Source organism: Lissotriton helveticus, chromosome 3_1, assembly GCF_964261635.1.
Source record: "Lissotriton helveticus chromosome 3_1, aLisHel1.1, whole genome shotgun sequence".
NCBI lineage: Eukaryota > Metazoa > Chordata > Amphibia > Caudata > Salamandridae > Lissotriton > Lissotriton helveticus.
The window spans coordinates 503,448,340-503,736,697 of NC_136061.1; the positions used below are offsets into that span (position 1 = coordinate 503,448,340).

The following is a 288,358-nucleotide window of genomic DNA, read 5'->3' on the forward strand; positions in this document are numbered from 1 at the left end:
ATGTAACCCACTGCCATGCTAGGCATGTCACCCACCGCCGTGCCAGGCATGTCACCCACCGCCGGGCCAGGCCGGTCACCCACTGCCGTGCTAGGTATGTCACCCACCGCCGGGCCAGGCCGGTGCACACCCGCCGTGCTAGGCAGGTCACCCACCACCGGGCCAGGCCGGTGCACACCCGCCGTGCCAGGCATGTCACCCACCGCCGTGCTAGGCATGTCACCCACCGCCGTGCCAGGCATGTCACCCACTGCCGGGCCAGGCCGGTCACCCACCGCCGTGCTAGGCATGTCACCCACCGCCGGGCCAGGCCGGTGCACACCCGCTGTGCCAGGCATGTCACTCACCGTCGGGCCAGGCCGGTGCACACCCGCCGTGCCAGGCATGTCACCCACCACTGTGCCAGGCATGTCACCCACCGCCGGGCCAGGCCGGTCACCCACCGCCGTGCTAGGCATGTCACCCACCGCCGGGCCAGGCCGGTGCACACCCGCCGTGCCAGGCATGTCACCCACTGCCGGGCCAGGCATGTCACCCACGGCGGTGGGTGACATGCCTGGCCCGGCGGTGGGTGACATGCCTAGCACGGCGGGTGTGTACCGGCCTGGCCCGGCGGTGGGTGACATGCCTAGCATGGCGGGTGTGCACCGGCCTGGCCCGGCGGTGGGTGATATGCCTGGCACGGCGGTGTGTGACATGCCTAGCACGGCGGGTGTGCACCGGGCCAGGCACGGCCGGTGTACTGTGGATGATGCAATGTGACTGTAAGGGGGGTCATGACCTGCCATTTCGATTTCCATAATTACAAGTATGTGTTGGCCTGCACCTCCCCCGCGGAAGGCGTGCACCGCCATGGCGGCGCCACTGATTGAACATTGTTGCAAAAGATGCAACCGTCGCGGAAGTGCGCACGTGCAGTTGCCGATGAGTGATTGTGACGGTCCGTGCACAGGCAGCCAATGGGAATAGGGAACGCGTGCCGGGTATGCCCATTTGAAAATCGCGGAATCAGTGCACCGCCATGGCGGCGCCAATGATGTTATTAATTGGACCGCTGCACCGTGCTGTATAGTCCGCTATTGCGTTATGAGGGTTGTGACCGTGCTGGCGAAAGTGCATATGTCATGCACTATATCATGTGTGTTCATACTATGGCCATTGATTTGCACACAATGTGCTACACATGTGCATGTCGACGTGTTTTCGTCTTGTAGTTCCCTACACACGTTTCAAATTCTTCACATCTACACAGTACATCAGGCCTGTCTCGCCACATTCTGAAACTGTTGACAGTGTGTAGTTAATGTGTGCTAATAACAATGGTGGGGGTACTGTACGCATACGCATTCTGTGTATGCGTATGTGTGTTGCCTGTTGTTTGACCATGCATGTAATGAGCGGATGCTCACCATTGTCAGTGTTGTCATTGGTGCATGATGACATGGAGTGTGTGTAGCATTATCGTTTAGTGTTTGCACGTGCATGTGTGTCTGTGATGAGGCTTGTACACATTTGGGTCCTTACACATGTCTTGTTGGCAGTAATGTTGACATGAGACTAAGTTGCATTGTACATGTTGACACACTTCATGTTGCTAGTGGCTGCACATTGTTCATAGGGCACTCCGTATTGTCATAACTTTCTAGGATGTCACACATATGACTATTGTCCACAACATTTATCTTCTTGCTAGTGTTGGCTTACATGTGATGGAGTTGCACAGCCATGCATTGTTTGTAAGTTGACTTATATTACATCTACTCCCACACAGGAGGGCAACAAATGTCCATCGCCCATACACTGTGCTGGAGGATATGGTTGACGAGGAGGTGATCAGGAAATTCCGGCTAGATCGACGTAGATTGAAGGAGCTTGTAGACCAATTGTCTCCTCATCTGCAGCCACGAAGGACGTATCCTGGTTCCATTACACCCACAGCTAAGGTGATGGCGGCACTACACTTTTTTGCTACTGGCACCTTTCAGTACACAGTTGGACATGCCGGGGGGAGGTCACAGTCCATGTTCAGCATGGTACTTCGGGATGTTCTAAAAGCCATGATGCTGTACAAGGATGACTACATCCATTTCCCACGGCCGGCAGAGTTGGCAGCAGTCAAAGCAGACTTCTATGCCCTGGGCCAGATACCACACGTAGTGGGTTCCATTGATGGCACACATATTGCTCTCATTCCACCACGGGCACGTGAGCCGGTATATAGGAATCGCAAGCACTTTCATTCGCTCAACGTGCAGGTGGTGTGCCTGGCCGACAACATCATCTATAAGCATGGGCGTAAAATCCGCTCCGATCGCGGATTTTTCGGATTTTCGGCAAATTCGCAATCAGCGAACTCTCGCGAATTTGTGGAAAATCCGTGAATCCGCTCGCGGCGGATTTTTTGCTTGGTTGCGGCGCGCGGCGTGGTGCACGGCGTTCACTTTCCGTCATTTAGCGTTTGCCGAGTTGTTTTTCTTTGCGAGTGCCGCGCCATTTTGGATCTTGCTGCTTGATCCCGCGGGAGTTTGGCGCCCGCGAATACGTAATCGCGGCTTGCCACCTTGCACAGCACACCTCGCGAGAGTTCGCAATTGCGAACACGTAGTTGCGGCGGAAAGGAACAATCTCGCACTCGCGAAATAGAGCTTTTGCAATTCTGCACAAGAAAATCACCAGCAAACAGGATAAACCTTCAGAAAATTATGATTTTTATCAGAATCACTCCTCAGGTTGACATTTGCATGGCCTTTTTTTTTGCAAGGAGTCCATTTTTGGGGGGGGGGGAGGAAGGAAGTGCCCCACAGTCTCCAACTTCCTGTTCCTGTCCAGCAGGCTCCTCCCAGTGCTTTGTCCATCTCCTGGTCACTTTCATTTGGATCTGGAGCTGGAAGGATTACTTTTTGTGGGTGCTGCTGGATATTTGGATTTGAGGCCTTTTTGACTGTCTTTGGATCACTTTTGGATTAGAAATCAACTTTCACAAGTAAGTTTGTTTGGGGCATTACAGTTGCTGCAAGTAAAATTTTGGAACTTTTTCAGAACATTAAATAAATTATATTGTGGGTAGCCAGAGTATCCAGTAGGACCAGGGTTGGTTAGGGGTGCATGATACAACTGTTGTGTTGAATTTAAACACCATTGAGGCCATGGATGGGCTGGGATTGTGCTGATTTTTGTCATTTTTTTGGGCCTGCTGGTGGGGCCCTTTGCCCAGGGGTGATGAGTGTTGCATGGGCCTAGTCTTTCTGTGGGGTGTCTTCTTGAATTTAAACATAATTGAGGCCATGGATGGGCTGGGATTGTGCTTATTTTATTGTTTTTTTGTCGTTTTTTGGGGGCTGCTGGTGTGGCCTTTTGCCCAGGGGTGGTGGTGCATGGACTGAGTGTGCCTGTGGTGTGGTCTCACTCTCTTTAATGTAAACATCATGGATGGCATTGGATTGTGGTGATTTCTGGATGTTTTTCTGTTTTTGGGGGGTGTACTGTTGATGTGGACTGGCCATGTGGGTGGTGGTGGTGGCCATCTTGAGTGCTGGCTGGTACAGGCAACATGTGCTTGGGGTGTAAGGGGCCATTTTGAGGAGAGGCAGTGTCTGAGGCCTGCACTTATTTTGCCTACTTTTCATCCATTATGCCCAGGGGTAGTGAGTGTTGCATGGGCCTAGTGTTTCTGAGGGGTGTCTTCTTGAATTTAAACACCATTGAGGCCATGGATGGGCTGGGATTGTGCTGATTTGATTGTTTTTTGTCGTTTTTTTGGGCCTGCTGGTGGGGCCCTTTGCCCAGGGGTGGTGAGTGTTGCATGGGCCTAGTCTTTCTGTGGGGTGTCTTCTTGAATTTAAACATAATTGAGGCCATGGATGGGCTGGGATTGTGCTTATTTTATTGTTTTTTGTCGTTTTTTTGGGCCTGCTGGTAGGGCCCTTTGCCCAGGGGTGGTGAGTGTTGCATGGGCCTAGTCTTTCTGTGGGGTGTCTTCTTGAATTTAAACATAATTGAGGCCATGGATGGGCTGGGATTGTGCTTATTTTATTGTTTTTTGTCGCTTTTTGGGGGCTGCTGGTGTGGCCTTTTGCCCAGGGGTGGTGGTGCATGGACTGAGTGTGCCTGTGGTGTGGTCTCACTCTCTTTAATGTAAACATCATGGATGGCATTGGATTGTGGTGATTTCTGGCTGTTTTTCTGTTTTTGGGGGGTGTACTGTTGATGTGGACTGGCCATGTGGGTGGTGGTGGTGGCCATCTTGAGTGCTGGCTGGTACAGGCAACATGTGCTTGGGGTGTAAGGGGCCATTTTGAGGAGAGGCAGTGTCTGAGGCCTGCACTTATTTTGCCTACTTTTCATCCATTATGCCCAGGGGTAGTGAGTGTTGCATGGGCCTAGTGTTTCTGAGGGGTGTCTTCTTGAATTTAAACACCATTGAGGCCATGGATGGGCTGGGATTGTGCTGATTTGATTGTTTTTTGTCGTTTTTTTGGGCCTGCTGGTGGGGCCCTTTGCCCAGGGGTGGTGAGTGTTGCATGGGCCTAGTCTTTCTGTGGGGTGTCTTCTTGAATTTAAACATAATTGAGGCCATGGATGGGCTGGGATTGTGCTTATTTTATTGTTTTTTGTCGTTTTTTTGGGCCTGCTGGTAGGGCCCTTTGCCCAGGGGTGGTGAGTGTTGCATGGGCCTAGTCTTTCTGTGGGGTGTCTTCTTGAATTTAAACATAATTGAGGCCATGGATGGGCTGGGATTGTGCTTATTTTATTGTTTTTTGTCGTTTTCTGGGGGCTGCTGGTGTGGCCTTTTGCCCAGGGGTGGTGGTGCATGGACTGAGTGTGCCTGTGGTGTGGTCTGGTCTCACTCTCTTTAATGTAAACATCATGGATGGCATTGGATTGTGGTGATTTCTGGCTGTTTTTCTGTTTTTTGGGGGTGTACTGTTGATGTGGACTGGCCATGTGGGTGGTGGTGGTGGCCATCTTGAGTGCTGGCTGGTACAGGCAACATGTGCTTGGGGTGTAAGGGGCCATTTTGAAGAGAGGCAGTGTCTGAGGCATGCACTTATTTTGCCTACTTTTCATCCATTATGCCCAGGGGTAGTGAGTGTTGCATACTTGCATGTCCCTAGTCTTTCTGTGGGGTGTCTTCAATGTAAACATCATGGATGGCATGGGATTGTGCTCATTTTTCTGTGTTTTGTCGATTTTTTGGGGTGTATAACTGAACTGATGTTCCTCTGTCTTCCATTGCTTTTAGGTGCACAAGAAGACTCAAGAGAACCACCAGTGCCAGGAAGAAGTCCTGCAGCGGTGTGTGTGTGCAGCATAACGTCACGCGACGTCACGTCTGGACACAGAACCCTCTGCAACTCGTGCAACTGCTGCCTGCTGACCTGCTCTGAAGAAGATGGCCCCAAAAAAAGTAACCCGTAGCTCCTCTAGCAAGAAAGGTGCCAGTAAGGAGCAGAAGAAGCAAGTTACCAAGGACACTGGTGTGCCGCCCGCCCCTTTTTTTGGGAGTAAAAAAAAAAGTATGCCTGCAGCAGCAGCGGGATCTGCTGGGGACCAAGCTGGCAGCAGCACCCCCGCTCCATTGGGCTCAGTGCCACCACCACCACCACGCCAACTTCAGTCCAAGCCCTTGAGTGCTGCAGAGGCAGCCAGTATAGTTCTTCAATCACCATCGACCAGTGATGTTGGCTCATCGCAAGAAAGCAGCAGCAATGTCCCTCAATCAACACAGGTTGTTGTAGCTCATCTGACGAGTGTTGAACAACCACAGCCGCAACAACAATCACATGTGCAAGTACAAGCCCAAGTACATGTGGAAGGAGAGGCAGCGCAAGGAGATGCGCAAGCAGAGGTGCATGGAGGGTCACAAGTGCCCACAATAGTTGTTCCTCCCGAAGTAGGGGCACATCAGGAAATCGACAATCAAGGCGAGGTATCATTTGAGGAAGCCACTCCTCCTGATGATCCTTCATTGTCTTCCACACCCCTAGCAAGGAAGAGATCAAGGGTGGTGTCTACATCTTCTTCAAGCACACCTCCTTCTGATGATACGGATCGAACTTGGGAACCAGCACCACAGCCGTCTGAGAGTGAGGCACACCATGATCCAACAAAGGTAGTTAAGCGTAAAAGGAAGCTCGTCCAAAGTCTCAGAGTTATGGAGTGTGATGAGGCTCAACAAGAAGTGGCGGATACTGCTGCTGATGAAGACTCTGCCAACGACGACCCAGTCATCATAAAGGTCACTGCAGCCCCAGCGGGCATGCAGCAAACAGACATTTTGACCCTAGCCCGAAGAGCTGCTGAGCGTGATGATGATGATGATGTTGTCGATGAGGAGGCAGTGGAAACACCACAATCATTGGAGTTAAGTAGTACACCAACTCGTCCCGCTTCCATATTTCTTTCTGGCAAGAACAGACCTCCGTCAACCTCGACCTTAATTAGTGGCGGTGAAAGTGCAAAACGTACAAAAGTTGGGCAATCCAGATCCTCCACTTCATCTGGCATTAGCTTCATGACCACCACCACCAGTATCGCCGCCTCCTCCAGGTCCCACAGACACTTCAAGTCCCCAGTTTGGGACTTCTTTACTGTTTGTCAAAAAAATCCAAAGTTTGCCATTTGTACCCTTTGTAAGGTTGCAGTTAGTCGTGGTAAGCCAGGTACCAACTATGGTACCGGAGGCCAGAGAGGTCATCTTAGGAGACAGCACACTGTCAAATGGTTTGCGCACCTAGATGCGATCAAGAAAGGCCGAATTCAAGGAAACGTTGATGTTTCATCTGATGATGACGAGGAGGAAGAAGACGTGTCAAACACTTCCCTTACACCCAGTACCCCTGTCAGCAGCACACCCAATGTGAGGCACACTAAGAGTGTTGGAGCGAGTGAGACACCAACGCACAAAAGTTCACCAGCGAGCAAAATTGGGTCAACGAAGTCATTATCAGCCCGTAAATGCTTGGTCCAGGGCAACATTAGAACAATGCTTACTTCAGACGTGCCATATGAACGCAACCACCCACTGACGCGTCTGTATAACACTAAGCTGGCTAAAATGCTAGCTGTGGACCTTCTCCCTTTTTCTTTTGTAGAAGCGGTAGGTTTTCTAGAATTAGTGGCAACGCTCTGCCCTAAATGGAAGGTTCCTAGCCGGTTCTATTTTGCCAGAGTTGCGGTTCCAGCACTACATGAAGATGTGCTGGAGGCGATTGGGGCAGCTTTGCAGAAGAGTGCTGTTCACACAATACATCTGACAACAGACATGTGGACCAGTGGCGCAGGCGCTGATTACATGTGCATCACTGCACACTGGGTCTCTTTTTCAGGTGTTAAAGCAAAGCTAAACGCAGGTGTTGACCCGGACAAAGTTTTCAAAGCTGCTCGGAAACATGCAACACTAGCCATGTTTGGCTTGGAGAAAAGTCACACAGCAGAAAACCTTTTGGAAGAGTTTGACAAAAAGGTCTTGAAAATGCTATCCCCCCAAAAACGCAAGATTGGTTATGTTTCCACGGATAATGGCGCCAATGTAGTTAAGGCCATGTGGCAGGGTGACTATTTTAGAGTGCCGTGTTTGGCGCACTGTATCAACCTGGTAGTTCAAAAATTCTTGAGTGATACACACAGTCCAGCGTTCGAGGTAATGGCCACCTGCCGCAAAATGTGCAACCATTTCAGCCATTCTTTTAAGGCCCGGAAGCATCTGAGGAGACTGCTACTTGAACGTCAAATGCCAGTGAAAGCACTCATCCAGGAGGTGGCAACACGTTGGAACTCAACCTTCTACATGCTTGAGCGTCTGTATGAGCAGTATACGGTACTCGATCACTATTTCTTCACAGAGGGTACATCTCAGAAGGAGGACATGCGGTTGGGTGCGGCGCAATGGGACATAGTTAAAAGCCTGACAGACATGCTTCGTCCTTTTGAGTTCTTCACGCGTGCAGTCAGCCAGGAGGACTGTAATTTGGGAAAAGCTATCCCATTGTTGTGCATGCTGGAGCACCAACTGATGGCGGTGTCTTCTGAGTTTGAAAAAGATGGAAAAAAAAAAGACCATTTTATTTTGTCTGAGAAATTATTAGAGCGCCTACGTGGTGATGAACGTCTTCAAAAAATCAAGTCAGAACAGCATTACATTTGTGCTACTATTCTGGATCCACGCTACAAAAAGGCGCTGGCAGGCGAAGCATTCTTTCCTTTTGCTGATGCAGATGTTCAAAAGTACAAACATTGGTTAGCCTTGTCAGCCAAGAGGTTTGAAAAAGAACGGCAGGTTATTGAAGGAGAAGCAGCATCAGCAGGCCATCCCCAGTCACAAGAATCCACTTCTGCACCTGTGGCTGGGGCACAAGTGACCTCTCAGCCGTTAAAGACACCGGCAACTGGATCATCTTCTGCACCACACACAACACTAACAGTGGCTGCTGAGGAGGATTGGCTAAGTTTGCTTGGGTATGGTTCTCGAAAAAATGTCAAAGGCACAGCAAAAAGTAAGCAAAGTGGAGGAACCGTTGATGACCTTGAGTCGATGGTGCAGGACTATATGAATGACTCAACAGAGGTCTTTCTTAATGATGAGCCATTGCAGTATTGGCATGGCAAAAAACAATTGCTCTCCAACCTGGCTATAAACTATTTGTCTTGCCCACTCGCTAGTGTGTCTTCTGAACGTGTTTTCAGTGCTGCTGGTGGCATTGTAACTCCCAAACGGAGCCGCCTCTCGCCCAAAAATGTGGAGCGGCTGACAATGATCAAGATGAATCAGCACCTCATACCACCAGATTACAAAGTACGAGAAAGCACGCCGCATGAAGACGAGGAGGACGGCAACGTAGATGAGGGGATTTGTTCTCTGTTCGGTGGCACTGACCTCATCCTGCCTGAATTCGCAGAGTATGATGACGAAATCTTGTTCTTATTCCCTGACACCTAAGCCCTGAAAATGAGACAATCAATCAAGAACTTTCTTTTTCGTCCTTATTCACTTTTATTCCTGTGTGCTGTGTGTCTCTCTTTCTTTGTTTTGCACAGTTAATTTAATTCAAACTTTAATCACCTAATCCCAAAAACAAGACCATCATCAGAACTGTCTTCACTTGTTTGCTTATTGATTTGAAGGTGCTGCAGTCTACATTCCTCAGGTTCACAAGTTCTGAAGAACATGCTCCTCTATCCTCCTCCTCCAGACTGCGATTTCCCTCAAAGCAGAGTGCTGGATTACGCCCAATGAAGAAAGACTCAGCACTTGTGGGGGTGTTGTACTTCTTTGCGGGTGAGTTGACGGATTTGGGCCCATTGCTGTGAAGCTCTAATAATGGACAAAAGTGTTTTGGACCAAATATGAGGTGGAAATTTCTTGCTGTTTTTGCTGACTTGCTTGCCTTTGGGGTGCTCTTTGGCGGGGTTCCGGGTGTTTGTGGGTGATTTTTGGTGTCTGGGATCACTGCTGCGACAGTCTAATCTTGATTGCATTTGCTTTTCAGGAAATCCGTGGTGGAAAACAGGAGTTATGATGATTGATGATGATGACCTAGCTGCACAGCGGCGCGTTTGGACCGAAGGCCGAGAGATATTGTAAGTATGAGATTTTGCTTTTTCGCTGTTTGGGGGTGTTGTCGGGTGGTTTTTTCCGGGTGGGTTGGCCGGTCTTGCCTGGGCCATTCCTGGGAAGGTCTAATACCGGATAGAAGTGTTTTGGACAAAATCCTTAAGGAACAGCCTTTTTTTTGCTATTTCTTCTGTCATCTTGCTCAATGTAGCGTTTTGGGGGGCTTCCTGCTGTTCGTGGGTGGGTTGCGGCCGGGGTCTCTGTCGAAGCACTGCTGCGACAATCTAATCTTGATTGCATTTGCTTTTCAGGAAATCCGTGGTGGAAAACAGGAGTTATGATGATTGATGATGATGACCTAGCTGCACAGCGGCGCGTTTGGACCGAAGGCCGAGAGATATTGTAAGTATGAGATTTAGCTTTTTCGCTGTTTGGGGGTGTTGTCGGGTGGTTTTTTCCGGGTGGGTTGGCGGGTCTTGCCTGGGGCATTCCTGGGAAGGTCTAATACCGGATAGAAGTGTTTTGGACAAAATCCTTAAGGAACAGCCTTTTTTTTGCTATTTCTTCTGTCATCTTGCTCAATGTAGCGTTTTGGGGGGCTTCCTGCTGTTCATGGGTGGGTTGCGGCCGGGGTCTCTGTCGAAGCACTGCTGCGACAATCTAATCTTGATTGCATTTGCTTTTCAGGAAATGCGTGGTGGAAAAACAGGAGTTATGATGATTGATGATGATGACCTAGCTGCACAGCGCCGCGTTTGGACCGAAGGCCGAGAGATATTGTAAGTATGAGATTTAGCTTTTTCGCTGTTTGGGGGTGTTGTCGGGTGGTTTTTTTCGGGTGGGTTGGCGGGTCTTGCCTGGGGCATTCCTGGGAAGGTCTAATACCGGATAGAAGTGTTTTGGACAAAATCCATAAGGAAACACCAGTTTTGGCACTTTTTGTAAGTTAGGGTTCGTTAGGGTTAGCCCTAGCAGCAGGATTGCATGTGTTTCGGGGGGTTCTATTGCAACGCAGTTCTGGTGTTGTAGAGCACTGTTGGAGCGATGCTGGCTATGGATACTTTTGCTTGCTTGCAAGTGGTTTGAATACAATCCACGGTCTGTATTTGGGCCTACTGTTACTTTCAAAGTACGTTTTGTAACCATTTTTCTGCTAGGCATCGTTTTTGGAGATCTGGTTGGGGTTCTTCTACATTTTTGCGACTGGCTTTAGTAAGGGTCTTGGTGGGAGCATTGCTGGGAAGGTCAAATTTTGTTCTAAAACACAGTTTACAGTACACCTACCTTGAGGGGAAAGATCCGCTATAATATTTTGGCCATACTTATTTATCCTTAAAAAGGTGACTCAGACAGAGCACGCAATTTCAAAAATATTGTACTGTCTATTAGGGAAATCAAAGTGTCACTTTTTGAACCACACAGCGTACATACCTTTTATTTATTTATCAGTGGTATTGTAATAGCACTTCCTGTTTTCCGTTCAATAATTACAGGCCGGGTTTCAGTCAACATCCGCCAGGCAGGCAGTGGACAGGGTGTCTTCTGTCAGTGGTCACCAACATTGATGGACGAAGCGTCAGCTGGAATGGAGGAGTGCCGCCAATAAGAGGAATTGTTTGCTGCATGCAACTTACTTACCAAATTCAACAGGACAACTCCAACAACATACGCAATACAGATACAGTATCCATTGTTTTATTCTATGCGTGTGACTGCATGTGCTTAGCTTTAGTTTGTAACCAAAGATTGTCTTTATCTTCAATTATTGTTTGTCCGTGCTCTGCTTTTTTTTTCTTCTCTCAACAAAACCTACCCAAAAAGAAACCCCCATTCCCATCCATTTTACAAACCCTAACCCTCTTCCCCCGGGCTGTGTTGTTTTGCTTGATGTCTGACTAAAATGACATCAATAATTCCACACACTTGCTGGGGACGATAAGGTCATAGCAACAGGCTGGTGAAGGAATACGAGGATATCTTCTAGACTTACTCAGCTTCAGTACTATATCTTATAGTAGTAGTAGCCAATGTCAAATAAATTCAACGCAAGTACTAGTTATACTTGCAAGCAAATACTTTACCATTTGTTAGGCTACATTATGGCACTGTTCTAGTGTACTGTCACCTGCTATATTCTCGATCGTACCGTAACCGTTGTAATGCTACAGTAAGGACAAACAAGGTTTCGTTTTCTTTTTTTCCATAGGCATGCAACTGCCACTGTGTCACACCACTAGTACCACCGCAATGAGGAAATGTCACCCGCCCAGGATTGACAACGTTAATTCCCATTTCACGTGGAGCCAGCCCTGGGCCTAGCCCTAATTTCTAACACAAATTACAGGTAAAATAAGCGTTTGGTGGGAGGTAGTATAATGGAGTATTATTTCGGAGTAGACAAGAGATTGACGGTTGTACTACTAAAGTCCTACGACTGTTCAGGAAAACAAAGTTACTGTTACACCCCCGTCCCCCACCCACCAGACTGAAAAGCAGTAAAAAACAGGTATGGTCAGATAAAGTTTAAAAATGTATATTTATGTAGCCCTAACAAAATAATCTCCCTCAAGACCCACCCTAACCCCAACGATTGTCTTTGAAACGTCCCAAAACGATCCCAACTCCCAAATCCCACCCCCCAAAAGTCTATAAAAAAAGGTCAAGGGACACTCCACTACTGGAGGGTGCTGGTGCATTTTGCGGCATGGGCATCATACTCCTTGCGGAGGGTGGCAAGCTCGGAGCGGAGGCCCTTCACCAAGTTCTTATACTTCTGGACCTCCTGCTCCAGGTTGGACATTCGGACTCGTAGGCGGCGTTGGCGTTCCTTGCAGCTCATGTGGGGGGCAGCTGGTCTTTCTGTTGCTTGGCGGTGGCGGTTGGCTTTGTTAGCCCGGCTCGGTCCCGCTGGAGCACTGCGCATGCTGGCGTCCCGTGGGGTCACGGAGGAGGATGCAGCGGTCCCAGTCGAGGTTGTTGTTGTTGCACCGCTCGACTGCGTGTCCTCCTCCTCCTCCAGGGCCACCAGCCGCCGATATTCGGCGACAGTGGCATCCAGCCTCCGTTGCCGGGCCATTCTAGCCTGCTCCCTCCGTGTTGTTGATTTGGAAGGAGCAACTATATGAAGAAAGAAAGACATAGTCTGTAACCAATGCTCCTTAGCATTAATAACACAAAGTGATTGAGCCGAAAGTTGGGTCACAGTAAAAGTAGCAAATTGAAAGCACAGTACATAACTATTGAGGACAGTATCTATGTAACCTCCCACTTCTGCATCCTTGCTCTAACATTAGTGGTAGTTTAATGAACAAATTCTACGACCACTATGGACTTCCATTACAGTCGACTATGACAGTACACCAGTCTTATTCTTCTTCTTCTCTCTTGTTTAGGAAAATTGGTACGTTATCTTATGCAAGCCGGCAGAATGACATGGACAGCACAGTGAACTTGCACCAGAGAAAAAAAGTTGCACACCATGATGAGTGAGACAGACTTGCGTTACTGTACCGGTCCAGTACATGCATGTGGTGAAGCTATTACTTTTCTATTACGGGTGGCACTGAGAATACTCTGTTACAAGGGCTACTGCTTAATTAATTTACCTTTCACCCTACAGTGCAAATGAGTACTAGAAAAGGAAAATGAAGAAGCTAACTAATTTGATTATCTATCACTTCACATGGGACGTATTTGATGACATATGGGATGACTTTAGGTGCTTTGCTTAATATTGAGTGAACAGTGATACACCCACACATGAATGACGTACTACAAGTAAACTAAAGTTATTAAGAGAGGTACGGAGTGTCCACCGTAATAACCAGATATATGCTGTGATTGCAGACGCAATACAAAGTACTGCTACTATTCATGGTAGTATTGGACACATTTACAATTTCTTTTCCTTGCCTTCCCTGCACTGGAACGGACGTGCGGGTGCGGTGGTACATGCTCTTCAAGGTAACACTTAGTTCATCCAGCGACCATCTACTCTCTCTAGATACACATGTGCTATCTAAGAGTCGGAGAATACCATGCTCCAGGCATCCATTCAGTCAAAGTATACGCACACATACAGTTTCTGTTTCACCCACCCAGGCTGCTGTCCTTCCACCCATCCTTGCTTTATCATTGACCCAGCCATGCACCATACCATATTCTTCCCTTCCCAGCCACCTCGGGGGCCAAGCAAACACATATCGTTCTTCTTTGCCAGCCATCATACAATTTCGCGTCCCACTTACTTACACCCTTCTTTCGCTTTTCGTTCATCCCATCCATCACGTTCGTCTAAGAACTTATTGGGATTCTTCTCACCAAAAACTTCACAGCTAAGTCGAAGTACATTTCGAGGAGGCTACTGTCATGTATTCCTTTAGGTTCTGAATCGATCCCCCTATTCCTGACCCTATTCTGGTTAAACTAACTATCAAGTTAACTAACAGTCAGCCCATGAGGCAAGAAAAGCCCCCATGATGCAGATACCGTTATCTGACGCAGTCACACTACGGCACAGGAACGTGTTATCTGATTAGGTCATAACGCTTGAGATCTAATTAGACAAGCGACATTCCTCCAGCCCCTGATAAGGCATACGACGTTCTCATAACAAATCAAACCTATGACAACCTGGAAAATCCGTGCGGCCATTGTTTTGATTTCACAGAGAACTTCAGTAAAAGAATGTGCTAACGAGCAAGTCGTATGACATCTTTATTGACGTATCTATGTCCATCCTTACGTCAATCCCGGCACCTTTAAGGTATAAATATTGCCGATCTTGCCCTATGCAAACACACGCGTGGTGACGAGACGGAGCAGCCATACTTGCCGAAGCCCAGAAGCAGAGCAGACCCCGCTGGCAGCAGCCCCGCCTTCCTGACGCGCTGAGAGACGCGCTGCTATCTCCTACCGAGAGACCCAGCACCGGCGCTTTCGGGCAGCCCTCGCAGGCAGCCTGGAATATCGAGACCAGAGAAAGAGATACCATTCCTCATTCATCCTAACTTCCAGGTACAGAACTGAATAACCCCTCACAGAGAATTCTTTAGTTATTCACTTGGCAAAAACAAACTTAACTTAAACTGTAACTTTCTATTCCCGCCCACGCATTAGACTTAGGTCAGGTACACGGGGTAGGCGTATTTAGAAACACCAGTTGAGTACGTTTAGTCAAATGTATATGTGTATGTAAATATATTTTAATCATTTTAAACATCATATGGCTCAGAAACCATATCAATGTTTTTACAGTATTATTTTATACTATTGCTTTTAATGTATGCACTTTACTTAACTATAAGTATTGCAATAATATCGATCCATTTCTCTTGTACGAGAAAAGAGACTGATCAAAAAATAACACCTTTTTATTGAACACGCCCGTCTCTTCCTTTTCTCTACAATCTGATGAGACTAAGAATGCACGTACTGACTGAGTAAAATAATTGCCTTGTGCTCACACGACTCTGGAGATACACTCTTGATTAGGGGAGAGCAAAGTTGTCATGTTCTATGGTTGTCAGAAACTAAATCCCTTCTTGTCTAATCAGGGGAGTTAATTCTTTCCTGAACATTCGAGAAAGTTTCTAGCGAACTCTGAGCTATGCTGGCAAACCCAAAACTTAAGTCTAGTATCGACAGTAGTAGACCTAGTTAACGTCTGGCCTAGGCCTTTACTGCTGTAGGTATTATTCCAATGCGCAGAGCCTATTGGGAAGATAGGAACTACACTACATGGCGCCCAACGCGTTTGGAAAGGGCGATAAAACTAACGTAAGACATTTAGAGTAACTCAGTCGTGCTTTCTCACTCAGACCCCTTTTCCCAAATACTCCAAAGACGTCTGGAGTGGGTGAAAGGTAATATCCTCCAAAACCTCGCAAGGAGGGAACTCCTATGTAAGGTTCTTGGTTTAGTCAACGTTGAAGGATACACTGTTCCAAAATATTGTGCATCTAATCTTTGTTCCATAAGAAACCTGATCTGCAAACAAACAAAATAACCTTATTGACAGTAAAATGTCTGACAATGAGGATGAAAGAGAGGCAGTTAGATTAGCAGCTGAAATAGCAGCAGCTGATACTGCAGCACTAGATGCGGACGGGGATATAATACTCATCCCGGTCGCCAAAAGGAAATCTATAACCTTAAAACTTATAGAAAATGGACTGACACCTAGAGGTGGCACAGTCATATTCGTAATTGAGGCACACGAATATCGGCAGACAGAGGTATACTATACATGGATACATTTTCCAGCAGCAAATGCTGTAACAAAGTACTTCCACTATTACAAAATAGAGGTTCCACCCGACATTTACACTCCTTTCGAGGAGGTGGAAGTACCACTCAAATTCCAAGAGCATTTGCTCTTATTTGATGGCGCCCTAATACATAACAATCACATTACAAGGCTCGGTCCTTTAGGTAGACCAGGAGCAACGTGGCCGGTCTTAGCCGGATACACACCACACCCAGACATCGAAGGGATGTCTACTGGAGAGCTGTTAATACAGCTAAAACAATTACTAAAAATTCATAGACAATTAGTCCAGTATGTAATGCGGACTTCAACAATTCAGCCAGCGATTAAACTTCCACAGCTGACCCCTCACCAGGGGAACACAAATAAAATTACACCACAGAACATCCAATCCTGCCTAGGTAAAGTTCCGGCTAAACGAGAACAAATACCATTCTGGTTGGCACAGAAAATCACCCAAATAGAGGCGGTGTTTCCTGACACCACCCCGCTAGAAAAACACAGGATTCTGACTATATGTCTCCCAATGGGAATCGCACCACACATAGAGGACTGTGATACTTGGGGTACAGTCTTTGCTTCAATCTACACAAAAACGCAAGGTGTTCCATCCATTTCGGTAATACCAGATGTGCTAAAACAAATTCAAGATGAATACGGTCCAGAACCAGCTTTAACTCTTGGTATGAAATTACTGAAAGACTTCAAGCAGGTCTCGGCTATATTATTAGCCAATATAAAAGGTGAAGCAGCAAACGTGGCGATCCGCCAGAGGTTAAAAGAGACAGATATAGCAGACCAACCAGCTGAAATTGCCAGAATCATAGAAAAATCCTATGAAGAACTAGGTAGAGATAGTTTAGGTGGAATACCAGTAAAACCGCAACTGACTGAAAGTCCAGAAAAAATATTTTTTAATAATAATTCACCAAAAAAGAACTGGGATGGAAACAAACAATCCAATCCAAAAGAAAAGAAATTGCAGTCCCGAGGAAGGTCTCCTAGGCGAAGGGAGAAATCTCCGAACCAGAGACACAGGTCACCCCAGAGTGACCCCTCTGGGAAAAGATATAACCTTAGAAATAGGGATAATATTAAAAAACCTGATAGATATCAAGACATTGATACACGTCCCTCTCAATCTTTTCAGACTTCCTCGCAGAAAATCGGAAAGAAGAGGACGATCAGAACAAAGAGAAGAGCACGCCAAGTCCAAAGACAAGGAACCTGCTCAACAAAAAAAGAAATTACAATTTCCAAAAAAGAAGGTAGCCAGTATCAAGGTAGTTAATAATGCCGAGAATACTGAGGACACAACTGAAAAACGGAGAGTGGGCTCAGACAATGCTAGACAGCGCAGCAGAAGTGAGCATAGCTCGCAAAGTCCTTATGAATCATCTGGAGACAGTGGACACGAATGAATATCTTCAAGTGGAAACTGCAGACACCAGAGTTAGCAAACCCCACAAGATCTACGAGATAACATTACGTATAGAGGGAGATAAGACTAGGAAAATAAGGGGACTATTTTGGGATAACCTCTCCAAGGGTTATGACATCCTTCTAGCTGAAAAAGACTGGCCACCAGAGTTTGTCAGGGAGTGCCCTCATGGCGAAGAAGTAATTATGCCTGCCTTCTCGAATCAAATCCCGATTCATAAAAAATACACACTTGCTAGAAAGTGGGCAGTGGCCTTAGCACCTGCTTTATATAAAAATCATGTAGAATGGGATGAGGACTCTCCTCCTCACAAAATCCAGTTAAAATCACAACCTACTGCACAAAGGCAGTACCCAATTAAGCAAGAAGCTAAAAAACAGGTAAATGAAATACTAGATCAGCTAGAATACCAGGGGGTGATTGAAACTTGCACCTCACAAATGAACAATCCTTTGTTTCCGGTCTCCAAACCAGACAATTCATATCGTCTAGTTTTGGATTACCGACACCTTAACACATGTTGCAAAACCTTTGCAGTGCAAAACTCACACAGTGCTGCACTAATGAATAACATAGTGCGCAAAAAATACAAAACAACCTTGGACATCTCCAATGGATTCTTTTGTCAAAACATAGCACCAGAGAGCAGATATTTAACTGCATTCTCAGTAAATGGCACTCAAAAACAATTCTGTCGGTTAGCCCAGGGGTACAAGAACAGCCCGGGGGTATTCTCAGCGAGAGTAACAGAATTACTACAACTATATGATGATGAAGCATTATCTTATGTCGATGACATTTACTTAACAGATGATGACTTGGAGACTCACTTGAAAAGAGTGAACACCATAATACTTGGGTTCGCAGCAGAGGGTTACAAATTCAACTTTAAAAAATCCAGAATTGCCCATCTGACAGTCCTATTCTTAGGATATGAGTTATCAAGTGAAGGTAAAAGCCTGGCAGACAATTTCCTAGAGAAATGTGCCGTAATCCAAGCTCCTAAAACACTAAAAAACCTACAGTCAATTCTAGGCTTCCTAAATTTCGGAAGAACATACATTGCAAATTACGCAGAAAGGGTCAAACCCCTTTATGATCTAATTAAACCAGACTTTAAAAGATCCAATTGGACTCAAACACACACAGAAATTTTTAGATCCTTACAAACAGACATGCTAATTAAAACAAAATTAGAAACACGTGATAACACACGCAATCTTGTGATTCGAGTCATCCCAGGGAGATGCGGATTCACATACCTGACCTCTAATGAGGGAGAAAAGGTACCAATTGCATTCAAATCACACTTGTACACAGAAGCTGAACAGAAATTCAGTAATACAGAAAAAATCATTTGTGCAGTTCAAACCGCAATAGCTAGAGAAAAAGACATAGCTGACGGTAGACATATCACAGTCAGAACAGCAGAATCAGCCTTTGAGGCACTAACAACACCGTGTAATTTACCAACAACAACATTGAATCCGGAATGGATACAATGGATGAATTCAATCACAACGGACAAAGTATACTACTACTTTGATCCAGAACTAGAAGAATTAAAAAATCTAAAATATGAAAAGACGTATCCTCTGCCAATCGACATTCTGCCTCTACGACATTACGCCTGTGTAATCTATACAGACGGACATGCTCAACCCTCCGTTTGGGGAGAACAAGCATACAACCCCACATGTGAGATTACAAAAGAAGTGTGGCGCGGAGGTAAACTAAGACCTCTATTAACAAAAACACACTCAGTTGAAACTAATTCAGAACAACAAACTGAAATAATAGCATTGAAAATGGCGCTAGATAATGCGAATCGCGAATTCCCGACACTTATAGTGTCAGATTCATATTACTGCGTCAAATCATATAACAAGGATTTGCAGACATGGATTCAGAACGGTTACAAAGATGACACAGATGCACCAATAAAGCAGAAATTGCTCTGGGAACAAATAGCTCTTTTACAAAAAGAACTACCAAGGACTCACGTGACACACTCACTGAGTCATCAGCGTGATGGCGTTCACGTTGCAGGGAATTCATTGGCTGAAACAGCCACAGCGGCAGCAACTAAAACGGGTCCCGTAGTTCGAAAAAAGCGTACATTAAAATACATTGACGGTGAAACAGTGCTGGCAGTGAAAACGTCATCAAAAGGCGACTGCTCAGCGTTACCGATCAACTATCCACTCAATTATACATACATAATCGATGCAAACTCCGTCCCTTTTGCTCGAATCCCTGGAGTGGGGGATAGAGTGATTCCAAACATGGACAGGAGAAGCTTGTTAATCGCAGACGCACACATGGGTGAGGGTCTTGGACACCTCAAACTGAAAGATTCTCTGGAAGAATTACAATCACGGTACTGGTGGCCAGGCATGAGCCTGCATCACACCATGTTTGTAAAAAACTGCCCAAACTGCAACAGAGATCGCAGTGGGGAGAGAAACAGTTTAATACCTCGTCGTATCAAGGCAGATAATATGACCAATAAAAAGCAGGGCTTGCGATTAACATACACAGGCTAGTTTCCACTTATAATGTCGATCCTCAGCACTCGGCTGACGTCCGGACTGTTATACAAAGATTTGCGAGTCTAAATGGCATATACGCTAAGAGCATGCTACGTTCGACCATTGTTTTCACTCAAGCCCTCCGGCCGGGGGGGAAACATGGCCAAATGAGCACAGCCCAGCGGGAATCTTCTCACTTCCTTCCTGAGGGTACGGGATGGTGTAAAGAAAAAACCAAGGCAGAAAGCAATTTATAATGGAAAGGATATTAGGTTCGGGAGCTGGGTGGGTCAAACATCTAATAAGTGTCCAACGTAGTCTAAATAACTTGCCAAGAAATTCTCTGAAGGGATTCAGTCCGTACGAATTATTATTTGGAACTAGAATGATTATCTCTGACCTCGACAGTCAGACTTCAGTGGTTAAAGAAAAAAGCTTTGATGTCAAAGACCGTTTGGCTATTTTGCAGGACTTAAACAAAACAAGAAAAGACCTGAGCAACATACAGTTGAAACAACAGCCAACAACCACTGAAGAATCACCACCTGTCCCAGCAAGACCTGTCTGGATTCCAAAAGTCGGGGATCTAGTCAGGGAGAAGATCGCGGTAAAGAAGGAATTTGGGCCTTCTTACAGAAAAGCAGTTCATGTCTTGTCTGTCAACGGGACAAGATCAGTTGTACTACCGCCACTTGCTGGTAAAAAGGAGAACCGAGTTGTATCCATCGACCTGGTAAAACCACAACATGTGGCCAATAACAAACAGTAGGCCAAGTGGACTCCCAATAAGTAGCAGAACACCAAGGTTTGCTACCAGTACAGAGGTCCTAACAAAGAGGCTCATCACATTCGAAACGCCTACAGAAGAACAACAAGGACTATGCAACAAGGCAATAGAACTCAGACCTCTGAAAACCCAAATAAAAACATTTAGCAGAGACACACCAATCTATAATGAAGTACCAGGTGACAATTCAAGAAACAAAAATCCTGAAGCAATTGGAACAATTGACAGAACTGCATCCGGCTACTTCATAAACTTCGATGATTCCTCTGAAAGCCTCAGTGAATCAAAGACACAGCCATCATCAAAATCCTTTAAAGACAAAGCTAAGGAACTTTTGAACCAACTGAAAGAAACATAACTGATTTCTCCATGGATTGAATTTTGGGTGGGTTTTGGTGCATTTCTCCTCATACTTTGGCTCATCATGGTATTAACTTTGGGACGCTTCATTGAGGGAAAATATGCTAAAATGGACACAGCAAGTCAGAACATCAACTTGGTCCTCAAACCACACACATCTTCACACGTCGAGAAAAGAGAACTTTCTTCAGCCAACTTCACAGCCAATCCTATACCTGGTGGGGTAGCCTGGGACAACACTGACTATGAAATTTTTGGGCCGGTAGAGATCCTGAAATATCCACACCAAATCAAGATCTCCTTGAGTGACTTTGCAAAACCAAACTCATTTGCTGATGATTGGGACTTCGAAAGCATTAATAACATGATGTCTGACTTAGTAATGTCTGCTAAATTTACAAAACATGATTATTTGCAAGGTTCTACAAATTATGATAGTATGTATTGCTATAACCACTATGGTAACCATTTTTTACATAAATCTGCACAACCTAGAAATGTTTTAAATTATAATCAATGGGAACATTGTGCAACACCTCCAAAAGGGAGCTCAAGAACCGTTTACGACAAATATTCATATTTTTCAGGTTTTAACACAAGTAATGCTGAAACATTCTATTTTAAATTGTCAAACAAGACAGGGATGAAAACCATGATAACCAACACAAAGTTGATATATTCAGATTCATCCTTCGAAGAAATGAATACTTTTGGATTTGATTATTGGGACAAAAATGTTGATTTGAAAAGTGTTTGGGGTACAAAAGAATGGCAAGTACAGGGTTTAGAAGCTTTGTTTAGAGCTTGCATGATCCCAGAACAAATGATATTTTTAAATGACACTGTTCAACAAACCACCTGTCTTGGCCTAGCCAAAATCAAAGATTTAAATAAACCGTCTATTCCAAAGCCAACAATGTTTAGCAATAGCTCGGATACGGATGAAGAGATAGACGTAAACCATATATTAAACCAAAACAGAACACATCCTGATTGGAAACAATGGTTAATCTGGCCCACAGATACAAATAACTGTCAAGACAGATTCCTGAATAAAACACAGGGGTTCAAAATGACCAGGCCAGACCCTAGATATCCCCAAATACATCACCCAGGGATAATAACAACCTACAGTGTGGGCAAATTATGCCTTCAGTGGCTACAAACTTCCACACTGCCTGAAATTAAGCAACACCTAACTTTACTTACTGATGGTGCTGACTTGCGTGATTTCATAATGGGACCACGCAAACAGCGTCAAAAGCGTTTCATAGCAGCCTCTGTATATGCAGCATACAATGAGGCCTGGAAGGTTAATCAAATTGAAACAGCAGAAAGAATACGGGAAATTGACCGTATTAATTTGGAAAAATCACTTTCTGTAGTGGACAATGGGTTAATGACTCTGTCCTCCAGAATTTTTTCATTGGACAGCATTGTGTCTTCAGCAATCGATATATTATCGCAAGACTTACTGTTATTACAACATGGTCAGTCACAATTGCGTTCTATTGTACAGCTTGGCTGGACGTTACAAAATCTGTGTTCAGGCTATGTGCCTTGGCGTTTAATCAACACAACGTCACTATTCCAAATCTTTAACCTTACTGATAGACAAATCGGTATGGCGCAAAAGGGTGCTGATTATACAATCTTGAGCATTGAAAAACTAGAAAGATTAGCGTTGACAATGTCAGAACGACCTGTCAGTGAATGGATAATCCACGGAATCATAAATATTCCAATCTCAACCTTCAGGTTTCAATACTGCCAAAAATATATACAGGCTGGCATGTACGAGAAATTGGGGAAGGGGTACCTTAAAACAACTTGGAACCTGCCCTATTCACATGCATGTGTCAGTAATAAAGGACAGAAAGTGTTTCTTAGTGGCAACAATTGTGCCATGTCACTAAGCGGCACGCTTCTGTGTAACGGAATTAGTTTGCATGGAGCCTGTGAAGGGAATTCATACAACCTTTCATGTCACCAGCAAGGCGCACCTGCAACTGAAATAGAACCATTCTTTCAAAGACTCTATAATGGGAGTTACATTCTTATTGTAGACCGCAAATGTTGTAGTCTTATGCCCGGGACTCCTTATCTAGTCACTACGACTGCGAAGGTCAAGTGCTGTGGACGTTCTTTGTTCCCCAGCTCCTTTCCAGACAGGGAGGCAAGGGCATGGCCCAGTTTGAAAATTACTTCTATTCGAATAGATACTTTAAGCAGAATGAAAACAGTGCTTCTTCAGACGCCTACAAGGCTCACGTCATCAAAAGAAACGCATGATCTACAAGTCGCAAGGACGACTGCAGAGATACATACATTATTATCGACTAATTCCCCCGTACATTTTGCGGAAATCCTGAGCGAAATCTTAAATATTTCTGATACCACTGGGGTCTCAAAGGTATTTAAGACAGTATTTTCGATGGCATTAACACCATTCAAAGCCATACTGGGTATTTTTCCAGATTTCGTCCATTCGATTTTTGGCGGACTTCCCCTGATCCTGGGACTAATTGCAGGAATCCTATTCTTAGTCCTTATTTTTCGTTATGGCAACCCATGTCACAGATCAAACTCTCGCGACAATGGAAGAAACAATCCTAGCCATTGGATACCGGGACCGGATATCAAAAATCCTGGGACTCTCCCGGCTTAGAGACCTGAACATGACTTGGTTTCTATCATTTCGACCAATGTGGCAAAGATGTGTTTTACCTGTATTGAGGTGTCTGCTATGCGGAGAAGAATGCGTGTTAGACACCTGTCTGACGCTACAATCGGATGCGCCAGTGGATGCAGATACATTGTTGGTTCCTACCAAGGTTCACGCTTTGTGCTGCCCTCAAAGGCTGCCAATCCTGATGACGGCATTCGTGGAATATTCACCACTACGATTGAAGAGTAGTGAAGTTCAAGATGAAAGCAGCATCGATCAGGTACGACCTTCTGTCAGCAATGCGAATCAGAATGTCAATAGAGACAATCATGCGCACGAATGCATGGTTACACCTATTTCCAACTTAGTGGAACTTTCCCATGAAGCTGTTGACAGTTTTTTCGAAAGCCTTAATGATATGATGTTCTCTCCAGAACAGAAATAGAGACTTTTGAGCAAGCTCGCACACGGCGTTCCCTGAATTCAGCCTTCAACTTTAAAAATAAAGTCACATGAACAATTTTTCCCACCAGTTCACGGACAACAATTTTTTAGCAGCCCCAAATTATTTTTTACAAAATTTTCGGGACACTTATCTTCTGCTTAAAGTAAGAAACTATTCCTAGAGAACTAAGATTTCTATTTTTAGATACTTTATAAACTTTAGTTGCCCGCTGGTATGTTCACAAATATTTTATTATGTGATGAAATGGTCTCGAACTTTCTTTCTGTATAGCCATATTAAGAGCCATTTCATGTGTATTTCTCATATACCAATTAGGCAATATTGTCTACAAATGCGCGTTTACTTTAGCGTTTAATTCATAGCTTAAGTGCATACAATATATATGACTGCAATTTTTCAGTATATTTGAAAATTTCAAAATGCATTTATGTATTTTGGGGTGGTGAGGTATACACTATACTCTATAGTATGTTGTACTATGTTATACTATGCATAGATTAGTAAATATGACCATAGTTAGCGTGGAGTGGGTGTCATGTATTCCTATAGGTTCTGAATCGATCCCCCTATTCCTGACCCTATTCTGGTTAAACTAACTATCAAGTTAACTAACAGTCAGCCCATGAGACAAGAAAAGCCCCCATGATGCAGATACCGTTATCTGACGCAGTCACACTACGGCACAGGAACGTGTTATCTGATTAGGTCATAACGCTTGAGATCTAATTAGACAAGCGACATTCCTCCAGCCCCTGATAAGGCATACGACGTTCTCATAACAAATCAAACCTATGACAACCTGGAAAATCCGTGCGGCCATTGTTTTGATTTCACAGAGAACTTCAGTAAAAGAATGTGCTAACGAGCAAGTCGTATGACATCTTTATTGACGTATCTATGTCCATCCTTACGTCAATCCCGGCACCTTTAAGGTATAAATATTGCCGATCTTGCCCTATGCAAACACACGCGTGGTGACGAGACGGAGCAGCCATACTTGCCGAAGCCCAGAAGCAGAGCAGACCCCGCTGGCAGCAGCCCCGCCTTCCTGACACGCTGAGAGACGCGCTGCTATCTCCTACCGAGAGACCCAGCACCGGCGCTTTCGGGCAGCCCTCGCAGGCAGCCTGGAATATCGAGACCAGAGAAAGAGATACCATTCCTCATTCATCCTAACTTCCAGGTACAGAACTGAATAACCCCTCACAGAGAATTCTTTAGTTATTCACTTGGCAAAAACAAACTTAACTTAAACTGTAACTTTCTATTCCCGCCCACGCATTAGACTTAGGTCAGGTACACGGGGTAGGCGTATTTAGAAACACCAGTTGAGTACGTTTAGTCAAATGTATATGTGTATGTAAATATATTTTAATCATTTTAAACATCATATGGCTCAGAAACCATATCAATGTTTTTACAGTATTATTTTATACTATTGCTTTTAATGTATGCACTTTACTTAACTATAAGTATTGCAATAATATCGATCCATTTCTCTTGTACGAGAAAAGAGACTGATCAATAAATAACACCTTTTTATTGAACACGCCCGTCTCTTCCTTTTCTCTACAATCTGATGAGACTAAGAATGCACGTACTGACTGAGTAAAATAATTGCCTTGTGCTCACACGACTCTGGAGATACACTCTTGATTAGGGGAGAGCAAAGTTGTCATGTTCTATGGTTGTCAGAAACTAAATCCCTTCTTGTCTAATCAGGGGAGTTAATTCTTTCCTGAACATTCGAGAAAGTTTCTAGCGAACTCTGAGCTATGCTGGCAAACCCAAAACTTAAGTCTAGTATCGACAGTAGTAGACCTAGTTAACGTCTGGCCTAGGCCTTTACTGCTGTAGGTATTATTCCAATGCGCAGAGCCTATTGGGAAGATAGGAACTACACTACACTACACTGCATGCAGAAAGCACACTATGCAGTCTTCAATCTCAATAAGTAAGGAATATATAGCTTACCTGTTTCCGCCACCACCGTTTGAACCCCCACAGGACCGTCCGCCGGCTCTTGCACCGCCTCCTCCCCAGAGTCCTCCGAGTCCTCGCCCAACACAGCCACCTCCGCGCTGGCCCCGTCACCAGATGTTACACCTACAAAGTACATTTAAGAATGTTAGAATACACCACTCCCTACTATATAATATTTGGTCTAGGAGAAATGTTAAAAAAACAGAATACAATGTAATAATTTGTGACTGTCTACTCCAAAGTAAAAATGTCCCTTTTTCCAGGGAAGGCTGTTGTCTTGCTGCACTTTTATGCACAACTGATGAATGCTTGCTTTTTATTTTTAACACGCACCACTTTTTCTCCTAACAGACAGAAGCTTGACTCCTAAGAACACGACCAGGATCAAGTTCAAACCAGGTGAGAGCTCGGCTCGACCACAAGAAATGTGTCCAATTAATCGTCAGCACTAACCACTTTTCCGTTTTCAGTTAAATAGTTTTATGACAAAGTAGATTTTAATAAATGTGTTTACTTTTAATAAAGCTTTTAAACTTAAATAGACTCTGTGGTTTTTGGTCCTCCAGACTAGAGTGGATGAGCAAAAGGTTTTGGAATTTTTGCAAGCATGAGTGCCTCTGACACTTCTTGACTGTGCTGTGACTACGTACTCTCTTGTCCTGCGTACGATAATCTACAGATCATTGGGGATCAATAATCGGTGACTTCGGGAGCTGAATGACTCTGCCACACTATCTAGTCAGTAAGGAGACAGTGCATAGAGCTATTGCTGAATAGAATGGGAGTCCAATGGAATTGCCAAATGTCCAATCTTAGTTAGCTACACAGACAGACTAATAAGAATAATCTAGTAATACCACAGGGAGTCATATTAGAGCCAGGATAAGAATTTATATCCAGTCTACAAGAAGATCAAAGACGATTTAGAAAAAATCGAATGAGGAACGCTAGGAAAAAATAGGTACTCTTTATTACAATTAAAACTTACTGGGGCCAGCAAAGGAGCCCTCGCCTGCCCGATCCTGGCCTGCATCCACAGCACCCTCCTCCTCCTGTGTCCTCTTGCCCTTGGGGGGAGCTGATGTACAACATGAAAGAAAGAAAGACCAGAAAACATGGATGAGATTTGTCAACCAAATCAACCATTTCAAAAGAACAATAACAACATTTTTTGGAGAAATAGCAAATAGATAGACAACTATTCCACGGGATCTATCTCATGTGGTATACTACGTTATTCGTATTGCCTGATTTGCGGACCGTTGACTTAGAAAGTTCCTATGTAACTCAATAAACAGACTACTAAAGAGGTTTGCCTAGGCCTGGCACTGCAGGCAGCAGTCCCCAGCACGCGAAGTGACAGACAAAGTCCATCCTGCTTGCAGATCAGTGAATACTCAAACTATCAATCCACCCACCACCACCACTATTTCTTCTTATAGCCATGTGTCTAAAGGAAGGAGTGGACTTCAGTCTGTTGGGGCTGATTTAGAAGTCCCTTGCGGCTCATTTTCCTCCATTGTTGCGTGACTTTTGTGACGCTGCGGCAGAACAAAAGACTCGCCATGGTGTTGGTGCGGCGTATATATTAAAAAAAAAGAAATTATGGGCGATGCATCACGTTGTAAAGCCCTGCGCCATCAGGGGGCGTTCCGGCGCAAGGGAGGGCGTACCTGCGCAGGGACGAATCCTAAAAGTGGCTGAGGGAAATCTACAAGATGTCAATCAGTCACTTTTAAGACAATGATGCATGAGTCAAACCCTGCGCGCTTGAAGCCGACGTACGGCTTGATGCAGAATTGGGGAGATAGGGTACCCCAGAGCATTGCTGGAGCTGTGCCATCGTTGGCATGCAACTCCAGCAATGCGCCGCCTTTACGGCACAGATGCGTAAGGCTTCTGTGACGTTTTGGGCCAATGGGTGGTGGTGGCATGGCACACAATTACTGCCGCATCCCTGCTACTTTGCAGGGATGCGCCGGTAATTGAAAATATGACCCTTAGTGTCTAGCATTACGCAGTTCTTATCTTTACACTAAACTCATACATAATTTCTCAGGCCAATGAAATGAACACAATGTACAAAACAAATAAGCATAGTAGCAAGCAAGGCTACTGAGAAGGAGAGCAGTGCACCTGAAATGCATAGAAGATTTTGAAATATAATGTACCTACAATGTAATCGGCAGCATTATTGCTCTTGGTAAAGAACAAAGATTTGCAAATAACAGAGCCGGATAAAACAGAGTAGTGATGAATAGCTACTACTACTCACCAAGCCCGGGGACCTCTACGCCGAGCGCGTCCAGCAAGTCCCGTTCCCGGTCCATGACATCGGTCCAGCGGTGGGTGGCCTGGTTATATGTGCGCCGGACCCCAGAGAGCTTATACATGGCCAGGCACACCTTCTCCCACCGCTTCCGGCGCTCCCGGATGCCATAGCCAGTCGCGATCTTGCCGCCTCCCAGGATCGTCTTGGGGAGGCGGCGCTGGACGTGGAAGATGAGTGCCGCCACTTCCTCCGCGCTGAAGATCTCCCGCGGCACCACTTGCTCCCCCCTCAAACGCCCGCACAGGAGGCGGGCACGGGGTGCGGGACCCTTCCCCTTCTCAGGGTGCTTCCCGGCTCCCTTTACCATGGTCTGGGCAGAAATAAACTTAAATGATAAAGAAGAAATAGAATAGTGAAGAAGAAAAGAAAAGAGTTTAAAAAAGTAGTTTAAAAGTAACTAAAAGTAGCAGAAAACACAAAAATATACAGCTAGAAAAATAGAGGGATAGATAATAAGTAAAATAGATTAAATAAACTTCAAACAAGCAAAGGATGGCAGAGATTCAGAGAGGATACAGAAAGCATGCCCAGAACCATAACAATGAATGAGAAACAAGATGGCCGCGCCCGTTCACAACCGCGTGGGTAAGTTCGCGCGAGATTTTCCTCGCGAGCACGCGCGAAATTGTACTAGCGAGCAGCACAGTTTGCGAGATTACACATAGCGGCCGGAAACGGAATTACGTCACGCAAACAAGATGGCCGCGCCCGTGTACGACCGCTAGGGTAACTTGGCAAACGTATAGCTACAAGCGCCTCGCGAACACGCGCAAAAGCACGCGAACATACACGTCGCAAAAAAAAAATAAGTGTATTCGCAAGCATTCGCGGCTCCCGAAATCGATCTCGCACGGATTCGCGCCCCAAAAAACGCGCGAAATTGCAGAAAAAACGTTTTTTGCTAAACTGAAAGCAATGAGCAGGTGCAAAAGTTCAAACTTAACATTTGTAACATTCACTGTAGTGCTTCCTGAGGGGCCCCTCCAGAGTTTGCAACTATTCTATGACCCTGCTATGACCCAAACAGCAGGCTCATAGAATAGCTACAAGTAGACCATAAAGGTCCGGTGAAAAAAAATTTCACTGCAACAGAAAGCAAATTACAGATAAGGAAGGAAGCAGGTGCCAGCCAGACTGGAACTTTCTAAATAACTGACACATTAATCAACCCCCAATTAATTCATGGCAGTTGAAGTAGGGGAGGTGTGCTTGCTTTTTTCACCCCCCATAAACTACAGTGATAAACAAACCTAATGGGTGGCAGTGAGGATGTACCAGAGGGTGGCATGGGTGTCCCAGAGGGTGGCAGTGGTGAAACAGAGGGTGCTGTGAACCTGTGATGATAAACCAGACGTAGAAACAACATAGTCGCGGCCGTTGCGTGCCGAAAAGTAAGTTCGCAATTGCGAAATTGTCCCAAAATCGTCGCGAACGCGCGCCAACACAAAAAACGGGAAAATCCGCAAATCCGCGAGAGTTCGCGTATCTTCGCGGATTGCGAATCCGTAAATCCGCAATTTCGCGTACGCGAGATCCACTAGATCCGCCCATGCTTAATCATCTACCATGTGTGTGCAAGATTTCCAGGCTCCGCACATGACTCCCACATCATGCGGAGCAGCATTGTACCCGAACTGATGCCAAACCTGCGTCCAGGACATGCGTGGCTTTTTTGGTGAGTATGCTGTGGGGACATTTGTTATGTCTGTGTGGCATGGGGTACCCACAAATTCTGGTTGTGATATTTGTGTCTGTCATCCCCCTACATAGGCGACTCGGCGTACCCAAACCGGCCCTGGCTCCTGAGTCCCATACGTAATCCTACTACAGCGGGTGACATGCGCTACAATGATGCCCATGGAAGGACACGTAGAGTGGTGGAACGTACTTTTGGACTGCTAAAGTCCAGGTTTCATTGCCTGGATAAGACCGGAGGGGCCCTGCCTTACTCACCAGGCAAAGTATGCAGGATCGTGATTGCCTGCTGCATGCTCCACAACCTGGCAGTGCGCAATAACATTGAACTGATCTTGGACCCTGAAGATCAACAAGTTCCTCGGCCTCCCATCCCATCCATGTCGACTGATGAGGATAGTGGGGAGGAGGAAGGTGTGGATCAGAGGCGTCAGCTCATTGATCGCTATTTCCCTTGAATGTGAGTGACTACCTCCTGTGCCGGTTGACAATGCGTTATGTATGTTTGCTGGTGGTGTGTGGATGTGGTGTTCATCAGCTGCCTGTTCTGGTATGTTATATTTGCATGTATGTGTGTTGAGTTCTCTGGACATGCAAGTCTCCATGATGTGTGTCCTCTCATCCACTGAATTTGTGATGGGCGTGGTTTGTGGATTTTTGCACTGCTGTGTGTTGTGATGGGTGTGATTCACTTTCCTGACGTGTGTTTGCTGTCTCTGATTTTCCCTAGGTCACTCCCACAGCGGCAGGATTCTGGACGACATGGTTCCCTGCACCTGGTCAGGTCTGTTTCTGAGACAATCATGTGAATAAACATGGAGGCAACACATCATTGAGTGTGTAGGTGAAATTTATTTACAGGTTGTGCATTGGTGCTGGTGGATATATGCAAGTAAGTGTTGGGTGGGTGAGTGTGAGTTGAAGGTCATGGTAGATGAAATGTCCGTGTGACACCACATTGGGTGATGTCGGGCTAGTCCAGCAGACCTGTGTCAATACTTGGCGTAGTGGGACAGGATAGTTTGCGGGTGGATGGCAGCCTCAGGCAGTGTTACAGTCATTGTCGGCCCCTCTTTGAACGTGTAGATGGAGCATCCCCACTGCTCTCACCTCCATCCAGCCTCGGACGGCCCCTCCGTCTTGGAGCCGGTACGGAGTCAGCTTGTGGGGCAGGTTGCTCAGGGGCCACATCCGTGTCCAGGGGCACTGGTGACGGTGGTGGTGGTGTTGCTGACCGTGGCGGCTGGACACTTGGTTGAGGGGGGGGTGTTGTGGTCTAACCATTCCCTCCACAGTGATGTGTGCTGGCCCAGGAGGTCCACTATTTGGCCAAGGCGGCTGTCAATGGACCGCAACACATTGGTGTTATCAACCGAGTCCTGGTGGGCACGATCAGCATGTCCCTGGCCACGCTCATAGGAAGCCTGGACTCTGCCTAGGGCTTCCAGTGTCTCAGCGGCAGGATGGGGTGGGTGTCCCTCCCCAGCTCGCCGGTGTGAGGTACTCCTGCTTGGGGGATGTTGCCTTGGCTCTCTCCTCTCCCGTCCACTCTCCCTGCTTGGCTGAGATGTTGATGGCCCTGCGTCTTGCGGTGGATCAGGCAGGGTGGCACAGGCAGGAGTGGTAGTAATGGTGGTGGTGGGTCTACAGCTCACTGTGGCAGGTGTTGCAGGAGTGACACAGGCCACGGTTGTTGAGGCAGGGATTTCCAGTGAGGCAGATGGCCCTGGCACTGTGCATTGGCCCGCTCCCTCCTCCGCTTCGGAGCTGGCTGTGGCATCGTCCCAAGAGAGTCCTGGATGTGAGTGAGGAGAGTGTTGCGGCGGGTTGCTGGTTTCACCAGTCAAATTGCGATCACCTGAGGGACAAGATTTTGATGATCAATGCTTTGGACATGACATGATGTGTTTGCCATACATTACTTTTCAGTGACCTCTCTCACACACCCCACACACCACCACCCTCCCTGTGGACATGGGGGCCTGTTGGGAGTTGTAGTTGTGACCTCTCTTACACACCCCACACACCATCACCCTCCCTGTGGACATGGGGGCCTGTTGGGAATTGTAGTTGTGACCTCTCTCACACACCCCACACACCCCCACCCTCCCTGTGGACATGGGGGTCTGTTGGGAGTTGTAGTTGTGACCTCTCTCACACACCCCACACACCACCACCCTCCCTGTGGACATGGGGGCCTGTTGGGAGTTGTAGTACTATCCTCTCTCACACACCCCACACACCACCACCCTCCCTGTCGACATGGGGGCCTGTTGGGAGTTGTAGTACTATTCTCTCTCACACACCCCACACACCACCACCCTCCCTGTGGACATGGGGGCCTGTTGGGAGTTGTGGTACTATCCTCTCTCACACACCCCACACACCACCACCCTCCCTGTGGACATGGGGGCCTGTTGGGAGTTGTAGTTGTGACCTCTCTCACACACCCCACACACCACCACCCTCCCTGTGGACATGGGGGCCTGATGGGAGTTGTAGTTGTGACCTCTCTCACACACCCCACACACCACCACCCTCCCTGTGGACATGGGGGCCTGTTGGGAGTTGTAGTTGTGACCTCTCTCACACACCCCACGCACCACCACCCTCCCTGTGGACATGGGGGCCTGTTGGGAGTTGTAGTACATCCTCTCTCACACACCCCACACACCACCACCCTCCCTGTGGACATGGGGGCCTGTTGGGAGTTGTAGTACTATCCTCTCTCACACACCCCACACACCACCACCCTCCCTGTGGACATGGGGGCCTGTTGGGAGTCGTTTACATTTTGATGAGTATGTAGCCCACATGCATGGGTTAGAGCCTGGGAGCTTTTTCTTCTCAGTTGTGTGAGGCAGGCCATGTCTATGTGCTCGTGGTGCTTGGTTTGTACTTACCAGCCTCTTCTCCTTCCTCAATTCCTTCCAGGCTCTATGGGTGCAGTATGCCCAGCACCTTTTCCTCCCAATCAGTATAGGGTATGGGCTCCGGAGGTGTGCCGCCGCCAGTGTGATGTGCTCGCAGATGGTTGTTAGCACGGATGCCTTTGACCCTGGTTTTTAGGTCATGCCACCACCTCTGGATCTCGTGCTTTGTCCTTGGCACGGTCCCTGACGCATTCACCCGAGTTACTATCCTGTCCCACATGCGATTTTTGTGGGCCACGGTGGTCTGCTGGACTAGTGTCCTGAATAAGTGGGGTTTAACACGGATGATTTCATCCACCATGACCTTCAACTCTGTCTCCGTGAATTTCGGGTTTTTCTTGGGTGCCATGGTGTGTGGTGCTCAAGGTGTGGGTTGATTGGTTTGGGAGGTGCAGGTGTGTGGTGTGTAGGAATGGTGTGGTGGGTGTTTGTGTGGTGGGTGTGTTTGGGTGGTAGTTGTATGTGTGAAATTTGTGTCTGCTGTCCGTTGTCTCGGCCCTCTTGCTAGCAGCTATGCTGTGATGCAAAGGATTGTGGTAGTGGGTGGGAGTAATTTTATAGTCTGTGTCGTGGTTGTGTCCCAATGGTTGTTGGCAGTCAGGTGCTAGGTGGGTGTGTCGACTAGTGTGGATTAGTAGGTGCTTGGGGGATGTCATTGTGGCTTGTGATTGGTGTGGGTGTTTCTGGTGGGTGGTAGTCCTGTTTCGTGTGTTTTCTATTAACTTCCGTCAGACATTTTGCCATTGGTTTGACGGTAGGGATGTTGTTCGTGTTGGCCTTCTGCTGGGATGCACAGTTTCTCGTTGCATTGTTTCCGCTGCGGCCGTGGATGGAGGTGCGTACCGGGGAACAGGCGGCGTTATCCTAATCGCGCCCACGGAGCCTCCGCTGGTATTGCGGTGGTTGTGGCTGTTCCGGCGGTCATGTTCGTCCGCGGCGGTTGGTGTTTCTTAGGTTCGGTCCGCTTGCGGCGGTCTCCGGTGTACTCCGTTCGCCGCGGACGGAGTTTTATGTGGTCCATCCGCTGCGGTCGGACTTTAATCCCATTTTCATCCTAATTGCTACGGAGGTTTCTCCGCGGTGCGGTCCGGAGTATCTTGGCCGCTTCCTTGGCGGACGGAACCAGTTTCCGTCCGCAATCCTAATCGGCCCCAAACTTTGGAAGGAATTTGGCCCAGAACTCTTCCCAATACTCCGGCAGATCTGTAATCAATCCTTGACTACCTGGTCTTTGCTGGCTTGCTAGAAACAAGTGTTGGTGACAACACTTCTGAAAAAAACAACGCTTGATCCTACTTGCCCAAAAAACTACAGACCCCTCTCTCTTCTATCATATCCACTAAAGATCTTAGAGCGACTGGTCTGTAAGACACTCTCCAAGTTCCTAGAAACCAATAACATTCTGGAGGATGTGCAATTTGGCTTCCGTCCTGGACATGGAACGGAGACCGCTCTGGTGACCATGTTGGACGATCTTCAAATGCAAGCAGACAGGGGACAAAAAGCCATATTGATTTTGCTTGACCTGTCTGCCGCATTTGACACGGTCAACCACGAGGTCCTTCTGGCCAGACTTGAAGAGGTTGGGTTAGTGGGCACAGAATCGAAGTGGTTTTAATCTTACCTATCTAATAGGTGACAGGCAGTGGCCCTCCCCCGTATCAATCCGAATTTACCAACATTCTGCATGGTGTCCCTCAGGGATCTACGATTAGTCCAATACTGTTCAACATCTATGTGTGAACTCTGATTGCTGTCATAAGGGCTCATAATGTCAACTTTGCAAACTACGCAGATGATACCCAACTTATTCTAGCACTAGAGGAGGACCAGTCTATATCCTTGGAAGACTTACACGCCTGTAGCAGGATACTGTGCATTGGCTGAGAGAGAGCTCCTTACAATTCAATGCCGATAAGACAGCAGCCCTCACTTCCTATTAACTTTTGTCCCATAGCCACAGCCATCCCACTGGCTCCCTTTGAGACAATGCTTAACTTGGGAGTTATGTTCAATGACAGACTGAGCATAGAAACACAAGTAAGTAAAACAGCGGGGAGCTGCTACTCCATTATTAGAGCCTTCCATAAGATTCTCCCGCTATTACCATCAAAGGCTTGAGCGCTGATAGTAAGAAGTACTATCTTGAGCAGGCTGGATTATTGCAATGCCTTGCTGCTGGAGTCCCAAGGATATTTGATTGAGAGACTCCACAGGATCCAGACTATGGCAGCTAAACTAGCCTGGAAAAGGCCACAACATTCATCTGCCTCTCTGACTCTTTCAGAGCTGCATTGGCTCTCTGTGCTGCAAAGAGTACAATTTAAGTCGCTTTGCCTAGTACTCAAAGCTCTGCATGGTGCTGGACCTAAACCAATGCAGAACAAATTTGCTTGTTATGCCCCCACCAGGAGCCTTCGCTCTTCCTCCGCCAAGCTGGTGAAAGTACCAAGATTAAAAAAAAACAAAATCAGGAGGTAGGGCCTTTAGCACCGCTGCTGCGCGGCTCTGGAACAATCTCCCACCTGTGATGAGACAGCTGGAAGGTCTCCTTCAGTTTAGAAAAAAGGCTGAAGACATGGCTCTATCCCAGAGCATGATTCCTTTCACTCTCTTAGCTACTTTCTGCCAACTTTGCACCACGCCCTATGGGTTCAGTTGGGCTCATGTATGACAGCGCCAGGGTACCTGTAGGGTGATAGTGTGTTTTATAAGTGTTGATAACAATAACAACAATAACAATGAAATAGTCAATGTGTTTATGGACAATGTGTTTTGCCTTGATGGAATCCCAGAGGAGTTGGTGTAGGATAATGGGGTGTTGTTCACTTCAGAAAAAACACACTGATTTTTGTTATTTTAAGTGGAATGAAACACATCAGGGTGGTTGTATATCATCCTGAAATCATTGGCTTAGTGGAATGTTACAATAGAGCGGTAAAAGAATAAATACAATTGGCAATAAAGTTAGGATTATGTTGTAGGAAAACATAGCAGGGCACTGCTGTCATATAGGGTGATACCCAATACTACAATAGGAAAATCGCCTTTTGAGATGTTAAGAAGACATAGGCCAATGACTAAACTGGTCACATGGTGGTTGTTGCATAGACCAGAAGCTAAAGCAACATTTTGAGGTGATGTTTAAATGATGAAGTGAAGAAATATCAGAAAAAAATGGAATGAGGAAAGAGGATGAGGAGTGTGAAGAATAGGAGAGGTGAGGCCTTTGTAGAGGGGGATTGGGTTAGGATTAACACTCGTTAGATTATACAAAAAGGTTTGTGTGTTTTGGTCAGGTCCCCAAAGGGTGATCAAGGTAATGGAAACAACAGTGAAAGTGCAGGATGGTCAGTTGTGGAATTTAGGAAGAGTGTCTTTGAATAAGGGGATTAGATATATGGCTGGTGAATATGGACTTCAGAGGATGGTTGTGGTTTTGTGTTTTAGATATAGAAAACAGGGAATTGGCGGTGACTATGAGGAGTGGTAATGATTGTGAGAACAATGAAGGTGGGAGTGGAAGTAATAGTGTTTATGGTGGAAATGTTGGAGGAAGTATGCACCCTAGCATGAGAAAAAAAGTTGAAATGTCGATTAAATCAAAGGAGTATTTGTAGAATTAGTGATCATGTTATGTTGTTTCATTTTGTTAGGCTTATGTATTAAGGGTGACTATCTGTGGTAGGTGCTGTTTTATCTTGTATGTGGTGAGATCATCAGAGTGGAACTGAGGAAGGTAGAATGGTAGGTATGTAATGGCATGTGGGAATTCTTTATATGTATATTACCATCATATTGTAAACAATGTATGTTGTGCAACAGAATATCATCCAAAAAATAGTAAAAAGTTTATAAAAACTACATCTGTGTGGCATACTATGTAATTTATTTAAAACATTAAATACCAAAGTAATAATATAGATACAAATCTATTATACAAACAATTAATTTAGCTTAAAGTATACATATTTTTAAACATTATTTTGACATTTTGTGAACAATGATATTAAAATATTAATCATTTAAAAATGAAACTTAAACATACCATACTAAAAAGATATATAAACCTTAAATAAAGTAAAATCAATAGAAACAAAATCAAAATAAAATCATGTAAATGTTTAATAAAAAATAAAACCCAAAAATGAACATCAGATAGAGAAAGTATTGAACTTTGAAGGAGTCAGATTAACTATTATAAATATAATGTGAGCAAAAGCAGAGAAAGTTTTTTCAATTTGGAGGGTTATATTTTTTAATCCTGCTCCAATGGACTAGAAAACAGGGAATGTCAAAAACAATATATAACAAGCATTTACAATGCAATAGGTCTTGGGTTAATTAAGTTTGAGCTATTGGCATTGCTAAATATTGCAACACCAACTGCAACAAAAGTATATAAATTGTAGGCCAAAAAAATAAGTATTTATTTTTGTAGCAGTGGTGGCATGCTGCGCTTTAGATCTCACTTGCATTACATACACATTCGAGTCAAAGGAACAATTAATACCAAATCATTATGACATTCCAACAAAATCTGGCAGACTGTTCATATGGCAAGAGTACCACTGACCAAGGTAACAATAGACAGCAGCTCAGAGTTCGGATTTTATATCCATACAGTATTTCTCCAAAAGTAGCTGGGGAAAGAAAGGCCGTTCTTGGAGCATCCAAGAATACAGGGGCTGCTCAGACATGCAACATTCAACACGAGTCAAATAAGCATCAGCTCCTTCGGTGTAATATTTACACTAGGTACATGCACATACTGTATTATAATAATAAATACTGAGGTGGTGCTTACATTTATGTTTCTGCCCATGGTTTTAGGAGATGGGAAATTCCAAATGTGTCAAACGTCTGGCCACAAAAAGAGCTGTTCTCCAAGAACGGGATATATATTATTAATTTTAGATGCTATAAATTAGGAAACAGGCAATTCCCTTTTGATTCAGTCCAATAATTAAAGTGGATTCGAGTAAGCCTAATTGTTGATTCAAAGGGCCGGCAGTAGCAGTGCAGCCGCGAAATTGCTAAGTGTTTTTAAAACTTAACAGAACATTTTGGTAATGTTATGCTGCCTTTTCTTATGAGAATTGTTACAAGTGCAGTCGCTAGTTTAAAAAAACAACATCAAATTCACTTGCCATGAATTTTAATATTACCAAATATTACCCAGTAAATCTCTAGAAGCTTCTACACTTCTCTAGAGCCCACATTGGACCTGCCACCACGACCAACCCTGAAATTCATTCTTTCCACCAGGTCAAGATGTCCAAAAACAGAAACACTACATAACACTTAAAATTAACTCATGAGACATTTAGTACATGCTGCAGTAAGGTGAAAACTGCCCATTTCAAAACATGTAGTAACATACAAAATAAATTCAGACAACAAAAAAATCGAAACATGGTGCAGGCAAAGGTGAAAAGGGCACCGACGAAGCTAAGAAATAGGATAGTCAATTGTTTTAACAATTGTAGTTCGAAATGTCGAGCAGCTACAGTGTAAACATCCCTCCCCAGCCTTGCCTCCGGCTGTCAGCATCACAATTTTCAGAAGTGGCTCAGCCCTGCCTTTTCAACTTCGAAGCGAGGCCCTTCCCGTATCATCACCACCAACCCGGCCAGACGAAATGAGAAGAAATGGCACCGTTAGGACATCGCCTGACACCACATTTTGAACCGGAGTAAGCAAGTGGTCTTGTCAGCTCTTCGGGGTCAGGCGCTGAAGCTGGTTTTGTGGCCTAGCAAATCATGCTCTGTGACAGCGACTGCCGCCCAAGCGCAGACCTCGTAAAAACATGCCAGAGCCGAGTGCATTTCAAACACGCACTCTTTGCTCTCTTCCTTTTTCGAACCGACACAAGGTGCCAAGCTCCAAGAGTCTGTCGTTCATGTTTGTTAAAGCATTTGTTATATTCTGCTGGATTTTTATTGCAACCTGTTTGCTAGGTAGTTGCAACATGCGCCCAAAGGGGGTTAGGCAAAACAGCGTGGGACTGACCCTTGGAGGTAAGTAGGTGCTACACATGTGAATTGTCCCATGCAAAAATTTTGCCCACGCTTGCGTGTTATTGTTTAAGTATTTACATACACTTCTCTGCTATCAATGCAGAAAATGTTCATGTCGCAATGAAAGTGTGCAATGGTACTCAAGATATTGACACTTATACATGTGTTCCTTGTTTTGCATGCTTGTGCTCTACATGACTTGACCTTTGCTCATACGTACGGTTGGGTAAATTGTTCAATTCTTTTAATAATACATTAAAGTATTTTTTTTTTCCTGCACTTCATTTTTATAATGCATAGCACGCCTCCCTAAGCGTGACCTATTAAACTGAGCAGTTTGGAGGAATTTCCTACACTGCCCCAGTCATGCCTGTTCTTTTTTTAATATAAGGTAGTAGGGAAAAAAACTGCCAATTCCTTTCAGCATGTTTGTGAATATCAAAAACAGCGCCACCTTCAGGATGATGAAACTAAATTGCATTGTAGTTCCCGGGTCAAACATCTAACGCTTCCTTGGGTACCTCACGTTATTTAGTCTGCACCCCTGGGGACGCTGCTGAAACCTACTGGCTGCTTCTTTGTGAGGAGGTCTTTCTATCCTGCTTGCTGCCCGTCGAACACTGCTACAACTCGCCGGACCCGCTCCGCGGGTCCCGCATCGTGGGCGAAGGACTCTACTGTCACTGACACCTGGGGAAAGGCGAGGGCTTAACAGGGCTGCGAGCGTTGCAACCACAGGGACTCAGTTTCCCAGGAGCCCCTGTGGTAATCACCATTTCCACCTGGTCCGCTCTCCCTGTCAGCATGACCCGCCCCCGACCACGAACGAAGAAAGGATTTAAGGCTGCCGTGCTGAGAACCCGTGGGACGCTGCTGAAACCTACTGGCTGCTTCTTTGTGAGGAGGTCTTTCTATCCTGCTTGCTGCCCGTCGAACACAGCTACAACTCGCCGGACCCGCTCCGCGGGTCCTGCATCGTGGCCAAAGGACTCTACTGTCACTGACACTTGGGGAAAGGCGAGGGCTTAACAGGGCTGCGAGCGTTGCAACCACAGGGACTCAGTTTCCCAGGAGCCCCTGTGGTAATCACCATTTCTACCTGGTCCGCTCTCCCTGTCAGCCTGACCCGCCCCTGACCACGAACGAAGGAAGGATTTAAGGCTGCCGTGCTGAGAACCCGTGGGACGCTGCTGAAACCTACTGGCTGCTTCTTTGTGAGGAGGTCTTTCTATCCTGCTTGCTGCCCGTCGAACACTGCTACAACTCGCCGGACCCGCTCCGCGGGTCCCGCATCGTGGGCAAAGGACTCTACTGTCACTGACACCTGGGGAAAGGTGAGGGCTTAACAGGGCTGCGAGCGTTGCAACCACAGGGACTCAGTTTCCCAGGAGCCCCTGTGGTAATCACCATTTCCACCTGGTCCGCTCTCCCTGTCAGCCTGACCCGCCCCCGACCACGAACGAAGGAAGGATTTAAGGCTGCCGTGCTGAGAACCCGTGGGACGCTGCTGAAACCTACTGGCTGCTTCTTTGTGAGGAGGTCTTTCTATCCTGCTTGCTGCCCGTCGAACACCGCTACAACTCGCCGAACCCGCTCCGCGGGTCCCGCATCGTGGGCAAAGGACTCTACTGTCACTGACACCTGGGGAAAGGCGAGGGCTTAACAGGGCTGCGAGCGTTGCAACCACAGGGACTCAGTTTCCCAGGAGCCCCTGTGGTAATCACCATTTCCACCTGGTCCGCTCTCCCTGTCAGCCTGACCCGCCCCCGACCACGAACGAAGGAAGGATTTAAGGCTGCCGTGCTGAGAACCCGTGGGACGCTGCTGAAACCTACTGGCTGCTTCTTTGTGAGGAGGTCTTTCTATCCTGCTTGCTGCCTGTCGGACACCGCTACAACTCGCCGGACCCGCTCCGCGGGTCCCGCATCGTGGGCAAAGGACTCTACTGTCACTGACACCTGGAGAAAGGCGAGGGCTTAACAGGGCTGCGAGCGTTGCAACCACAGGGACTCAGTTTCCCAGGAGCCCCTGTGGTAATCACCATTTTCACCTGGTCCGCTCTCCCTGTCAGCCTGACCCGCCCGACCACTTCCTCCCTCCCCCCTTCTATTTAGTGAGCAGTACGTTCCGCTGAGCGGGAGCGCGCGGGACCGTCTGTGGCCGTCAGGGGCCGAGGGAGGCTGGGCTGGGCCCGGTCTCTAACACTCTTACTTTGCCTACTGTTGTTCCAGGTCTGTCGGTCTCCGGGGTACCCTACATGTTAAGGACTTCTATAGTCATGTCTAGTTCTCTACCTTCCTGTGCTGGGGTCTCGATCCTTGGGCCTCTCGACAAATATTTTGCGAAGGCTAACAAGGAAATTGATAAAGAACTCTTACTAGCGGAGAAACGTGCTGAGCGTCGTCGCTCTATAGAACAACTTAAAAGAAATCAGTGACTTCCCTACTAGATCAAATTACTAGCCAAGAATCGGGCAGTATTGGTAGGTTGGACGCAGATGTCGACTTATTCAGTACTGACCATATCCCTAGTATTTTTCACGACCACAATACAACTCCTGCCCACTCTGCTATTAACAGCGAGGATAATATAAACAGCCCTCCTATTGTCTCTAATAGTCTTATTGACCTAAATACCCCAGCTGCTTCGACCATAGTTCCACAACTCCATTCAACTTTCTCAAATCATTCAATTGATATTGCAGCATTCACTGAGATAATTCCGACACATACCAATAGTAAGACCGAAATAAAGTCCACGAATCCACGCAGGGTATTTCGCTCTCCGCCAAGAAAAAAAAGGAGAAAGGGCGGGATTAAAAGAAAAGACCATAATCCCTTGAGTTCTCCACCACTTTTGGTAAACCCCGGAATCAATTCAATCGTTCCATCCGTGAGGGAGGTATCACCAGGAATCCACTCCCTACCATCCCTCCCCGAAGAATTGCCACCCATGTCCAAAAAAGAGTCAATAGAACTCTATCGACCAACTTCTAAAATCCTATATGCTCCCACTCATGGAGAGAGTTAGGATTTTGGGGGAAAAAATGGATTGCCTTTTAGCAGCTGCCGTTCCGAACACAAATTCTGACGCAGCGAACTCTAAGGACCAGTCCCAACCGAAATGCCAGCCCAGTACCACTACACTGTTCCCAAGTAGACCCCATAAAATTAATGGTAGCCTAACTTCTAACAATATTAATGCCCCCTATTACCATCTAAACCGACGACAGTACTCAAGCCAGCTAAAGAGAAGACACTGTCGGCTCCGAATAAACTGATTCCATCTATGAACAAGTCAACTATGTTTCCAGGGGTACCCAAAATTAAAAGCATAAGTCAAAGAGCAACCCCAAATTGTAGGACCACAGTGGACTTACCTCCAGAGTCGGCAAACTTTGTGATCATATTAACCGGTGTTCCCCCGATTGTAAATGGAAATTCCGAACACAATGTTAATCTGAAAAACAAAGTTATCTTTTGGTTGAGAACAAATAGACCCCTCCCTGCCCATTTAAATGGTGATATAATCTCGGTAAGAAGGTGCAATTGGGTGGGCCTTCGTCCGAAAGATGTAGATGGAGACATTGTGATCGTTAATTTTAAAGACCACAGAGTCGTTTCACATATAAGTGATTGGTATCCAGGAAATAAGGAAGGAGGTGTTTCAACACGAAATCTAAGCTATTTTTATCCAGAGGCATTGCTTAGACCCCCTGTACATCCCAGATCTAGTAGAAACACTCACTCTCTGAATTTGGCTAACTATACACCCTTTCTCTCCACCCTGCCAATAATTCTAACATTCCTTTTTCCCTTCCTCTACGCCGCCATCCTCCTAGCCACTTCCCCACACCAAATAATCACACTAACTATACCCAACACAACAAGTATTGGAACATCCCGTTGCGCAACCTGTATGAACCTTATTCGGGGTTGGATTCTAATGAATGACTTGTTATTCCTCTCCTGGATCTAGAGTCCAACCAAGATTGTACGGGTATCTTTGTTACCCCAGATAAAGCTCCCTCCTATGATGAAGCATCGAATGAAAAGCCATTTCACTGTGGGAATGGGAAGTATGATCTCCCCGGCGGGGACCGGGCTGTGAGACTGGAAACAGATGAGGTTGAGGTTCAGGATGTATTGACTCTAGAGGTTGGCAATAAGGTGATTGGCCTTTATGGAGGGACTTTTAATGGTTGCCAGGAATCTGTGTTGGCAGTTTACGGTGCGGCTGCAACCGACAAAAGGAGTGATGATGTACCCATACAGGATACTCCTAATTATAGGGGGGCATATGATGATAATGTAGCTCCCCTATCACAGGATGTAGTACCCTCCCCCTCTAAGGCCAAAACTACTGTCCTGGCCGTATCAAACGGCACCAAGTTTGGTATTTGGAATATAGCTGGGCTTGAGTCCCGTATGTGTATCCCGGACTGGGTGAACATCATTCAACAAGGTGATGTTTGGTCATTCCAGGAAACCTGGGCACTCTCATCGGTGTTCCTTGTGGGTTATTTAAACTTCAGCAAACCAGCAATTAAAGGACAAAGAGGGCATGCTATGGGAGGCTTGACTACCTGGGTTCGCCAGTATGAGGGCGTAAGAGTGGAGGAGGTTCCAATTGATAGCCCTGATCTATTAATGGTTAGTATAAGATCTTCTAAAGGCCTTAATATTCTTTTGATTAACATATATGTTAGGAGCATCCAGGGCGGAAGGGTCTCTCCAACCCTCCGCCTTTTGGATGACTTCTTATCAGGAGCATCAGTAGACGGGTACACGGTTGTGATGGGGGACTTTAACTCCTGTTTTGAACCCCTGAGTTTGGATGATGGCTTACTCACCGAGGTTGAAGATATGACCTGGGGGATTCCTCAGCTTGAGTTATCCCCGATTGGGAAATGGACACAATCCGCAACATTTATTAAAGGGTTGTGTCTGGACCAGGGACTGCGAGCATTAAATGGTAGAGTGCGATCAGATAGGACGGGTAGACATACCTTCAGCAACGGCAGACACAGTAGCCGTATTGACTATATTCTAGTCGATGTGAAGCTGTGGGCTGCAGTTGAGGATATGGTGGTCATGACCCGCCCGGAAAGTGATCATGATCCGCTGGTGGTGGAACTAAGGGACCACAGTTTTCTTGGGTCTGAGAGCTGTAGATCTAACACCGTTCAGGATGAAGTCGTACTCAGTAACGATATGAGAAGGGTACGGTGGCCGAAAATTTCTGTTAACGTAGAGGCACGTAAGGAGATTAGATCCCTGATGTCTAACTCCCTGGAAGAAATATCTAGTTGTGGGTCACAGGACGATATCAATGCAAAAATCACTAATATTCACACTAGTCTATTCTTGGAGTTGAAAAAGCTGTTTGTGAAGTCTATCTCCAAGCAGGGTAGGAGGGGAAATTGAAAATTATAACCTGGTATGATGAGGAGTGTCGACGGCCCCATGGGGATTTGTTTAAAGCAATAAAGCAAAAAAATCATAGTCAAATTAGGACTTGTATGAAGGCATATAAAGATGCTAAGCACAAAGCCAAGACCAACTGGGATGAGGAACGGTGGTTATCACTAACCGAAGCATGTAGCTTTCGAAATATGCAACAGTTTTGGCATCTTTTAAAATGGGGTCAATCCCAGGAAGATCGCCCAAGCCCTGCTTCGGTTGGCCAACATCAGTGGGTATGCTACTTTGAGGAGCAATTTAGGAATTACAGTAGCGCCCAGGTTGACATTCCCTGTCTTGCCCTGGTTGATCCTCTTAAGTTTACGAGTAGTGAAGTTAAACATATTTTGCAGTCTATTCCGAGGGGTAAGGCACCAGGCCCGGATTGCATACCTGCTGACTTATTTCAGCAGGATCAGGATCTCTGGGCCCCCTATATAGTCCATCCGGCTAATGCTTTAGCCTCTGGTGCTAAGGTCCCCGAGTCCTGGTTTGGGGCAGAAATCCTGCCAATTTACAAGAAAGGCGATCGGTCGGTTCCTTCCAACTATCGTCCGATCAGCCTTATAGATGCGGTGCAGAAAATCACAGCCCGCCTTGTTCTTGGCAGGATTCAGGACTGGATTAGTGAATTCAACATTCTTACACCACTCCAGGCTGGTTTTCGGTCACATGTGAGTACTTTAGACCAGGCTTTTTGGTTCATTCTTCTTTATTGGAAGACTGTTATCCTAGGTAAAGGTAAACTCTACGCAGCCTTTGTGGACCTAAGGTCTGCATTTGACCTCGTCCCAAAGGCAAAGCTGTGGGATTGTTTAGTGAAGCTGGGTATGCCAACTCCCCTTGTACGTCTCTTGGTGAATTTACATGCCCAAACCTTTGCCCAAGTACGTTGGGGTAAACCAGGGGAGGTAACGGATAGATTTCCAGTCGCTAAAGGTGTAAGGCAAGGGTGTGTTTTAGCTCCTACCCTGTTTTCTTTATATATAAATGGGGTTACTAATTATTTTGCTAATCACCCCACTGATGCCCCGTCCCTGGCTGGAATGAAAATCCCCTTGCTCATGTTCGCGGACGACACTCTTTTAATCTCCAAGACCAGACAGGGCCTTCAACAGGCCCTGACTAGGTTTGAACTGTTCTGCTGCGAGCATGAGCTTGAGGTGAATGTGTCCAAAACTAAATTTATGGTACTAAGAGGACCCACCCCGATCACAGCTAGGGTTACTATGGGGGGCACACCCCTGGAACAGACTAAATTGTTTACCTATCTTGGAGTTACGTTTAGTGAGACCCTTAGTTGGTCTCAACAGGTTGACTTATTGGCATTAAAGCATGCTCAGATAGGAGGAGCCCTGCTTAAAGAACATAAAAGCTCCTATACCCGGCCTTTGTCCCCATTAATGAAGATTTATGGAACGAAAGTTCTACCCTCTGTCTTGTATGGGGCGGAGCTCCGGGGCTACAGTAACCTCGATCCTCTGAAAGTTGCCCAAAACATATTCCTTAGGGTGGCCATCGGTCTCCCGCAGTCAACACCGCGGATCCCACTCTTGTATGATCTTGGGTGCCAACCAGTGGAGGACCTAGCCAGATTGCGACCATTAGCGTTCTGGCGCCGCCTTTGGACAACGCCCGAACTCCTGCTCTATGCAAGAGCATGCATTGAGGTCAGGGACCTTCCTGGCTCCTCTAACATAGGTTGGTTTAAAGACTTAAGAACTACCTTGTGTGCCTTGAGAACTATGGTTAAACCCCGATACTGCAACCTTCCCCTCCAAAAAGGAGTTGAAGCTACAATATTGGGATTGGGTTGTAGGAAAAAGACATGCAGGATTGACTGTTAGTAACCTCACTGGTACTTTTGTTGTTATGAAGGATGTCTCCTGTTTTGAAAAATACTGGGATGTTATAACCAAGCCCCTGGACCGTAAATTATTCCACCAATATAGATGCGGTTCATTGCCATTAAGGGAGTTCACTATAACGTGGGGTAAGGGGGGTCTGGGCACTGTCCTATGTGCTCAGGACAGGGTGAAAGTGTAAATCATTTTCTTTTTGTCTGCCCGCTGTATGTTGCCCCAAGATTAAAGTGGTTAAGCCCAGTTTGTAGAAGCTTGGGAACACGTTCAGCAGCAACTGCCAGTAGGATATTAAAGACAGATCTGTCGCCCTTGATTGTAATTGGAGTAGCAAAATACTTAGGCTGGGCTTGGATCTTAAGAGCAAGGTTTATTAACTCGACCTAGGCTTTTGCCTAAAAATCATAGGCTCTCCATGGATTGTGTGTAAATGTGTAACTACTTATTGTGCCCGAATTTACTATGATTATTTAATTAAGGATCTATTGTAAATTTTTAATAACTTTCAAATGAAGTTCTGTATAAATGATTTAATATGGTCTTAGATTGTTTTTAATACTACCGTAAATTATTTTTATAAACAATACATGTATTTTAGCATTGTAAATTGTGTGCATGTCTTTTATGATGTAATAATCGAATAAAGACTTCTTTGAAATTGAAAAATAGTCTGTACCCCTCCTTGTACATTTTGGCACAGATCTTGGTGGGAAAACGAACTCACATTTTTGGAACCTTTTTTGCCCTGGTGACCTGGTGGCCTCAAATTGTCCTTGTTTACTTTTTGAACCAGATTTCATTGCTGATAATAGCGAGTGGTTAATAAGTGAAATGAACTAATGGTGTGTGCAAATTGGCCATGAATTCTGCTTCACTTGTTTGTCCCCTTCATTAACCACTCCTGTATAGGCCCTTTATGAACTTGAGGAGCCAAATACGTGCGGAATAAAGCACGTAAACCTTACTATTGTTAATGTGTTGGTCATTAGCACAGTAAAGTTATTGTTCCCTCAGAGGCCTAGCTCATAATTTAGCCGCCACTTCTAAATGAGTGCGTCAGTTCTGACATCACGATGATGTCACACTCTGCTCCGGACTTTGGTTACAGGAAGACGAATATGCCCAAATTGGCTACCTTATTACATGAAACTCACAAAACTACTTGGGGTGCTAGACAGCACTACAAGACACAAACCAGCGTTTATCGATTTAAATATCAAACGGCCTAATTATGCACACGTGGATGGTCTGACACATCCGCAAAGCGACAACACAATTTTATAACTGCGAAACATGCTCCTGTTAAACTCCCGCCATCGAGATAGCTGGAGGCAGCCGACCTTTATCTCGTATTTAAAACACAAGCAATAGCCGAAATTCATTTTCAATTTATTTTCCAATCATATAAAAGGATGAAGGGGAGGGGGCGCGCGTTTACTTTATTGAATACTTTTAGCAGCTCACGCGGCTGGTGAGAGCCGCTCTTGATGTTTTCCAGGGAGCTGCGGGGACGGTCCGGAGGGAACACGCTTAATTGAATAAACTAATCTTTGCTGTGGAGATTAAGTGGATGGCTACAGCGGCAGAGAGCGGCAGAATGCAAAGTATCCGCAAGGCACCGGCTGCCTCAGAGGTGCTGCCTCCCCGCCGGGCCCACCCTACTGATCTTGCAAAATCGGTAAACTTCATGGAAATTTAATAAGTGTGGCTTGCATTGTGCAGGGCAAGTGCCGGTCCGGCGAGAAGGGGCGGGACTGCGAGAGCCGAATCCGACACGCGCCATCGGATTGGGCCGCGCGACGTCACGTGAGCTGTCTATGGTAGAAGCTCACGCACACGACCCGATCCGAAGGCGCGCGTCGGAATCCGACGCCGCCATAGGGAATGCTGGGCGCGCGGCCAGCTCTTGTTTCCCTTCGTCGCGTTCTTTCTGCTGAAACGCCAACTATAGGTCTCTGGCGAGAACGCACTTCGCGCGTTACTAGCCGAGACCTAAAAAGGATTGCATGGGAAGTCCAAAGTTTTTGCTGAGAATTCACTTTATCCATTATTAATCCCGATTTTTCTAAGACATTCATTCTTCTTATAGGTCCAAAATATTGCAGGAGCCATGACATGTTGTCCCCCAAAAAAGTCTTCATTCTTCACAACAAAATTCTTCATTCTTCACAACATCAATCTGCAGCCCAGTCAATGTGTTTCGTCCCAAAAAGGGACTTCAGGCCTGTAAATAAATGTGTATATATATATATATTACCTACTGGCGGTCTCCAGTAGGTATGTATAGTTAGGACCTAGTTTCCATAGGAAATCCGCAACATTCTATTGGGAATAACTTTGGAGCCGGTTGTTGAATGTTCGCAAATTTCTCAAAGAAGATGGCCCGTTCCGCTCTGCTTCTTCCCAGAAAGCGGGGGCTGAGAAAAAAGGGGGGGTCCCAAAACGTGTTTTCCCCATGGTAATTTCCATAGGACCTTTAGACACGGCTACAGCCCAAACCGCTGAACGGAATTACACCAAACTTGGCAAAGTGGTAGAGTCTGGTACGCAGATCACGCTTGTGGTTAAATAGTGTAAATCCCTCCAGTAGTTCCAGAGAAAATTAAAAGAGAAAAAATGTATATATTTATAAGCACGCACCGTGTGCGCACCCGTGCAAGCACCGTGCGAGCACCCCGCGATTTTTCGAAAAAAAATTAAAAATTTGGGGGCCTTGGGGGTCCTTGTGGGACCCCCAACATATAGTGTTTTGAGTGAATTTGAAAGTTTTTTTTAATGCTAATTCCTAACTATATAAGGCCTGAAACCTATGTTTTTTTCAGTGAATTTCAAAGGTTTTTCAATTGCTAATTCCTAACTATATAAGGCCTGAAATCTATGGTTGTTTCAGTGAATATATATATATATTCACTGAATAAAAACATAGGTTTCAGGTATGTTATAGTTAGGAATTATCATATAAAAAACCTTAGAAATTCACTGAAAAAACATAGGTATCAGGGGTGTTATAGTTAGCTGGACATTTCACTCATACAAAACCATTGAAATTCCCCTGTTATAGTTAGTTGTACTACCTGTAACTCACTCGCCCGAAATCCACTACTGATGATGTCACATATTACATCATTCATGACATGGTCAGTGACATCACTGATGACATCTCAAATAACATCACTGATGACATCATCCACGTGACACTCTGCTACACCTGAACATACACTAGCATAACTTTTCATCACTCACTAAAAAATATAGAGTACCATTTTTAATAGCATTACACACCAATACAACTTTCTAAAAACGCCTAGTTTGTATATCAATAATGTTAGTTGTGGTTCTGGTTTGTGGCCATTTTGTTGGCGGAAGGAATCAATTGAAGAGTGGTAATATTTGCAGTTTTTACTAGGTTGAGAATGGGATGATAATTAAATAAGATAGAAAAAAAGATATGCTTAATAACCATTATAATTAGAAATTAACATTTTAAAAACCTTTGAAATTCACTGAAACTGAACTCTTTACGATAGAATCTGTTGTATATTATTTAACATGTAGTGCTCCTACCTTTGTGCAGCACAAGTCATACACAGTTTATGACGGAATATCTGTGTATGATATGATGATTACTATTGTACTTGTTACCAGCAGCAACGATTTCCAGAGGGCTGGCTTACACTCACCCCACATTCACCCATCCCAGACATCACTAGACATGTAACCCTGGTAATAAAATGGAGTCGAGCGCACGTGCCTGTACCCAGTTAAACTATCTATCTGTGTCTGTGTATTCATTATGTTTGTAAAATGCTGCCCCTGCTGCCCCTGGGCCCTAGCACAGCACATTGTGCTGTAAACAGCGTATGCAACCAACTTACCTCTGGCATTAGGAAAAACTTTGGTTATGTAACTTTCTCTCGCTTATTCTACAAGTACGAACGTAGAGACTGGATCATTAGAGTACTGAAACCAAAGTGAATAGTACATTTATAAGTGTCTGTGTTTTTTTTCTTTTGTAGCATATTTATATAGCGCGAAGTCGACCCAAAATTATATCAGCGGTTTTAATGAGCACCACATTTACAGTAAATTTTCAGGCACATGGAGATTACATGATTTGCCTATTATAACAGGATGTGGACGAGACTCTGAGGATCGAACACTGATTTCCACCATCAAGTTCGACAGTATAGCCGAATGACCACATTAGTATATATATTAGCCGCCCTTCATGTGCCAAAAACTGCAACCTAAAGCTTTAATAGCCTTGTATTACTACAGCTACAACACTCCACTGAATGTACAACATACATTCATATTCGCAGAAATGTGTCATGTCCACCATCTGCTATGTATGGAACTATGGATGAATATAGGGTCAGTGATACCCCGTACCTTCCATGTTGTGGGACTTTCCAGACACAATGACACATTTGTGGTTAAGACCCGGGTGACGGCAGCACTACAACACAGACACCTGAATCAGTTGATTTCTCATGTAGCTCACGACGGAGCCACGACCATAGCTCTGGAGTCATTGTTCACAGCCTCGCGCAGCACTGGCATACGTCAGGCCAGCCAACTCTGCTTACGCTTACAGGAAAACACAACAACGCTACATGGCCCAGATTTTCATTGTAGTGATTTGATAGTTCCAGGTCTAGATGTCAGAACGGCACACACACACTCCCTCATGGCTGGTATACACCCACACCACACCCATTCAGCACAGGCATCACAACGCATGCGACCCTACCAATAAAAAAGACCGGACGCACGTGCTCTATGCATTTTAGAGTTGCTCCCATCGCAAGCGCTGTGATGGCCCGTCCTGGTGGTTCGGACGCCTCATGTAAGCCTGATCCACGGAACAGGGGGGCCCACCACCACATGCGTGGCCTCTTTGGTCACTGAGTTGGTGGTACCGCAAGGACTGAGTGGGTGAGCAACCTGCGATGATGATGGGTGCACAAGTATGTCCTTTGCCATAGTGATAACAAGACTCAGCACCAAATGTGAGACTTATTGGTGGCAGGGTGGGCTGCATGAATTAGAAGGTGCCCTGCCCACGAAAAGGTGAGCAGTGAGGCCTGGGTGCGCACCGGAGGGAGTAGATGGTGTGCAGCAGACTGGATACAAAAAGGCGGCACAGCGATTTAGCCGTACACAGTCCGATATAACCTGTCCTATTGCATTTTGATTTTTTTCTCAATAGCAGGAAAGTTTTTATGGTTGGTCAAATGTCTGTCGCTCCCACATGTGTAGAACGGTAGATTACTATTTATTTTTTTATACAACGTACCCTTAAATTTACCATCTTAATTTGAGAACCTTTCCTTTAACAATCCTTTTAGGACTCGTGCCTGTGTTGCTGTGCGCAGTACAGCTTGTGCCTTCGTTGTAGTGCACAGCACTGCTCACGCAGCGTGAGACATTTTGTTAGTGAAAAAACAGGAATATGAACCTACCCTATGAATCACACATGGTCGTGCGTGTCCGTTTCCTTTGTGCTACCACATTGGCCTTTGCCTGCGACTTATTCTAAAAGACGGCACGCAATTGGCCAGAGTCGGGCGCATTGCTCCGCCCATGGCCTATTGGTGTCTATTACACGCTTTCTGCACGTAATAGACTCCAATACGACATGGGGTTTCAATTATCGTGCCCAGACACGTGCGTGGTGATTGAAACCACGTGTATGGCTGCGCACCACTTGTTTTCTATAACCAGATGGAAAACATTACTACTTCTACTAATTGTTGATAAATCGAAGCCCATTAAAAAAGTTGGAACTGTGCAGATGGTTGTGTTTTTAATGGGGGAGGGGAGGGGTGTGAGAGTGCGGTGTTATTCTACTCCACATTAAGATAGTGGCAATTACCAATCATAACATCTTCCTTCGTGTTATTCCTGTTAAAGAATCTGTGTCATACATAATGGTTCCTGCTATATTACTTTAAGTTCAACTCTACAATAGAACAAGCATTTACAATGCAATAGGTCTCACATTCCTAAAATTTGAACTATTGGTGTTGCATTATTTAGCAATGCCAAGAGCTCAAACTTTCATAATAGGACACCTATTGTATTGCAAATGCTTGTTTTTAAGGAGGTATGGTGTGTTGCGAGCATCGCAGTATGTAGACATGAGTGTGACATTCGTGTCACAGCACGTGGCTGCTTCACATCGCTTTCGGAATGTTATGTTGAGAAGTAGAAATTTACGGGTGTTCAATCATTCTTGCTTTAAATTTGCTGCATACAACACATGTTCTGAGCATCAATTGAAATCAACAGAATTACCATCTCTATCTTTTTATTTCTGCATATTTGACTTTTCTACAATTACTAATTCTCTACTATCTTTTAGATGTGGAGCTTCAGGGTGCACAATGTCCCGACACATGGTGGGAGACACACCGGTGACAGAAAGGCGAGATGCTAATATTCTTTTCAGTGTCACTCTCTCACTCTCTCTCTTCCTCTCTCCTTTGATGAACAAATGACGCACAATCTTATCTTCCTTTTTATCTAACAGGTTCTGTTTCACAAATTGGTGTCCGCCCCGCAATCCCCCTCCCAACACCACCAAAGCTCAACGTCTGAGGAATCTGCAATGCTGCGTGGTCATCCTAACAATGCCAGAGAAGGTTGCTTAGGCACATGGTGGACCCTCTTTGAAACACGCCGGTAGCACAAGGTGAGCAGAGAAGCTTCTTTTCGCAGCAATGAGAAGTCATCTCTGGGCGGTGACAGTGGATAGTGTGCAGCAGTCTGGGTGCGCAGGAATGGGCACTGACCTCCAGACACTGGGAGTGGATGGGGTGCAGCAGTCTGGGTACGCAGTGATGAGAAGTCACCACTATGCAGTGGGAGAGCATGAGGTATAGCACCCTGGGAGGAAAAGAGCGCACAGACACCTCCTTGCAGTGGGAGTTGATGAAATACAGCAGTCTGGGGTATGTAGGGCGTAACACAGAAATATACGTGTGCAGTTGTATGTACTCTGTAATTACTAATTGTATACTATCTTTCAGATCACTAACCTTGAGGGTGCACTATAACCCAGCACGTGGTTGGACACACACCGGTGGCAAAAAGGTGAGTTGTGAAGATTTTCTCCAGTGTCAACACTCCCTCTCCTGCTGCATCTATTCCTTTCTCTCTCTCACACTTTCAATGTCTTTCTTTCTCTCTTCCTCTCTCTCTCTCTCATTCTTACTTTCTCTCTTCACTCTCTTATTCTTCCTCTCTCTCACACTGCTTCTCTTTCTCTTTTCAAGTTATGAAATAATAAATATTAATAAATCAAGGTTGAATTCAACGCTGTCTGCAGTATAGTTCCAAAGCAGAATTCAGGTTGTGAGCTCTGCTAAATGCAGTGTTTGCAACAGGTAAGCAGAGCGGCCTAGGTGCTCAATGCCTCCAATTAAACACGGTGTGAACAAATGATATTGTCATGCATAATGACGTGATCTCTCACCTCATTCTGTCTCATCTCTGAATCATTTTAAAGACCTGCTGGACCATACTGTAGATCTGAGTCAGCGGGCACTTCCCTACAGACGCCTCTTCAGCACGGGCCCACGAGAGGGGTGGGATGCATCAGGCACACTGCACACGAGCGAATAAGCAATATTGCCAAGTGTTATGTTAATTTGTGATCTTTGACCTCATTCAGTCACATCTCTGTCTCATTTTAAATACCATCTGTACCATAAGGTAGGCCTAAGCCTACGGGCAGCGCTGCCCTACAGACTCCTGTTTAGGGTGATTCTGCGGGACGGGTGGGGTGCACTACCCTGAGTGTGCATGTAAGAAAAAGCGATCTTGTTGTCCGTAATAATGTAATCTCTCACCTCATTCAATCACATCGATCTCAGCCAGCAACAAGCGCTGCTCTACAGACACGTGGCGTTGGCTTATAGGACACTTTAGTTAGCTCCTTACTGAGTGTACATGCACACTGGCTCCCGCCACTGCTTTACACGTGAATATTAAGCTTCTAGCATACGCTCTACTCGTATGTATATAAACAATACCATAATATATTATTATTTAACCTTATGTTTTCTTGTGCACTCCAACTCCTCTTTGAACCACGATTAGCACTAATGATTGATCGTACTTCAAAAACAAAGGATGCACTCAACTCCTATTTTCTATCAAGCTTAAAATAAACATTCATTTACCTCCAAACGTATCCACCATTAAATAATTTCTCTCTTTACAGAAAATCATTCATTGGTTGAAAGGGGCTGAGCGGCAACTCCCGCAATGATGCCCTGAGCACTCTAACACCTACCATTGAAGTATCAAGACACTGTTCCATTGTGGAGACCTGCTCTTCTATACAAATGTACCCCCGACTCGGAACTTGCACCAACACGTCGTGGGACACCAGTGGTGGCAGGTAAGCTGTGAAGCCTCAGTGTGCAAGACTTACAATTGAGCACATTGCGGTGTAGGGACTGGGGTGCAGCATGCTGGGTGCACAGGTGCATACGAGCGATTTTCCAGTAAGTAATAATGTAGGACTATATTATCAAACAACGGCGATAACATTATTACCACTTTAGCTATAGGAAACTGCGGCTAAAGCGACGATAAAGGGTTGATAATATGCCCTTGTGAATTCCCATAGAATTACAGGTTCACACCGAAACCTGAGCTTCTAACAGAATTCACAACACCATATTATGAACCCCTTATCGTCGCTTTAGCTGCGGTTTCATGCAGCTAAAAGTGCGATAATATTATCGCCCTTCTTTCATAATGTGGCCCAAAATATCTGGCTTCATGCATTTAATTTTAAGGACTTCTTCAACCACACTCTATCTCGCAGATCCCTGCGTCATAGACAAACGAGTGATGGACAGTAAACACTAGGGACTGAGTGCAATTGGCTGACGCTCTCTCTCCTCCTGCCTCCACTCTTTTAACTCTCCCTCCCATTCTCACGTCCAGCCACTTCTCCTCCCTTACATTTTCACAATGGTCCTTTCATTCGACGTAGCTTTCTTTACCTCTTCCACTGGAGTCAAACCCATGTTTTTTTATTATACTGTTCTGTTCAAGTTATATTTTTATTATTTAATAAAGGTTACTTTAAGAAAAATTTAAAATAACTGAGTGTATACATCTTCTTTTTCTGACAACACTTGATTATTATTTATTGTGATAATCATCTGTTTATAGAAAATTTTAAAATCAATACTATTTAACATTACAGTGCACCTACAAAAAATAATGTAACTAACTGTTACGGACATGAATCTTGGGTAATTATACAAATCCAAGAGTTCTATAAGTTTAAGCACTGCCTAGCACCACTGAGGCTTCAGTGACTGTCGAGGCACACCCTGCATATTTAAATAACAATCCTGAGTATGACGATCCCCAGACTTAATTTGGTCTCGAACAATTACTAAAAAATACGCGGGAAGGTGGCGCTCTGCTAGACTGCAAAATGTCTTTGTACCCTTCCACAACCAATACACATGTGCCATTACGACAGTACATAATTTGTAAAAGAATAAGTGCCGGGGCTCAAAGTTTGGTGGTTGTGACTGGAAGTGTAATACCCTGGTTGAATCTTTACCAGCTCTTCTACCTTTTCCGACATGCTGGCTGTAGGTAAGCCATCATATTTACCCAGGGGCCTTTACATGACAGAGGGGAAACCAAACAAAGATGACGGAGAGCTGTCTACATTAGGAGCAAAAGGAGTACACAACTCTTAGAATTAACCTCAAAAGAGGGCACGAGCAGCAGCCACTTGTGTTACAAAACCCCATGTACAACTTGCCTACTCTGTACTCAACAATGGGCAATTCTTTATCAATCCCAATCAGACACTGCTGTTTCACAATTTGTGAAACGCTTCTCAGTGTGGGCTTCACTAAATACGTTGTCGCTATTTAATTGGAAGACGGGATTGTCGACATTCTAAAACTTAGAGACTCCTAATTGTACCATTAAAAAAATTACCACCTTCCACTAATTTTTATTCTGCCTGTTAAAATGTTTTTTTAATGAATTTGAAGCCCTGGGGATCCTTGTGGGATCCCCTAAGCAGGTCTAGAGGGTCAGGATATTTCTACCCTGCCCCCTATATACGTTTTGCACATTGTTCCACTGATTTCTTAAGCCTCGTTTCTACCAAGGCACAAAATGGTTGCCAACACTTCCTGGTTTGGAGTGTTGACAAACAGTTGACAGCCAATTAGCATGCAGCTCGTGATCATAAGGGTGCACTCAGGGTGCGCTCAGGATGCGCGGATCCACCGCAGCTATAGATATATCTATGATTTTACTTTTGATTTTCTCAGCAACTACTCAACTGATTTACACCATTTAACCAAAAGGCACACGTCTAAACCAAGGGCTACCTCTTTGCCAAATTTGGTGTAATTCCGTTCAGCAGTTCGGGCTGTAGCCTTGATTAACGTTTCCGATGGAAAATTGCATGGGGAAAACATGTTTTGGGACCCCCTTTTTTCTCGGCCCCCGCTTAACAAATCACACCGAGACTTTTAGGATAGGAGCGGACTGGAGTGGGCCACCAGTTTTGAAAATTTCGCGAAGATTCGTCAACCGGTGCCAAAGTTATTACAAATAAAATGTTGCGGATTTCCAATGGATAATAGGTCCTAACTATAACTACCTACTGGCGATCGATATATAATATTCACTGAAAAAAACATAGGTTTCAGGGCCATTATAGTTAGGAATTAGCATTTAAAAAACCTTAGAAATTCCTTGAAAAAAACATAGGTTTGAGGGCTGTTGTAGTTAGCTGGACATTTCACTTGTACAAAACAATTGAAATTCCTCCGTTATAGTTAGTTCTGCTAACTATAAATTGCAATCCAGCAATGCACTGCTGATGATGTCACATATTACACCATTCATGACATGGTCCGTGACATCACTGATGACATCACTGATGACATCTCAACTGACATCACTGATGACATCATCCAGTGAATGTGGTTTGGTTTGATATTAAAATATGTATTATATATATAGTAATCTGCATTGAACAATGAGTGGATGTATAAGTGCCTGGATAAAGGATTTAGTAGCTGTGTGATTGACTGTTTAAGTGACTAATTTAAAGTGTCTCACTAAATACATGGGCTAGTGACTAAACTGTGTGAATGTCTGTATGACTCTGTTGTTGTGTAAACTGCTTCACCAGTTGGTTACTAGCTAAATGAAAGTCTAAATTAGTTATTGATTAGTTGGCTGAGTATTTGAATGGAGAGTGAATGTGTGTGTATGGTTGGGTGGGGTGTGTGACTGTGCAAAGATGTGTGAATAGTTGATTCATCAGGTATATGAGGTTAAGAGTTCATGTGGAAACAGTTGTTTGGGTGAGTGAGTGTGTTTATGGGTGTGTTGATAAGCAAATATATCTGTCAGTGGTACATGTCCAACGAAGTAGAAAAATAAAAGGCAGTGTTTGTGACAGTTGTTGTATATAAACAACTATACATAAGAGTCAGTGATTGTGTGAGTGACTGTATGGATGACTGTATACTCGTAATTGTGATTTTATTTTTTTATAAGACACTGAGTATGAGTTACAATCTGTATGAATAAATGAAGTAGTGTTTTTATAAGTGTGTAGCTGAGTAAATGTAAGTGTGATCAATTGTAGGCATAAGTGAGTAGGATGACTGCATAACTAAGTAGGATGTGTGCTGGTGTGTCAATGTCGATATATAGGTATATAAGTGCATTTGATAGTGTTCTATTGATCAATGACAGCATGTATGACTAAATCTATAGGTGAGTGATTAGATGTGTCTCTAAACTTAGGAATCAGTGAGCAGATTTTTACAAACTTGTATTGGTGTGTCAATGGTTTCAAAAATAGTACTTTGTATTTTGTAGTGAGTGATAAAAGGTTATAGTACTAAGTGATGAGGTGTATCAGATTGTCACATGCCTAATGTTATCAGTGATGTCATTTGAGATGTCATCAGTGATGTCATCAGTGATGTCACTGACCATGTCATGAATGATGCAATATGTGACATCATCAGCAGTGCATTGCTGGCGCGCAAGTTATAGTTAGTACAACTAACTATAACGGAGGAATTTCAATGGTTTTGTACGAGTGAAATGTCCTGCTAACTATAACAGCCGTGAAACCTATGTTTTTTTTTAGTGAATTTCTAAGGTTTTTTAAATGCTAATTCCTAACTATAACGGCCCTGAAACCTATGGTTTTTTCAGTGAATTTCAAAGGTTTTTTTTAAATGCTAACTTCTAACTTTAACGTAACTGAAACCTATGGTTTTTTAAGTGAATTTCAAAGCTTTTTTAAATGCTTGTTTCTAACTATGCCTACAGAAGTAGGACATGTGAAGAAAGAAGAAAAAACACACAGAAAGAAGGAAAAGAAATGCTTAAAGTAGCAGCAGAAGTCCTCAAAGACAAAGAAAAGTGCACAAAGAAGAAAGATGCTCAGAAAGAACAAACAGAGGAGCAGAAAGAGGCTTTGTCATAAAATCATCCTGTACCCTCAACTTTTTCAGATGGGTACTGGTGGTAACTGATTCTGACTAACCTGCCCTACAGCCAGTGCTAAGCTAAAAGACACTTAGAATACAGTTAAAACACCTACATATACTAGGGAACACTATGTGTTCGGGTACCCCTGTTATTAGCATGACCTCCTCTGTAAGCCCCAAGTATATAATAGGGCAGGAGGATTAAAACTACCTCTTAAAACGCACCACTGGACGCGTTTGCACACTGGTGAAGGGAGGGGGGGCTGAGCTGAAATTTGAAAACATGCCCTGTGGCCACTTTTAATTTGGAGGATAAAGTCCCCTTGAATCCTGAGTGTCCCTTGGGTACAACTAGTCCATCAGGTATCTCTAGTAAGCACCACAGAGCTGCATTGCAGAAAAAATGGGCATGGCCTGGACCACCTCTCTCCAACGCAGCGCAGTAGCGCTAACTGGAAGCACCAGGTGGACTAGTTGCTCCCGTGGGCCCTCAGGATTGAATGGGAATTATTTTCTCAACTTAAAATGCACCATAGGGTGTGTTTGCACACGTCACCTCAGGCCCTGTCCTCTCCCTTCTCCACTGTGTAAACACGCCCTGTGGCCATTTCAAGTTGGGAGATTAACTCCCCTTGAATCCTGAGCGTCCCTCGGGGCAAATAAGCCGACTAGGTACGTCCACTAAGCACATTGTAGAGAGGTGTAAAAAAGGGGCACAGCCTGCACCACCTCTCTGCTAAGCAGCGCAGTGGCACTTACTGGAAGCTTCTGGTGGGCTAGTTGGCCTCCAGGGTCCCTCAGGATGGAAGAGGAATTATTTCCCCAACCTAAAACGTGCCAAAGGGTTTGTTTGCACGCGACACCTCAGGCCCTGTCTCCTCCCTTCACCACTGTGTAAACGTGCCCTGTGGCCTTTCTAAGTTGAGAGATTAAGTCCCCTTGAATCCTAAGTGTCCCTAGGGTCAAACTAGCCCACTAGGTACCTCCAGTATGTGCCACAGAGCTGCATTCTAGAGAGGTGTTTAGAGGGGCGTGCCCTCTGAACACCTGTCTGCAACGCAGCTCCCTGGTGCATACTAGAGATTCCTGTTGGGCTAGTTGGCCCTTAGGGGCCCTCAGTATTGAAAGAGAGTTAATCCCCCAACTAAAAACGCCCCCCGGGGTGCGTTTGCACAGTGGTGAAGGAAGGGGGCGTGGCCTGAGGTGACATGTGTGCAAACACACCCTGTGGTGCGGTTTAAGTTTTGGAATTAATTCCTCCTCAATCATGAAGGTCCCTGGAGGCCAACTAGCCCACCAGGTACCTCAAGTATGCGCCAGAGAGGTGTTCAGAGGCCACGCCCCTTTTTACAACGCAGCTCTGTGGCACTTACTGTAGGTACCTGGTGGGCTAGTTGGTCCCCAGGAACTCTCAGGATTGAAGAGGAATTAATTTCCCAACTTAAAGTGCGCCACAGGCTGTGTTTGCATACATGTCAACTCAGGCCCCCTCCCTTCACCACTGTAAAAACGCACCCCATGGCGCGTTTTAAGTTGGGGAATTAACTTCCCTTGAATACTGAGGGTCCCTGTGGTGCAACTATTCCACCAGCTACCTCCATCAAGCGCCTATATATATATATATATATTCCACAAAAACTCCCGGGTCTCCCAGGAAAACATATATATATATTCCACAAAAACTCCCTGGTCTCCCAGGAAAACAGGTCACACTCGTCTCGGGTTGCATTCAACATATTATTTATTTTTGTGTTTCTTCAATAAGCTTCGTTCCTTCTCCTTTCCGCCCTCAGGAAAGCACTGCACAGGGACATCAGCAATCTTAAATTACTTTAATTCCTAGTTACGGGAAACATGTAAAACATGTCGCGTTTCGGCGATGCCTTAGTCAAATGTTTACATTTTGGACGCCGCAAAGCGGCAAATTTTAAACATGGTGACGCGAATCACATGACCAATTAATACATAGAGGTCAAAAGTGGACTATGCTTTGACAACATTAAGCGCCATTTTGCAGTGTTTCAACAAAACTTTATCGAAAACACTCCGATTTAATCTGCCCAGATATAATGTTTCACATTAGCATTACATTTCCCTAAATAAAGCAAATGTTTTTTCATAATGAAAAAGCGGGCAGGCATGGAGAATTACCACTGCACAACTCAAGTCATGTATCGGCATTGCCCTCTAAAAGACGCATGTACATATTCCATTGGGTGCAATATTCTCAGATCATAATTACATTTTTTTAACATTGCCCACTTAATCCAGACCCCCTTGCTCACCCCAAATTTAAAATTAAATGAATACATTAGATGACACATTTAATTTCACTAAATAGCTAAAATAAAAGGGCAACCACAGGGGCATTGCAAAAATATCATGCCGTGTATTCTGCTCCCCTGCACCGATGTAGTGCGTCATACTTGGGGCAGGTGCTCTCCCGCGACAGTGCTCCGCAAAATATTATCACTCCAAAGTTCCTCTCTTGTCACGAAAGGATACCAGCACGCACGGGGATAAGTTACAGCAGTTTTCAATTTATTTCTTAGCGCAGCAAAACAAACGTGTTTCGGATTCGATCCTTCATCAGTGTTTACACTTTGCACTGGGAGGCGCCATGTTTTTAAGCATCGAATACTCGGGCGTTAAAACAAAAGAGGGTTGGCGGCCAGCTTAAAGCGCTCACCATTTTGTAATGATTTACATTCCTGTTTATTAATGCTGTTGTATACAAACATCTATTTCAATTCATTCATTAGGATAAATTCTTATTTCATCATACAGTATATTACTAAAACAATAATGAGTTTGTTTCAACAACAATTTTATCCAATCTTGCCGTGGATCTGCAATTAGCAACTTCCCATATGAGGCTGCTCGTACTCCCTCTAGAGTTTACTTCATCCCGCCATGTATCGGCACCCCATTGACAGGCCAAAATTAGAAAGAATAAATAAATAAATAAACTTTAACACTATTATTCTCACTTAATGTTAAGCCTAGATTACTGATTTCATACACCCATGCATATCCTAAATCCCCACATGTACCGTCAATTCCTCCCCACTATTTAACCCATTCTGTGTTTTTGTCTGGACCCAAGTCTTCTTAATTTCAACACTCTGTCCCCCCTCTGATATTTGCTGGGACACAATCGATGGTAAACAACTGTAATAGATCCCTATCACTTTTGTGTTTAATGGCAAAATGCCTTGCCACTGGATAATTTATATCCTGTTTTGCTATAGCACACATGTGTTCAAGTATTCTTATTTGTACACAATGTATTGTGCTACCTATATACCTGAGGCCACATGGGCACTTCAGACAATAGACGGGTGCTCTCACGCGGCAGTGCTTGCAAAATATTATCGCTCCAAAGTTACTCTCTTGTCACGAAAGGATACCAGCCCTCAAGGGGATGTTACAGCAATTTTTTATTTATTTCTTAGCGCAGCAAAACAAACGCTTTTCGGATTCGATCTTTCATCAGTGTTTACACCTTGCAATGGGAGATGCCATGTTTTAAGCATCGAATACTCGGGCGTTGAAACAAAAGAGGGACGGAGGCCACCTTATAGCGCTCACCATTTTGTAATGATTTACATTCCTGTTCATTAATGCTGTTATATACAAACATTATCTATTTCAATTAATTCATTATGATAAATTCTTATTTCATCATACAGTATATTACTAAAACAATCATGAGTTTGTTTCAACAACAATTTTATCCAATCTTGCCGTGGATCGGCAATTAGCAATCTTCCATATGAGGTTGCTCGTACTCCCTCTAGAGTTTACTTCATCCCGCCGTCTATCGGCACCCCATTGTCAGGCCAAAATTAGAAAGAGGAAATAAATAAATAAACTTTGACACTATTATTCTCACTTAATGTTAAGCCTAGATTACTGATTTCATACACCCTTGCACATCCTAAATCCCCAGATGTACTGTCAATTCCTCCCCACTATTTAACCCATTCTGTATTTTTGTCTGGAGGTCGATTATATATCGTGACCCAAGTCTTCTAAATTTCAACACTCTGTCCCCCCTCTGATATTTGCTGGGACACAATCAATGCCAAAAAACTGTAACAGATCCCTATCACTTTTGTATTTAATGGCAAAATGCCTTGCCACTGAATAATTTAGATCCTGTTTTGCTATAGCACGCATGTGTTCAAATATTCTTATTTTTACACAATGTATTGTACTGCCTATATGCCTGAGGCCACATGGGCACTTCAGACAATAGACAGCATGTGTAGTCTGACAGGTCATGAACTTATTGATTCTTTTTCCTGATTTTAGTCCTTTCACCTCATAGGTAAGTGCCCTTTTGCTGAAAGCGCAAGCTTTGCACTTACCGCAAGGGTAAAAACCTTTCATCTCATTTAATGTTCCCTTTCTAAGTGGAACCACATCCAAATGGCTATGAACCAAGCTGTCCTTCAATGAGCGTGCTTTTTTAAAGGTAATCAATGGTGCTGTTGGGATATCAGCTCCAATGATTGTATCTGTTTTTAACACATGCCAATTTCTTTTCAAGATTTTCTTCAGGGTATCAGTGTCTTCAGAAAAAGTTGATATCATCCGTAATTTGCCCTAGTTTCGGTTATTTGTTCTTTTTTCTTCAACAAACCTTCTCTAGGTAAATTCTCTACTCTTTTCAGGGTGCTTTCTAGGAGATCCTCTCTGTATCCTCTAACTAGAAATCCAATAAAACTCTCTTTTACTGCCATGTCGAAGTCACATTGCCTAGAACAATTCCGTAGTAACCTAAGGAACTCCCCATAGGCTATGCTGTTCTTCAATTTTAAAGGATGGCTTCTAGAATTATGCAACATGCTGTTGCCTGCCGTTGGCTTCCTATAGAGGGCTGTTGTTAATTTCCCATCTTGTATCTCCACCCTCAGGTACAGATAGTTTACTACCACTAAACTAATCTCCCCTGAGAATCGTAGATTGACTTTGTTCCTGCTCAAGTGTTTCTAAGTATTCCTCTGCCTTGCTCACAGGGCCTTTCCATATCAGGAAAAGGTCATCGATATATCAAAACCATGACAATATCTCTTTTGTCCAATTCACATTGGTTGTGAACCAGGCCCACATCTAATGCAACAGAATTCCACAAAATCATGCAGATATTATTACATCAAAAGTTGAATGACAAGAACACATAGGCATGTATCTCAACACAGAGTAACAGTACAGTATCCCTTGTAGATTTACACCTGTATCGTAGCAAGAAGAAAATATTGTGTCTTATCTGATAAAAGAAACCTTAGAAAAAGATAATCCTCGAGGGAAAGGATTGGATTTTGGTGGGATTAGATGTAATATTCCCACTCCAATATTAACAGTAGGGAAAGTGTTGTAATTTAGATTTGTTAGATATGCCATAAAATTCAAGAATGTTTGAATAGAAAACAATAAATACCTAACAGAAAAAAGAACATATTTTAAATTAAAAAAAAATATTCACTATAAAAACATAAACTTAGATGTAAGGAAAATAAAATAAATTTCATATTACAAAATTAATCTAAAAAATGTAAAACAAATTACAAATATTTAAATTAAAAATGACTGAACCACCAAAAAACAATTTTTTAAAAAAGTTATCACTAAAACATTAATATTTAATTAATCCTTAATAACACATTTAAAATTAAGACATATAATAAATAGAAAACTCTTTCTTGGAATGCTATTATTAAATACACTGATCAATGAAATACCAATTAAATAAAATAATCAAAATATCAATTAAATAATTTACATAATTAACAATTAATTATTTAAGTAACATACAATTTTAAAAAGAAAAAGTAATAATTTATATTTTAGATGACTCCCCACCCTTATTATTGCAAACTCAACACCCACTACTAGATTACAAATTACTTTAAAAAAAATACATATTAAACATTACAAATGAAACACAATTAATTATTAGAATACTATTCATAATAATGTAATAACTAATATATATACATTAAATTGATAACAAAATAATAATTACTTTAACTATATTAAAGTAAAAACATTTTTTTATATACAACATGATTTAAAACAGCAATACTCTACACCTAATAAAATTATATTTGCATCTGCTATCTTCTGTCCTAAAATATTTTTAGAGTTGAGATATTTGACATGATATTAATGTACCACAAAAATTTTCTATTCAACATTTTAGGAGAACACTTTTTTATTGTGATAATTTGCATGTCGCTCTCCTTGATGTTCGCAGATTCTCCCTCTTTTGCTTAGGTCTCCACTTCAAGTCCTGCGACTCTATGGTAGCTTCCTTCGTACTCTCAAGATTCTCCTATCCTTCTTTAATTGTGTGCATTAAATAGGTTTTGGGATTCAGTTGGAACCACCGAGGATACAGGAATGTTAACCTCTTTCATGCTCATGACGGCTCCCGGCCGTCATGAGTCACGGTGGGCGTGTGCTGATGACGGCAGGGAGCCATCATGACCACGCCCGCGATTGGAATCTCAGCACTGCGGCGGAATTCACGCCGCAGCGATGAGGTTAATTTATATTGCACTTGTCTCTTTCACAGATCTACAGTAATAGGCAGCACTATTCTTTCGTTCAGCATGCTTTAATGGAGAATTTAATGTAGGGACACAGAGTAACTTCAGAAAATGAAGTCCTCTACCTTCATAGCTTCTCACATGAATATATCCTTAAGTTGCGAGGATCCCAGTTTTGCTACAAGGTTTCTCTGTTGAGCTCCCATTGCATATCAGGGGCTGCTACTCCATGAGCTTGATGGTTGGGAGCACAAAGTTCTGATGTTCTTGTAGTATTTATCTGGATATGCCTCTGTAATACTGGGCAACATTAGATCCTTCTTCTACATCCCTCTCATTTCATATCCTGATATCACCTTTGTGCAACCTATCCTTATTGATGCGCTTGTTCTCCAGATCTCTTATTTCTTCTTCCATGCAAAACTGTGCTGATTGGGATTATTTTCATTTCTTGGTTCATGGTGACTATGCCACTTTCGTTAATGTCCCCCCCCATTCTCCAGTGGCTTGGACATCTTTATTTATGTCAGCTAAAGTCCATCTTCAGGTTTTGCAACCGTATCAGAAATCTTGCCCTGGGCATATTGGTCTCCAAAGCAGCTGGCCAAATTGGAAGGTGTTCATTGAAAGGTTTGCCCGAAGTGCGAATCTAATGATGCGGATCATCAGCACTTGTTTTGGCAGAGTCCTTCTATCCAGGGCTTTTGGCAAGACATAGATAAGACTGTTTCAGAGGTTTTGGGGTGAGAGATTAAGGTAAGCTTAAATCTGGTTATATTTGGGGTCCTATTGGAGGAGGGTATTAGTTATAATTTGTCTAAGTCACAGGCTTCTCTTTTGTTCGTGTTGGTTCTTTTAGCTAGGCACGAACTTTGCCTTAAATGGATCATACCACAATCACCAGTAATTTTGGATTGGGTGGCTTCGATTAGGCGAATTCATAATTTAGACATGGCTAGTTCATCAAGGAAAAGATGTAAAATATGGAGGAATTGGGTTAATTGGGAGAATAAGGTTTGGTAAAACTTATTTCATCTTTTGATTTCTTACACTTAAAAGTCCAATTATTAATAAATAAGTGAGTGCGGAGTTAGTGTACTTATCTTGCGGCGGTGAAAGGTATCCCCCCTATCACTAATCTCTATCAGATTCTTGGCAACTGGTTTCGTTGGATCCCCGAGGGCCTCTAGCAACTTGAAGGTATCATTATATAGGTACGGGGATCCTTAAATAAACCTTGGTTTGCGTTAAGATTACTCACTTATTTATGTTAAATGAGGACAATTTCTTTTTTTTATAACCTTATCAGCATTCTTTGGGTGAAGCTCAGTCAGTAACATCTGTAGGTCTTCCTTCCTTTGTAAGGGGTAGAGCAGGTTCAGTTTCCCTCTCTGCCATGTTGTCTGCCCTGTCTAAATGAGTAGTAGATACAATCTTCCCACTGACACTTCCTTGTATGCTTCTCAAGTAGTGCTCAAGATTTTACTGTTTGCTGGTTTCCTTTGTCATTTAGCCCTGATTCAGGAGCACTTCTCAGCTTCACTGCTAAATTTCAGTGGCCATCATAGCTCCTCAGTCAGCTTAAGGTGTTAACTACTCTGAAAGCAGATCTTTATGATGTGCCAAGGTGTAAATATTGATCCACCACAGCCCTTCCCAAGACATATGGCACTAAGTTTCCACTCTCATGGGTGTTGAGGTCCGCTTTCTCTACATTATAACATCTCATTGCTATTTATTCACCCTCCATTCCCCCTTCCTCTCATTGCTGTTGCAGGCCCGATATGTTTGGCCCTGTCCACTTGCTCCCCGCCGGATCAGGTTTCTACTTGAGACTGGCCTTGCTTTCAATATGTGAACAGAGCACAGCCCAAGCTGACCAATGCCATCAGGCCTAGCCATCATAGAGCCAGGCAGTAGCTCCCCCGTTGTATGTGATATCTCATGCAAAAATTCAGATTGGCACACTCTGTACTCCTCCCGCCTGCCAGTGCTGCCTGTAAGTAGGTTCAGAAGTTCTTCATGTATCATCCACATACAATAAAATCTGCTCCTCTGCTGGTGTGATTAGGCCCTCAATATATACATGTAGCTGGATAGAAATGGCAAGTACTACAAGTGCCAAGAGGAACACAACAGGGAACTGGGCATCTCTGTCTCGTACCTGGAGATATCTTGAAGGAGGAGACTTAAATCCTCTGCAGTTAACCATTCCTTTGGGGTCTTTATAGAATAATTTTCCACCTGGATGAAATCCCTTAATATTCTTATCCTCCCCATGATATTAAATAGGTATTTCCACTCCATCGACTTGAAGGGCTTCTGTGCATCAAGAGATGTGGCCAGTTTTTTACTGTAGTCAACTCTGATGTGCCAAATGACATAGCATAGGGTCAGAGACATAACATAATCCACTACAGCCCATTCGGCATGGGTGCCCACCCTCTAGGGCACCTCCAACCCTTGAAGGGGGTCCCCTATTCAACCTAATGCCAATGAATATCTCTAAGATACAGGAGACTCAGTAGCTTCCAATCACATTCTGCGGGGGGCATTTTGCATTATGCCACTCGCTGCATACGTTCTCAAATGTGCAATAGAAGACTAGTTTCGGACAAAACCCGTTTGCAGGGGTTGTTCGACAATGTATACTGTTATTTAATCTGTTCCTTACATTTTAGCCAAAATATTCATGCCTACATTTAATATAGATATGGGTCTGTAACCGGTCTGTATGGGGTCCTTGCAAGGTTTTCAGGGTTGGGATCAATATTATTTTGACTCCACTGAATTCTGGTGAGAGACTTCCCGCTCTTTTCACCTCTTTAAATTCCTTCTATAATAATAGAGTAATCTGCACTTTCTTATCTTCATCCCTCAGGGCTTCCCTATCTCCATGACCTTGGTTATTTTGTTTTCGGTGATGTCACACTCTAACAACTCTCTGTTCTAAGAACGTTTCAGGACAGGGAGTGTAGATATGAACCTCTCTTTGTCCTTTGGGGGACTCAGGATAGTCAGATTGATATAGGCTTTTATAGAAGAAGGCAGAGGCTGCCCTAATTGTAAACAGGTTTATTACTATCCTTAATTCACAATGGTAACTGGGATCACCTTTTCTCCATGTTTCATTAATGCAGTGCATTGGAGCCTGCTTGTCTTTTCTCCTTGTTCATAGTGATTTTTTTATGCAATCTTCATTAAGCTAGTTTCTGATTTGGAAGAGTACAGCCCATTAACGTTGTATTTGCTTTTGCAGACTGATCGTTGGTGGGAAGTGTTATATAGTAACAAGAGTCTTGTGAATTCTTTTTCTAGTCCGATTCTGTAGCATTTTTAGCCACTGCTGCATCGTTAATCAGGTGTCCTCTAAAGTAAGCCTTTCCTGCTTTCCAAAACATCCCTGGTGATATGACCAATCCTTTTTTTTTTTTACTTTTACGTTGTCAGGAAGGAGTGTAAACATTCTACATCGCATTAGATTTATTCTTGAATGACCAGGTGTAGGAGGAGGGGTAGTGAGTACATTTGAGTCAGTGCTTAGGGGAACTATGCAGTGGTCCAAGAGACTGTTTAGGATGATAGAAAACTTTACACCCCAGGGAAATAACTCAGTTGAGATTAGAAAAAAAAATCTATTTGGGAATGCGTCCTGTGCAAGAAGTGACTGTGTAGTCTATATGTTCTTGACGTGTAAGCCTCCAAGTCACCCAGTTGTAATTGGAAATCAGGTCCTATCAGGTGTACCTGTTCCTGGAGTGGTGTATGTCAGGTCTCCCTGATATGACCAACAGTGGGTCTAAAATTAAGTTCCAATCCCTCACCAAAATAACGTCTGTTCTACCTATGAAATGGAGGATTCTAGGTAGAGCACTAAGAAAACCTCTTTTGTCTCCGACTGGGGGATTGATAGACCCTCCTGCAATTGTCAGATTGTAATTTAAGCGTAATCAATAAACTGTGGCTGTGGGAGATCTATCTGTGCACTTAACTCTGATACTGGTTGGATTTCCGAATCAGAATGGCTATCTCACCCTTTCTAAAAGCATCCAAAACAGTCAGATGATACTTTGCCCAACCAGTCTCTCATTAGCTTGCCACTATCCTCTGGGGAGGAAGATGTGTCTAAAATTAGGGCTGTTATAGGTCGTTTCCTAGTGCAGTCAGTATTTTCTTTCTTTTAGATTTACAGAAAGGATGGAGAGGGATAGTGTAGTAATATATAAGATAATGATTCCAAGTGAGTGTGGGTGTGTTATGTGCAGGTATTACAATGGGGATGGCTTGGACACACACATGTAAAACGAAGGTCTGATGATAGTGTGGGTTTAATGGTTGTCATCATGGTATATGCACATAAATGTATATCATATCAGACTGACAACTAGGCTGTCAAAGAGGCCAAATAACAGATTAATTGGTGGTGAAGAAATTAGGAAAACTTCCCATTTTGCGTATTTGGGAATACCAATATTCCTAGATGTTAACTTTAAGTTTTTATTGGATGGAAGAGTTTTGCAATTGCAAAGGTTTATACATGCAGTTTTTAGATTTTCCAAAAGGCTGGTACACAAACCAACGAACGAATTGCTCTGCATTTTGGGTTTTTTCAAAACAGACTTTATTAAGTTTCCATTGTACAAGGTGGGCAATGCCCAAAGCATACATTGTGAATATAGTTCGACAACAGAAGTACCATATTTTTGAAAAACCAACATCAAACTGGCCAGCCATACAGCTGGTCCCACTACTAAAGTGTAGCACAGATCATCACAAAGCTCCCCTGAACGCAAATAACTAGGTGTATGTGTCTTGACAACAAATATATTTATCTTAGATAATTTAATGATTACCGGTATGAACCGGGCGAATTCATGAAAGGTTGGTTTGTGGCAGAGGGGGAGGGTCTATACCCCGATATGTTGCCCAGCTGGACCACATTTTCCTATGCTTCTGTGGGCAGCCGCTTGCCTGGTAGACTGCAACCTCGGCCCCACACATCTATTCATGGCTGTCCTCCACCCACCCATTGTTGACGGGGAGGTCGCCTTCACGCCTGGGCGATGTCCCGCTTGGCAAGTGTGAGGTCTAGAAACAGTAACTGTTGTTTGTAGCGGTGCCCGCCAATCTCTTCTGTATTATGGAGCAGGAACAGCCTAGGGTCGAGCTGGAGGCTACATGATAGAAAACGGCCAAGGCAGGATGAGATTTTACGCCAGTATGGCTGCAATGCCTCGCAACTCCAGACCGTATGGAAGAAGGTGCAATCCACACACCCACACCTAAGGCAAATGTGGGACTGGATGACACCCATTCTGTACAGGCTTGACTGGGTGAAATATGCTTGATTAAGGTATTTAAATTGGATAAGGCGGTATCGCGTGGAGCCAGGAGCGCCCTGTGTACTAGCAAGGGCCTCAGTCCAGTCGTAGTCTGTCGTAGACTGTATATCTGTCGACCAAGCATCCCATGTCTTGCATAGTGTGGTTCAAGTGTGGGTAGTCAATGACTGATATTTTTGTTGCATCTTGTGTGCCTCCAGGTCACCCATCAGAAGACGGTCCTCCAGGGGGTGTAATTCTGGTAGCTCATCTAACGGACAAACCAAGCAGGTTAGGGCATGTCTCAGCTGTAGGTACTTGTAAAACTGTGACTTCTGCAGCTGGAATTTATTTTGCAGTTGTTGGAATGATTTAACGGTGAGACCCTGCATGATTTCGCCAAATGTGAAAATCCTGAGGCGGGCAATTTGTGAAAGCCACAGAGTTTGGTGACAGGCGCAGGTATGTGCCCTTTCATAGTTGGAAGACCATTTTGCTGCCCAGAGGCAGAAAATCTAGGTTCATTTAGCTGTAGAGGAGTCTCTGGAGGGAAATGCCCTCTTGAAGATCTACACAATCTCCTGGTATTAAATCCCCCACCCCCTAGTGAAGATCTGGACGTAGGTTATGATCAGTTCTGCCTCTGGATCACCCAGGCACTGGATACCCTGATCCCGGCTAGATGTACCAAGGTTCGCACCCATACAACCAGCCCTTGGTATAATATCGAATTAGCAACTTTGAAAAAGGAATGCAAAAAGGCAGAGAGGTGCTGGAGAAAAAACTACGATATTAACCTCAAACAGGATTATGTCCTGCTCCAAAAAACCTACCATCGTAAGGTTTGCAGAACTAGGGCGGCATATTATGCCAATGAAATCAGTAACAGCTCTAACACCTCGAAAGCTGTATTTAAAATCCTGAAAGACCTTACTGCAAAAAAAACCGTTAACACCACTATCATTTCTCCTGACCTTTGTAATAATATGGCTAATTTCTTCACTAATAAAATCAAGAAAATTTATGACACCTTTCCTAAATATCCGCAGACATTGGCTAGCTTTGACCCTACCAGGCCCTCGCTCTCCTCTCTACCTACGCTCGAGCGAGAGAGTTTCCTCAAAATCTGCAAAAAGATTAAATCTGGCTCCCCGGCCGATCCCCTAAAACCGGATACCTTTTGTGAAGCCCACAAATTTATCATCGAACACATCCGAGACATCATCAATATGTCCCTTTCGACCGCTAAAGTTCCCTCCAAATGGAAGCAGGCTTGGGTTTCTCCCATTCTAAAAAAAACCACTTTAGATCCCTCGCTTCCCGAGAACTTCAGACCCATCTCCTTGCTTCCCTGGCCTGCCAAAATCATCGAGGCACATGTCAACAACATTCTATCTGACTTCCTCCTCACCAATAACATCTTGGATGACTCCCAACACGGGTTTAGAGCGGGTCATAGCACCGAGACCGCCTTGCTCAGTGTTTCAGAGGATCTCCGTACCATTCTCGACACCGGCGGTACGGCAGCACTGGTCCTGCTGGACCTTAGTGCTGCCTTCGATACGGTGTCGCACGAGGTCCTCTTGACGAGATTGGAGGAAGTTGGTATTACAGGGACAGCTCTGGGATGGTTTAGAGACTTCCTCGCCAACAGGTCTTTCAGAGTCTCTACCCCCCCCTACATCTCTGAGGAACATAGCATTGGACAGGGAGTGCCGCAAGGCTCTTCCCTGAGCCCCACCCTGTTCAATGTATATGTCCGCCCTTTGGCGGAGGTGGCTAAAAGAAACGGTCTGGCACTTGTATCCTATGCAGATGATACCCAGTTGGTGGTGTCACTTAATGACAACAGTGGTCTGGAGGCTCATCACTTTAAACAGACACTTACTGACATCACCGACTGGATGACGGCGAATTTCCTTCAATTAAACGCCGGGAAAACGGAGATATTGCTCCTGGGTAAAAACACTTCGACCTGGGGTGACAACTGGTGGCCTGATGTCTTAGGCCCACCCCCTTTGCCGAAGGAATGCGTTAAAAATTTGGGAGTCTGGGTGGACGGTGCTTTAAAGTTCACTCACCACACTAAAAAAGTAGCTGCCACGTGCTTTGGCATTTTGCGTAACATCAGGCCCATTCTGAAGTTCTTTGACTGCCGCACCCGCCAATTAATTGTCCAGGCGACCATCCTTTCCAGACTGGACTATGCCAGCTCTCTTTTATTGGGGGCAAATCTAGCTGAAATCACTAGATTGCAGAGAGTTCAGAATGCGGCAGCCAGGGCTCTGGTAGGTCTCCCGCGCTATTCTTCGGTATCTGGAGCCTTGAAAAAATTGCACTGGCTCCCGGTGGGCAAAAGGGTCCAGTTTAAGGCACTGTGCCTAGCTTTTAAAATTCTTAAAACCTCCTCTCCCCCAATGCTTTGCCCGCTTTTGTCAGAATACATCCCTAGAAGATCGCTCCGTTCAGAGGGGCAGCATCTTGCGATCATTCCCCGCACCAGACTGGCCAGAATGGGCGGCCGTTCCTTTAGCTTTCTGGCGGCCAAGTTATGGAATAGCCTGCCTGAAGCTATCCGTGGGATACAGGATCTCTTAGCCTTCAGAAAGGCTGTCAAAACCCATCTCTTTCAATAACTTTTCCATTTTATAACTCATCTCTTCATTAACTGTTCCATTTTTGCGCCTCTCTCTTTCTGTAAACTATTTGTTCACAGCGCCGGGACGCCCCTTGGCTGAGGCAGCCGTGCGCTATACAAATCACCATAACATTAACATTAACATTAACATGGCCTTCAGTCACGTGAGACAACTGTACCACCCAGGTTCCGTGCCTCTGGTCCCCACATACAGGAAAGAGCACCGACTTTGCAGGGTTGGCTTCCAGGCCAGAAGTCTCCCAGAACACCTGAAGAATCTGAAGAATTTCTAGGCCCAGAGGACCAAGGATCAGTCATGAAAAACAGCACATCATCTGCATACAATGCGATTCTATCGGATTGCTCCCACGACCATTCAAACTCCTGGATCAATGGGTCCTGCCATACTAAGGCTGCCAAGGTCTCTATGGCCAAGGCAAATAGCAGCGGAGACAGGGAACAGCTCAGCCTCCTACCACAACAAATGGAAAAGGATTCCAACCTGTGTCCCACCACCCGCACCGAGGCTGAAAGGCCTGTATATAATAACTGGGCACACACCAGAAAGCGCAGCCCAAAGTTGATGGCTCGAAGGAGATGGAAGAGGTAGGTCCAGCTTAGGGAATCAAACGCCTTGTCTATATTGGCCAGGAGGATGGCCGTGGGTCGGCCTAATTCTGGGACCTTTGCGAGTGTGTTGTGGACCCGCTTCATATTGTATCGGGCAGACCTTTGAGGCATGAAGCCGGACTGGTTGGAGTGGATAAGGTCCTTGATGCATGAGCGGAGGTGGTCTGCAAGAACTTTGCCCAGGAGTTTGAGTTCGAAATTCAGGAGGGAGATAGGGCAATATGAGGAAGGGTCTTTTGGGGGCTGCCAGGTTTAAGGAACACGATTATATCAGCATGGCGTCAATCCGATAGTAAGAAGTGTTGTTCGAGGGCCTCATGGAGTGCATCCAGCAGATATTGACCCACTGTTGTCATGTGTGGCTGCAGAAAATCACTGGGGAAGCCATTGGAGCAGGGTGCTTTGCCGGGATGAGTGTTAAATAGTACACCCTAAGTTCATCAACGTGTTATTGGGGCATCTAGTTGGTCTCAAAGGTGGTATGAGACTTTTCCGGGGGTATATCTGATAGGACCTTCTCTATGAGGACGCTTGATATGGGCTCTTTCTGTTTATACAGGAAAGCATAAAAAGCTGCGAATACTTGGGCTACCGTCTCTGGTGACATGCACAGCACTCTGTCTGCATCCCAAAGTGCTGGAACGGGGGAGGTTACATCGCTACCTGATACAGCCAATGAAGCATCTTACTAGACTTGTCCCCCTCATTGATAGATGCTGTGCTGCGTAGCCAGCCAAATCTTGCGTGCCTCATTAACGAGGTGTTGGTGTATTTGTTGCTGTAGTCAGAGATGATTACGCTGAACTCCTGGGCTGGCACCTGCAGCCAGTTGTGCTTCAAGGGACCTCTGCTGGTCTACTAGTTCCAGTATTTGGGCTAGACGTTTACGTTTTTCGCCTGCCCAAAAGCTAATGTCAACGTCCGGGATTGTGGGTTTAAAAGCCTCCCACAGAATAACATTAGATGGGCTGAATCAGCATTGGTAGAGAAATAGCCTGGCATAAGACCTCCTAGTAGTTAGGATCTTGAAGGTGCCAGGGCGATATATATCATCGGCAGGGGGGTTTCCGAGATTTTAGGCTCAGTTTAAGTAACATCGGCGAATGGTCTGATATACCCTGAGCAGGATAGAGATGTGGGGCACCCTGTGTATGTTTTTGAGGGGAAGGTAGACATAGTCTAGTTGTGACAAAGTGCCATGTACTACAGATAAGAATGCATAGCCACTGTCGGTGGGGTGGTTGGCATGCCATGCATCAGACCACCCCAGTGTAGTAGCTAGGAGATGGAGTTTGGTTCTACCTGTTTGGGGATCCCGTCCAACTCACGTAGACAATCCAGGGGTGACATAACATCATTCGACTCACCCCCCAGCACCGTCAGACCCTCTGGGAGTTCACCCACACCTGTAAAATTTTATCCGTGAAGGGGTGCCTGAGGGGAGGAGGCGCATATGTACTGCCTATAGTTACCCATTCCCCATGAAATGTGCCTGAGATTATAGTATATCAGCTCCCGGGGTCTAACCACTGTTTGGATACAATGAATGGGACGCAATGATGCACTAGTATATCCATGCCCCTAGAGCCCTACGTGAACCCTGAACGGAATACTGCAGTGTATCCAAATCTGGTGAGGTATGTGGGTTTGTTATCCAGGAGGTGAGTCTCTTGCAAGACAGGGATGTCTGCCTCGCAGCGTTTGGCCTGCCGGAGAATGATGCCTGTTTGATTTAGTTGAGCAGCCCTCTAACATTCCAGGATACTATGTTTAGTTCACCCAGCTGAGGAATAGATGCCTGTGGAGTCATCTGTCGTCTGTGTGGTTTGCCATCTCAGTTGCGTTTTCGGAGGTATGATGTGGTCTCTGTGCCTGCACGGTAACTACAACAGAATTAACTGGGTAGGACTGAACTTTCCCCACCCCCATACTTCCACCAACAAGAGTATCTATCCAGGGCCCCAACGGGGGGATCCCGGAGATCTCCGCCGAACATACCCAAACTTCCCAGAACAGCTAAACATAATGGTTCAGGGGCTTAGCAGTTCCTAGGGTGGCCCCAAGCCAATTGATTCTCCCAACGGTTTCGAATAGATGAGGAAATTACTATCGCCGGACAGGGTCAGAGGTCACATTAGTCACATGGACGCGAGTGAGAGCAAGCAGGGAAACGCCCTCGTAATAGATTTAAAGCCGCAACTTTACCTGAGACACTGACTACGCGGTGTCACGGAAAGCGGGCAAGGGAGCAGGACGCCACCCAAGGAACAGTAAGGAGTACTGAGAGAGGGAGAGAGAGGGGGGTTTGTGTGATTAGATTACACGTGAGCCACAACTAGGAAGTCAGTCAAACGCTAATACGACTCTAAGTGCATTTTTTTGTACTTTCCTCCCCTCATCTTCCCCTGTATATACAGGTTGTGTTCGAAGGGGGAACCTCCCGCAGGGCACCAATTCGGGTTCATGAATTTAATGAACTCGGTAAGTAAGGCAAACGGCAATGCTGGATGTGTTGCACAATGGGTGATCTATTTGAAAACTGAGACGATTGGTGTGAGTGATGGACATACACGGGGGAATGTGATGAGTGGAAGCGAAAGTTTATGAGCCATCCGATGTTACATGTCGTCAGTGATATATGGTTTGTTTTGTTGAGTGGAATTTATTATTATTTTTTCCCCTTCCCCAATGCTTCGCCCTGAGTGTAGCTACACTAGGGCGTATTGCAAGCAGGCCCAATGATGGTAGAATGTCACATGCTTCGGCATGTGAGTGAGGGCAACTTTTTCCAATGATTGAATTTCCCTATGTCTACGTTTCGTTGAGGTCATTATTTGTGTGTACTCTACTACCCCTCTTGTGTGTACACTTGAATTTCTGTGGGGGTTTGGGGTGGTAGAGTTAGGAGCCCTCACCCCTCCTTTGTGTTTAATAGTCACAGGAACTATTTCAGCCAATACTCATAATGACACCTCATTTTGGGATTGGGAGCGCCAGTTGGATCTGGACCTGTATCTTCTTATTGAATTACCCCTCTTCTGTCTATTTCTCTGCGGTCCTTGTGAGGAGTCTGATTCCAGCTGTGGCGGGGCATGAGGTTTGAGGTGCATTGTTTTGTCTGCGGAGGAGAAGATTTCTTCAGGAGTATCAAAGACGTATGATTTGGAATTGTATGTGACGCTTATTTGAGCAGGGTAAAGCAGCATATAGGATATGTTTAGTTCCCGGAGCCTGTGTTTAGAAGCTGTAAATGATTGATGCTTCTGCTGCACCTGTCTAGTGTAGTCTGGGAAGATCATCATGAGGTGTGATTCTTGCGAACTGTAAGATGGTGTCCCGGTCCCGGTCAGTGCAATTTAACAGTTTTGCAATCACCGGACTTGGGCGCTCACCAGGGGGGCTTCTTCATCATTGCCCATTGGGCTCTCTTCACTACAAAACAGAAGGACCAGGAGTTGCCCCGGCAGGAGATCTCTCAGCCAGTTTGTAAGAAAACGATCCATAGATGGGCCCTCTCATCCTTCTGATGTAAGATTTGCATCAGGATCGGCCCTCGGCTTTCTCGACACCCAACACAAGCTCCTGTGCTACAACTGTGAGCTTGTTCACTTTCTTTTGCAGGGAGGCCACCATATCTTCCACGGTGGAGACACGAGTCTCTGCCTCAGTAATATGGTCCATTGTCTTGCAGAGGTCTTGGCGTAGGCATGAGACCTCGGGTCCCAGAGCTCCAATATTTGCATCCAGGGTATCTCGTGCCTGGGTGATAGCTGCCAGAAATCCTGCATTGTCAGGGACAGAACCACTGGTGTTGCCTTCCCCCGAGCCACCTGGGGTAGTGGCAAATTGATCCAAAGTAGTCTGCTTGGGGCCGGGGGCTGCCTGTTTATCTGTGGCCATGTTGGATGGTAGGGCACAGGGGAGAAGGGGAGACACTCTACATAAAGCTTCTCCTCTCAAGCAGTGGCGGTCCCGCACCAGCACAGGCCTCTATGCCAGGGTGGTAGGTCCAACGATGTAGATCGGATAGTTCATCTGGGGCATCCCACCAGATACTTCCCAGGGCAGCAATCAAAAACCGGGGGGAGGTAGAGGTTAAGGTTATGTTTACCCTCCTTACTGAATGCAGTTCTACAACAACCGGAATACCTGAATTAGAAACCTAACCATAGGAAGACCACGGATTCCACCGAACATGTGTGAAAAACACTCTTTCCAGAAAGAAAAACTCTTTTCTAGAGTTCCCTCACCCACTAGGTTTACCCCTAGGCGGCATACTCCCAGGGCAGCACCACAGACCGGGCCTCATGGAATCCAGCCTCCCCGGACCACAAGCCACACCAATCCTAGCTTTACCACTTATGCAGCCCTAAGAGGCCAACCAATTATACCCCATAATGGAATCAGACTCGCAGGACCCCCAGTCTATCAGCCGCCCCAGCTTGTCCTCTCTCCTGGAGGTCTGCGGCCGCCGTCCCTCTAGGATGGGGCCATGTAATAGGGGTGTAGCCGTCACCTCCAGGTGGGTATTAGGTGACCCAGTCGTTCTCTTTAACGTACTCCATGACCCCCCCCCCATCTCATTTAGCTTCTGCGTGGTGGCGTGGTCTTGGCCCGTTAGGTTCAGAGGGCCCACTGCCTCCAGCCGCACCTTATTTGCTCAGTCACTCAAGGTCGCTGGGACCCTGTCTTCTGGGCAAGCATCCTCACATCAAATGGGGTCTTTATGGTCCCCGGGCCTTTCTCAAGATGTGATAGGGACAGAGGGGCATGACCTGGTCTCCCCTGCCCTGCCACAGAATGTAGCTGCTCCAGCTCCTCGGCCTCCAAAGTGTGAGGGGGGATCTCCCCGAGATACGTAGGGAGTCCCATAAGGCGCCGCACCACAGCCCGGGCCTCCTGGCGCTGTCCACCACGCCCAGGGCGCCTCACCGCCTCTTGGGGTCACAGGCAGCCCCAGCACAGCTTGGTCGCGTCCCCCCCACGAACGCCCACAGCATCACCGTATCACCTCTGGGCATTGTCTTCCTGCTGGCTTGCGTCCTCTTGCTACAGTCGCGGCTCTCGCAGCGAGTCAGCGCTGCTGTAGTCCACGCATCAGTCGCAGATCTGGTCAGGACACGACCACGCTTCAGTCTTTCGTCACAAGATCGAGTCTCCAGGCCATTGTCCCCGCTCATAAGGGGGCTCAATCCGAACACCTCGACCAGCGCTGCACAAATTAATCGCTGGGATCCAGATTCAAAAGGATTCCGGTGGATTTCGGCTTGGGCGGCCGGAGCCTCACTAGGCTGCCTCCGACATATTGGCTCACCAAGCTACAACCCCATTGCTCTGCATTTTTAAAAGCAAATGTGTGTCTGCTGCCAGATTCGGTGCCGGTATCTGTGGTCATTTCAACTGCAAATTCCTCCAATTTGTGGAAAATAAGTTTAAACAAGGCTGCTGGCAGTCCCACAATTCACTGCAGCACCCTTCTGCCATAATGAGGTTGGGCTGAATAAGCTAGAAGATTATGATAAGCTGCAAACCTCTGTTACTTTGGTTCAGAATCAGGAAAAACCCAGAAGCCAAACTGTGCAGAACAATCCTAAATGATTGCATACATTTGGATAACTGCTTAGCTATTCCATAGATTAATTATATTAAAATGAGTTGTGCCAGGCTGGGTACCCCAGTATATTTCTCCAATTCGGCTAGTTTACTCAATATTTCCCCAAATAGAATAAATGAGCTCTTCTATCAACAGATTCAATTAGCAAGATCGGAGGACAGACGCAATAGGTTGGGAAGTACTCCCTGGCAATTACCTGCATGCCCCTAATTTTACTTGCAAATAATTGCAAATGAGAGACAGAAGTTCCTGTGGACCAGATTCCGCCTCAAAACCATAATTTTTTTTGTTTGCTATTCCAACTATAGGCAGCTATTTTCCATCCCGTTCTTCGTCATTGCGAAGCACCGGCAGAGCAAAACACTGCACTTTATTCTATTTTGAACATTGTATACCCCATAAGAAAGGCAGTTTTTTTGCCCGGTATTACGAGCATTAGAGTCCAGATACCACGTAACTGCCTTTGCATATGTACATCACTTGGAAGTAAAACTGTTATCTACGCTGTACTGAATTACATTTTAAGTGCACAAATGATCCGATTTAAATACTGAATTGTATTTGTCATTATTGCACTTTTATTTAGTTTAAATGATTTTAAAGGTTTTTATTATTTTGTGTATTGTAATGTTTTTTCTTTCTGATGTGACTTTTATGGTTCGACAGAGCTGAATAAAGTATTCCGTTGACGACGATTATTTGACCAGTTATTGAGGCAGTATTGGAGTAGATGATAAACAAATTAAAGTAATGACGCTGTAGTCCTGGACAGCCACTTGACCAATCCGGATGGATCCTTGCCTGACTAAGGCAGCCACCCATCCTGTGAGGTGGGGAGATAATGCAGTCCTTCGGTGTTTACTTGACATATTATTATACTGAATGTTGTACATAGCGCTTATGAGCACAATATAGCACAGATATAAATCTAGTCAGTACATACAAATTATTTTCAAATATATTCACATTGAACAAGTTGAACTCATCAATAAGTTGAAGGAAATCACCAGTGTCTCATATTCATTTGCTTGAGTTTAGGTGCCCTTAATAGTATTTATAATCATGAGACGTTGAGAGAGGAGAATGATGTGTCTCTGGATTCTTACCTCCACTTTTCACCATGCCTTTATGGATGAACAATTATGTGTGACTCTTTGATTTTTTTTTCTCTTTCTTCTTTCTGTAATATGATGATGGTCATTTCAGTCTTTATTATGGTGATTGATATTGCTTTTTCTGGTTGATTTATTTCCATTGCTTGGGTGTCCAAAGTATCCAGGAATCTTTCCAAGGCATCTGGGTCATTGAACTCCATGGTTTTGCCACCCATTGTTATCAGCATAGTTGCCGGATCTAGAAAGCCAAATCACAAGTTACATTTTTTTTTTGTTAAAGGGTTGGTATATAGGAACTTTTCCCTTTTTCCAATAGTTTCAGTAGAAGTCCTGTGTTAATGTTATGTTCTACAATATAGCAAGGGGCCTTTACTTTTTAGCTGTTAGCACTACTTGTTGCGCTTTTTGGTGAGATAGAAGACAGTAGAGGATTTTCTACATCCTGGCTTGAAACTAGGATCTCTTATTCTGTTACAAATGGCTCTTTGGAATCCCAGAAGTGGATCAAAATGTAACCCGGTTGTTTTGGGAAGCATATGAGTAAAGCAACCATGTCATTTTTATAGCACATCAGACATCCCCAAGTTGTTGCTCCTGTTCCTGCCATCCAGATCACTAATGATCTTCTTCCCAGGCATTCTGAGATTTTATTTTCTGTTATCACTAGTTCACCTTCGTCACCAATAGTTACAAATTGAGGTCAGCAATATTGTTCCACATGGAGAGGACATCTGAATCTGTTTTGGGCTCAGTATATTCCACTGACCTAACTTATTGTTTAAGGACAGTCAGTTCATTCACATAAGTGTCTAATGTAACCTCAGATATTTTAAAAGTTTGTGAGTCGTTGGGCTGTTTTGGTGGTTTGCACACTTGCGGATCTGCATAAAGTAACTTCCCGGGCAGTGTCTGGTCAGACATGTAGAACTTGTGTGTGTGCCTGTTCAAGCCCATTGCTTAGCATAAGTAAGTGAAAGGTAGTACAATCATGGAAAATTATTACTGTTTATTGTGTCCCATCAAGGCAGGTCCCAGGCAGCAACTACCGAAGCAACACATTACATGTTCCACACAGGGAACAGTGCCACAAGAGAGTTCTACGAGGGAGAATGTGATACAGATCCCAACACACCTCCCTTCCCACACAATAAAACAAGAAAGAAAAAGAGGAGAAATAGATAACAGAACAATAAGATAAATATAAGAGCAAGAATCAAACAACTGAAAAGCATAATATCATCAATGCATAACATATTCTTAAACAACCGGAGTAGATCACATCCTTGAAAAAAACATAGTATCATCAATGCATAACATAGTCTTGAAACTTAACCGGAGTACATCTCATCCTGGAAGGAAACCTTTTGAAAGAAGAACAGTCCGAACAAACATTTCTATTGGAAGGAACTGCATTAGAAGAAAAGCAACTTGGAAGAACAGGAGTTGCATTAGCGGGTACACTTGGAAGAACAGGAGGTGCATTAGCGGGATCCAAATGAACACCCATCTTCCCAAAAAACGTACACAATTTTAAATTGATGAACAACAGAAATGGCACTCTTGTTCTAAATCTTCCCATTCTCCAACACTACCACACACTCTCTTACTTCACTCACCCTAGCCAGGGCTGAGAACCGAAAAGTCCCCTTGCGAATGAAGCCAGGTTTCTTGTTTCTTACCCAATCTCCAACATTATTATTATTATTATTATTATTATTATTATTATTATTATTATTATTATTATTATTATTATTATTACACACACAGGAGAAACTCTTTCAGAAAGAGTGAGTGGTGTACGTTGATTGAACTGCAGTTCTCACATCCGCTACCTTTCCAAGTTTAGCTTGATCGACTTCTTTCCTGGACATGCAATCTTTGTTCATCTTAGAACCGGCAACTCTTCCCCTAAGCAGAGTGATAGGAGACATCTCAATACTAATATGAGGCAAAGTCTGATTTCCCACAACATGTCTGCAATGGCCATTAGCCAGGTTAACCCATTCACCAAAGCCAATTGCCGTTGATCTTTGATAACGCGATGAAAGAGTTTGACTAAACCGTTGCTGCGAGGATGATAAAGTGAGGTTAAACATGTTTGATGCCATGCTCTTTGAGGAAATTTTGTATTTCCAAAGACACTAACTGGGTCCCGTTATCTGTCACTAGTTCCTCAGGAAACCCCTCCCTGAGAAACACTTCCTTGAGGAAATTAATGACAGAAAAAGAATTCACACACTCCACAAACTTGATCTCGGGCCACTTGGACATATAGTCCACTAAGACCTGAGCATACAAAGGAGAACCTCCAGAAATCCCAAAAGGACCAGCAACATCGAAAGGTGATTTACCCCAGGATAGATTCTTGACAACAACAGGATCAATGGGAGAAGGATGAGTCTACATTGTCTACAAAGCAATCAAGTGGCTGATTATGCAAAATAACATTTTATAGTATATGGGGCTCACGGCTGCAGCTCTTCCTCCACTGCTGCTGGCTTTTAACTTTTGCGGCAAAAGACCTCTTTTTTTAAAGTTAAAAGCCGGTAGCAGTGGTGGAAGAGCTGCAGCTGTGAGCCTCACATACTATTAAATAATATTTAGCAAACTAAGCCATTTGAATGCTTTGTAGACAGATAAGACACTGAACACTGGCACACAGCTGATAGCAGAAAAGCAAGATTACCTGAACGTGCCACCTGAAGCAAATTTGCATCGAGTGGCACATTCAGGTAGAATTGGTTTTCTTGTTTTTCTGCCATCAGCTGTGTACCAGTGTTCAGTGTCATATTAGTCTGCAAAGCATAGAAATGGCTCCTTATGTTGAATAACTTTTTATAGGGTGGGCCCACGGATGCAGTTATGCCTCCACTGCAGCTGGCTTTTAAGTCATCACTGGCGTTTCACCTTCCTGCAGAGCAGGCTTGTATCCATTGGTGTGCTTAACTGATTGTGGTGGAGTGGTTTTGGAAGTGGTGAGCTGCCATCTGCCTCTGGGCCGGTCACCCCACGCACCGCGCTCACTCCTCTGTGTGTGAGCCCAGGCTGCCCCGAGTGTCGCCGCTGCCTGCAGCTGTGCTCCTGGCCCCCGACCGCTGCTGCTTGCGCTGCCTTGTATTGTAATTTTTCCTGTTTCTCGTTCCGCTCTGTGTGCTGATCCTGCTTTGTATTTCTTTTGTTTTTCTGTGATTGTACCCCCTCCCTGTGGCATTTAGTATTTCTTAGTTCATTACCTTTGTCCCCTGTTGCCCCTTGTTGCGATCAGCCCCTGCCGCGTTTTCCCGCCACCTCCCAGCTCCCCGCCGCTATCCCCCTGCGGCCCCGCCCCCTTCCCTCGGCCACCCTTCCCATTCGCCGCCCCGCTCCCGCCTCCCAGCTGCTCCTCCCTCGCTCCACCCCCCCACTCTCCACATATGGCAGAATGGCAAACGCGCAGCGTTGACGCGCACGCGCTGAAGGCGTGCCAAAGGTAAGCCCGTCTGCGCCCGTCCGCGCCTGGCCCGCGCCCAGCGCCCTGACCCCTGGCCCCCGCAGATACCAGCCCACCCGCCGGACCTACGACGCCACCAAACTCAACGCACTCAACACCGGCCGGATCCCGGGATGCTACCGTGCCACCCCGAGACGCACCCACGGACCCTTCAGCTGGCACTCCTGCAAATTCACCTGCATCCGGACCTGCACTGCACCAGCACCCACAAAGCCGACCAACAGCAACAACCATCTGAAGTGCATCCTGCTCAACACCAGCTCCATCCACAGACACGCCGTGGAGCTCTGGAACCTGCTCGACACTACATCACCAGACGTCGCCTTCCTCACGGAAACCTGGATGAACGCCTCCTCAGCACCGGACATCACCATCGCCATCCCGGACGGATACAAGATCACCCGGAGGGACCGCAGCAATCAGACCGGAGGAGGCATCGCCATCATCCACAGGAACACCATCCGCATCACGACCAACACCGACGACACCCTCACAACCGCCGAACACCTGCATTTCTAGATCCACACCGACCCCAAGACCACCCTCAGAGGCACCCTCATCTACAGACCCAATTCAGCGAAGACATCGCCGACTTCATCAGCCCGCACGCCCTCCCCTCCGCTGACTACATCCTCCTCGGGGACCTCAACTTCCACCTGGAAAACAACAACGACCGCAACACCACCACCCTGCTGGACAACCTCGCCAACCTCGGACTCAAGCAGCTGGTGACCACCCCCACCCACCAAGCCGGATACACACTCGACCCCGTCTTCTCATCCAGCAAGGACATCGCCTTCAGCCACGCCACCGGACTCCACTGGACGGACCACAGCTGCGGCCACTTCAGCTTCAAAAAGAACACGATCCACCACCACCAGCAACAGGTTGCACGCAGAAGCTGGAACAAGATCACAGCCGACCAGCTCGCCGCATCCCTGAGCCAGGACCCCCCCGCCAGCTCAGCAAACCCTAGCCAGGCCGCCAACAACCTCACGAAATGGATCAGCAACTGCGCAGACGACCTCGCCCCTCTGAGGACCCCGCCTAACAGACCCGGCAGTAAGAAAGCTCCATGGTTCACCGACGAACTCAAAAGCTCCAAGAAGAACTGCCGAGCCCTCGAGAGAGCCTGGCGCAGAGACCCAACTCCAGACAACATGACCACCCTCAAGCTCGCCACTCGAAAACACCACCAACTGATCCACACCACCAAGAAAACCGCATTCAAGGAACGACTGGACAACAACGCACACAACAGTAAGGAACTCTTCAACATCGTCAAAGAGCTCTCCAACCGCAATGCCGGAAACAACGACATCACCCCATCACAAGACCTCTGCAACTCCCTCGCCGCCTACTTCCACAACAAGATCGCAGACATACACAACAGCTTCATCACACAGCCAGCGCACCTCACGACCGCACCTGCACCCCCCACCACCACCCTCCGCGCCTGGACTCCGATCGACACCGAAGAAACCCAACGCACGATGAACTCCATCCACTCCGGATCTCCAACCGACCCCTGCCCTCACCACGTCTTCAACAAGGCCGACGCTGTCATCGCACCCCACCTGCGGGACATCATCAACACCTCCTTTGACACCGCTACCTTCCCAGAGAGCTGGAAGCACGCCGAACTCAGCGCTCTACTGAAGAAACCATCAGCGGACCCCACCGAACTCAAAAACTACAGCCCCATCTCTCTCCTCCCTTTTCCGGCCAAAGTCATCGAGAAGACCGTCAACAAACAGCTGGCCGCCTTCCTCGAGACGAACGGATCCCTCGACCTCTCGCAGTCCGGCTTCCGGGCCAACCACAGCACCGAGACCGCCCTCATCGCAGCCACCGATGACATCCGAGCCCTGCTCAACAACGGGGAAACTACGGCCCTCATCCTCCTGGACCTCTCCGCGGCATTCGACACCGTCTGCCACCGCACCCTAGTGCAGCGACTAAGCAACATCGGAATCCAAGAGAAGGCACTAGAATGGATCATCTCCTTCCTCGCCGGAAGGACACAGAGAGTCCGCCTCCCTCCGTTCAGATCTGAGGCCACCGAAGTCATCTGCGGCGTACCACGAGGATCATCACTCAGCCCCACCCTCTTCAACATCTACATGAGCCCCCTTGGGGCCATCGCACGCCAACACAACCTCAACATCATCTCTTACGCCGACGACACCCAGCTGATCCTCTCCCTCACCAACGACCCCGCCACCGCCAGAGCCAACCTACACGAAGGGATGACAGACGTAGCCGAGTGGATGATGAACAGCCGCCTGAAACTGAACTCAGACAAGATGGAAGTCCTCATCCTGGGCTCCTCACCCTCCACCTGGGACAACTCCTGGTGGCCCCCCGCCCTGGGCAGCGCACCCAAACCAACAGACCACGCACGTAACCTGGGCTTCATTCTGGACTCCTCCCTCTCCATGAACAGACAAGTCAATGCCGTCTCCTCGTCGTGCTTCAACATCCTGCGCATGCTACGTAAGATCTTCCGGTGGATCCCCACCGAGACCAGGAAGACGGTCACCCAGGCCCTCGTCACCAGCCGACTGGACTACGGCAACTCCCTCTACGCCGGAACCACTGCCAAACTCCAGAAGAGACTCTAGCGGATCCAGAACGCCTCAGCAAGACTCATCCTCGACATCCCCCGACACAGCCACATCTCCGGTCACCTGAGAGACCTGCACTGGCTCCCGCTCAACAAGAGAATCACCTTCCGTCTCCTCACCCACGCACACAAAGCCTTACACAACCAAGGCCCAAGATACCTCAACAGCCGCCTCAACTTCTACACTCCAACACGCCAGCTTCGTTCGACCAGCCACGCCCTCGCCACCGTTCCCCGCATCCGAAGAGCCACCATAGGAGGAAGGTCCTTCTCCTATCTGGCCGCCAAGACTTGGAACTCCCTCCCGACCCACCTCCGCCTGACCCAAGACCACCTCTCCTTCAGGAAGCAGCTCAAGACCTGGCTGTTCGAGCAGTAGCGGACCCCCCCCCCTAGCGCCTTGAGACCCTCCGGGTGAGTAGTGCGCTTTATAAATGCATTGATTGATTGATTGATTGATTGAGTGTCTTGTGCAACTGCTTCCTTTGCCAGTCTTCAATTGTTAGCCAAGACCAGTTTGGATTCAGGGAAATAGGTGGGTGGAGGAAGTGGGTGGAGCCAGTGGAGGAAGTGGGTGGAGCCAGTATAGGAAATGGGTGGAGCCGGGGATGTGGGTGTGGCCTCCTACAAAAATGTGAGCACCTGGACTAAATATTTTACAAATTAAGCACTGACTGGCACATAGCTGATTAGAGAAAAACAAGATTACCTGAACGTGCCACTCAAGGCAATTTTTTGCTGCAAGTATTCAGGGCTTGCGCCAACACCAATGCACACCAAGAAGACAGGACCTATAGAGACGAGGACTACGTTTCAAAGCAGTCAAGAGCACCCGCCCAAAATCAAGCACCAGCATGGATAAGGTAAGCCGTTCTCTTGGGTGCTGCTCCTGCAACTCAGGGGTAAACTTATTGGTTGAAATGGGGGTGTCTCCTCCATTGCATCGTGTAGTGTGTGCTTGGCAGCCTGAGGCTTAGTGAGCAGAGCTGCTCCTCTATATCAGTTGCCAGCTGCTGCCTGCTGCTCCTCTTCCTCTCTGCAGAAGCTGCTGGCACCGGATGGACTACCTGCCCAAGCCTATCTGTCTACAAAGCATTCACACTGCTTATCTTGCAAAATAATGTTTTATCGAGTGGGGCCCACAGCTGCTGTTCGTCCGCCACTGCTGCTGGGTTTTAACTTTAAAAACAGATTTCGTTGCAAAAGTTAACTGCAAGAAGCAGTGGAGGAAGAGCTGCAGCCAAAGGCCCCACACTATAAAACGTTATTTAGCATAATCATACATTTCATAGCTTACATTGCAGACAAATATAACGTTGGTGAAAGGCATTACTTACTGGCACTGTGGTCCGGCCTTTTTAGTTTTAATTAATCTGCGAGGGAGGAGGCCTGCTGCAAGACACGCTGATTGGCTCTGTCGTCTGATAATGATTAAGGCAGCAGCTGTGCAATATGCTGGGTGGGCCGCGGGTGAAAACACTTCTCATTGGTCCGATTCGGGGCAGCAGCTGTGCAATATGCTGGGTGGGCCGCGGGTGAAAACACTTCTTATTGGTCCGATTCGGGGCACAAACTTTATGATTCAACAAGGAGGGACGGGGTCAGGCTACTAATATATTTTGCAATAGTTTATTGGTAGTGCACTATGCTAGCGCGCTACCAATGAATGACTGCAAAATTGAACTGGGGTGTGACAGTGTTGGTGACCTACGCCGAGGCACGGACCCACGCAGCTTCAGTTTCTGGTGGTAATGTGATGTGTGTGGCGCATCCAATTTGAAATGTTTTATGCGCACGCATTATTGTGCGATCTCAGCTCTTCATGGAGATGGGGGAGACTGGAACAGTAGCACCCAGCCAATAAAATTATTATTCATATTGCATGTGGACTGCACTAGCGAATAGATCCAGCCCTGAGAAATAAGTGCCGGTGATACGCACATGCACAAATTAAGCACTGCTGGGGATCCCTACTGGCAACCACAGTATCAGATTAAGCACTGATGTTCTGTCACTCAAGCCTATCTTTTCTGACACATGAAAAACACAGGTTATCAGCACCAGGCTCCACCCACAAGCTATTTTAATTCATATAAAAAAACTTACATTTTGATCAGGACAAATCAAATGAAATCTGAAACAGTAGAGTAGCCAGATGGTGATGTTCTACTGTTGTGTTTTAGTGTTGCATTATTGAATTATTGCATTGTGCTATTATGTTATACTGTAGTTGTGTCATGTTCTGTTCCGATTGTCTTGTTATTTTGTTCTACTATGATTTGTTATGTTGTTATTTTGCATTGTGTTGTGTTATTGTGTTTTCTGTTGTGCTATTTAATTATTTAAAGATGCAATCAAATGCTTTATTTCCACACAAAAGTTGTTAAAGTTCCTTTGACCATGTGCCATAGTTTTAGGACCTGATTAAGAGTTACCTTGAGGAGTTTGGTGCTATTGATTGCATCTGATAAAATCTGACTACCTGATATATTGCACATGTTCCCAGTTTTTTGGGGTCTTGATCAGGGACTTGCCAAAATTTAACGAAGGGTGTGGACTTATCACACCTGGTAATTAATGAGTGTGTTACATTCTGCTCAACTTGAAAGTCTAACCCCTGTGTAAACAGAGGTTTGTGCAAGGGTCGATACACTCTGACTTTCTCATAAGCAGGGCAATACTGCTGCCAGGACATGGACAAATCAAAGATTTGAGACACCTATCAGCCCAAAACTGTGGCAGAAACCTGTCATAATTTAGCACTCTCTGTGCCCATTTAATATGATATGGTCTCAATCCTGACCTTTCGGAGCTGTGATCTGAATATTTGATTTTGAAGTTTTTGCAACTAGAGATGGTAAACTGAAATTGAATTGTCTGTATGGTTTAGAAGCCTGGCAGCAGAGATGGTAAAATACTGTTTTTGAAAGAATATTTTTTGATGAATTTATTAAGCATGCTTCTTTCACATATTGCATCTTTCATACATCAGCGTGTTCCTGAGCTTGTACCTGTTCTAATTAAGCAAAACCAATTATGATAACACATAATGGCTATTTAATTTTGCACTTTAATCTGGATAGAGGGAGACTGGGTTTCCTTGACATGTCACTTGCGATGCCCTGAGGAAGTATGCACTGATGCTTGATGTGCGACATATTCGTCGAGTGCCATTGGATTTCAGTGCTGCTTTAGTACGAGAACACTGATTCCAGAAGTTGTGTCAGTTAAAGTAAAGAACCGCGCAATACATCCTTCTGCCATTTAATTATTTTCAAGTTTTGCCTCTTTGAGCAGAGAAATGAATGGCTCAGAGTGATCTTAACATTAAATGTATATGTTTAAAATGTGTATTAATGGTGTTGGACTTGGCCCTCTTTGCAGGGTCATCCCTGAACTTTTTGCCTTCCTCCTGTATTTTTTCTGACCTGTTGTTGGCTGTTTTATGACTCTGGGCACTTTACCACTGCTGATCAGTGCTAAAGTGCATATGCTCTCCCTATTGTAAATTGATGTAGGGATTAGTGATTCCATGATTGGTTTGGTTTACTTGTCAGACCCTAGAACAGTGCACTGAGTGTGCCCAGGACTTGTAAATCAAATGCTGCTGGTGGGCTTGCAGCACTGGTTGTGCCACCCACGGAAGCAGCAAGTAAAAGCGTGCCTCAGGTCTGCCATTGCAGAGCCTGTGTGCAGTCTGGTACTGCCATGTTGACAGGGCAAGTGAACCCACTTGCCAGTCCCTAAACCTTCCCTTTTCTGCATATTAGGCACCCCTATGGTAGGTCCAATGGCTGGGTGCATTGTAGGTAAAAGGTAGGACAAGCCCTGATGTGTGTGGTCTGTCCTAATAGTGAATTACATCCATTTTCGTTTTTCACTATTGCAAGGCAAACTATCCCCATAGGCCAGAATGGGCAGTTTGATTATTATATCTTATAATCCTAACTGACTCAGGGAACTAGGTAGAAATTCAAGTGTAGTATTCCTGAACTCAGAATGAAGAAATGCATCTTTTAGTGAAGTTGGTTTTAACATTCTGTGTTTGAAAATATCACTTTTAGAAAGCAGGTATTGTCTTGCCTAACTACCCTTGCCTGCCTCTGCTAGGTTGTGTATTCCTTGTCTGGAGTGTATGTGACAGGGGCTGGGGGATTCCAGGAGACAGGGTGAATCAGCACAGGCCTGAATAGAGCTATCTGCATGTAGATGGGTGAGAGGAGTTGCACCTGGGACCTGAATAGGGCTGTGCCTGCCTTCCACAATGCTGGCTCCACCCCCTGTGGTGCATCTGATGTCACTGGCCTTCACTGTGAAAGGAAAGAAGGAGTCTTGTCAACAAAGTGCTCCAGGACTGACCAGAAATTCAAATATAAATAATAATAAAAAACTTTTTGAGATTAAACCTGGACTGAAAGAGTAGTCCATGCAGGACATTTGTGTTTCTCTTTGCCCTGCCAAACCAATGAAATATTGAGCAGTATTGGCATTTTGTTTTGTTGTACACTATAGAGGCGTAGCCTTACTGCGCTAAAGCCAAACCCCTGTTGTTCAATGGTGGGTGATTTGGTGCCATCATTTCCCATAGCTTAGGCGTTGACTTCGGTGATACTGCGCTGTTGGGCTAGCTGTGATTCGTTGTACACCACACTCCACTCCTGCTGTGAACCATGCTGTTGGGAAAATACTGTTTGTGCCACTGACATCCCGCTACAAATATTTCTACGGTGAAACCGTGCCGCATTGCCTGCTATGTTGCTGCATTATTGACTGCGTTGATACCGCTCTGCTCCACCTGCTGTTCCTTGCCATTGTTGCTGCACTACTCCATGCTGTGCCTATACCACACTCTTCGCCTGCTGCTCTTTGCCGTTGTGAAGCATTTTACTGTTGCCTTTTGCTCTTCAGAGACCAGGCGTGCTGCGCATTTCTACTCAAGTGATGACAGTGGAACGCAGCGCACGGTGCTGCCATTTTGCATCTGGTCTACGTCCCCACGTCGGCGGCCATCTTACTTTGTGTTAGCTTTGACGATTTTGTGTTTTGTCTTCAGTGATGTGCTCACTTACGGGCGCATCTACAAAATTCCTGCTGCATTTTTAATGGTACACTCGCTTCAATAGAAGTGTCCAAAGTTTGTTTCCTTTACGCATGTTTCATTGATAATAACGGTGATAGGCTCACCTTTCAGCATTGCCTTTCACGTTGTTTGCATTGATATAAGCCTTCAGTTGGACAGTTTAATATTGATAATTGCTTATTACTGTGATAGGCATACCTTTAAAGTCCTGCAACTTTTATCTATTATTTAGACTTGTTATAATGCTGTTACAGGTTATCCTTGCCTATTGTTTTTTAGGTTCTTACACTTTATGTAATATTATACATTACCTTCTAGTTGAAATTTACCCTTACAATTTGAAATTATAAATGGTGGTCACTACCTCCTATTTTTTTTCATGTTGTTCTAATCTGTTTTTTCCCACTCTCCCTCTTATTTTCTTTGAATATGGCTTCAGGAAACATTTGGAATCTTTCTCCTCTGAAACCTTTCATACCTTCTTCTGGGGATTCCTCACTAAAATGGGAGGAATGGCACGAGTATTTTGAGAATTACATTTCTACTTTTGACGATGATGATGATCTCGTTCCAGATAGGAAAAAAAACATTTTACTACACTGTTTGGGTGCTCAAGGAATGAAAATGTATTATCGCATCAACAAGAAACCCAGACAGGATGGCCAGGGCGATGTGTATTTAAGTGGGTTAGAGGATCTTTCTAATTACTGCAAACCAACTGTTTGTGTTGCAGTTGACAGATTTAAATTCTTTCACCGGAAATAGGGAGTGGAGGAATCTGCTGAGGATTTCGTAGCTGCGCTCAAAAATGTAGCTTTAACTTGTCATTTTGGTACACTACACAATAATTTTCTCTGTGATCAAATTGTAATGTGTGCTGTTAACCTCAATATACAAGAAAAACTATGGGCTAAAGGGGATCCTTCTCTCCAAGAATTGATTGACATTGTCAAGAGTGCAGAATTGACAGGAAGGTGTGCGATAGCTGTCTTACCAGAGGAAAACAATAAAACTGGTACAGATGACTATGCCACGATTGCCAGAGTCAGGAGTACAAGAAACACTTTTTTGTAAATCCACATCTGAGCCTAGCTCTAGTAAGAAAGATTTTATAATCAAACACAAATTAGCTTGTGACAGAAAATGTTTTAAGTGTGGAAGTAAATGTCACTTAGCACATATTAAGAAATGTCCTGCTCTCAAACAGAAGTCTTCCAAAATGTGGATTTGTTGGGCATTTTTACAAAATATGTCATAGCAAATTGAAGCGAGATGTCAATGTGAAATTTGTAGATCCAGTTAGTCATGAAGAATCTTATTCCTCTGATGATGATAATTTAAATCTATGTAACTTGCAGGGTAAAAGAAAGAAACCTATGTGTGATTTATCCTTTGGTGGTTTTGAAGGGAAACATCACTTACAACGCAACTTTTACCACACAATGCTTTTACATCGCAGCTTTTACAACGCAAACCATTACAACGCATTGCGCTGGGGGCGCTCTAGGATAGGGAATATATTAAATTTACTATCCAACACCTTCCCTACTATCCACGGGGACTGGAGTTGGAATAGTAAATTAAATAATTCACTATCCAGCGCCCCAAAGCACTATGCGTTGTAATGGTATGCGTTGTAAAACTTGCGATGTAAAAGCATGCGTGGTAAAAGCATGCGTTGTAATGTCGTACATCCGGTTTTGAAGGATCTATGGTGGCTGGCTCTGGTTCACCTTCTACTATAATAAAGATGAAGGTGTGCTTGGATAAATCTGTAGCTGTTGTAGGAAGTCAGCTAGGGAACCCCGAAATCTCTCCCAAAAACTTCAGTGGTGAACCTATTGCGGTGCTGGGCTATAAGGAACTTTGTTTCCAATTCAAAGGCAGATAAATGTTTGGGAAAAGGTATGTGTCAGCTGTTGGTCCTTTTCTACTTGGAGGGTTGGATCAGGATAAATTGGGCATAATATTGGATCCCAATAGTCCTGATCCCATGCGGTCCCTACAATCAGAAGGAGAATTTCACATCAAGATTGCTAAAAAATATCCTAGAGTGTTTTCTGGGAACATTGGAAAATTTAAAGGTTTCCAACACAGGATACAACTTAAAAAGAATGCTGTTCCATGTATACACAAGTCAAGGAACATTCCCTTCTCTACTAAGAATGAGGCTGAGGTAGAATTTAGCAAGTTACAAAAGGATGGAATAATTGAACCGGTTGAGTCCGCAGAATGGGTCGCACCTTTAGTTGTTGCTAAAAAGGTTAATGGTAAACTCCGTTTATGTGTTGACCTCGAGATCTTAATAAGAAAATCCTTATTGATCAGTTTCCCCTGCCTAACACCAGTGAGATGCTATCACGCACCAGTGGAATTAAGTGGTTTTCCACTATTGATCTCAATGCTGCATATCATAAAATAGCACTCCATCCTGACAGCAGGTGTCTTACTACTTTTGAGATGCCTTTTGGATGTTTCAGGTTCATAAGAGTACCTTTTTGGTTAGCTTCTGCTGCAGAAATGTTCCTGAGATTCATGCAGATTATTGTCAAGGAAGAATCCAATTTATTTATTTTTCAAGATGACATTTTGATCATGGGTGCCAACAGACAGTTATTACAGCGGATATTAAGAAATGCAAATTTGCTGAGGCCAGTGTCACCTACTTGGAGCATGAGATTTATGGAACAGGCATTAAGTCCAAGAAAGAGTTACTGTCTGCTATAAAAGAGGCCCTATCCCCCAAGAATAAGAATGATGTTAGAACTTTCTTAGGACTCGCAGAGTTCTCTGCCAAATTCAGGCAGGATTTTTCCTCTAAGACTTTCACATTAAGACAGCTCATAAAACAGTAAAACTAATTTGAGTTGATGGATATATGTGAAGAAGCATTTGAAAAAAATAAGAATGATATCTTAAAGCTCCACCCTTACAAGGCTTTGACCCAGATTTACATTGTATTGTGACCAAGGATGCCAGTGGTAGAGGTCTTGGTGCAGTGTTGAGCTAAATTGATTTGAATGGCAATGAAAGAACGATTGCATTTGCCTCCCATTCTATCACACCCACTGAGGAAAGGTACTCCATCACAGAGTGGGCAGCTCTTGTGTGTGTGTGGGGTTTAGAGTATTTCAGGTAATACATCTGGGGGTACATGGTTACTCTCAGAAGTGATTACAAACCTCTGGTAAAGGTCCTTACTACCAAAGGACAACAAAGTGCTGTACTCCACCTAGCACGTATGTTGGTCAGAATGATGGAATTTAATTATGTGGCACAATATGTTCCAGGTGTAAAAAACATTGTAGCAGACTTTTGGAGTCACTTACCATTAGCCTGCATGAGTGATTTGGTTGCGGATTTGAAGTCATTTTGTGTGGCAAAAATTCTGGAAGAAATTTCCTGTATTTCACATTCTGATTGGCTTACGGTCCAGAACGCTGATTCTGTCTTGTGTGAAGTGAGTAACTATATCAATGATGGGTGGCTAACAAAAATAGACATCCTGGCTAATATGCGTACTCTTTAGGAATTATGACACAAAAAAATTGTCTTGTGAAGGTGACCAAATTTTAAGAAGTGGGAAAGTTATACCTCCTGTCTGCCTTTGGTCAAGACTACTAGACATTTGTCATGAAGGACATTTAGGCATTGGGAAAACAAAAGTAGAGTAAAGAACTCGTACTGATGGCCAGGTTTGCACTTGGAAATTGAAAAAAGGTGAGAGATTGTTCAGTTTGTGCAAATCCTGACAAGTCCCAACACACTTTTAGACCACCATTGCAACCCTTTTCTAGTCCCAGTATGCCCTGGTTGAGGTTAGATGTTGACATCACAGGCACCATTTGGGGGAACGGAGTACAATTGTACTTTATTGGCTTAGTAGACCATTTTTCTAAATGACCAAAAGTGGCATTGTATGGAAAACTGATAATACTATTATTTATTTGCTGCAGAATTTATTTTTGAGAGCGGGTTTACCTAAATGCATTGTGAGCGACAACGGTCCCCAATTTGTTTCGGATACGTTCAAGAAATGTATGAAAGGTAATGGCATCACTCATAAGCCCAACTCTCTGTACCATCCATCTGGTAATGGCGTTATCCAGAGATTCAATGGTGTAGATAAAGGAATTGTCGAGCTAGCCAATCATAATGATCTATGTTGGAGGAAAGAAGTAATACATAATCTGTGGCCATTCCGTGTTACACCATTCAAATCTACTGGGGTAAGTCTTTTTGTTTTATTGAGAGGTAGAACTCCTATCACTAAAGATGATGTGGGGTGGTTGTCAGCACCCAAGAAAGTTGTTTGGTGCTCGGAGAGGCTTAAGGAGCAACTTCTACTCTTCAGCATACGTGTAACAATTAATACAATTCTAAACAAGGGAGCAAAACTGTCAGTATTCGTGTAGGTGACAGATTCAGAGTGAAATATCTTGAGCCAGGGCTATAGGGTCTAGTCCTCAGTGGTCAGCTAAGCCATCTTAGAGTAAGGAGACCTGATATTTGTATCCCTGGAGCAGGTGAATAGAAGATTAACCAGCTGACCCTTCACGAGTAGCTCTATTCCTTGGGTGCTGGTCAGATTCATAGGTCCTTTAGTTGTCTCTCTTCCAGAAAATCGTTCTTCTTTATTAGCCAGTGATTGAATACATTTACCCACCCAATGCTGTCTACTTTCTCACCCTATGCCCACCTCCTTTTGCAGCACTTCTTTGTTACTTTACTGTATACATTCTCAGAAGAGAAAATTCTGAAATGGCTAGCCTATTCTTACATTGGCAGCGTCTTTAACTTGAAGTTTTCTCCTTCTTTCAGGGCAGAGAAGTGTTTTCCACATGCTGCAACTGGAGCAAGAGACTCTATGAGGGTCCTGGGAAGAATGGGAGCAGACCTTCTCAGGCCCTCTTAGCATTTCCAAATCGAAAGAATATGTTTGAAGATTGTCCTTTGTTCTGCCACCTGTTCCTGTACCCCTCCTAGATGGTTAATCCCTGTTATGTAGGTGGTTGTTGAATACAGTCCTGACTTCCTCAGTCCGGAGACCAGGCTATTGGCACATGTACAGAAGATGTGTTAACTGAAGCCAGGAAGATGTTGGCCTCTGGATGTGAGTACAGTTCAAAACTAGTTCTAAGCCAGTCTTTGCTCTGGCAGCAGAAAGCCCATTGTTGTAAAGTTAGTTTTCCACTAAGATAATAGAAAATCACATTTCACCACTAAATTAGAATTTTACAAATAAGAGGAAATAAGTTTGAATCAATTTATTAACATTTTAATTATACATCATTCAGTTCATGGCAAACTCTATTTATGGAGACTCTCACTGAACCTACACAGTGAAAACAGCTTTTGAACATTTAGCCTCTGTGAGAACACACTAGTTCAACTCTTTAAGGAGCAACTTTGTCTTATGTTGAAAATCGGGAACACTATGGCTTAATTCAATAAATAGGTATTACCACATGGTAAAGATACTTTCCTTTCTGTATGGCATTATAGTATTTATAAATTGTAGCCCAGTCAGAGCGCACAGTGGTGCTATGGCAGCCATATAACTTTGTCATATATTTTGTGGGTGTAAATAACGGATCACTGACATAATATAAAATGACAAAATATAGACTTACCAAAATATAGTCACCAAAATATAGAATGCCAAAATATCGAATTCCTATCTACAAACAGGTAAGTACAAAAATATCGAATCCAAGATATAGTCTGTAAAAAATATAGTCAGTCAAAATATCGAATTTTTTTAAATGTCTTAAAAGTAATTTAAAATTAATGAAATAATAAATATAATTAACTAAACATACTTAAAAATACTCAAATAACCTTAAAATTAAGATATAATTAATTTAAGTTATTAATAAAAAATTTACAATATTTTACAGTAGGATAGCAGGAGGGTAACATTTAATATTACCACTCCAGTGAGTGCAACAGTAGGGTAAGCGTTGGATAGCGTAGGGGTAAAAAATACTATTCCCACTCCAGTGAGTGCAACAGTAGGGAAAGCGTTGGATATCGTAGGGGTAAAAAAAACTATTCCCACTCCAGAGAGTGCAACAGTAGGGAAAGCTTTTGATAGCGTAGGGGTAAAAATTACTATTCCCACTCCAGAGAGTGCAACAGTAGGGAAAGCGTTGGATAGCGTAGGGGTAAAAAATACTATTCCCACTCCAGTGAGTGCACCAGTAGGGAAAGCGCTGGATAGCTTGAGGGTAAAAATTATTATTCCCACTCCAGAGAGTGCAACAGTAGGGAAAGCGTTGGATAGCGGGAGGGTAAAAAATACTATTCCCACTCCAGTGAGTGCAACAGTAGGGAAAGCGTTGGATAGCGTAGGGGTAAAAAATACTATTACCACTCCAGAGAGTGCAACAGTAGGGAAAGCGTTGGATAGCGTAGGGGTAAAAATTACTATTCCCACTCCAGAGAGTGCAACAGTAGGGAAAGTGTTGGATAGCGTAGGGGTAAAAATTACTATTCCCACTCCAGTGAGTGCAACAGTAGGGAAAGCGTTGGATAGCATAAGGGTAAAAATTAATATTTCCACTCCAGAGAGTGCAACAGTAGGGAAAGCGTTGGATAGCGGGAGGGTAAAAATTACTATTCCAACTCCAGAGCGTGCAACAGTAGGGAGAGCGTTGGATAGCGTAGGGGTAAAAATTACTATTCCCACTCCAGAGAGTGCAACAGTAGGGAAAGCGTTGGATATTGGAATGGTAAAAATTACTATTTCCACTCCAGAGAGTACAACAGTAGGGAAAGCATTGGATAGTGTAGGGGTAAAAATTACTATTCCCACTCCAGAGAGTGCAACAGTAGGGAAAGCGTTGGATAGCGTAGGGGTAAAAAAATACTATTCCCACTCCAGAGAGTGCAACAGTAGGGAAAGCGTTGGATAGCGAGAGTGTGAAAATTACTATTCCCACTCCAGATAGTGCAACAGTAGGGAAAGCTTTGGATAGCGTAGGGGTAAAAATGACTATTCCACCTCCAGAGAGTGCAACAGTAGGGAAAGCGTTGGATAGCGTAGGGGTAAAAAATACTATTCCCACTCCAGAGAGTGCAACAGTAGGGAAAGCGTTGGATAGCGGGAGGGTGAAAATTACTATTCCCACTCCAGTGAGTTTAACAGTAGGGAAAGTAATGATTTAATATATTATTAAAAATAAATTAAATATCAATACCAATAAAACATTAATTGAAATTAATAACCAATTTAATATTATGTAATAATTAATTCGAAATACAACTACATATTAGTTATTAACAATTATTAACCTATTCATAATTATTTAACAACTAATTAATTTTCAATAACAAAAACTAATTATTAATAAAAATGTACTAAGATAATAGAAAATCACATTTCACCACTAAATTAGAATTTTACAAATAAGAGAAAATAAGTTTGAATCAATTTATTAACATTTTAATTATACATCATTCAGTTCATGGCAAACTCTATTTATGGAGACTCTCACTGAACCTACACAGTGAAAACAGCTTTTGAACATTTAGCCTCTGTGAGAACACACTAGTTCAACTCTTTAAGGAGCAACTTTGTCTTATGTTGAAAATCTGGAACACTATGGCTTAATTCGATAAATAGGTATTACCACATGGTAAAGATACTTTCCTTTCTGTATGGCATTATAGTATTTATAAATTGTAGCCCAGTCAGAGCGCACAGTGGTGCTATGGCAGCCATATAACTTTGTCATATATTTTGTGGGTGTAAATAACGGATCACTGACATAATATAAAATGACAAAATATAGACTTACCAAAATATAGTCACCAAAATATAGAATGCCAAAATATCGAATTCCTATCTACAAACAGGTAAGTACAAAAATATCGAATCCAAGATATAGTCTGTAAAAAATATAGTCAGTCAAAATATCGAATTTTTTTAAATGTCTTAAAAGTAATTTAAAATTAATGAAATAATAAATATAATTAACTAAACATACTTAAAAATACTCAAATAACCTTAAAATTAAGATATAATTAATTTAAGTTATTAATAAAAAATTTACAATATTTTACAGTAGGATAGCAGGAGGGTAACATTTAATATTACCACTCCAGTGAGTGCAACAGTAGGGTAAGCGTTGGATAGCGTAGGGGTAAAAAATACTATTCCCACTCCAGTGAGTGCAACAGTAGGGAAAGCGTTGGATATCGTAGGGGTAAAAAAAACTATTCCCACTCCAGAGAGTGCAACAGTAGGGAAAGCTTTTGATAGCGTAGGGGTAAAAATTACTATTCCCACTCCAGAGAGTGCAACAGTAGGGAAAGCGTTGGATAGCGTAGGGGTAAAAAATACTATTCCCACTCCAGTGAGTGCACCAGTAGGGAAAGCGCTGGATAGCTTGAGGGTAAAAATTATTATTCCCACTCCAGAGAGTGCAACAGTAGGGAAAGCGTTGGATAGCGGGAGGGTAAAAAATACTATTCCCACTCCAGTGAGTGCAACAGTAGGGAAAGCGTTGGATAGCGTAGGGGTAAAAAATACTATTACCACTCCAGAGAGTGCAACAGTAGGGAAAGCGTTGGATAGCGTAGGGGTAAAAATTACTATTCCCACTCCAGAGAGTGCAACAGTAGGGAAAGTGTTGGATAGCGTAGGGGTAAAAATTACTATTCCCACTCCAGTGAGTGCAACAGTAGGGAAAGCGTTGGATAGCATAAGGGTAAAAATTAATATTTCCACTCCAGAGAGTGCAACAGTAGGGAAAGCGTTGGATAGCGGGAGGGTAAAAATTACTATTCCAACTCCAGAGCGTGCAACAGTAGGGAGAGCGTTGGATAGCGTAGGGGTAAAAATTACTATTCCCACTCCAGAGAGTGCAACAGTAGGGAAAGCGTTGGATATTGGAATGGTAAAAATTACTATTTCCACTCCAGAGAGTACAACAGTAGGGAAAGCATTGGATAGTGTAGGGGTAAAAATTACTATTCCCACTCCAGAGAGTGCAACAGTAGGGAAAGCGTTGGATAGCGTAGGGGTAAAAAAATACTATTCCCACTCCAGAGAGTGCAACAGTAGGGAAAGCGTTGGATAGCGAGAGTGTGAAAATTACTATTCCCACTCCAGATAGTGCAACAGTAGGGAAAGCTTTGGATAGCGTAGGGGTAAAAATGACTATTCCACCTCCAGAGAGTGCAACAGTAGGGAAAGCGTTGGATAGCGTAGGGGTAAAAAATACTATTCCCACTCCAGAGAGTGCAACAGTAGGGAAAGCGTTGGATAGCGGGAGGGTGAAAATTACTATTCCCACTCCAGTGAGTTTAACAGTAGGGAAAGTAATGATTTAATATATTATTAAAAATAAATTAAATATCAATACCAATAAAACATTAATTGAAATTAATAACCAATTTAATATTATGTAATAATTAATTCGAAATACAACTACATATTAGTTATTAACAATTATTAACCTATTCATAATTATTTAACAACTAATTAATTTTCAATAACAAAAACTAATTATTAATAAAAATGTACTAAGATAATAGAAAATCACATTTCACCACTAAATTAGAATTTTACAAATAAGAGAAAATAAGTTTGAATCAATTTATTAACATTTTAATTATACATCATTCAGTTCATGGCAAACTCTATTTATGGAGACTCTCACTGAACCTACACAGTGAAAACAGCTTTTGAACATTTAGCCTCTGTGAGAACACACTAGTTCAACTCTTTAAGGAGCAACTTTGTCTTATGTTGAAAATCTGGAACACTATGGCTTAATTCGATAAATAGGTATTACCACATGGTAAAGATACTTTCCTTTCTGTATGGCATTATAGTATTTATAAATTGTAGCCCAGTCAGAGCGCACAGTGGTGCTATGGCAGCCATATAACTTTGTCATATATTTTGTGGGTGTAAATAACGGATCACTGACATAATATAGAATGACAAAATATAGACTTACCAAAATATAGTCACCAAAATATAGAATGCCAAAATATCGAATTCCTATCTACAAACAGGTAAGTACAAAAATATCGAATCCAAAATATAGTCTGTAAAAAATATAGTCAGTCAAAATATCGAATTTTGTTAAATGTCTTAAAAGTAATTTAAAATTAATGAAATAATAAATATATTAACTAAAACATACTTAAAAATACTCAAATAACCTTAAAATTAAGATATAATTAATGTAAGTTATTAATAAAAAATTTACAATATTTTACCGTAGGATAGCAGGAGGGTAACATTTAATATTACCACTCCAGTGAGTGCAACAGTAGGGAAAGCGTTGGATAGCGTAGGGGTAAAAAATACTATTCCCACTCCAGTGAGTGCAACAGTAGGGAAAGCGTTGGATATCGTAGGGGTAAAAAAAACTATTCCCACTCCAGAGAGTGCAACAGTAGGGAAAGCTTTTGATAGCGTAGGGGTAAAAATTACTATTCCCACTCCAGAGAGTGCAACAGTAGGGAAAGCGTTGGATAGCGTAGGGGTAAAAAATACTATTCCCACTCCAGTGAGTGCAACAGTAGGGAAAGCGTTGGATAGCTTAAGGGTAAAAATTACTATTCCCACTCCAGAGAGTGCAACAGTAGGGAAAGCGTTGGATAGCGGGAGGGTAAAAAATACTATTCCCACTCCAGTGAGTGCAACAGTAGGGAAAGCGATGGATAGCGTAGGGGTAAAAAATACTATTACCACTCCAGAGAGTGCAACAGTAGGGAAAGTGTTGGATAGCGTAGGGGTAAAAATTACTATTCCCACTCCAGTGAGTGCAACAGTAGGGAAAGCGTTGGATAGCATAAGGGTAAAAATTAATATTTCCACTCCAGAGAGTGCAACAGTAGGGAAAGCGTTGGATAGCGGGAGGGTAAAAATTACTATTCCAACTCCAGAGCGTGCAACAGTAGGGAGAGCGTTGGATAGCGTAGGGGTAAAAATTACTATTCCCACTCCAGAGAGTGCAACAGTAGGGAAAGCGTTGGATATTGGAATGGTAAAAATTACTATTTCCACTCCAGAGAGTACAACAGTAGGGAAAGCATTGGATAGTGTAGGGGTAAAAATTACTATTCCCACTCCAGAGAGTGCAACAGTAGGGAAAGCATTGGATAGCGTAGGGGTAAAAAAATACTATTCCCACTCCAGAGAGTGCAACAGTAGGGAAAGCGTTGGATAGCGAGAGTCTGAAAATTACTATTCCCTCTCCAGATAGTGCAACAGTAGGGAAAGCTTTGGATAGCGTAGGGGTAAAAATTACTATTCCCACTCCAGAGAGTGCAACAGTAGGGAAAGCGTTGGATAGCATAGGGGTAAAAAATACTATTACCACTCCAGAGAGTGCAACAGTAGGGAAAGCGTTGGATAGCGTAGGGGTAAAAAATACTATTACCACTCCAGAGAGTGCAACAGTAGGGAAAGCGTTGGATAGCGTAGGGGTAAAAAATACTATTACCACTCCAGAGAGTGCAACAGTAGGGAAAGCGTTGGATAGCGTAGGGGTAAAAATTACTATTCCCACTCCAGAGAGTGCAACAGTAGGGAAAGTGTTGGATAGCGTAGGGGTAAAAATTACTATTCCCACTCCAGTGAGTGCAACAGTAGGGAAAGCGTTGGATAGCATAAGGGTAAAAAATATTATTCCCACTCCAGAGAGTGCAACAGTAGGGAAAGCGTTGGATAGCGGGAGGGTAAAAATTACTATTCCAACTCCAGAGCGTGCAACAGTAGGGAGAGCGTTGGATAGCGTAGGGGTAAAAATTACTATTCCCACTCCAGAGAGTGCAACAGTAGGGAAAGCATTGTCCAAATTGTGTGGCCATATTTTTCTTTGCTGTGGCACCTTTTCCATGATCGTCACATTTAAATATTTCAGTTCAGGATCAGCACTGTAGAAATATCTCTCTTGTATAAGAATTTAGTAGACCATGATGTTGTTTCATCTATAACAACAAATGCTTACATGGGAAGCACGAGGCAACCAACGTGCATCTTGAGTCATTAATAAAATCATCATGGGCAGAAGGAGATGGGACACCAATTCTAATAAAGGCCACAAAGCAATGATATCATCTAATGTTCTAAAGTGAAACAACCCAAAGTATGCATTTCAGTTTAATTTAAAACTTCATATGTTAGCTGTTAGACATTACATCTTTGGTGTGATTTCCCCTGACTTTTTGCCTCTGCTTCCTGTATTTGGGCACTTTGTCACTGCTGATTAGTGTCAAAGTGCAAGTGCGCCCTGAGTAAAATTGTTATTGTGATTGGTTATCCCTGAACTCAAAATGTAATAACCCATCTTTTAGGAAGGATGGTTTTTAAATCCTGTGTTTGAAAACAGCACTTTTAGAAAGTGGCTGTTTTCTTGTCTAGCCTTTCTGTGTGCCTCTGCCTGTTTGTGAATTGACTTTCTGGTTTGTGAGTGATAGGGGCTGGGGTGGCTCCAGGAGGCTGGATGTGTCACACTGGGCTGAATAGCTCCATCTGCATCGTGAGTGGTGGGAGGGGATAGTGCTTGGGCCACAATAGGGATGTGCCTGCCTTTCACAATGCTTGCTCCACCGCCTGCTGGGTGGCTGACGACCCTACCCCTCTCTCTCAAAGGCAAGAAGGAGTCATGTAAACAGAGTGCTCCAGGACTGACCAGAACTGGTTTGGACCGGGCAAAGGCCTCTCTGCCTACAGGGAACAAAGAACATATGGGTATAAAAAGCGATACCCAAACCCCTGAACTTTAGCTCATCCTGGAATAAAGAAGGAACCTCTGCCAAGGAGAAAGCTGGAAGACTGAAGAAGAAGGACTGACCTGCTGTAAGGCTGACCTGCAGTTGCTTTTCTGCCAAGGAGAGGGGAAGGACTTTGCTGTTGCTGTGTCCCCTTGCTTGAAGAGATCTCCAAGGAACTGAGGAGAGTTGGCCACCTGTTAAGAAGTCCCAGGAACAAAAGGACTTCACTCCCAGCTTCCCCCTGAACTCTGCTGTGTGTGTTCTGACCTGCCTGGAGTGCTTGATCCATTTGTGGGGCCTCTGGAGGTGACGAGATGAGGTGAGCTCTCCCCAATCAGGGGGCGAGTTAGTTAGGGCGAGGGGGGGATAAAAGGGGAGCCAAAGGCCCGAGTAAATACATTCCACCCCCCCTCGCCACGAAAGGGTTACAGGGCGAGCGGGACGGCATTTGCAGCTCGGGCGGGTCCAGACGGACATCCTCCAAATCGGTGGCAAGCTGAAGCCAAGACTCATGAACCGGAAGCCCAGAAAAAGGGGCCTCTCCCCTTCCAGAGAATTTGGAAGGCTGGGTCCATAATTCAAGAAAAATTGCTAATGAGCAAAAGATGGAGACATGTAACATGGACAATAAGTGGTGATATGGCTATGAACAGTTTAAATGTATAAAATTATGTTGATGAATAAACTGCGACTTTTCAGGCACCAAAAAACATTGTCAGTGGTGATTTAAGAGAAAAGCGTGCAGTTGATGAAACGACCAAGGGGAGCGGGGCGGGACGACTTGCCGCATGGAGGGGGTTAGCGCATGAACAATATTATTTGTGAATCGGTTTTCAGCAAATGTTTATCATTTTCATATTACAAAGTTGTGTCTTGATTTGTTTTGATCCTATTAAAACTATTGCTCCAATCACACTTCAGAATTACAAAAATATTTGCTTCATTTATGGTATTGAAACTGCAGACATGTTTTGAAATATTTGTACAGTTCATTTACAGGTATTTATATTTTGTTTTGTGATTGAAAAAAGTTAACACCCTACAGCGTTTTCTTTCACATTTCCTACATTCCAGCAGGATTGTCACTTAGTTCAGTTTTTTTGTTCCTCTCTCTTTTCAGCTAGAAAAAGAAAAGTAAACACCAATTTCCATGTTAAAAATATAAGCAGCATTTTTTCAGAAGACATTGCCTGAAATTTGAGCTCTGTCTGTACACAAAGCAAATATGACAAAATAAAAACTGATTTTAAAGACATCTTTATTGCTCATTCATAGTTTGAAGTCTAGCATGGTTATTTGGTGTGTGCTGCAACACCCCTGCACCCCTACTTCCAACACCTAGGCCGTTTTTTCTCCCTAGCAGTGAATAACCAGAATAGAATCTGCCGTTCATGCTAACAGCTCTCAGTAAGAGTCATACATAACAGTACATTTCACTCTACACAACTATGCCAAAATATGACGAATAGAACCAGGGTTCCATTGAGGCGTGTGCTGCTCTTTAATTGCTTTAACATCGCATAGCTTTGCAGTACTCTTTCTTTCACAAGCCTGCTGTCTGCACAGATTCATTTTTAATAAGGAAAAAAAATATGACAGCTTTTTGTTTTTATCTGCACCTAATTTAGTTTGCAGCAGCAACCTTGCCACTTGTTAGTGGTTCATTTGTTTAACGTAGTTAGCTAAATTACTTGACCTCCTCATTAGGTTTTACAAGATTACAGGACGTGGAAATGGAGGTATGTGAGGCAAATTGAGTTATGCTGAGTATTAAAAAAAGAGTCTAGCCCCAAGACGGAGATGGTAATATAATTAGACTGCAGCGGACAATAAGACTGGGCAATCGAGTTAAGGTCCAGCTCTAATTGCAAGAGTGGTACACAAAATGTGTTTCACTTGAATTAGCAGCTACACAAATCACAATTGAAAAGCGGATCTCGAAATACACGAAAGAACGCGATGCTGAAGCGCGTGCCAGACCAAGGGGAGGCCCTCGTTAATAAGGGGGTTGTGAAGAATGCTGCAATGGCTCCATTTATCAACAACTATGTCACAGTAACAGCAGATTATCTCAGGTGCTTCGGTGCTGATGTGCAATGAAGAGCAACTCTGTACTATATTTCGTTCATCGGCAGCATGGCAAGAATTGCAGGGGCCCTTGTGCAAGGAAAATTACCCCTTTAACTGCTGTTGGGATAGTAAAATATAACATTTATCTGAGTTAAATGGGCCCTCAGTGCAGCTGTGTCACAGCACCTGCTGCACCAGTGGTAGATACACCCCTGTGGTTAAGTGAATGAAAGCAACTTTTATCCTCCCAGGCATAGTAGATGACATCTTGTAGGCATGTTAGTCGGTTGCAGTGTCGAGTTCAACAAAACTTGCTCATGCTATTTGAACTTTTTTCTGTGAGTGATGGATGTCCCCTCCTGCTGATTAGCAATGCTAGAAACTCAAGACGTTTTGCCCAGGAGCATCAGTGCTGCCACTACGCTTACCCTTGGAGCACTCTGCCTGCTTATACAGAAAAAGTGGAGCATCCAATGTTCTTTAAGAACCATTTCAGTTCTCTGCAGCTGTTGCCTCGTCGTCTCCTTTTCCTAGCACCTTGGAACCCAGAATTGCCTTCTGATCATAAAGGATTTTAAGAGGTCTCCTAAACACAGAGCTCTCTTGTGCCAGTAAAGGAGGGCATCAAAGGACACAAAATAGAATACATATATGACCAGGAAACCATGATTATTCTTTTCATAGGAAGGTTTTAAACTCTTATCTAAAATTGTGGTGGGAACTAATTAATTTCAGCTTAATGAGAAGGGCATTCCACCGTTGGAGGGCTTAGTAAGATAAGAGAAGCCTGCTATAGCTCAATTTCAGTATACAAGATATGGTTGGTATATGAAGCTGGGGGGAGTGGAGGTCATCCTTTGGATAGTATCACTCAATCCTGGAGGAGAGGAAAGTCATGATCTTTCAATAAAGACATTTGTAAATGAGGCAGATGATTCTAAACGTGTGCCTGACTTGCACAGGGAAACACATAGGTGTTCAGGAAGAATTTCTGCTCTTGAAGACAAGGGTAGAGGGTGGCAAGTCTAGCTACCTCGTTTTGGTGGCACTAAATATGATGTTACAGATTTGTATGAATTAAAAAGTATAGCACATTGCGTTATTTGAGGGATGATCCAACTACTGCAGAGACCACTGTGAGGCGGCTATGTGAGGAACGCATGGTGTGTTTACATACAGCAAGAACATGTGATGCTACTACTGACACTTTGGGCAATTGTCTTGAGTTTAATTAACATCAACTTTAATGCCAAGACTCCTACCTGTAGAAAGGGCTGGTGGACAAAGTCAAAGGTTAGCAGGCCAAATTTACGATGACCACAGTTTAGAGCTGCTGCCAGTTATCTTTGCATCCGTTTAATCAAGAAGCAGTTTTTTTTTCTTATCCAATCTCTAACCTGTAAGACACCATCCTTAAGTGTGTAAGAAGTAGAAAGTTGCCAGTAAGATGACAGATGAGCTGAGTATCAACTGCTAAGGTATTAGATTGTAGGCCAAAGAATCAATGAGGTGGGCCAGAGGTTGGACATAAAGATTCAGCAAGTATAGTCAGTGGAGAACTCTATGTAACTTACAAGTAACTCTACTGGTTGTAGCACAAAGTGGCCGAAGATAACAAGTTGGATATTTGAGTTTGAGCCTTGTGAGGTGAAAATTGGAGGGAAGCAGAGAAACACCCTAATATCACTTGAACAAACAGACAACTGAGAATTACATGACAGATGACACAACTACATTTGATAAACTATGGTGTTAAAAGTTAGATCGAGAATGTCAACATTATCGGCACCATCTTGCTCTCCTTGGGCCCATTCGTGCGCGTAAGCGGCAGCCATTTCGTACACCATGGCCTCCCTGCCCCTCGCCGATAGCCAGCGTCTCTCTCTCTCCCGACCTCGCAGGCAAACCCCCCCGCGCGCTGACAACCCCCGCTCGCACATGCCTTGGGTCATAAACCCCTCTTCAGCGCGGCTCTGCCTCGGAACCCCATCCTGTTCCCAGCGCGACACCTCCCTTCATTCCTTTCATGGTCCCAGGCCCTTTGATACAAACCCCCTTTCCTGTGTGCCCGTTTGTCTTCCTCGTTCCCAGGCCGACACCTAGCTCTGCCGATACTGTTTATTGCCCCTCCCCGTACAGTAGAAAGCTTCCCTCATCAAAGGGCCCTCGAGTTGATCAATGCCCCCACCCTATGAGATCCGATCAAACCCCCACATTCCGTGAACCGGCGGAATGTCCAACTGCGCGATAATCATCACCTGTCGTGACCGGGGCGGGGACTTCTGCTGTATATGTGTGTGGGAACGGGCTTGGAGCGGGGATTCCGAGAATGTCTTTCCGTACATCAAAGCATTTGCCATGAATATGTTATATGTAATAACGCAATAAAGCTGTGTATAAGAGGCCAGGCCTCAGAGATGCGGTTAGAGCACCTCGTGACGATACTTGCTGTCCGAACTGATGTGTTCTCCCCCGGAGAGATTCTAAATAAAAACCCTTGTTTCCTGCCTTCCAGTCTCCAGCGCCTGCCTCTTCATTGATTAATATCTTGTGGGTTTAGGAGGCGACACCGCCGGGCAATACTTAAGGATCTTTTAATCTGGTTGGTAGCCTGACCTTTAACAATTGGCGTCCCAAACGTGGGGCCCATCAGTGACTCATGGATCAAGTGGGAGAGGTCCTGACGACAGAGTGAACGACTGCAACGATCGGGAGCGCGCCTGTCCGATAGACCCTCGTCTGACAGCCGATCATCCGAACTTCACTGGTTCCGAACAGACCTCTCTCGAGTGATCTACGGTCCTGACTGGGAACCATCAGGAGTGCCGCTAGGAATACGAGGAAAAGAGGACGATCGGGCGCTGGATTCGGAAGACAAGAAACTGTCCATGCGGTCCGGGTAAGGTCGTGTAAACACGACAAATTGCGAAATGGTTATTTGAATTGTCCAGAAAATACTAGTATTACTCTTTGTTAATTTATTTGGAGATCCTCTGTCTGCAAACGGAGAAACAACAGGCTCTCCCTTTGTAAACAGTGGAGGATAGGTAATGCAACTGTCGTGTCTATCTTTCTCCCCCACTGATTAATTACTTGAAACTGAACTATTGTTCACAGACTGTCTTCTGGAGATTCTCTGTCTGCAAACAGGAAAGAGCCCCTCTCCCCCCCCTTTTTACAGATAGTGAAAGGGTAGGTAACGCAGACCTTTGCAAGCCTACTTATTCTCCCCACTGAATTGTTTTTTTATTTTTTTGATATTGGTTCATGAGGTATTCACTGCCTGCAAACAACGTAGAATAGAAATATTCTGTCCAGTCTTTGCACGCAGTGATAAGATAGGCAGTGCTGACTTTTTGTCCCTCGTTGCGAGCCGTCATGTCTGTCTTCTCCCCACTGATCGGTAGCCTGTTTAGCCCGGACCGCTTATTAGAGATGAACCATCCGGCTCCACCGGAAGGCACCCCTAATAAGGACATGTTCATGAAGCATGGATTGATCGCTATAGCCTATAACAAACTGTGGCATAAATATACGAAAAAGAATGGAGAAAGTCAGTGGCCACTGATAGGATCCTTCGATGATGACAAAATAAACGCGCTAGAAACAGCCCTAGGTAAAAATAAGACAACGCCCACTATGCTTGATAGTTTCGGCATGTGGCGCAAAGAAACTGAACAACATAAAAGGAAAATTGAGAGTAGGTTGGAAAAAGAGCTGCGAAAAGCAGCCCACCTAGCTGCTCAGAAACTAGAAGGAGAGATAAAGGAAAGAGAGAAAGCCAAACAGAAACTAGAAATGGAAACATCAAGCCAGTGCCCGGTTAGAACGCCCTCCATGCTCTACCCTGATTTATCCTCGAGACAAAAACGAGCGAGCGATGATCTGCTGTTAGGCCCTCCGGCCACCTACATGCCCCCTCCATATGCCCCTTCCCAACCCTTAGCACAACACCCACCACCCCCAGGTGCAAATGAGGGAAGTGCCACAGCTTCGGCCCCCATGGTCTCTGTGCCGGCCGAACCCCTTGTACCAAATACTCCGCAAACAAAAACGTTAGGCGACCCTGAGACCCGAGGGGCCGGTTCCGCAAGAATAAACAGGCTAAGGAAAGATGAGCGAACAGGGATCGATAAGATAGCAAGGACACTGGTAGAAAGGAAGGAAGGCGAAGAGTACATCACGGATATGTTTAAATCATATACGGGGAGTCACAGACGGCACTTTACTGTACGACTGTGTTACCACGTCTTGAACGCATACGAGGACCGATATCGAGACCAAGGTCCCGAGAGCCTAACGACTCTGTACCGGAAGGTCGATATCGGGGATGAGGGCGAGTGTGATGTGACGGACCTCCTTACGCGCACGCTTGAGGTTTTCCGCCACCTCACTGAACGAGAATCGGGAACTAAGCCCACGACATCCGTGGCGACCGAACCACAAACTGAGCAACCTAGCACCATGATGCCAATACGAGAGGCTGCCCCTTACTGGGTTCCTCCACGAGGTACAGGGACTCACGATGATGCAAACCACCAAGATGCAAAAGGAAGAGTAGTGTACAATTGGGTCTACCAGCCATGGGACCGACAAGAGATTCTGACATTCCGAAAATCTCTGCCTGACCTACGTAAAAACCCCACTGCCTTCTATACTGAATTGGGTACAGCCCTAGGTTCAACGATTATGACCCTGGCTGACATCGACTTGTTTTTTGGGTTATGTCTACCAGCTGATGTGTGGAAGCAAATCCGGAAAGTCGACCACCTTGAGCTGCTCGGACATACCTGGACACAACTCGAGGAAATTGACAAACAACGGGGACCGGGACAAAAGCCTTTGAAATCCATTTTTTTAAAATCGTACAGAAATTAAAAACCCTGATTCCAGAAAAGAAAGTGGACTGGTCGATAGTAACGGCCTGTCGCCAGAAACCCCAGGAGGATGTATCGGAATACTTCTCCCGGTTCGAAACGGTGTTCTCCGATTACAGCGGCCAGGACATGACCACCGCAACCAGACACCATCTGTTTGTCCAGAATTATGTTAAGGGTCTGTCATCCGAGGTCTCCCAGAAACTGCAGGCTAGCGAGAGTAGTTGGGCAGCCTCCAAACCTACGGCTATCCTCCAGATGGCCCAATATTATGAACATCAGAAAAATGAAAACGATAGGGCAACCGAGAGAAAGAAGAAGGATTTGAAAGAAAGGGTGATGATAGCCCAGCTGCAAGGGGTGACTATAGGACGAGACCAATACCGGGGAAACTATCAGACGAACGCCCCTAAATCCCAAGACCGTACTTCGACTCCCCACAGTGGACGTACAGACATTAGAGAGGACCAGTGTGCTTTCTGTAAAGGGACTGGCCATTGGAAATCCCAGTGCCCAGTTCTTCTGGACATGGTCAGAAACAAAGACCCCAACGACATAGCAAATGGGCCGAGAAATAAGGGACAACAGCGAGGGCCCCCAAATGACACGACTAACGACAGATCGGGTAGACCAAATACATTTGATCGACCCAGGCAGAACCAATACCAGCAATCTGACTATGATGACACCCACAACTTTGCATAGGACTGCCAAGGGCAAGGGAGGGATCCAGTCGAGCTCTATGTTGACCAGCAAGGCCCTTACGTCACTGCTAAGGTCCTGGGTACCAAGTCTCCATTTCTGGTAGACACTGGCGCAACACGTAGTGCGTTATCTAAACGACTGATTCCGGGGGCACCCTTGTCTGGCTCACTTATAACATCGACAGGTTTCGATGGAACGCCCTCCACTAACCCTTTGTCCGCCCCGATCCTCTTTGACGTAGAAAACAACACCACTGACACCACGTTTTTGCTTTCCTCCAATAGCCCTGACGCCATTATGGGACTTGGCCTATTGAAACACTTCCGAGCGACGATTAGATGTTCTCAAGACGGAGTTCGAGTTTTTCTTTACGACAACCCTGTCCTGCTTAGACATTGCCCTCCCCGACGCATGTTTTCCATCACCGACACTGACACATCCCTACTTGACACTCTGCCTCCATATCTATGGGCCAAGACGGATTCAGACGTAGGGCGCATGTTGATCGACCCAGTGCACATTACTGTCCGACCAGACGCAACTCTCCCAAAACTTCCACAATATCGGATATCGCCCGAGGGCGAGAAGGCATTGGTAAAAATTATTCAGTCGCTAGTCGACGCCGCAGTGGTGGAGGAAGTAGTTAGCAACGTTTGCAACAGCCCTATCTTGCCCCTCATCAAGAAACAGGGAGAGGGAGATGAGAAAGCATACCGTTTTATCATTGACCTTCGAGAGATCAACAAAGTGGTGGTACCCCAGTACCCTGTGGTCTCGGACATCACCACCATCCTGACTTTGATTCCTTCTACTGCCACCACCTTCACTGTCATTGACCTCAAAAATGCATTCTTTTCCATCCCCATCCACCCAGACAGCCGATACCTCTTCGGCTTCACCCTAAAAAACCGCTCATATAGGCTCTGCCGAGCACCCCAGGGCTACACAGAAAGCCCTAGCATCTACAGCCAGGCCCTCAAGAGACAACTAGATCAAGTCCAGTTACCCGACGGAGTGGTGTTAGTGCAATATGTCGATGACATCCTCTTAGCGGCCGACACCACTCCATTAGCAGTCACAGCCACCATTCAACTCCTGCACTTCCTTGCGGAAAATGGCCACAAGGTCTCCAAGAAGAAGTTGCAATTCTGCCAACCCCAGGTCACTTACCTAGGCCACCTTTTGTCCAAAGAAGGAAGAAAACTCACTCCTGATCGAATCCAAACCATTCTAGATACTCCTGTCCCTAAGACCCAGAAACAGGTTCGCTCCCTATTAGGCCTCACCTCCTTCTGCCGACAGTGGTTACCAAACTTTAGCCTCGTTGTGAAACCACTGCTTTCTCTGCTAGGTAAAGACGTCCCTTTCCCACTCCCTTGGACCCTTGAGTGTCAAACCTCCTTCACGGAACTACGAGATGCCCTTTGTTCAGCCCCCGTCCTAGGTACCCCTGATTACAAAAAGCCCTTCTCCCTTTACACTCACGAAAGGGAGGGGTGCGCTTTATCTGTCCTGACCCAGGCCATTGGCCCTAAGCAACGACCGTGCGCTTACTTCTCTGCCACTCTTGACCCTGTAGCCAGAGCCTTGCCTGCCTGCCTTCGAGCCGTAGCTGCTGCTGCGATCTCTATCCGACAGAGTGAGGGGATCGTACTCTCGAATTCCCTCACGGTATTGGTACCCCATGCAGTCGACACCCTCCTGAACCAAACCAAAACGCAACATCTGACGAATGCACGACTGACTGGATACGAACTGACTTTGCTTGCACCCCATATCGCCCTGAAAAGATGCACCACACTGAACCCGGCAACTCTGTTACCCTTGCCAGAGAACGATCCCAACGTGCACCCTGTACATGACTGCGTGACTCTTACGGACGAACAGACTAGAAGTAGGGTTGACCTTAGAGACACGGCTTTCCCTGACCCTGACGGAGAGCTGTGGGTGGACGGTTCTTGCATCAAACTCCCCGATGGCACCACTTCCGCTGCCTATGCAGTCACCACGGCCGAACTGTAGTTGAGACAGCCCGTATCACGCAACGATCTGCCCAGGCGGCGGAACTGATTGCCCTGACCCGAGCCTGCATCCTGGCAACAGGAACTACGGCGAACATTTACACCGACAGCCAGTATGCCTTTGGGGTGGTTCACCATTTTGGGCTCCTTTGGAGGGAAAGGGGATTCTTGACCTCACACGGCACCCCCATTTTGCACGGGGATCTAGTCTCCGCCTTGATCGAGGCCGTCCTTCTCCCCAACAAGCTTGCAGTCGTCAAATGCCAGGCACACAAAAAGGTGACAGACATCATTGGGCAGGGAAATGCGCTAGCCGACATCACTGCCCGAACGACAGCTGAAAATAGGACGACAACACATATGTACGTGACCAGGTCACAAGCAGAAAAATGGACTGACGCTAGGGACACTATTAGAGACATTCAAACGGCTAGCACACAACACGAGTTGACTGAATGGACACGGGTGGGATTAAAAGACGATGAAGGCTGCTGGCGGACAAGAGACACAAACAAATGGTTGCTACCTGATTCATACCTGATTCCCATACTGGCTATGGCACACTCCCCTGCCCACATAGGATCAGCCCCCATGATTGAACTTGTCTCCAGAGTTTGGCACAATGATAAAATCACAGACTCCGCCAAACGTCTGGTCCAACAATGCTTGATATGCCTGCAACACAACCCCGGGAAAGGAACTGTAGTGCCCCGGGGAGGATTTGGGGTCCCAAATCACCCATTTGAGGTCCTGCAAATGGACTACATCCAGCTGGACAGGTGCCAAGGCCTGAAATACGTACTTGTCGTGGTGTGCGCCTTTAGCAAATGGGTGGAAGCATACCCAACCCGTGACAACACTGCTATGGCCACCGCAAAAGTACTGTTAAAGGAGTTTTTCCCCCGTTACGGCCTTTGTCGTATTCTATGGAGCGATAACGGCCCCCACTTTATAGCCGAAGTCATCCAGTTCATCTTAAAGGGGTTGGGCATCAAGCAGAAATTCCACGCAGTCTTCCACCCCCAGTCTGCTGGACTAGTTGAGCGACACAATGCCACTCTAAAGCTTAAACTGGCCAAGATAGTGGCTACCACGGGTCTGAAATGGCCAGACGCCCTCCCATTGGCATTGCTATCAATGCGCTCCACCCCCACCAGACATCACTTAACACCCTATGAAGTTGTTTTCGGTCGACCCATGAGTATCTGGTCTGCACCGAAACCAACTTCCATTCACGACGTCCCGGACGTCCTAATGTCTGATTATCTGTATAAATTGACTGAAACTCTGTCTGTCATTCATCAGCAGGTGCAGCAGGCCATCCCCGATGCTTCCAGGGGTCCGGGTCACGCCATCCAACCCGGGGATTTCGTGCTGATCCGAAACTTCCAGCGGTCGAAAAGTTTGGAACCCCGGTGGACGGGCCCCTGGCAAGTGTTAATCACCAACCGGACGGCTCTTCGTGTGGAGGGGAAAAGGCATTGGCTGCACGCGCACCACTGTAAGAAGGTCTCCCCGACCCTGGCCACGGCAGAAAACATCGGCGACCAAGAAGAGCTCCTGAACAAGGACCGACCGTCACTAACCTGCTATCCTGATACCGAAGCCCTTGAACTTTCCAAATTCTCTGATCCCACTGTGCCATCCAGAGAAGGGTATTTCCTGCGTCGAAAGGAGGGAGCTTCGGCTAAGTAGACCACAAAACTAAGTTGAATCTCAAAACGGTGACCCAAAGCAATCAAGGGTTGCCTGGAGAGAAGCTAAACTAAGTCTGTGGTTCTGCCCACTACCGAGCACCTTGAAAATGAAGATGATGGAAGCGCCAGATAAGAAGATGATGGAAGCGCCAAATAAGAAGATGATGGGGACAACAGGAAATACCCACTACAGAAACCCAAGAACAGACAGACTCCACAGCTCAAAGACAATTGCACTCTTCATCGCAATCCTTTTTTGCTTTCTCCTCATGACCACACTCTGGATTGTGGAAGAAAATGCACCTGCTCATGAGACATTCCTGACCACTGCTCAGCCTATCACCGCGAAGGAACATTATCTGATTTCGCTCTCTCCCCAACTCAGAGAGAGGCGAAAGGAGTTTTGGAATAACTCTTTCGTACAGCTCCTTCACCAGCACAATCTCGCCACCAATGCCACCAACTGTTGGATCTGTGGGTTGCTACCCCACGCCACTGGACACTCGATACCATTCATCCCCTCACCCTTCTCGGTTCATGGCTCCTGCCTTGCTTGGCTGATCCTCCTGCAAGAAAGCTATAAGGACAATGCCACCTCCAGCAAAACCGTAACGCCTTTCTCCCACGGGGTCCGGCGAAACAAAACAAAGACACACTTCTGCCCACAGACCTCCAACGACTCCATCCACATGGACATCCCTGCTAAAGAACGAATTGAAATGCAGGTGTTCAACAATCCAACCAGACCCACCTTCTCCTACCTGCGGAAACGAACGGCTGCCACTCTGACTGTGGCCCTATCAGTCATCAACGTCACAGGCCACATGTGCATAGAAGGACATGGGACACAGCTGGTGGGCCGCAGCGCGTGCCGATTTACCCGAACTTTGGACACTACGGATCCACCTTCCTTTGTGTCGTCCCCAAACATGTATTTCGTCTGCGGCACAAAGGCCTACACCTGGCTCCCCAAAGGCTGGGGGGGCACTTGTTTCATCTCCTTCGTCCTTCCTCCGACTTATGTGGCCCCAGCGAATCATCATAGACAAAAACGAGCCAAGGACATTGAGCAAGCCGACTCAACAGGAGCACAGTTCCTCGATGCTATGAAGGGACTTGTTCCTCTTTGGGGCCCGATGGCAAACAGCCGGGCCATCCGACATTTGACTCAGGCAGTTGAGACAACAATGAATATCACAGCTGGTATCTTTGCCAACAACACCGCCGAACTCCAAGCGGTCCGCTTGGTGGCCCTACAGAACCGCCTTGTCCTAGATGTGGTTCTTGCGGACCGTGGTGGAGCATGCCGCATTATTGGGTCTAGCTGCTGTACATACATACCGGACAACTCGCCCTCAGTGTACAAAGCCATCGAACATCTTCACAGACTCTCTTCGGAAGTTCACCAGGAACAGGAAGAATGGTCGCTCGGTGGTTGGTTCTGGAACACCGTTCAGAACTGGGGCTGGAGACTGTTCACCATTATCCTAATTCCTGTAGTAGTAATATGTGGCCTATGCTTAGGAATTCAATGTCTGCCACCCATGTGTTCATTATGTGCAAACTGTATTTGCCCTAAGGCCGTGGACTTTGGAAACGAACGCATGGGAGCATTATATGATGCCGAGGTTGGGAATTTGATGAAGATTGACATTGAGTAGGCAAGTTGGCTAGATATGTTGAAAAGGGAGGACTGTTAAAAGTTAGATCGAGAATGTCAACATTATCGGCACCATCTTGCTCTCCTTGGGCCCATTCGTGCGCGTAAGCGGCAGCCATTTCGTACACCATGGCCTCCCTGCCCCTCGCCGATAGCCAGCGTCTCTCTCTCTCCCGACCTCGCAGGCAAACCCCCCCGCGCGCTGACAACCCCCGCTCGCACATGCCTTGGGTCATAAACCCCTCTTCAGCGCGGCTCTGCCTCGGAACCCCATCCTGTTCCCAGCGCGACACCTCCCTTCATTCCTTTCATGGTCCCAGGCCCTTTGATACAAACCCCCTTTCCTGTGTGCCCGTTTGTCTTCCTCGTTCCCAGGCCGACACCTAGCTCTGCCGATACTGTTTATTGCCCCTCCACCGTACAGTAGAAAGCTTCCCTCATCAAAGGGCCCTCGAGTTGATCAATGCCCCCACCCTATGAGATCCGATCAAACCCCCACATTCCGTGAACCGGCGGAATGTCCAACTACGCGATAATCATCACCTGTCGTGACCGGGGCGGGGACTTCTGCTGTATATGTGTGTGGGAACGGGCTTGGAGCGGGGATTCCGAGAATGTCTTTCCGTACATCAAAGCATTTGCCATGAATATGTTATATGTAATAACGCAATAAAGCTGTGTATAAGAGGCCAGGCCTCAGAGATGCGGTTAGAGCACCTCGTGACGATACTTGCTGTCCGAACTGATGTGTTCTCCTCCGGAGAGATTCTAAATAAAAACCCTTGTTTCCTGCCTTCCAGTCTCCAGCGCCTGCCTCTTCATTGATTAATATCTTGTGGGTTTAGGAGGCGACACCGCCGGGCAATACTTAAGGATCTTTTAATCTGGTTGGTAGCCTGACCTTTAACAATGGCAGCCCACTTAGAGTGCCTATCAACACATATGCATATCTAGTGGCATCTTAAATATCCCGAAGAAAGCCTAATTAGCCCACTGTTTATAAAATATCAACCTAAAAGAAGACTGTGGCAAACTACTGTCCAGTCAAGCCACCATTCTAGCAGATCCCAAGAAAATCGTGGAAGCAGAATTTATAGGACTAGAATACATGGAGCTGACCTTTCTCCATCATGACCAAAAATCATGTTTAGATAGGAAATGGGCACATATTACACCTTGGTCAACATCAGAGAGGCTCTTCTTATTGGCATAAATGAAGACAAATAACACAGTCTTGAAGCTCCATGATCTCAGCACCGCCTGAAATATAGTGTTCGAGGGAAATCTTTTGAATGGAATGAAAAGTGAGCAGGTCTGTTGAAGACCTTGTTGTTGAGGCCACATTTTCTTTCCAACCATTTAAACATTTTTTTTTATTGGAACCATCTTCAATATCTTTGTCAAGCAGGCTACTTCTTTCCTGCCTGCTCTTAAACCTATGTATAAACATTAGTGCAGCTCATCAAGCAATATCATTGAATTCTCCAAATGTATGACAATGACAACCAAATACAATTCTGACTTGAAAAAATACTAAACACCATGACCTGCCTGTCTTCTATGTTAAACTGGATAGAATGTGGCTTCCTTTACATGAATGGTCTCAAAACTGAATTACTGGGTACCAGAGACAAAACCACAATTACTGTATCTTGTCTAGTGCCTAGACTTCCCAACATCGAGCACCCAGAACCATGAAAGTTGTCACTGAGAAACATCAGGAAAGGTTTCAACTTACCAATAAGACTCTATCGCTCCATTTGAATGACCAAAGCATAAGAGAGGCCGTGGCAGGGGATGCTGAAAGATGCACTTGTTGCTATCCATTTCCTTCAGTGTTGCAGCATAAAAGCTGCAGTCAGGAACTCATCCTTACTTGATATTCTCCCCCCAATGCATATTTACCTTGCTTCACAACAGCGTTGCTTCTGCTAATCTCTTCTCTGCGGTCATGCTGCTGCCTCTTCCGTGAACCCTGGAGGGATATTCACAGTTTCTTCAATGGTTGCTCCTACACTTGCCTGCGTGTATCGTGCACAGTGACGAAAACTACCGGCTCCTGCCCCAGCAAGTACAGTGCTGGTTGCATGGGGATCCAGCTGGGCCAAGCAGGGTTGGGCTCTCAGCTTTGCCTCAATATATTGGAGGTCCATATGGGACCAAGTACCCACTAAAAAACATTAAGAACACAATAGAAAAGCTACACAGGTGTCCTGAGCACAGCGAAGAGAAGCTACTAGAATATTCACTGCTCCTCGCGGGAGCAGGTTTTCCTTACTTGTATACATTTCTCCTTCTTGTGGTGGCTCCAGGAAGACTGCATTAAGATACTGCAAGGGAGCTACAGGAGTGCAGCAGCTCCCTGTGATCAAATTTGAAAAGTGACCCTACGTTTGCAGGGCCAATAAAATTATGCCTCTCCCTTCAGCTTATCATTTATTAAAGCACTCCAGCGGGTATCGGTTTCGCTTTTCAGCTGGGAGTGTAGCGCCTTCTAGGGGTTAGTTGTCTGGCTGCATTTTATGCGGCCGGAAGGTTTATAAAAAGAACACAGACATATGTTGTTCATTTCAAATGGTTTATTGATCATAGTGATTTTTGGTCAATGTTGAAAATCTTTATTGACATTATTGCTTGTATTTACAAATGGTTATGGAGTACAGTGAAATGATGGTGGTTTTAAGATGTGTATTACTTGTCTTGTAAAATGCTGAACCTTTGGCAAAGCCAACAGTCTTGCCAGATATGTTGTTATGATGGCCTCTTGACACAGCCAAAAGGCCTCCCCGGAGTTGTTATGGTGACCCCTTAACACACCCAATAGCATTAATATCAATAAACCATTTCAACATTGAGCAAAAATGGTGCTCTGGACGGTCATGTATTTTTAGGGTGACTTGTTTTCTTATGATTGCATAGTAATAAAGCATATGCAACTATGGTTTATAAGAAGAATGGTCTTTTATCTGCTTTAATGACCATTTTCTGTTAATCTATCAATTGTACATATTGTATCAATGTTTTTATCCAGTGTAATGCTACATACTGTGATGTCATCTGGTTCAAAAGCTGTATGCTGGCTCTTCCTTTGATGTGAATGAGGTCAAAAGATAAGTCATGTCAATTTCAGTGATGCCCATGTGGATCCCTGTCTACATTCCTGAGGAGGCGCAAATGTTTCTGCATTGACTTGTAAATGAAGATGGCCTTGAATCACAACCTTGTTTATTTGGCAGGTTTCCTGGCTGTCTTCGTTTATAAGCTGAGGTTGTAGTGCATTAAAGTGTGGAACTGTAATTCTGAGTGCCCTAGGGACAGTCAGTAAGTGGGGTGATGAGGTCAAAGCTATGGCTAAAAAGAACAAAATATTCTGTAACTATTTTGTTATTTATTTCACCTTTAAGTGACTGCATTTAAAAAAATAATAAATGCACATATCTTAGGTAAACAAAATGCAAGTTAAACTAATCGATGGAAAAAGGTTTGACACCTCAGCTAGCTAAAGCAAACAGTGCAAATGTGTGACCAGAGAGTTACAGAACTGAATTTATACATTTTTAGCAAACCTGGAAATGACAAAAGACAGGCACCGACTCCGTGAGATGATGACAAAGAAAGTTTAATCCATCAACGACCTAGACGCGTTTCGACGGCGAACCGCCTTGATCACTACATCAGGGACATTCAGATTTTCTGTATTTATGCTAACCACTCACTGTTGGTTGTCACAGCAAGCAGTGGCTGGGCAATAGACATAGAAGTCTCCATTGTCACTGTCATACTTGTATGGCAGTGCAATTTTACTCGTGTGCAAAGCAAAGTTTGATAATGAAAGGAAAACACAATATTATTGTTAATAGATCATTCTTTCAGTTGCACAGCAATACGTCAAACAATATAAAAGGGTTTAAGCACATTGTGTAATAAAAATGTGAAAAATGTTCGTGTAACACATAGACATAGAAGAAATAGTGTTGCGGAATTCGAGCTATATTTTGTACAAGTGCAAGAGCCGGCATGTTTGTGTCACTATACTCTCTAGGTAGAGACGGTTTTCCTAGGGTGGGTGTTGTGTCCACACAGTTATATGGCACAGCACATGCAGTTTTGAACTAAAGGAAGTCCTCTAGCAAAAAGCGCAAGTCAGTCAAAACTCATCCAATCTAAGCATGACGGTCACATAGCTTTATGTGTGTGAGACCCGTTGGGGTAAATAACCAAGAAACAACAGCAGTCAAGCCCAAGTGGGCAGAGTGTTCTGGACTCGATTGCCAAGTCACTATTCCATAAGATAAAAAAGGCGCAGCATAGGCGCATGTACAGTGTGAAAAGCCCTATTGTGAGTATAAAACGTGAAATAAAGAAAAAGAAATTGAAGTTGCATGTGACCTAACAATACAGAGACTGGGCAGGGGTGGGAAAAACAGCTAAGACAGTTACATATGCACATTAAGTGCCTCATCCGCATTCATCCTGTTGGGGATTTTAGAATATATAGAAATATATATAGATATATATATTCACTGAAAAAAACAGGTTTCACGGATGTTATAGTTAGAAATTAGCACTTAAAAAACCTTTGAAATTATCTGGAAAAAACACAGGTTTCAGGGAAGTTATAGCTAATTGGATTGGACATTACACTTGTACAAACCCAGAGAAATTCAGGCGAATAGTTAGTTGAGCTAACTATATCCCGTGAACCCGCAATGCACTGCTGACTACATCGCATTTTACATCATTCATGACATGATCAGTGACATCACTGATGACATCACTGATGACATCTCAAATGACACCACTAATGATTGGATGATATCATGTGTTCATAGGTAATGCCTGGATGATTGCATGAGTGCATAGTTAGTGCCTGGGTGATTGCATGAGTGCATGGGTACTGCCTGGGAGTTTGGAGGAGTGCAAGAATAGTGCTTGGAGATTTTATAAGAGCATGCATAGTCGCTGAGAGATTAGAAGAATGCATGGCTACAGGCTGGGTAATTGAAGGAGTAAATGAGTAGTGGCTGGGTGATTAGAGGAGTGCATGGGTAGTGCATGGGTAATTGGAACAGTGCATGGGTAGTGCATGGGAAATTGCATGAGTGGATGAATAGTGCCTGGGTGATTGGAGGAGTGCATGGGTAGTGCCTGGGTGATTTTGTGAATGCTTGGTTACTGCCTGGGTGATTGAATGAGTGCACATGTACTGTATGGGTGATTGAAGAGTGTATAGGTAATGCTTGATTGATTAGATTAGTCTATGGGTAATGAAAAACCAAAGGTGATGATGGACGGAGCGTTGACAATACAAACACTCACCCCCAGTCAACTGATCTGGGCTCAATTCATCACCGTTGTTTAGCTCACTCCGCCACCCCAGTGATCAGTCTGATTTGCATATGGCCATGTCTGAACTGGGGTGGCGGAGTGAGCTAAACAACGGTGATGGATTGAGCCCAGATCAGTTGACTGGGGGTGAGTGTTTGTATTGTCAACGCTCCGTCCATCATCACCTTTGGTTTTTCTTTGTTCGCCCTAAGTTGGCAGGGTATGCTCAGACGTGAGTCCCTTGCTCACTTTGCCACTGGAGTCAAGCAAGCCCGGCTGAAGACGGCTGTAATGCCAGAAACCGGTCCTGGGAAGCTTGATTCCAGTCCAGGCAAGACATGACTTGGCAGTTCGGGCTGGACTGTTCCCATGAGGCACAGCGTCAGACTGATTTGCATATTGCCATGTCTGAACTGGGGTGGCGGAGTGAGCTAAAGAACGGTGATGGATTGAGCCCATATCAGTTGACTGGGGGTGAGTGTTTGTATTGTCAACGCTCCGTCCATCATCACCTTTGGTTTTTCTTTGTTCGCCCTAAGTTGGCAGGGTATGCTCAGACTTGAGTCCCTTGCTCACTTTGCCACTGGAGTCAAGCAAGCCCGGCTGAAGAGGGCTGTAATGCCAGAAACCGGTCCTGGGAATCTTGATTCCGGTCCAGGGAAGACATGGCTTGGCAGTTCGGGCTGGACTGTTCCCATGAGGCACAGGGTCAGACTGATTTGCATATGGCCATGTCTGAACTGGGGTGGTGGAGTGAGCTAAAGAACGGTGATGGATTAAACCCAGATCAGTTGACTGGGGGTGAGTGTTTGTATTGTCAACGCTCCGTCCATCACCACCTTTGGTTTTTCTTTGTTCGCCCTAAGTTGGCAGGGTATGCTCAGACGTGAGTCCCTTGCTCACTTTGCCACTGGAGTCAAGCAAGCCCGGCTGAAGACGGCTGTAATGCCAGAAACCGGTCCTGGGAAGCTTGATTCCGGTCCAGGGAAGACATGGCTTGGCAGTTCGGGCTGGACTGTTCCCATGAGGCACAGGGTCAGACTGATTTGCATATGGCCATGTCTGAACTGGGGTGGTGGAGTGAGCTAAAGAACGGTGATGGATTAAACCCAGATCAGTTGACTGGGGGTGAGTGTTTGTATTGTCAACGCTCCGTCCATCACCACCTTTGTTTTTTCTTTGTTCGCCCTAAGTTGGCAGGGTATGCTCAGACGTGAGTCCCTTGCTCACTTTGCCACTGGAGTCAAGCAAGCCCGGCTGAAGACGGCTGTAATGCCAGAAACCGGTTCTGGCAAGCTTGATTCCGGTCCAGGGAAGACATGGCTTGGCAGTTCGGGCTGGACTGTTCCCATGAGGCACAGGGTCAGACTGATTTGCATATGGCCATGTCTGAACTGGGGTGGCGGAGTGAGCTAAAGAACGGTGATGGATTAAACCCAGATCAGTTGACTGGGCGTGAGTGTTTGTAGTGTCAACGCTCCGTCCATCACCACCTTTGGTTTTTCTTTCTTTGCCCTAAGTTGGCAGGGTATGCTCAGACGTGAGTCCCTTGCTCACTTTGCCACTGGAGTCAAGCAAGCCCGGCTGAAGACGGCTGTAATGCCAGAAACTGATCCTGGGAAGCTTGATTCCGGTCCAGGGAAGACATGGCTTGGCAGTTCGGGCTGGACTGTTCCCATGAGGCACAGGGTCAGACTGATTTGCATATGGCCATGTCTGAACTTGGGGTGGCGGAGTGAGCTAAAGAACGGTGATGGATTAAACCCAGATCAGTTGACTGGGGGTGAGTGTTTGTATTGTCAACGCTCCGTCCATCACCACCTTTGTTTTTTCTTTGTTCGCCCTAAGTTGGCAGGGTATGCTCAGACGTGAGTCCCTTGCTCACTTTGCCACTGAAGTCAAGCAAGCCCAGCTGAAGATGGCTGTAATGCCAGAAACCGGTCCTGGGAAGCTTGATTCCGGTCCAGGGAAGACATGGCTTGGCAGTTCGGGCTGGACTGTTCCAATGAGGCACAGGGTCAGACTGATTTGCATATGGCCATGTCTGAACTGGGGTGGCGGAGTGAGCTAAACAACGGTGATGGATTGAGCCCAGATCAGTTGACTGGGTGTGAGTGTTTGTATTGTCAACGCTCCGTCCATCATCACCTTTGTTTTTTTTTTGTTCGCCCTAAGTTGGCAGGGTATGCTCAGACGTGAGTCCCTTGCTCACTTTGCCACTGGAGTCAAGCAAGCCCGGCTGAAGACGGCTGTAATGCCAGAAACCGGTCCTGGGAAGCTTGATTCCGGTCCAGGCAAGACATGGCTTGGCAGTTCGGGCTGGACTGTTCCCATGAGGCACAGCGTCAGACTGATTTGCATATGGCCATGTCTGAACTGGGGTGGCGGAGTGAGCTAAAGAACGGTGATGGATTGAGCCCATATCAGTTGACTGGGGGTGAGTGTTTGTATTGTCAACGCTCCGTCCATCATCACCTTTGGTTTTTCTTTGTTCGCCCTAAGTTGGCAGGGTATGCTCAGACTTGAGTCCCTTGCTCACTTTGCCACTGGAGTCAAGCAAGCCCGGCTGAAGAGGGCTGTAATGCCAGAAACCGGTCCTGGGAAGCTTGATTCCGGTCCAGGGAAGACATGGCTTGGCAGTTCGGGCTGGACTGTTCCCATGAGGCACAGGGTCAGACTGATTTGCATATGGCCATGTCTGAACTGGGGTGGTGGAGTGAGCTAAAGAACGGTGATGGATTAAACAAAGATCAGTTGACTGGGGGTGAGTGTTTGTATTGTCAACGCTCCGTCCATCACCACCTTTGGTTTTTCTTTGTTCGCCCTAAGTTGGCAGGGTATGCTCAGACGTGAGTCCCTTGCTCACTTTGCCACTGGAGTCAAGCAAGCCCGGCTGAAGACGGCTGTAATGCCAGAAACCGGTCCTGGGAAGCTTGATTCCGGTCCAGGGAAGACATGGCTTGGCAGTTCGGGCTGGACTGTTCCCATGAGGCACAGGGTCAGACTGATTTGCATATGGCCATGTCTGAACTGGGGTGGTGGAGTGAGCTAAAGAACGATGATGGATTAAACCCAGATCAGTTGACTGGGGGTGAGTGTTTGTATTGTCAACGCTCCGTCCATCACCACCTTTGTTTTTTCTTTGTTCGCCCTAAGTTGGCAGGGTATGCTCAGACGTGAGTCCCTTGCTCACTTTGCCACTGGAGTCAAGCAAGCCCGGCTGAAGACGGCTGTAATGCCAGAAACCGGTTCTGGCAAGCTTGATTCCGGTCCAGGGAAGACATGGCTTGGCAGTTCGGGCTGGACTGTTCCCATGAGGCACAGGGTCAGACTGATTTGCATATGGCCATGTCTGAACTGGGGTGGCGGAGTGAGCTAAAGAACGGTGATGGATTAAACCCAGATCAGTTGACTGGGGGTGAGTGTTTGTAGTGTCAACGCTCCGTCCATCACCACCTTTGATTTTTCTTTGTTCGCCCTAAGTTGGCAGGGTATGCTCAGACGTGAGTCCCTTGCTCACTTTGCCACTGGAGTCAAGCAAGCCCGGCTGAAGACGGCTGTATTGCCAGAAACCGGTCCTGGGAAGCTTGATTCCGGTCCAGGGAAGACATGGCTTGGCAGTTCGGGCTGGACTGTTCCCATGAGGCACAGGGTCAGACTGATTTGCATATGGCCATGTCTGAACTGGGGTGGTGGAGTGAGCTAAAGAACGGTGAAGGATTAAACCCAGATCAGTTGACTGGGGGTGAGTGTTTGTATTGTCAACGCTCCGTCCATCACCACCTTTGTTTTTTCTTTGTTCGCCCTAAGTTGGCAGGGTATGCTCAGACGTGAGTCCCTTGCTCACTTTGCCACTGGAGTCAAGCAAGCCCGGCTGAAGACGGCTGTAATGCCAGAAACCGGTTCTGGCAAGCTTGATTCCGGTCCAGGGAAGACATGGCTTGGCAGTTCGGGCTGGACTGTTCCCATGAGGCACAGGGTCAGACTGATTTGCATATGGCCATGTCTGAACTGGGGTGGCGGAGTGAGCTAAAGAACGGTGATGGATTAAACCCAGATCAGTTGACTGGGGGTGAGTGTTTGTAGTGTCAACGCTCCGTCCATCACCACCTTTGATTTTTCTTTGTTCGCCCTAAGTTGGCAGGGTATGCTCAGACGTGAGTCCCTTGCTCACTTTGCCACTGGAGTCAAGCAAGCCCAGCTGAAGATGGCTGTAATGCCAGAAACCGGTCCTGGGAAGCTTGATTCCGGTCCAGGGAAGACATGGCTTGGCAGTTCGGGCTGGACTGTTCCAATGAGGCACAGGGTCAGACTGATTTGCATATGGCCATGTCTGAACTGGGGTGGCGGAGTGAGCTAAACAACGGTGATGGATTGAGCCCAGATCAGTTGACTGGGTGTGAGTGTTTGTATTGTCAACGCTCCGTCCATCATCACCTTTGTTTTTTTTTGTTCGCCCTAAGTTGGCAGGGTATGCTCAGACGTGAGTCCCTTGCTCACTTTGCCACTGGAGTCAAGCAAGCCCGGCTGAAGACGGCTGTAATGCCAGAAACCGGTCCTGGGAAGCTTGATTCCGGTCCAGGCAAGACATGGCTTGGCAGTTCGGGCTGGACTGTTCCCATGAGGCACAGGGTCAGACTGATTTGCATGTGGCCATGTCTGAACTGGGGTGGCGGAGTGAACTAAAGAACGGTGATGGATTGAGCCCAGATCAGTTGACTGGGGGTGAGTGTTTGTATTGTCAACGCTCCGTCCATCATCACCTTTGGTTTTTCTTTGTTCGCCCTAAGTTGGCAGGGTATGCTCAGACGTGAGTCCCTTGCTCACTTTGCCACTGGAGTCAAGCAAGCCCGGCTGAAGACGGCTGTAATGCCAGAAACCGGTCCTGGGAAGCTTGATTCCGGTCCAGGGAAGACATGGCTTGGCAGTTCGGGCTGGACTGTTCCCATGAGGCACAGGGTCAGACTGATTTGCATATGGCCATGTCTGTACTGGGGTGGTGGAGTGAGCTAAAGAACGGTGATGGATTAAGCCCAGATCAGTTGACTGGGGGTGAGTGTTTGTATTGTCAACGCTCCGTCCATCACCACCTTTGGTTTTTCTTTGTTCGCCCTAAGTTGGCAGGGTATGCTCAGACGTGAGTCCCTTGCTCACTTTGCCACTGGAGTCGAGCAAGCCCGGCTGAAGACGGCTGTAATGCCAGAAACCGGTCCTGGGAAGCTTGATTCCGGTCCAGGGAAGACATGGCTTGGCAGTTCGGGCTGGACTGTTCCCATGAGGCACAGGGTCAGACTGATTTGCATATGGCCATGTCTGTACTGGGGTGGTGGAGTGAGCTAAAGAACGGTGATGGATTAAACCCAGATCAGTTGACTGGGGGTGAGTGTTTGTATTGTCAACGCTCCGTCCATCACCACCTTTGGTTTTTCTTTGTTCGCCCTAAGTTGGCAGGGTATGCTCAGACGTGAGTCCCTTGCTCACTTTGCCACTGGAGTCAAGCAAGCCCGGCTGAAGACCGCTCTACTGCCAGAAACCGGTCCTGGGAAGCTTAATTCCGGTCCAGGGAAGACATGGCTTGGCAGTTCGGGCTGGACTGTTCCCATGAGGCACAGGGTCAGACTGATTTGCATATGGCCATGTCTGAACTGGGGTGGCGGAGTGAGCTAAAGAACGGTGAAGGATTGAGCCCAGATCAGTTGACTGGGGGTGAGTGTTTGTATTGTCAATGCTCCGTCCATCATCACCTTTGGTTTTTCTTTGTTCGCCCTAAGTTGGCAGGGTATGCTCAGACGTGAGTCCCTTGCTCACTTTGCCACTGGAGTCAAGCAAGCCCGGCTGAAGACGGCTGTAATGCCAGAAACCGGTCCTGGGAAGCTTGATTCCGGTCCAGGGAAGACATGGCTTGGCAGTTCGGGCTGGACTGTTCCCATGAGGCACAGGGTCAGACTGATTTGCATATGGCCATGTCTGTACTGGGGTGGTGGAGTGAGCTAAAGAACGGTGATGGATTAAACCCAGATCAGTTGACTGGGGGTGAGTGTTTGTATTGTCAACGCTCCGTCCATCACCACCTTTGGTTTTTCTTTGTTCGCCCTAAGTTGGCAGGGTATGCTCAGACGTGAGTCCCTTGCTCACTTTGCCACTGGAGTCAAGCAAGCCCGGCTGAAGACGGCTCTACTGCCAGAAACCGGTCCTGGGAAGCTTAATTCCGGTCCAGGGAAGACATGGCTTGGCAGTTCGGGCTGGACTGTTCCCATGAGGCACAGGGTCAGACTGATTTGCATATGGCCATGTCTGAACTGGGGTGGCGGAGTGAGCTAAAGAACGGTGAAGGATTGAGCCCAGATCAGTTGACTGGGGGTGAGTGTTTGTATTGTCAATGCTCCGTCCATCATCACCTTTGGTTTTTCTTTGTTCGCCCTAAGTTGGCAGGGTATGCTCAGACGTGAGTCCCTTGCTCACTTTGCCACTGGAGTCAAGCAAGCCCGGCTGAAGACGGCTGTAATGCTAGAAACCGGTCCTGGGAAGCTTGATTCCGGTCCAGGGAAGACATGGCTTGGCAGTTCGGGCTGGACTGTTCCCATGAGGCACAGGGTCAGACTGATTTTCATATGGCCATGTCTGAACTGGGGTGGTGGAGTGAGCTAAAGAACGGTGATGGATTAAACCCAGATCAGTTGACTGGGGGTGAGTGTTTCTATTGTCAACGCTCCGTCCATCACCACCTTTGTTTTTTCTTTGTTCGCCCTAAGTTGGCACGGTATGCTCAGACGTGAGTCCCTTGCTCACTTTGCCACTGGAGTCAAGCAAGTCCGGCTGAAGACGGATGTACTGCCAGAAACCGGTCCTGGGAAGCTTAATTCCGGTCCATGGAAGACATGGCTTGGCAGTTCGGGCTGGACTGTTTCCATGAGGCACAGGGTCAGACTGATTTGCATATGGCCATGTCTGAACTGGGGTGGCGGAGTGAGCTAAAGAACGGTGATGGATTAAACCCAGATCAGTTGACTGGGGGTGAGTGTTTGTATTGTCAACGCTCCGTCCATCACCACCTTTGGTTTTTCTTTGTTCGCCCTAAGTTGGCAGGGTATGCTCAGACGTGAGTCCCTTGCTCACTTTGCCACTGGAGTCAAGCAAGCCCGGCTGAAGACGGCTGTAATGCCAGAAACCGATCCTGGGAAGCTTGCTTCCGGTCCAGGGAAGACATGGCTTGGCAGTTCGGGCTGGACTGTTCCCATGAGGCACAGGGTCAGACTGATTTGCATATGGCCATGTCTGAACTGGGGTGGCGGAGTGAGCTAAAGAACGGTGATGGATTAAACCCAGATCAGTTGACTGGGGGTGAGTGTTTGTATTGTCAACGCTCCGTCCATCACCACCTTTGGTTTTTCTTTCTTTGCCCTAAGTTGGCAGGGTATGCTCAGACGTGAGTCCCTTGCTCACTTTGCCACTGGAGTCAAGCAAGCCCGGCTGAAGACGGCTGTAATGCCAGAAACTGATCCTGGGAAGCTTGATTCCGGTCCAGGGAAGACATGGCTTGGCAGTTCGGGCTGGACTGTTCCCATGAGGCACAGGGTCAGACTGATTTGCATATGGCCATGTCTGAACTTGGGGTGGCGGAGTGAGCTAAAGAACGGTGATGAATTAAACCCAGATCAGTTGACTGGGGTTGAGTGTTTGTATTGTCAACGCTCCGTCCATCACCACCTTTGGTTTTTCCTAGTCTATGGGTAATGCCTGGATGATTGCCTGAGTGCATCGATAATGCCTGGGTATTTGTAGAGTGCAAGGGTAGTGTGTGGTGTTTTTATGAGTGATTGGGTTTTGGCGGAGTGATTGAATAAGTGCATGGCTACTGGCAGAGTGATTGGAGGAGTGCATGGGTAATACTTGGGTGATTGTAAGACTGTAGAAGTAATGTTCAGGTGATTGCAGGAGTGTATGGGTACTTCCAGAGTGTCAGTCAGTCAGTCAAACACTTTTATTCGATTTTTTTAAAAATCACAAAAAGACACAGGATACAGATCATGAAATAAACAGTAAAGTACAACAATAATAAAATATTTACATAATATATCATACATCAGATCAACAGATTTCATATGTTCATAAAAAATATATATACACGAATTATACATCGAAATGAATTAACCAGAAAAAAATGTTAATTCACGTAAAAGATTTAAAACATCAGAATTTGCTAAAATATTTCGTTTAGAATTTGTCCTTGTCTTCCTTTGTTACGCCTTTTGTTTATACGGACTCCTGCTACTAAAAAGTTTGCAACATGAAAAGTTATTCGTGCATTGTGCAAAAGTTGCAGAAATAAGAGTGCTGGCCTGACCTGTAGAAAGCCAGCCTCTCGAAGAATTGGTAAAAGATATTTTTTCCTGATTTGTGCATAATGATCGCAGAACATAACGAAGTGTAGAATGTCCTGAGATGAAAAATGATCACAATCACAAGGACTTGCATTATCAGGTGTTTTCCATATAGTGTAGGTGCCTAACAAAAAGTGTATCAAATTTAAACAAAATCTAGTTAAAAGAAAACGGTGGAATAGTTTATTAACAAAGACCAGGTAGGGTTCTGGGCCTGGGACAGTAATGAGGGCGTAATTTCTTCTAACAGTCGTTTTTTTAAGCTCTGTTTCCAGAGTGATTGAAGGAGTGGATTAGTAATGCCTGGGTGATTTTGTAAGTACATTGGTCATGCTTCAGTGATTGAAGGAGTGCATGGGTACTTCTGAGGTGATTTGAGCATTGAGATAATTGAGTTTGAAAAAATGAATAACTGCAATAAAAGTTACTGTTAACATTAATTCATATTATTATGCTTATTACATTATTTCATCTTACCTTCTTTATTGAAGTAGATATCAAACTCATTGAAACTATTTTACAGTTGTTTCATTGAAAATGAAATGTAACATATTTTAAAACTTTAGGATTACTTTCTCTAAAAGAGAAGACAAATATTGTTATTGCACATAATATTATAGTTTTAAGAACACAACATAATTTTAGAATTACATAACAAATTCAGTTTTTCTTTTTTGTTCTGTTCAGATTCTATTGAATTTCACCATACACAGTGATCTCAATGTTGATCATCATATAACAGCGGGCAAAAAAATACAATTAATAAGATTGTAAAATAAACACAATCTGCGTTGAAAATATTTACAACTTTAACTATCTCTTTATATTTTCAAAAATATACACTCTCATTTACATTGCATATTATTTAAAGATCAAATATATGAACTACTTCTTTCAAACACAATTTTCCACATGCAATATCAATTAACACAAATGATAATCCAAACACTAATTGTTCACATCTTTCCAATCGGTCGAATGATATTTCCGAATTCTTTGCCTTGAAAATATCGAAAATAAACTCCTTAATTCATGTTCACATCTTCCCAATAGGCCAAATTATGTTTTCAAAACTTTGGCATCAAAAATATAGGATATGAATTTGCTAATTCGCAAGGCAACCAACATTTGATTTCCAAATGGGCATCATTACAATGTGTCCATTCTTTATTGCATCTTAAATACACAGTAAAGTGTCCAGATGTTGTAGTAGGCCCATCATGGAAAATAATAGCCACTGCTTTAAAAATTCTTCCTGAAATTGACACTTGACTTGCCACAAAAAAATGTATTTTGGTTTTCAATTTTTTTCCATCCGCTCTACAACCCGGTAGCATTAAAATGCTATATTGTCCAAATCTTTCTATAAATAATGTTGACAACATTTCTGAATTGCAACGAAAAAATTTCACATCTTGATTAGCTGTTTTTACTAATTTATTAAAAGGCACTGATTCACAATCTGGTATAGTCAAATATATGAATCGTTCAGTGTCTATTTCAGTGGTAGAAGAAAATGAGCACTCTTCACTTTTATGATCCCATCTGTAACTTAGTCCAAACAAACTTTCAATCTAAATCCCATCATCTTCCAATACTGCAAATGTAAACATAAGAAACTCTTGTGCATCTTGTTAAATATTAAGTGTAGATTGCAAAGAACCAGTACATATATCCAAAAAGTGTCGAATGCCAGAAGCAGAATGGATTTTAGTTCTATCAGTTACCAATTTTTGAAAAATATGATGTAATAAAGAACAGAATCTTTTTTCTTGATTTTCCATAATTTCATGATGAAGATCTTTGTCATATTTATGTTTTGAACATACTGCACGTTTTTCATATATGGGATATTTACATAAGTTAGGAATATACAGTCATCTTAACCGGTTTAACTCTTTTACACAATTTGCATCTGCACTAACCTTTTCTCATCAAAATCAACTAAATACAATGCAGATAATGTTCTTACTTGAGACAATACAACATATGCCATACCCTCTTTAAACACTCCCAATATTTACCAAAGCACTGTCTATACTTAAACCTTGAGATTTATGAATGGTCACCACATATGCTAAAGAAAGAGGAAACAGTTTTCTACGAACATACACATCTTTTACAAGCAAAAAAAGAACAGCACAATGTCCAATCTGTTTTACCTCTTCAATCTGATCAAATTTAATCTTCAACAATTCAATTCCATCTCTGTTTTGAAAATGTACATAATCAACAACGTTTCCCATTGTTCCATTTACTAACCCTTTTACAACATCTAAATTATGCCTAATATTACCTAACAGTTTACACATACATATAAAATCTTCTCCAAACCAGCAGTCTTAGATACAGATTTTACCAAAGAATCTAATTTTGAGTGTAATTTCTCCGAGAGATGAATAGTAACTCCTCTATGCTCCATTTTATCAATGGCTACCATTTTCACTATTGGTTGCTTCTCCAGTTTCAAAAGTTCTTGATTGAATGTAGAGCACTCTAGCAGTGTTGGCACTAGACAAACTATAGACTTCTTTTCTCACATTTTTTTGTACATTGTTTTCAGGTGCAATGTTTTCATTTGTAAACAAGTTTGTTAGTAGTCAACTTTGTAAAGCTTCTTTACCATCTTTTGTCAAAACACCAATTCTAATATCTTGAAGGATGTTTCCATAAAGTTAATAACTTGCTATTCGCATATTCTTAATAAGTTCTTTATATTCAAAAATAGACCAAATGTTCACATTTGCAATGCTTCCCAAAGATTTCTTTGTGTCTTCATGGACTAGTGTTTTAAAAACAGGTTGTCCTTTAACAGGAGTAAGTTGTGATAGATCGCCGAATAACATTACATGTTTTCCTCCAAATAAAACATCATAATCTGTTTTTTAAATCTGTTGCATTCTTAAATGTTAAAGCCAAGCATTAAGTTTGAGTCCACGCTCACCTCATCAATTATCAGCAGTATCATTTTCTTTAGTACTCTTGAAACTTCATAACGAGCTTCTCCTGATAGCTTCTAATATTCCAACTTATTTTCATGTTCAACTGGTAGCAAGAGCAATTGATGTAATGTAATCCCTTTAATGTTCTGTGCTGCTAACCCAGCTGGAGCAGTTATAAAACAAGATAAATGTGAATCAGTGGTTTGTGTAGATAACTGCTCAAAACTTTAATTAAGAAACGTTTCCCTGTTCCAGCTTGCACACTGATATACATTTGAATAGGTTTAAATGATGTGCATTGGCATTCTTTTTTCTCATGAAGTAAACCATTCTATATCTGTTGTGTAACTTGCTGATATATTTATTTTTGCTCAATATTTAGTTGTTCTTCCAAATTTTACTACTCAATAATATCTTGTTGTGCCTGTTGCATTGCTGTTTCTACTTTATTCATAGCGATAGCTGCTTCATTTTCAATAATTGGTTATCCTGGTGGATCTTGACTCAGTGGAGCAGAACTTTGACTATCTTGAGAACTGTCTCTAGCGATTTCAGCTGCAATACTAGTTTTTTGTTCAATCTCTTTATTCAACATTTGTAGATAATTTGGAAAAACTGTGCATTCAATGCTATCTTTACATGCAGTAAAAGAATCTTCATATCACTCAAAATCTCCAAGTAATTCCATTTCAGTATGCCAAGGCTTAAAGAGTTGCTGAAGTGCTAAATAGAAAAATTCCCTTTCATCTGGAGTATCACAACTGTGTATAATGAGATTTCCTTTGGTATTTTTACTAAACATTCATCACATCCAATTACTGCATATTTTTCTTCATTTATATTTTATGTAACATTTCCCTTAAAGCTGTAATATTGCAGTACTTCATGGAGACATATGTTTTCCAGATGTGGACTTCTTTTAGGATTGTACGTATCCAACCTATTTGTTTTAACAATATCTGTACTTTCCAGTTCATTTAGGGGACGATTCCGATTTGGTACAATCCCCTTCGAATAGCCATACAGAGCATTTTTCCCGTACGATTCGTACACCTTCAATGTCCCCGAACGTACGATGAAATACGATCCAAACCCAAAGCAGATCTCCGAACGAAAGACCATACGACTCAAAAAGACGTACAAATCGCATTTGGAACACACAGTACGCGACGTCCGTACCGATCGAAACAGCTTTTTGCGACCCAGCAAGTACGATTCTTTACGACAACACTCCACACAACTATTTTTCTACGGGAGTATAAAACGTCTGTAAAAGCAGATTTCGACCTGAACCTCGTGCGAAACGTACCCCCCCGGGTTCACGAGTACACCTCATGATTGTAGGGATACGGTGCGTAGGGGTATGGTGCGTCGGGGTATGGTACGTAGGTATACGGTGCATCGGGGTACGGTGCATAGGGATACGGTGCGTAGGTGTACGGTGCGTAGGTGTACGGTGCATAGGTATACGGTACGTAAGGGTACAGAGCATAGGGTTACGGTGCGTACCCCTATAATTGAAGGGGTACAGTGCGTATGTGAATGTGTGGCTCTCTGTACAAATTGCTCTTACAACGTTTTTCGTTCGAATCGCGTTCTCTGTCCCCGGACTGGATCGTACTTTTCGGGTCGTACAGCATGTTTACGATTCGTACGGTTCACCGTGAGGGTCCTGTGTCGTACGGATTTTACCTTAGTTTTCGTATGGTTTGCAAAGATTCTGACGTATTCTTTTCCTACGGATCGTACTACGCGATTCGGACGGATTTGTACGATTCATACGGAAATGGCTACAAATTCAAATCGTCATACGGATTAGTTTCCCGAATCGGAATCGACCCCTTAATGCTAAGTATTCAATTTCTTGTACAGATTTCAATAATCAATTTCTTGTTGCAGCAAGACCTAGACTTACCCAAATGATTCCTCTTGACTTTGAATATAAATTCGTACGATCCAATCTCTCGATGGGAAAGCATCTTCAAACTAACGCTGTACAATTTGCTACTAAGAGTCTTCTCTTGTGAAATTTCTTCCCACATTTCTTTCAACTCTGTCTTTTCAGATTTTGTTATATATGATGTAACATAGCTAGCAACAGCAATTGAATCATCTGCAACATACTGGATATCCATATTTGCATTCCAGATCATCAAAATTACTGTATTGTAATCATTCATATATTTTGAATCTTCACTTCTTTTTATATTGTAAGTATTCTTTGTAGATTTCCCAGTTATATTATGCCTCACTGCTGACATGAAACTGTTGACTCTTCCTTTGGAAATGTGGACGTGGGAATCCAAAATGACATTTTGTATAAAAAGTTTCCTTTGATTTGTATTTTGGGCGACAATATTTCCCACATCGATGACTTTGAAACCATAAAACTTCTTGTCTTAAGGTGATATCTCCTCCTATTTTTGGAATAGCACAGGTAAGATAGTCTTCAATGAAAGATAAAACAGTCTCATCAGAATCAGTTCCAATTGTAGGTGCATCCTTGATTCCTAATAGCATGTGTATATGAGGAGCACCTCTGGCTTGGTACTCCTTTCTCCATAAGAAATCAATAACTTCTCTAAGAGGTGGGTTATTTTTATTGTAGATAAAAGACATCATAGCTTGAAACTGATGATTAAAATATCTGCACACATTTACAGGATCTAAGGAACACAGTTCTCCAGCTGCCTTCGATTCAATGTTTTTAATATTTGAATTTGCTTCTTGTAGAAATTCAAGTAAATCTTCTCATGCCTAGTCAGGACAGCTAAGAGTAACAAACCATGTAGGGGTTCCTAAGCTCCTTAACATACATTTAAGTAATCTGTGACGATGATACCAATACTCATTAGTACCACGTTGACACGCCATTGAATTAATTAACTGAGATTCTAAATGTTCGTCTCTTGTGTACTTTGTCCATGAATTCCTCTGCAGAAACAGTTGTAAGATGAACTCCTGTTTTTAATATGTGGTTGACTGCATATGAAAGCTCAGACAAGTTACTTTCAAACATGAGATGAGATGAAATATTTATGGAATACATTGTCGAAAGCTTGAATCTTCTGTGTACAATCTTGTTGTGCGATATTCTGAAGCTGGAATCTGCATGGGTCATGCACCATATCGTCCACCATTTCCAGCAGGGATGAACTTTGGAAAACAACGGGGTTCTAAACTTCTTTCCCAAACACTCATAGGAGTTCCCTTCACTCTCTTCATTTGGAATAATTCACTAGTATTTCCAATCACCTCTTTTGAATTTAAAGGATGTATAATATAATGTTCATAAATTTCTTCACTTCAGAAGGAGTTATCCACTTTTTCAATTTGACGAGTTGAAATTTCACTACCATCTTCTAAAGAAATTCCTTGTTCTTCTAGATACACATTTTCAATGAGATATAATGTAGCCTTTTGAACTTTGGTGACATCTACTAACTCTTGCCATATTTTCTGACTCTTTGTTGGTACACCATTAACTAGAATAACTACAGGTTCCATTTCCTCTCTCTCTATACCAATAGTTGCAATATTCTTCTTTAAATCTAAAGGTAAATACATAACTCTTCCTTTATTCCTCTTCGTAAATCTGAGGGAGGCAACTTACCTGTTTTAGGTTCCATGCGAACTATAGCCTGAAACGGGTGTACAGATTGAATAAAGAATAGATTCATATGTATTTAAATCCACCAGTTCCGGAGGAATAGCTACCAAATCTAGGTTAATATGTACAGCTCTAGCTGATATTTTGTTCTCTTTTAATTTGCTGTAACAGTATTTACAAATACGTTGATCACTACCCATCTCAAAACAAACTTCCACCAACAAATAAGCACCGAATTGCTTCCACTTATCATTGTTTTCCTTTTCACTTTTTAAATACACATCAACGTTCCTAGTTTGACTTCTATAGTGAGTACGTTGACAACAAATACAAACATAGGGGTCGATTATGATTGCGGTGAATCCGCATTCTCCAGGCCGGTGAAAGCCACCGCCGGCCCCGAGGATGCGGATTCACCGCCACGGACCCTGTAAACACCCCCGCCAGATCATAATGGCAGTGGGATCAGCGGCAGACGGCAGGTCCGTCCGCCGCTGATCCGCGGGGTGATGACCGCAATTTGGCGGCGGTGTCTGCAAGACACCGTCAGCCAAATTACGATGTGTATGCTAACATGCTTTTCCGCTGCGGATTTTCCGCCATGGAAAAGCATGTGGAGATTTGCTTATGGAGTGACCTTGCGGGCCCCCAGGGTGTCGGGGGTGGGGGGTGCACATTGGGGGTACATATGGTTCCCCCTGCATTTGCATGCATAAAGCGGCAGGCACCGCGCGGTGCCTGCCGCTTTGTGCATGCAAATGCAAAGCATGCATATTTAACATTGCGGTGGGTGCTGCTTGAAGCAGCACCCGCCGCAATGTTAAATATACGGGATGTGACCGCCAGGGTGGCGGTCACATCCTAATTCCGATGGAGGGAACGCCGCTGCCCCTGCGGATGGTCCCTCTACCTCGCGGGTGGCGGACGGACGCAAGTCCGTCCGTCATCTTAATCGACGTCATAGTTGGTTTTTATACAACAAATTACCTTAATCTTTCTCATTTCTTCTACAAACTTCTCAGTAGTACTATCTTTCACTACTTCTTCAGCACCTTCACTTATCAAACTCTCACTTTCTTTACACTCTTCTTCAGGACCAAAGAAATAAAAAACTATATCATCACAAACTTTTTTTTACATCCGATACTGAACCATGCAATAGAGCAGTGTTTATTTGACTTAAAAATAATGCAGGACTTTTTTCATAGTACAATCTTCTTACTAATTTTTGCATTGCAGAGTGATGTACTATTAACATTCTCAAGTGAAGAAAAGTACCTTGACACACTTTTCTAGAAAGACAAGCTAGAGAATGACCCTACAAGCCAGTATTTTTTCTCACTTTACAAGGATCTAGTCCTTGCAACATCTTAATTTTCTGTTTAATACTTTTTTTTACTATACTCTCATAAGATATTTCGTATAATATCAATAGGTTCCTGCCATATACTGCTAATACTGCTACAATCTCACATATACCCTGGAGCTTGTGAAAGTCTCCCTTGAACTTCTTCAGCTATTAATTCTTCGATATTTCTAGTAACCATCTTTTTATTTTTCAATTGTACAACCATTTTTAACCTCAAAAGAACGTCCACTGGTATCAACTGCATGAACTAATGTATTTTGTTGAAAGTCGCTTTCTTCATTTAAAATAGGTTCTGAACTAGAAGTGTGCTTCCATTCACCCAAATTAGTTTTTTTACAAAAGTTAGTTCTAATAACCAGTCTTCTTTTATTTTTCTGTTTCAGGAAAAGGCTTGTATTATTCAACATCTTCATTCTCTTCAATACTAATATAAATAATCTTCTTTTTAATTCAAAAGCCTTTTCAACTACACTTCTGTACAGACTGTAGTTTCTTCTTGTAAAATGAAGCTCTTTTTTATATTTCTTTCAATCTTGCAATACATTATGTAGTACTCTAGTTTTATAAATTTGTTTCCTAATATCCTTATATTGTTTCAACCTTCTTTCAACGTAGATTGTTTTCCCATAACCTGATTTTCCATTAATTTGTCCTTTTTTCATTTCATTATCCTTGGTTCGACCACTTTTTTTCTGTTTTCCTCATTTTCAAAATTCTTTACAGTTCTAAAAAGTCTTTTAACAAATACTTTAGTTCTCTTATCCGAAGACTTTTTCTTCAATGTCACATGTTGTACTTCATCTAATTTCTGCTTTTCTCTCTCCTTTATAGTACTTTGTTTTCTGTCTTTTCTTTTCAAATTGTCATGCCATTGTAAACATTTCTTAATAATAATGGAGAATATCTAAAAAAAATATATATATTAATTAAATATTTATATTCAAATATTCTTATCTTACTAAAGAAAGATCTTCCATTTAAAAGGTACAAACAAATTCATATATGATGTTTGGAAAATGGTGAGTCTTACACCTGAGGTGTGTATAGGCTTTTTTATATTTGCCTAGGCCCAACACTTTGAGGATTACCAGAATAGTAAAGCAGAAGGACAAAAGTGACATTTTAGTTATGTTAGAAAATAGACCGCAGAGAGGTGCAGAAAAAAGCAAGAACACTACAGTGGGAAACAACAGAGGTACAAAAGAAGGGAAGAGTTGTGTAGAAAGAGGCAAGAGCAGTGCACAAAGCAGCAATACAGGTGCAGAAAAACGGGAAAAGATGGAGAAAGAGGCATGAGGGGTACAGTACGAAGAAAAAGAAGTGCAGAAAGAAGCAACAGGAGTTCTGAAAGAGGCATGAAGGGTGCAGAAAGAGGTAAGAGAATTGATGAAAGAAGCAACAGAGGTGTAGGAAGAAGCAAGAGAAGTGCAGAAAGAGGCAAGTAAGGTGCAGAAAGAGGCAAGAACAGTACAGAAAGAACTAACAGAGGTGCAAAAAGAGGCAAGAGAGGTACAGAAAAAGGTAGGAGGGGTACACAAAGAGGCAAGAGAGGTAGAGAAAGAGGCAGGAAGAGTACAGAGAGAAGGATCAAAAGTACAAAAAGTGGCAAGAGAATTACTGAAAGAAGCAACAGAGGTGTATAAAGAAGCTAGAGAAGTGCAGAAAGAGGCAAGTAAGGTACAGAAAAAAGCAAGAGCAGTGTAGAAAGATCCAACAGAGGTGCTGAAAGAGGCAAGTGAGGTGTAGAAAGAGGTAAGACATCTGCAGAAAAAAGCAACAGAGGTTGCTGAAAGAGGGAAGTGATGTGCAGAAAGAAGCAAGAAACATGCAGAAAGAAGAAAGAGTAGTTCAGAAAGAAATAACAGAGATGCAGAAAGAGGTAAAGAGGGTACAGAAAGACATAAGAGGGATACAGAAATAGGCAAGCGGTGTGCAGAAAGAGGGATGAAGGGTACAGAAAGAAGCAAGAGGGGTACAGAAAGAAGTATTGGGCCTAGCAAAATATTAAGCAGCAGACTATTATATCATTCGAATACAAGCCTCTTCATATTGTTAGAAGCATGCATACATATGTCTCTACATTTTCAAACCAACATCATATCTAAAGGAAATATGTATACAATATTTTATAACTTCATGAGTACTGCCTGGGTGATTACAGAAGTACAAAAGATACTACTTAAATGATAACATGAGTGCAATGGTAGTGCCTGAGTGATTTTATAAGTGCATGAGTACTGGCTGTGTGATTATTAGAGTGGAAAGATAATGGCTGAAAGAATAAAGCACTGTATACCTAATGCATTGGTAATTGCATGAGTACAGGGGTAACGTCTTGGGGATTAAATGAATACATAGGTAATACTTGGGTGATTGCATGACTACAGAGGTAATATCTGGGGATTTACATGACTGCATAGGAAGTGACTGGGTGATTTTATAAGTGCATGGGTACTTCTTGGGTGATTGCAGGACTACTGAGGTAGTGCCTGAGTGAATAAAGGAGTGCAAAAGTAGTGCCTTAGTGAGTTCATAACAGGATGACTACTGGCTGAGTGATTACATAAGTTCAACATTTGTGGCTCCTGATTGAAGTAGTGCACCAATAGTGGCTCGATGATTATTTAAGTGCATGACTACTAGCTACATGATTGAAAGAGTGCATGGGTAATACCTTGGTAATTTCTTCAGTACATGGGTAGTGCCTAGCTGATTGCATGAGTGTAGCAGTAATGCCTGAGTGATTACACAAGTGAAAATGTTGTGTCTGGATCATTGGAACACTGCACGGATAGTACTTCGGTGTTTTTATAACTGCATTAGTGTTGGGTCTAGCAAAATATAAAGCAGCAGATTATAACATCACTCAAATACAAGTCTCTCCGTATTGTTAGAAGCATGTTTACATACATCTCCACGTTTTCAAACAAACATTATATTTAAAAGAAATATATATTCAATATTTTACAAGTCCATGAGCACTGCTTGGGTGATTAAAAAGTACTAAAGTACTACCTGAGTGAATACAGGAGTGCAAAGTTAGTGCTTGCGTGATTTTATAACAGCTCGACTACTGGCTGATTACATAAGTACAAGGGTAGTGCCTCCATGATTGAAGGAATGCAACGGTAATGCCTGGGTAATTATATACGTGCATGAGTAGTAGGTATGTGATTAAAAGAGTGCATGAGTAATACCTGGGTGATTGCATGAGTGCATATGTAGTGCCTGGATCATTCAAAGACTGCATGGGTAGTACTTGGGTGTTTTTATAACTGCATGAGTGTTGGGCCAAGCCAAATATAAAGCAGTAGACTATTACATGACTCAACTATAAGTCTCTCCATATTGTTAAAAGCATGCATACATATATCTCTATGTTTTCAAAACATCATCATATTTAAAAGAAATATGTGTACAATATTGCTGGAATATAGTGAAACCTAGAAACTGAAACATGTAATAGATCTGCCTGAGTGATTGCATAACTCCATGGGTAGTGCTTGGGTGATTCTATGAGTGCAAGGCTATTCACTGGGTACTTGTAGGAGAATATGGATAGTAACTGACTAATTATATGAGTGCACACATAAAAATTGAGTGCATGGATAAGTGTATAACTAGCACCAAAAGGCATAGATAACTCATTGAGTAGTACCTAGGTGAATAGATGAGTGCAACAGTAACGCCTTGCGGATTCTATGACTGGAAGGGTAGTGCCTGGGTAATTACATGAGTGCATAGGTACTGCCAGCATGATTTCATGACTGCTGGGGTACTACATTATGAATGCCTGGGTGGTGCATGACAGCAGGGATAATATCTGGGGGATTACTGGAGTACAGAGGAAGTGAGTGCATGCAATTATACGTTCATGAGTACTGCCTTTGTGATTATAGAAGTACTAAGGTACTGCCTGAGTGATTACAGGAGTACAAAGGTAGTGCCTGGCTGGTTTTATAAGTGCATGAGTACTGGCTGAGTGATTACATAAGTACAAGAGTACTGCCTGCGTGATTGAAAGAGTGCAAGGATAGTACCTGGGTGAATGAAGCACTGTATAGCTAATGCATTGGTGATTGCATGAGTACTGGGGTAAGGTCTGGGGTATTAAAGGAGTACATAGGTAACTCCTGGGCGATTACATGACGACAGGGGTAATATCTGGGGATCTACATGACTACATATGAAGTGACCGGGTGATTTTATAAGTCCATGAGTACTGCATGGGTGATTAAAGGACTACCGAGGTAGAGCCATAGTGAATAAAGGAGTGCAAAGGTAGTGCTTGGGTAATTACATAACAGCATGACTACTGGCTGAGTGATTACATAAGTACAAGGATAGTGCCTCAGTGATTGAAGGAATGCAACAGTACTGCCTGGGTGATTATATACGTGCATGAATAGTGTCTAGATGATTGAAAGAGTGCATGGGTAATACGAGTGCATGGGTAATACCTTAGTGTTTGCATGAGTGCATAGGTAGTGCCTACGTGATTGCATGACTGCAGCAGTAATGCCTTAGTGATTACAGTAGTAAATATGTAGTGCATGCAGCATTTGAAAACTGCCTTGGTTGTACTTGGGTGTTTTTATAACTGCATGAGTGTTGTGCCTAGGCAAATATAAAGCAGCACAATATTACATGATTCAACCATAAATCTTTCCATATTGTTAAAAGCGTGCATACATACGTCTCTACCTTTTAAATCTAAAACAAATAGGTATACAATATTTCTGGAATATAGTGAAACCTAGGAAATGAGACATGTACTAGATCTGCCACAGTGATTCCAAAACTCCATGGGTAGTGTTTGGATGATTGTAAGAGTGCAAGGGATGTCACTGGAAAATTGCAAGAAAAGATGAATAGTGACTGGCTAATTCTATGACTGCGACATAAAGGTGTAGTGCATGGATAAGTGTATAAATACCACCTGAAGGCATAGATGAGTTTTTGAGTAATACCTAGGTGTATAGATGAATGTAACAGAAGGGCCTGGCTGATTCTGTGACTGCTAGGATAGTGTGTGGGTTACTACATGACTGCATAGGCTCAGCCTGCATGGTTGCATAGCTGTAGGGGTAGTACATAACTAATGCCTAGGTGAATGCAGGCCTGCAGGGGGAATATCTAGAGGATTACTGGAATACACAAAACGTGAGTGGGTGATTTTAAAAGTGCTGCCTGGGTCATTACAGAAGTACTAAGGTACTTCCTGAGTGATTACAGAAGTGCAAAGGTAGTGCCTGGGTGATTTTATGTGTATGAGCAAGTAGACACCTATCTCAGTCACAACACAATGCACAGTTCAAGACTTCACAGAGTACACTTCAATTTTCAGACAGATACTGATAATTATGAGGTATAGATGAAATATAACTTTCTTCACATCATACAAATTACTCTAATAATGAATATCTCTGCAACCGTCTCAAACCTCACTTTCAGGCTATTGCTTAACCATACCACAACTACTTATAATATTACACCTACCGAAATACAAAGTAGGAAACCTTCACATATCTTTAGTAAAAGTGTAACCATTTTACTAAAACCCTACATGAATATGTCTGTACAATAACACTATTCAAACCATAACAATTCACACAACAATCTTACAATTTCTAACAAACATCAAAACTTATGTGGCATATTTCAACTGTACCTCTCTAGAAACTTAAAAAAAGAAGCCTAATTAATAACACCTTATGTCAGCATCTTTTACACCACACGTGTGTGCTGCATCTTCACCATTCAACTAGTACTCACAGTCTTGAGCCTACCACATAAAAAGCAACAACACATCTTTATTATACATCATGCACCTTCAAATGTAAAAGACATATGAAAATACCTATACAAGTAGAAACATACTTGAGACAGAGGTCCATACACACCTTAAAACTTGACAGACTCTACCTCCAAATTCAAAGCAACAACTAAAATTATGTGGTATACTACAAATATACATATCCACACACTAAAACACACTACTATGATCACTAATCCATATTCCAATATACACATAATACTATACAGAATCTATTTCAGACAACAATTAACGACTATAAAACAAACCTAAATAAACATCTCTACATTTAATAATGTATTTCAAACATCAAAGTTCTTGATTAATTATTTAACTTAACTAAAGCTAACACATAATACACCTCACAAATTTAACTCATTTTCCAAACTGATTAGTAGAATATAAAATATCAGAAATGTGTAAAAGATGGTCTTATGCACACAATACATGTAATGCATTGCTCTCAGCAAGGCAAAACCAGTAATGGCAAAGTTTATCTCTCATTCTCCACACAAATAAATGTAAGTATCAAATCACATTGCTTCCTACATAAATTCAAATTGTGTAAAACACATTTCTAGTGGTTACACATATTAAGCCTTACCAACTGTCTTCTAAAAGTGATCAAACTCGTTCTGGAATGCTTTAGAGTCGCAACTCCACCGTGCACCAATGCGATGGAGCTGCGAATCCATATGGGAGTTCAAAAATATATTACAAATGAAAATACCACTATTTTTTAAGAACACACCACTTCTAAAGATACTACTGACTTGGGAAATGTCACTTTAATAATATCTCACTTATATATAAATTACAATTTCCCATGTTTAGTCCACAGTTAAGTTTCAACCCTATCCCCATTCTGCTTAATGCTAGTTTCCATTGTAACAGTTCATGGAACATTCAACTTAACTGACAGGTCACAAGTTCACCATATTTTCAAGTTCACCACACAATGTTGCAAATGCAAACCACAGGTGTGGTTGGCTTTCCAAGATATGCGCTTTTCCTTTCTACTGTACCTTTCAAACATTTTTTACTAACAAATAAGAAACATGCTTTTTAAAGAAAGTAAAATGCACCTTATTTTTGAATGTGCAATGTCCTTAAACAGCCAATCAATTCTCAACTTTTTTTTAAAGCATCTTGTCCACCCTTTTACATACCTCTTATTCTACCAACTGACTACCTCAGCTACAGACATCTTTTCATTTCTTCCAGACATCCCTTAAAGATGCTCACAGTGTGGTTTGTAAGACACTGCTATGTGATCTGGTGCAAAAGGTATGTTTAATGCAGAGGTATTGACAAAGACCTAGCTTTACAAAATGTGTGGATTGCACCTAGAGGACTAAAGTGGCACCAATTGTTCTCTTTGGTTCAAACCTTTTTGCATCTCCAACCCCCATATCTCATGATTGTGCACTGTGGTGGGAATGACCTAGGCACATGGACTGGGATAGGTCTGGAAATGTCAATTAAGGACACCTTTGCACAATTGATGTTGCTTTTACCAAAAATTGTCTTTGTATACTCTAACATATGCCAAAGACAGAAATGGAAGTGGCTAACTAATTCCTGCCCAGAGATTATTAAAGATTGAGAAAATGTCAATAACGCTGTTTCTGCTTACCTCAGAGACCATAGGCTGGGCTCCATACATAACAACAATCTATATTTTCATATGGATCACATCTACAGAAGTGATGGAGTACACTTCACAGATCAAGGAAACAGAGTCTTTCTCAACAAAGCTCTGCATCGGCACTTACATGTAGCTACAAAAAACTCAAAATGAAAACAAGGGCTCTTTTTAGAGCCACCCTATAACATAATACTGAATATAATTTTGTGTTTACCCATACATATTTTTTACACATTTTTTATGGATTCAGGCACCCAACAGGAATCCACAAAAGCATGAATTCAATGTACTACAACACACTTTTCTAGTTTAAGTATTAATTCTATATATTTTTAACAACTTTATTAATTTTAATCTTCTCATCAACTTCAATCACAATACCTCTTTAAAAAGACTTCACAAATACAATACTACTTTCTAAAATATATACAACTTAATTATTTAAGGTGAATTCGCGAATCAAACGCGACATTACATGGAAGGCCGGGCTGAGAGATGCGCTGTAATCACGAATTAAAACTCGAAAAAATAAAAACCTGAATTCCATTATTCGGTATTCGTTCTGGAGCCTGCCAACATATTAAAAAATAAGGAAAGGGACCGTGTGGCCCCCCTCCTCAGACCGGTAATGGCCCATCCCCCGGGGCCTGCCACTATTTTTTTTTCTTTTACAATGCAGGGGCCATGTGGTCCCCCTCTTCAGGCCACTATTGTCCCCAGGGATCCTATTTCCTGGGGCTTGGCCTGTTTTAAAAAATATATAATTAAGAGAGGGGTGGCATGTGGCCCCCTCCCAGGCCTCTTTTGGGCCAGGGGACCCTATCCCCAGGGCCTGGCCTCATGTTGGGGACCATGGGGGGAGTACTAATGCCTCCACGGTCCCTGCTGGCTCCTCGCATCCTGCAGGAGCCGGCATTACTTTTGGACAAGGGGACTTGCAACCATGTAGCTCCCCTTGCCCAAAAGCAATTCAGCTTTGCTTTTTGGAAGTGAGAGCAGGTTTCCTGCAAACGGCAATGTCCTGGGGTGGGCTATTGCAGAAACCGGCCCTTGTGGGGTGGTGGTCCCCAGGTCCAAGGAGGGCTCCAGGAGAGGGGGGCAGCATGGTCTTCCTCCCATCGTTTCAAAGCCCCGGGAGGTGGTGGTTCCCGAGGGTACGCAACGGACCCCTGTTTTTACATAACTAGATGCCCTGGGGAGGTGGTGGTCTCCAGGGCATGTGGGGGGCTCAAGCCCCCACACACATTTTTTTAAAAACAGAAATCAGAGCCCCGGGGAGGTAGCCAGCCCTGGGGCTGCGAGGGGGCTGTGTGCCCCCGCAAATAATACATAAAGCCCTGGGAAGGTGGCGGTTCCCAGGGCTGCGGGGGCCCCCGCTACATAATTTTGCATTGCCCCTGGAACTTGGCCCACCCGGGAGCTTAAGTACAGCAAACCGCTTCATTTTTTTTCTCCCCGGATTTGCGCACCCAGCACGAATTCGGTCGATTCTTTTTTTGAATGCTTTGTTTTGGCTCTGGGGGTTCTTGTGGGGCCCCTAAGCAGGCCTTGGGGGTCAGGGTGTTTCTACCATGCCCCCTTTTCTTGTTTTTCATCTTTTTTTCTGTTTTCTTGTGACTTGGTTACTGAGTTACAAGATGGCTGCCAACACTCTCTAGTTTGGATTATTGGCAGCCAATCAGATGAAGTTTGTGCTCGGGAGAAGTTACGAATCCTCCTCGGTGCTCACATATCGATGTTTTTAATTTTTTAATTTCTCAGCAACTACTAAATGGATTTACACCATTTAAAAAGAAGAGTGTTTTCTGAACCGAGGCCTACCTTTTTACCAAATTTGGTGCAATTTTGTTCAGCAGTTCGGGCTGTAGCCGTGTCTAAAGTTTCTTCTGGAAATTAACATGGGGAAAATGCATTTTTGGAACCCCCTTTTTTCTTGGCCCCCGCTTGACGAATCACCCCCAAACTTCCAAGACAGAAGCTGACCAGATCGCCCCATTAGTTTTGAAAATTTAGCGAAGATTAGTTAAACGGCACCAAAGATATTGGCAAATCAAAAAATGCTTTTCCTATGGAAACTAGGTCCTAACTATAACTAACTACTGGTGACTAATAATATATATATATAAATATATATATATTAAAGCCCCCGCTGATTTAATTTTCGGACCTGGTGGTTGGTGCGGTGTGGGGACACAGGAGGACGCCCAGGTTCTTGCTGCATCACAGGTAGTTGGCTCTCTTCACACCACGCAGTGCCCTGCCAAAGCCTGAAAAATCACCTGGCATTGTCCGCTCCGGCACCACTTACCTGAAAACAACATGCTTTCTGGGACTGGTAGTTCACGAAGAACGCGTGAGCTACTGTTGGTGAGCTACGACTTTAAAGAGGAGGCGAACCTTGCTCTACCTGCAAGGCGCGGGACACATATAAAGCGGCTGTTGAAAATGCCACCTGTTAATTATATGGCGCTGACGAAGGCCGAAATGGCCGAAATGCATTCGCCTGCAGAGTTGAAATAAAGGTGTGCTCCTGTTCTCCCCCAACGCGGTCTCTGCTCTTTCTTGCAAGGAGGTTGTTTGTGACATTTTTACGCGCATGCCAGTGGCGCGTTTCAGAGACCCCCGCACTACAAGCTGGCCTGAGTCTTGCTGGCAAATTGCTTCGGCTACTTTTGCTCTCCAAGGGATTGGATTACTCAGGCCCACCCCGGGCTCGGAGGAAGATGGAGCGGTGAGGGGGTCATTGACTTCATGCTGGGCTAAATCGGACTGCCGTTTAAAGCCCCCGCTGATTTGATTTTGGGACCTGGTGGTTGGTGCGGTGTGGGGACACAGGAGGATGCCCAGGTTCTTGCTGCATCACAGGTATTTGGCTCTCTTCACACCACGCATTGCCCTGCCAAGCCTGAAAAATCACCTGGCAGTGTCCGCTCTGGCACCACTTACCTGAAAACAACATGCTTTCTGGGACTGATAGTTCATGGAGAACGCGTGAGCTAATGTTGGTGAGCTACGACTTTAAGGAGGAGGCGAACCTTGCTCTACCTGCAAGGGGCGGGACACATATAAAGCGGCTGTTGAAAATGCCACCTGTTAATTATATGGCGCTGACGAAGGCCGAAATGGCCGAAATGCATTTGCCTGCAGAGTTGAAATAAAGGTGTGCTCCTGTTCTCCCCCAACGCGGTCTCTGCTCTTTCTTGCAAGGAGGTTGTTTGTGATATAAATATATATATATATATTCACTGAAAAAACCATAGGTTTCACACCAGTTATAGTTAGGAATTAGCATTTAAAAACCTATTAAATTCACTGAAAAAACCATAGGTTTCACACCAGTTATAGTTACCAGGAAATTTTACTCGCATAAAACCATTGAAATTCCCACGTTATAGTTAGTTGGACTCACTATAACTTGCGCGCCTGCAATGCCCTGCTGATGACATCACATATTACATCACTTATGACATCGTCAGTGACATTACTCATGACATCACTGATGACACCATCCTTGTGACAGATTTTATGCTGTTATTTCTTTAATAATTTGGTATTTTAGAAATGTATAATGAACCAATGCACAAGTTTGCACAACAGTAGATTGTTTTTTAAGCACTTAAAGCTGCTATATTTAATTCTCTAAAATGAAATGAATTTTAGATTGTTTTAAATAATGTAAATACCATGAAATTGCATTTGCTCATATTTATTGTTTATTTAATATTTATGGCATATATTTTGCACATTCATGTAAAATGGCTTGTCCAAAACTATAAATTGTCAATGCCATTGAGAATATATAACAAAATGGAATTTTGTAAAGCATACACAAGAAGAAAAATGTATTGTCCTAAATAGTATTTCTTCACTTGTTATCACCACGTGGTGTAAATGGTTGCAAAAATTAAGTATTTATTGTGGAAGGTTACTGCATGGTCGCTATGTGATCAAGGTTACTTGGTAACCGAAACGCGTCATGCCAGAGAAGGATCGTGAGAAGAGAAAATAAAACTTCCTTAAATATTTACTTGCTGCGTGGTGGTCCGTTTTTCTGTGGTGTAAGCACGCCATATACAGAATCTACAAGGATATCAATCACGGAAGTTTGGTTGCTTTCGCCTACGGACCCCGCCTTGGAAGTTGATGTCCGCCCTCAACCGATCTTGCTGCAAATCCGAGAGGAGAATCTTGGCTGGTTGAACCCCCTGCGAGCTGGCTGAAATAAACACGCCGAGTCTCGAGAACGCCGACGCTTGAGTCGGAGGACCCGCTGAAGCAGACTCGTGCACTCGGTGAGTGAAAAAACAAGCACACAGCGATTAGCAGGACAGGGCTGGCAGCAGTAATCGAGAAAGGAAGTGTTTCTCTAAAAAGCCATATTGCGTATGTATATGCTGGCGAAATTTAAGATATAAATCACGGACAGGCAACAACATGCTCAACGACGCAGTACGAGAGAGAGAGGCCAATGCAGATGCATATTTTGATGCCGTAAAAACAACAAGCGCCGTGAATACGGCAATAAATAACCCCAAGGAGGGAGTTAATAAAGACCTCAATTCGATTTTAAAAAATCTAGAAAAGAAAATAAAGGCTGAAATAACAAAATGGTGGGAGCATAAGTCCCTTACAAAGTATGCAGATGCAGGAAGAGTCCCACGTGGGCTGCGCATATTACTGGCTCCAAGTTTTGAAAAGCCCAACCCAGCGATGCTTCGGGAATGGGGAGAGAGCAATTTACAAGCCTCCATGAATCTTATACGTATATTAATTAAATATGCGGAGAATGACCGCTTGGTGATAATAGCGGAAATTGAGGACATTGAGAATGAACTGAGTAAGTCAGACAAACAAGATTGGATCACATTGAAAAAGAATGAAATTAAAGACCGTCCGAAAAAATATGAAGAAAAAATAATTGCGAGGAAAATACATACATTTGCTAGAGACCTGGAAGATTACCAAAAAGGGCAAATATATACTTTCTCAAAAAAATATGATAACCTTCGAAAACTGAAAGGGAAGAACACCTTGAAACCAAATACCTTGCAAACTGGTGCCTCAAATGTAATTGAAGATGATACAAATACTGATGCAGAATCATTAACGAGTGGTTCAAGTGATGAAACGAGCAGCAACAGTAGTAGAAGTACCGAATTTGTGGCACTACGCATGGAAGAAGAGGTGGATTTTTTGGTGGCTGCCAGGATGAGAACCTTGAGACCGCGAAACGAACAAAATGAGGTCGGAAAAGGCGGAACACAATTAGACGCACAATCAGGAGGAAACGCAAGCGGGAAGCCCAAAAAGAAGAAAAACTTCTGGCGCAAGAAGTAAAGGCTGACGCACATACAGTGGTAAATTTAACAACCATGGTGCTTACAAAAGCGGAGGAACAACTATTAGCACTGGGTCTCAACTACTGTCCTAATACTGATTTTAACTATGCCACCACAAGGATTGATATTTTCAAATTTATAAGGAAATTAAAGTTGAGAAAGTTTTTTGCAATGAAAAGTGTATGGGATGAGAAAAAATCAGGAACACCCATAACAACAGGTTCAAACCTACAGGCCTCAGAAGTACCTACGCTATGGGCATTACAAGAGTTAAACAATGAAGAAGAAAGTGATTCACAATTATCAACGCAAACAAGATTACGGGAGATGAATCTACTTCAGAAAGGTGCGGGAGAAAGCCCCTTTAAGCCCAAATCGACATTCATTCCTCTCATGCCAAAAGACACGATCGATGTGTTCCATGACCGTGTTATTGAAGAAATGAAAAAACTGAATTGCCAAACTAATCGTAACAAAAGCAGACCTAATCAGCAACAGATAGAGTTCACCAAATTAATGGAAAAAATAAATAAAAATCCTGAGGTGGTGGTGAAAAAATCGGACAAAGGGGGCAATATTGTCCTTTGGTGCAAAACAGACTATGAGGCAGAGGCAAAGCGGCAGTTAGACAACACAGACTGCTATGAAAAAACATCAATGAAAATGTACAATAAAGCCAAAGATAGTATCAAAAAGGAATTGCAAAAATGGAAAAATGAAGGATTAATAACTGGTGAAGAATTTAAATTCATGTATAACACCCATCCAGCAATGCCCTTCCTATACTTGCTGCCCAAGTTACATAAAGGACAAATGCCCATACCAGGTCGCCCAATAATATCAGCCATTAATGGCATGACGGAACAAATAGGACAATATATAGACTTTTATCTACAAGATTTGGTAAAAGGTATGCCGTCATATATAAAAGACACTGGCGATTTTTTGAAACGTATTGACAAGATGTTATGGACTGATGATTTAATGCTATTAACTCTAGACATCGAGTCGCTATACACTAGCATTAATCATGAACAAGGTCTGCAGGGTGTAAAATACTTTTTAAATACTCGTCCAGCAGAATATGTATTTCACAACAAGATGCTCATGTCATTGATCACTTGGTGTTTAAATAACAATTTCTTTACTTTTGGCAAAGAGGTGTTCAGACAGAAACGAGGGGTGGCAATGGGGGCCTGCTTTTCCCCGAGCTACGCGTGTTTGCACGTTGGGTTCTGGGAAAGGCAGGTCCTCTGGAAAAACTACCGACAAGAAATGGAACAAAGAATTTGTCTATGGGTGCGCTTTATAGATGATGTTTTTATTGTTTGGAGGGGGGACAGTCAAAGTGCAAAAGACTTTGTTGAAAAACTGAATGTGAATGATTACAACCTGTATTTTACATCTCATTGCAGTAAGAGCTCAAATGAGTTTTTAGATGTTAAAGTACAGGTAGCTGACAACAAATTAATCACTACTGCATACAGAAAGCCAACTGCAGGCAATGCGACCCTCCACGCATCTAGCGCGCACCCAAAACACCTGATTGCTAGTATACCCTACAGGGAAGTATTGCGTTTAAAACGAATATGCAGTACCCCCGAGGAATATGAAAAATGTTAAAACGCAAGTTTAGAGAGGTTGCGAATTAGAGGGTATACAGAGGATATGCTTAATAAGGCTACCATCAAGGCAGATGCAAAACCTCGAATAGATCTTTTACCATCAGATATCGAGGCAGACAATGAAATTGTAAATAGTAAAGAGGCACCAAGAGTGATCACTACGTTCAGCAGACAAGAACGTAAAATAAGAGCAATATTAAATAGAAACTGGCCAATAGTTTTAACCGATAACATTTTAAAAGAAAACCTTTCAGAAAAACTTCAGGTGACTTTTAGAAAAAGTAAAAACATGGCCGCATATGTGTCACAACCACAGGTAGTAGGGGCTCCTACATCTATGTGGTTGCCAACTAAACAAGGTTTCTTTAAATGTACAACCTGCCGGGCCTGTAATTTTGGTGTAAACACTACTAAGTACAACACCCCTTTTAGTGATCGTGAATACAAGATTAAAGGCAATTATGATTGTCGTACGGAATTTGCTGTATATATACTTACATGTACGTGTGGGCTCAGATATGTGGGCAGCACTATCAAACCAGTGCATGTAAGAATATTGCAGCATATACGAGCGATCATCAATAGTGATCCCACCTACCCGGTAGCAAGGCATTTTAAAGCAATACATGACAAAAATATTAATTGCTTAAATTACTTTGTCATTGATGCGGTACCGGTACCCAAAAGAGGTGGAGACAGGGAAAAGCTTTTAAGGCAACTGGAGACGAAATACATTTTAAATCTGAACAGTAAGTCTCCAAATGGACTAAATAACACGGAAGACATGCATACGTTCCTATGAAAACTAATAAGTACATAGTAGAATACGGCAATAGTGAAATCAGATTTTTTATGCAAATGCAGAAGTCAATCTCTCATTCCTAAGAAATTTTAAATACACTTACATTTTATCCATTATTTGTATATGCACAGAGCACTTTTTTGGACTAAATACAGATAACGTATGTGGTTTTGGGCCCGGGCTCGGTCCCAGAATCATAGAAAGGTATAGAATACTAAGTATGCTATATTAATTTTTTGGTGTTGAGGATAATTGTCGATAGGCATTTTGCACATATAGGAGGAGGTTCCTCTATGTACTGTATCTGCGTAATTTTGCACATGTTTGGTTTTAAAGCATTTTATGCTGTTATTTCTTTAATAATTTGGTATTTTAGAAATTTATAACGAACCAATGCGCAAGTTTGCACAACAGTAGATTGTTTTTTAAGCATTTAAAGCTGCTATATTTAATTCTCCAAAATTAAATGAATTTTAGATTGTTTTAAATAATGTAAATACCATGAAATTGCATTTGCTCATATTTCTTGTTTATTTAACATTTATGGCATATATTTTGCACATTCATGTAATATGGCTTGTCGAAAACTATCAATTGTCAATGCCATTGAGAATATATAACAAAATGGAATTTTTTAAAGCATACACAAGAAGAAAAATGTATTGTCCTAAATAGTATTTCTTCACTTGTCATCACCACGTGGTGTAAATGGTTGCAAAAATTAAGTATTTATTGTGGAAGGTTACTGCATGGTCGCTATGTGATCAAGGTTACTTGGTAACCGAAACGCGTCATGCCAGAGAAGGATCGTGAGAAGAGAAAATAAAACTTCCTGAAATATTTACTTGTTGCGTGGTGGTCCGTTTTTCTGTGGTGTAAGCACGCCATATACAGAATCTACAAGGATATATATATATATATATATATTACCTACTGGCGGTCGCCAGTAGGTATATATAGTTAGGATTTTTTCTCTATGGGTTTTTTGAAAATTCTATGTCTAATAACTTTGGCGTTTGTGGACGGAATTGGCTGAAATTTTCAGGAAAATGGCACATTTTGTTTCTGAGCAGCCCCTGAAAATTTTGGGGGGGTTCGTCAAGGGGGGGCCGAGAAAAAAGGGGGGTCCCAAAACGCGTTTTTCCCATGTTCATTTCCATAGGGCGGTTGGCCTCACTTTTAGCCCGAACGGCTGAATGGATTTGCACGAAACTTGGCAAAATTGTAGGGACTGGTAGCCCGATGTGCCTTTTGTAGGTCTCAATATATGTGCTTCAGTGGATTTTGAGAAATTAATGTTCAAAAAAAGATATATATCTGTAACAGCGGACTGGGCAGCGCTCCGCTACGCGTACTTTTCGCGCAACGGAGCTTTGTGAAGCGAAGCTGATTGGTTCTCCGGCGTCTGTCAACATTCCAAACAGTCCGTAGCGGCCGCCATCTTGTCTCTCGGTAGGATCGAGAGACAAGAGGAGGCCAAAGCGAAGGGGCAAATGACCATAAGGGGGCATAGTACATTGTCGCTCACCCCCTAGGTTTGATGTGGAGGTTTTAAAAGGGCCCCGCGGGGCAAAAAAAAATTAAAATAATAATAATCGAACAGCTGAATGGATTTGCACGAAACTTGGCAAAATTGTAGGGACTGGTAGCCCGATGTGCCTTTGCTAGATCTCAATATATGTGCTCCAGTGGATTTTGAGAAATTAACGTTCAAAAAAAGGTATATATCTGTAACAGCGCACCGCTTCGCGTACTTTTCGCGTTACGGAGCTTTGCGAAGCGAAGCTGATTGGCTCTCCGGTGTCTGTAAACATTCCAAACAGTCCGTAGCGGCCGCCATCTTGTCTCTCGGTAGGATCGAACAGCTGAATGGATTTGCACGAAACTTGGCAAAATTGTAGGGACTGGTAGCCCGATGTGCCTTTGCTAGGTCTCAATATATGTGCTTCAGTGCATTTTGAGAAATTAACGTTCAGAAACAAGATATATATCTGTAACAGCGCTCCGCTTCGCGGAGATAAAATTATATGTGTATTACCTAGCTGTTGCTAACACCAGTTAGCGACGGCTAGTAGAAGATAGCGACCATCTTGGGCCCCACTTTGCATGTGAGTGATATTTATCACTAATGACATGCAAAGTGGGCATGCCAAGATGTTAGCGACTGGAAACAGTCGCTAACATCGCTATCTCCTATTATCAACTTTTGGAAATATTCGAGATAAGGGCGAATATCTCCAAAAGCTACCACCTGCCCTGAGCAGTTCTTAGCCATGTTATCCAATGGGAGGTGGATAACATGGCTAAGAGCATTAGCTCGGTAATGCATGAATATCGCTGAGTTTTCAGCGATATTAATGCATTGCGGTCGTTTTTTATCGTATTTCCGATAAACCTTGATAATAGCAAGGTTTATCTGCGATAATTTCTGACGGTAAAAAAATCATTGCTAAGCATCGTTAGGGATAAATATCGCTTAACTTTGGTAATATGCCCCAACGTCTGTTAACGTTCGATTCGAAGGAAATCAGGAAGTGTTGAAAAACATTGTCTGCGCCATCTTGTCTTTTTTCAAATGCCACACTTTTGTCGTGCACGGCAGCCATTTTAGATGCCTTGACCAGACCCACTCTGTGCACGCTGTCGATCCTTAGCATGGCTCCCCACCCTCGCAAGCATCTCCCCCAGGCAGTGGTCACCCCCGCTCTCTGTCTAATGCATGGGTAATAAACCTCCCCCATCTGCGCTGCTGTTCCCTGAGAATCACACCCTGTGCCCGCCCGACACCTCCCTTTCGCCCTATTCACTACCGCACCCTCTGACACTCCTTTTCCTCTGTGTCCGATTGTCCAGGCTGGTCCTAGGGTATCAGCTAGCCCTGCAGATGTAGTTTATGGCCACAGCTGTAAAGAATCACCCCTCTTCAAAGGAGTTATAGTAGATCAAGGCCCACACTCGATGAGATCCGTCACAGCAGAAGCGTTGCTATTATCTGAAAACCATCCTGTATTGTGATTGGGGAGGGGATCGAGCCTGAAGCGGAAGATTCCAGGGATGACTGTTTGTACATCAAAGTTTTTACAATTATGTGTCACATTAAAAATATATAGCACTCCGACAAAGTAGTAAGATTATAAAACTTTAATAATTTATAAATATATACAAGAAAACAAAAATAGTAATAACATATAAACATTTTTAGGGAAAAACAACGAAGTAGCGGTCGGCTGTGCGAATAGTCCCAACGCAGCACAACGTCCAGATTTCCGGCGTGGGGCGTCGCGGGGGGTGGGTCATCAGTAGCAAACTGTTGTGCGAATAGTTCCAAGGCAGCAGAACGCGCCGAAATCTAAATGACACGAAAGTGATGTCTAGTAAGTTGCCACCCAGCAAATAACGGCATGGGGCGTCGCGGGGGGTGGGTCATCAGTAGCAAACTGTTGCGCGAATAGTTCCAAGGCAGCAGAACGATGGCACCAAGGTGATGTCCAGTAAGTTGCCGCACTGGTTTTGGTATCCTACAATGCTGCTCCGAATAACGGCGTGGAGCGCCCCGGGGGAGGCAGCGTGAACGGGCCTCTCCAGGTGGAGTGTCATCTGTTGTAGTGGGGCGCCCCTTTACCGTTTCAGTTGCCATTCCGTCCGTTTTTGGTCCACTGTGTCAAAAGCCGCAATTCAGCTGAGTTGCGCCCACTCTTGCGGTGCAGCGATAGGCGGCTGTCACAGGACTCTCAAAATGGCGGCAGGCTGTTTCCTTTTTGGGCCTGGTCCATTGAAATGGCCCTGGGACACCTTGGAAATCGGACGCTTGTCTGCTAGGTCTTGGACCCCATTCTCGAAAGCGTCCCCTCCGCCTTGAGAATTCATCAAAAGTTTTGGGGGCTCCGACTCCTGCAGGCTTCTGGTGGGGAGCGGCTGCCATGATTGCTCGCGGAATGACCACGACGGAGCCACGAGATGGTGGTGCTCTCATGCTGACGCCAGCTTCAGTCTGAAACATCCAGAAACAAGGTGGGGCTTTCATCGTTTGGGAAAAAAAAAAAGTTTTCATCCTATGAAAAGTGTTGTTTTTAGGTCACATGATCAAGCCTTCCATCATTAGGAAACCAAAAGTAAAATGAACCAATGAAAAGTTTTATAAACAAGTCACATGACCTGTTATGCGGCATAGGGTGTAAAATGCGGAGAAAATACGTTGGCACGTGAGGCGGCGTCAGTAGCGGACCGATGTGCGAATAGGCCGAAGGCAACACAACGCGCCAAGATCCGGATGGCACCGAGGTGGTGTCCAGCAAGTTGCAGCACTGGTGTGGCCATCCTACAATGCTGAAAGTCGGCGTGGGGCGCCCCGTTGGCCTGTGAGTTTGCGTCAGTAGCGGACCGATGTGCGAATAGGCCGAAGGCAGCACAACGCGCCAAGATCCGGATGGCACCGAGGTGGTGTCTAGTAAGTTGCCGCACTGGTGTGGCTATCCAACAATGCTGAAAGTCGGCGTGGGGCGCCCCGTTGGCCTGTGAGTTTGCGTCAGTAGCGGACCGATGTGCGAATAGGCCGAAGGCAGCACAACGCGCCAAGATCCGGATGGCACCGAGGTGGTGTCTAGTAAGTTGCCGCACTGGTGTGGCCATCCAACAATGCTGAAAGTCGGCGTGGGGTGCCCCGTTGGCCTGTGAGTTTGCGTCAGTAGCGGACCGATGTGCGAATAGGCCGAAGGCAGCACAACGCGCCAAGATCCGGATGGCACCGAGGTGGTGTCTAGTAAGTTGCCGCACTGGTGTGGCCCTCCTACAATGCTGAAAGTCGGCGTGGGGCGCCCCGTTGGCCTGTGAGTTTGCGTCAGTAGCGGACCGATGTGTGAATAGGCCGAAGGCAGCACAACGCGCCAAGATCCGGATGGCACCGAGGTGGTGTCTAGTAAGTTGCCGCACTGGTGTGGCCATCCTACAATGCTGAAAGTCGGCGTGGGGCGCCCCGTTGGCCTGTGAGATGGCGTCAGTAGCGGACCGATGTGCGAATGGGGCCAAAGGCAGCGCAACAATATTTTCTGATTTGAAGACACCACAAGGCGCTGAGATGCCAAGATCCGGATGGCACCGAGGTGGTGTCTAGCAAGTTGTGGCACTGGTGTGGCCATCGTACAATGGTAAAAGTCGGCGTGGGGCGCCCTGTTGGCCTGTGAGATGGTGTCAGTAGCGGACTGATGTGTGAATGGGGCCAAAGGCAGCGCAACAATATTTTCTACTATATTTTCGGAGTAGAAGACACCACAAGGCGCTGAGATGCCAAGATCCGGATGGCACCGAGGTGATGTCTAAGTTGCGGACTGATGTGCGAATGGGGCCAAAGGCAGCGTAACAATATTTTTTGTATGGAAGATACCACTAGGCGTTGAGATGCCAAGATTCGGATGGCACCGAGGTGATGTCTAGCAAGTTGCTGTACTGGTGTGGTCATCCTACAATGCTGAAACTCGGCGTGGGTCGCCCCATTAGCCTGTGAGATGGCGTCAGTAGCGGACCGATGTGCGAATAGGCCGAAGGCAGCACAACGCGCCAAGATCCGGATGTCACCGTGGTGGTTTCATATTTGAGAGGCACTTCATCTGCAGTGGGGCGCCGAGATCCGGATGGCACCGAGGTGATGTCTAGCAAGTTGCTGTACTGGTGTGGTCATTCTACAATGCTGAAAGTCGGCGTGGGTCGCCCCATTAGCCTGTGAGATGGCTGTTCTTTGGATTTGGTCCTGGTCCACTAAAATGGCCCTGGGACACCTTAGAACTCGGACGCTCGATTTTTTTTTCCTTTCCTGTACATGCAAAAAAAGGTAAATGCCCGGTATGTTACACGCTTCATCTGCCACGATGAACTCTCCAGAGGAACCGAAAAAAAATATAGTTGTGGTAACTATACCATGCATCGTCATATGGAGAGGTGGCACCAATTAATTATAGTGCTGCATAAAAGAGAGATTTGGAGGAGAACCCCTGACCTGCTAGTACATTCATCAAAGAAGTGGCACTGAGAGCTTCAGAGGCAAGGGAAACGGTCCCAAATATTTAGAAGAACTTTGGAAAGATTAAAATGACATGTTTAGATTGTGGTAAATTAATTTCATGTGGGCAGATGAGTGTTACTCTAATAAATACAGCATATGAACATCATCATAGTCGATGGTTGGTAGAGACATTTTGACTATATCCTGGACCTGCCCGTCCTCGCCCAAAATGGCGCCGGAATAAATGGGACTCGTAACTCCTTGTTGTGTACTGGTTGCAGAACCTTGAAATCACGAGATACGTATGCAGTTTTGAAGCACATGGCGGGCGGGGACGAGAATTGATTGAATATTTCGACATCCCTATTGATATTAAGTTCTGATGTGTTATTGATTACTGTACTGTTGAAAATTCGAATTAACGTCACCCATGGTACTTGCCCGCAAATGTATATCTAGATAATTTTATTGTAACTGGCCCTGTCGTATTTTAATTATAAAATGTACGTCCACCGATTCCGTAACTGTTAGACACCTTAGTTTTTGCAACCTAATGGCCCGCCCGTTACGTTCCTCTACAGTGTAAATGTCTATTCATCATATACGATTACAGTTTGCTCCGTGGCAGGCCCACGTGGTTATAGGCTCGTATTTGTATAATGAAATTTTCACAATAAAGGTTTTTAAAAGAAAACATGGTAGTAGTGTATACATTGGTAAAGTTTTTAATAATAGTCACTGTTTTAGAATCATTAAAAGGCAAGTGAAATAAAGCAGACCAATTACATGAAGGGTAAAAGGTATAATACGAAGGAACGCAGTAAAGATAAATGGTCAAGGGCTGTTGTGTTTTCTATTCCTGCAACATAAAGTGATCGATAAGAATCTCATATTCAGGCGTATCGGCGACTAAGACAGCAGGTCGACCCTCTTTTGCTCAACGGCTCCGTCATGGGACGAAGAAAAGCTCTTTTTCTCGAAAAAAGAATATATTTTACTTGCAGGACAGTTGTAAAATTTCCGGGAAAGTACATTAGCCTGGAACATTATAACATATATTTAAGAGAAAATAATGTTCGGAAGTAATTAAAAGCGTAATTTTTAGGTGATATGACCAAGGCTTTCATCATTAGAATAAGAAAAGTAAAATGAACCAATGAAAAGTTTTATTAACAAGTCACATGACTTGTTATGCTTACGTTACGCGCTGCGCGCCCCGGATGACTTCCGGATGCGCTAACGCGGCGCGTCATATGACGCATTACGCGACAACGCAGGTCCAGAATATAGTCAAAATGTCTCCACCAACCAGCGGTCGAAACACAACCCCTTTCAGCAGGCTAAATAGTTCTGTTAAATGACAACAGAAGGGACAGGCAACAAGAACCATCAGTCAAAGAGGGGAGGGCTAGTTCTTCTCTACCGGGTTACATTGGGGCGCTACCGGAACTGATCGAATTGGTAGTCTACAGTGTTTCTGGATGTTTCAGACCGAAGCTGGGATTAGCATGAGAGCAGCACCATTTCGTAGCTCCGTTGTGGCCATTCCGCAACCAATCATGGCAGCCGCTCTTTATCGTTATTTTGGGCGGGGTGGGTGGCGGAGCCGAGCTGTTTTGCAGCCATCATTGTGTGGAGTTCAGTTCATCTCACTAGTTTTGTATTTGTCATGAGGGGTTGTTCCTAATGTTTCTATTTTAGCGAGGTCAAAAAGAGATCCCATTAGTGGCCTACTGATTTTGCTCGATTCCTTTTCTTTTTTTTTACACGATTTTTCGTTATCTGCAAAGACTAAACAGAGTATTGCGACTCTGTGTTTGTTTGTAAATAGAGAATGAACCAAAGAGAACTAATTCTAAAACAGTAAATACTTGGATAACAATCAATCAAATGGAGAGAGAAGCAGGCACGACGGATTACAACGGGGGCAAAGGCCTGCGTTAACTACCTTTCACTATCTGCAAAGAGAGAGTACTCCTAATAGAAATGAGGGGGGGGGGCACCATTCAAAGCAGATCAGTGTGCATAAACACGAAAATGTTTTCACTTACCACGTACTTGACATTCGACAGCTTATGATATTTGCTATTAAAAAACCATTGAAATTCACTGAAAAAACCATAGGTTATAGACCATATATAGTTAGGAATTAGCATTTACAAAACCTTGAAAATTCACTGAAAAAACCATAGGTTATAGACCATATATAGTTAGGAATTAGCATTTAAAAAACCTTATTTTACTCACACAAAACCATTGAAATTCCATATATAGTTAGTTGCACTAACTATATATCGTGCACCCGCAATCCACTGCTGATCATGTCACATATTACATCATTCATGACATGGTCAGTGACATCACTGATGACATCACTGATGACATCTCAAATGACATCACTGATGACATCACTGATGACATCTCATTTGACATCAATGACCACATCACTGATGATATCATTCATGTGACAATACAATGCATCTCCTCACATTTTAATATAACCTCTGTTTCACCCAGTGTTAAATACAGAGTATAATTTTTGAAACCATTGACACACCAATACTAGTTACTACATACGTACTCACTGATTCCTACGTCTACACACACATTCACTCATTCACCCATACAATCATTCATACATACAATCACTCATCTTTACAACACTATCATGTGCACTCATACACCTATACAGACACTCACACTCTGCCACTCATCCATGGAGTTACTCACACACCTAGTCAGTCCTGTAAAGAATCAATCACACTTCCATTTTCTTGTCTATACAGTTAAACATAGAGCACCTTACATTTTCAAACATATACTAACACATACTTACTTTCTTATACAATCATTGATACAAGTACACATTGATCTGCACAGAGTCACACACCTCCCAGCCAGCCACACACACACTCAGTCTCCCATACAAATACTTGGACAATCAATCAATAACCCATATAGTTAATCATATAGCTACTGATCAACACATGCAGCAGTTTACAGAACAACAGACATAATGATGCACAAATTAAGACAGTTTAGTCACTAACCCATGCACTCAGTGAGACACATTTAATCACTCACTCATACATTCAGTCATGCACCTACTAAATCCTTCGTCCAGACACTTATACATCTACTCATTCTTCAATATGTAAAACATATTTAAACTTTACAGAAACACACAGTCACTGGATGACTTCATCAGTGATGTCATCAGTGATGTCACTGACCATGTCATGAATGATGTAATATGTGACATGATCAGCAGTGGATCGCGGGTGCACGATATATAGTTAGTGCAACTAACTATATATGGAATTTCAATGGTTTTGTGTGAGTAAAATAAGGTTTTTTAAATGCTAATTCCTAACTATATATGGTCTATAACCTATGGTTTTTTCAGTGAATATATATATATATAGATTCACTGAAAAAAACATAGGTTTCACACCAGTTATAGTTAGGAATTAGCATTTAAAAAACCTATTAAATTCGCTGAAAAAACCATAGGTTTGACACCAGTTATAGTTAGCTGGAAATTTTACTGACATAAAACCATTGAAATTCCCACGTTATAGTTAGTTAAACTCACTATAACTCGCGCGCCCGCAATCCACTGCTGATGATGTCACATATCACATCATTCATGACATGGTTAGTGACATCACTGATGACATCTCAAATGACATCACTGATGACATCACTGATGGCATCTCAAATGACATCAATGATAACATCACTGATGACATCTCAAATGACATCACTGATGACATCATCCAGTGTCTGTGTGTATCTGTAAAGTTAAAATATGTTTTACATATTGAAGAATGAGTGTATGTATGAGTGTCTGGATGAAGGATTTAGTAGGTGCGTGACTGAGTGTATGAGTGAGTTATTAAATGTGTCTTAGTGAATGCATGGGTTAGTGACTAAACTGTCTGAATGTGTACATCATTATGTTTGTTGTTGGGTAAGCTGCTGCATGTGAGAGTTGTCATATATAAATGACTATATATAACAGCCTGTGATTGCATAAGTGACTGTATCTATCAACATGTACTTGTATCAGTGATTGTAAAAGACAGTAAGTATGTGTTAGTCTATGTTTAAATAAGCAAGGTTTTGTGTGTATAACTGTATAGTTGTGGAAATGGGAGAATGATCGATTCCTTACATGACTGACTAGGTGTATGAGTAACTCCATGGATGAGTGGCAGTGTGTGAGTCTCTATATAGCTGTATGAGTGCATATGTTGGTCTTGTATTGATGAGTGACTGTATTTATGAAAGATTGTATGGGTGAATGAGTGGATGTGTGTGTAGACCTAGAAATCAGTGAGTGCGTGGTAAGTGGTTTTACTGTGTCAATGGTTTCAGGAATGGTAGTTTGTATTTAACACTAGGTGTATCATGGGTTAGATTAGAGTGTGAGTAGGTGTATTGTATTATCACATGGATGATGTCATCAGTGATGTCATTTGAGATGTAATCAGTGATGTCATCATTGATGTCATTTGAGATGTCATCAGTGATGTCATCAGTGATGTCACTAATCATGTCATGAATGATGTATTATGTGACATCATCAGCAGTGCATTGCGGGCGCGCGAGTTATAGTGAGTCCAACTAACTATAACGTGGGAATTTCAATGGTTTTATGTCAGTAAAATTTCCAGCTAACTATAACTGGTGTCAAACCTATGGTTTTTTTAGTGAATTTAATAGGTTTTTTAAATGCTAATTCCTTACTATAACTGGTGTGAAACCTATGGTTTTTTCAGTGAATTTCATAGGTTTTTTAATAGCACATTTCTATAGCTATGAAATATAATATTTTTTATAATGAATCCTATATTGTATATGTATGTAATACTATTTTTTTATGTATATTGTTAATTTTTTATTTTTTTTGCCCTGGAGCGCTTCCGTAAGCGGTAAGCGCAGTCTTGGGGCGTGCCCCGGTGCGCATACCGGTGAGCGTCCCGTTAGCGCTATTTCCGCGAACGAAAACATCATCGTGACGTATCGCGTAGCCGCGTGATGCATCTTATTACGCACGGCGATCGCGCTACGTGAGCGCCCCCGGGCGCGCACCCGGGCGCGCCCCGGGGCGCATAGCGTCAGCGCGTCGGGTCATGTGACCTGAAAATAACACTTTTCATTGGTTCAGAGCAGTTTGTTTTTCCAAATGATGAAAGCCCCCACCTTTTTTCCTCATTCTCACTTTGTACTTTGACTGAGGAAGACCTGTTTGCAGACCTGAGAAATGGCTACAGTAGCAGCAGCAGCAGGAGCATCTCAACCACCTCCACCACCGCAAGGACCACCACAACACCACAGTGGTGGTGAAGAAGAAGAAGAGGAGGAGGAGGAGGAGGAGGAGAGGCACTTCCTGCCTGAAGATAATACCCCCTATAAACCTAAGGAGCACTTTGTGTGGGAGTTTTTTAAAATCCCAAGGGGTGCAAAGAAAGTAAATGCTGCAAAAGTGACATGTCTCATCTGTGGCACTGTACTTTCCAGGGGGAACCCTGCAAAAAAATATTCATTTGGGAACCATACAATGCTTCGCCATATGCAACGCAGGCACCCAAACAACTATGCTGCGGCAGAGGTCAGAGAACTGACCAGAAACCCTCCCCAATCTTCTCCCAGCACCTCCTAAAGAAATCAACCCACTCCTTCGGGTCCAGAGACAAGGGAGATGGTCCCAAATATCCAACGCCAGTTTGGAGATTATAAAATAGTTTGTATATTTTGCGGGACTACAATTTCCTATGGGGAGCAAAGCATCAAACTCATCAACCGTGCTGGAGACAACCACAACTGCAGAAAGAAACCTTAATTTTTTCCTGATTTTTTTTGCTCCAGTTGAGCCGTTTGCAATTCCCAGTTTTTCGTTTGTCCCCATAAAAATTTCAAAAAAAATATAAAACTGTTCATAAAAGCCAAAAAAAGTACAAAATGTTCAAAAAAACAATAAAAAAATATAAAACAACAAAAAGAATACAAAAACAGTTCTTTTTAGAACTACCTGCAATTTATAAAAAAATGCTACAATTTTTTAAAACTCTGTCATTCTTTTTTCCCCATGGTACGCTCCCCAGTACGCTCCCCGGTGCGTAAATCGAAAAAAATAAAAATATTTTTTGCCCCGCGGGGCCCTTTTATGGCCCCAACATCAAACCTAGGGGATCAGGGGGGGTCTACCCTGCCCCCTTTTGGTCATTTCCCCCTTTGTTTTTGCCACCTCTTGTGTCTCGATCCTACCGAGACACAAGATGGCGGCCGCTCCGGACTGTTTGGAATGTTGACAGACACCCGAGAGCCTATCAGCTTTCCGCTCGCGAACTCGCGTAGCGCGCTGGAGCGCGCCCCGGTGCGTGTACCGGGGCGCGCACATAGATACATTTATTTTTTTGAACCTAAATTACTCAAAATCCACTGGAGCACATATCTTGAGACATAGCAAAGGCACATCGGGCTACCAGTCCCTACAATTTTGCCAAGTTTGGTGGAAATCCATTCAGCCGTTCGGGCTAAAAGTGAGTCCAACCGCCCTATGGAAATTAACATGGGGAAAACACGTTTTGGGACCCCCCTTTCATCTGGGCCCCCGCTTCACGAATCCCCCCCAAACTTTTAGGGAAGGAGCGGAGCTGCCCATTTTCTTTGAGAAATTCAGCCAATTCCGTCAATCGACGCCAAAGTTATTCTAAATAGAATGTTGCGGATTTCCTATGGAAACTAGGTCCTAACTATAACTACCTACTGGCGACCGCCTGTAGGTAATATATATATATATTTATATATATAATTAGTAAATAATTAGACAATACTTAGAGGCATTTTTAAAGATGTCCATTAAAGGGACACATGCCAAAGCTCAACTGGTAGCACCCTTACATTACCTCTCAAGAAGAATACATCTTTATCACGGTGGAGCTCCCAGTGACTCCATCAGTTAAGGAATATAGTAGCTCTCAAGCAACATTTATGTTTGGTGTTTAACCAATTGCACAGGGTTAAGAGTTATGAGTAACCAACAAAACCCAGGGCCACAGAAATTATGTGGCAGTGGACAATCCTGAGGCTGGGCAATATGCAGCAAGAAAAGACAATTTATATGGAGTAATGCAGTATGTTTTGAGATAGTATTACTTCAATTTTGTTGTCATTTTTACCTTTGTTAACACTGTCTGGGCATAGTTTTCACCTCATTAGTACTGATTTAACACCCAAAGACACCAATGAGCAAAGGAAAGGTGACCAGTCAACCTTTGTGAAGGGCTTTTTACTGTGCAGTAACATGCCACTGTATTTGTAGCAAGTGTTGGTCGGTTTTAGCTAGAAAACGTTTGTGTGTTAAAATATACACATTTTGCAGCAGATCATGGATTATGTAGCAAATAAGGCCAATCTATAATTATGCAGCTTACAAAATGGACACAAAATTGCATAATTCCAGTGGCCCTGAAAACCCCTCAATTAGGGCTGTTTTACTAACCTTCCATGCTTGCATAAGGTGCTGGTGCCCACTTGCTGTGCCAGTGTTGCTCTGGACCTTGAAGCACTGGCCCATGGGTGGGGAAAATTGAAGCAGATGAGCCACCTTAGTAAAGGTGTTATAGAGATGGCAGTGAGGGGGATGAGGAAAGATGGGGCCCATGTTTTTAATGAAGGGCAGAGGATTCTGCCCACTTCTCAAGGCAGTAGCTATGATTAGTGAAGCAGGTGCAACAGCACTGGGGTTTAGCGGTCTTTTCACAATTATACCTGTTGGTCTCTAAAAAAAGGGTACAGGGTTTAATTTTCCTTGGAAGCATTGGGGCCGAGGGCACCTTTCCTGTACAAAAAGTAGGTTTCAACACGTGCAAGCTCATTTTGTTCCACAAAGGAGGAGATGTGGCCTAATAGCGAGAGCTGCAACTTTGGAACTAGGGAACTGGGTTGAAGTCATGGTGTCAGCTCGGTATTCTGTGATTCTGTGCAAATCACTTAATCTTCCTCTGCCTAAAAAAACAAATAATGATTCTGACTTGTGTAATGTAACTGCTGCTCAAGTACACTGGTCCAATGTCCTTGGATGAAGTCTGCTTTATGTAAAACTCCAAAACAAAAAAGGACAGAGAGTCTGCTTCAAGATTGGAATGATGATCAGGCAAGGTGGAGAAGAGGTGAACGAAGAGGAGGAGAAAGACTGCAACTTAGGGATAACAGTTCCAAATCCACACATATTTGCCACTTGCTTGTAGCAACTATTATGTGTGTGAAGGGACTTATTTTCTTGCTGTTTGTTTTTTGCTGGGAAGCAGTGGTCAAGGGCAGGACACAACAACAGCCAACAACCCTATTCATCACATATTACAGATAAGCTTCCATATAAGCTTCCAAACAGCTAAAGCTGTCTGCAAGTGACTTGAAAAGAACCATCTTTCTGGTTTAATGCCATTGAGACTGAGCAGTACACCTGCCTAAAAAGATTCAGATGTAGACCACTCGGAAGTGCCCTGAAGTGTATCAATATGTGGTCAGAGAACAAACATTTGCTTCACACTGATGAATTTGATCCAGGGTCCGACTGGTCTATAAGGAAATCAGGCAGTACCGAAGGACTGGCCTGACAAGTGAGTGTGTAAGACGGTTTCTGGCTGGATGTGTGTCTGTTTCATGGCATACTGGGCTTGTTGTTACAATTGATTCACCTGAAATTAAAATAAACATGCATGCAGCAAGCTCACATCCACGCAGTCTTCCAGTCCTTGAAAAACATTTATATAGAGTGTCTTTATAAGTTCAAAACTGCCCTCATTTGGATTCGTGTCATTTTTCTAGCAATCAAATTCACTAATGGCGTACACTTTTATTTTGGTGCTAGGGCCTATTTTCTGTCCCAGTCAGACCCTGAACTGTGCTCACAGTGAGCTGGTTCACTGACAAAACATCGACACCCAAAACATCCCCATACCAAAATATCGAGTCATAAATATAAAAGTCAAAAATATCGGCATCATATATTTATGAAGGTAAGTACAAATATATATATATAAATGACATAAATATGTATGTAAAAATAATGTTTATATATATATGTATATATATATATGTGTAAAATAAAAAAATATATATATTAAATAATAAACTTACTAAAGAAAATAGATTTAATATACATTTTAACAAAAATACAAAATGTTAAACACACATATATAATAATTGTTATATATATATTTATCGTAAAACAATTAATAAAGTATTAATTTACATTTATTTTACAATTTAAAAAATATATAAAAATGCAATAAAGAAAAATATATATTCATATTCATATACCAATAACATAAAATTTATGTTAAAAAAAATCCTATTATTAATTAAAATATTAAACTATTTAAAAATATTTAAACTTAAATTCTCCACTCCAGTCAATGCAAAAGTAGGGAAAGTGTTGGATAGTGGAGAGGTAAAAATTACTATTCCCACCCCAATTAGTGCAACAGTTGGGAAAGTGTTGGATAGAGGAGGGGTAAAAATTACTTTTTCCACTCCAGTGAGTGCGACAGTAGAGAAAGTATTGGATTGTGGAAGGATAAAAATTACTATTTCTACTACAGTCAATTCAAAATTAAAAACAAACAAACCATCAACAACAACAAAAAATATTTGAAAACCAAAATAAATTATACAATATATATAAATATATTAAATAATAAAATACAAATATATTGCATATTATAAATTAAAAAAGATAAAAACATAATATAATGGTAAATACATATACCAAATACCTGCAACTGTTATAATAAATAAAATATAAAAAAAATTTAAACAAACAAATATTTTTGTTACAAATTATTTATAAACAAAATTATTATTACATACATTTATTTTATTTACATACTACGCTATAACACCACACTGTTCACAACCAACATCTAAATAGAAAATAAAATGTACTTCCATAATTAACATATTTTTTATTAATCAAATAAATATTATTAATTCAAAAACTCATTAAAAACATACAAATTGATTACCTTTCCACCCTTTACCCCTATGAACCCCACAACCCACTCCTTAAATTAATTACACAAATTCCTATATTTAATTTTTAATTAATGAAATGATATGAACAACTATTTATTAATTACTTAAAAATAAATTACTTTCCGCCCTTCACCCCTATAAACCCACAACCTGCGACTAAAATCAATTAAACAATGTTCATATTTAATTTCCAATTAATTAATACTAATTAACAATGAATTAATAATTAATTAAAAATAAATTTCTTCCCACCAATAAATCCCCCAAACCGCACCTAAAATTAATTACACAATTTCAATATTTAATATTCAATTAATTGTTAATATTAATTAAGAACACATTATAAATTAATTAAAATTAAATTACTTCCCACCCTTTACGACAATAAGCCCCACATCCTGCACCTAAAATTATTTAAACAAGTTCCATATTTAATTTTCAATTAAAAAATATTAATTAACAACAAAATAATAATTAATTACAAATAAATGACTTCTCACAATTACCACTAGAAAATCTCATTTAAATAAATATTTTTAAATAATAATTATCATTAATGTATTATACTTAAATGACGTCACACCCTACTCCCCTATAAACCCACATATCTGCTAAAGAACTAAAAAACAAAACAATTAAAATAAAATTAATAAGTACTAAAACTGTAACACATATAAATTAAAAAATATAAACAATACTTATACAAAAAGATCCATAAGATACATTTAAAATATATACTAAAATACATAATACTAATGAAAAAATCCTCATTTTAAATAGCTATATTTTTGCAAACGATATTATTGACTTCTATATTTTTAAAAACAATATTTCTTACATTTAAATCGATATTCTTGACAATGATATTCTTGCTGTCGATATTTCTCACTGAGGATATTTAGGACTTCATATTCCTGTAGTTTCAAATTTCCAACGCGATATTTTGTCTGCACATCCAGTGAGCTATCTGGTCGAATCATGTTTCTCCACTTCTTTATAACAAAGCTAGTTTCTACAACAGCACATCACTGTTAAGCCTAATGAGCACAGGAACATCCAATTGCTTATGCAGTTTTGGAAGTACGTGTTTCTCTTCATCAGAATTTAGCTTGGCTTTGATTTAGGTCATGATAGGCGTGATGCACCGGTATCCATCAAAAAACTTGAAGCCAAAATTACAACATGACAAATCCTAATACTGAGAACTTAAGATGCTATAGCAACACCTTAATGTCAAGTACCAATATATCTACATTCTTGTGCCCCAAAATGTGTTACAACAAGGCTTTAAACAGTAAATGAACCTGTGTATGTGTTTTGGTTGTCAAAGTATGGATGGATATTGAATGTTGAGATCTTGGAGTTCAGATTATGATCTAAAAGTGAGTCAGTGTGCTTAGTCTGTCCATCACTGCACACTCAGCTCTGCCCTGTGTCTTTATTGGAATATAATTCCTTTCTGGGTGCATCTAAAAATCACTCTGCTTCGAAAGGACTGCCTATGTCACTGGGCATTTAGGAAGCGCCGCTCATGCCCCATGGGAATGAGTTGGCTGCCTATATCACTTTGGGAATGTGTGGACAATGGTGGACCTCTGGGAGCGCAAGGCTTGTGTGTGCCCCTGTGGCAGTTCACCTGTAGGATGCAAAGGTTGTTTGCACTTTGTAGCACCCCTCTCTTTGGGAAAGGAAGGCCTGTCTGTGTCTCTGTTGGAATGCAAGAGTTGCTCACTCCCTTTCGCAATCTATGGGCTGATTCCTGCATAAATCAAAGAGATACATATGTTCCAGTGTGAATGTAAGGACCATCCATGGAATGTAAAGTCTTCAGTGTCCATACTAGAAGGTTATGGACTTCTGTCCCGGTGAGAATATAAGCAGCAGCGGCCCATGCAGGTCAGAGTGGTGGGATCTTGGGTCCGGGTGGGGCTGGGATGGGGGGATTTTGACAGGCAGCCATGAGGGAAAATTTATTATTTATTTAACTTTCCCTAGTGGTCATCTTTCGAAATCCCCCCCACTCCCAGCTCCATCGCCCCAACGCTCTTACCTGCACTGGCCGCTGCTGAATATAAGTGCTACTTGCATAATCTTTTGCGTGTTTAGCTTAGTCTCATTTCAGAAGCCACCTCCGACCGTATAAGGGCCACATGTATCCATATGGACTGTCTTTGCTCCTGCACGAGTGTAAGCTCTAGCTGTGTTACTGCATGAAGGAGCCCATAATATTGTAAAGAGCTGCATGTCTCTGTAGGAAAGAGGGGCTGCTTGTCTCCTTGTAGAAGCCGCATGTGACACTATAAAAAGGTCATGTGTGGACATGGAATTCCCTCTTCATGTTGGAATGAAAGTAGAGTGTCCAATGATGTCAATGCAAGGGCCATATTTGCCTCTGTGAGGGCACTTTTACTGCAGTTCCCTTATCCAGGTTCCTGTAACAGAAACACTGTATCTATTAATCTGTGGCTGTAGTAAGCCAGTGTCTTTGTGTGTTAAGAGTACTCTCCTTGCCTTCGTTATGGTCGAACCAGTGTCTGACATGACCCCGGTATACTGAGCCTTCCTGAAAACACTTGAGCTGGGGCAGTTGGCCAATTCTGCCCTTTCGGTAAAAGCTGAGTTTCATTAACCCCTCCCCTGCTGGTGACGGAACCACTCCGTCATCAGCTGCGGTCGCGCTGTGCTGATGACGGAGCGGTTCCGTCACGGCCTGCTCGGTGCACCTGCGCGGCGCGAATTCCGCGCCTGTGCTGGACGTTCCATTGAGCGGGCGGGGCCTTGACGGAACCGCTCCTTCATGAGCACAGCTCAACCGCGGCTGGTGACGGAGCGGTTCCGTCACCTGCATGCGGCCGCCGCGCACCCGCCCCCCCCCCTTAGCACTGCGGCGTAATAGCCGCCACAGTGAAGAGGTTAAAGCAGTATGGGAGATATTTAAAAGAAAATGCTGGAGCACCGTGGTACGCCAAATTTGGCAATGTCACTCTCTGACATTTTCAAACCGCATGGATGCTCCATATTCACAAAAATACGGTGCACCCCTGCATTTCCCCTAGCGCTGGTGCTAAAAAACTACCAGCACCAGCGTAGGCTCCCTTGCGCCATGTTGCAAGGGTGCCTGCACTTCAGGGGTGATTGTTTATGTGCAGGAAGTGACCCTTCCTGCACATAAACATTGAATAATGGTGATTTGCACTTTCTATGTGTGCTGAAATCTTTGCAAAAATTGTGGAGAAAATAATAATTCCTCCTCTTATCACCATTCTAAGACCAGGAATACCTGGCCTTAGTTTGTGGTGCTGCCCCAGCCTTATGAATCTAGGTCTGCATCATAAAGCAATTGGTTTTGTGGTGGAACGCCCACTGCAACACCCATTGCCCGCCCCTGCTCAAATGAGTATGTGAATATATAAGAATTAATAACATTTTTCAAACAACACAAATGTATAAATATATGTGAGCTATTACTGCAAGGAAAACGTTAATATACACACTCGTATAAAGTTTGCATTTACACAGTAAATGCACTCTCTGGGGCAGATTTACAATAAACTAACGCAGCACAGTGCAGCAAGTCATTTTGCTTCACTGTGCTGCGTTAGTTTGGAAAGCACAGCGATGTGACATATTTACAATAATATGTCGCATCTCTGTACTTCCCCCTGCGCTGGCGCATAAACTGGTGCCAATGCGCCCACGCAGGCACCATTGCACCATGGTGCAAAGATGCCTGCGTTGTGGGTTCCCTTCCTGCAAGGATGCCTGCGCTGTGTGTTGTGTGTTCCCTTCCTGCACAAAAACAATCTGAAATGCCTTTTTTCAGCTTATATGTGTGCTGCATTAGCACACATAGAAGTTGAAAAACAGCATTGTTTTTATGATTGTTTATGTGCAGGAAGAGAACCCTTCCTGAACAAAAACAATCATTAGAGGTGATTTCCTCTTTCAGTGTGTGCTGCAGAATGTAGAACGCATAGAAACAGGAAACACAAACGATGAGAAATGAATACATTTCTCCTTGTTGCGCCTCCCTACGCCTCCCCTGGGGAGGCTTAGCATTCACACGCATGTTCCATTGGTGTTGCGTGGGAATACCCACAGCAACACCCATGGAACGCCCTTTTCACGTGAAGTGCTGCGTGTAAAGGGGCCATATTTACAAGGACAGGAAAAGCCATGCAAGGTAGCTTTTCCTGTCCTTGTAAATATGGGGCAGTGTTTGCGGTGCAGGTGTGTATCAAAAAGTGGCGTACTGGCAGCACAAGGGGCTTGTAAATCTGCCCCTCTGTGTCTGTTGAAGTGCAATACATTACATAAAAAAATTGAAATCAGACGAGTACATGAGGCCATACATAAAGATATATATGTGCCCTAATCAAACAAAAAGGTGGAGCCAAAATGACGCTGCTCCACGGCTGAGGCGAAGGGGCCTATGGTATGGAAAGAACGATATCAGGAGGGCGAATGGGCCGAGTAATGCAATGTGGCTAACATGAATGAATTAAGAAACACTTGCTTTAGGCTCTGTGGTGTCTATGTGTGAGGTATTTGCGTGAGTGTGAGAGTAGGACATAGAGGTGTAACGCATGCTGCAGAGTGCTCCAAGGTGTGCACTATTCCAGGAGTAAGTTAAGGAGCGCATTAGAGGACGGACTGAGCTGCATGAACCGCTAGCTCCTGGTGGCGTTTTGTATACATGCAACTTCCTGAAGTTTGCACCTGAAAGTGCCTAGAGTTAATTACACTTATTGAAGTGAACCCCTGCACTACCGACGATTCCGTTCAATAACATTTGGGCCAATGGCACTTCATCTGTTTATCTTACTTGGCCGCACAGCTGCCTCAGAATGACAGAGAGGAAGGCGGGGAGACAATGCCTCGCGGTGTCCATTCATTGTCCTTCCTGTAATAAGGACCTCACCGTTCTCCCGAGGTACACCGCGTACAGCTCGCGAGGCCTGTTTTCCACGCTTAAAGATACACTTGGTCTCCGGCCAGCACTACAAGGCGTAGAAATAAAATGAACTCCCAACCCTTGGCCTTTACCTCGCTTCCCATTTTGTCGATGCTCTAATGACGGTCTATTTATAACAACCTGCCTGGAAACCGCGTTTTGAGGGATGGAAAAAGATAGTGCTATGAGAAGGGCAATCATAAAGGTGTTTACTGCAGGGAAGGCGGTGGATGAGGAGCCACGTTTACTGAAAGAATTAAACCAAAGCTTATTCATTTTATTCCCAGAGTAAAACTCAGTTTATTTTAAATTGTGATTAGTCTCCTGAGGTCGACCCTGCTGCTGGAGAGTGATTCTGCTTAAATTCCAAACACACTCGGTTGTTGGTATTTGGCACCAGAGTGAATTCCTCTGATAAGAGCTCTCTGAGGATTAGATACAAATGTTTGTCGGAAAAGAACACTACGTCATTGCAGAGCATCCAGGACATCCATTGGAAGTCTTACATTATTACCGGGTCCGGAAACGAGCCGCACGTTTCAGTTACAATTTACCAAACAAACTATTTCTCATTGTTTTGATTCCAAAATAATCTTTGTTAATTTTCAGTATACAGCAGGGAGAAAAATACTCAAAAGGCGAAATAAGACTGAAATAAAGAGAACAGAACAGAGGATGAATCATTATTACAGTAGTGTTGTACATAGGTCAATCGTAAGTAATCCGTTAAATCGTTCGTGGGTCAAGAAAAGAGTATAAAGGGAAGAAGGGGAAATGAGTATAAAGGGAAGAAGTAAGAAAACATAAAAAACATTAATACATCAACCATGAAAGATATGTTTGCGATATCATTCGCAAACGAAAATTGAGGGAAATCAAGAGTTCAATCATCATGCTAGTCATAAACGGTCACTCGTAAAAAAAGGTTTATAAAATACGGAGTTCGGTGAATAATGCTACCGAGTGCTGCAATTGGAAAGACTGTAATCTCGAGGCACATACATTGGGGCTCAAGCTTGGCAACACAAAAGAAAATGGCCCTAAGAAGAAATGCCACTGTATATCTGTTCTGGTTTATTTGGTTGTAAAGGATGCATTTTAAAATATCTTATGGGGTCAAAGCACCTGCTGCAAAGAGAGTTGTGTGCCCAGTAAGCCACAGGGAATAATAATAATGGTGAGACAACTCTGGTGGTTAAAGCGTGTTGTGTTTACTCACAGTTCTGGTCTCACAAAGTAGCATAGAGGATTAATGTGTCTCTTGGAAAGCATAGTGTATAACATGCAGATGACAAATTATTATGTTCTTTAGATAGGTAAGTGTGCCACTGCTTTTGACACAGATACCCTTTTATTACCAGCATTTCATTAATTACATCCTTCTAATATAGCACAGTGAGTTAAAAACCAGAATCACGGACATGCATGCAACTGCAAGACAAGTACTTAGGGGCTCATTATGATGGTGGGGATGGGAACAACTGCTAGACGTGCGCCGGTCCCGCCGGCCCAATTTGGATGCGCCCGCCATAGTGGCGGGCGCATCCTGTCCTTAAACCATTGCAGACAGTACCATGGGTACCCCCCAAGTGCACCACCCCCACCACCACCACCACCCGTGGGCCCGCAATGGGCCCCCAAAGCTAATCCCCGCCAGCCTCCCATGGAAAAGGCTGTCCCAAGCCATATCCTAATATGGCTGGCGGTGCCTGCTAGGCATCGCCACCATATTACTGGCCCAGCTACGCCTCGTCGGATTAAAGTTATATTTAGTTACCTATTTCCGCCTAGGTGGTGGTTTCTTGTGTACCATGAAGCCTTTTGGCCTAGGTATGTGCTCACTTTGTTAGTCATGTGGCGAGGAAGACTAATGAGGAGGTAATGCCTGGGTTACTTACCAGTAATCTTCATTACGCCGAGTTAGTCTTCCTTGCCACATGATTTCCTGTCCCTCCCGCCATGTCTGGCTATCAGCTTCATGTTTGGGCTTGGTAGTTTCAGGCTTTGGGGTTGGACGGCCCACCTCTGATAGGGGTCATGGGTTGTATGGGTCGGCCATATTGGGAAGGGATGGGAGGCAGGGGAGGCTAACTTTTGCTTTGGAGGGTTCTGGTGTGGAGCTGAGGGTCACTTCGTTAGTCATGTGGTGAGGAAGACTAACGAGGAGGTAATTACACTGGGACCAACTGAACATATTTCATGGATCCGGATGGATCCTTGAGCCAAGTGAATAATAGCTGCCAGAGCGGGGATCCGGCTTGTTCCTCCTTAATTCCAGCATTGATACGACTCCTGAGAACTTACATCTCTCAGTGATAATGTTGGTTTCTGTATGCTGCTATTTTGTTTTCTGGCTGAGTTTTCATGCGATGTAAGCTATGCAGTATTTACTTAGTTGTCTTTCACTGCATTGAGCTGTATGCCATATAAAAGGTGACACATCACCTCACATTAGTGAACTCAGATACTTTCAATCTATCATTGCTCACTGGACAAAAGGTACAGTTGTTCATTCCAGCAGGTACCATACAGACAGTCGGTATCTAGTATGGCAATACCACTTCTCATACACTTTTTTACAGTCTGCAATGATTTTACTAGAGATAATGTGACAGTGGTAATCAGTAGAAAAGAGTAAAGTTAATGCTTTTCTATGCTGTGTAACTCCATCATAGTATCCACCCATCATCTGAACATCCAGGTCTATATTTACAACCTTTCATTTATCGTCCATACCTCAGTTGATCTCTCCTTCATTTCCTCTATATCCCCTTTACCTCTTCATTCACTATACTCATTTCCTCACTACAGTCCCCGTTAATCAATTTTTAACAATTTAACCTTTTCCATGCTCATGACGAGCTGAGCTCGTCATGAGGCACGGTGCTCCGGTGCTCATGACGAGCTCAGTTCGTCATGAGCCGTGGAACGCTCACACGCGGGGATGATTCCCCTGCTGTGCTGAGCGTTCCACGGGAGCCGGTGCACCTGTGACGAGCTCAGCTCGTCATGAGCACAGGAGCGCCGTGCCTCATGACGAGCTGAACTCCCAGCACAGCGGGAGAATTACCCCCGCAGCGAAGGGGTTAAACTTCTAAACCCTTCATCTAGTCTCCCATTCATGCCTCAAATAATTCACAGCTCCATCGATCCATCCATTGTTTTTCTAGCATTTGACCTATCCATTCACCACTAATGGTTTTACGATGTAGGTCCGTAGCATGTTCTACTATGCTTGCTATCATGTCTGGAGAATGGATGGTCTTCGGATCTGAAGTTGAGAGTAAAGTAATTGTATTCTCTTAATCCTTGCATCGTGGGAATCATCCTATCCACCTGGGGAAAGTGTGACTGGGAAGATTAATTTACATATTACTAGTCTACGTGTGATCTGTGACAAGTGATTGAGTTTTTATGAACAATTTTCATAAGATTTGGTGATATGAACTTCCAGCTTTGTGTAGGATTTGAAGGATGATAGTGAAGAGTATGAAAATGACTCTTAGGCTACTGGGGTACCAAGAGGAAAATTATGAGGAAGATAGCATCACATTATCTTTCTCCTGAACAGTTTAGTCACACAATTTATGATGGACTGTGGAGGGGAAAGGGTATAGGTTACCATGCCATAATTGAGGGGTTCGTTGCAGTTGAGCATTGAGAGGACTGGGGAAGTCTATCAGGGTCATGTTTGTCTTGGAAAGTTAGTTTGAAGACTTCTGTTCACGTTTTCTGGATAAACTGGTTATTAGTTTATTTTTGCAGGTGATTGATTCCATTTGAGGGGCAGTGAGTAGCAGTTAGTGAGAGCCAGACACTGTATAAGCAATTTAGTGATTTCCTGTGATCTTTTAAAGTCTTTGCACATGATGTCAATGAGGAAGAATGCAACAGCTTAGGCCATTCTCCCACACTATCCACAATTGCTGTCTCCATAATAACACATGCAGCGTATGTTTTATATCATTGATATAGGCTTCAAGTGCTGCTGTGCATACGTTGAATGTCTTTCTTAAACAATGCTACCTCACAGCAAAAGCAGAAGGAGTATGCGAAAAGGTGACATAAGAATTATTGTCAAAAGATACCAGGGAACAGCAGGAAAAATTGTCATACCCATCGCAGGGACATATGTTGATCATATTCTTAAGTGATCCCAACTGAAAATGTGCAAAAGAGGTCTTGATTGGTCACATCTGATGCCCACAAAACCAGCTCTGTCTGAGCGCCTTTAAATGCTCTCACAAAAGACTAGATAGTTGACACTCAGAAAAATAAATACTAGGGCAGTGGGGTCAGAGAGCGCATTGAAAAGTCACCCTCATATACGATGATAAAAGAAAACAGGTAAAACACTTACCCCATGAAACAAATTGGAATATTAGTTGAGGTGGATGAGACCCATTTTAAATGTTAATCATAATCCGTGTATTACAAAAGGAGAGACTGCAGACCAATTAATCCAGGTCCAGCATACAAGGCCCAATTTAATCCTAAGCAAGGTGGTATGCTGTTACTGTATGGAAAGCACAGGAGTGCTTGCTGGAGGTCGGAGAAAATCTTTCTTTTCTCCTTTCAAAAAAGACCCTCACACACAGCTAGGTTTCTTTCTTAATCACTGGGTCTGCTCCTTATCGGGTCAGCACTGCAAACTCTATCGGAACCCTTGATGGGACCTTCTTGGCGGAGTTCTTTATTCTTAGCCATAGGGTGCGGTGCGTGTTAGTGCCCTCATGAGTGTAGATGTATGGATGTGAGATATGAGAGGTTAAAACAGGAGTTAGTGGTCCACCCAAAACAACTTTAATGAATTTGGTCACTATCCTGATTAAAGGCAAACATGCGCACACACCTGCTCTAAGGTTGCAGGGTTCTGCACTGGAAAATCAGGGCAACATGTTTCTTGCCTCATAACAGCATACCACCTTGTTTTGAATCACAAACCAAGTTGAACTACTAAAGTCACTAATTAAACCTGTGCTTAACCCTCTGGTAGCTTGGCATGAAGTAGTCTGGTCTAACTTGGAGGCAATTTGTAAAGGATTTATGCCGCACTCAAACAGTAATAAGGTGAAAGCACAACAGAAGTAAAATCCCAAACCAAATTATAAAAATAGACTGCATTGTAAAAAATAGAATGCTGCAAAAATGACACAAATCCAATCAGTAGAACCAGACGTATGAATTTTGAAGTTAAAAAATAATACCATTAGTTGGCTGGGCAAGCTGCACACTGGATTCATTATGCAATATGGTGCATTGCTGAAGATCAGGGTCCCAGGGCTGTTGTCGACACAGGTGGGAAACCTCTGAGCAGACAAAGTCCAGAGTCTGTGCCTATGAAGGCTTCAATGTCAATAATTTGCTGCTCGGCTTTCGTCCAGCGAAAGCACTCTACATTCTGGCATAGAAACTTTTCTGGAAGTCAGATCTCCTTCAGCGGGGGAATCCAGCAAGTTGAATCCGATCAATGATTTGACATCAATGGCTTAGGCTCAATGTTGATCACGGTCTCCCACTGTCTCTTGGGAGAAAAAGTTGGCAAAAGTATCAGCTTTTGCAGTTTGAGCAGCAATAGTATACTCTAACACCAGCCAAGGGTCCAGGACATGGGAGGCACAACTTGGGGGTTAGGACCCACTCCAACGAGGTCAGCAGCAGGGTCCAGTGGAGGTCCAGATGCAACTTCAGCTGGACAGTTGCAGGAAAAGGCTTCTGGAAGCTTGTTGTGTCTCTCTAGATCATACAGGAGCTCAGCCAACTGAATCTTAGAATACCTCTGAGGCCCTGAGTTTATTTCAAGTAGGCCCAGTCATCATTTAGAATCAGACAGCAAGGCAGTACTTCTTCTGATTTTCAAAGGTTAAGGAGAGTTCTAAGTAGCCAACTGGGGTTGCCACATTGATGCCTAGCGTCAGCCTGTGGATGATACAAACTCCATGCCACTCCCTAGCCAATGTGGTAAAGGTTCCCATCAGTGACCCTACCCACATTTGCAGTGCTGTGTGTTTTACAGTAAACTACCCCAGAGTACCCTTCTCCACCTACATCAAACATGGCCAAAACCTTTGTCTCCTGGACAGAGCTCCATTTACATATGCAGAGGTGTAGCTATGATAATGGGCAAACCTTCCCTTGTTTTCACTCCAACAAGATCTGTGGCAGGTCTCCCTCCCATTGGGTTTGGAGCCAAGCTAACTAAGAAAAACAATGAAGGCAGGCCTGGGTGTGAGCTACATCTGCCAATAACATGGTAGACACCATTTGAAGCATAGGAAGGAGTTGTGCACAACCCTCAAACCATCCTGTTAAGAGAAGAAAAACACCTTTTCGCATCCATGTCTTTTGTCCACTGTCTTGGAGTAATCCATATTCCCCAGTCAGATGACAATGGACACTGGCAGAAAGGCACATTTGGCTTAGGCAGGGAAATGACCAAATATTAATATAAAATATGACTTTACCATCAAGTTGGATTTGTAATTACTATTAAATGAGTCCTTAAATTATTTTTCTAAGTGTTCCCAAATCAAAATTAAGCACTATATGTTTTTGTAATGTAACCCAGCATTTCCCTATACGAGAGGCAGCCTTGCTACAGTGAAAGTCAGCTTTAGATGCTTTTTTTTGTTTTATTTTTCTTCACAACAGATTTTATTGGGTTTTTGCAATGAAACAAGGCCATTACGGACCACATATTTAGACAGACAATCGTAGGGTGCAAACCCTTGATTAATAATGAGAGAAAACTGGCACAGTGCTTCCCAATTTCCCCACAACACCTGGATTGCCCCCATGGATCCCCACTGCAAATGCACTTGTGGTTTATGACATGTTCCCTAATGTGTTATCTCCATATTTTGTATCTCAGTGTCCAACTGGGCATTGACAGTACTCGCCGGGGCTAGGACAATACCCCTATATACGGCCCAGCATTGCCATATCCTTGGGTGTTTTTGAGGACCGCCCCTGGCCTGAAAAACTACTATTTCTAAACGCATGCAATTTTCCATACATTTTTTCTATGCGCCTATGGACGGTGGCGATTTTGCTTTGTACATCTTGTCTATGTCCTTCTTGGGCAATTTGAACCCTTTGTACTATGAAGAAGGATCAGTTTGGGATCTAATAGGATCTCCCAAGAAAGAACCTCTGCAAGGCAATATGCCACTCACTATCAAAAGCACTTCAAGGACAAACAGTTCCACACTGTGTAGGAAGGTGCTCTCATCTATCCTGCACCAAAGGCACATACGAGATCCAATTACTCTTTTGCTCCATAGGCGGCGCCTTGTGTAGTAATGTCTGTGCAGATATTTGAATTGAATCAGTCCAAGTCAAGAGGAAATAGCCGCTTCATGGGGGGACCTGGGGCCTCTGTCAACTCATCTTCAACCTCACCAACGTTCCCTTGCCATGTCTCCCGAAGAGTGGGTAGTGTTGTGGCACTATGAGTGATCAGTGTCTGGTAGTTATGTGTAATTTTATGCATGCCTAAGTCACACATTAATAGTTTACTCTCCAGAAGGCTGAACGCTGGAAACTCCAGAAAGTCACATAGAAAGGGGGATCTGGCGTGATGGAGTTGTAGATACTTATAGAACTGGCTATTATGAAGCAGACACTCTGTCTGCAGCTCCTGGAAGGATTTCAAGATGAGACATTTCATAATATTGTGGACACTACTATGTCATCCCATTTTGGAACCCGTATAGTAAGGCTACCTGACGAAGAAGAATACGATGCCATGAAGGAGTCTCCCCTGTCAATCTCCCCCAGCACCACACTCGCCGAAGGGAGCACCACCATATGAATATAACTATCTGCATCGCAGGCGGAAGAAAGCCTAGCCCTTTCCTACTGTAGAGGAGGTCAAGTAACAGGGTGCTGCCCATCACTCATCTCTACGTAGCGTAGGCGGTGTTATCTTGAGCGCTATACTGCCAGTCATTAATGATCAGAAGGTGTGAGGCATCATAATACGTTTGTACATTGACAGCTTTGATTCCCCCAGAGTAAGTGGTCTGAAAACATTTCCGATGGGCAATGCGCATCGCACCACTACCCCATAAAAACTGGTTTAACACAGCAGTGATCTGTTGGAACCATGGCATTGAATAGTGCGGGGGCGATTCTGGAGCTGATACAGCATATGTGGGAGTGAAATCATTTTAAAGAGTGTCAATCTGCCCAGCAGGTAGAGTGGCAGCTGAGACCAGGCCTTCATCCCCTCTTTAAGACGTGACTGCATTGTTCAAATGTTGCAGGACCATGATATCATGGGGTCAGGGGAGATAAATACCCCCAGATATTTGAAACCATGTCTAGTCAGTATTAAGCCAGCTGCCCACTCCATGTTGCTGGCAGAGTCTAACACAGGGAACACCACCGACTTCCCAGCAATCATATAAAGCACGGAAGTCTCACTGAATATCTGCATAATCTTCAAAATACGGGGCCCAGAAGTCTGTGAACTGTTAAGAAAGAACAAAACATCATCTGCATATAGGGCTATTCTGCCAGACAACTCCAGCAACCACTCAGAGCCACATACCTGAGTGTCCACCCTTACTCATGAAGCCAAAGATTCCATGGCCCGGGCGAACAACAGGGGGTAGAGGGGGCACCCTTGTCTGGTGCGTCCATGGATCTGGAAGGGTGCTGACACCTCGTTCGCAACCCGCAATTCTGTAAATGAAAGACAGACATAGGATAGGAACCACGGGCCAAAAGTCATGGTCTGAAGTAAAAACAAATAGGGATTCCCAACTGACTGAATCAAATGCTTTGTCAATATTGGTCAATAGTATTGACACCGGACCTTCCGGAGGGTAAACAATGTTTACCACGAAACTTTATCCCCACAGGGAATCACAACGCGGTTATTACAATGACCGCGTTGTGATTCCGCATTCCATTACTCCGCAAGTCGGAACAACAATTTGTGTAGGGGTCGGGGGAGGTGTTGGATTTAAAATCCAACACCTTCCCTACTGTCCCCACAGACTGGAGTTGGAATAGTAAATTTTACTATTCCAACAACCAGCGTCCCCCCCTCCGCAAGTCGTTGTTCCGACTTGCTGAGTAATGGTATGCAGTATCACAACTTGGTCGGTGTAACAACCACGTTGTGATTCCCTGCGGGGATAAAGTTTGCGGGATAATGACATACATTCCCTTCCAGAGGATAAACCATGGCTAGGGTATTGTGGACACGTCAGATATTGTAGCGTGTGGCTCTATGAGGCATGAAGCCAGTTTGATCTGTGTGGACCAGATCATGCATGCATCTCATGAGTCTGTTGGTGAGAGGTTTAGTGTGTAGCTTGACCTCCACATTGAGGAAAGAGATAGGGTGATATGAGGAGTGGTCCTCAGGTGGGTGGCCCAGCTTAAGGAAGACAACATTTTCTAATTAGGTGGGAGCCCTGAGTTGGTCAGCGCAGAATGAATTGCCCCGAATAAATATTTTCTAAGCTGCGCCATAGAAGATTTAAGAAATTTGCAAGGGAAGTCATTAGGTCCCGGGACTTTCCCACTCTGCATCTCTGCCGGGGGTGGAAAACTCCTCCTCTGTAATCATCTCATCTAACTGTGGGCAGCATCAGACAGGGATCGTGGGAGTAGGGCCTTGACAAACTCCAGTATCTGTTCTAGGTCAATCACGTCTCTGCAGGCATATAGCTCACCGTAAAATGCAGCAAAACTTTGGGCCACCGCTTGTGGGTGTGACAAGAGCTCACCTCTGGCGTTATGCACCATTGGCACTGAGGAGACTACCTAAGAGACCTGACAAAGCCTGTGGAGCATCCTACTGGATTTGTCACCCCAGTGGTAAATGCAGCTCTGAGCCTCTTGCCACACCTGTTTAGCTTCATCAAGGAGCAGCTGCTGATACTGCTGCTGCAGCAAATGGAGCTGATGGCATGCCATATTGCCACCGTCTTGTCAGCTACTCTCTTCCAAGGTCTGCATCTGATGATCAAGTGCCACTAGGGATTGGGTTTTACTCTAACGTTCTACAGTACAGTAACTAATATCAATTCCCTGCAAGTCGGTTTAAGGGCTTCCCATAATCCTGCTCGGGAGGATGCAGTATTCAGGTTAATGGAAAAAGTCTTCGTAAGAGACCAACACAATGACATTTTATACCATGGATTTTGCAAATGCCAAGGCGATGTGCAAGTGGAATGTGGGCACTCTGAACTGACATGGAGCTTGAGGGCCACAAGGGAGTGATCAAACACTCGCCCCAGGCAAAATGTCAACTTCCAACACACTGGGGGAGTAGCTTGTGTGGATTATTAAATAATCAAGTTTAGAAAAATAGCCATGTACTGGTGAATAATAGGTGTGGCCGACTTCAGCTCGCATCAATCCAACCAAGTGCGATTAATACTGGACTTAAATTGGTTGTTCCAGTCTCCACCTCCCTCTCGCTAGCATGCCACTAGTTGACCAGTTAGCTGGAATTGGTACACCATTTCATTCCCCACCCATCACAGAGAGACCTCCAGGGAGATCTTCCCACATGCATATAAATGTATCCACAAATGTTTGTCCCAATGGGGGGGATACACCTGGCCCTACGTAAGCAGCTACCCATAGAATGTACCGGTCACAATGATGTTTCTACTATAATCGTCTGACCATACTCTAGCAGGCTGGAAAGGGACTCTACAATGGATTAGAATACTGGTTCCCTGTCAACCCATCATAAATCCAGAATGAAATGTCAGTGTGTATCTGGAGCATGCGAGGCAGGGGACTTTAGAACCTAAGTGGTGTCTCTCTTGTAAAAGGAGAATTTCAGCACCCATTCTCTTGGCCTGCAACATACATACACTCCAAGTCATCACTTGTAGATGTTCCATCAGACCAACGAGTCCTGCATCAGGTATTATAGATATGGTTGACAGTCCAGGGGGCCAAACACAGGAATATCTGGGGGTGCATGTACCAGGACTGTGCATTGTTACAACTTAAAAAACAATGAAAAACCCCAACTACCTCCGCCCGCACACCAATACTTCACAGAACAAGAAGTTTCTGTTGCGGATGATGCCTTCTTCAAACCTTAATGGAGGCCGGGAGAGGAAACCGCCAATGAATCTCCATGGCCGTACCCAACTCAACGTTGTGCAAGAGCAAACCAGTATTGTACTCTAGGAATGCAGTCTAATAGATAGTGCCCATGCTGCAGGAAGAAGTAGAAAGTACAGTCATGTAGGCATAGCGGAGGAAGATGACTGCTGCGTTCAGCTGCTGAAGCTGCGAGCAGCTAGAGTTTATCATGTGGGTGCATAATCCTCCAGGATGAGCGGGATCAATTACGGTGCTTTGTCATGGACCTCTTGGGATGGTTACACCTGTCACTCTTGGATGAGCCAGAGTCTATGCATGGCAGAGTATTAGGCTTCAGTGATACCTATTCATCTGTCCATGTCAATACTTCCTCTGGAGTGTTGAAGAAGAAAGTCTGTGGATTAAAGAAGACCCTAAGACGGACCTGATATAGGAGCATGTATTGAATTTTAAGCTCTCTCAATCTCTCTTTTGACACCATAAAGGATTGTCTCTGTTGTTGTACCATCATTGTATAGTCCGGAAATATATCTATTTGATGAGTATCAAATAGGTCTATTATCTTAGTCCTGAGCATGTGTGAGGATCACATCCCTGTCTGAGTAATTGAGGAAGTTGGCAACTATTGGTCGGGCCTTGCACCTGGGGTGGTGGGGTATTCTGTACCAGGACCCTATGAACCCGTTCAACAACGAAGCATGTCAAGAGGGAATCAGCTGGCATTAGTGATCAAAGTCATTGTGCAAGGAATTAGTTCCAAGATGAGCCCTCACACTCCTCCAGGAAGCCTACGAAGTGCAGGTTGTTGCAGCGCGTGTGACCCTCCTCATTTTCCATTCGCACCGCCAATTCCTTGGTCACAACCATCAGTTTATTGACCTTCTGTTGAAGGGTATATGCTGAGTGTTCCACTCTCGACACCCTGGTGCCTGTCTCTGTGATTCAGTCAACTGCATTCCAAAGATCTTGGTGTAGTAAAGTTACTTCGGATCCTACCGGCTCTATTTTGGCATCCAGCATGTCTTGCAATTGTTTTATAGCCACCAGAAGTGGTGCATTATCCAGGCCGGGCTCGGCAGCTGCGCCAACATCTACTGCTGCAGCACTGGAGAAGGTATACTTGTCCATGGTGCTCTGCCTGGCTGAGGTCCCCGCAGGTTTATGTAATCAGATAGCCAGATCTCGCGGTAAGCCATGCATGACCTGCCAGACCCCCTAATGCATTTCCAAGGGGCAGCATAAGCAGTCCGACTCTCCAACGGAAGGGCCATCTGAATGTGGTTGCACGATACGCGGTCAGCCCCAGGCCGCAAGCCACACCAGGATCTAGCCTGGCCGCTTCCGTGACCAAGGGACTGGCTGTAGTACAGCCCTCCCTCACGGAAATCTGCATCAATAAGCACCATGCAGGTTAATATAGATGGAGCATGCAAGTGTAAGTGGTGTTGTACCTCAGTTCATAGAAAGGACTATGGGCTAGATGTAGGTAATTGAAATTTACAGATTCTAAAATACCGAATTTTACCGATTCGGTATTTTAGAATCGGTAATTGAGATGTAGGTAAAAAATCTGTATTTGTTTCCGATTCGGTAAAATTCGGTATCTGCCATTCGGAATTTACCGAATCGGTATTTACCGATTCGGTATTTAACGAATCGGTACTTCCCATTCAATCCTATGGGCCTTTTGGGCCATAGGAATGAATGGGAAATACCGATTCGGTAAATACCGATTCGGTAAATACCGAATCGGAAAGGAAAGAAAAGTGAAACTTAGGAGTCAGCAAATCAGGTGCTACCACCCACCCCCTCCCAACCAGGAAGTGGCTACACCCAGGCAGCTGGAAGTAATTAGAAGCTTCTGGAGAGGCTGTGAAAGCAGAGCTGAGTCCCTGAGCCACAGGAAAACTTTTGTGCTTTTAAAGCTTGAAAATGGCAAGCAGCAGTGAAAAGGAACTTCCAGAGAGGAGGAGAAAAATCAAATTTAGCACCATGGAGCTACAGGTCCTCGTGGAGGAGGTGGTTAAAGAACACCAGAAATTGTTTGGAAAGCAGTCCCTGACTGTGGCTGAATCTGCCAGAAGAAAGATTTGTCTGGAAATACAGTCGAAGGTGAATGCTGTAGGAGTGACTCCAAGGGACATAGATGACCTGAAAAAGAGGTGGTATGACCTCAGGAGCACGACTAAGAAAAAAATTGCAGAGCTCCACAAAGAGGCACACAAAACTGGAAGGGGGAAGAACCATGCACCTCCCCTGACTGAGCTGGAGGAGCTGGTGGGGTCCACCATTGAACCAGAGAGCGTCTGTGGACTGGGAGATGCAGACAGCTCAGCCAGAGCTGCCACCAGAATCGGTAAGACACATGCACAGCAATCCCCCCCACCCCATCACCTTACCTTTTCCGTATGTGGCAAAGTTAACCCCACTCCAGTAGAGGTAGCACTATACAGGAGCAATGCATTATGGGACATGTAGTCATTGAAAGACCCACCATGTCATACAGCACAGCAAGCAACAAGTTAGGCAAAACATATCAGTTATAATGAAGCTGAGGCAATATGTACAGTGTTTCAGTGAGAATAATTTAATTGTAGAAGCAGTGAGGCAGGAGCACAGAGCTATTGTACGCTTTTACATCTCGCAGGCATACCAGGGAGAAGGAAGTCACTGCGCCACATAGGGATCACAGCCAGGAGGCAGGCACAAGTGCAGAGAATGTTACAAAAAACAGTGGTCCCGACTCGTGGACACAATGGTATACTGAGCTGATAATCACACACCTGATAAGTGTTATGTCTTTTGTCCAGCCAGACAAGGAATTTATTTGACAATTTTCTTAATAAAAACTGAATGAACACATTAATAACAAGTGGGCACAGCCGTGACCCACAACATTCAGACAAAACAACAAACAGAATGGTAAAAGGAGCAAAGCAAAAATATGTCTGTGTAATTGTAGTCAGTGTTACAGACAGAGATTGTTATAACCACACCGTTGCATTTCACAATATTTTAATTGTCATATTGCATACGGGGGTTTTTGGGTCGACGACGTTTCGGTGCCTAAGTTAAATGAGGGGCATCATCATCATCAGGACAAAATTATAGTCATTGTTGTCTTTAAATATTACACTGCCTTTTAACGCAATTCTATACATTTATACATTACATGGGAAAAAGGGGGAGAAAAGGGGAGAAGAAATACATGAAATTAGGCATGTTGTATTGGAAACTTGCAACCTCATCTCTTCCATTAAAACAGAGTATATTTATGTGCTCGTGGTGGAGAAAAACAGCGCATTTGTGGGACTCAGTGTCCAGGACTGTGAAGTACAACAGGGAAATGACTTCATCGTGTGAGAGGGGTGTATTTGAGTGCCAGTGATGACAAAATAGCGGCGCATTGAGGAGCAAAATATCAATTCCCGTGAGGGCAGACTATTTAGGTGCAGTGATGGAGACAAATGTTCCGAATTTCAATGTGACACAATGACCGGAGTGAGAACGGTAGGAATTGAGTAGTTAATGATGGCTGGCAGTGAACGTCTTTATACAAGTGCAGAGAATGTCACAGAGGACGCTGGTGCATCAACACCATTGCCACCATCCCAAGACCTTGAAATGTCTCCACATCTGCGGGACATGACACAATCGGTGCAGCTTCTGTGCACTAAACTGGACCAGGACAGGTTAGCAAGGCGCAAGGACAGTCAGCATGCGCAGCAACAAAGTAAGGCAATGAACCGCCTGGCCACAGCCACTTCCCTTCTATGCAGGCTATGCATCAACATGCAAGAGGGACTAACACACAGCAGCAATGAGGTGTCTTGGGGCCTTGCAAGGGTGACCAGTGCTGTAGAGGTGCTGAGTAATGCTCTGGATGTACCGGAAAGTGAGGAAAGCACCAGTAGGAGCAGCATGACAAGCCCCCTTGTTGTTGAGACACGGAGGAGCAGCAGGCACCGTGGTGAGCCAACAGCCCAAACACCCAGTGAAGAAAGCCAGCCACTTTCATCTGGCACTGGTAGGCCTGGCCGGAAATGACTTGTACAGCCCACACTCCATGACCTTAAATGGGGAAGTGAGCCAGGACTACCATTATTAAATGGATGAAATTTGTGTTGCACATTTGTGCTTTCGAGTACCTGCATAGTGCCAAATATTAAACTACGTGGGTGCATACTCCACCTTTCTGTGTCTCTTTAATTACTCAAAAAAAGTTCAATGTGATCTCTGTCCGTCTCTGTCTGCCATCTGTTGGTGTCGCAACTCCTGCTGTGTTTAGTTCAGGCAGTGCATGTTCATCATTGTGGTCCTCATAGTCGCTAAATTCCACCTCTGTGCCCTGTAGCAAGGTTGTGCAACATTGCACAAGTTGCAATTATCTTACAGCAGATGATTGGTGAGTACTGCCATGCCCCTCCACTTTTGTGGAGGCAGCGGAACCTGCTTTTTAACAGCCCAAAGGTGCGCTCCACAACGTTCCTAGTGGATTTGTGTGCCACGTTGTATCGTCTCTGGCTGGGGATCGAAGGGTTGATGTAGGGTGTCAGGATGAATGAGCGGACCGCATATGCACTATCCCCTATTAGTAAATGAGAAAGCCATTACTCACATGCACACATACACATGCATCTGCAATATCTATCAGGGTGTGTCACAGTGTTTTACCTACCAGGTATCCTTCGCCAAATTCCCCCGCTGTCTGGCGTGTATAGATCCCACTGTTCTGAAAGATGTAGGAGTAGTGGGTACTTCCTGGGAACTTGGCCACAATATCTGTGATTATGTTGCTGGCATCACAGATTACCTGTACATTGATAGAGTGAATTGACTTTCTGTTTCTGTAAATGTACTCTGTGGCAGCAGGTGGGCATATAGGGATGTGGGTGCCATCAATACAGCCGATGACGTGTGAGAAATGTGCAATTAGATAGAAGTCAGTCTTGGTCTTCAGCAGTTCCACATGTGTGTTAGGAAAGCAGTTGTAATGATGCATTCTCTGCATCATGGCCCCTAGGTACTTCCTGAAGAAACGGGACAGGCAGCCCTGAGACACCCCACCTACCACAGCAATCACCCCCTGGTAACTCCCAGATGCAAGCAGGTGTAGGCAACAGAGCATCTGCACATGGGGTGGGATGGCATGCGCCCTTGAGGTTGGGTGCTCCAAAAGTGGTTGCAAGTCTCTGATCAAGTCCAGGATGGTTTGGGGGTGTAGCCTGTACCTTTGCAATATCTCTGGCTCAGTGAGTTGAAATAGCGTTATCCTCTGTCTGTAGACTTGCTCCTCCCTTCTCTAGACCCTCTCTCCTACTGCCTGTAGCCATAGCCACCTTGCTATCACGTAGAATGCCGCCATTTTATAGCCTGCACCTGGTTACCACCTGCTTTCAATCCATTTTTTTTTTAAATGTATTTTTATTGCAGTACTGATACACGGCCATTCAGCCCACAACCCGGAGGTCGGGCGGCAAACTGTAAACGATGTATGTGCACTGGCCCAGCAAGAAGCCCGACACAGACAGTCTTCACGCTGCACCTCAGCTCTGCTTTTACTTTCGTTGTACAGAAAGAAAACCTGATAAAAGGAAAGAAAAACCAAGAGAACACTCCCCCTCCCCCCCTCCCCTAGTGCAGCAAAACTCACCCAACGATTTGGAGGCTAAACAACATAGACATAGGAGCGAACATTCGTGGGGTAATCTGTATGTGTTGTTCGCCCATCAGCCCACCTGCTTTCAATCCATGGTAAATACCGACTCTTAAATACTGAATTTCATGAAATTCAGTATTTTAGTAGTTTTCTACATCTCAAAACTCATTTTTTACCATTCCTTTTTTACCGATTCGGAAAATAAGAATTCGGTAATTTCCGAATCGGTAAATACCGAATCGGAAAATTCCGAATCGGTAAATTCCGAATCGTTAAATTCCAAATCTGTAAATTACCGACTCGTATTTACCGAATCAGTCTTTTTGGGGCCCCTACATCTCAATATCCAAAAAACGGTCGGTATCGGCCGAAATTCGGTATTTTCGGCCATTACCGACCGGTATTTGGCTACCTACATCTGGCCCTAAATGAGGGGTCCTCTGGCGCCAGTCTCTCCGCAGCCCACATTAAGGGCTGTCAGAAAAGGTGGTTGTAGCTGCCAAACATGATGTTGTGGAGCGGTGCCTGCTGGGAGAGCGCCAAAATGTCACATTCCACTCTTCGGGTTGCCGCCCTGTCCATGAGACCCAAAGAGCCAGTACACGAGTCCACCAGCCGCCTCAGGGCCAGGCTGCACACAGCTCAAGACAGGCCGCAAGGCCGCAATCGGGGTGCCCCCATTGCCCAGCCCCAGGTTAAGGCCCAGTTCTACATCCAGTCCAACACTTCCTTGCAAGGGATCATGGCTCCAACAGCCCCCTGTTTCTTTGGAGGGATCTCCAGAAGCCTCTGGGGCAGCTGAGAGTCAGATATGACCACCGACTGGGATAAGGAGGCCAGGTCCACCCAGTCCAGGAGACAGTCAGCAGCCGGGAGGCCCCACCATGTTATCGGCGGAGCGGGTGCAGGATAACGCCTGAGTCACTCTGCTATGTGCTGGGGCAGTGCTGCTTCCTTTTGGTAGTCTTGCTGCCCTCAGGCCATCGCGGGCCATGACTTGTGGGCGTACAAAGCCCCCTGCTATGCTAGTTGTTCATCACCAGGCCACACGTGCTGCATGTCATGACCTCCTCTCACACGCAGGCCCTGACCGACAGGGCTTTGTAAGGAAACCCACAGCTGCCGGTGGATGTTCATGCCGAAGAGTCATCTTTATTTGCCCCAGAAGTTGCTCACTCTTTTGCAACCCCAACACCAGGCCCGGGCCCCCTCCACCAGCCCACAGCACAGATAGGCTGCTGTCCCCTCCAGTCCGACTGGGGCTCGGCGGTCATCACACTGGCCACAGAAATGTTCTCTGCCATCTCCACCACACCGAGATTGGTGTTCAAAAGTGATTCATTGAGGATATGGGATGGATATTTACAGATCACTTAGGCACCTGCTGGAAGCTTGCCTATTATGTGGCCACTATCTTTGGACCAGCTTTGGAGGTTGTTCACTGCCAAGAAATTAAATACCATGCCCTACAAGCATTTAGAGCCCGATGTAGGTAATCCCAGATTTCCGATTCTTAAATACCGACTCATACCGATTCGGTATTTAAGAACTGGCAATCGGGATGTAGGGAATTTTACCGATTTAATTACCGAATCGGTATGAATTGGTAATTACCGAATCGGTATTTACTGAATCGGTAATTGACATTCATTCCTATGGGCCTGGAGGCCCATAGGAATGAATGTCAATTACCGAATCGGTAAATACCGATTCGGTAATTGGGGGGAACATTGAAGGGTGGCAGGGTGTCACTTTGACACCCTGTTGCACCCCTCAATTGTGCATGGGTGCACATGTTGCAGACATACATGCCCTTAGGGCATGTATGTCTGCAACATGGCATTGTTTAAAAAGCAAAAAAAATGTTTTTTAAAGGGTTTTGATTATTTACCACCAACTTCTAGTTGGTGGTAAATAATGAATTCTTAAACCCCTGTAGCACTGATTACAGACCTACCTACGTCCAAATACAGATTCAGTAATTTTACCAAATCGGTATTTTACCGAATCGGTTAAATTACCGAATCTGTATTTTAACATGCCCCTACATCCCAAACTCTAAATACCGGTCGGTAACGGCCGAAATCGGCCGTTACCGACTGGTATTTGACTTCCTACATCTGGCCCTTAGTGCCTAACTTAGGGGGTGACTTATAAGTATTAAAAAAGTACAGTTAGGCATGACAAAAGGCCTATTCTACCAGGCTGGAACAGTAGTTTAAAACTGCCACACAAGCTGCAATAGCAGACCGGTATAGATGTTTTACAGTGGGTGGCACAATATGTGATGCAGTCCAGTAGTAGCATTTAATTTACAGGCCCTAGGTACATGTTGTTATATATACTAGGGATTTACAAGTTAATTTAATGTGCAAAGTATATGCCAATTTCATCATGTTTAAAAGGGAGAACACAATGCTTTTCCACTGGTTAGCAGGATTAATGTGCGCAGGGTCTTATATCTAACAAAAACAGGTTCAGCTACCGAAGGTAACATTCTGGGTGATGGTCATTTCCAGCACCACCATTCCTAAACATAAGCTGTTGTATAGAAGAACTACTTTGTAACTCTACCAAAATAGCACATTTGATAAACATTGATGTTTTATTATAATCACATTCAGAAAAGGGCTCATGCAATAAATGATGTTTACAATGCAAATAAAAACAAACTGGATCATCTTTCAAAATCCCAATCATTATCCAAAGGACCACACAGAAATCTTACAGAGCCATATCCAGTAAAATATACAAGACAATCCCAACTTTAGACAACCTAAGCTCCCAGACTTCACTGGTCATATAGGACGACACAGTGAAAAACCTCAGGTAAACTGAATGCAAGAGGATGCTTTCAGGGTTAAATGAGATGAGGGATCCTCGGTCCTCTAAGTCCAGAACGTACTTGTGCCAAACTGATGCACAATTTTCTCATAGGCACATAACTTACATGATTTTCTACTGCAGAGACATGATGCTCCTGTGTATTTTACACAACCATTAATTTGTGTGATTATCTATTTATTTATTTGAGTGCAAGGTCATCCAGAGGAATCATGGCACTAAGAGAACTCAAAAACTAAAAACTGCACAAAGGCGCAAAAAGAGGAGAAACAGACAAGGTGTTATGTAAACAAATAGGTTTTAAGACTGTTCTTCAAAACTCAAAAGTTGGAAGTCTAGTTAGGGCGATCCACACTTTAGATCATCAAATCCTGAAGGAACTCACACTCAATTTCTCTTTAGTATAAAGAGTGACGGATCACTGACAGAATATAGAATACAAGAATATTGACTTAACAGAATATCGAAGTAAAAATATAGAATGACAGAATATCGACTCCCTATCTACAAACCGGTAAGTGCAAAAATATTGAATGCAAAATATCGATGTTAAAAATATAGAATGCGAAAATATCACATTTTTTTAATGTCTTAAAAGTAATATAACATTAAATAATACATATAATTAAATAAAACATACTCAAAATTAAGTACAAAAGTACAAAATTAATAAATAACAAATGTAAACTAAAATAATAAACATATATTTTTATTTTATATATATATATATACATATATATATATATATATATATATATATACATATATATATATATATATATATATATATATACATACATACATACATATATTAATTTAATAATATTAAAATGTAAATATTATTTATAATTTTAAAATATTAAAAATATATTTTAAATTGAATTACATATGTTACCTACTGGCGGTCGCCAGTAGGTTATAGTTAGGACCTATTTTCCATAGGAAATCTGCAACATTCTATTTGGAATAACTTTGGCGCCAGTTGACGAATCTTTGCGAAATTTTCAAAACTGGAGGGGTGCTCTGATCCTCTCCTAACCTGAAAGTCTTGGGGTGATTCGTGAAGCGGGGGCTGAGAAAATATAGGGGTACCAAAACGTGTTTTCCCCCTGCAATTTTCCATAGGAACCGTTCATCGCGGCTTCAGCCTGAACTGCCGAACGGAATTACACCAAATTTGGCAAAGAGGTAGTTCTTGGTTCAGACTCGTATCTTTTGCTTAAATGGTGTACATCTGTTCAGTAGTTCCTGAGAAAATAAATCACTATTAAAAGTACATATATATCTATGGAGGCGGTGTACCCGCGCGTCCAGAGCGCACCCTAAGCACACCGTCCCGATCACGCGCTGAATGCTATTTGGCTGTCAAGTGGTTGTCAACATTCGCAACCAGGAAGTGTTGGCAGCCATTTTGTGCCTCGGTAGAAGCGATGGTCTAGAAATCAGTGGAATAAGTGTTTAAAATGTGTAAAGGTGGCAGATTAGAAATATCTTGGCCCTCTAGACCTGCTTAGGGGGTCCCACAAGGACCCCTAGGGCCCAAACAAATATTTTGTTTGTTGAAAAAACAGAGAAATGTACGCAGGGTGCATTGATCCACCATAAATGTGCTTGTTTAAAAATTAGCTACCTGGGGGGGCCAAAACCCGGGGTTTAAAATATTAAATTTGATGGGGGTCCAGAAGGGCCCTGTAGCCCGGGGACCGCCATCCCTCAGTGCTACAAAATGAATGGGTAGAGGGGTTTAAAGGTACTCCCCAAGTAAAATACTTGGGTAGGGGGGCTTAAGGGCCCCCTCCAGCCCCGGGGACCGCTACCCTTTGTGACTTTCAAAAAAATGGGTCAGAGGGTTCAAAGGTACCTCTAAGCCCCGGTGATCACCACCCTACGGGGCTTCTTATATTGTGGGAAAGGGGCCGCATCGCCCCCATTCTGGAGAGGTCGAGGTCTCTGGGGAACACCACTCCCCAGGGCCGGCTCCTGCTGTGTCTCTTGGTGCCTACACCCGGGACACTGCTGTTTGCTATGGCAGGGTGGGAGTAAAGGTTCAAGGTCCATCATAGCAAACTTGAAGGCATATTAACAAGGGCTATTTTTTCGTATTTGTTTTTAAAAAACGTAGAAATGTGGTGAAAATTATATCGCCCTGGTTACTGTTTAGGCGTATATACAATGTTGGGGACCATGGATGGAGCCCCAATGTCTCTATGGTCCTACATAGCTCCCCGCGTCCTTCTGAGGCAGCCATTACATTTTCCACATGGGGACCTGCTAATATGCAGTTCCTCGTGGGGAAAAGCAATCTACTTTGCAATTTGAACGAGTGAGCAGGTTTCCCTGTTCTCTCTTTCAAAATCCAAACCAAGGGGCATATTAGCAAGAACCTCATTAACATTATCTAATGGTCTTGCTAATATGCATTATAGAATTCCAATAGAAGCCCAGGTACAGATATTCCATTCTAAACGGTGTATAACTTCTGCTGTACAAAGGTAGAAGCACTACATGTGAAATAATACACAGAAGATTCTATTGTAAAAGGTTCATGAGTTGTGATGCACTGAGGTAGGGGCGGTTTGTGTGGAGCCTGCGATGATACATGGTCCAGGTAGACCGCACTGGTAAGAATGTCTTTTGACTACTGAATTGTGCCTTAATAAGGCCACGTGGTGATTATTTATGGTGTATTGAGTTAGTGGTACGTCTGGTGCTCAGCGTGTGCTCACCCTGCGATGATGCGTGGTCCGAATGGGCTGCAGTGGAAGCAATGTCTGTTGCCTACTGGACTGCATTATCTGTAATCATGATTCAAATAAAAGACGAAACATATATGGAATACATTGTCGAAATATGTAGGTTTCATGGATATTATAGTTCAATTGGTAACCTGTGCTGTCCGCAGTGTAGACTTCCATTCAGTGTTCCTTTGGACTTGCAGGGTGAATTTTGTTATTGAACTAAACCTATAACTGATATAAAAGAAGTTCTTAAAGGAAGGATACTAAAGGGAAATTATGTAGGTTTGAGGGATGTTATACTTTGTTTAGTACTGCACTCTGCAAATAATGAATCAAGAGTCTATTTAATTGTGAGCTCTGATGACCGCAGTGTAGGCAGGAGGTAGCAGATAGCAGGGGTCCACAACCACGTGGCATTGAGGAGAGGTGCACAGTATTGGTAATTTAGCGTGTGCGCAGCCAGCGATGATAACACTGAGTTAGTGGCACTTGAAGCAAGGTTCTGTGGAGCCTGCGGTCCTGGCAGGCCGCACTGGTAGCAATGTTTTTTGCCTTGTGAATTCTGCCTTAATAAGGCCATGTGAAGATGACTTGTGGTGCAGTGAGTTAGTGGTACCTGAAGAACTCAGCGTGTGTGTACCCTGCAATGATTCGTGGTTCGAGCGGGTCGCACTGGTACAATGTATCTTGCTTACTGGAATGCGTCATGTGCAACCGCCATGCCACCTGAATCATGAGCCCTCACAATGTAGATCGAAGGGAGTAGTCGACACAAACATTGAGACATGTTTTTTGTCGCATCCTTTAACAAATCTGAGGACATAGAGTACAATTGTCTCTGCCTTAAATAAAGCAAGGCTGAATTTCATGCGTTCCGTAGTGTAGATCCAAAGCTGAAGTCAAGTTGTGAACCCTGCTGTCCACAATGTAGATTGAAGGCAGTAGTCAGCACAGACATTGAGGAATGCTTTTTGTAAGATCCTTTAACAAAATCTGAAGACATATAGTACAATTGTCTCTGCATTAAATAAATCAAGGCTGAATTCCCTACTGTCCATAGTGTAGATGCAAAGCTGAATTCAAATTGTGAACCCTGCTGTCCGCAGTGTAGATTGAAGGCAGTAGTCAGTACAGACATTGAGGAATGCTTTTTGTAAGATCATTAAAAAAAATCTGAAGACATATAGTACAATTGTCTCTTCATTAAATAAACCAAGGCTGAATTTCATGCTGTCCATAGTGTAGATCCAAAGCTGAATTCAAGTTGTGAACCCTGCTGTCCGCAGTGTAGATTGAAGGCAGTAGTCAGCACAGATATGGACGAATGCTTTTTGTCACTTATTTCAACAAACTCTGAAGACATACCGTACAATTGTCTCTGCATTAAATAAATTAAGACTGAATTCATTACTGTGCGCAGTGTAGATGCAAAGCTGAATTCAAGTTGTGAATCCTGCTGTCCGCAGTGTAGATAGAAGGCAGTAGTCGGCACAAACATTGAGGAATACTTTTTGTCACATCCTTTAACAAAATCTGAGGACATAGAGTACAATTGTCTCTGCCTTAAATAAATCAAGGCTAAATTCAATGCTGTCCGTAGTGTAGATCCAAAGCTGAACTCAAGTTGTGAACCCTACTGTCCGCAGTGTACATCGAAGGCAGCAGTCAGCACAGATATCGATGAATGCTTTTTGTCACATCCTTTAACAACATCCGAAGACATATAATACAATTGTCTCCGCATTAAATAAATTGAGCATAGATTCAATGTTGTCTGTGGTGTAGATCCAAATCTGAATTCTAGTTGTGAACCCTGCTGTCCGCAGTGTAGATCGAAGGCAATAGTCGATACAGACATAAGTTTGCAGTGCTGTGGCGCTGAGTTCGCAATGGGCCTGTATCGAGAGGCACATGGTCATGGCTGTAGCCACGTGGCAGGGTGAGGACTTTTGCTGTGGCAGTGTCTTTTGTCTTTGCACAAGTGAACCATGCCCAAGACGTAGCCTAATTATTTATACTCTTACGCTGGAGTTGCGTACGTTGGACCAGCCCACTTCGCTTCTGCTTCAAGACGGGGAGACAGCACAGGTACATGACCGAGATATTCCCCAGTGTCTGAGATAATATGGTTGCATCCACTGTGCAGTACACTACACCTATCAATACTATATCTACACACAGAAAAGTTTTTGGTTTGTATAGTGAGTTGTGTATAGCATATCACCGGTAGTCTTGGCATTGTGTAAATTATTGTTGATGTGCGAGTTCCCTCCCTTATACACAGTTGGTTGTCATATCTCTGAACATTCAGCTAGGGTGCTGTTGAGGGGTTATATTATTTTGGGAAGGTCCGTTGTCCTGTTTTGCGCTGCCTCTGAGGCAGTAGATGGGGAGGGGTCAGGAGAGGTGGTTGTAGTGGTGGTGGCGCTGGGTGTTGTGATTTTGTTGGGTGTCGGAAGTGCATAATTAGTACCTCTATCACCTATTCGTCTTTAAATATGGGTGTGAGTTGGATGTAATTCACGCAGTACATAGTCGACGTCCTTACACTAGTTAAATGTTGATGTTAATTTGTTAGTGGTAAGTGGAACTATCGCATGTTTTTAGGTAGCATTGCAGATTTGGCCTGTTATTGAAAATATGAAGAATTGGTGTTTTTCTTTACGGGAATACCTAGTTTGTATATTATTAACGTTAGTTGTGGTTCTGGTATGTGGTGATTTTGTTGGAGGAAGGAATCAATTGAAGAGTGGTAATATTTGCAGTTTTTACTAGGTTGAGAATAGGATGATAATTAAAAAAGGTAGAAAAAAAGATATGCTTAATGAACATTATAATTACTAATTATCATTTAAAAAACCTTGAAATTCACAAAAAAACATAGGTTTCAGGTATGTTATAGTTAGGAATTATCATTTGAGATGTCATCAGTGATGTCATCAGTGATGTCACTGACCATGTCATGAATGATGTAATATGTGACATCATCAGCAGTGGATTGCGGGTGCGTGAGCTACAGTTAGTGCAACTAACTATAACGGAGGAATTTCAATGGTTTTGTATGAGTGAAATGTCCAGCTAACTATAGCACCCCTGAAACTTATGTTTTTTCAGTGAATTTCTAAGGTTTTTTAAATGATAATTCCTAACTATGACATACCTGAAACCTATGGTTTTAGTTTTTTTGCTGCTGTGGGTGAGCTGTTGTGACAGAGACCGGTGGACGACCTGAGGGGGCTCTGGGTGTCCATGTGCTTCTCTTGACCCCAGCTGAGTCGGGGACATGCTCGCCAGCTCCTCCACCAAACCACGAGGCATTTCACACTCTGGTGGGACTTCTAGTCCCAGAGTGCAACACGGGGATTCCATCACCTCCAGCTGTGTGGGAGGGGCGCCCTGAACCACTTAAAAACGCTGCCCATATCCCGCAGCGCGGGACGCGTTTTGCTGCTGTGGGTGAGCTGTTGTGACAGAGACCGGTGGACGACCTGAGGGGGCTCTGGGTGCCCCTGTGCCTCTCTTGACCCCAGCTGAGTCTGGGACGTGCTCGCCTGCTCCTACACCAAACCACGAGGCATTTCACACTCTGGTGGGACTTCTTGTCCCAGAATGCAACGCGGGGATTCCATCACCTCCAGCTGCATGGGAGGCGCACCCTGAACCACTTAAAAATGCCCCCATATCCCGCAGAGCTGTTGTGACAGAGACCGGTGGACGACCTGAGGGGGCTCTCGGTGCCCCTGTGCTTCTCTTGACCCCAGCTGAGTCGGGATGTGCTCGCCAGTTCCTCCACCAAACCACGAGGCATTTCACACTCTGGTGGGACTTCTTGTCCCAGAGTGCAAAGCGGGGATTCCATCACCTCCAGCGTGGCCTGAGCAAGTGCACTGGGACTTCTTTTACACCTAAACAGGGACATTGTAATGACTGTAAATCCCATATATGCGTTTTTTGCTGTTAAACCTACCCCAGGCAATTAATATTGTTGCCTTCTGGCCCAAGGTCCTTTTTTTGCTCTAGCAGCCTTCATACTATGGTCTATGTTACAAGCCTTTTTGCTGCTAATACGCACGTTCTACTTTTGACCTATGTGGGCTAGCGTTTTTATTTATTTATTTATTTATTTTAGTCTTAGTAGCCTGTTCACCCTGATCTATGTTTACATGCTTTTCTTGCTGCGATTTGTACTACGCACGTTGCACTTTTGATCTATTGGTCTTGAGCAAATTTTTAGTCTGTATATATTGGTCTATGTTTACATCCACTCCCTGCTGCTAAGTGTATTGCACACGTTGTAATTTTGACCTATTTGGGCTAAGGCCTTGTTCCGTCATCACTGTGCTTTTACTGGCCTTTGTCTGTTCTCCCTTTTGTTGCTCTAATTGTGAGCTGGCTCCATCATATTCTCCGCAGGGACTAGCCTTTGTAAACAAAAACCTTCGGCATCAATTCCGGCCCCACTTCCTCAAACTTCTATCGACAGGATGCTCCAGAGAGCCGGCGGGGTAGTGTCGACAGAAATTGAGCTAACAGAAAGGCGGCTTTCTTTGACTCCGGATCTATTTCCCAAATCCACAGAAACACCCCTCTCAAAACAAACTAGTTTAGAACTGACTCCTAGGGCACTAATATCTTCATCTGGCCACAGTAGGTCCATGCTATCTCCCCCACACACTTCCCCAGTAAAAACTAAAACTCGGAAAGGCGGTACAAACACTGCAGTACCCAAAGTTGTGAGACAGAAAACGGGGAAAGGGAAAGGTCCAACTAAGAAACCCAGCCCAGAATCATGCACTAGTGACGCCTATCCAGTCAGACTGGCACAAACAACAGAACCAACTACCGATTCCTATAAAAACTCTGACTGCCCCTTATGGGTAAGGAGTCTGATAGTAGAATTAGAGGCACATATGAGAACCATTGTTAAAGAAGAGCGTGTGCTCCATCTAGGGAACCGATCAAGTGTCCAGATATCTGCCCAATCCCTACTAAATAATTGTTTGGCTAATACACTGGCGGTTCCAGTAGAGAAAAAAGATAGCAGCACACAGACGGACAGTGCAGAGCAAACTCTCTCAATCAGAGATGTATCCCTTCGTACTCCATTATGCCCTCCCCCTTCGAATGCTGACAAAATCGGGGCTCGTAACACCAATATCAACACCAATAATTGTATAGCGAGCTCCCAGTCTGACTTGAACTAGGGAGGCCCATCCAGAGATGCACCCACTCACACCGCCCAGATGGCAGAGAGGACAGTGCCCATACTACCACCTTGTGAGGGTTTTTGGTTTGTTCTCTCCGGCCTTGCCAATAATTAATCTACCACCAGCCTCACTCCCATATGTTATAGTCTTGACTGGTGTACCCGACACAAAACCAGGACGGGAAGAGACACAATTGGAACTAAGAAACAAGTGCCTCTTTTGGCTCACTAGGCATGGCCAATTTCCCTATGATAGGGCGGGTGATCCGAAGAGTGAGTTGGGTTGGTAAGAATCCTAAGACAATCAATGGCAACTGCATAGTCATCAACTTTAGTAATCCCCGGACAGTCCAGACTTTGGCTCTTCACTTTCCCAGCTTCTATGCACCGCCCACAGGGATACAATTACATACGCTGAACTTTTTTTTATGCGTGTAAATATACACCATCAAGGACCCCAGGCACAAGACCTCGAACCCACTGGCTTCACCCTCTTTCTACATCTGGCCAATCCCCTCGAAATCAGTATAATGTTGCAGTAGATAATATGTATGGGGCACTTGAAGAAGTGAATTGACTCTCAAACTCACTTGGCAACCCTGCTAAACTGTAATTAGGGGAGCACTACAGAGAGATCAATTTGAACGCTAGTAGGCCAGAGATAGCCTTGGTACAATACATCATACAACAAAGCCATCCCAGCATGAACTCCAACTAGGACCACAAAGCCTCGTTGATGTTCTTTCACCTCCATCAAATAATCGAATCCCCTACATCACCGACCTTAAAACTGTATCTAGGGATACTAACAGTCTTTCATCACATGTGGAAACTCCCAACACCTTGGTTGAGCAGGACTCCATCTTAGACATAAACATTGCAGGTCCCATCGAGCAAGCCACCATTGTAAGTCAAAGACTCCTATTGAGGGTGTTGTCCTGGAACATTGCCGGAATTAAAAATAAACTGCATAACCCTGACTGGACACAATTTGTACAAAATTATGACGTGTGCGTGTTCCAGGAGACTTGGACCAGAGATAACACCACCATGAAGTGCTTTGCAGCATTTGATGTGTTAGCTACTACAGGAGGCAGAGGTAGACCATCAGGAGGGCTAGCCACGTGGGTTGCAACCTATCTGGACTGTACTGTTAAGTTGATGGCCACCTCCTCGGATGACATCCAGTGCACCATTCTCACTTTTAGTGCCCTAACCAAGATTGCATTTATTAATATATATTCCCGCCCGGTCCCTTTGGCTCACGAATCCAAGACTATGGGCTTGCTTTCCTTGCTCATTGAATTGGTTCCTCTAAATACCAGGATGGTGATAGGCGGTGACTTCAACTGCCATTTTGAACCATTAACCACTTTTACTGATTCCTTCTTTTCCGCAGAGGACTCTCTTTGGTCAATCCCTCCCCCACTTATTCCTCCAGTCAGAGCTTGGACACCTCTGGTTTTACAGATAAATGTAGTAATACGAACCCATGCATTGAGGGCTTGTAATGGGCGCACTAAGTCAGACCAACCAGGCAAATACACCCTTAATCGACCGGGCTCATCATCCCTACTTGACTACAATCTAGTGGAGGCAAGCATTTGGCATTGGGTGATTGACTTTGCTATCGCGCCAAGACACGACTGTGCCCACAATGCTTTAGTGCTTGAACTCCAGCTCCCGGAAGTACATGGTCCCCCTATTACCGGCCCCTCTTCTGACTCCAGTCTGTCCCTTGACAATAACAGAAGGAGAATCGGATGGGATCATTTGAGGAAGTCACTGGACAAGGTAGCTGCACTTTATTCCCTAATTATCCCTCCCTTGTTGGCCCTGGAAATGGCAGTGGTAACACTTGGCATTCCTGATACCATCACTCAAATTACAACCATACACTCGGGCTTGACCACCAGTCAAACTAATATTTTCAATCCCCTCATGCATACCAAGGCAAATAGGCCTCCAAAATCCACCAGGTATAACAACACTTGCCGTATGGCAAAGAGTGCACTTATTTATGCCATAAAAAACAATGATAGATCCCTGATAAAAATCAGGAGGGTTCTTTATAAGAATAGTATAAAGTCTGCCAAAGAGGGGTGGGAGTCCAAAAGATGGGATGCGATCACACAGGCACTCACCAAAGAGATATGAGGGAGTTTTGGTCGCTGGTTAGAACTGCGAGTTCCTCTGGGAGTTCACCCATCGAGCCAAATATATCTGCAGAAGCATGGAAACTTCATTTCCAATCATTGTACTCTTTTCAGGATATTATAGTTCCCGTAGAGGGCTCCCAGCCAACTGGTGTAGAGGTCTCCCCTGAAGACGAGACTTGATTTTCTCTGACAGAAGTCCTGAATGCTATTGGGAAACTGCCTCTTGGAATGGCCCCTGGACTAGACAAGATCCCTGGGGACCTATATCGGGAAGAACCTAATGTCTGGGGCACATATTTATTTGTAATATTTAATGCCATACTAAGCGGTATGTTTTTTTATTTGTTGTTTTTATGGTCTGTTATGATCGAAATAAAGCTTGGAACGAATGAATTATATATATATAAATAAATCTATAATATAAATATAAAAATAAATTATATATAATAAGTTAAACATATACAAAAGTTGTAATTATTTTTTATAGTACATTAAATATAACAATTGTGAAAACATTGCATAACGTAGGGGATAAAATTACTATTCCCACTCCAGCGAGTGGTACAGTACGAAAAAAAGATGGATAGCGGGAAAATAAAAATTACTATTCCCACTCCACCAAGTGCAACAGTAGGGAGAGTGTTGGATAACGGGTGGTTAAAAATTACTATTCGCACTCCAGTGAGCGCAACAATAGGGGAAGTGTTGGATAGCGGGTGGGTAAAAATGACTGTTCCCACTCCAAACAGTGCAACAGTAGTGAGAGTGTTGGCTAGCGGGTGGGTAACAATTACTATTCCCACTCCAGTGAGTGCAACATTAGAGAAAGTGTTGGATAGCGGATGGGTAAAAATGACTATTCCTACTCCAAACAGCGCAACAGTAGGGTAAGTGTTGGATAGCGGGTGGGTAGAAATTACTATTCCCACTCCAGTGAGCGCAACAGTAGGGAAAGTGTTGGATAGCGGGTGGGTAAAAATTACTATTACCACTCCAAACAGTGCAACAGTAGGTAAAGTGTTGAATGGTACGTGGGTAAAAATTACTATTCCCACTCCAGTGAGTGTACCAATAGGGAAAGTGTTGGATAGTGGGTGGGTAAAAATTACAATTCCAACCCCAAACAGTGCAACAGTAGGGAAAGTGTTGGATAGTGGATGGGTAAAAATTACTATACCCACTTCAGTGAGTATAACAATAGGGAAAGTGTTGGATAGCGAGTGGGTAAAAATGACTATTCCCACTCCAAACAGTGCCACAGTAGGGAAGGAACGTGTTGGATAGCCTGTGGGTGAAAATTACTATTCCCACTACAGTGAGCGCCACAGTAGGGAACGTGTTGGATAGCGGGTGGGTAAAAATTACTATTCCCACTCCAAACAGTGCAACGGTAGTGAAAGTGTTGGATAGCGGGTGGGTACAAATTACTATTCCCACTCCAAACAGTGCAACAGTAGGTAAAGTGTTGGATGATAGGTGGGTAAAAATTACTATTTCCACTCTAGTGTGTGCACCAGTAGGGAACGTGTTGGATAGCGGGTGGGTAAGAATTACTATTCCCACTCCAAACAGTGCAACAGTAGGGAAAGTGTTGGATAGCGCCTGGGTAAAAATTACTATTCCCACTCCAGTGAGCGCAATAATAGGGAAAGTGTTGGATTGTGTGAGGGTAAAATTACTGTTCCCACTCCAAACAGTGCAACAGTAGTGAAAGTGTTGGATAGAGGGTGGGTAAAAATTACTATTCCCACTCCAGTGAATGCAACATTAGGGAAAGTGTTTGATAGCGGGGTGGGTAAAAATGACTGTTCCAAGTCCAGTGAGTGCAACAGTAGGGAAAGTGTTGGATAGCGGGTGGGTAAAAATTACTATTCCTTCTCCAACCAGCGCAACAGTAGGGTAAGTGTTGGATACCGGGTGGGTAAAAATTACTATACCCACTTCAGTGAGTGCAACAATAGGGAAAGTGTTGGATAGCGAGTGGGTAAAAATGACTATTCCCACTCCAAACAGTGCCACAGTAGGGAAGGAACATGTTGGATAGCTTGTGGGTGAAAATTACTATTCCCACTAAAGTGAGCGCCACAGTAGAGAAAGTGTTGGATAGTGGGTGGGTAAAAATTACTATTCCCACTCCAAACAGTGCAACGGTAGTGAAAGTGTTGGATAGCGGGTGGGTACAAATTACTGTTCCCACTCCAAACAGTGCAACAGTAGGGAAAGTGTTGGATGATAGGTGGGTAAAAATTACTATTTCCACTCTAGTGAGTGCACCAGTAGGGAACGTGTTGGATAGCGGGTGGGTAAAAATTACTATTCCCACTCCAAACAGTGCAACAGTAGGGAAAGTGTTGGATAGCGGGTGGGTAAAATTACTATTCCCACTCCAGTGAGCGCAATAATAGGGAAAGTGTTGGATTGTGTGTGGGTAAAAATTACTGTTCCCACTCCAAACAGTGCAACAGTAGTGAAAGTGTTGGAGAGGGGGTGGGTGAAAATTACTATTCCCACTCCAGTGAGTGCAGCATTAGGGAAAGTGTTTGATAGCGGGGTGGGTAAAAATTACTGTTCCAAGTCCAGTGAGTGCAACAGTAGGGAAAGTGTTGGATAGCGGGTGGGTAAAAATTACTATTCCTTCTCCAACCAGCGCAACAATAGGGTAAGTGTTGGATAGCGGGTGGGTAAAAATTACTCTTCCCACTCCAGTGAGTGCAACAGTAGGGAAAGTGTTGGATAGCGGGTGGGTTAAAATTACTATTCCCACTCCAAACAGTGCAACAGTAGGAAAAGTGTTGGATGGTAGGTGGGTAAAAATTAATATTCCCACTCCAGTGAGTGTAACAGTAGGGAAAGTGTTGGATAGTGGGTGGGTAAAAATTACTATTCCCACCCCAAACAGTGCAACAGTAGGGAAAGTGTTGGATAGCGGATGGGTAAAAATTACTATACCCACTTCAGTGAGTGCAACAAAAGGGAAAGTGTTGGATATCGAGTGGGTAAAAATTACTATTCCCACTCCAAACAGTGCCACAGTAGGGAAAGTGTTGGATAGCGGGTGGGTAAAAATTACTATTACCACTACAGTGAGCGCCACAGTAGGGAAAGTGTTGGATAGCAGGTGGGTAAAAATTACTATTCCCACTCCAAACAGTGCAACAGTAGTGAAAGTGTTGGATAGTGGGTGGGTAAAAATTACTATTCTCACTCCAAACAGTGCAACAGTAGTGAAAGTGTTGGATAGCAGGTGGCTAACAATTACTATTCCCACTCCATTGAGTGCAACAGTAGGGTAAGTGTTGGATAGCGGGGGGGGGGTAAAAATTACTATTCCTACTCCAAACAGCGCAACAGTAGGAACAGTGTTAGATAGCGGGTGGGTAAAAGTTACTATTCCCACTCCAGTGAGCGCAAAAGTAGGGAAAGTGTTGGATAGTGGGTGGGTAAAAATTACTATTCCCACTCCAGGGAGTGCAACAGTAGGGAAAGTGTTGGATAGTGGGTGGGTAAAAATTACTATTCCCACTCCAAACAGTGCCACAGTAGGGAAAGTGTTGGATAGCGGGTGGGTAAAAATTACTATTCCCACTCCAAACAGTGCAACAGTAGTGAAAGTGTTGGATAGTGGGTGGGTAAAAATTACTATTCTCACTCCAAACAGTGCAACAGTAGTGAAAGTGTTGGATAGCAGGTGGCTAACAATTACTATTCCCACTCCATTGAGTGCAACAGTAGGGTAAGTGTTGGATAGCGGGGTGGGTAAAAATTACTATTCCTACTCCAAACAGCGCAACAGTAGGAACAGTGTTAGATAGCGGGTGGGTAAAAGTTACTATTCCCACTCCAGTGAGTGCAAAAGTAGGGAAAGTGTTGGATAGTGGGTGGGTAAAAATTACCATTCCCACTCCAGGGAGTGCAACAGTAGGGAAAGTGTTGGATAGTGGGTGGGTAACAATTACTATTCCCACTCCAAACAGTGCCACAGTAGGGAAAGTGTTGGATAGCGAGTGGATAAAAATTACTATTCCCACTACAGTGAGCGCAACAGTAGGGGAAGTGTTGTGTAGCGGGTGGGTAAAAATTACTATTTCCACTCCAAACAGTGCAACAGAGGGAAAGTGTTGGATGGTAGGTGGGTAAAAATTACTATTCCCACTCCAGTGAGTGCAACAGTAGGGAAAGTGTTGGATAGCGGGTGGTTAAAAATTATTATTCCCACTCCAAACAGTGCAACGGTAGGGAAAGTGTCGGATAGCATAGAGGTTAAAAATAACATATTAAACATTAAATAATGAATTATCATAAATTAACAATAAATTCATTTTAAATACCAATAATAATAATACTCCAGTGTCTTTCAAATACTTCTCAGCCCAGATAAATGCACTATATGTTAACGCCTTACCTTTTAATAGTTATTTGTTCAATAACAGTTAGCTTTTCTAATGTCAACGTTGCACATCTTTCGTCTCGAACAAGACTAATAAAGTACTGCTTGGGTGACCCATCCATAACCCTCTCTACACTACCCTCAAAGTATGCATAGTCTTTGCATCGCTGTAGCATTCCTATCCATTATGCACTGTCATACTATACAGAGCTCTCCTGTGGTCGCAGTTGGCTCAATCACTTTATATGCTGTCCTTTCCCGTATACTTAAACGCCTCCCTTACAATTAGCTTTACATGAGAAACATATGTTATAAATCTAAAAATATTAAAAAACGTACCCGTCTGCAAGTCCTCCGTCTTCCCTTCTTCACCATGACGCTCTACATAAAACACAGGAAGATGTTCTACCGCATACGTCAGCAGTTTTAACAAAAATAGAAAATGGACAGTTATAGTCATTGAAATATATTGGAAAGCGTGGGAAAATGTTTCAATGTAATAAAAAATCATCGTACAAATACATAATAATGCAAAGCTTTTCTCACTAAATGCGATAAGTAGAGTCTAAAAATTTTATACCAAATAAGATAATTTTTAATTCTAAATATAATTATTATGTAGAATTATGTATAATTCAACTTTATTTAAAAATGTAATACACTCTCATTAATATATATTTTTTAAAAATATTGACACTTACCTCTTATTTAGAAGGTGTGGTTTATGTACAAACATTGTTAAGGAGGTCGAAGGTCAGGTCCAGTAGCATTGGCATATCCTACAGGTCTCGCCTTAGGGACCTTATAAATGTTTAGTTTTCCAGCACAATATTCTTGGTGTAACAACATCTACTGTTGCATGGCTAAACACATAAATCCCAAAGGCGAGACCTATTGGCTATGCCAAAGCTTGTTTATGTTATGGTTACACAATGTGCCACTGGCATATTTATAAGGCCACATAAAGCCACATGACATGGCTTTTCATGGGCTTATAAATATGGGACCTTTCATGCAGAACACTGCATGGAAGGTGCGTTCCATGAGGCTTTCTGGGGACGTTTCCAGCAACATCCATGGCTTTTTGACACTGCCCCAGATTTACGAGAAATCGTAGGTCTGAGGCAGCGCCAAAAAATGTACGCCATCCCTAGGGGAGGCATAAAGAGGGCACCACAACGAGAAATATCTTCATTTCTCCTTGTTTTTCCTCTTTCTATGTGTGCTGCATTCTGTAGCACAGGAGGTAGCCACGGCATTGGCGTCGCTGGGACTGAATCTTCAATCTACTGCCCCATCACATCAACATGGCCATCTTTTGGATCCCATCTTTGCCAACTGGGAAGGCATTACTACCCTCCCTTCGGTAAAAATAATCTGGTCTGACCACTTCATTATTCCGTTTCTGGCAGATAATACACTCACAGAAAACATAATTTTTAAGCCCTCATCCTATAAACGCAGAAATTGGAAGAAGTTCGATCAAGTAGCTTTCGAACTTGCTCTCCAAAAAAATCCTCCGCCGCATTTTAATTCTCTTCAAGAAACCTACGAAAGTTATGAACACTGGCTCTCTACTGCCCTGGATGAGATAGCCCCATGGACATCTAAGCCCCCCGCTAGGCAGTCTAAAACCGCTCCATGGTTTTCTGAAAAACTAAAACTAGCCAAAGCCAGATGTAAAACTCTAGAGCGCAACTGGAGAAAACATTACAACCTCGAGGATAAAATGTTATACAAGACTGAACTCCATAAATATCATAAATTAGTGAGATCGGAGAAAAGATGCCATCTTAAAAATAGAATTGACTCAGCTGATAATCCTACCAAAGAACTGTTCTCAATCTACAGGGAACTCACCATTCCTACTAGATTAGAAGCCCAGGACACATATTCGAAAGAACTATGCGACTCCATTGCTGATTTTTTTGTTAATAAAATTGACAAAATCCATGACACCTTCACAAAAGATGAGTCTCGCTCTTGCAAACCGGCTGAAGCCATTAACAATAACACGGGGACACCTGACCTTACGTGTTTCATCACTCCTGAGAAACAAGAGCTCCTCAGCATTGTGAACAGCATACAATCCGGTTCTCCGAGTGATGTATGCCCACCGACTCGCTGCAGAGGAGTCATGGAATCCACAGTTATTGACTATATCAGTCGTATTGTATCACTGTCCTTCGAGGAATGTAAGGTACTAGATGCCTGGAAAACAGCCCAAGTAATCCCCCTTAAAAAAAAGGCTAACATCCACATCTCCCAATTCCAGAATCTTCGCCCCATATCCCTCCTCCCTTTTTGTGCCAAGATTGTGGAAAAAGTAGTGAATAAGCAGCTCATGAGTTATCTGAAAGATCATTCGCTCCTACACCCTACTCAATCAGGGTTTAGAGCCGGATACTCTACTGAGTCAGCCCTACTTTTTTCCACCGAGAGTCTTAGGCGCATAGTGGATGGAGGAGAGACAGCAGCGTTGGTACTATTAGATCTTAGTGCAGCCTTTGACACCGTGCTGCACTCAACGCTGCTGTCTCGGCTATCTGGACTGGGAGTTAAGGGGTCGGCCCTTGCGTGGCTGGAGTCCTTCTTGGCCAACAGAAATTTCCAGTTGCATTGCCCCCCCTTTAAGTCTTCTCCCAGAAAAGCAAGCCATGGGGTTCCTCAGGGCTCCAGTCTGAGCCCCACCTTGTTTAATATCTATATGGAACCCCTGGCTCGCATAGTGGAGACTTATGGGGTGGGCATTGTTAGCTATGCTGACGACACCCAATTGGTGTTCAAACGTACGCCTGATCACAGAGAAGACGCCACCAATTTCTCCAACTGCCTCTCTTCCGTGGCAGCTTGGATGAATAACAGCTGTCTTCGCCTCAATGGCGACAAAACTGAGCTGTTGGTGGTAGGCAAGTCTTCTTCCGCTTGGTCCCACATGTGGTGGCCTGCGGAACTGGGCAGCCTGCCCTGCCCCGTGGCATCGGTGCGGAACCTGGGCATAATATTGGATTCTAACCTGTCCTATAATCCTCATGTGAACAAGGTCGCAGCAAGATGCTTCAGCATACTGAGAGTCCTTCGAAAGGTTTTAGACCTTCTCCCCTTGGACTCAAGAAAGACCATAGTTCATGCCTTAGTCACCCCTCATCTGGACTATGGAAACGCCTTGCTACTGGGACTGAGCAAAAAAGGCACCTACCAACTCCAGTCCGCTCAAAATGCCGCAGCGCGCCTTGTGCTTAAGCTTCCTCGTAGAGCCTCAGGGAGACTGGCCTTGTCCAGACTCCATTGGCTCCCCATCAAGGAGCGAATTAAATTCAAAGCCCTATGCTTCGCCCACCGCATAGCCCACGGCACCGGCCCAGGATATCTGCAAGGATTACTTACTATACATCGCCCGACCAGGAACCTTAGATCTGCCGGTTCGATGGTGTTCAACATCCCTAAGATAACTAGAGCGAAGATGGGTGGCTCCTCTTTCAGATACTTGGCTGCCAAGGGCTGGAATGAACTCCCTCTTGAGATGCGGATGGAACCCTCTGAAATGAGATTTCGAGGAAAATTAAAAACCTTCCTCTTTCCCCGCATCTGATTTTCCCATTTCCCCTGCCTTGTCCGTTTTCCGGTGTTCAGTCCTCTTGGCTCTTTGCGGTTTTCAGCGCGGGGACACTCTGTTCCTGAGTAACCAGGCGCTTTATAAATGGCTTCTATTCTATTCTATTCTATATAGAAGGAAGAAAACGCCTCTTGTGATGGTTTTTGTGCAGGAAGGTTTCCCTTCCTGCACAAAAATAATCATACCTGCAACGACCCTTGCACCAAGGTGCAAAGGTGCCTGCACTGGTGCACGGCAGCCCTTTGTGCGCTGGCGCAGGGGAAAAGGACAGGAATGCACCATATCTAATAGATATGGTGCATTCCTGCCCTATTTCATTAGCCGTAGAGCAGCGCACTAGCAAGGCTTGCTGCGCTGCCTTATGGCAAAAAACCCATAAATGAGGCCCTTAGTTTATATAATGCGATGTTAGAATATAAATGTACCTCATATAAAGACAGATTTGACATGGATATTAAAACATCATCAGCATAAGCTGATATCTTAGTTTCGAGGGCATTATATTTAAATCCTGAGATAAGAGTGTTACAAAGAATAAAAAGCAAAGGGGAAAGGTGACAGCCTTTCATAGTGCTTCAATGTAAATTAAAATAAGGGGAATAGTGCCTGTTAACAAAATCTTTGGCATTAGGGTCAGAGATAATAATTTTATGAATTAAATAAATTTAGGGTGAAAGCCAAACCAATGAAGAGTAGTAAACATAATAGGCCAATAATAGGCCAATTAATGTGGTCAAAAGCCTTTTCCTCATCTAGAGACTGGGTGGGTTGGGGAGAATGATATTTCTTAACCAATTCAAGAACATTAGAGTACATTCTCGCATTGTCCGCAACAAGCCTACCCTTAACGAGAACAGATTGATCAGGTTTAACAAGTAGGGGAACAACACTTTCAAGGAGAGATGCTAACATTTTGGGAAATATTTTACAATCATAGTTAATTAATGAAAGAGGACAATAGTTTTGACAAAGTGTGTGATCTTTATCTGGCTTAGGGAAAATAACAATCAGGGATTCTAGAAAAATACCACTAGTCTTTGAACTCAGAAGAAAGGGATTGATAAGTTCAAAAAATTTAGGAGCAAGAAAAGAAGAAAATTAGGAAATTAGTTTCTTGGAAAATCTGTCTGTGACAGAAGCTTTATCTTTTTTAAGGGATTTAATAACATCAATAATTGTCTAAGGAGTTATGTCGGCTTATAATGTTTTAAAGGTATCAGGGATTGAGGAAGGATTGGGAAGACTACTAAAGAAAGTCTTAATATCATGTTCTGAGAGAATGGTATCTTCTGTACACAATGATTTGCAGTAAGCTTGGAAGACATTGGAAATATCAGAAACAGAGGTTGCAAGGTTGTTGTTGAGTTCATTACAAACAGGGCAATATTTTTAGGTTCAGATGTAAATTTTTAATATTTAGCCAACATTTTACCCACTTTATTTTGACCATCGTTGAAATTAGATTTAATCTTAAGTAGAATGTTACATGCATCAGTGGCAGCAAGCTTATTAAGGACAGACTTGGCTGTAATTAAATTGTGTGAAACGGAGCAAGACATAAAAGTGAAGTAAGTATGCTCAAGTGTTTTAATTTGTTGAAACAATTCAAGGTATTGTGAATTCAATTTATTTTCCTTTCAGCTGAATAAGCTATAATTAAGCCCCGATAAGAGACTTTAAAAGCATCTCAGTTATTGGGAATGTAAGTTTCAGTAGAGTGGTTAATTTGAAAAAAATCTTTATTAAAAGCAGTAGCTTCTGTAATGAACTTTAGATCTGAACTGTTTTAAAGTAAGTAAGGGAGAAATCAAAAGAAGAGAAAACAGGGGCAAGATCTGAAATAAAAATGGAACCAATTTCTGAGGTTTGAATAGAAGGAAGTAGGGATTTAGTAGCTAAAATATAATCAATTCTGGACATAGTATATGGTACATTAGAGAAAAATATAAACTCACAAATATTAAGGTTACTAGGTTTCCAAACATCCAATAATGGACAAGTGGTAATGGCTGATTCAAATGCCTTATGAGATTTTGTCAGGATTAAATTTGCATTTAGACTTCCTATCTGTAAAGGGATCTTGATTTAAATCAACTGTTACAATAATGCTGGGATTGTCAATGGAAGTAAGTTTTATTTTAATATTATGCCAAAAATCAGAATCAGGTCTGACTGGACCGTAGATATTGAATAAAGAAATGAGTTTATTATGAACTATGGCATTAGCCAATACAGATTGTCCATCAGTGTCTCCTGTAAAAAATCTACATGTGAATTAAGTTTAGACAGATCAGAGAGTACATTTTTTCTTTTCATTGGATACCCCAGACAATGTTAAACATTTCGTCTTAACAACTAAATGAGTAAGCAATGTCAACAAAAAATAATTAAACACATGTGAGCACTCACTTTGTCACAGAAACAAAAGAGATAGAAGAAAAGGGCCGAAAAAAGAAAGAAAGGATAGAGAAAAAAAAGAAAAAACAGATCTAGGATCTGAAGTTCTGAAGAAAAGAGTGCAAAAAAGTAACATGAGACATGTCAGCACCAGAGCAAGAACAAGAGCAGGATGATAAAAAGTAAATTATATTTAGAGAAGCCATGTACACAAGAAATTACAGAAACAAAAAAACTGCAAAGAAAAGCATGCGCATATCAAAATTCTTAGGTTTGTTGAACAGCTGTATCCATATTATGAGGTCAAATATTTTGAAGAAACGTTTTTAATTTAACAGGATCAAAGGAGCGAGAAGTGCCTTCAAGAGTAATTTTGCAGATACAAGGATAGAGAACGCCATAGCAAATGTTCACTTGACCCATTTGATGTCGCAAAGTGGGGAACTCTTTCATCTGGCATTTTTTTAGAGTGATCTTGAGAGATAAAAATGTTGTGGTCAGACCAGACGAAGCAAAGTTTTTCTTTGGCTGCTTTCAAAACACTTAAAAGGTCAGTAAATTCCCAAAATAGCATTATAATGCCTTTGGGTCCAGGAGAATGAGGTTAAAGACAACCAAGACAGTGTGCTTGCTGTATGCTAAAAAGAGGTGTATGCGGAAAACCAAGGCGATCACAGAGAAACTTTTTCAGGGAGACAAGTAGGTCGGGACCCTCAAGGTTCTCCGGTAATCCCTAAAAGCGGAGATTGTTCCGTCTATGTTTGTTTTCAAGGTCTTCAGTGTGCAGTTTGAGTTTTTTAATCTCTTGTTCCAGGAAGGGGATTTTGGTGGCCAAATCCTAAAGACTGCTAATATGTTGCTCCAATTCAAATATTTTACCCTGCATAATGATCCAACGGTCCTCTATTTGCTGAATCTTTTCATTAGTAGCGCACATGAAAGATTTGAGATCCCTCCTCATTGAGGATAATATCCAAGACAGAATTGTGAGAGGACAGAATAGGCGATGGAGGATCATTTTTTACACGTTTAGATTTTGTGTTGGAAGAAGTAGGTTTAGCAGATGTGAGTAGTTCATTAGCCATTGTGAGAGAGTTTATAGAATGAAGAAGATACCTTCAAAAGGACCCTGCCCATACAAGGTAATGATGGTATGAGCAAAACTCACAGTCAATGAATCCACAGCACAACAACTGCAAGAAGTGCATAACAGCAGTGAAACAAAGATTTGCTAGCATCGGGCTGTGTCCAAAATAATAAATAACTCTGAGAGAAGCAGAAGAGAAGTGTAGCAGAAAGAACTCACAGTATTGTACAGAAAATGAATCCATTATATATGTCGACATTATGGTGGGAGAGTTAAAAAAAATTACATTGTTGAGGTGCATATTCAAAATGGTTGCTTGCAGGGAAAGTTGTGGAATGAGTGCTTCATTGACCAAATGGCAGCCAGTTAGTAATTATATAAATGACTACCACAGAGGCAGGGTTGAGAAAAGGCTCCAGAAAAGGAGAGTATTGACATATTTATACAGCGCTCAGACCCTGGGTCACAGCCTAGCATATTTAGAGCATTGTCCCGAAGTGTCAGGCAAAACCAGCAGGGGGCACAAATAGTGAGAGGCGTGCTGTTAAAATGACAGCTGTTCACATCTGAGAGAACTCACCACTGCAGCTCCTGATCAAATATGAAGCCTTACACTCACCACCCACTGGCCATAAAAACTGCGGGTGCGAAAACCACCAAGAAGGCATTCCCAGATTAGTGAAGTTGTGGCGGAAAGGTGGCTAATTTGAGGTTGTTGCTCCGTGTCGCTACGAAGCCTAGGGTTCTGCCATTTTGTCTGGGGCGGAAGCCATCCCACCACCTCATAGACTGTTAATAAAATCGATTAGAGTATTCTTATTTTTCAATTGTAACTGCCACTGTTGGGCTTAAGAACCATTAATTATCATGAATTATCCATAAAGTTATGACAGTTCAAAGTTATTTCATAATACTATGAGCCACAGCGGTTTTCACTTATGTGATATATCTGCTATGGATAGGATTGCATATTTTTCATTTTGGCCTCCTTGACAAGACTGGGTTATACAGAAACAATTAATGCATAGTTTACCGAGGGGAGGGATACACAAGGCATATTTTAAGAGAGGCTCGTGGTGATTGGCACAGTAACAGTCTGGTTAAGCCTTAAGCATGGCAGAGATGACTGGCCCCGGAACTACAGTAGGGATTACATTATTTTGTCTGGGTAATGACAGATCGATATTTTGATAAATGCATTGATGTGCACATGCTACAAACCTGCCTACCATTCCTGCTTCTATTTCTCAAATACATCCTGCGGTGCCATTCCATTCTCCTACTAAAATTATCACATTGCTAAGTTTTAGATGGCTTGCGTTTCTCCATTGTATTCTCCGGTCATTTAAACCGGGTCTTGCAATAAAAGAAATCATTTGCGTGTGCTCTAATTCAGGCCATTAGCACCCGCCCTCTAGTTTATAAATGTGCATTCATGGTTACACCTTTCAACCTTTTATTCTTGCTACTTTGCCTGTGGTCATAAAATGAAATGCATCTGTAAGCATTGTGCCTTATTTATAACACTGCACCACCACTGAGGCATATCGTGAGCCAGATGCAGTTTAGTATGGACTGAAATTAATATTCTTGATGACATACTGCAGCTGGAAAAGAAGCACATACTTTGCAGTTTAGGACCATATCTTTGGAAACTCGCATTCTGTGACAATTTACCCAAAAACAACCGCCTAGCATTCACAAAAACCAAAACTCACATTTTGGGTACTCTGTTCACCCATTCTCCCCACCAGAACACACCACTTTTTAGCACTTTACTATATCAATCATTCACTCTTAATTTATTGTTTAATTCATGTTTTATACATGGTTTTGTGGGGCGGTTCCAACATCAAATTTCACACCAAAAGTCGACAGTGGTTATAACTATGGGGTAAATATGAACCAGCGGATATCATGTCTTAGTGCCCGTGAGTATCCTGCATTAAAAAATATTGGGGGAGATTTACTAAGATTTTACACCATTTTCGTGTCACACAAGTGACGCAAATGGGTACAAAATCTTTTTTTTCCGATTTACTTTTCAATAATAAACTTGTTTAGCACTGGAAATAATGTAAAAGTAATGCAAAGCAGCCTTAGTGCTGCTTTGCATTACTTAGCGCCAAGAGGCGTACCATGGGTGGAACATGGGCGTTCGCATGCAACCACACAAGGTTTCTGGCGCTAAAGCCAATTTATTAAACAAAGTAAACAGGGTTTAGCGTGAGAAAATGGCGCCCTTTCAAAGTAGACACAAGGAAGGAGAAATGCCTTAATTACTCCTTCCTTTTCTGACTTTGAATGTTTGCTGCACTGTAAAGCACACATACAACGTGGGAAAAGGTTTCCAGTTAGTCTAAGCATAGTATTTTGTACAGGAAGGGTTCCCTTCCAGTACAAAACCTAAGCTAGACTCATGGAGACAACCTTGCACCATGGAGCAAAGGTGTCTGAGTGGGGCCCAGCAGCTGATTTCAGAGCTGGTGCAAGGGAGAGGGGAGGAGAGTGCCTTATTTTAGTAAATTAGGCACTCTCCTCTCTCTTTTTCATGCTGCACAGTGCAGCATTTGTGGCTGCTGCAGTGCGCTATGTAAAAAAAATGGTAAATCTCCCCCATCATGTTATTCTTTTAAACTGCACATAGGGTGCGATGTACTTGTGGAAACATCATCAGATTTACCAGTGATATCTATGTTTTCTTTTATTTTTATTAAACCTATGTGACAATGAAAATGTGTATACAATATCCTTCATTAGCAACAATTAAGACAATTACAAACGCTAGGGTAAGAATTTGTCAAGTTGCAAAAGTAGCCCATGAGAAGGCCATAAGCAGAATCGGACATGTCTGGTCAGGAGATTCAGATCTCACTTCATCTAGTAGTTAGGTTCAACCTGTAGATAAAGTCTGTAGAGAGATGCAGCATAGCAGACTGTTTGTTACCATGCTTTCATGGGCTCACATTTACATATTTATTGCCATTGTACAGGTAAAGGTGTGATAGTTATTGGTGATAATATATCACTAAACCCGTCCTGCACTGCAAATGCTAACCTCGAGGGTTATGCCACAAATTAAACTGTACAAATAGTTATCTTTTGATGCAAATAATAATAATTTGTCACGCATTAAGGTGCTGTCCTTAATATGATAATTATTTAATCAAATAAACAAAGCAATTCTTCAGTACACAAACTGTGTAAAGTCATATACATGATCACAAATCATCATTTCACATAATTTCTCTTAACATCATGAAAAAAACAGTAGTAAATCCCAATGCATTTCGATATCAGGTGATCTCTTCTTCAGGGGAACTGCAATTTAAAAAAAAGTACAAATCAATATGACATTCAATTAGTCAAATCAAACAAAAACGTGAATCATTTACATAAAGTTAGATGGCATTCAGATAAATTCACCAGAATAACACTTTTATGCTGTTGGGTAGTTAACTCAGAGTCGTGGATAACTAATTAACAAACCTACTAGTAACCTGCTCGATGTAATGGAAAATCTGCTTACCAACTACTCTGTAAAAATCCTGCCTGAAAAAATCCAATAAAGTCACTCTGATCTGAATCGTGTAGGGGGCTAGAAAACCAGAAATAAAAGAGAAAGTAAAGACGAGTTTAAAGTTTCATTCTGATGGAAATTAGAAACATCGTATAATAGCTGTTAATGCTGGTCCTGGCTTACAAAATGTTATCCAGGTATGACATACCTTTAGTGCATCAGCAAGGAGATGCTAGCTTGTTACATTGTAAGTTGAAGCATCCTGTAAAGAACAGGTGACAATACTTAAAATCACTAATATCCAACGTGATTGATGCAGTCTGTCTACATATTACTCATGGTCAGGTATAACAATGACTGTATAACAAATATAACAATACAGGTAAAGGCATATGATGAATAGTCATAGCTAGGAAGATAGTTACCTTTGTTTAATTGGTGTATGTACAGAGCATTAACTTAATACATTACACAAGAGGCTACAGAGAAAAACAGTTATGTTTACAGTGAAAACTCTAGACATTAATTACATAAAAGATCAGAAAGAGAGCACCACCACTGAGGCATATCGTGAGCCAAATGCAGTTTAGTATGGTTTGAAAATTGTGGGGAGGCTGGTTATGAGTCAATTCTTGTTTGCTTATTCATTACAACAAAATAGTGTGCCTTATTAGAAAGAAGAGCATGTATGTAGAATCCAACTAGATTCTTTAAAAATCCCTCTCTCACCAACCTAGTTGGTGACATGCTTCGTCACTGGGCCCTAACAGGAGAGGCCGAATGCCACCCTGGTGTCCTGCAATGCCAGAATTACTGCGGAGCTGGTTTTGTGTGATTTGTGATAAGTGATAGTGGATTATAAATGTCTAGATTGCGTCAAAAAAAGACATTTTATATGTTGGCCAATCCGACATAGATAAAAACGAAATGTGGGATATATGACTGAATAAATTGTTCAGCCATATCCACTGGTGTGTGGTCAACATGTTTCTGCCTATCTGTGATAATTATTCAGGCATTCATCAGGACAGAAGAAAGGTGAACCTTGGCGGTATGGGCGTCCTAAGGCCCATTCTAACCTGAGGTTACAAGTGTGAAAAATATCTTAAAAACTTAATTAGTCAAGTACTCCCCGTGTTGAGAGGAACCGAGTTTACACTGAAAATTATTGAAGTAGACATTGACAAACGAACATACAGAGCAAAACAGACAAAAATATATTTAGACAGGGTATTCGTAGGTTTGTCATGACAGAATATACATATATTTGTGTACTTCAAGGTGCACTGAAATGGTAACACTGATCAGACGTGCTACTTGTGCATTTAATCAAAAGGAGAACGCTTGATTCATATCGTTGGAAGAAATGCCAAACCCATTACGGTGTTTAAGCGGTAATCAGTATTCTGTGAGAAAATATCAAAGAGTTTCAATATGCCTATTGCGGTGTTTAGCGATAGTCAGTACTCAGTGAAAATTCAACACTATGTAAATCACGGCTATAAATCAGTGCTGCTAGGCACGCATAGATCGAAGAAATTCGGAGTTTATCTTACATGGGGTGTAATCACTAATTACACCATGGGTCTCGGGAGGGGGGTGGTGGCAAAATGGCACACCATATAGATATAGGAAGAAGGAAAAAACGAATTAAGTTACAAGGCCAGGACATGGAGGGCGCCACTTATCTTATGCTGATGTGTGGGAAACTCATGCCCCCGCTGCCAGGCACCCGCTTGGTACCTACGTCGTCCCTCTTTTGACCCGACCCCGTTGGCTGCATAAATGTTGAAAACCGACCTGATTTCAAACGCCTGGGAAGTCACGAAAAAGGTAGGACTGAGCGTATCCGCACACGTCATCGCGTGAACGTGAGTGACGTGGTGTACGTGGCAGCCAATCACACGATTACTTTCTCAGACCCTGAATGGGATATCCAATCCTCGCATAGAAACATAAACAAACAATCTCCAAGGATTGTTTGAAGTAAACAACTGTTGCTGTTGTCAGGCATCGCGGTGGCCATTAAAAATGTGGAAGTGCTGAAATTGTGAGCGGAAATTGTATTTAAAAGTAGATAGAACCCGGATATGGAATGTCAATTCAGCATGAAAATTTAAAAGAGATATTACGAAGGGACACACTACCATTAAGCGTGATTAGCCTCATACATCTTAGAGGGTATTGGTCTAATCCCCTGGAAGATGTATATTACCGGTGGTATGGAGCAGAAAGAATATGTATACATCTCCTTAAGGGGAAGAAAGTGGGGATGAAAAAAGAATATGTATGTGTATACGGAGTGACAGTGAATATTCCGGTGGTTAACGCTGTAATACTGTACCCCACAGAATATTATCATTCAATCCATGTCTGTGCATCCCCAATCGATACATCAATCTTTGCTCTTTCTCTTATAGGGTTCGTTGTATGTTTGTTTGAGCTTTTACTTGCTCAATGATTGTCCACCTAAGGTCATTGGTCGTGTGGTTTTGCTGTAAGAAATGTTCGCTTAATTTAGTGGTGGCACGCCTGCATCTTATATTACTCCAATGCTTACATATACGCAGTTTCACTTTGCGTGTGGTCATGCCCACATAGCGTAACCCACATGGACAACTGATCAGATAGACCACGTTAGTGGAGTTACAATTAGTGTGGGCACACTGTGTCCACGTTTTCCCATGTTCAAGGTCCAAGACTTTTGTGTGTGTTGTGAGATGGGAAATACTACAATTGACACAGGGAAAGTGTCCCTTCACCTTAGGAAGGCCCCATGCCTAGGTTATCGATGGAAGGTCCCTCGTGGGCCTATCCCTAGTCTGAGTATGGACTAAAGTGTCTCTGCGACTACGTCCATGATTGTCGCAAGGAGGGCACAGTGAAAAGTGTTGCTGCAGCGATGCAACGCTTTTCATGAATGGGGCCCAGGACTGCACCCTATCTTATTGTGGGGAGCATTCCTGAGATTTTGTTTTGGCACAGGGCAGCGCAACAATATTCTTTGCTGCGCTGTCCAGCACCAAATTCTCTGAAATGAGACCCCAAGTGTATTTTCTGGTCTGAAAAGCCCATAACAAGATTGCCAGCTCTAGTGCTGCTGTGCCGGCCAAGAACTACGATCCGATAATTATCTTGGTCATCGAGGGCTTTCAGAGCGTGAAAAGACAGTGCCTGGTCACCGGTACACTGAAATAGTGTAGAGTAAAACAGTGGATGTAGCTTGGAGCAAAGCAGCAACCCGCACTTGCCGTAATGAGGAAAACGGCTGCTGTCTGCGGCGCCTACCAAAGGTGAAAGAACTTAGCGGACAGCGGAACTGCAGGGATCCTGTTAGCTTCTCGGCATCCTGCCATAAGAGATCTGAAAAGAGAGGCGTCGGCCGCTGTGGGTGACCAGTGGGTGCACGGAAGGATGGAGGCTTTGTGCTCCCTGAAGGGTGCTGCAGACGTTGATGGCCTGGCAGATGCCGGGCAGCAGGAGGTGCCAGATTGGGTGAGCTTTCTTAGGGGGATGGGCCCGTGGTGTGGTGAAATCGAGCCTAGCAGCAAAGGTGGTGTTTGTACACACACTACTACAAATAGGAGCGCCCAAACTGGAAAGCAGTGAAATTAGAAGCAGCAGCAAAGGTGAAAGAACTGCTGTGTATGTGCGGCCAGCGGACCTGATGGGATTCTGTCGGCGTCTTGGCATTCTGCCGAACTCGATCTGTAAAGAAAGGCAGCGACTACTGCAAGTGACTGGATGGTGCAGGGAAGGACGGAGGGTCCGTGCTCCCTGGTGGGTGTTGCAAACATTGATGGCACAGCGGTTGCCAGGCAGCAGGGGGCCCGGGCCTGCGGTGCAGTGAAATCGAGTCTAGCAGCAAAGGAGGTTTTTGAACATGCACTAGTACAAATAGGAAAGCATAAGATGAAAAGCAGTGAAATGAAAAGCAGGAGAGAGAGTTCACAGTGGCACACTGTGTCTGCGGGCTGCATGCATGAAGGTATTGCGACAAGGGGGGTAGCAGGCCAGTAATAGTATAAGAGTACCCGACAGTCTGTGCTTTATAATACAGTTGACTTTGGGGTGTTGTCACTACGCTGTCCCAAGGCCATGGGGAAAACTGCTAAGCAAAAGGTGCATCTAACCTTTGAGGTGCGCAGGCCTGTGAAAAATCAACAGGGTGCCTTATCCGATTCGGAGCAGGAGCCTCAGGAGAAGGATGCCTCTGGGCTGGAGGCAACGCTGCTGGCAATGCAGTCCAGTCTACAATCCATCGATGGCAAAATAGATGCACTCAATTTGCGGATGGACCACATGGCGGGGAAATTAGATAAGCAGGGTGCCAGGTTGAGTGAAGTAGAACATCATATAGCCACTGCAGAAGACGGGCAGTCTGACTACAAGTCAGAGCAGACAGGGATTACATATATGCACCGGCAGTGCCCCTGGTTGTGCACCCAAATATATTGTTCACACATGAACCAAAGGCTGTGGAGCTCCTGGGAGCTGATGGGGTGTGGACGCTAGGAGATTTATACATAGGTGGGAACTTTTTGCCACTAGAGGCACTCACAGAGAAGCAACAGTGTACTGCAATGCTAGAGTTCACATATGTGAGATTGAGAGCAGCCCTGAAGTCCCTATACCCTGGGTTCCCGAAGAAGCAGATAGTCTTAAAGGTGCTACAGATGCTGCTTTCGAATGGGTCGCAAAAGGGGATTATCACAAGACTATACAATGCATCCCCTAAAGAGAACTAGCAGACAAACACTAAGGCTTTAGACATATGGAACAAAGTGTTGGAAAGGCCAACCTCTCTGGAGGAATGGGAGGCGTGCTGCGCGCTTAGAGAGCGACTCACCTCAAACTGTAATTTACGAATAATACATTTTGTTGGACTTGGCCCTTTTTGGCTAAAGTTCCCTCAACTTTTTTGCTTTTCCACTAGACCTTTTTTCTGACATAGTGTTGCCAACTTAGATGCTATGGGCACTTTGCCACTGCTGATCAGTGTCAAAGTGCAAGTGCTCCCTGTGTAAAGTATAATGTTAATTGGTTGTCCATGATTGGTATGTTTGCCTTACTAGTAAAGTCCCTAGTAAAGTGCACTATGTGTGCCAGGTATTTTTGTGCAAAGGCTACTAGTGGGTCTGCAGCACTAATTGTGCCACCCACACAAGTAGCCTTAAAGAGAGAAACTCAGGCCTGCCAATACAGTGCCTGCGCACAGTTTGGTAACCTGCCTTGTTGTTCTGAGAAGTGCACCCACTTGCCAGATCTTACCCTTCCTTTTACATAAGACACCCCTATGGTAGGCCAGTGGTATCCCCTGGGCAGGGTGCAGTGCATGTGAAAGGTAGGACATGTACTAAGGTGTGTACCATGTCCTGACAGTGAAATAATCTCCATTTCGTTTTTCAGTGTTGAAAGGCCATCTTGCCCATAGGACAGGTTGGGGAGGCTGTGCAATATGTTTTCCAGCCTATCTTCCCAAAGGCTTAAGATGGAGAGTTGAAGTTTAGTATGCCTGTTTTTTTTGCACTGTTTAAAAGCCACACTTTTAGAAGTGGCTGGGTTTTTGTGCCCTAACATTTCTGTGTGTCTCTGCCTGGTTGTGGTTTGACTGTCTGGATTTGAAAGTGATAGGATCTGTGGAATATCTTGACCCAGGGGAGGAGGTGAGACAGCAAAAGGCTGACCTGCATCTGGAGCGTAGGGGGAGGAGTAGCCCTTAGAGGTGAAGAGGCCTGGATTGCTGTCATAAAACAATGGTCCCCCGAACTTTGGAGAAATGGATTGATCAAGTTTGAACAAGACTGAAGCTACTTCATGGTCAATAAGAACCTTTGCCAAGGAAGAAATAACTGAAGAGACTGAAGGAAAGGATTGACCCTTGCTGTGTGTTCTAGGGCTGGCCTGCAGTTTGTTGTTTTAACCAAGGAAGAGGCTACAGTGACTTTGCTGTGTGCTGTGTCCCCCTGCTTGATAGGACTTTGCCGTGCTGGATCCTGACGTAACTTAACCCCATGGGCCTGAGGTGAGCTGGCTCCCTGTTGTGGAAACTCAGGAACACAAATGTTTCCAGAAGAATCAGAAGAGTGACGCTGTGTGCGAGTGCTTTTTGCAGCCTGAGCCGTCGTAAGGATTGCCCTGTGATCCTGTCCACCTAGCGTTCAAGTGAGTCTCAAAGGTGCTGTGTGAGTGTGCTTCGTGCAGCCTGAAACTTTCTCGAGGATTGTCCAGTGACCATGCACACCAGAAGTTCAAGTTAGTCTCAGTGACGCTGTGTGTGTGTGTGCTTTTTGCAGCCTGAGACCCGCAGAAGAATTGCCCTGTGATCGTGGGCACCAAAAGTCAAGTGTGTCTCAGGGACACTGTGTGCGTGTGCTTTTTGCAGCCCGAGACCCGCGGAAGAATTGCCCTGTGATCGTGGGCACCAGAAGTCAAGTGTATCTCAGTGATCCTGTGTGCCTGTGCTTCGTACAGCCTGATACCTCGGAAGAATTGCCCAGTGATCGTGGTTGCCAGAAGCTCAAGGGAGTCTCAGCGACGCTGTGTGCGTGTGCTTCATGCAGCCTGAGACCTTCGTGAGGATTGCCCCATGACCATGCACACCCGAGGCTCAAGGGAGTCTCAGCGACGCTGTGTGCGTGTGCCCTGTTGCAGCCCGAGATTTTCGTTATTGTCATCAGCCCAGAATCAACCAAGCCGCATCGGAGAGCAAGGTTGCACCCCCAGGTATTACATGTGTCGGCGCCTGGGGTGGGGTGCGGGCTCGGAGAGAGGCGCTCTCTGCCTCTCCCCTTCTGGCAGCACGAGCCTCTGTCCCAGAGCGTGTCGCAGCCCGTACGTGCCAAGAAGTGGCAGTTCGGGGGCTCTGTGGTTTACACCAGATCTGTGTTGGGGGCATATCGTAGCGGAAACTGACCGCTAGTCAGTCAGAGGGGCGGAGAGACTGTCTGAAGCACCATGATCGGTGCCGGAGTGTATTACGCATTGCATTAGGTTGCAAAACGAACTACCTGATTGTTGCAATACGCATTGCATTAATTCTGCATAACGAACTGCCTGATTGTTGTATTACGCATTGCATTAGTGTGCAGACTGAACTACCTGATTGTTGCATTGCATTATTTTTGCATAACGAACTGCCGGATAGTTGTATTACGCATTCAATCAATCAATCAATCAATCATATAAGTTGTAAAGTGCACTATATACCCGTAAGGGTTTCAAGGCGCTGAGGGGTGGGGAGGAAGGTGGTGCTGTTGCTACTGGTCGAACAGCCAGGTCTTGAGTTGTCTCGTGAAGGTTAGAAGGTCTTCGGTTTGTCGTAGGATGAGGGGGAGAGTGTTCCAGGTCTTGGCGGCGTGGTGGGAGAAGGATTTGCCTCCGGCTGTGGTTCTGCAGATGCGTGGGATGGTAGCCAGGGAGAGGTCCGCGAAGCAGAGATGCCTGTTGGGTACGTAGAAGGAGAGTCGACTGTTGAGATAGGCTGGGCCGGTCTTGTGAAGTGCCTTGTGTGCGTGGATCAGGAGCTTGAAGGAGATTCTATTGTCGACAGGGAGCCAGGGCAGGTACTTCAGGTGGGGGGTGATGTGGTCGCAGCGCGGTACGTCGAGGATCAGGCGTGCAGAAGCATTCTGGATTCTTTGCATTAGTTTGCATCACAAACTGCATTATTCTTACATTGTAAAGTTCCTGATTCTAGCATTACAAACTGCAAAGCCTTGCATTAGGACTGCATAGGATAACCTAGAAGTGCTCATTAATTCCGTCAGAACTTACAAGAGCTGGCCGACCTAATGACTGGCAAGGAGGTATATTACAAAAACGCATATGTTGGATAATTTATTGTGTGGTCTCATTGTATATCGTTTTAAATGAACTTATACTTGTTTTTATATGAAACTCATATGGAGTCCTTTTGTGGTGTCACCATTGGGTCTATGGGAGTGTGGTTGCAAATACTTTACACATTGGCCTTGAAGATAAGCCTGGCTGCTCCTGCCAAGCTACAAAGGGGGTGAGCAGGGGTTATCTGAGAATGTGTCCTTCCTTTCCCTGACATGGAAATGAGGGTCCCTACTTGGCTTAAGGTACCTACCTCAGCCAACTAGGGATCCCGGTTCTAAAACATTTTTAAATATATCCAGCAGACATAACACCCCAGCTAAGCTTCATAGATACGGTCTTCAATATAACTCCAGGTGCAACAGATGTGAGAAAGAGGTGCCACATTTAATACACCTGGCCTGAGCATGTGTTTATTCTCCAGTTCTGGAACCAGGTGGCGCTGCCATGGTCACCAGATATGAGCCAGTGCGAGCACTTCGGTCCTGTGGAATGGGCACTTTGGTGACCCATCGATTTAAGAGGGCAAAAATGGGAGGTCGCTCTTTCAGAGTGATTGCTGCCATAAGTTGAAATAAACTTCCACTTAACCTGCGTCTTGAGCAAACAGAAAGGAAGTTTCGCTGTCTATTAAAAACTCACTTGTTTACATGCTAGTTGGGTTCTGGTATCTGCTGCTGGTTAGCTCTTATTTCTTTTTTGGCTCCACAGTCCTACAGTGCGGGGACACGCCGGGATGGCGCAGCAATAGCGCTCTACAAACTTCTTTATTATTATGGTGATGGAACAGATTGAGTGTACGCTGCAGCTATGTCTGCTGGGACTGGTAAGATTATTAAAGCCATGGAATCGTAAACTGGTTGCAGTCACTACATTATTAACAAAAAGACTGGTGGCAAAGTATTGGGGCGGAGAAAGGGGTCCTAAAAAAGTGCAATGGCTTAAAGACATTGTTTATTGCAGGGTACAACTGAATACATATGCGGAGAAATTGCCTCTCTCATCCAAGTCCAAAGATTTCTGGGGTACGGGCAGGGTGTATCTAATGCAACATTCGGATGGGGTATAAAGCTACACAATGCACTGTGAGTTTAAAGATGTGCTTGAGGTGTAATGGAATGGGCAGAGATATATGACAAATAATTGTAACAAAGGGTTGGGTGTGTATTGCAATGCCTGCTTGTGTCATGTTATTTTTTGTATTGTTACATGTAATGCAGTAATGATAAGAGCACCAATAAATAATTAAAAAAAATAACTGAACCTAGACACAGTTTTTAGGGTTTTGCACCATACAAGGAATTCCTTGTAAATATCGCAAAGTGGGGTTAGCTGCAGTTTTTATCCAGGAACGCCCACCTTGAATCTCATTTTCATTAACTCTCGCTAACAGAAGTGGCGATCTTTAAAATTCACATTTTCGCCGGAAAAGTGCTGGTAATTCCAGTTAGCGGCAGCTTGGAAATAAGGCGAGGGAAAAATAGCCACGGTACCGTCATAAACTGACTCTCCGGCAGCATTAATTCCTTGTACATTAACCCCTCTGTTTTAAACTATGCCTGAGCTGCATTCGTTTAGCATCCATGCATCCTCAGAGCATATTAAAAACATACACATAGCTGGTATACCCACCATCAACATAAAAAAACTCTCTGAGGCTCTGAATTGCTTGTAAATAGCTTTGGCTGGCTAAGGATGCATTGCCACTGGAGATCTTTACCCACTTTAAAAAGCTGCAGTTTGAATGCAGCAGTATATTTAATCTGGCCCTTCGATATGGCATGGCTTTGGCTATGAAAATATTTTCTGTTTCCTTTGGGTCCACATGAGGCCATTTTGAGAAAGGTTCAGGGAGCACGAGTTCTCCCTTTCTTTCTAAATCAGACATTTTGAGGCTTCAAGTGCAGACATTTATCAAAGCAACGGGTTGCTTCATTTACACAAAGCAAGGAATTCACTTCTGGTACTCTGTGCATGGATGGCAGCAAAGCAAGCTCAGAGTTTCATGGTTTTTCAGTGAAATATGGTCCTTAATGCAAAATCTTGACATATATACTACAGTGTTTAGGGCCAGGCCAGAACAAGGGAAGGTAAGTCATATTAGACATGCCAAGTAGTTCTTGGTAATCCCCATTTCTCAAAAGTCCTGTTTTTCTAATGTCCTATATTTCCTAAATTGAGATATATCTGACACGTACATAAGGAGTAGACTGAGTAGAAAGGCCTTAATTCGTGTTGAGTTGAAACAAACCACTTTAGAAAATCATTGGGCGTATTCCTTTATGAGAGTTGCTCCTTTTTAGGTCTGGCGTTAGCCAAGACTGTTTGATTTTACTAAAATTAAGCATATAATATACGTAAAAAGTAGTTATATTGATAATATAATTACTTACTTACTTAAAAAAGCTTTCAGCCACCTCTTTTCATCCATTGATCTGTTGTTGTGTCATTCACATTTTGTGACTGCATTTTGCTCTTTCACAATGAGCACATCCATACACGAGGTAGTTCTCTTCAGTGCTAGTGTTTTTGTTTTCACTTTATTGTTCAGTGTTGCCTTTGTGTTACTGCATGATGTGATAGCAGGATGCTACCAGACCTCGGCGCAGGGCACATCCCACCTTTGGCAGTTCCTGTCCCCTGCTAATGCTGCTGCAAACTCATTTTCAGTGGCCTTTCTTGATGATTTCTGCTGTTTCGCAACATACCAAATGGTGCCCATTCAAAAATGTTCTTTAGAAAGTAATCCACTTTTTAATATAGATGCAATGAAATGCATTTACAACTGCACTCTTGTGTGTCATGAATTTAACCGGTTTGTCATACTCATATGGCTTTCTAGTTTTCTTTCAGTGCGCTGGTATGTTGTGCTTAAGCAGACATTCAGCTATTACATTACAAATTAAGTCTGTGCTGTTTATTTCAATTATCTATCTATCTATCTATCTATCTATCTATCTATCTATCTATCTATCTATCTATCTATCTATCTATCTATCTATCTATCTATCTAGCTGTCTGTCTGTCTGCCTGTCTGCCTGCCTGTCTGTCTGTCTGTCTGTCTGTCTGTCTGTCTGTCTGTCTGTCTGTCTGTCTATCTATCTATCTCTCTATCTATCTATCTATCTATCTATCTATCTATCTATCTATCTATCTATCTATCTATCTATCTATCTATCTATCTATCTATCTATCTATCTATCTATCTATCTATCTATCTATCTATCTATCTTTGCAAACCTGTGTTTGTCTATCTGTCTGTCTGTCTGTCTGTCTATCTATCTATCTATCTATCTATCTATCTATCTATCTATCTATCTATCTATCTATCTATCTATCTATCTATCTATCTATCTATCTATCTATCTAACTATCTATCTATCTATCTAAGTAACCCGAGCTGTCAGTCTATCTATATGTTTCCCTATATCTGTCTCCTAGCAACAGTATGTATCTATATTTATTTTAGCAACGATATCTGTTAGACCTGGCATCTTTTGGCATGGATTCCCTTGACTTTTTAGCTTCTGACCTGCTTTTTTGACTGTGTGCTAATGTTGCAAAGCCATCCTATGCCCTGGGCACCCACGTATTTAGGCTGATTGGTACTGGTGGTAACTGACTCTGACTATCACTGGGCTCTGCCTTACCAGGCCCAGAGCCAGTGCTTTGCTGAAGACACTTGGAATACAGCAAAAAAACCTGCATACACTAGGGTACAGTATGCGTTAGGGTACCCCTATGATTGGCATGACCTCTCCCATAACGCCTTAGTACATAATAAGGCAGGGGGATTAAAACTACCTTTAAGTTCCTAGTATATAAGAAGCAGCTCTGGGTTGCGGAACTGTTTTTAAATGTGAATTGTGCCCAAACTTGACGTTGGTGTTAGGGGCACTCAAAAATTGATAAACTACAATAGTTTGACATATTAGGTACCCTACGGATATCTCCTAGGTGTCCCAGGGGTGGGAGGTCAGGTACTTATAAGGAGGGCCAATATAAAAGAGATTTTATATGCCTTGTGGATAGAGAAATTGCACATTTCACTCCCCTCATTGTAGTAAAGTGCTTTCCAAAATCGACTTTTGCGCTAGGGGCACTGTAGAGTATGTATCTACATTATGTTTGTATATTCAGATACTTTAAAGTCTCCCCTAGGTGTCCCAAAGGTTGGGGTGGTCATGCGGTTATAAGCAGAGTCTTTATAAAAGCATTGTTATAGGCCCTGGTGTTGGAGAAATTGGACGTTTCCCTTTCCCCACTGTAGACCCCCATCCACTAAGGTTAACATTGCAATAGTTTATGAATTAATAACTACCACAAAGGACAACCGAAAAATATCATTCAAGGACTTAGGAGAATGTTTTTCATAAATCGAACAATATCCTGCTGTTGAATTTATCCTTAGAAGGTACAGAAAAGAATGTATAAGTCTTTCTTATCTGTAAGCCAAAATTCAGTCTTCAGTGGTCTGCCCTGATTTTTCAGAGTTAAGTAGATTAGCCAGTCTGCTTTGATGAAGTGGCACCAAGGGAGAAAAAGCTATAGCCTGTGAGAGGACCCTTCTACACAGGAATGCAAGAGCAGGGGGGATGGGTCGTAAAGCTTCAGCCTCAAAGGTAGAAGGGGACAGGCAGGGACAGCCAGGTCTATCTATCACCTTTCCACTCTGAACACAGCCAGATGGCAGGCCTAAGGAAGGAATGTGCAGTTGCAGGATGGAGGAGAGTTATTGGAATGAGCCATCTGGGAGGTTGGTTCAGTTAGCTCTTGCTTCTCTGCTGAGACTTCATCAATATTGAATTTTGGAAGAATAGTGCTTTCTGGGAGACCATTGTGCCACCCTTTGGAGGAAATGGTGATGGTTTGGGGTGTTGCCTTGCACCTCATTGGACAGGAGTGCCCGACTAACTCCAGAGAACACTGAAGCAGCAGATCTGAGAGGCTCTGCCCCTCTCAGATATGCATTCAAACAACAGAAGAAGAAGGTTCCGTGCCGAACGTTTGAATTACACCAAATGTCCTGCACACTGACTGACTCCTGCAGTACAATCTGGAACTACAGCCCTGTGGACCTGACTGGCTTCAAGAAGAATAAAGAATGGACACTGTGCAAGCTACAAGTTAACAGAGCTTACCTGGACCATCACCATCACCATCAAGAATCCCCAGCCGTGAGTGACTCCAGTGGATTTGAAGTGTGTTGTCCAAGTGGATTGTGGGAACTGAAGTCTCAGACTTTCAAGGACCATCCTAGAGCTTCCAGACCCTTGGAGTAAGTTTTGGATCCTTTGCAACCCTCAGAGGAATTTCAGGAAGAAGTTCTGTAGGTTTGGAGAAGTTTAAAGCAACTTTGGAAAAAGGCTACATAAGTGGACCAACTCAACCTGGCCAGCCAAGGCAGCAACTCCACGATCCGACCTGCCCTCCATGTTCATCCCATTGAAAAGCTCCGGAGGACCGATTTCCAAAGTTTGACGATAGCTCATCCAAGGCCAAGCCAGCAAACCCTTACCGAACCTGGCCTGCATCGAGGGACCCCTGGAGAAAAAGCTCTGTAAAAGTTCTAAATAAGAAGGTAAAAGTCTTGACTGGCTCAATCACGAGAGTCAAATTGACAACCGTAAACCACGTGCAGGTCTGGATCCATGATTCTTCCCTCTGGAAAGTGTTCGAGGTCTGACTTCCATAGTTTGAACGGAAGCTCGTCAAAAAGTAAGCCAGCAAACCCTCATCAATCCCGGACTGGTTGATAGCCTTTAGGGACCCCAGCAGAAAAAGTTCCAGGAAAGTTTCTAGGTCAGAAGGTAAAAACTTTGACATGGTCTACTTAAACTTACTACTTTTGGTATTCACAGAATGCATTTAGTAGTAGTGAAGTTAGGATTTTGTCTTAAGTTTGACTTAAGACATACTTAAGACAAAATCCTAACTTAAGTCTGTCTTAAGTCTGTCTTAAGTTTGTCTTAAGTCTGTCTTAAGTCTGTCTTACGTCTGTCTTAAGTCTGTCTTAAGCTTGTCTTAAGACAAACTCCTAACTTTACTACTACTAAATGCCTTCTGTGAATACCAAAAGTAGTAAGGTTAGGATTTTGTCTTAAGTTAGTTCTGTGAATCTGGCCCCATTTCTATATCTCAGACCATTATGTGCCTTTATACATTTTTTTCTTTTGTTCTCTTTGCCAACTTTTTGAGTTTTTGCAACAGTTGTGTCTCAATCTGGAGAGCCAACAGCTGTACCTACAATATTGGAGTTTGAGCAGTTGAAGTTGGAAACCTACACAGTGACCCAGCTCAAAAGGTTCTGCAAGGGGTTCAATTGTTCTTTTAAGGCCTCACTAAAAAGGAGGCGATGCAAAAGGCACTGGTGCATGGTTAGCAACCAGGGATGCAGCTGTGCACTCAGAGGAGGGTGATTATGTTCTGGGGGTTGACCTTCTCCTGTGGGGCCATGTAGAAGCTCCAGTACTGTAGTGTCTGTCAGACATTGGTAGGAAGTGGTGCCGCCTTTTCCCTTCCTCTCCCCAGTAGACTCTGTCCTGGAAGCTGGCGGAAGGCATAGCCTGTTCTGCTGTGGTTGCTTTGGCTATGGGCTCTGCTCCTGAGCCTGCCGGGGTTTGAGTGATCACAGCAGTTTGAGGAACGGTTCTCCCTTGCTGGCTGCTTGATTCGGTGCTGGCAGTCTTGGGACCCATCCTTAGTACCAGGCGGTGCCCGCAAGCTTGCAACATCTGCTGCCTAGCTTTAGTTGCCAAGTAACCACACTGTAAAGCTCTGTCATGGCCTCTTCAAGCATTTCATGGGGGATATAACCTATACCTTGCTTAGTCTGCCATCTGTTCGGAGAGCTGTGTTCCGGCCACCTCATGTGGCCACCATCTTCTTGTTTTCCCTCGCAGACCTCTAGCCCCATCTATCTCTTTGCAGCCCTATCTCTGCAAATCTGTCTTTGCAAATCTATCTATCTGTCTATCTCTCCATCTGTCAGTCTGTCTTTGCAAGCCTCTCTGTCTTTCCATGCAAGCTTTACTATCTGTCTGACTTGTCAAGCCTCTCTGTATGCTTGTGATAAAGATTTACAAAACCTTTACAAAAAAACGTGCAAAAGTAAGAGGCTGACCGATTGGCTTTTTTAGGTCTGGTTTCAGCCAAGACATTTTGATTTTACTGAAATTATGTGTATATCATAGTTAGTTATAGTGATTTTCAGGCAGATTGCCTCCATTAGTCTGTTGTTGTATCAATTACGTTTTTCTCCAACCTTCACCATCATGCATCATGGAGCAATAGCTGAGTCCACTACATCCATTTGCTTGTTTCACTGTAAGGTACTAAATGCTTCCCTTTCACAAGAAGCACATCCTCACACAAACTAGTTCCCGTCTGTAGCAGGAACTTTTATGTTAATTTATGCTATTTTAAGGCAAAAAATATTTTACCTTGAGCCAATATATATATTCTTTTTAGGCTGATGAGGACCCAGCAGCGTCTCTAACAATAAGTTTTGCAAAACCCTGAGAGAACGAGAAAAAATTGTCAAAAGGCTGGCAGTGAGCGCCAGACCTATGGCTTTGTCAAAGCTTGTTTTCCTTGATATCGGTAGAGCAGGAGCCATCTAAAAAGTAATGAGGCAAAGGAAAATGGGCTTTCAAGTATCTTGGGAAAAGTGAGTTAAAATACAAACCTTTAATGCATGCATTCGCATAGATAGATAACTTGTTTTCCCAGTGCAGCTAAACGTTGTGCTAGATGGCCTGCTGAAGATGTAATTTCTTTTGTTTTATCGGTGTAAGGTACATGTTCTTTGAGGACTATTATTTGTAGTCTTTTTGCCATAAGACTATTATGGTGCATGAAATTGCTTTGTATATTTGTGGAGCAGCCACATACGGAGTCACGGACATTAATAAGCGATTTACTCTGGTTTATTTGTATGTCACAGGTCAGGTCAAAGACAGCGCTACCTTAAAAAGAAATTTTCCCACTGAGGTTAGCGTGTCAAGCTGAGATGATTTTCAAATTACGCGAGCAAGACTGCGGCTCCCAGAGCATTGCTATTATATAATGTTTTAAGGACTGCAAAGAAGAAATATGAACTGAACGGTAAGAGCTGCATTTTTTCGCAAGTACTAAAAATGTACAGCGGCTAACAGATTATAGTACATGGTGACTCTGGAAACGACCACGTTTGTTGTAAGTGACAGGATTTATGATTACAGTACTTTCATGACAACAATACACACACATTACATTATACACAAACTATGGGCATGGTGTGTAAAGCCTTTTTTTGGTTGGACTTTTAGAAGAGTTTATGCAACCCTTTCTGAATCATTAGTAGGAGGGTCGTAAAAGGGGTGCCTCCCTCCTATTACAGTCTGGAAGGGTTGCATCAGTGCCCTGAGACAGCAGTTGTGCTTGCAAATCATTGACCAGTTACCAACCTCTGGTTTGGGGAAGCTGCCCCTTAAGATGATGCAACTGCAGGGATGGATACCTGATGTGTCTTTCAGGGCACTGTCTATAGCAACCCTCCTCGCACCTAAATATGTCTTTATTTAGTTTGAGGGGCATATTCACAAGAACGGGTGATTACTACCACAAGAGTAGCGTAACACAATTGTCAACATCGCAGTCCATCGCGGAAACAGAAGCCCGTGTCAACGTGGAATTCACAACACGGCGGTAGCATGCAATAGTCTGACGAAACCGCGGACAATGTCTGCGATACAACCACCGCGATGGAGACAAAGACACAAACCACAACACTAAAAAACCTGGGTGGGCCTAAGAGTGATGAGGAAACCAGTGATAAGCAGTGCCAGGCCTGTAACACACACCTGGCAGGTGGGAAAAATCATCATAAAAGTAGGTGGGAAAAATCATCATGAAAGTAGAAAAACACCCAAACACAAACTGACCAACACTCTAGCACCATGGAGGCTGCAGCAGCAGGCGCAGAGGGTGAGCGCAACCCACCAAGCACCCCGGACGACCAGCTCGGGACCTCGGGGACAGGGAAGGGCAAGGACAAGAAGAAGAGGAAGACGAAGTTCAGTCCGCAGGCAAACAGGATCATAGTCACAGAGGTGATGGGACACTATCAACAAATGTTCGTCACCACCAAATATGGCGGGACATTGTGGACAAGGTGAATGCCATCGGGGAGCACAAGATGACAATGGAGGAGGTCAAGACGCGATGGAATGACATCAAGCGGGGGACCAAGGAGAAACTCTCCGCAAACCGGAAGACAGCAACACAGACTGGAGGTGGGGGCCCAGCGCCACAGCTCAAGCTGGATGGCATGGAGGAGCTTGTGTCGACAGTCATCAGTGTGGAGACTGTGGCCGGAGTTGGGGGATCGGACACTGCTCGACAGGACACAACACAACCTTAACAGGGTGAGTGACCACCAGATACTGAGGGGACGAGAGGAGATGGGCACAATGGCACACATGCACAATCAAGCACAGCACAGTGCACACCCACAATGACTCTGAGTCCTCGCCCAGATCTCCAGACTGTCACAATGTACAATGCCATGCTGTCTGAAACTCAACATGTACCATGCGACTACATACATGTGGACACTTCGTAATACACCATCTCCCCTTCACATCGCAGGGGCGCCATCAACACCTCCTGGAGAGCAGTCCCAGCCACTCTTCACTGATGACGAGGAGGATAACACCACCATCGACACCCAAGCCATCCAAGACATCATGGACCTCATCGGCAACTCACCTCCAGGATCAGGGCAGGCCAGCTGCAACGAGGAGACCCCACCTACTACCCAAACCACCCAGCAGGAGGCACCCACAGGCCTGGCAGGAAGACCCCCAGGAACAACACATGGCCTTCCAACGCTGTGTGCTGGAGGGCCAGAGGGACACCGCAGAGCAGGTGCGGTCGGGCTTCGGCAGCATGGCAACCAAACTTGACGCTATCCTTGGGTGTGTAGCCCCGCTCCATGGTCTCCAACGAGCCCTGTCTGACATCGCTGGAGTCATGACGCGGAGAGAAGAACACCTGTCCACTCAGAGTGGGTCCAGCAATCCCAGCCGTGAGCTGGCACACATGCAGAGGGTCATGGTGGACAGGGTGTGGATGGAGACAGAAAGGGTGGCAGCCATCGCATCAGTGGAATATAGCAGGGATCTACCATGCCCTGCAGATCCTCATGATGGCATTGCTGCCACAAGGCGTGCTTATGTTGAATTCTGCGGCCCCCCACACCATCCACATCTCCGTCCCCTGGTGTGCCTATGCCTCCATGTGCGGCAGTCTTAATCACTCGGGCACCTGGGGTATCAGTGTTACACAGTGTGGCAGAAAGACCACCTCCATCACCTGAAATGTCAGTGCCACACAAATGTGGCAGAAAGACCACCTCCGTCACCTGAGGTGTCAGTGCCACACAGTGTGGCAGAAAGACTACCTCCGTCACCTGAGGTGCCAGTGCCACACAGTATAGCAGAAAGACCACCTCCGTCACTTGAGGTGTCAGTGCCACACAGTGTGGCAGAAAGACCACCTCCGTCACCTGAGGTGTCAGTGCCACACAGTGTGGTGGAAAGACCACCTCCGTCACCTAATGTGTCAGTGCCACACAGTGTGGCAGAAAGACTACCTCCATCACCTGAGGTACCAGTGCCACACAGTGTGGCAGAAAGATCACCTCCGGCATCTGAAGTGTCAGTGTCACACAGTGTGGCAGAAAGACCACCTCCGGCACCGAAGGTGTCAGTGCCACACAGTGTGGCAGAAAGACCATCTCCGTCACCTGAAGTTTCAGTGACACACAGTGTGGCAGAAAGACCACCTCCGTCACCTGAGGTGCCAGTGCCACACAGTGTGGCAGAAAGACCCCCTCCGGCACCTGAGCTGTCAGTGCCACACAGTGTGGCAGAAAGACCACCTCCGGCACCTGAGGTGTCAGTGCCACACAGTGTGGCAGAAAGACCACCTCCGTCACCTGAGGTTTCAGTGACACACAGTGTGGCAGAAAGATCACCTCTGGCACCTGAGGTGTCAGTGCCACTCAGTGTGGCAGAAAGACCACCTCTGTCACCTGAGGTGTCAGTGCCACACAGTGATGCAGCCAGTACAGCAACACCCCCAGGTAGGGCAGGGCACGTATTAGGGGACGAGGACGTGGATGGGCTTGTGATCAGAAGGGCTCAGTAGCATTAATTTTCACCACCTGGCCTGTTCCTGGTTGGTACTGCATGTGGCCTCATGACCTTCCACTGACCACTGATTCATTCTGCTGCACTCACCTTGGACAGCGACATGGACCACCACATCCTGTTTGATGATCAATGACATAATGAACAGACTGCGGACTGCACCCCTCCTCTTCCGCAGTACTTGTCCTTCAAGAATGGACTCTGGCTGGCCCTCCATGGGCACAGACAGAGTGGTGTATTCGGCATTGCCCTGTACCGCTCCAGCTGCGGAAATGCACTGGATGTGCAATAAACATTTAGTGACGCACTGCTGTGTCATGTCTTTCCTCAATCTTGTATGTTTGTGTGGATGAATGTAGGGACAGTGATTTTCCTTGCGTCCATGATGCACATCCTGTGGGATGGCAGTCAGAGGGGGCAACATGGCAATTTGTGTCAGGGGTCCAGTGGACACCACAACAAGGACACACGCAGCAGCCACTTTCTAGTCTGGACATGGGCTGAACCACGCCCAGGGCCCACAAGTCATTTTCTCAAGCCCTGCCTCGTTTCAATGTATGGCAGGCCAGACCACTCCGCTCAAGCTCCCGGGGGGGGCCTCGTTGATACCTGTCGCAGGCATACTCACTGGTGTTGTACATGTCACAGGTCTAGTTGTCAGCATGTCACAGCCACTCCTTGAGGGCAGGTTTGCACACACACCACACCCACCCGGAGGAGGCATCACAGGCCATGTGACCGCACAAATATAAGGGACAGACAACATAACATGCCCCTCTGCCGGTGGTGACTGGATGGCGGACCCGAGGCCTTGAGGCTGGCATGGGCCTACCACCACGTGGCGCTGACTGGGTTTGCACAGGGTTTGTGGCAGTTGCTGAGTTGCGGCCTGCACAGGCACCCTGCCGCGGGACACTGGCTGGGGTTGGACAGGGTTTGTGGCAGTTGCTGTGTAGGCCACACCAGCATCCTGCGCTGGCCTACCACAACGTGGTCCCCCCTTTGGCAGAGCGGCTGTGCAGGCTGCGATATTGCCGGGTGCCCGGGTTCATACCATGCCATGGTGTAATATGGTCCCAGCACCAGACATGTTACCTGGTGGCCAGCGCAGCGTGGAATCATGGTGCCGAGGGTGCCATGTCTGCGGACCCCGGCCTTATGGCTTGCAGCAGCATGTGGTGGGACCTGCAGTCTACACGTCGGTGGTGGAAGGTGAGCAGTGAGTCCCAGGTGTGTATGGGCTGGAATGCTCCGATGGGTGGCGGGAGGGGCTGAGTGTGAATGGGCGGGTTTTGTTGTCTTGTGAAAGTGTGTGTACTGTGCCAGTCATGTCTATGGACTCTGTTTCAGATGACGGCGCTGTCTCAGATGTGGGACCTGTAGTGCAGCTCTACGTACCGGCAAGTGGTTAGACACACCAGTGGCTGCAGGTGAGCAGTATGGCCTGGGTGTGCAGGGTCATATCTCTCTCTCTTCCCCTCTTTCTTCTCTTTCTCCCTCTACCTCTCTTCTTCCCTCTCTCCCTCACCCTCTCTTTTTATCTCTCTCTCCCCATCTCTTCTTCTCTCTCTCTCTCTCCCTCTCTCTTCTTCTCTCTCTCCCTCTCCCTCTCCTCTCTTCTTCTCTCTCTCTCTCTCTCTCCTCCTCTCTTCACTCTCACTCTTTACCCCCTCTCTTCTCTCTATCTCTCTCCTTCGCTCTCGCTCTCTGTTCTTTGATGGGCGCAGGACACTCCTTATCATCATGTTTTTTGTCTTGCAGTCTGTGACCTACAGAATGTGTCGAGGGGAGTCGCCATGTGTCTTAGCCGCCAGAGTTCAGCCGTCTGAAGCTGAACTCGGACAAGATGGAGGTCCTCATCTTCGGACCCACCCCCTCAGCCTGGGATGACTCCTGGTGGCCGACCACACTGGGAACAGTACCAACACCGATCGACCATGCACGCAACCTAGGAGTCATCTTCGTCTCCTCCCTCTCCATGTCTAAGCAGGTCAACGCCATCTCCTCCTCCTGCTACAACACCCTCCGCATGCTCCGCAGGATCTACAAGTGGATCCTGACCGAAACAAGAAAAACAGTTACACATGCCCTCGTCAGCAGCAGACTGGACTACGGCACGCTCTCTACGCAGAAATCCCAGCCAAACACCTACGACGACTACAACGCATCCAAAACGCCTCCCCCCGACTCATCGTCAAAATCCCCCGCTGAATCTACATCACCCCCCACCTGAGAGACCTACACTGGCTCCACGTCGACAAGAGGATCGCCTTCAAGCTCCAATTCCAATTTTCAATTTAAAACATTTATAAAGCGCAACGTGCACCGTACGGTTTCTTGGCGCTAGTGGAGAGTTCGACAACTGAGGCAAAGTAAAACCTGTCATAGGAAGGAGGGGAATTTACACGGAGAAGGCCTGTTTGAAGAGAAACGTTTTTAGATCTTTACGGAAGGAAAGATAATGAGTGGCAGAGCGGAGGTGATCAGGGAGGGAGTTCCAGAACGTGGGGGCTAGGGTTAGAGAAGTTAGTTCCACCCCACTTTTTACGTTTGAAACGTGGGATTCGGAGGAGGGATTTGGAAGAAGAGCGAAGCTCTCTGGTAGGGACATATTCATTTATTAGCGAGGAGATGAAAGCGGGGGCAGTGCCTTGACGGGCCTGGAAGACCATGCAGCCGGTCTTGAACAAGGAACGTTCCTTAACAGGGAGCCAATGAAGCTCCTTGAGGAGGGGTGTGGAATGATGATAACGTGGGAGACCATAGACCAGCCGGGCCGCCTGGTTCTGGACCATCTGGAGTCTCCGCAGGCTGTATGCTGGAATGCCGTTGTAGATGGCATTGGCATAATCTAGCCGCGATATCACCAGTGCGGCCATGATCAACTTGAGTGCCTGTGGGGAAAAGAAACGGGAAACGGTGCGGATGGTTCGGAGGGTGAGGAAACAGGAAGAGACCACAGCACTGATTTGTGAATGAAGGGTGAGCTGGTTGTTCATTCTAACCCCCAATGTTTTAACTGTGGTTGAGGGAGTGGGGGAGGGACTAAGAGAGGAGGGCCAGAAGAGGGAGTTCCAGGGACTGGACGAACCACCGGTGAGAACCAACTCGGTTTTGTCCGGGTTCAATTTAAGATGGTTGTGGTTCATCCAGTCCCTGATGAAGGTCATAGTAGACTGAAAGTTAGAAACAGAAAGAGGAGAGGAGGACAGGTCAAAGATGAGCTGGAGGTCATCGGCATAATTGTACACGGTGACCTCCAGCTGCTGAAGAGCGAAAATAAGGGGAGAGATATAGAGGTTGAATAATAAAGGAGAAAGAGAGGAGCCCTGGGGAACACCACAAGTGACAGGAAGTGGAGTGGTCGTAAAGTCTCCTAGCCGGACCGCCTGAGTGCGGTCCCTCAGGAAGGAGGAAAGCCAAATCAGGGCTGAACCCTCAATTCCAGCCGCCCTGACACGGGACAGTAAGATGGTGTGGTCCACCGTGTCAAAGGCGGCGGAAAGATTGAGGAGTACCAGCGCCTGATAATTGTTATTGTCCATACCCTCCTGAGGTTATCCAAGACCGAAACCACAACTGATTCGGTCGAGTGCCTGGGGCGAAAGCCAGCCTGGCGGGGGGCCAATCCCCCATTAGCCTCTACGTGGGCGCTGAAAACCGCGGTGGCATGGCGTTCCAGCACCTTGCCCAGGTAGGGCAGCAGGGAAATGGGGCGGTAGTTGGCTGAGATGGATGGGTCAGCGCCAGGCTTTTTTAAAATGGGCACTATAGTGGCTGACTTGAGCGCCGGGGTCACTACTCCCTGCGCAAGGGAATTGTTGAGGAAAGTAATGGGGGAATCAGGGCAGGAGGAGTAGATATGTTGCAGGATCCGAGCCGGACAGATGTCTGCCGGAGAGCCCGACTTTACTTTGGGGAGTATCTCCCGGAAACTAGCCTCAGTAAGGGGAGGGATAGAGGTGAGATGGCAGTGGGAGGGGAGGGATCCACAAAGACAGATGAAGGGGGGGGGATATTAGCCTTGATGGTAGCGATCTTCTCCAAGAAGTAAATGTTGAGTTGGTTGCATAGTGACTGGGATGGAGGGATTTGAGGTGAAGCTCTATCGGAATAGGCCAGGTCGTTCACTATACCGAATATTTCTCTAGATTTGTTTTCAGCTGCCATTATTTTTGTAGAAAAATAGGTGGTTTTGGCGGAGAGAATTGCAGTTTTGTAATCGGCAAGTGATTTAAGATAGAGGGTTTTTAATGAGGGGCAATAGTTTTTCCTCCACTGTCTCTCTGCCTGTCGAGCGGTCAGTTTTAGTTCTTTTAGGTGGTCGTTGAACCACCTGTTGGAGTCCTTTGGTCGCCGGATGGAAATGCGACGCAGGGGAGCCACTGAGTCGCAACCTCCAGTCAGCCAGGTATTAATGGCGGTGGCTTGAGAGTTGGAAGAGAGACCGGAGAGAGTCAGAGTGGAGTTCCGAAGCAGGGAGGACAAGGAAGGGAGATCGACTCTGTTCCAATTCCGCGCCCAGGTATTTTTGGCGTGTGGGACTTTGGATGCACGGTTGTGAGAGATGGAAAAGGAAATAAGGGCATGGTCGGACCAAAAACAGGGGGATACAGTCACCGAGGATATTTGAAGATTGAGGGACCAAACCTGGTCAAGTGAATGACCGTGAGAGTGAGTGGGGACAGTTATGTGCGGAACAAAGTTCAAAGAAGAGAGAGATTCTGTAAACTCTTTCGAAGCAGTGCACTCAGAGGGATCCGAAGGCCAGTAATTAAAATCCCCTAGCACCAAGACCGAGGCGTAATTGACCACCAAGTTGGCCAGCAGGTCTTGAAATGCCGGTAGGAACAGAGACGAAGACTGGGGTGGGCGATACATTAGGAGACAAGTAATAGGGGGAGAAAAGGATAGGGAACGGACTACAAGGAACTCAGTGAGGGCAATGGGAGGAAAGGGAAGAGTTTGAAAGTTTAATTCTGACCGAGCGATTAACGCCACACCTCCACCAGCCCTGCCTGCCGGACGATCGGCACATAGGGCAACGTAGGAATGGGGGAGGGTAGCCAGGAGAACAGGAAGGGAAGAATCACAAAACCAGGTTTCGGTCAAGAGCAGTAGGTCAGGCTTCTCAGTATCAAGCAGGACAAACAGCTCATGGTGGTGCTTGACCGCTGACCTGGTGTTGAGCTCCTTACCCACGCACACAAAGCACTCCACAACGCCGGACCAGCCTACTTGAACAGCAGACTCAGCTTCTACACTCCCACCCGCCAGCTCTGCTCTGCCAGCCTCGCACTCGCCGCTGTCCCCCGCACCCAACGAACGACCTCCGGCGGCAGATCCTTCTCCTACCTCACCGCCAAAACCTGGAACACCCTCCCTACCCACAAACGACAGACCTACTCGCCTTCAGAAGACTCCTCAAGACCTGGATCTTCGAGCAGTAGCAGCACCCCCCTCCCCTCAGCGCCTTGGGACCCTCACGGGTAAGTAGCACGCTCTACAAGTACTTTGATTGATTGATTGATTGATTAATGTGATTTCTGTGTTGCTTCAATAAAGTTTAATTGTTTGCTTCAATAGTGAATGTGTGATGGTCATTTCTGTGCCGACGCATGCATGTCACCAGTTGTGATTGTGCAACATCAGGAGGATTATTTGGTACATGTTTAGGTGTAGCTGGAGTAGCATGTCTTCCCACCTTGGTGTCGTGTCCGGTGAGCATGAGTAGCTCCATGGCATCTGTTGTTCTTTTGGTGTGGCTGTGGGCTGGTCTCCCCATTGTGGTGCAGACTGCCATCCGACTTTACACCAGGTCAGAGCAGGTATAAAACTCCTACTGCTAATTCGCCTTATCGTGTGTTTTGTGTTCTTATCGCCGATCTGTCTGGTCGTTGTGAATGTTGAGGTGTGGTGTTGTCGTGGGTTTTTGCATTGGAACGCCTAATCTGCATCTCATTAGCAATAGTTTGGGGGGTCTTCTGTGGCGATTTTGTTTGCGGCTGCTATCACGGGTAAACTGGTGCTGTGGGCTGTTAGCACCTGCATATGAATGGTGGGGTAAATTTATCACGACTTTGGCTGCGAGAAAGTGCCGATAAATTGGCAATGGCTCCTTGTGAAAATGCTCCTTAGTTTTTTAATACTTTAATGGAGTGACATTGACCCTTTTCACAGGTGCCAGAGCTCTTCACATACTTCTGAGACATAGGGGCATATTCACAAGGAGGTACCTCCAATTTATCACAACCTTAATGCATCAAAAGTAGAGATAGAACTAACACCCTATTCACAAGCTGGTGCAAATAGCAGACTTCATCAGAATTCCTCTGATAACAGCCCCAAAACCTAACACCACGGCAGACACCACCAACTAACGCTAATGAGATGCAGAATTGGAGTTCCCGTGCAGAAACACATGAAAAACAGCAACATCACTTTCACAACAATCTGACAGATCTGCAAAGCAAACCGAAAACACCCGATAAGCCGCGTTAGCCATAGGCATTTAACACCTGCCTCAAGCCGGTGTAAAAACGGACGACTACCTGCAGTGGGCAACGGAGCCCCGCACACACCCACATCCAAAGAACTAATGATGCCATGGAGCTGCTCATCATGCAGCTTGGAGCCCCAACAGGGCCACAACACCCACCGCCACCACCCCCAGGACCGCCACCACCCCACGGACCCAGACCCGCCCCCCCTTCTGGACCACCACAGAGGCAGCACAGAGTAAGACAGCGGAGCCACCAAAAACGTACCACTCTCATAGACCTAACGCCCGAGGAAGTCATTGCCCACTACAGGCTCAAAAGGACAACCATTCAACGATCCTGACTCACATTGCCCACAGGCTGACGATCTCAACACAGAGGAGAACCAACATCCCTCCGCAGACAAAGCTGCTGGCTGTGCTGCACCTGTTGGCCTCTGGTACTGTTAGAAATGGGATTTCTGGTTTGCTAAGGCTTGCGCCAAAGCTAGGCAGAAACCACCACTCAAGTCAGGGCAAGGGAGTTACACACCAAAGATAACCCCTGCTCACCCTCTTGGTAGCTTGGCATGAGCAGTCAGGCTTATCCCAGAGCCAATGTGTAAAGCATTTGCACAACACACACACAACAGCAACACCCTAGGCACACCACAAAAGGAACTCCATACAAGGTTATATGAAAAAATATCCTTTGTATTGTCATAAATACATTCGAAACATAATCACTTAATATACATTGTACCAACTGGCACTAGGTAATATTCACATGGGATTATATAAAGGACCGGGCCAATCAGGCCACGGTCAGAACCATCAGAACGCAGGTAGGTAAATGCAAAGCACAACCAGTCACTACTGGCACAATATTGACCTCAGCATTATCATATTAGGCATAAACCCACATTCGGTCCAAACCTTATCATCATAACCACTTAACGCAAAGGGCCTCCCTTGCATAAATCATTGTAGGCATCACATTAGGCATGTACATCTCCTAAATCACATTAGGGCCCTGTGCCCTACCAACCTACCACTGACCCCCAGGCCAACTGGCCTTCTCTAGGGCTCCAATGCCCGTTGTCCAGCAAAGTTAGGGCCTAGCTGCAAATGTAGCAACATCCAAAAAGTGCACAATGCACTGGCCTAAACATAGCAGCTGCACACTAATTGCTGGGCAGCTGTGAAAATGAGCCGGGCACCAGCGTGCCCCTGAGACCCACTCTCGGACTCTAAGTGAAATGCCCACAAGCAAAAGAATAAGGCTGGCACTACTGTGCCTACTGAACCTCCACTGGGACTCTTAAGAGCTAACTTTGGCCCCACATTGCAGCTGCCCCCTACGGCGGTGCAGCTGAGGACACAAAACCAGCACTGGCATTCACGGTGCCCCCACGGGGACTTTGCGAAATGATTGGGGCCAAATGAGCACCGACAATGTTCCCAGATCGTCACCACTTGTGCCCTTGGATTGCCAACACCCAACAATGTCCCCAAAGGAATTAGCACAGGCCCTTACAGTGCCCAGGGGCCTTGAAGAGAAAGGCCCCCAAGTTGTGAGACAAACAAATGTTAATAACAGGCGGGCCCTGATACTGCAGCTCTCCTGATGAGCTGGTACGGGCCGTGGTAAATCTCTGTGAGGAATGCCGGCACAGTCTCAGGCAGGCCTGCAGTCTTAGCAAGAGCTCACCTAACTCCTGAGTCACACGAGCCACCCTCGGCCGACACGTTAACTCCCAACCCACAACAGGAAAGGCATAGCGGCAAGGCAGGTCGGAGATTTACATGGGAAGCTGTCTTTGTCCTGCGGCCCCCGCCAGGGCGATTGGCAGACGTAACTCCTCCTTTCCTAAAGTTGCCTCACAGAGGGGGTTGGGGCAACCTTCCCAGCCTCGAGCGCGGCTCCTTCTGGGCCACTGGCGATCTCTGCGGCATCACACGTGGTGGGCCCCCTACTAGTAGACTCTGCAGTGCCACTCTCACAGCCCGTATTGCCTGACTTCCGGTCACCCTGGCCTGACTTCTGGTTTCGGCACTGAAGCGCTCACTGTGCGCTCGTGGGAAACCAAAGGAAAAGTGCCCACCACACTTCAGGCAGGATGAGGGATGGGCACCCGCGAAGCACGCCATGAGGAGTGGGCACCCGCTCTAGGATGCATAAACATGCTGGGTGGGAACCCGTTCTTATGGTACCGATGCGGGTGGGCTCCCGCTCGGTTTTCAGCATAAATTAGCAGGGTGGGCTCCCGCTAAAGGGCACAACTGCGGGGTGGGATCCGGCAAAATAAAGCAGTGCAGGGTAATCCACAGGCAGCAGCCCAGAGCTGCAAATTGAAAATAGAAGCGATCTCTAAGCGCTAGGGCAAAGTCTCCAGTCCCCTCTGTATAATGCAGGGAAAGCACGCAGAGAGATAAAACCCAAAAAGTCCATGGAAAGTCCTTCAAGAGAAAGAGGTCAAAGGCCTGGTCCAGGCTGGCTAGCTCACAGGGCCCTCCAGCAGGGAGGCAGTCCCTAGTGGCGGTTCCTCCTGGAGTCCAGCAGCAGGCCCCCCTCACATCAGGAACAGCACAATAACCCTCATGGGATCACAGCCCCTTTACTTACACTACTTCCCTCCTTTGTCTGCAGTGTAGGGCTTGGTAAACCAGATGCAACTGGTTCAAGGGGAATTGGAGCACTTTGTTTACAAGGCTCCTCTTCCCCTTTGTCAGGTGGGGGCTCGTCATCAGACACACCACAGGTGGGTGGAGCCAGCATTCACGTAGGCAGGCATACACCTATTCAGGGACCTCCCCTCTCACTACTCAGGATGCAGATGTCCCTATTCAGCCTAGGGCTCACTCATCCTGCCCCTCCTGGAGCCACCCCCACCTCACCAGCCCCAGTCACTCAAAAGCCAGACATGCAATTCACATCAGGCAGGCAGACACATTGCCCACAGAAATGCCAACTTGTAAAAGTGCAATGGTAGAGTGGGAAACCCAATACAACCTTGGAGGCTTGGGCAAATCTGGTATTGCCAGGTAAAGTGTGCCAACAAGGGATTTCATTCAGGAGATAAAATCACTTATGAATTATTTTTAAAGCAACTTTTTAATAGTTCAATATTAACAAATTTTGAACTAATAATGAAATTAAATAAATAACTTGTGCAATCAATGTGCAGAAAATCAAAACAGCAGAAAACAAAATACAAACACGGGAATATCTTATAATCAAAATATATTTTCAATTGTGAATCATAATTAGCATTGTACAATCAAAATTGAAGTTAATTCAATGCATACACATGAAAAAGGTATAGTGCCTTTTAACCTATAATTTATGGGTAAAAACATCCATTCCTAATTAGATCAAGACGTTGACATATATCCTCATAAATAAAACAGTCACTTAAAAGACATCAATTATTGGGGAAATAGACAATACAGTCAGCGTTTCGGTCTTCTATGGTGTGTATCCTTCGGACCATCTCCTGGACAAAAGAAACTGCATATAACAAAAAACCCTAGGAGAACACAATGCATATCATTACATTTATGTCATATAATTCAAATTAATTCTCTAAGAAAACAAATGATAACCTGTGTAACCAAAAAAGTCAAGCTATGTATAGCATTTAGACATGGACAAAATTATTATCCCCTCTAGTATTTCGCTGTGCCTTTATTTAAATTACAGCTCCAAAAGTAAGTGATCACTCAAGTATTAGGGTTGTTTATTCCTATTCATCTTTTTGAGCAAGTAGATTAATTGCGGATTGCTTACTTTTGACATAAAGGCGAATCTGTATGAAATTCAGCAGGCTTGGATCAGTTAGAGAGGCACTCGGTGGTGCTCCTCTGGTGACTCTAAAAACAAGATATATATATATTGTCCTACACCTCCTATCTAGAGTTTATATGGTGTAGCAACTTTAAGGATAGGGTTTATTGTATACCTGTTGTAATCTTTGACAGAGCAATGATGCCGATATCTTAAGGCGTATGTATTGGTCTCAACTCGTACGTATTAATCTTGAGATACAATCTTATTTTACGACAGCCAATCTGAAAAAATGACAGTACATAAATGGCATCATATTGCATCTGTGTTCGAAATAATTGAATACCTAAAAAGCATCAACAGAGCTTCAAAAATATCTGTTTAAGCAATGTATAGGCTCTCGCAACCAGATAGTGCATTTCGTTTATGAAGCTTAACATCAAATAAAGCCTATAGAGCTCGGCATCAGGAGAACGCCGAAAAGAGTCTGGATGTGGATATGAATAAAAAATTTCTGCATAGTTGTTAATGCAGTTTTGTAAAATGTAGTCCCATGATTGATGGCAGTTACACACAGTGACGACTGCTTACGCCATAAAGGCTGTTGTCTATTGCAAGTCACTGTAAAGAATGTGTGTCCTATCTTTGTAAAGCTACCTGATTCGCGTAGCCCGACAGTGCAGGCAAAAAGACCAATAAATATGCCACATTCGTGAAAAGTGGTCTCTTTTTTTATATAAAACACTGTATAGTTGGCGCTGTGCAGAAATGCAAACAAGCAGGACGAAAAATAAGCCACATTCGTGAACGTTAAACATGATGGCTTTGACACAATAATGCGGTAAAAAGTTTGATTACTCTGGCGGTCTCGCAGACCATTGTGGAACCTGCCAGTAGCGATTGCTGAATTACATGGCTTCGCAGAGGACAAACGTGCAACCATCTATCCACTGGGCATTTTCACACAGTATATACAGTACACAAAGTTCTACAGAGACTTAAAATCAAACAAATTAATCATTCTTTTTGTTGCTTACACCAGCTCACAGAGTTACGATAACATATTGTAGAATGTTAAATGGATCGAGCCACTTACATTATTCATACATTATGAACGTTTGATGGCCCAGCATTCCTAGTCTATTTAACAATATTTGCAGCATTTGTTTTGCAATAATATCATATTATTATTTCATACCTTGCCCTTATGACACAAAAAAGCGTTTGCAATCTGGAATGCGTACATTCTTTTAGCATGTTGGTGCATACACAATCTACACTGAGCTAAATAAGAGCCTATTGTATGTTAATATTGCTCTTGACATTGTGCAAATGTTTTATTAAATATGGTATATAGTTAAACTACATCTGTTTGATTAACTTCATAATGTCTGCAGTGCATTTGGCATTATCCCTGTCTCTTGTATCAGTGCAGTGGATATTGGGGAGAGGTCTATTACCCTGTCTAAGGTGTACATGCTAATGTATGCCATTTATTTATTATTTATTTATTTATTTAGAATTTTATAGAGCGCACGGCTACCTCCAGAGGGGGTGTCCCGGCGCTAAGACTAATTGATTATCACAGAGGGGAGTACCAAGTTCATAAAAAATCTGGAAGTGTACAGAAGCTTTGTAGACTAGTGCTTAGAAAACAGCCAAGTTTTCAGTTTACGGCGAAAGACTTGTTCTGATTCGGAAAACCTGAGATCCAAGGGAAGACTGTTCCAAAGCTTAGCGGACAAAACGGTAAAGGTTCTACCACCAGTACGCGTGAGTCTGAAGCGAGGAACCGTCATCAGGCGTAGACTATTAGATCTCAGATGCCTAACTGAAGAAGCTATATTAAGCCTTTTGCTCAAATAGCAGGGGCCAATGCCATTGATTGCCCTAAAGGCAAGGGTCAGAACCTTAAAATCAATGCGGCGGGCAATTGGGAGCCAATGAAGCTCCTCTCGATAGGCTCTGACCGAGTTGCGTGGAGGGATGTTGCCAATCAGCCTTGCAGCCGCATTTTGTATAATCTGAAGTCGATCAATGAGATATTGGGGGGCACCGGCATAGAGGCTGTTGGCATAATCAAGATGAGACGTAATAAGTCCCTGAACCACTGTTTTACGGGAAGATTGGGGGAGATAGGGAAAAATCTTCCTGATCATGCGCAGTTTATTAAAGCAAGCAGCCGCCACTTTATTAACCTGGATTTTTCCGGACAAGGTATTGTCAAATATAAAGCCCAGGTTGCGGGCTGAATGCACTGGTACAGGAGGAGGGTCCAGAATGGCAGGCCACCAGAGGGTAGAAGGGGGAGCAGTTTTCTGGCTGAAAAAAAGGACCTCTGTTTTTTCAGTGTTAAGGGCAAGATGGTTAGCAGCCATCCAAGTGCAGATATTGCCAAGGCAGTTTCGAAAGTTGGAAAAGAGGGAGTCAGAATAGTCTCTAAATGAAAAAACAAGCTGAGTATCATCAGCATACGAGACCACCCTGACTCCGAAAGACTCAACTACCTTGGCAAGAGGGGCCAGGTAAACATTAAACAATAAAGGGCTCAAAGCTGAGCCCTGGGGTACGCCACACAGGAGGGGTTTATCTTCAGATTGGTAAGGATGCAGCAGTACCCTTTGGGTCCGTCCGGATAAAAAGGATTTGATCCATGCTAAAACAGTGCCCTCAATCCCCAGCTGTTGGAGTCTGGATGTAAGAATGACATGGGAAACCGTGTCGAATGCGGCGGATAGGTCGAGGAGAACCAACATGGCCTCCTCACCCCTATCCACCGATTCCCTAATTGTCTCTGAGACTTCCAGCAACGCTGTCTCGGTGCTGTAGCCGGTTCGAAACCCAGATTGGGAATCGTGAAGCAGTTTATTTGTTTCCAAGAATTGGGCCATTTGTTTCTGAACAACTTTCTCCAATATCTTAGCTGGCTTAGGCAGAAGCGAAATGGGTCGGTAGCTGCAGAACAGGGAAGAATCAGCGTTGGGTTTTTTAAGAATGGGAAGCAGCCTAGCTTGTTTCCATGCTGAAGGAAAAAGACCCTGGGTCAGGGAGGCGTTCCAAATGGAAAGAAGGGGATTAACTAAAACAGGGGCAAGATTGCCCATTATTTTAGCAGGAACAGGGTCTAAAGGTGAGCCAGACTTGACTTGCTGAAGAAGAGATAAAGCAGACTCAAATGATAATTCATTAAAGGAGTTGAAGGAACTTTGCACAAGGGGAGAGGAGTCTGAAATTGGGTTGGGCATGGCTGAGACAAATGAAGAAGCAAGTTTAGCAATTTTATCCTGAAAAAAATCAGAGAGACCGTTGCAAAGATCTTGGGTAGGGCTGCATTGAGTTTTTATGGCCTGAGGAGTAACAAAATCTTTCACAATTGAGAAAAGAGTTTTTGATGAATTCTGTGCCTGTTGAATACGGTTAGAGAAATATGATCTCATGGAAGAACGTTTGAGCATTTGAAATTTATTTAAAGCAGATTTATAGGCTAGTTTAGCCTCTGGATCATATTTCTGACGCCAAATGCGTTCTAGCCTTTTACATTTGCTTTTTTCCTCGCGAAGGAGGGGGGTAAACCAGGGAGCCGAGGGACGAGATCTGGCGGATGCCAGGGGAGCAAGAGGAGCAATGGAATCAAGTACTGAGGTAAGGACAGAGTTGTATCTTGCCGTTTCCGTATCCAGATCCACCGTCTGATTAAAATGGAACTGAAATTGAGACTCAATGGCATCACAGGTCACCTTAGCCCATTTACGACCACTATCTCTGCTAAGGGAAGAGGTAGGGGGAAGGGGAGGTCTGTCAATATGAAAGGGGATAAAAAAGTGGTCAGACCAGGTAAGAGGGAAAGATGGAAAAACCGTTATGCAAGGATGATTTGAAAAAATCAAATCTAATGTGTGACCGGCTTTGTGCGTAGGGCCTTTAACTAGTTGGGACAAGGTCAGTCCTTGTAAGGTTTCCAGAATTGAAGAGGCTTGAGCACAGGAAGGATTATCTATGTGAAGATTAAAATCTCCCAGCACTGTGAAGTGCGAGTGTTTAAGGGAAAAGTCCGCAATTGAGTGCACAAGGGCACTGAGAGAACAGGCAGTAACGGGGGGAGGGTTATATACAAGGATACCAGCAAAGATAATGCGGGCAGCGTCCTTAATTACAAAATACATGGCCTCGATCAAACCGAGGTTAATAATTTGAGTCGAGCTCAGAGTAAAATGAGATTTAGCAATGATCGCCAGACCCCCTCCAGGTTTAGGACCGTCACGATTAATGCCTATCAAACGGAAGCCGGAGGGAATGGCCAAGTTAATATCTGGCATGGACGAGTCTTTAAGCCATGTTTCAGTGAGAAATAAAATATCCCACTTGTTTGTATCTAGTAGAAGCCAAATGTCAGATGCATGTGCAGGAAGAGACCGGCAGTTAATTAGGCCGGCATGAATGGTAGGCGAGGATGAGCAGTGAGTACCACTGTTGGATGGTAAACAGCGTGTAGTGCAAGCGGGAATAAAAAGATTACACCCTGGGCAAGAATAAGAACAATTGTCCAAAGTTTGGGGGTTACAGTGTTTGTGCGGGTTACAAGTGTTACGGCGTAATAATGTAAGTTGCTCCGAAGACCAGGTGATCATGCAGGTATGAGAGGCAGGGGGACTGGCGCTGGGCGCGGGTCCGGCGCGGACGGGCGCAGACGGGCTTGCCTTAGGCGCGCCTTTGGCGCGCCATCGGCGCGCCCGCTGCGCCCGCCCGCTGCGCGGACGGGAAAGTCGTTTTTTTATATCCATAGCGTAAAGGGAGTGGGAGGAGGGTGGGAGGCGTCCAGGAGCTGGAGCGCTACCCTGCCTCCCCCCAAGATGGCGGTTCCGCTTTGCCCAGCCGGCGAGAGCGCTGTGCTCGGCTGCACCGGTGAAGAAGTGGAGATCGGGACCCCTGTGACGATTTAATCTCGTCCAAACATGCAGGCGGTCAGTAACCGATTTTTAAAAGAGCCACAATTAAAATAATTACAATGTTTAAAATGCCGGTCAGCGTGACTGCATACAGGTCATAAATCACCACACAAACAATTTCTGAGCACACAATCATACAGGTTCGATTTTAGTAGTTAGCAGAGAAAGCAAAATGCCCCCGGCTTCCGCCTCAGGGGAAAACTAATAGTCCATTCTGTGGCTGTATTAAGGCCTTGTTTGAAACTGTCAGCATAGCACATCCAACGGTTCTCCTTCATGGTGAGGATGTTATCAACATTAGTCTGGCTTATCGTTGGTTTTATCACTTCGATACCCCACCAAGCCATATCCTTCTCTGTATGTTTAGCCTCGCTAAAGTGATATACAAGTGGAGCATTCTCAACTTTACACCGAATCCTCGATTGATGCTGCAGGATGCGCTTTTTAATCATTTGTGTCGTTTTGCCTATATATATCTGGCCACAGGGACATTGAATTCAATACACTACGTTAGTAGTGTTACAGTTGGAGAAGTGCTTAATGATGTTGTTACGGCCGTTTAGTTCAAAAGATTTCTTGTTACTCGTGGTGGAACAGGCAGCACAGGTATTTCATTTTTAATGTCCTGTCACAGGCACCAGTTGTCTCATGTTGTTGACTACTGTTTGTTTCCTTAATCTCATATGCATGAACAAGCCGATCTTTTAAATTGAATCCCCTTTTGAATGAAAAGAGCGGTTTTCAACCAGTTCTGGTACCGAGTCAAGAAGTGTCCAATGCTTGTTAATTATTTTCTTGATCTGGTTGGTGGCTGTGCTGTATGTTGGTACACAAACCAGATACGGTTGAGTTTTTTTATCTTTAACTTCTAGAAGTGCCTAACGGTTGTTGTACCAAGCTATCTTCAATGATCTCTTAAGGAGTCTATTAGGGTAACCTTGTGCATGCAGTTTTTCCTTGAGTTTTTTAGCTTCCTCAAAGTAATCCTCCCTTCTGGAACAATTCCTTCGCAACAGGAGAAATTATCCAAAAGGAAGTCCGTCTCTCAATGCCTGCGGGAGATGACTACTATATTTAAGTAGAGTGTTTCTGGCTGTTGGTTTAGTGAAAAGAGTGGTGTACAGAGTGTTGTCACTTCCTGCTCTTATCGAAATGTCTAAAAAGTTCATCTGCTGGTTGTCACTTTCAAGGGTGAATTTCAAGTTTGAATTCCTGGAGTTCAACCAGCCATGGAATTCAGAAAGCAACTCCTTGCTTCCTTTCCAAATCAAAAAGATATCATCTATATACCTCCGCCAACATGAAATGTTGGCTGAGAATGAATTTAAGGGGTTATAGACGTATCTTTGTTCGAAATCAGAGACATAGATATTAGCTACATCTGGAGCATTTACAGCCCACATTGCAACACCCTTTTGTTGTTGGTAGAATGTCTTTTCACATAGAAAAAAGTTTTCACACAAAGAGATTCTGATACAATCAAGTATGAACTCAGTTGGAACAATTAATGGTCTGGGTCAGCTATTCAGTAATTGTTCTATAATCCCTAAAACTTCCTGTTGGGGGATGTTAGTGTAGAGGCTCTCTATGTCCATGGACACTTAGAGCTCACACTCTGGATCAAAACAATGATTTTCCACCATCTTGATGACTGCTCTGCTGTCTCTGATGTAGGTCTTACATTCAAGCGCAAAAGGTCGAATGAAGAAGTCTGGGTATTGGGCCAGGGGTTTCAGTATGGAATTACACCTGGACACAATCGGTCTACCCGGTGGGGCTGTTGTGCTCTTATGTATCTTGGGTAGAATATAAATGACTGGCACTGTAGGAGATTTATTTATTAAAAAAGCAGCCTCCCTTTCACTCAACCATCCGCCTTCTAGGCCTTGTTTGCTAAGGTTTGCAATGGATTTTTCTAAACGGCTGGTGGGATTGCCGAGTAGCTTTTTGTAATGAGATTCGACTGACAACTGTTTGAATATTTCAGTCCTATATGCCTCTTGGTCCCAAAGAACTATCACCCCACCCTTATCCCCGGGTTTTATAAAGGTATTAGGTAAGGACTGTAGATGTCAGAGGGCTTGTTGTTCTTCCTTAGTCAGATTATTTTTGACACAACACTTTTTTTTTAATAGATTGGCTATCTCTGTGAGGATTGCATTCTCAAATGTCACTATTTCCTTCACCTGTATGTTGTGGGTTGGAAAAAAGGTGGACCGGTTATGTAATCCTGTGACATGATTTTCACTTACTGTGAGCTTGTTGGCAAACACAATTCTCAATCTAATCGAGCCAAAGAACTTATAAAGCTCTAATTTAGTCTGACATTGGTCATTTTTATTTGTCAGTACAAATGACAACCCTGCTGAAAGAACCGATATCTCGACTTCAGCCAATTGGTGTTGTGAAAGATTGAAAATTGGCTCAAAAAGATGGATAGGAATAAACAACCCTAATACTTGAGTGATCCCTTACTTTTGGAGCTGTACTTTAAATAAAGGCACAGCAAAATACTAGAGGGGATAATAATTTTGTTCATGTCTAAATGCTATACGTTGCTTGACTTTTTTGGTCACACAGGTTATGATTTGTTTTCTTAGAGAATTAATTTGAATTATATGACATAAATGTAATGATATGCATTGAGTTCTCTTAGGGGTCTTTGTTATATGCAGTTTCTTTTGTCCTGAAGTTGGTCCGAAGTATTCACATCATAGAAGACCGAAACGTTGACTGTATTGTCCATTTCCCCAATAATTGATGTATTTTAAGTGACTTTTTTTTATGAGGATATATGTCGCCGTTTTGATCTAATTAGGAATGGATGTTTTTACCCATGAATTATAGGTTAAAATTCACTATACCTTTTTCATGTGTATGCATTGAATTAACTTCAGTTTTGATTGTACCCTGCTAATTTTGATTCACAATTGAAAATATATTTTGATTATAAGAAATTCCCGTGTTTGTATTTTGTTTTCTGCTGTTTTGATTTTCTGCACATTGATTGCACAAGTTATTTAATTCATTTCATTATTGGTTCAAAATTTGTTAATATTGAACTATCAAAGAAGTTGCTTTAAAAGTAATTCAAAAGTGATTGTATCTCCTGAATGAAATCCCTTGTTGGCACACTTTACCTGACAACTTCTAAAAGTGGCATTTCTAAAATAACCATAACAAATCTGCGCACAGCATTGAGCAGCATTTATTAATACCGTTTCACACATACCAGACTTGACCATGCTCCACCTCTCATAACAGGAATTACCACTGACATACACTGACCAGGGAATCCCCATGCATTCCTATGGGAGGGCAGCCAACCGTACAAATGTAACACAGAGAGTGCACGCACTTTACACTGGATCACAGGGCTAAAGTGCCGAGAGGCCTAAAATCACCAACACTAGCTAGGAGACAGGCAAAGAGTTTAGTGGTGAACCTGCCAACAGGGCTAAGTCCAACAGGTACCTTCCAAACAACAACTGCCAGAGTTGGAGGGGTCTCACAGCCAGCCCTATCAAAGTTCATCACACCTGTCCTGGATGCCATCCTCAGCTTCCTACCCGAGTACCTTCCCTTCCCCAACACTGCGCAGGAACAGCTGGAGACATAGCAAGGCTTTTACGCTATAGCCAGATTCCCGGCCATATTGGGGGCAATTGACTGCACACATGTCCCACATGTGCCCCCTGTGGATACTGCACACCACTACCGCAACAGAAAGCACACGCATTCCATCAATGTGCTGGCAATAGTGGACCACCGGGGACCCTTCACCAATGTTGTTGCCAACTACCCAGGCAGTGTGCATGATTCGTTCATCTTCTGACAGTCCATCATCAACCAGCGCTTCCAGGATGGCACATATGGGACGTGACTGCTCGTTGGTAAGTACCAAGTCAACACACCACACATCACAATGCCTCCAAAGCACAATGCACAACTGTGGGGATGCACACGTGACCAAACCTCATTCAACCTGTCAAACTACACAAACACCTGCCAGACACGACCACCACACTACATGGTCATCCTGGTCTACCCCTGCACCCTATACAGACTGGTGATGTAGTTGCCTGCATCAGCTACTCCCTGTGGGCTGGTGAACACTCACCCCACACACAACCAGCACAGGCATCACTGGATTGGTGGACCTGCCATCACAATCTGCCGAACCAAGTAATGACTCTTTTCTCTCTGCACTGTCACAGTTGATCAACAATATGCACTCTGACCTTGAATGATGACACCACTCCGAGATCCGAACACACCTGCCCAGAGGCGGTACAATGCAGCCCACATACGTACCAGGGGCATTGTTGAACACACATTTGGTGTGTTGAAGACACGTTTCCGGTGCCTGGACGGCACAGGTGGGAAGCTCCTGTACAGCCCGGACATTGTGTGAAAGCTGATCGCTGCATGTTGTGTGTTGCACAACATCTGTGTTTACACCAGTTCCCCATGGATCCCAGTTCCAGTGGTACCGGCCGATGATGGTGGTGATGGGGCAGGTGAACCACTTCCTACTGCAGCAGTGGCAGGAATGGCCCGTAGGAATACCATCATTGACACTTACCTCTCTTGAGCACGTCACATTGTGACCGTCCATGGCAATCATGCGACAGTAGAAAATGTCCAAATGCACTGCATGTGTGAATAAAACATCTTTGCAGGTCTCAGCTTGTACTTGTACATTTTGATATTACGTGTCCCTGCTTTCCAGATGTGATTTGGGAATTTGTGCACATTTGCTGAACAAGTTGTGTCCTGTGTTCAAATGTGGTGGGGGTGCTGTTTGACCGGGGATATTGTCACTGCCGGGGTGTACTCCTGATTGTGTGCGTATGCTGCACGGTGGGTCACTCCTGCAGCACTGCTCTGTCTGCCACTGGTCTCTTTCGTGCGGTGTGCCTGTCGGTTCTGTTCTTCCACAAAGCTTGGATGTTGTGGTGTACATGTCGTCCTCTGCAGATGGCCAGGGTGCATTCGTCGTACTCCGCTGTTGATGATTTTTGTTCAGAGGCATTTTCCGTGTGCTGTTCTTGTACTTTTTTCCCGCATTGCACATGAGTAATGCTGCCCTCGCGCTGGTTGTCACTGTTTTCTTATTGCGCTTTTGACCATCGCAGGTTTTGTCACGTTGGGGTTTGTGTTTTTATCTCCATTGAGGTGGTTGTTTCACGGACATTGGCCACGGTGTCTGTAACCTATTGCATGCTACCGCTGTGTTGTGAATTCCACGTTGTGACTGGGTTATTTTCCCATGATGGGCTGCGATGCTGAAAGTTGTGTTAAGTTACTCTTGCAGTAGTTATCACACATTCTTGTGAATATACCCCACAGTGTACAAAACGTGAGAGACAGGTGAAAGGCACACACCATTTTAGTTACAGCAACAGATACTAGGCCAAACTGCAGAAGCATAGTGTCAGGATCAGACCAGAAGCTAATTCATTAGGATGTTCTTGAACATTGCAAAGGAGGTGGGCATGCATATTTTAGTTCCATATTTTTGGGGCATTGCCAGCAAATGGAGGTGCTTGTAGGGTGCTTAGAACTGATCTTCTATATCATACAGACTATATGCCACAAAATCCATGACACCAGGACTGCAGTAATGTGGTGGAATTGTCTTTGTTCTGGAGATGCCAGAGGTTCCAGGGGGAGGATTGATTTTAAACGTCCAAGTCAGATCTTGGGTTGTCTAGTGAATGGAAAGTTGCTTAATTCTATTCTGGATATGGCTGAGGCTTGAATTATGTTCTTCACATCGAGTCTTATTAGGAAGTGTCAGATGTTCCTAATGATTCTGAGATGGTTTATGTGGGTGATAAATGATGATGGCATACCATCGTCTGTGGATGGCCAGCCCAGGACACAAATGTGGCAACATATGTAAGCAAATTAGCTAGAAACTAACAAAATTGTTCTAGGAAACACTGATATCTGAAAACTGTGTAATTTCTACTAATTTGTGAAAAGAAATATTTTCTTGTTCTGCACAAGCGTCGTAACCTCAGCAGAACAGCCTGCACCTCATCCAGGCAAAAACACAGGGGCATGTGTACAAGCCCCTATAGCCATGGGAGCCTCACTTTTTGTGACGTTCCCATGGCGATAGGGGCCTAGCCTTATGTACAAGACAGCGCTAAGCCACTTAACGCGGCTTAACACTGCCTTGTATATAAGGCAACCTTTCACACTATGTTTAGCGTGAAAGGGGCTTGCAGTGGGTGTTGTAGTGGGCGTTCCACCACAACACCCATTGTATTTGACGCTGACCCCAATGTACAAGGGTGGCGTACATAGGAGGCAGCATCAAAATTAAGACCAGAATTAAGACCAGGAAAATCCTGGTCTTAAGTTGGTGAAACGAGGATAAGTTTATTATTTCTCCTCGATTTTGCTTTTTCCTTGTGTGCTGCCTTGTGCAGCACATACGGAAAAAACAAAATTCCATGGTTTGGTTATGTACAGGAAGGTCACCCTTCCTGTACATTCTTGTAAATATGGTGCAACCTTACGTTTCCGAAGTGGCGGAGCATGTAGTTAAGCTGAGGAGGCTAACGACACGCTCCGCCACTTCATTGTACATATCACCCACAGTTCTTTCAATTTCAAGAAGCAAGCCGCCACTCCCGTCCTCTTTTAGTAACTTTGGCCACATATTTGATAGAACCGAAATCTCGACTATATATTCACAACCTCTTAATTAGAATGTTCAAGCTCTGAAATATAATTCGAATTCAACTCAAATAAACGAATTTTTTTATGAATAATTGTTTTCTAATTAATTATTGTGCAAATTTGATACCCAAGAATGGTTGAATGTTATCTAGTGAAAATAAGAAAAAAACGAACTCCAGCAAAACTAAACAATTGTACAACCATTTGACAAATTAAGAATAAGTGAACGTTGTTAAAAATGAACTATATATTTTTTATTGAAAAGGAGTATAGTTGATGAATGATATGTTACCAAAATTAGAAAAAAAAGTAAAAAAGAAAAGTGATTAATGTAATTAAGTACATGTGCTGTAAAGTAGGTTTACTGTAAAGAAAATCAGAGACGTTAATGAGCAACTAGGCTTCGAGATATTTGTAAACATGTATACATTTATGTTAAGTTTTCTACTCACAGACAGAGATGTGAGGGTGATTTGTATACGGAAATAACTACATTGGGATCCGTTTTGTTTAAGTTTTCCAGATCTTATTTCTCTTTAGGCTAAGCAAATCTTGTCATCTTATATCAGTCAGAGGTTTTCAAAAAGAAGAAGGGTGCTGACTCATGAAAGGTCCAGTCATTGAGCCTCGCTGTCTTTAACAGAATTTTAGCTAAAAGGAAAAGCCAGGTTAGTCCTATCAAAGCATGAGTTGTAGGAAATGTCTCCTACACTTGTAATCAAGATGGTTTCAACTTAGAACTTTAGTCGGATGATGAGTGACATTCGTAAGCCAGTTAAACAGCACTGATGCATATCTGTTGCAAATATTCAGGCTCAGTCCGACAGGATTCAGGTCCTAAATCACAGTGGGAATCTGTGAGCATGAGGACGTCTCGGCTGGCAACGTAACAGCTATTGAGCCCATTGCAACCCAGATCTACTTGGTGATGCTCTCACTGGTTCAGCATTCATTAGTTCCCTCGAAGGAAGGGGTATAAAGGGAAAGATAGGATCCAGACCAAAGCTGATAGCCCTTTGCCATGCTGCTCCGGTTGTGTATCATTTAATGGGAGGAACAAATTCAGAGAATGTACTTAGAAACTATTTCACCTAAACTATTCAATACATGAATTGTTCAATAAAATAATTCAAGAGTAATGACATTTACCCTCTGCTAAAAGGCCGCATACTCCAGGTCTGTCAAGCTCTACCATCGAGCTATTTGCCGAGCCCGTGCGGCTTTCTACGCCGCTGAATTCCGGAACAGTTCTAATCCGTCGAAAGCCATCTTTAAGGCCGTTAAAGATCTTACGACGAAGCGGATCACCTCTACGACCGAAAGCTCTCTTTCCCACTGTGAATCCCTTGCATCCTACTTTTTAGGGAAGGTGCAAGCTATTTATCGGACATTCCCTGTTACAGGGCACAGTGAGGAAAGTACCAATGGGGCTCACCATCAGACTACTCTGCTTGTTTTCCCCCCCCTCACCTCGGACGGCTTTGACAAACTTGCATTGCAAGTTAAATCCGGATCTCCATCCGATCCGGTAAGGCCTGCTCTCTTTCGGGATCAGGCTTTTATGGGGCGTTCAGCTATATGCTCCCTTGTCAATCTGTCCTTGGAAACGGGAGTAGTTCCAGCCAAGTGGAAACAAGCCGTGGTGTCCCCAATTATTAAAAAGCCCACTCTGGACCCATCCAAGCCTGAAAGTTACCGCCCCATCTCGTTGCTACCCTGGCCAGCCAAGATTACTGAGGCCCACGTCAATCTGGCCCTGTCTGAGCATTTGGTACGAACCAATGCCCTCGATCCCACACAAAACGGATTCCGTGCTGGGCACAGTACGGAAACCGCGTTACTTGTGATGGTGGAACATCTCCGGGCAAGGTTGGATGCTGGTCAAACGGCGGCGCTTATCTTGTTAGACCTTAGCGCCGCCTTTGACACGGTGGACCACAGCATCCTCCTGCACCGGCTCGAGGAGACTGGTATTGGTGGTCAGGTGCTGCAATGGTTCCGCTCCTTTTTAGACGACCGCTCCTTCTGTGTTGCCATCCCTCCCTTCAAGTCCAACTACCAACCGCTGGCCATGGGGGTTCCGCAAGGGTCCTCGCTGAGTCCCACGTTGTTCAATCTCTACGTGAGACCGCTGGCTGATGTCGCTAGGCAGTGGGGCCTAACCTTGGTCTCATATGCCGACGACACACAGCTGGCGGTTACTCTCAGCGGGGACGTGGAAACTGCGGCCCCCAGGTTTCAGTCTGGACTGAAGGCGGTGGCTAGTTGGCTGACAGGCAACTGCCTTCAGCTTAATGCCACAAAGACGGAGGTGATGGTCGTCGGTAAGGGAGTGGAGCTGTGGGGCGACCAATGGTGGCCTTCAGAGCTGGGACCCACTCCGATTCCGGTGTCGGAGGTGAAAAATCTCGGGGTATGGTTGGATGCCGGCCTCTCTTTTGTAGGGCACACACAAAAGACTGCGGCCTGTTGTTTTGGACTTCTAAGAGGCTTGAGACCAGTACTCAAGTTCTTTGATGCCCCAACCAGGCAACTGGTGATCCAGGCTACTGTCATCTCTCGCCTGGATTATGCCAGTTCTCTCCTGGCTGGGGCTAACCAGGCCGAACTAACCCGTTTGCAACGGGTTCAGAATGCCGCGGCGAGAGCGATTGTTGGCCTGCCCAGATTCAGTTCTGTGGCAGGTGTCCTTCGCTCTTTACATTGGCTTCCGGTTAGGAAGCGCATTCTTTTTAAGATCTTATGTCTTGCTTTTAAGATTCTGAGAGGTATCGGCCCGGAAATTCTGTCGAGCTGCCTTTCCTTTTATGTCCCCACCCGCAGTCTCCGTTCCCAGGGTCTGGCTCTTGCAGTGGTCCCCAGATTTAGGCTCAGTCGTATGGGAGGCCGTTCATTTAGGGTCATGGCTGCATCAGCATGGAACTCCCTCCCCGTTGAAATCCGTCTGATGGAGGACCTTTTGACCTTCCGGAGGGCGATAAAAACTTTCCTGTTTTAGCTGTTCTGATTTTATTTTTTGTTGTGTTATGTTCTGCCTTGTCTTTGCGCCGGGACGCTCCTTGGCTGGAGTATCTGTGCGCATAATAAATCACCCTAACATAACATAACATAAAACGCAATTAATAAAAAAGTTTTGTTCATACTTTTTTGGGGGAAATTTCGTTAATCTTGAACGTTAGTTATTTCAGTTGTTTTTTTCTGTAGAAATTGCATACATTCTTTTCCCCATGTAGATATATGCTGAATTTCATAAATCCTTTTTCCCATCACTCACCTTCCCTTCTCACACCCTTTCACCGAGGAACATCACTTAAAAAACAAAATTCTGAAAGTTAACTTCAAACCCTCTATCAACCTTCCCACATGCATTCTTCCTCCCTCTGCCTCTTCTTCCTCCTCTGCTGTTATTATTTTGTGAGGAGACCATCAGTAGGCATTCCTAAACTTCGATCTTTCGACCTTTGACACTGGAAATGTTCAGAGATTTGCTCCAGCTCAGGGCTCAAATAACTCCCTTTCCTGTTTAGGAAAGAGGATGGATCATCCATGCATTTGTGGAGGGGGAGATGAAAATGTTTTACGCATGGAGAAGAAAAACACAGAAGGTTGCAATTCCTTCATTCTATTCTATTCAGTCCTTCCACCACTATTACTACCACCGCCACTACTACTGCAACTACCACCATTGCCAACACTACCATGACTTCCGCCACCATTATGAGTAACACCACCATTACCATTACTACCATTGACATAGTTACCATTACAATCCCAATCATTACAAATGGCACCACAACATTTGCTATTACCATCACTACCAATAGCCCACCACAGACACCACCACCAGCACTATTACCACTGTCCTTTGCACCACCACCATTATGACCACAACTGTAAACACTGCCACCATTACCACATCAACCCGAAACACCCTTACCACCATTACAATTATCGTCATTACTTTTACCACTAGTGCCACAACACTATTTTCATCAGTAGCATTACTAGTAGAATTACAATCACCTCCATCACCACCACATAACCATCACCACTATTTCAATAGATACCCACAGTATCACTACCATCACCATCGCTATCACATCCTTAATCTCCACCAAAACTATGACTTACACTATCAAACCTTTCGTCCCATTATCACCACACTTCTACTAGGACTACCACAATCACTATCACCATCAATACCACTATTACCATCATCACATTCGCCACCACTATCACCACTATTACCAATGTCACAAGCACTATCATCACCAATACTATCACCGTTTTCACCTCATCACTGTTAATACCCCCACCACTAGAATTACCGCCACCAATAAAGCTAACAACATCAACACCAATATCACCACCATAAGCAATACCACCACCATCACCACCACCAATGCTATTACCTCCCTCAAAGCTCACCTTACTACCAACAACACAGGAGGCACCATTACTATCACAAATCATCACCACCATCCCTACTACTACTGCATTCCTACTAGTTGTACCACTACTACTACCATTGCCTTTGCTGTCACCAACACCCCTATCTGCACCCTCACTATCGCCACCACTATTATGAAAACTATGACAACAACTTTCATCATTACTACTGCTATCATTATTACTGCCACCATCACAACCACTTTCATCATCACTTCTGCTATTATTATTATTATTACCACCACCATCACCACCCCTTTCATTATCACTAGCATCCCCATCATTATCATCATAGTCACCACTATCAGCTCGACAATCAAGTTCTAGCTGTCATAACATACTTGCAAGCCGGTGGTAGTAATTAAGCTCCAGCTGCCCAAACATGCCAGAGAGCCAGTTGGCAAGAATAAACCACAATCTCTGCCATCACAACTCTGTCACACTCCTGGTTGTTTTCATCACCTTCCACTGTCTTGCTGAGCCCAACTGAAAACAGTATTCTTTCTCACATGTCCAAAAGTAGTGGAAATAAACACGCAAGTCATGCAGGCCTAATGGTGCTATCAAACTTTCAGTGGGACCCAGCAGCATCTTCTTCTCTTAGAAGCTGCACTGTCATTGTTCCATCTGTAGAATCATGAGTAGGGTTTGAGAGAATGTACCCATCATTACCTCACTGTTGCCTGGTCCCTGACTTTATCCTTCTCTCTCCAACTGTGCAAGATGGCTGAGTGCTGTTTAGTATGTCTGGGGGGAAATCACCTGCTCTTCTATTTGAGCTTTAAAAGCAGCTGCTCTTAGGGAGGCTGCACTTACACTCCTTCACAACAGAGTGTGCAGAAACTGCTTGGAAATGTAAACACATTTTAAAAAGCACTCACAAATTAGTAGCATAAGCTGCACCTACTCAGTCATGCACACTCACAGAGACCCTATATCTCCCTTAAATCCATGCACATATACATTTTTACCTTCATACAAATGTACATTCATACACAGCACACACATACAGATACAGATGCACACACACATAAACTAACAATAACACAAACAAAGAAGCGTAGGCAAAGGCAATAAACCTGCATTGAAAGTGAATGCCAGGCTTTTGGCATTAACTATACTTGCTTTCTATACCATTGTTCACTCACAGCCCTAGACCACAATATCAACCACAAAATATAGTTTAAAATTATGCCTTCTGCCATTTATGGAAGCCACTCAATGTCCAGATGAACATCAGACTTTGAAACAAATGGTCAATCTCAATAATACCAATTGCCTTGCTGGTATAAAAACAGGGAAACTGCTCACCACACCTGTAACAAGCACATAGGCTAAGCATAAGTGTATTTTTGACGTAATTCCCATTTACCTTTGTGAGTAATTGGGTTAGTTGTTGAGGGTGGGGGGTGAAACCCTACTCAAGCCAGCACATAATCTTTGTCCAGGTTATGCACAAGCAAACCCCAAATTAACCAGTGCCCAACCCTCTGGTATCTTGGCACAGAGCAGTCAGGCTTAACTTAGAGGCAAAGTGAAAAGTATTTATGCAGCACTTTAAACTGTGCTAAAGTGGCAAGAAAAATTCCACACAAATTTAGAAACATAGAGTAAATTGTAATAACTAAAACAAGACCAAAATGGCTAAAATCCAATCTGTAAATATAGTGCCGAAAATGCCAAAGCACTAACTGTACCCATCTGGTCGCACCGGACTGGGACAAAGGGCCCGATGTAGGTAAATCCCATTTACCGATTTTGAAATACCGAATTTTACCGATTCGGTATTTCAAAATCGGTAAATGGGATGTAGGTCCCAACATCTGGATTCGTTACCGAATCCTTAACAATTCTTTAATTACCGATTCGGTAAATACCGAATCGGTAATGCCCATTCATTCCTATGGGCTTTGAAGCCCATAGGAATGATTAGGCATTACCGATTCGGTATTTACCGAATCGGTAATTAAAGAATTCACAAGGGTGCAGGGGGTGTCACTTTGACACCCTCTAGCACCCCCAAAACGGGCATGTGTGCAATGTGGCACACAGACATGCCCTAAGGGCACGTCTGTCTGTCACATGGCACATGTGTACATGCACAGATGTGCATGTACACAGGAATCGGTTTTTTACCATGGATTTGTATTCCATGGTAAAATACCGATTCTGTAAGCCATGTGCTGATGGAACATAGGCTACCTACATTGCATTTTCGGTAATTTTACCGAATCGTTATCATTACCAAATCGGTAAATATTACCGATTCGGTAATGATAACGAATCGGTAAAATTACCGAAAATGTGCCCCTACATCTCGATAGCCCTTTACCGATCGGAAACGGCCGAAAATCGGTATTTTCGGCCGATTCCGATCGGTAAAGGGCTACCTACATCGGGCCCAAAGTTACTAGTTCAGGTAGACCGTGCTAGAGCATGGGCTAGCTACAGGGAGCTAGTTAGAACCACTGAACAACAGTACCCTAAGTCTGAGTTGTGGGGTGTTGCAAGGTCCTGTGTCGAGGATGCATCACGCTGCCATGTCGATTCATCGGTTTCAAGGGGCTACAAAGCTGTGATGCAAGGTCCTGTATCACCATTGAGTTTCCTGTTGATGAGGGCTTGCGCTGCAAATTCCGGCATCAAGGATGCATCGCACAGTTGAGGTAATGTGTTAGTTCCTAGGAGCTACAAGGTTGAAATGTGTGAAACTGCTTTATTGTCGAGGCTGCCATTGACAGTTGATTTATGATGCGAGGACCTGCGTCGGTGAAGCTTTGCAAAGCAACAGTTCCGATGTGGCCTGCGAGGTTGATGCAGAGTATTTGCACTGTTAGGAGGATCACATCCCATCAAACCCTTCATGCCATGGCATGCTTAAACACGCCTTGAAGCTAGTTTGCCTGTGTACCAGCTCCATTTTACCATGATTCCAGGTGGTGATTACAGGTGTGACATCATGATGCATATGTTAGCACTGGTTTATCCCTTGTACCATAGTTATTCTGATCCCTGGTGGCACAGCATATAACGATGTTGTGTGGACACTAATTGTAACTCTAGTGGCAGTGATAGGCATCATTTTTATGTTCATCACAATATGTTTGTTCACTAATTGTAAACCTGATTGCAGTGGTAGGCATCACTTTTATGTTCATCACTTTATGTTTGTTCTCATAACCCTGGTTCCAGTGGTAGGTGCCAATCAGAACTTCTGCACGTGTCTTCACATGGCAGAGCTGCATGCTAAAATATGCTTATCACCATGAGGGTTCTTTTTTTATATCACAAACGTTATTTTAATTTTTGTTACAGATTTATATCGCAAACGTTATTTTATTTTTGTTACAGAATACAGGGACAAATTAAGAGAGGTGATGAGTCTACCGGGGGCGGGTAAATTACCCTGGCTTTCCTATATTCGACACACGTTAGCGAGTCTGGGACGGGGAAACCTTTGGGGTGACCCGGAGGTTGCTTGTGGCTCAATTTCAAGGAAAATGCTAATGGACTGCTAAAGGGAGTTTAAACTGGCCGATCTCCAAAGCAACCCTTTAGCAGGTAAGCTGACTGCAGTCTTCCTAGAAACCAAGGACAGGTATAGCCTAGAGCCGGCACTGAACGACATCAAGCCGGCAACCACAAGAAAGCTTTATTTGCAGTTCAGACATGGGGTCCTGCCACTCCGCTCTTTTACAAATAAGTGGGCGGGTTCACAAATTCTGGGGTGTCCTGCATGTGACTGCCCCACAGAATCAGACCTTCATGTGTTTTTTAGCTGCCCCTATTACTACAAAGCGAGAAAATGGTGGCTGGTTCAGATCTGTAGAAATCTAGGTACAAGGCGCTAGGTACCAGGCTTTTAGGATATGGAAACACGATTCTAGTCTCCTGATAGTATACTCGGTGGCAGGTTTCCTATTCCCTATGTGGTGCACTCGCAAAGCATTTTTAAAAACAACTTAACAAGTAAGGTCAATAGTTTCGAAAAAATTAAATTAGGAATTTTAAAGGGTGTTCCACCTTCAATTGAGATCATTTGTATTGATGCAGTTTACTTACATTTTGAGTTTATTGTTACATTGGTTTGTTGATCCCGAGATTCTGTATCTAGTGGCTAAGATCAAGTTTTGACCTTTCATATTTGAACCAGTCACCTACTTATATAGCTCGCATATGCACTTTGAATTGCCAGTACTTTTTCCATCTTTGTTCAATTTATTGCCTCATATGATCTGATTCCCTTACTTGTTGAGCTGCTTGAATAGTTCGCACCATACTTCATATTTATGCCAGGCCATACTTCTTTATGTTATATTTAACTATTTTTATTGTATGTCTCCAATCTTGTTCTATCTCTTTTTATCCTTATCGATTTTAAAGAAAGTGAATTGTATGCAATTTTAGATGTACTTTTAAGGTCAAACTGACCAAAATAAAGGTATTACTGAACTGTTATAGCAAACCACTCATAATACAGGATATTGGGTGTCCATTTTATAAGCAGGAGTCTTATAATGCAGTTTTCAACACAGCGATGCAATTTAGTTATTAGCTTCCAGTTTGTTCCGCGTTGCAAATTTTGTAAGGAAGAAACATGTACAGTAATCAAGGACATAATAAAACTGAATCCCACCACCTGGTTCCCAAATCTAATCAGAACTCCCATGTATCACCAAAGAACCATCACCATGGTATTAAACAAAATGGGGGAGGGGGGCCGTGCTGGTGCATTGCAACTTATTTATGATTACTGCCATCAGTGGTGACGCTGGACCCATGTACCTGTATTCCCTGGACACTATCCCTTCTGGGTGGATGAATACTTATTTACTGGGATTCTGCAGCCTCTCCGAGATCTGGATCACATGCTTTAAACCTCTCCAACAGTGTGTCCCATTGCATTGAAATTGGTGCTTTGCAGAGTCCCCTATATTCCTCTTACCTGAAGGCTAAACTTTCTGCATGGCCACATTGTTGCAGTTCTTCACAGCAGTTTGTTAAATTTGGGGCCCTGGAGGACTTCCAGCAGAATAGCATCTGTTACCAAGCATGCAAAAACAACATTGCACGCTTAACAACGCGGTCAATACCATGATTGTATGGTTACCACGAGTTCCATTACAACGCAAATCTTTACAGCGACTTGCTTTAGGGAAGGACTGGACTTTGGAATAGTTTAAATTACTATTCAAACTCCAGTCGGTGTATCAGTAGGTAAAGTGTTGAACTTAAATTCCAACACCAGTCCAACACTACATTCCCTTAAGCAAGTCGTTGTAATGACCTGTGTTGTAATGGTACTTGTAGTAGCGTCGCAGTCGTGGTACTGACTGTGTTGTAAAGGCACTATGTTGTAATGTGTGCATAATTGATGTATCCCCACCCAGCACCATGTGAGAAGGGGTTTTACCAGTAACAATGTCAAGTTTACAAATCTCACCCCCACCTTAAAGTCCATAGGAACAACGGGTAACCCCAATACACAACACTTCATGGTATCCCAACAGGCCTGACCAATGAATGCACCTAGCAGTCTAGCTACTCCTGCCAAGTATACCGATAGTTGTGGGCAAGCCCATAGCTTGTGAATCAGGCCCGCCCCTGCCACCTGGCAGCGGGGGCACATTGAGGATGCAGCAGGGGATATCTTGTTGATTTTGTATGACATTAAGTATGCCCGGTGTAAAATGGCATATTGTATAAATTAAAATCTTGAATTACGAGACACTTTCGAGGGGTATTCCAGCAGCTGTGCCAATTCCTCATCACAGAGTGTGCTGCCCAAGTCTGTCTCCCATTTCTCCCTTAGTGTAGTAAGTAATAACATCAGATGGCCTCAAACGCATATGTAAAGCCATCATACCAGGTGCCATCCCTGTCCCATTGTGTACAACACCCTCAGTAACTCATGAGTCGTAGGTTCATGATCATCACCTGCCCAGTGTTGACACACAATCCGAAGAAGACTTGCATGGATCAGGAATAGGCTTTCTGGGAGTGTGTCTGTATGGATGAAGACCTTGTGTGTCATGAGGGAGCTCTCTGCAAACAGGTCACCTTTATGTGGAGTGGTGTGGCTCACTGGTTAGAGGCGGCAGTCCCGGAAGCAGAAGTCGGCCCGGGACCAGGGTTCGATTCCAGACGCGGCAAGGTCGTGGACCAGGGTCAGCGGACTCGATAATTCTCACCTCGATGCCTACTCTAACCAGGGGTCACACTCGGCAACTCTGGGCATTAGCTTGCCTAATCTCTACAACGGCCCCATCAACACCGGGAATGCCAGGCTCCATCTTGGGGATTCCCAGCAGGGACCATCCCACAGGGAAAGCCAGGACGGGTTCCCCAGCGGTATACAGCGCCAGGACGCCGGCTGGCAACAGTGCGCTTTACAAGTATACACATTACATTACATTACATTACATGTTCCCAGGGTATTAGCCTCTTACTCATTAGGGTGCCAGACGCAGTATGGAGACCTCACAAGGGTATGTTCGGTGTGTAAGATGCCTTAACTGAGGAATATTTCATCGCCATTTTCCAGTATGACAGCGCAATCAATGTGTAATAATAATTTGTGTGAGAGCAATGACAGGGTGCTAGGCCACAGCAGACGGTGCAGTTATCCCCACGCAAATTGTGTCTCTCGAAAGTCTATTTCCAGTAGGTTATGGCCAGCGAGTGAGTATGACAACCACTGCAGTTGTCCGGCAATACAGTACACCTTAAAGAGCTCCTAGTCCTTCTCTATTCATCAGAAGTTGTAGTTTTTCCAGGCTGATTGGGATCACATATTCCCCAAAGTGCAGGGCCAATACTACATATGTGCCAGTAAAGGAAGCACACATGATTTGTCTGCATTAATGCAGAGGGTAGAAAGGGTCCCAAAGTGGAAAGTAATTGGGCCAATTCCATCTGCACTTCTCAGAGATCATTGAAATGCAGAATCATGCCATCGGCATACAGTGAAATGGCATTAACTGTGTTATCAACTAGAATCCCCTTGTGCCTTGTTTCCTGTCTTATTCTTTGTGCTATATGTACAACAGAAAGGATAGCGATAGATAGTGCCTCACAATACTGGATAGGATTAGGAGATGCTGGGACCTATTCTAGCTCTGGCCATAGAGGCCATATATAGTTATATGACCTATTTGATGTAGGCTTGAGGTATCCCACATCGATTCAGTGTGACAAGCATATAATCCCAATTCAAGGAGTTAAACACCTAAAACAACCATTGTATATTTCACAAAGTGCTTCTGCGAGGTACATATCTGCACTGATCACTGTGCTTCAGTTTGGGCAGTATTGGAAGCAGTCGGCAAGTGAGGATCTTACTAAGATCCTAATTATGAGTTTGGCGATGGTAGTCAGGGACTCACACACCAATGGTTCGACCACCGTATTACAAGTACGGCGGGACTGCAGCAACTCTCCCTGGTGTCGGTTCAGTGGGGATGAGGTCACAATATGCTTGGTGGTAACGCTGAGGCACTGCCAAGCATATTAGGAGTTTCCTCACCACCACTGGCCTCATGGTGGTTCTCACAGCATAAAAATGCTGGTGGTGAGGAAATTCAGGGGACCCTCCAGGGCCCCTGTTACCTTCGCAGTTAGGGATGCATGCAGGGGTCACGTGGTGTGCCCCCTGTCTGCATGCTCCCACGGTTGGAGCAGGGCATAGACTTTACAGTCCGTGCTGTCATAGGCCCATCGATCTGGCTTTCTACAGCTCCCCTATGAGCTTTTTAAAGGCAGCGCTGTGGATCCGCTTAGGACTATCCTCCCAGATTACAACTTGTAATCCAGAAGACAGTCAGCTTTGGGGGTGTATTAGCAACGCGGTGGTGTGGCTTCCCACTTCCACACCGCCAAAGTCATAAACAGCTCCTAAGTATCTTATACTCAGTATTTAGTATCGAAAGTGGGCGATAGGAATTCAATTCTCTTGGAGACTTCTTGTGTTTCAATAATGATATGACTAATTCTTTTCTGTTGGGGGAGGAAGTTGTCCAGCATCCAAAGATATGTTATACAATTTTTCTAATCATGGGACTAGCTGAGTAGAATAGGTAGAGTAGAATTCCACTGGGAGTCCATCAGATCCCGGTATTTTATTTCGGGCCAGTTCCTTCAGGGCCCTTCTGATTTCATTCGACATGATTGGAGCAGAAAGGTCTTCCCTATTTACTTCCTGCACTCTGAGGAGGTGCGCCCTTTGTAGGAGCTCCAGTAACTCTACAGGGTTAGGAGTGGGGTGTACAAAGTATAATTCAGTGTAATAGTCTTGAAATGCTCAGTTAATATCGAGCTGTGTGACCACCGTTGCCCAAGCTGGGATATTGCCAGAATCGGTGTGGGTGAGAGCTTCGCGTATATCATATGCACCGAAAACGTACCCAATCTGGCTGCTGCTGTATGTACTCTCTGTGTGTATTGGCAATAATCCATCACCCTGAGACATTCAAGTAGCTCTGCATATTGTATCCTGGCCTCTTGGTAATCTAGGCATTGCGTCATTGTTTTTCGGGTGCCTCCTTCTCAAGGGTCCCAATGATTCCTCTACTTTTCGGAGATCTCAAAGTATCTCCCTTCTAGCCCCACCACTGAATTGATGAAAGTGCCACAAATCACTGCCTTAAATGCTTCCCATTCTATGATGGGGGAGGGAGCAGTAACAGCGTTCGTTGTGAAATGTGTATCTATGGCAGTTGCCAGGGTGTCGAGAAAGATCACTTCTTCCAATAAGCCAGGCTGTAGTTGCTATGTAGGGATTGGGGCTGGTACCCTGCCCCATTCTAATTAAATCTCTTGAGGATTATGATCGGAGATTGTCTTGCCTAACTAAGTGGGTAATTTTTGTTTGTGGGTGCACTGGGCATAGGAAGCGATCTGGCTATGCGTGCAGAGTATGTGGATGTGAGGAAATTAGTATTCTCTCATACCTTCATTTCAAACTCACCACACATCAGTCAGTTCCCATAGATACACCCATTGCTTCAATAACGTGGCCTATTGGGTTGGTGGGTTCCCTGGCAGTCAGGGGTGTGATCTATCAAATGTCACATCTAATACTGTATTAAAATCTTCCCAAGCACCTAGGAGTATGGGGCCTAATAGACTAGCTAGTGTTTATAAAAATCTTCTTGCTCCATATTGGGGCCATCTATGCAGCAGATGAATATCAGTTCCCCATCTAGGGTGCCTGTTACTATCATATAGCAGCCCTGTGTGTCCACCCTCGAGTCATGCAACCCAATCAGACTGCCGCCCCACATGCAAAGGGTGAGAAGGAGTATTGGCCTTACCAGTGCTTGTGTAATTTAGAGGTCTCTGCGTCAACCAAATGTCTTTCTTGAAGAAAGATAATATGGGCCAGGTTCCTATGCCTTTTCTGTATGGATCCCATACCTGCACATTCCAGGTTGCTAGTTTATACTGCATCGTCACTGATGCCTTCTCTATATCTGTGAAAACTAAAGCACATCCAGGCATGGTGCACCTGCAAAAAGTCCTCTTTCCCCTGCAATAGTGGTGAAACATGTAAACGCTGTAAGAAACAACAAATAAAACCCTCCTCCCTCCCTCCCCCCCAAATTTCGGTCCAGCGATTGTAGGTCCTTCGACCAAACCTGTTAACAAAAGCTTAACATGTCATACCAACAGAACCAGGTGTATCTGCTATCGGAGTGCCACCAGTCTATACAACCAGGTGTGGTGCTGGGCCACAGTTCAATCCGGAGGGTGATCGAGGAACATCCAGGGCCCAGGGCCCAAACCTGTGTCAAGTAAGAACGGTCAGTATGTCGGTGCCATCTTAAGGTTCTTATCATGTTAAATAAGGGGGTGTCTTTGTCACAACCCACACGCTCATGTCCACGGACTTCATCATTCGGTGATCTTAATGTCCACCTGGACAACCTCAATGACCACCAAACCTCATCCCTACAAGAGAACCTCGCCACCATTGGATTCAAACAACTGGTCACCTTTCCAACCCACTCAAAAGGATACACGATTGACCACTTCTTCTCCACATACAACAGCGTATCTGTCAGCCACAACTGTGATCTACTTTGGACTGACCACCACTGCGTCCACTGCTCCTTTATCAATCCCACCACACCCACTGTACACCACCACACCCACCACTATCCTTGTAGTAGATAGTAAAAGGTCACCGAAGACCATCTCACCACCTCCCTCAGCAAAACCTCACCACTGATATCCACGAACAAAAATGCCTCAGCATGCAACCTCTACCTATGAATGTCCAACTGTGCCAAAACACTGGCTCCTCTCAGGAAAGCAGACCTCCAAGAAAGCAAGCTAGTTTTCTCCCACACTCCAAGAGTCCGGGCAAACCTGCAAACAGCTCGAGAAAGGGTGGAGGAGCAGCAATATCTTGGCAGACCACACAGCCTTCAAAAGGAGCATCAAGATCTTGGCAGACCACATTGCCTTCAAAACCTCCATCACCGCACACCCCCACCTCATTAAAACAAACAAAGTAAATTGCTGTGCTAGAATGCATCAAGGCCAATGTACAACAGCAAAGAACTCTTCAACGTGGTCAAAGAATTTGCCAAATCCAGCACAGAGACAGCAGCCATTCTTTCCCCTCCCAAGACCTCTGCGACAACCTCATCACTGTATGCTACTGCAAGATCAAGGAGATCGCAACCCAAGACCCACCCACCCCACCCACAACCACGGCACCCATTGGCTCTAGACCCTGGGCAGCCGGACCACCCTCACCTCTGCCAACACCCTCAGGATCATGAAGAGCAACCACTCCAGAGCCTCCTCAGATCCCTCCCCTCACCACGTCTCCAACAGAGCTGGCACCTGCATCGCCCCAAACTCTGCCGCACCATAAACTGCTCCAAGGAATCCACCACCTTCCCTGAAGACTGGAAAAGTGCAGAGATCAAAGCCCTGCTGAAGAAACCTTCTACTAACCCGACGGACCTCAAGAACTACATATCCATCTCTCTGCATCTCTCTGCTCCTCTTCTCAGTTAAAGTAATAGAGAAGTCCATAAACGCCCAACTCTCCAAGTTCATCAAAACTTCATCTTTGACCTCTCCCAACTGGGCTTTTAAAGCAACCACAGCACCGAGACTTCACTCCTAGCTACTACAGACAACATCTGCAGTGTCCTCAACTGAGGCAAAACTGCAGCCCTCATCCTCCTGGACATCTCTGCCGCCTTTGACTAGGGGTGGGCAGAGAACTCCGCACCGCTGACCCAGCCAACCCCGGCCCCTGGCCCAGTCCCTGCTTCTGTACCCAGCCAGATCGTGTGAGCCTGACCTGGACCCAATGGAGCCCCGTCCCTAGCGCTGGACCCCTGGATGGCTTGCAGGACTGTGGGGCTCCCGCTCCCTGGGGCCCGCCGGACAGAGCTCAAGCCTTGGGCCCAGTCCCAGCTTCGGAACCCTAGCCAGGCAAGGGAGAACCTCCGCAGGCCCCGATGGACCACCGTCCCCAGTGCCCAGACCCTCAGCTAGCTTGTAGGATGGGGGGCTCCCGTACCCCGGAGCCCGCCGGATGGAGCTTAAGCCCTGGGCCCAGTATCCGAACCCAAACCTGGCCGGGGAGAGCATCCTCAGAGCCGAGACCCTCAGCTGGCTTGCAGGATGGGGTCTCCCACACCCTGGGGCCCGCCAGACGTAGCTCAGGCCCCGGGCCCGGTCCAACCTTCCGAAACCTAGCCAGGCTTAGGAGAGTCTCCCCGGGCTCCGGTAGACCCCCATCCCCAGTGGCAGGACCCTCAACTGGCTTGCAGGATGGGGGGGCTCCTGCTTCCCGGGGCCTGCTGGATGGAGTTCAAGCCCCTAGCCAGGCTGGGGAGAGTCTCCCTGGGCCCCGGTGGACCCCCATCGCCAGTGGCCGGACTCTTGGCTGTCTTGCAGGATGGAGAGCTCCCGCACCCCGGGGCCAGCTGGATGGAGCTCAAGCCCTGGGCCAGGTCCCAGCTTTTGAACCCTAGCCAGGCTGGGGAGAGCTTCCCTGGGCCCCTATGGACACCCGTCCCCAGCGTCCAGGCCTTCGGATGACTTACAAGACAGGGGGCCTCCTGCATCCTGGGGCCCGCCAGATGGAGCTAAAGCCCCAAGACAGGTCCCAGCTTCTGAACCCTAGCCAGGCTGGGGAGAGCATCCCCAGGCCCGATGGACCCCTGTCCCCAGTGCCCAGACCCTTAGCTGGCTTGCAGGATGGGGTCCAACACCCTGAGGCTTGCCAGTGGGAGCTCATGCCCCAGTCCCAGCTTCCAAACCCTAGCTAGGCTGGGGAGAGCCTCCCTGGGCCCCGGTGGACCCCCGTTCCCAGCACCCGGACCCTCGGCTGGCTTGCAGGACTGGGGGCTCCTGCACCCTGGGGCCTACCAGACTGAGCTCATGTCCTGGGCCCGGTCCCAGCTTCTGAACCCTAGTCAGACTAGGGAGAGCAACCCGGGGCCCGGTTGGCCCCCTTGGGTGGAACGGGACATCCACAAGTCACTGCCATCCCAGACCGGCCCCAGGTGTCCCCTGCCCAGGGCTTCTCCAAGCTTTCCAGGTGCTCCAGCTCTGTCCCCTTCCACGCAGGGCTGGCCTCCTGCCACTCCTCGCCCCGGAGACAGTGGGGAGCTAGGCAGTCCTCCCCACTCTGCAGCCTCCCTGCCCTGGCTACTGTCTGTCACCCCCCACACCCAGACCCTTAGGCGTCAGGGTGATGACTCCGGCAGGTGTGACTCCTACCTTCTTGGAGCCCGGGGGGAGCAGGAACCAAGGAGGGTTAAGCCCAGGCTACGTCCTCTCCCCGCTGGCCTGCCCAGGGAGCCTATTTTTCTCGACTATTCTTACAGAACCCTGAGGAAGGACAAACGATGGAGTCAGCCCGGCCGGCCAACAGGCTGGCCATCTAGTCATCCAGCTCGCTGGGCCATTGGTCACCCGGCCTGCAGGGTCATCTGGTCGCCCGGCCTGCAGGGCCATCTGGTCACCCTGCCCGCAGGTCCATCTGGTTGCCCAGCCCGCTGGGGAATCTGGTCGCCCAGTCCGTAGGGCCATCTGGTCTCGCAGCCAGGTGACCAGTTGACCCGTGCCAATGTAGCGCCCACAGACAGCCGGACCCAGACGCCCTTGCGGTCCGACAATTGTGAACGTGGCCAGGTGCTCCAAGGCTGCTGCTTGGGAGGCTCCTTTTCCAGGGCTGCTCACCTCCCTGCTCAAGTTGCATATGGGCACTGGGAAGGGGGACCTGGCCGGCCCAGGTCATCTGGTCACCCTGCTGATCCACAAGGCATGGTGGCCCTCATCCCTGCTCCCCGGTGGTGGAGGCTGCCTCCCGTAGGCCCGCATCACCCCCTCTGCGTCCCTCCTACAATCCTAGCAGCAGAGGAACCCACCCCTGGGTGTGGTGGAGGGCGGTGTCCGCGGGCACCCACACACTGAAAGGCAAAAGCTTTGCTCAGAGGATGACTTTCAATAGATTGTTATCAGTAGGATAAAACTAACCTGTCTCACAACGGTCTAAACCCAGCTCACGTTCTCTATTATTGGTCTTGGTGAATTCTGCTGCACAGTGATAGAAAGAGCCGACGGCGAAGGATCAAAAAGCGACATCGCTATGAACACTTGGCTGCCACAAGCCGGGTATCCCTGTGGTAACTTTTCTGACACCTCCTGCTTGAAACCCATAAAAGCAGATGGATCGTGAAGCCCCACTTTCACGGTCTGTATTCATACTTAAAATCAAGATTAAGCAAGCTTTTGCCCTTCTGCTCTGCTGGAGGTTTCTGTCGTCCCTGAGCTCGCCTTAGGACACCTGAGTTAGGATTTGACAGATGTACCACCCCAGTCAAAGTCCTCACCTGCCACTGCCCCAAGAGCGGGTCCCACCTGGCGGGCGCCGGGCGCTTGGAGCCAAAAGCCAGAGCCCCACGGGGCTCGCCCTCACCTCACTGGGTAAATGAAAAAACAATAAGAGGAGCAGCCCGAGGACCTCCCACTTATCATATACCTCTCATATCTCTTCACAGTGCCAGACTAGAGTCAAGCTCAATAGGGCCTTCTTTTCCCATAGATTCTGCTGAAACCTGTTCCCTTGGCTGTAGTTTCACTAGATTGTAGGTAGGGACAGTGGGAATCTCATTCATCCATTTATGCACGTCACTAATTAGATGACGAGGCATTTGGCTACCATAAGATAATCATAGTTACTCCCGCCGTTTACCCACGCTTCATTGAATTTCTTCACTTTGACATTCAGAGCACTGGGCAAAAATCACATTGAGTCAACATCCTCCTCAGGCATTCGCGATGCTTTGTTTTCACTAAACAGTCAGATGCCTCTGGTCCACACCAGCTCGAAGTCAGCTGTTAGGCGCTGGCCATGGCAGAACACCGGCCCGCATCTCTGTTGAGTGGGTACAGGGGAGGGGACCACCGCGGATGGGACAATCCATAGGAAGGGAGCGTCTTGCGTCCAGAGTCGCCGCTGCCCCAGAGGGCGGTGCGTTGTCCAGCCGCGCCACGCGCACAGCCCTGCTTCACTACGCAGCCAGACTGAGCCAATCCTTATACTGAAGTTACAGATCTGACTTGCTGACTTCCCTAACCTAAATCGTTCCAACATTCCAGAGGTTGTTCAACTTGGAGTCCTGCTGCGGATATGGATACAGCCCAGCGTGAGATTTACACCATCTCCCCTGCATTTACAACGACCAGCAAGAGCTCTCTGGGCGCGACTGGAACCAAGACGCATCCTAGGCTCTGGCCCTTCTATCGGGCTGAACCCATTCCAGGGTGCTCTGCCCTTCACAAAGAAAAGAGAACTCTACCCAGGGCTCCCACCTGTTTGTCTGGGATTGTTTGCGTTATCACACTGGACGCCGTGAGGGCACCAATCGGATATCTGAACCCGACTTCCTTTCGATCGGCAGAGGGCAACAGAGGCCATCGCCCATACCTTCAGAAGGGTGCTCGCCCATCTCTTAGGACAGACTGACCCATGTTCAACAGCTGTTCACATGGAACCCTTCTTACTTCGGCCTTCAAAGTTCTCATTTGAATATTTGTTACTATCACCAAGACCTGAACCTGTGATAGCTCCACCCAGGCCCTCACCCCCGGGCTTCCATGTGCACCGCAGCGGCCCTCCTACTCATCGTGGCTTAGCCTCCGCAGCTCTCAGTGGCGGCAACGGCCAGGTATAGCCCCAACGCTCAAGTGCCATCCATTTTCAGGGCTAGTTGATTCAGCTGGTGAGTTGTTACTAAGCCTGGGTGGTAAAATATGCTCCACTTGCGGAGTTTGCGGATTTGTGGCAGCTCTGCGTTCCGCGTAGAATGTGGAGTTACCGAAAACTCCTCGATCCGTGACGGAGCGGATTTTTTCCCTTGTTTGCGCTTTCAAAATGCATTTTCACAAGCGCGGTAGAGACTTAACGAGATCCCTGCATTCGCCTGCGAGTTTTCGTACCCGTTCGCGTGTGCCATGAGAATTTGATAGCTGGCCGCGTGATCCTGCGAGAATGTGCGATCACAAACACGTAATGCGGACGTGCTATCGGACATCCGGCGGAAGTTCAGTGAAGTTTGTGAGAGAATTGGATTAAAAAAACTCCTCAGATTGACATTTGCCTGTACTTTTTTGTGCAAGGAGTCCTTTTTCTTTAAAAAAATTTTTTTTTTTAGAGGAAGGAAGTTCCCCAGAGTCTCCAACTTCCTGTTCATGTCCAGCAGGCTCCTTCCAGTGCTTTGTCCATGTCCTGTTCATTTTAATTTGTATTTGGAGCTGGAAGGATTTGTATCTGCTGCATCATATATGGATTTGAGGACTTTTGGATTTGAGATTTTACAAGTAAGTTGGTGTTGTATGTTTGATTGGGGCATTGCGGTTGCTGCAACTACAATTTTTATACTTTTCATCATTTTACTTTTTTTTATTGTGGGTAGCGAGTAGGCCCGGAGCTAGTCGTGGGTGCATGAATTGAAACTATGGTTTCTGTGGTGTCTGTTGAATGTAAACATCATTTAGGGCATGGATGGCATTGGATTGAATTGAAAAATGCATATTTTTTGGGTATTTCACTTTTTGGTGTGTGTTAAATAAATGCCTTTGTTGGATGTGTATATGTGGTGTGGTTGCTGTTGTGTAACTTGCACACCTTGTTTAGCCCTATGGATTTTCATTTTTGAATTAAAGCTGTGTTGTTTATCATGCCTCCTTTGTCTGGCCATATAGGCCTGCTTGAGTTCATTGTTTTCCAGGACTCCTGCTTGTTCTGTCTGTGAGTGACCATGTGTCCGGTGGTCATTTTGTGGGGGTAGTGTAGTAGTGTGCTGCTTTTGCCATATAAGCCTTCATGTCTTTCCTTTGTTCCTTTTGGCCTAGGCTTATTGTTGTTGTGGGCCTGTCCATGTGGCTGGTGGCCATTTTAAAGCCAGGCAGTGTGCTTTTGCCATAGGCCTGCATTGCCTGTCTTCCCTTTCTTGTTGTTGGTGGCCTGGCCATGTGACTGGTGGCCATTTTGAAGCCAGGCAATGTGCTTTTGCCATAGGCCTGCATTGTCTGTCTTCCCTTTCTTGTTGGTGGGGGCCTGGCCATGTGGCTAATGGTCATTTTGAAGCCAGGCAGTGTGCTTTTGCCATAAACCTGCATTGGCTCTCTTCCCTTTCTTGTTGTTGGGGGCCTGGCCATATGGCTAACGGCCATTTTGAAGCCAGGCAGTGTGCTTTTGCCATAGGCCTGAATTGGCTCTCTTCCCTTTCGTGTTGTTGGGGGCCTGGCCATGTGGCTGGTGGGCATTTTGAAGCCAGGCAATGTGTGTTTACCATAGGCCTGCAAGCTTGTGGCCTAGTCTGCCAATAAGCCTTTCATCCAGTAGGCCGAGAGCTAGTCATGGATGCATGAAATGAAACAACTGTTTCAGTGGTGTCTATTGATTTAAACATCATTAGGGCATGGATGGCATTGGATTGAATTGCAAGATGTTTATTTTTGGGGATATTTCACTTTTTTGGTGTGTGGGTTGAATATATGCTTTTGTTGTTGTGTGTGTGTGGTGTGAATGTTGTGTAACCTACACCCCTTGTTTAGCCCTGTGGGTTTTGTTTTTGCATTAAAGCTGTGTTGTTTAGCATGCCTCCTATGTCTGGCCATATAGCCTTGCTTGAGTTCATTGTTACCCGGCCTCCTGCTTGTTGTGACTGTGAGTTACCATGTGACTGGTGGCCATTTGATGGTGGTAGTTTAGTAGTGTGTTGCTTTTGCCAAATAGGCCTGCATGTCTTTTCTTTGTTCCTCTTGGCTTGCTGCTTCCATCTCCTTTGCCAACTACAGCTCCCTGAATGACGTGATGAGCAAATTAATGGCAAACAGGTTCCACTTCAATTACATTTGTATTTTCATTTTTGTTCTTCTTTTTTCCTTTCCTTCCTGAGTGTACACAGTATATCATGAAAGCCATTGTTGTCAAATTCTCACAAATGGGTACACTGTTATGTTTTATTTTTATAACTTAAACTGAGTTAATAAAATGTAATAATATAACACTAACAAGTGTGACCACTACATACTCAGTTATATTTGTTTGTTTGTATTAGTGGCAATTGAACCGCAACAACAAATGCAACATTTCACTGATGTTCTTCTCCTGGCTTATTTGCCTTTAGGAGCACAAAAAGAAGACAGAGGAGAAGGTGTCATCATCACCCGTTGTACTGCCAGACAGAATTCCTGCTGGGCACCACGTCACGTCCAAGTTTGACCACAGACATCTCTGCAACTTGTGCATCTGCGTCCTGCTGACATCGGAAGGAAGAAGATTGCCCCAAAGAAAGGACCCAGGTCCTCCAGTACTAAAAAAGTTGCCAGTGAGGAGAAGGAAGTGGCACTTGCCAAGACTGGTGTGCCAGCCAATAAGTTTTTGGGAAGCCAAAAATTACACCTGCATCAGCGGTGTCCGGGGACCAAACTGGGAGCAGCACCTCCACATCAGTGGGCCCACCCCACCAACTTAAGCCCAGACCCATGAGTGTTTCAAACGCCAACGAGCAGTGATGTTGAAATGTTATTATCGTAAAGTAGTACTAAATCAAGGCAGGCTAAAACTCAGCAGATAAGTGGGCAACAACAGCCGTAACAACAGCCGGAACTACAGCTGCAACAACAGCCGCAACAACAGCCCATAATAGTAGTTGTTCCTCCCAAAGTACAGGAAATCGAGCTTCCTGCAGACGAAGAGCAAGCCACTCTTTCAGAAGATCCATTGTCTTCCAGATCCCCAGCAAGGAAAAGGATGGTTAGTCCATCAACTTCTTCTTCAAGCCCCCCTTCTGATGATGAAGATGCCACCTGGAAGCCACCAGCTCAGTCTGAGGGTGAGGCACGCCACAAGACAAGGCTAGGGAAAAGGACGGTTCAAGAAAGAATTAGAGTTATGGAGGTAGATGTAGAACAGGGGTTCTGATGATGATGAGCCAGTCATCATGAACATCACTCCTGGCTCAGTGGAGATGGAGACCGACATGAGGGATGTGGCACGGATACAACTGATGGAGCAAGGTTTCGAACAAAAAGCGACTTGCTTGTATTCAAGGACCTCGAATAACAGTATTAATAAGTAACCAACATGTTTGTCCTACTAAACTTACATTTTCAGTATATACTGGGTGTCTGAGAGAAGCTTGCCTTTGTGTCTACTAATACTAATGGGCTTGAATCTAAAATGGCCACTGCTACGTGGGAATTTTGACTGCGCATGCGTCAGTCATACCCATGTGACGAGACGCATTCGTTGTCTTGGTGGGAAACTGTTCGCATCTGCACACTAGAGTTAAGATGTCTGCTTTATTTACTCACATGCAAGAAGCTTGCACTGCTGCTTTTTGCCAAGCTGTTCGTTTTGCCTAATTATAATGCAATAGATAAAAATAAGGTAATGGGTATAGAATAGAAGTTCATGGTATACAGTGGAATCATTTACTCTGTGTTCTAAGACTGTTTCCTTGTACCTTTCATGTATCATAATCTTTGGGCCTGAGGGACGGGAATATTCCATTTTGAAAATCCTTCTGCACACGGCACCCTACCAAGAGGAGGGCTGAAGTCATTTCACATTAAAACCCAGCCAAGACAGCCACAGCCAAGATGCGCCTGAGAAGCTGAACTTTGCCCTTGCTCGCAGAAGCCAGAGTGTACCTGTTGAATTACAATGTATTTATTAATAAAGCGACCATTGTTACGTGAATCACCCAAGTAATGTGTACCAGGAATAGATGGGCGGGAATGTAAAAATTAATATTCAATGCTTAAGTATCAAATATTTAGGTGGTGTGTCAACCTCTCCTTCTCTCTTGTCCAATCAAAATTGGGGATCCTCACACTTGCAACATTGGGGGTGGTACACTGACCTGGAAAATAGTATAACTAGCCTAGGTTTAGAAAGAGAAGTTGTCCGACTTGTCCAAATAGCTGACCTGTCACTGACCCAACACACTCACTAGCTGATCGAGTACAGAGGTGCTGCGAAGCACTCTGTCAGAAGACTTGCTGACCCAATCGGGGTTCTGGGACCTGAAGTGCTGGCGAAGCTCTTTGCTGGGAAATTCGATAACCCAATCAGGGTTCTGACTGATAGCTGCAGAGAGGGGGCAGCGCAGGCTTTGCAACTGAACTGCGGGTGCTGGTCTCAACTTTCGGTGGTCCGGTTCTGATCCAAATCTGGCTTTCCTGTCCTGTTTCTGACCTGCACTTGCTGGCCTACTGGCGTTTGCAACTTTCAGGGTTTCTGTCCTTAACTGACCCGTGGCCAGGGTTGGTCTTCACTCCGTCTAGATAAATATAAATCTGTGTGGTTAACCAATAGTATCAATTGCATCCTTTTCTTACCTTCCCTGAATTTTGCTAAAGTCTTAATTGCACATGTTCCTATTTCTTACCCTTCCCTTGTGATCATTTAATAAAATCGTAAATCTTGCCTTCATTAGCATGTTCCATTATTTCCCCTCCTCCTTAGAGTTGAATATTAAATGCTATCCATGAATGTATAGGGGTGTCCTTTCTTTACCCACCCTATAAGAAGCTGAAGTGATTATTCTGAAATATTAGTGTGTTCCATTTTCTTACCTTCCCTATGGTTAATTTAGTTTCGTCATAACAATTTGTGTTCCTTATTTTTACCCACCCTTTTGGAAACGATTAAACTGTGACTTCTAGTATGTCCCTTATTTTTCCCGTCCTTTAGAAAATATCATTTCAAGTTTGATTTTCTATCAGTTCATTTCAGTATGTTCCTTGTTCTTACCTTCCCTTTAGAATTCTAAATGGTCGGCATGATATATCTTTTGCATAGTTATAGGCTGTTTGTGATTCTGATTATCGATAGCTTGCTTACTGTTAATCTTTGGCTTATGACTTTTGTTGAAGATTAGATAAAGGTTTTCAAAACTTCTCGAGTCTGTGGTTATTATATGAGTGCATATTGTTGTTTGCTGCCACTTATTATGCTAGACGCCCTGATCCCATAGGTTCACAGATACCGATGACCAGGAGTGTAAGTCAAGGGTATAGGACCTAGGAAGTACAAATATCTGGTAGATAGTGCTCAGGTTACCTGATCTAAGAAGTTGTGATTAATTTGTATATGGGCCTAGGTGAGTATTTGGTAAATGTATAGTCGGGTGACCTGCGCGCTCTATCAGTATAGTATTTGGTAAATGTATAGTCGGGTGACCTGCACGTTCTATCACAACCAAGACAAGTAACACCAACACCACCTCCAGCTTCCATATTTGCATTTGCAAAGGCCCGGCAGGGACCTACATCTAGCACAACCACCACCTCAGTAGGTAGTAGTAGTATTGCACAGAGTCAAATTCCAGGTACACCCTACAGTTCATCCTGCATTGCAACTAGTGACACCTCCAGTAGCGCAAGAAAGTACACCTCCCCAGTTTGGAACTTCTTTTCGGTTAGCAGTAAGGAGGAGAACATTGCTATATGCTCAATTTGTGGACATTGTGTTAGTCGGGGTAAACTTGGTACAAACTATGGTACTTCGGCCAAACAACCCATCTGAAAAAACACCCCTTGATCCAGTGGGAAGAACACCTTAATGGCCTAAGTAAATCTGCACCCATTTCTGTTGGTGTCGATGAAGAAGATAGGATCGCAGTGGTAGGTGAACAAGAGGGAGACATTGTCTCTGGTACACAAAGTAGCCCTGCCCCAGCAGTGTAGTGGTACCACCCACATCCTCAGCAACATCTCAGTGGCACCATAGTATGAGTCAGGCTGAGACACCAAACCAACAGAGTACTGCAATGAAAAATAAGTGCATTGGTGAGCCTAACTGCATTCAAGAAGTCACTTGCATCAGCCGCACCACAAAGGAAAATAATCCAGACTACTATTGTCAGGATGCTTAGGTCAGAGGGGCAGTACGAACGCAACCACCCAACGGCATGTTTTGTACAATGCAAAACTGGCTAAAATGTTAGCGCTGGACCTTCTCCCTTTTTCTTTTGTGGAAGGGGTGGGTTTCCTTGAATTTGTGACAACCATCTGTCCAAAAAGGAAGGTTCCCAGCCGGTCCTATTTCGCAAGAGTTGCTGTTCCAGCACTACATCACGATGTGCTAGAATTGCTTGGACCAACTTTGCAGCAGAGTGCTGTTCACAATATCCACCTGACAATAGACACGTGGACCAGTTCACAAGCCACTGATTACATGTGCATCACTGCACACTGGATCTCTTTTGTGGGGGTTAGAGAAAAAATATCTGAAGCATGTGCTATTGACACTGCTGAGATTTTTAATGCTACTCGGAAACATGCAAATGTAGCCATGTTTGCCGTGGAGAAATCTCTTACTGCTGCAAACATTTTGGAAGAGTTTAACAGCAAGGTCTTTGAATGGCTGCGCCCAAGAGGGCTTAACATTGGTTTTGTTGCCATGGATAATGGCAGTAATATAGTTAAGGCCATGGAGGATGGTGCCTATTTCAGGGTCCTGTGTTTGGCACACTGCATTAACGTCATTGTTCAAGACTTTCTGAAAAAAGAAGCCAGAGTCAGCAACTTACTGACCACCTGCAGAAGAATATGCACACATTTCAGTCATTCTTTTAAAACCCAGAAGCAGCTGAGGATCATTCAACATGAGCATAAAATGCCAGTCAAGCACTCATCTAGGAGGTGCCAACACATTAGAACTAAACTTATTACATGCTTGATTGTCTGTTTGATCAGTACAGACCAATCGATGAGTATTTAAACAACAACTAAGGAGTGACTAGGTGCAAATGAATAAAGAATAATTCAAAAAAAGGGTTTGTAGTGTCTTTTTCTTTATATATGTTCCTCTTACTACCCCCCTCAAGAACTAAGAGACCCCTTTAGAGAAAAATATTCACAAGGGGAAACAATGTTCCTTGTGTGGTTTCCAGGGGGAAGGCAAAATCATGTCTTTTTTGTAAAAAGGACTCTCACTCACCACTAGTTGGTGACATGCTTCATCATTGGGTCCCCGCTGGGGTGGCCGAATGCCTCCCCAGCGTGCTACAACGCCTGATTTGCAGCGGAGCGGGATGTGGTGAGTGCAACAGTGCCCAAATTAAGGTGTGAGTGTAACTGTGGGTGCAATATTAAAAATACAAGGTTGAGGCATGTACAAAAAATTTTAATACCGG

The 288,358-nt window shown here is 44.5% G+C and overlaps 1 pseudogene; it reads right to left on the reverse strand.

Annotated features, from left to right (window-relative positions):
* Positions 1 to 279,154: 279,154 nt before the first annotated feature.
* Positions 279,155 to 280,295, reverse strand: LOC144825585 (28S ribosomal RNA; annotated as a pseudogene).
* Between the last annotated feature and the right edge of the window lie 8,063 nt (positions 280,296 to 288,358).